Source organism: Cataglyphis hispanica, chromosome 17 (genome assembly GCF_021464435.1).
Source record: "Cataglyphis hispanica isolate Lineage 1 chromosome 17, ULB_Chis1_1.0, whole genome shotgun sequence".
In the NCBI taxonomy this organism is placed as follows: domain Eukaryota; kingdom Metazoa; phylum Arthropoda; class Insecta; order Hymenoptera; family Formicidae; genus Cataglyphis; species Cataglyphis hispanica.
The window spans coordinates 210540-473549 of record NC_065970.1 but is presented as its reverse complement, the minus strand read 5'-3'; the positions used below and the strand labels follow the sequence as shown (position 1 = coordinate 473549).

Here is a 263010-nt window from a genome sequence, read left to right as displayed (position 1 = left end):
GCATCGCCCTTACTAGAAAACGTAGCGTATCGCATCGTATCGTGATATAGACGAGTATATATTGATATTAAGTCTACATATATATTGACTTAAATCATAAAGCTTATCCCAGGATAGCTACGCGGTTGAGTGGATTGCAAATATTGCATGCCCAGATCCACTTTTCTCTCTGCGCGTCCTCCCCGTATCAATTCCCCGCTATCCGCGCGCACCGTGTATTCGTCTTCGATTCTCTTTCGAGGGGATATACGGTTATACACTGGGAGAGCGTTTTCCGTTTTTCGTCCTCGTCTTCGACACACTTTATTTCGCGGCGCGTACGAACGATAAAACTGCGTTTGCTTGATGCGGCCGATCCTTGGGGCCGATCAAATATTTACTCACCAAGGCGACATCCCTCCATCCCCCTCCATCTGCCGGAAGGAGAAGAGAAGTCGCGCGCGTTTACGGATTTCTTACGAAATAAACCGACTATTATGGGAGATTTTGACTGGCAAATGGATGTGCACCGTACGAATCCACGATGCGAAGAAACGTTTATCCGCGCGACACGAAAAAACAGGTCTATTTCTCAATTCTATGATATCGTGAGCAATTTTCATGAGGGGGAGAAATTTGACAGCGAAAATTGTAGGTAAAATCCTGTACAAAGATAGGTATATTATATATATATATAAAAAAAAAAATTTTTTCCATCACTTACATCTTTGACAGAGAGATAAACACGATAAACGAAATGATTAATCGAGCCCTTCATTAAGTAATTGATGCAATTTAGACTGTTTTATTACTGTTCCATTCCTTATTTAAATCTCGTATAATATATACTTTTCCTTTCCTTTTGCAAGGAAAAGCATAAACGACATTGTGACACAAACTTCTCTTACATCGGCTTTAAAACAGATAGTTGAGCTAAAAAGAATAAACGTTTATAGATCGTAACGTATTCTGTTAAAGACGCATAAAAGTCCTCGCAATTTACGATTTGAAAGCAGTCAATCTCGTCTCCTAACTATCAAAAAGGTCTAACAGGCCTAATTTATCGTTATATATATTACACATTTGCATATAATGAGTGTGAAATTTGCGCAATTTTCATTTTAATCAAAACAGGTATAATCAGCGCAAAACAATACATCTATATTTATGTTGATGTACTTAAAAAAGTATCTCAATCAATTTCAACAGAAAATAATGTCTTACATTATCTCGTATATTAAAAAAAAAAAAAACGGCAATATAATTTAGAAAAAAACTTTTGTATTTAATCATGAGTGCATAAATTCTGTAACTTGATAAAAAAATCCGAATATTTGTGCATTCCGCTCAAGAGCTTTAATCAGAATTTAATCTTCCAAACAACTTGTAGCGCATATATTAAATATGCATTGCACCCTAGCACGAGAAAAAAGTCGCCCCTTCGTTAATAACGAAATGATGAAAGCTCGAACAAAATCGGTTCAACGAGTCGGATCCGTATAGCGGAAAGAACCTCTACAGCTTCATCCGTGAGTGCATCGTAAAAGTTTAACGCAAAACCGAGAGTACTTTCGCGTGTGCCGCCTTCCGCCTTTAATTTCTTCGTTAAGAGTCGCTCTTTCTGGAGGAAACAAAGACCGGAAGTCGAAGGAGGAGCATTGCTGCAAGCAAAAAGACGCACTGGTTTTTGCTTCTTTTACGGAATAAGTCTTCATCTTGCTGGGAATGAAACATGCGGTCGGAGAAAAATACACATAATCGGACAAAGTAGGTGTTAATACATTACCATGCTTTATACAAACGGGACATTTTACTAATAATGTATATAATTTGTTTTCCGTGATAAAAGCACACTCATTGATTATATCTACAGTCTTTTAATTATTACGCGAATTACTTGCGTCACGACTCCAAATATCTCGATTTTAACGTGAAAAATTACACGGACGCCAGGTGTCGCAGAAAGCTCAGGTGGAGAACAAAGGATAATCCGGAAATAGAAGAAAGCAGTAGCGAAAGGACGGAAGAGACAAGATTTGTAACAGAAGCGAGGAGATGAGTCGCGTACGGAAGCTGTACAGCCTCGTGTAGCTTCGTTTATTATTCCATCCTCGTATATATATATATATATATATATATATATATAATACGCACAACTATATGCACCGCTTTCGTAGCTTCGGCTTTTGATTCTAGGAATAGGAATCTGTTTCGTCTTTTGTGTACGAGTTATGTCATTAAATTCCGTAGCAGCTGTAATAATGCACGGTGATAATGGTTTTTTATTCTCGCGCATCAAACTTTCTCTTCTTCGATTCGATTTTCTTTGCCGAGACAGAAATTCTTTGACAAAGTCATGTCAAGAACTGTTGCTTCAATGATTTCGGATAAATGGCAAAATATTTAATTTTAGTGTGACACATTTTTTAATCAACGACTTTCTTCTCGATAATCTTTAATTAAAATCAGACATAAACATTGTATATAATAAACAAATTATTATATACAATTCTCCATAAAATTTCGCACGTCCCTCTAAAGTAATCGCGCAGCACTACGGTTAATTTATATACGTTCGATCTCTGTAATTATCATGGAAGGAAAGAGCGCGCCGAGATACATCTTCTCGGCGGTTGAACGCGAAACGGATTGTTTTACGTTTCACTTACTTGCGTGGTTTCCTGCCAAGTGGCAACATATTGGCACCTACGCTTGCTGAATAGATTGTCCAATCGATCACAAAGTTCGCACTCGATCGACCGGCGAGATATTTGTTCGGATGACAAAATACATTGCACTACGGATGCTTGACGTCCACGGCCGATCGATCATCGAATGGCACGTGATCGATTCGCCCGGCGTCCGCTGAAACGAGGTTCATCGCTTCGGATGCGTCATTCGATTACATGTGAATTTGTACATGGCATATTGTAGAAAAAACATTCCTCGAACACCATGCTGACACGCGATTTAATTTTTATTACATCTCATTTAATTTCTTTTTAAGCAACCAACAAACACTGTATTTTGTCGAGAGAAGACGCGATACGATTTACATGCCAATAATATATGCCAAAATGATTGCTTGTCATTTGATTATTAAGTGTCACGTCAATAGAGGAAAAGACAAGAAATAAAACTTAAAACGCAACTCGATTTTTATTATTTCACTGTAAAGCTACCACGCAATTTATAACTTTCAAAAAATAATTTTTCCCTTTTATATATACATAAGAGACCATACCTGTTTTATTATCGATTAGTCGGTACCACCTTTCAGGTGGGCGCGACTTAATGCGAGGGTAGGCAATATCTTTACTCCGGTATATCCGTATATTGTGCGCGGAAAGACAATAGATACTCGTAGTAACCCCCTGTATGACAATCTTGGCTCCCATGGAACACAGGGCGCGTATAGCGTGCATCTATCCCACGCGTTCGAGGGTTCCACGACCATCGACCAGGATATAGACCATGCGAAATCCCACCCTAATGAAAACCCCCGTGCTCAGCCCTCATGTTCGCCCCATATATGTATGTCGACCCAGCTGACTGGATTGCGGCGGTGAGACAGTCATGACGTCGCTCCCCAATTGCATAGGAATTGTCAGATATAATTTCAGAGACCACACTACACATACGTACACACATGTATACGTACATAGACACATACATGCATGATCGTTTGATTTGATCCTCGAATCGACCGTCCCGTCAAACGATATGTCAAAATCGATTTGCTCGCATTCTCGCGCTATATACGCACTTGAAAAGAGCGAGTGAATGATAGAGAAATATATCGCGTTAAATATTTTTATGTAAAAGTAGCTTAATGTTTTTGTACAAAAATTATCAGTTTTATATTTAAATATTTGCAATATGTTGATTCAGTTTATTCCATTATTCGTTGGATTAAATTCTAAAAATTCTCTCTCGTAAATATTATTAGAGATTAATATAAGTACGCTACGCTATTCTATTATTCTTTTATTAATCAAGCTGAGCGCGCTACGCTTTGCTAGCGCTAAGCAAGAATCCTTTTCTTTTTTCGTCGTTTGCGCCTCGTCCTCGATGTAATTGGTTGTCAGAAGGTCGTCGGATGGGTCAGGCTAGGTGCCTCGAAGCAAATTACGAGGGGCTGATTCTGTCCATTGCAATTCGCTTCCAATATATTATCTTATCCTCCTAGCTTACCCGCCGGCCCATGGACTTTCTTAAAATTACTTTTATCAGCACTTTGTTTCACACCAATTACTGGAATTTTCATCTTTTTCGTGACCGACTGAATGCGTATTGCCATCTTCGTGATAAAAATGAAGATAGCACTGATTCGAATAGCACTCTGGATAACCTCGAGCTTATTGTGACTATCAAGATGTAAAAAATGATATTTTTTTATGCAAAAAAGGAAATCTAAAAATTTGTGGTAATTGCTAATTTTTAATTAAATAGTTGCTAATTTTTAAACAAGTAGATCAATTCCAAGATTCAAAAACTATCATTGATAGTACAAGAAAAGGTAAAGATTGATCGCATGTAAGAACACGTGTGAAATATAATGCAAACGTAATCCAGAAAAGGTATCAAGGTATATGTTACTATAATACAACGTATTATTCGGGGCCGTGCTATTCCCGTCTAGCGACCGCGAAATAACGAAAGTTACATCATTAAATCCACACTTAGCTCCCGTAAACGAGGATAGGATTAACATGACATCGGCACATACACAGGACCGAGGCGAGGACCCTTATTTTAAGTACCGAGCAGTGTCCGACAACGTACAATCGAGACCAAGTCCTCGCAATTAGCAGTGCCACGTGGAGTTGCGCCATTGAGTTTCCTAGGGGGACGAGTATGATGATAATTATAATTAGTACACAACAGCGAGCCCGTTGCAGCGACGAAACACTGACTTCCGAGACCGAGCGGGAGCAGGATTTTCGCTTGAATGGGACGCGGAATATATACCGAAACGTAATCATTAAACCGCGCTCTCTATTCACCAGGCGGGAACAATCCTTGTCCCTGTGTCCACCAAAGACGTCCTTCGTACCAATTCAACGTACTAAGTCATTGACGCAAAGGGTTGGAGCGATGGAGGCTCTCTCGCTCGGTCATTTTCTCGCAATTAATAGAACTTAAACCCACATAATGAATGTCAGATTAAATTTGCATGTATAAAAAATATGCAAAGGGAGTTTCTCTTGATTCGGTAGGATTTATTAAATTAGTATATACCTTCGGGTTATTCGAGCTTTCAAGCTATAGATTGGCAAAGTGTCGAAGGATTTTTTTTCTCTCCCCGATAGTATTGCTCCTCTCTGCCGACACACAGAATCGATCGCGCGATATTCCGACTGAACCTTGGTATCGCCCCGACTGTCTCCTTCGGTTCACAATAAAACAGAGGCAAAGCGGAGATAAAAGAGAGCAAAAGACAACGGTGGTGAGAATTGGAGGGATGGGCGGTGGCGGAGCGCGCGGATTCCGGCTTTTAGGGCGCAACTTTTCCGACTTATTGGCACTGCTTGAATAAATTTAATTCCGTCATTCTCGACGGGCGGCGCTTTCCTATTCTCAACGACCCCGCTCTAAGAATTTCATCCTCGCGTCCTTGCCTGTGCCCCTTTGACGTCGCTGCCCCTTTCCGAGAGAGACAATGTCGTCTAAAATAGACCTTGCGATAGACGCGCGAGTTGATGAAAATTAATCAATCACGCCCCGCGCCACGTACAAAGGTGTAGGAATTGTGAGAGAGTTGATGTTGAATTCGTCATTCAAGAGACAGTACACATTGTAGAAAATCAAGAAAACAAATTATGGTAAATGATAATGAAAACATTTATAAAACATAATTTTAACTTGTCAAGTTTCTAATTTTTTTTTTAATTAATTCAAATGCATGACTGATTAACTCCGTTGTTCATCATTAATATGACGAATATATTATAGTTTTTAAAAATCACATTTTTCTACTATACACAGATAGAAGATTACAAAAGATTAAAATTTTACCTTTTTACAGACTTTAGTTTTTAATCGAATGACAGTAATCAGAATTTACTTAATTTAATATCTGCATACACTCGTTATGTATTGTATTTAATTGGAAATGATCGCGCGCAAAATGCGAATAGTGAATAGGACATAGTATTCGATATGTCAATAGAAAGATGATAATACGAAAATTCGATAAAAAAATGGCATTTCATTCAATGCGCGATATCGCAGAATCTGTTGTATTCGCGTTCAATCATCCATAAGAAGAATGCGAGACAGCATCCTTGTACGCGGTATTAAAATTTTATAGAGATTCCATATTTATTAGATTCGAAATCGCGCGTTCATTTTTTGTCTCGTCCGATAGTATCTACCGATGAGTCGGTTGATAAAATTCGCTCCCGCTTTATCATTACGTACATATTTCAATATACAACTTTAATAATTTAAAAAAAAAAACAGCTTTACGTAAGACACACACCGACAAAGCTTGCGGAGCGGCACATATCGATAATCTTCTCGTATGAAAGACGACTTACGTACGCGTAAACACGTCACGTACGCACGCACTTGCGTAGTGATACTCTGGAGCGCGCTCGGCAAGCATATATACCGTATCTGTGAGAATGCACACGCATACAGATACGCACGGTCTACTTACGCCGCCGACACCTTTACTACATTATCATCGTCGCGATATCGCATATATATATGTATATATATATATATATATATATATTGTATACACGGACACGCGTGAATACACAGCCCGTACGCGCAATATACGAACTGTTCGCGCGGCTTAACGCGATCGGCCACGGCAGTTTCGCGAAAGGAAGAGAAGGGACGATCGCTGTTATAAATAAAGCGCCGTACCACCTGCTACACACTGATAAACCCGAAAGGCCAGTCATGCGCGAAACAAAGGTTAACTTCGACGGGCACTACCCCCTATGTGACACGCTGAGAGAGGAAGGAGTACCGTCATCGTACACCGGATGTACCTTTCGATAAGTATTATAGACGTCTTCCGCCCGACGCCATTAATCCGTATGCATTCGCCGTCGATGTAACACGTCAGATTTACTTACACCTTATGTCTCATCAATCGTTTATACATGTAACGGGCTCGCCTGTCAAAATATGCTTATGTGTATTATTCGTAGGGGAGGGACGCCAGAAGATGCCGACACATTGTTTTACTTTTCCGGGTCTACCTTCAAGCTCCAAATCAAAATTTATATCCGTAGATATTTATGAGAGACCGCTCACCGCGTTATATTACAATTTTGATAATGTTATTTTAGATTTCTTCCTTGTGCAAATAATTTTTTTTTTTTTTTTTGTTTTAAATGAATAAAAATTGAGAATCTCATACATTTTCAATTAATTATAATACAAAATTGGATCTTTATGTATTCGCGATTTTATTCTTTAATAATATAGTACCTCATACCAATGGATTATTTCGATATATTCCTTATCTTATATTAATAATTGTTCTCATTATAATTCGTATATCGTTGTCCTTTTATTTGATCTCTCGATCCCTCTCCTTCCCTCCCCCCGCCCTCCCCCGACTTGTATCTTTCGTTTACATAAAACTCGACAATGCATTACCGGCTGGCGCGGCGTGATTTTTCGTGACGCGACCACTCACGGGTTAAAGCATTTTCCGAAGTGCCCATCGCGCCCATCGTGCCCACTCTATCGGTGAATCCATCCGCTCGCACGCGTGACGTAATTTTTACACGGGGAGTATGCGAGAGAGAGAGAGCGGAACGAGATGAAGGCCCGATCGCACCGACGGTGATCGATTAATGGCAAAGCGAATGCGGACTTGCTTTTTCGTCGCGAACGCGCGAGTCGAAGGAATAAAACGCGTCTCGCGCGAACAGTTAAGAAATAAAAGTTGGAGCGCCCATGCACGCTCATCGTTTCGCCCGTACCATGATATTTTCCGCTTCGAGCTTTCCAACGCACGACGATGCGCGATGTCTCATCACACGTGACTGCTTGATTTAGCGCATCTATACGCGGAAAACATTATAAATTGGGAATTTAATGCAACGCCGCTCGACATTTATGCGCAAATAGAATAAATTTGCGGGCAATCGATGGAACACGAAACTCGACGAGAGAAAATACATCCACGCAGACCCCTGCGTCCCTGCATGCATTTACAAAATCGAAAAGCCGTATCGGAAATGAAAATTTTATGATAAATTCGAGCATATTTCGCGTATAAGCGAGTTTTTAAATAATTTTTCTATGCGATATTATCTGTCATTTTTTTTTTTTTTTTCTTTCTTTCTTTTAAATACATTTGCCAAAACAGAATCACTCGACAGCTCTTTCAATATGTGTAATCCGGTATTAATTTATACTCTAAACGCGCAAACCCGCGTCGTAATATATATTTATGAAATTTTTCGCCGCTCGATTAACGAAGCGCACACGAATCGAGTTATTCCGTATACCTTTCGTCGACGACAGACGCCCAAGACAGTCGATTGCGTTGAAGAGTACAACTAAATGCATCACGGATCTCGTGGTTTGGATGCAGCATGGCACACATAATCATATTGGCATTCTATTAGGGGGCGTCTTCTCCCTGCCGGCTTCCACTTCCTCCCTGCCATCTAACACTCAGCCTCCCTCGTTCCATACCAGGCCGCCGAGCAACCAACCCTCCGACACACGTCAATCGATAGTACAACGTCATTATAATATCTCGCTCGTACATCAAAATGAGACCGATTGCCCAGCGTTTCGGACATCAATTAACGAATTAGCATATGTAGGAAAGAAGAATATTTTGCATTATCGAGTTAACAAGCGAAGGAATGACCAAATATTTCGTCTTGTCATCTTTTATCTAGATCAATGACTGATGGCCAATATTTCCATCTCTACAATTTTCCAAATTCAGCGTGAAGAGTAGAAAGAGTGATCTAATATATTTATTTATCGGCATTTGATGTCATGTCGACATGTAAAATGATGACATAATATCGTATTCATTACCAAAAATCGAATTTAGATGCAAAGTAATATCCCTTCAACGAGATGTAATTATTTAAAATAAATTTGTTTATTTACTCTCGCGGTATAACGAATCGACATGTGTAAAATAGAAGGAAGTAAGTGAAATAAAATAGCATTAGGGCGTACAAATAGTAGAGTAGGAATTTTATCGCTTAATAATATGCATTTTAATCGCGCGTCTCCTTGTTCGAAAGCGTGAATCAGCGTTCAAGCGGAATCATTAGGCAACGTGAATGAGAGTGTTAACCTACCGGACGTATAGACTATTAACGGCTTACATGATTTACAGCTAATAGCTAATAACCACGTACTATACATAACGACGTTGATGCGGTTGCTGCCTGCTATTTTGGTCCTGATTGCCGTCTATGCACTCTCGCGACTCCGATTCAGAGATGCAATCGTCGATAAATAACAATTATCGCGAGATAATTAAATATAAGATAGTTGTGTAAGACAATTTACCTTGGAAAATAAACTTCCTTCTCAGAACGTGTATGACGCGTGTTAAACCTTGGATGAGTTCAAGTCAAGATCCATTTACATAATTGCGAAATATATTGCGCGCTTCTTACTTAATTTATTAATCTCATCATTTTATCTTTCGTTCAAGTTAAATTTCGAATAACTGCCTGAACGAGGAAAGGAAGTGATAACGCGAATTTATCGCACTCGGCTGCGGTACTCTAAAATCGCCTTTGACGCCAACGGCACGAATCGGGCGAAAGCTTACGCAAATAATAGCGGTAAACATTCATCGACAAATGGGCATGGCTCAGAAGCTTTGTAGGAAGCCTTGACGATAGGAAAGTTATGAACGCGGATATTCCGTAAGATACACACATTCTCTACGTTCGCGCCGTACATAATTTAGCGCAAATATGTGCAAGGTAGAGATCAAAAGTCAGAAATATGTAATCCCACCCGTACGTCTATAATGAGCGAACGCGCGGAGGTGATTAACGAGGTGATTCATATAAATCATCTTTTCACCGCGCAACCTCGGGCAGTGAATGTGTAAAAAAATCGAAATTAGCTTTCGTTGCAAAAAATTGCAGCCGCACTGAAATTATTTATCCATGATCCATCTATAAGATTCCGCGCTGTGTTACTTAAATATAATTCAAGAATACGCGCATATTTTTCATAGAGAAAAAGACATGGTAGCGTGTTTCCTTCCAAGAAGCAATAATCTAAAAATTCTTTCGCGACAATTATTTATTTTTCAGGTAAGAGGAAAAATTGCATTTATCGAATGTCGAATATTACCTATCTTAAACATAATAATTGTCGAACGCGGATTATAAATCCGCGTGCGTGCTACAGAGAGGAGAAGAGTAAGAAGGGAGAGTACACAAAGGTTAAACGGAGTGTAACACGAGTGCGTGGGTGGGAACCGCGATAGAGAGTTAAAGAAAAACGAGAGAGAGGGTATACGGAGAATAGAGAGCGAATTCATACGATCGACTGTGCGTAAAATTATTCCAAAACTTATTACTCCTGCTGGCTATGACCGTAACTATGGTAACGAGACGCGGATATGAAAATTAATACGCACTGGGAAAACAGAAAGTTTTCAGAATGTTTTCCCATTACCGCGCGCGGCAGCGCTCGCGATGTTGATGCCGATTCACCTCTGACTGCCAACTAATTCGTTCGTAGTCCTGTAATTAGCCGTATTTTTATAACAATATTCGTATCGTCAATTTTTTTTTCCTTTTTGAAAAACGAGTCGGCTCACGTACTCGACTAAAAAAATCAAAACTATCGTGACACTTTCAAAGCACACCTTGAAATCTTCAAATTACGATTGTCATCATTTAACGCATACATATATTTTTAATCATACGTATTTTTAATAAAAGAGGGGTCCATCAAAATCTCGCAAAATTCGGACAAATTATTTATTCATCGGCTAATAATCAATATCGACGTGCCGCCATACGTTGAAGAAAATTATATTTATTACTAGAATCATTTTCGACTGGATTTATAACAAACTCAGCGAAAAATTTCATTCGCCTGAATCGTGAAAAATGCGATATTTTTTTTATCATTGTGTGTAGATTTACGTGATTAATATACATAAATATATTTCGATGCATGCAGAGCTATACCGTTGATTAGCAATTTATTTTTTTTAATTGCACAAAGTTTGCAATGGTTTTATATTCCATATTAAAATGATAGAAAATATTTGACAATTTTACCTTTTATAAAACAGATGCGCTCGCGGGTCATCACTGAGTCATCACGCTCTGCACGTAATTGAGCTGCAATCTGAGAAGGTCGAAAAAAAATTGAATTATTTTTCTAGTCATTGCGATTCTATTGTTAAGAGACAGTATACCTTTATAAAATGTTAATCACAAATTGTAATAAGTGCTTGAAATAATTACGTTCGAAAGATAATGCGACGACACACGGCTCGTGCCGCTGCTTTCCCACTCGAACTTCGCCGTACGAATGATAACAACATGACAGCGTATCAAAACAATAACGCATTATACGTACGCCGTCAATCCCCTCCCATCGTCAAAATACTTTATATGGTAAATACTTAAAATAAAATATACAATAGATATCCCCACTCCTATGTTTACCTCAGGTAAGCGAAATCATTGTATACATCGGTCAGTGTATACATCTCTACGTCCTCGAAAATACAAAAATTTGTCGTATAATTTTTAACATAACGCGCCAGCGACACAGTGGCGGCACCGAACAACGAGAACGAACTAAAGTGACGTGAATCGATAATCGAACGCTGAGGGTGAAGCACGTAGAAATTATATTATCTTTTTCTTGTCGCGTACCACGTCGAACGTAATAGCCTGACGTCATCGATGGAAATTTATAGTCTCTCATAACACAGATTTATTTTTAAAAATTATACATTCTGTGCGTATTTTGAATAAAGGATTACAAAAAAATATATATATGTCAGTGTTTTCTTTTACTCGTTTATAATGCAGATTTGTCTTATAATGTTAAAAAGCAAGCTTATCAACACGATAAGAAATACTTTTACAACACGAAATAAATACCTATAGAAATATATTAATGACAAATAACTGATTGTTTACGCGTCTTAATTCACGTGTGCAGACTTGTACAGGGAAGCTAACAAAAATTTAAGGTTTTAATGTCGAGTGCTAACGTTTCACAGATTCTTCCGAAAGGATATTAATGCAAATACATATACAATGTCTTTGATTATTTCTATCAACAAACAAATAGTCATATAATATAGAAAATAATTACAAAAAAAAAAAAAAAAAGAAAATATAAAAGACAATTGCTCAAGCATTCTTTTGTTCGTTTCTGTAATAACTTCATATTAGCTTAAAATGATATTTATATTGTCAATCTAAAATATTACCGTTATGAATATAAATTATCACACACATTTTAATAAAGATCCAAGAGAATTTGGAGACAATCAAGTTACGTTGATTATGCAATTTTGAGTAAAGGGCAACGTCTCGCATTGCCGATTATCTATGTAACCGCCTACCCTACATACTTATTTACCCCATATATACGGCTCGTCCCATTCCGACTGTGCGTATGTGTGTGTGTGTGTGTGTGAAGTGACGCGACTACAGGAGGCAGAGCTGCGAAACAAATGGTGGAAGTAGCGAGGAGAGATATTTAGCATGCACGGGAAGCGACTGCTGCTCATAAAGGATAGGAAGGAATCCACAATGAACCGATAAGCGAATAATCTCGCGAGAAAAAGGGAAGAATATGAAGGGATAATGGAGTAGGGAGGAAAAACTGCCAAGGCGGAACGAAAGCGCATTAAACTCCGGGTCGTCTCCCCGTCTCTCTAAATTTTTCGAAAATTTATTAGCGTCAAAAAAAAAAAGAGTACTTGCGGATGTACATAATTACCGTATTAATTATTTCAATCTATTACGAACGGCGCGCGATATCTTTCGCAAAGATATGCGCGAGTGTAATAATTATGGCAACAAATAAAATATACAAATGATAAATCGCCGTTCCTTTTCTCGCTATAGACTTCTCGTCTAGGTCGATAAATGAATACTCGAACATGAAACGGGCTCCCTTCACATTGTAGCTTCCTACATTCTACTCACCTTTTCATCCTCTCGATTCACGGCTTTCTGCTTACGTACCTGCGCGTACTTTTTTATTATTCCAACGTCTCTCCTTTGTACACTAGGCAATTATATTTGCTCCTTCTTGTATATCGCGGCGCGAAGAAACATCGCGAGCTCTTGTTTTATCTGAGCGGAAAATACTTTGGACTAACAAGAGAGGATTTCCAATTCAACGCTCGTGTGTCATCACCTAAAAAAGAAAAAAAAAAAAAAAAAGGGAAAAACGCCTCTTCCGCGAAGGGAAAAAGCTCAATCAAACGGAATAATCTGCCATTACAAAATCCTAAGAAGAATAGCGAATCTGTCTCCCAAGATCAATCGTACTTGACTTCTTCTTTTCACCAGCTTTCCTCACCGAACAGATAAGATCAGCGTTATTGTTCCATTTTAACCGCGCAGCACGCCGGATATTTCATCGACACTTTCCACAATATGATATTGATAGGCGGCAATCGGTATCGATATAAACAAACATGATTTTTATCCAATGTAATAAAATTATAGAGAAAAGAATGACGTTTAAAATTGTTATCGCTCAAATAATTAACAAATAATTCATCAATATATTCGTTAAAAAAAAAGAAAAAAAAAAAAAATAACACAGTATGCGTATTTGCAGCGAACAAATGCTTTCCACTACTATACGGCGAAATATGATAAAAACGTATATACGCTAATTCAATGTAGTCTATAATCTAATTAACAATGAATTATACAACTAATGAGGAATATCGTGGCAGTATTAAAAATTCCATCGTGTTCCGGGAACTGGCGCTATTTCAGACGCACAATGAGTACTTTATAATTGGGACATAGCGTAACATTGAACCTCATATAATAACGCCGGGAGGAAAGCCGGCGAATAGGAGTTATGCTTGTCAGAGAAGTACTTCGGCTACGCTATCTTCATTAAAACGTTGCGGGGATTCGGCGTGAAATTCATACGCGTAAAAAGTATATAGTCATAATTCGCTGCGTATAAAACTCAATCTCTCGTATATATTCAATGTTCCATTCGCTTTATTAAACGAGCGGCGTACACGAGCCGTAAAACGGTATATGCTGAGGAAATAATGAATCGAATGTATAAATCCTATACCAGCACACATTCGTACGCTAGCCAGTGCTTACGGGAATAAAAGCTTAATTAGCGATATTGCAACAAGACATTGTGTTTTGCACGAAACAATCTCTGTAATTATCGAAAACTTTTGGCGAAGCAGAATTTCGAGAGCGATAAACGATGAACGTTTATCGAAAAATCAACGCCCTTATCGAAAGCAAGACGCTCCGTATCTGCGATAGTATCAATTGGCAATTCAATGATATCGTCAAGCTAATTACGAATGGAGATAAAGACTTGTCCTGTCGCGCAAATTCGCGCGCTTTAATCGATCATTTGATCTTGTAAATGATAAATAGCAAGTACAAGCTTAATTTTGAAACATTTTCATTAAATATTCGTTTTAAAAAAAAAAATTTTTTTGATTAATTGTATACACTCCAAATTTTTTTACACATGGCTGTGTGTGCGCAACATTGAAATACGATAAAGTCAGACAGTGAATTATTGTTACACCAAAAACAATACAGCGGCAATATTGATATGCCAAAATTCAAATTGAAACAATTTTAATAGTTTTAATAAATATAGGTGTTTATTTTTTCCTGGTACATTTTAGACTAATCTCTTCCTGACGCACGTTTTTCATGCATTTGCTCTCTCCGCCATATACACATCGTATTATATATAAATATCACGAAAATGGGAACCCTTTGTTATAAGAGCGCTACAGCATGGAGAATCCAACAAATTGATTTCCCGACATATATGTATATACTCGAGAATGACAAGAGCATTAAATTTTATTGGATGCAAAAAGATAAAGCATACGATACACATTTCAATGACTTACGTATTTGCCCATTTGTGCAATTGTTGTCACAAACATTGGCAATAATTGGGTATTATTCGTATATCTCATCTCCCATCCCTCCATACGCTCTCTCTCTCTCTCTCTCTCTCTCACCGCCTTCTCCAGGTGAAACGTACGAAGCAAATTACGAAAGTATCAATACGATTCTCGTTACTAAAAAACATATCGTATGTGAAATTAGACATTCAGCCGATTTGATTAGATTGGGAATGGATTTAATTCGATGAAGCGTGACCGGGAGGCACGAAGTTGGTAACCTCTCGCGGAAATCAAGGGAGAACTCCCCCTTGGCATAGACGTAGGATATCTCGAATCATATTGTTGCATATCACCCGCGGCACTCTTCGTTCGCACATGCAAAAATAAACTGACCATGGTTTAAAAGATAAAAATCGAATGTTTTAATAATTTTGTAACACAGACTATGGTTCGGCGCGGATATTTCGATTAGACATCAAAGCAACAGTATCACATAATCGTTATCTTTACATTATAATCATTTGCCGCTTCCTCTTTCATAATTGCAGAAAATCTAATAATGTAGAATTCACTGTTCATTTAATAATCGCTATAGACGTTCGTGTCATATTACTAAACGAACAGATTCGCAACTATCTAATAATGTACAGAAGAATACTTGCACTCGTCATACGCGCCATACATGGCGTACATATACCTGAGAAGACTTGGGAAGCCATTAGCTAATTAATGAGATCTCCTCCGGCAATGCTCGGCTTAAAGTCGGGAAAACGCGTACCTAATGCAGCACCTCGAAACTATGTAGCATTTCGAACGAACAAAAAAGACACACGCGAAACAAAAGCACCTTGCCAGATATGCTTTCAAATAAAATGAATATGTGACTGCTCGATTTTATTCGGAAGAAAAGCAAGTCATAAAGTACGCGAATCAATCAAAATCTCAAAATTTAATTTTTTATTCATATATCTCCTTCGAAATAAGTCACATGTATGAGCTCAAAAAGAATTAGATGCACCGCGATTCATTTTAATCATAGCTACTGAAACCTATTGATAACATTAAGTCTAAATTAGGATAATATAAGAGAAACATAGAAATAAAAAGAGAGAAAGAGAGAGACAGAGAGAGGAGAAATCATCGGTAATATCTTTTTATAATATTGTATTGTCATTTTCTTCTTATATTTAGTATGAAATTGAAAAAGCTGTTGACAAAGTAATATTTTACATAAATACAGAAACATCTTAAGGAATTTTTATACTTTTTATCATGCTTCAATGCGTAAATCTAATCAAATCTCATTATTACATATTTGAAAAAAGAGTACCATCGTAATTTAAGCGAATATATGTGGAAACTTTCACGCCACTTTTTTGGGGTCAAAGCGTTTGAATACGACATAATCACGGTTATCACGTGCACTTGTTTTCGAGATTCGATGCATCGAAGAAAGCAGACTCGGAGTTATCGAACGATGCACCAAGCATCTAAATGAAACAATGCCCCAACTCTCTCTCTCCGAGAGAGAGTCTAACCAAGATTTACTACACAAACTAATCCATTATTTATTCTCGATGCTTAGTTGTCCGATCGAGAACTCGACTTTAAGATAGCGTCTACATTTTTTAAATACAATATGTTCTCACCCTAGAAACTTATTTGTCACTCATTTCGTTTTTTCATTACACTTAATCTCTTTTATAATTTAATACAAGCTTTCTAATTGACAAATCATATATATTTGTTTCCTCCCGCCCTCATATTTTCAACATAGGCAACATTCTGAAGCGTAAAATATATCGATTGCAATTGTCATTGGTTTTTAAAAATCTACATTTAACTTAAAAAATTATTTCTGAATCTTTCCTAACAAATAAAAAAAAAAAAAAATCTGATCTGATTTAGTGGAACTCAAAATAATTCTATAAGATCAATAAATCGCGCTAGTTTTGCGTATTTTCGCGATATGAATTTTTTCATTACAGGACCGTGTATTTTCATCGTACTTTCAAGAATTAAGTAATTGCACCAAGAGAAGGGGATTTAATTTCAGGTACGCCTCGAAGCGCGGTCTCGTATTAAGATGGCTTGTTTTAGCGCGTAACGGGGATAAAACTAAAACGAGCGAGTGAACAAGGTATTCGCGTACAGAAGACAAGCCGCGACGCCACGTGCTTGGCGGTCCTGCAAACGACAGACCATTGTTTCGCGGATAAGCCGTTTTTATTAAAGCGGATGATTATTTCGACGTCGAGCATCGTCGGCGGATAGGACGAAAACCGATCGATGCCCCCAGCCACTGTCGTCGCCACCATCTCGGATCACCTTCGCGTTTTATACCTGATTAAGTGATACATTTGCAGCGTTAAAAATATTTGGCTTGTTATTAAGTATCTTATGGGGAGCACATCAATTTAAATCCTGCGATAAAATTTATTTCGAATCAAAATCAGTTTTTTTATCATCTATAAAATTTTCACATATTATTAAAATTTATCCGAATTACTTTTCTAAAAATAATGCGTTAATGCGTTTGTAAAATTGTATCCATTCTCTATGTACTTAATAAAATATTATATTGCTAGAAATATGATTTTTTGTAAAATCAAAATGTGCGAATAAATTTGTGAAGTCATTGAGAACATGCAACGCTTTTTCCGTCACCTTTTTTTAGAGGAACTTGGAGAGATTGTAACCGGCCTACTCTTCTTCACAGTCCGAATCAGAATGCAAGAAAAAAAAGAAAAGAAACCGTTTTAAGAACAAACGAGCCGCTTTTGTATGGTCCGTAGAAAAAAAGTGTGTTTCTATGCGATCACTGCCCGGGTATGGAAATCTAGTAGGGCGAATGAGAAGAGAGCAGAATTAATCCCGAAGAAATAAAATGACAAGAGAGAATGAGACGGATAAGGTAAAAAATAAGATGCAAACGCGAAGAGGGCGAGAGAGAGAGAGAGAGAGAGAGAGAGAAGATGGAAACACGGAGAGATACGTGTAGGTTCGTTCATGTAGGGACAGAAGGCAGCCCTGCGGGCAGGCAATCAAATAAAGTAGTCCGAGGTTGCTTTGCCGGATGCAAATTCAGCCCCCGTGGGCTTTCTGTTTCCATCCTCCCTCCCGCTGTCGCTCTGTAACTGCGAGCCGAAGTCTCAGTGCGAGTTTCCGGTACACACGGAAGTGGCCCTATAACTGCTCGCCGATACATATCCTACTGCACCTCCCGCCGTTTCCTTCTTTTCTTCCCGTTCCTTTCCTTTCCTCCCATCCAATTGTAACCTTTTCCAGCTCGAACGCGAAGAATCGAACGCGTATTCAATGGAAATCCCTTAATAACGTTCAACAGCATATTTATAGTCATTTCAAAGAGCTTGAAAGCTATATCCCTTTACTTACATTTCGATTAATTGCACGATTCAATCGTTTCATTTCGCCAAGAATGAAGAGAATCGATAAGCATTTTTGTAATTATGGAGGAAGCAGACTTTTGATTTTTTTTTTTTTTATAGATATGGATAATGTATCCAATTCTATAAAATTTTTATAAACGTACGAAAAAATGTATAGTTGCTTATTTTTATCGCACATTTATGAGAAATGGAAGATATAATTTTATTTATAAACTTTCACGATAAATTCCGATGAAGCGCAAAAAAAGATGGACACTCGGTGATAATTTTTAAGGAAAATGCCACGCGCAAGCGATTAAAGATCATACATCTTTAAAATACTAACTTAAGCTCGAATGGCATGAGATGTACGTGTATTCGCCAGGGCGATTCCATGGGAACGGAGGGTTCGAGCGAGCGGATCGGATCGCGCTGTGCGACTCACTCCTAATTATGTCTTAATGAAAATAAATCGTTACATTTGTAAGAGTGTCGTGTCTCTTTGGGCATTTCCACGAATCGCCCACGCAGTTTGTCTTCTTCCTCCTCCTGCCCCTCCTTCTCTCTGTCTCACTTCCTTCCTTCGTTCTATCGCGTTATCTTCGTGCTCTACGCCACCTGTTTGATTCTCTCAAAGGGATACCAGTGTCTATTTGTCTATTTCGGTTTATCCGGTTCTCTCTCCCCCTCCCTCTCTCTCTCTCTTTCCCGCCGATTTCACTCCGCACGACTTGGATTTGGAATCCAACAGCCTTCATCCTGTCTTCCTCTCCGTGCGCCCTTACGCGTTCCAAGTTGAACAATCAATTTCAATTTCACGAGAATCTCTTTTAAATCTCGAATCTGCCGCGCCATTCGAAGCGACGCGACGGTTCGGGGAAGAAGGAGGGCGAATTAATGCACTTAAATAACAATCGTGAATCGATAATAAATCGAAACACTGTATCATATGTATAAGAGAGACCTCTGATTTTATTTATAATTTAATAGTAATAACATAAAATAACGATGGTAAGAATAGTAGTAACAATATTATTCGATAATATATACAACCATAAAAGAAACTTATTTATATATAAATAGTGAGATGAGAGGGAAAAAATATATATTTTACAGGAATACGATCGCGCGCGCGTTTATAAATGTAATTCCGCTGGGAAAGGGCAAGGTGGCAACAAAAACCTGGCAATCACACACTCAACATAATAATTCTTAAATAACCGTCTCTCTCTCTCTTTTCTTTTTTTTGTACCTATCCTATATTATTGGGCACACGTGTACAATTCTGCTCGCGCGACACACGATGTATTCTTCTCTTTTTCTTCCATCACTGTTATTAATACACCTCGACATCTCGACATCTAATATATATATATATATATATATATATATATATATATATATATATATATATATATTACAGTATACTGGTACAATATGCCAAGTGTATAGCAAGTTACATTCGCGAGAATTGTTTCTTATCGCATCAATTGTCACAATGCGAGTGCGCTGTCACATTCGTTACCGAAGCTCAATCGTTCCATGCGCCCATCCGTCAAAATTCACACGCACACCACGTAACAAAACAAGACGTTCTTTTTTTTTTTTCACTTGCCGACGATACATAGTACGATATCATTGGACGTCACATCAAACTCTCTCTCCGGAACGGTACATATTATACAATAAACTTACAACTAAGACTATTACCCTTAAATCTAATAAGTAACAATGCGTCAAGATGGTGAATATCGGCGATTCCGTTCAGAAGCGGTTTCTTCATTCAAATATTTTCCATTCTCCTCTCTTTCTATTAATGTTATAGTTAGCGACACTTTATCATCCCTACAGCTGACAACTTGATGCTGATTAAACTCGCGTAAAACTGATCGGTTAATATATAGTTATATAATTATAAAAGAGCGAGCGAAACGACGAGAGAAACACGTTCGAACAGACATTCTAGATCTCATAAAATATATGCTATGGATAAAAAAAAAAAAAAATAGCAGAAGGAAAGCATTTCAAGAACTCGTCATATCCTTATATGTGCCTTACATAGCATTTGTTCGAATAACTCGTTATTAAACGCATAATTGATCGCGTACGAATTTACCGAAGAAAGTCTTACGCAGTGTTGTTCGCGTCGTTTGACGATAAAATGTTTTGTAAATTTGAAAGTCAGAGTGAAAACTCGATCGCGTATCTATCACATTAATCCTTTGTCTTGATCGTCTGATTGAACAAGCACACCATCGAAAGTCGTAAAGAAATTAAAAAAAAAAAATGGAAAGGCTGCAATCGTAATGCGTGGGGAATGCCCTTTATGTACAATCATATCAATGATCTATCGGCGATATAATATTATTGATATAATTAATTAAATGGCCAATATATTAGATGCAAAGATCTACTCGGGCGAGAAAAATGCCGCTCGGGAAAACGGAGCTAAAAAAGATTCCGGTGAAAGAATGTTCCGTTGAAGGCACTCTGACTTGTTGCGCTCGGAAACTGCAGTCTTACCGGGCTCGCCGAGTACTAACACTTTCCTAATATTTTCAAGAGACGAAGAGTGCAGAGATAAGAATGCGAATAAAAAGTAATGATTAGAGACGATTTTTATTTTACTTACGTACATCTTTGCGCGCTTTAAATGTAAAAGTGTCAAATTTATCGCATAAATAAAATAAAATATTTATAAAATAGAATAATTTAAAACATAAATATATTTTGAAAATAAAATTATATGAATCTGAAATTATATCTACTTTATGCAATAAGGAATATTATATTTACAGAATAAATTAGAGAAAAAGAGAGAGAATGTTTAGATTATTCACGAGTATGTGCTTCAATGAAAAAATAACATTTATCGTAATGTGTTGCATTTTTTTAACGCATCTTTATCTACAGATAATGTAAAATCTCTTGCCTTATGTAATCCTGATCACCGAACGTTCAAATTAAACGTAAGACGGTATTACGAGATACTGCATTAAAAAAAATTACACATTGCTTTAGAAGAACAAATAATAAATGACTCGTGCGATTTGTACAGATCCGAAAATGCGACAGATTACAACATTGTCTTATCATTTCTGAAATTACATTCATAACAACTAACTTTTGCTATCATATATTTAACGAATCTAACATTAAATTATCGAGTGCATTAAATCCGATATCCCCGATAATATTTTACTTCCATTGAAAATTTATTCAACCTATATATATTACGCGTTGCGCTATATTAAATCTTTGCTTCTCTTCGTCCATTGGTTTTTACTTAAAGAAGCGCGATAACTATTTGTTCTTAAAGAAACGTCTTCTAAGCTTACCTTCATCAAAATCAAGCCCTCGTTCGTTTCTTGCATAAAGACCATATTTGCATTACTTTACAACATTAATCTTCCATGATGACAGGAGAAAATCCGCAATCATATGGAAATGACGTTCCTTTCGCTATGGCTACCCGTACATCTGTCACACGGCACAAAGTCTAATGTTGCTCCCCATCTTCGGTGGACGTCGCCTCCTTGCGTACAGCCTCGGCAGACTCGATGACCTCGAAGCCTTCGGAGGACGAACTCGGTTGACTAGCTCCGGTGGCTAGAGAAACCGCGTCCGTATTCGCGGCGGAAGATACCGTCGCGTCTTCCGACACTGCGGTTCAACGTCAAAAATTGATTTTTATTACATGACGTGTCGCGAAAAAAAAATATATATTATATTCTTTAATGCTATTTGGAAAGCAAATATCCGTAATAAAAGTCAAATTGTCGATGCGTGCGATGTAAACACGCATGCTGTAAGTCAAACCGCAGCTGTAAACAAACTGGTTTCCAATGGATCGCTCGCTCGCTCGCTCGCGCGCGCGTTACAACGATTATCGATTATCCACGAGTGCGAGAAACGAGAGATGAAATTAAAAGCCCAGAAAAATAATCAGTGCTAGTTGGATCGTTCGTATTGAAACACGATAGCGCGGTATCACGTGCCAAACTGCGTAGGCGCTCGAAAAGCGACGAGTGTCAGTGACACAGGATCTACAAAGTGCTCATTCAAAACTCTAAACCGGCGAAACGCCGCGCGCTTCGCGAGCCGAGCACGGGCGAAACGTATAATCACGAAATTACCGACGATTGCAACGTTACAACGATTTCATTTCAAAATTATTCCAAACACATTTCTCCCGGAATCACCGCCATCGCTTCTCTATATCGATCTGTCGCGTTCGAGAATAAAATTTCCATTATTTCTGATAACGTACGCGTCTTGATGTATTTCAAAAAATTAAGCCGAAACAAGCGTTGTAGAGAAAAGGGAAAAATTTTTTACCATTTTACGAAAGTTTCAATAGATGTACGGGCGCGTATGCACCGCGCCGCTGTGTAATTAAATGTATCGTTTCAATTTGTTCCTCTATATATGCATATTCGCAGAAATACATGTACGAATATCGAAGTTCGATCAAATATACGATATCCAATAGCACGTTTAACTCTTTAGCACTATGGGATAAAATTTCACTTGTACTTATTCGCAATCCCCTCACATAAAAGCTTTATAAAAAAAAGAAAAAAAAAAAAAATACAACATACCTAGAGAAAAAAAAATACAACATACCTAGAGAAAAAAAAAATTAACTCATAATTACGTTTAAAAGTACGACTGTCAAATTATTAAGTAAAAATGACTGTGACGACTTGCTTCGCCTGTCACTGGGACGGAAAAAATTTTATATAATTAGAAAATTTATCAAATTAAAAATAATTGCTAATATTTATCGATCACTGAAATACCACTTATGTTGACGAGAAATTCACGCAAATACGAACCCTTTTATCGTGACTTATAAGTCTCAGCAAAAAATATAATAAACACAGTGTTAAGACACAAGTCACGACATACCTTGAGCAGAATTGTCACGATCAGCTGTTGTCGTTGATGCGGACGTTTGCTCTGTATCGGCACTCGCGTGTCCCTCTTCCGGGCCGCTAGGCTCCGGATCGAGTTGGGACAGCTCGGCGATATAGTTGTGCTGCGTCTGCTCCGTCGTAGGTGTCGATGAGTCGTTTGGACTCGGCGAAGGCGAAGGTGTCGCCGGCGACGACGGCGACGACCCAGGACCCGGGGTGGTCGGAGCCGTGCTGGGTGTCGCTGGCTGCGCTTGCTGAGGTTGGGCGTGATTGCGAAACAGAAGTTGTTGCAGCTGCGCTTGCTGCAGAATCACTGGCAGCTCGTAGTGATGGAAAAAGTACAGCATCGAGTGCTGAAACAAAAAAAAAAGACCAAACAAATCTTTATAAAATAATTCGTAAATCACTAAATTAGATAGTAGATCTATATTATGTGATGCCTACAATAATGGCATTATAACGAGGATGAAAATATGCGACATGAGCAAAACGACATATCTATGTCTCTCGTATAACTATTATTATTCATATTATTGGAAATTTGACGTCAATATTAACGCCATATTATTATCGACCTACAATGACATTATGGTACATTTAGAGCGGCTTCTTCAGACATTATAAAAGTCAGCCAATCACAAATGTCAATGGAGAAAGTTTGATTTTATACTTGTGATATGTCATTGTAAGCTAAATCTCCCTGATATCATATCATCGCGAATTTATATACATATATTACAAGTTGAAATTGTTCGCGCGTCTCTTTTCGCATTGCACCGCTGAAGAAATCAGAAACAAGAATTCTGTTATGTGGCGAAATATATAAACATCTCGTGGCACACGTGGCTCTTCGCGCACTCTCCTACGTTCCTATGTGACTCGTATATGTGTGTGTGTGTGTGTGTGTGTGTGTGCACGTGTGCGGCCCACTCGCGCCTAGCAAATTTAAATGGAAATTCGCCAAATTCGTTCTATATCAGAGCATTCTCTTTCTCCGCAATCGCTTCATTCGAACCTGACTCTGCCGATCCGCACAGATCGCAATAACGCGGCCTCGCTTTACTCGCCGCGAAACTAAATTCCCCGTCTGTTACATACATATACTATTAGGTGATCCGCGCGTTCCTCGATCGAACCAACGCGAGGACTAGAGTTAAAAGAATGATTTATAGAGATATGAGATAAATTGCGCGCGTGCCAATGAGAATTGTTCGATCCTGATGCTCTATTTAAAATAGAAAAATCCAGGATGAACAAATGACGCGCGGGGGAGGAGGAAGCAGCGGAGGTGGCGAGCGGAACGGATGAGCGAGAGGAAGAATCTCTTGGATATGGAAAATAGATATCTCGAGTCCCTGCCTCCCGTTTTCCCCTCCCTCCCTCCCTCCCTCCCTCGGGCACCTGACGCGAAGGAAATGGTATTCCCGGCGATTCGTCGGCGAGAGCGAAACGATTCCGCGCCGTTTGAGAAAAAGAAGACCGGTGGAAAGATTCGTGATGAGCGGGAGCGGATCCCCAAGGTAAACGGGAAAGAATGGTGGGGGAGGGACGATTGCGGAAACGAGGGAGCAGAATCGGAGGGAGAGAGAGAGAGAGAGAGGAGAGAGAGAGAGAGAGAGGGGAGAGGGAAGAGGAGGGGCGATATATCGAGTTTTCGTTTGGCGGATAATCAACGCCAATGACACCGATATCGAATCGGCGTATAATCACGCCGCGGGGCTAATCGGCTAAAATCTGACCTACAGCAACAGCCGGCCCGAGAGCTTTGCCATCCGGGAATCGAAACGATTCTCGACCGACGTGCCCCGGAGCCTTTCGAATTTTGCCGCCACACGATATTCGTAAACTCATTGCTAGGAAATAATTGTCACTCGTTAAACGATCGATCATGTTAACGAACCTGTAACCCGGTTTGTCGGGCAAGAACTGTCATCACCGTGACGTGATTGGTTAAACTAGTTTATTTACAAAGCGTATATCCGATCACGAATGCATCGACAGATCGTTTCGTTTAAACGCTTGTGGAAAAAAACTGCACCATATTGTTTATTTAATAATATTTCATAATAAAATATTACGTCAAAAATTGAATGAAATTATGTATTAATTACATGTAAGAATAATTGATCCATGTATCACTTGTTATAACATATTGATATCGAGAAAATATATGACATTTTAAAAGATATAATCTAAAAAATCCAAAATGCCAAGACTTGTATTTTTAGAAGATTACCCGTATATAATAATTAAAAAAAAAAAATTAATCAAACGTAATTTTTGGAAACCCTATACTTAAAAAAAATCTGAAATTTATAACAATTTTAATGATATGTATCTCTGAATCGTGTTTCGTTATATAAAACTACACGTATAATACCAAGAATGATCGACAATTACTATAATAAATGTGTCCGACAATCGAATGGTGAATACAACATAATAATATAATCTTTTTCCCAAGCGCGTAATGACGTAGCATCGCAGTGATGCATTTACACCTTTTATCGAGTAAATTAACCACTCCATTAAACTTTAATGGTATTCAGTTTTTACGCGTGAAATATACACAATACATATCGAATGTAGTTATTAACGTAGCGGCTATCTATTGTAACGCCATTATAATAATACCTGTTAATACGGCCATCGCGATCATCTAATTATAAGTTATTGCGTTATCAAAGTACGCCCTCCAATCAGATTATCCATCGTATTATTGGCGTAGTAGCAAATTTGTTTCTGAAATTCCAGCGGCTTATAGCAAATGTTCTATTACGATCGATCGCGTCCGTCGTAATGGACGATAACTTAAATACAGAGATAAATATATAATCGGTGTGTGACCGATGATGATCTGGCGAACATGACATGTACGAAATGCGGAGAGAAGATTAAATTGTCAAAAAGAAAATCATTTTTTTTTTTTCTCAGATATAAAAGAATTTCTGAAAATTCCAGATTGCCCAAAATTCCCGATAGAATATATTTGATGGAAAATAATAATATTTCTCTCTCGTACACGCACGAAGCCTTGACGGAAATATCCGCGCCCTTAATGAAAAGAACGAGACACGCCCTTCGCGATGAGAACGAGATTCCCGCCGCATTGACGGTAACCTTATGCGCATTCGTATATGGGAGCCAAGAAGCCGCATTAAATTATTTCTATCGATCGAGCTGTCAGGAGCATTGTCCCGGTTGCGTTTACGTAACTTAAGTTTGAGCGATGGCGGCTTTAGGCTATCCAGCCAAGCGACCACGGCTCGTTCTTCGTTCTCGTACTGCGCTAGCGTTCCTGTCAATCGCAGCACTCCCAACAGTAGCCAACGGGATCGCATGCAAAATATTGTGCTCCCCCCCATTTTCCCTCATCTATCTCGACGCTATTCCTGAAGACGGAAGTGCAAACTCGCCCGGCATAAACCCGGCGCTCACACCACGTTTTTTATACATCGTATAATAAATTCATAATTAAATTCAATTACGAATTAATTGTCTTATATACATGTCCGACAATGATTCACATTCTCGTTGCGAGATGAATGTAAATGTGAGGAAACTACTAATGTGTTGAAAACATTACGACCACACGAAATTACGATTTATTCGGCCAGGAAAATTGCATTATCTTTATACTCGCCGCGACTCTATTGTTAACGAACGGTTTAAAAATGTGTAATCGCAAATTGTAATAATTGGTTGAAATAATTACGTTTTTCGAAAGATAATACGACGACGAAGCGACTCTCGTGCTGCTGCCTTCCCGCTCGAGTTTCACCGATCGAATGATAACAACATGACAGAGTATCAAAACAATGATGCGTCATACGTATGTTGACAATCCTCTCCTATTATTTATATTTTATATGTTAAATACTTTATATAAAATAGATATCCCCACTCTCCCCAATGTTTACTTCACTAGGGAAACGGAATCAATGTCGGGCAATGTTACTATCTTTTTATTATGAAATTATTATTAAATATAAAAAAAAAAAACATTTTTTTTTGTATATCTTAAACTGGTTATTTCAAAAAGGAGGAAACTTTTTATTCGGAATTAAATTTCTCTATAAAATTTCAATGTCTGGCCGGAATGTTTGAACCTACCCTATATATTTCAGATATGTTAATCTAGCAAACTTTCATGTGTGTTCAACATTAATTAATGCAATGTAGAAACAATGATGGGATTAACATTATTTAATCTATCGAGAAGCCACATTGGACAATAATCATAATCCATATCTCTGATATTCTCTTTCTCTCTTTCTCTTTGATACGTTCCAATCTGAATATAATTTACCTAAAATGCAGCGCTATAAAATTTGGCTTCTCTTGTCAAATTTTCGTTCATTTTCTCACTTATTAATGCTTAACTAATTTAAACAGATTTATGTGTGTACATATTTAAACAGAGCGATAATGATCATCCATCGATCAAATATATTAACTGCTAAGTTTTAAGAAATTCAAAATGTGTTAACATAAATCCCGGAGAGATAGAAAATCTTGTATGTACCGGCGATACAATTTTTTAAACTCAGCTCGATTGCCGGGGAAGGAAAGAATCTTTTGCTAAACTTAGACCGACCATATCGGCTCAAGTACTCGCAAGTAGGTCACGGAATATTCAAGTGATCAATGTCCGTTTCAATGAAAAAGAGCAATTTTTCTCGGAAGAACTTTTCTATTTCCGTGGTAGAGTTTTTATCGCGGAGACGATTATTTCACGATTCGTGACGGGATGCGCGCCACTTTAATCCCAAAATATGTACATCGCATATAAATATTCGCATAAATAAATGCCTCTCATCAGACGTCAGCACATTTGTGCACGTCAAGAGAATTTATTCCCGACTATTATTCTCCGTGTGCTGTCGTCTTGATCGCGTTTTACGAGATCGTATCTCAAACGTCAAGACAAATCTCGATGAAATCCAAGAATATTATATTATCTATACTGAATAAAATAATGCGATACCAAATTACTCACCTGTATAAAGAGCCAAGATGTGACGAGCGCCAGGCTGCTGTACTGCCCATTAAATCGATAATGGTACGCGTAGAAAGAAAAGTGGTACAAGTAGAAGAATCTGAAACAGAAACATCTCGTCATTAAGACGCGCGCCGTATGACACATGAGAAAAGCGTGTCTCGAAATACACGAGCTTTCGTAATACGAGATGAAGATAGAGGAAGTCATTATCGCGCAAACGCGCGCGTCCTGACGTCATGATCGCGATGACATAAATAAATAGAGAATTCTCGCAATGCGAATACGTAAAATTACGAATTGCAACGAGATTTATTCGCCCCCTCCGATGTGCGCGATAATCTCGAAAATCCGTAACAACATCAAGCCACTTAACAGGTTACATAACGTAACGATATACACGGCACGTTTCCACCCCGTGGCAACAATATGGACGAACTATCGATCAGATCGTATCAAGTTTCAGCCTATTGAAATATCGAGGGTGACGCGTTGCGCGGCTAGCGGCTATGCGTCGTTATTACGACCGAAAAAAATATCATAGGTGACGCAAATATGCGTTATCTACCTATAGTGGCACACACGATTTTAGTAAAAAGTATCGGATGTTGCGAATCATTTTCTTGCCATCTTCATGTATAAAGGCATTTTTTAATCAACCTAGATATATCAAAGGTTGTATACGTGTTTATACAAATATATATATATATATATATATATATATATATATATATATATATATTTTTTTTCATTGCAGTCTTCGCTGATGAACGACGTTTGGGTGATGAAGGAGGGGGGGTTGTAATCAAGCGATTTTTACGAGAAGCTGTTACGGGGTCGCCAATATTTACGGATCAGGGCGGGGTTGAGGCAACGCCACTACCCGAAGAAAGAAAAGCGATCAGCAGAGGTGTGGTGGAGGATGATAGAAAAAGAAGTCGGGGTTTGTAGGTATATCCCCTTGACGAGTACGACTAATTTTCTAGAGTATATAACGGAACTTTAGCGTCTCTCAATCACTCCGATATGTGTATCATAAGTTATATATATATATATATATATATAGGTTATATCCGTCATTAATAAAGTACTGTTACATAACATTTTGTCATCAATCAAATATTCTTGCGTTAGAAAATTTGCCAGGAAAAGAGAATGGAATTAATACAAATAAATCTTTAGAAATATTATTAAAATAAATTGAAATTGTTGTATATACATTTATAAAAATAATTAACAGAGATAAAAATTAAAAAAGAAAAGATAGCAAATTTATATGTACGTGTATATCGAAAAATATAAAATATGATAGACTTAAAAGTTGCGGATCTTTATTCCTCGACGACCATTTATTCTCAAACAATACGTACCGAATGCATTTATGCGTCCAAAATCTTACGATGCGTAAATTTATGTACAGTGGGCGTTGGTTCGTAAACGCTTTGCATTACGTTTTACGACGCTGCCAGTCGTAAAACGCAGTTTAGGCGGCCGATGCATCCCATTTTCGTCCGCGACGACACACATCCAATAAATCCAACCATGTCTTGTTTAGATCGAAAGCAAAGTCTCGTCGTGATTAAAGGCTTGACGTTACTTTGCAATTTGTCAACAAACTAGAACGTTATTTATCGTCTTTGAAAACAGTTAAGAAATAATTTTTCTACTCTGATATAAAATCAAAGCAATATTTTCACGCTTGGTAAATATCGATCAGATCGATTTGTCAAATTTCATGACAATCGCAATTAATTAAAAAATCTACATTGTAAACTATCTGATCCGCGATGATCTGATTGCGATGCTTAATAAATGTTACGCTTGTAAAAAAAGAAACATAATTTTAACGCAAACGCGCAAATCAAAAAAATTGCGGAGAAATAAAAGATGGGACGAGCGAAGAGCGGACAGAGGGATGGAGAAAGAATGCGCCTCCGAAATCCTACGTTACGTATTCCGGGGACATAAGCTCTAAAGTGTCTCACGCTCTCAGGCAACCGCAACCATCCGACGACGATTCATACGTCTTTCATTTCCGGGAAAGAGGGGGAGGGCAAAGAAGAGAGGAACCGGAGACTCTCCAAACGCATTCTGAATTCATTGAATAGTGCTACCCCATCCCTCCGAAGAAGACGGCAGGGGTTACTTTCGGACTTTAGAGAGCAGACTCCGAACAGGTCCCCAGCTGCCACAGATACAATCTCGGCCAACTTTTCATACTACATATGTAACGTCTGGATCATAACTCGGTTAATGTCGGAAATCACGACAGCAGAGAGTAATAATTATTATTATATGCAGCTCGATTAATCGACTTATTACATTACATTATACTTGTGTTATGCTTACTAATTGTTATTATGATTCTGTTGCAATTTATAAGAAATGCATCAGTGCGAGTAATTAAAGAAGATATTTTTCAAGTATTTCTTTACTAAAGAAAAAAATCTGTAACGTAAATATTATCCCCGAAAATTCGCGTTATTATCATCGGGATGGTAATGAATTTATGAAATATCTAACTCTTACGTCAAATTGCACGGAAGATATTCACCAAGGCTTATCTTCGCCTTTGATCGGATGTAACAATCACAGTTTCGGTATAAACCTGATAGATTTATAATACGAGGGATACGAAGGCATGACATCTAAACAAGACGTTGTGAAATAAATTCAATAAATATATTCCACAAACTGCAATATTCTTAAAAAAAATTAATAATTATAAATTGTATTCAAGATATATTTGTATATTAAAAGTATTGTTTCTCTATAATGTTTCTTTTTTTATAATGTTTCTCTTGTTCTCTTTTTCTAACGCAAAACAAAAATCAAATAATTAAGAAAATATTATTTTCAAAAGTAATTTATTCCGAAATTTCTCTTTTTTACTCCGATATTTTTTTCACATAGTTTGTTTTAATAAAAAAAGCTCTCTCCCCTCGCAAATGTGGGTGGCTATAGAATCTGAAACCGTACGCTTGTCCAAGAAATTTGCCCATGTTTTCTACCGCGAGGAGCAATACCTTTTGAGAATCGCTTTACTTTTACACAAGTGAATGAACGAAGAGAAACGGGACGGAGAAAGGGACGAAAGGAAGGGAATAGAAGGATCCCGCGGCGATGTTCCTAGGGAAGAGGGTCGCGCTTTAACGGCGGTGGCACCAGCAGGGTGGGAAGAGGAAGGCGAAGAGGGTGTAGCCGTCTCCATAACTGTACGGTCCACTCGGCTAACGTAAGTATATTGTCAATCAATCCATGGTATAAAAGCAATCTGAGCTTCGAACGACGGGGTGGCGGGATCCCGCGGGGCGTAGACGGAACCCAGGGACTAAGGAAGGTGAAACGATGGAAGAGAGGCGAGTGCAAACAATCCCCTTCCTCCCCGCGTTTCGCAGAAAAGGAAGGAGGATGACAAGGATCGGAGGAAGGGAGGAAGGAAGGAAGGAAGGAAGGAAGGAAGGAAGGAAGGAAGGAAGGAAGGAAGGAAGGAAGGAATGAAGGAATGAAGGAAGGAAGGAAGGAAGGAAGGAAGGAAGGAAGGAAGGAAGGAAGGAAGGAAGGAAGGAAGGAAGAAGTCCTTTCCTCACTGGCCACTCCAAGGACCTTATCCAACAAGTAGGGTGAAACGAAACTCGTGCAACCAGTATCAGTACTCGTACAGGATGCCTCAGATATTATAGCGGTTATAAAAAAATATTAGATATAAATTGTTGTATCATAATAGTAGTAATAATAACTGTTGATAAAATTATAAAGCTAACAATTTTACATATAACTTTTCACTGAGAGAATCGACGATAAATCGGAAAGAAAAGAAGAGTGATTTCTGAGTAATCCTGTATATTGTATAAATCTCTGTGTGTATGTGTGCGCGGTCAACCCGGCGTGACCGGATATGGTCGTTGGTAGGATATATCCGAAGAAGCTGGTAGAGGAGTCTCTAGCATTCTCGAGGTGGCGCAGTGCGTCCTGTTCACAGGAAAACCCCGAGTGCTGAGAAAATATATCGGTCTGATCGCCAAGAGAGACGACGAGGACGACGACGACGTCGCCGATCGGATTGATAGACCTTGGAAGAATCTTTCTTAAAGGTCATGGAATGTAAGATGACGACGTGGAAAAGAAACTCTCGATAGTTCTTTTCATCTCAAAAAAATGTATCATAAAAATCAAAATTTATTATTTATTATTGTACCGAGAAAATATCATTCAAATGTAAGGTGATGATAAATGCAATGTTAGAGAAGCAGCTGCAATTTGGTCTGTATTTAAGAAAATGGCAGACCGGTGCTGGCAGTCCTATAAACGAATTTACGCCTTATCGATCCTCGAGTACGCTAGCAGAACACCGGTAAATGAACACAGGCTTTATCTTGGTCAAGACGGCGGGAGTGGTCGGTGCACCGGTAAATAAAGTTATATCCCCATCGTAGTCCGATGGGAGACGATCGCGTCGCGTCGGTCCCGTCGTGTCCCGGGACAGCAGGACTAGCGGAAAATGAAATAATATCGGCGTAAACACACGGGATCGTACGGGCGAACGTCAAAGAGGCCGTACGTAAATAGGTAAGAGAGTTTACGGCTATAATACACGAAAGGGGATGTCGAGGAGTTGAGAAAGATAGAGAGAGGAGAAAGGAGGAAGGAAACGTCATCGTGGGACACGGCCATATGTGACGAATATCTCCGAGAAAGATTGTCGATAGCGCAAATCTGGATAATGTATTTACAAGATTCGATCCTTCTCACGTCGACAAAGATTGACCGCCAGAGATTGAGTCGTCAAAGTGAAACGCGTCGGGATCTTTTTTTTTTTTTCCGTACACCAACGTTACTTTATTTCAGGATTTGACTATAAATCTCGCGCATAAACAGTCGTAAGAACTCGTCGCGCATCTCGAGTGACTCGGATCAAAGATCACGCGAAAGATGCATTTCATTTTGACTTTGGAGTAAAAGCTGGTCCATCGAGATTCTAACGCGAAAGGAAGGAAGCCGTCTTAACGACGCGCGCGCGCGCACACACACACACTCACACGGCCCTCTTACGAAACACACAAAGAGAGAGGTGTATCGCGGGCATACATTGTCCGATGAGCATTGTCGCGATATTCTCCCCCTCGCTATATCCGTGGTACGATAATCCCATACTTTGCGGAATAAGCAACGATTTTCGAGTCCTATTCTATATTATTGCGGCACGGAGAGAGAGAGAGAGAGAGAGAGAGAGAGATGCGCGCGTGTAACGCGGTGGGCGCTTGGTGGGCCGCATTAAAGGCCGGATAAACCTGCCACACGCGCGTACAATAACGCGCGCGTGAGCTTTGGAGACCTCCTCTCAATGCCGTTGCCGTTCTCTTCTTTTTCGTCCGCAGGTGGAATCGCATGATTAATGATCCTCAACGACGCCTTACTCGCTCGGCCGGCGCGCGCAACACTCGGAAGGGATCATTTTATCACGCTCAGCGGATTTCGCCGACCGGGAGTACGTATTTCTCTCGCAATTCCCGTAGAGCAAGCACTCGGCTAGGAATTCAATCGGCAATTGTTGAAGGAGGACGCGAGTCCAATTGATTATTTTTACAACGATGTAAATATCAGTCAAAAATGATCTTTTCTTTCTCAAATGGAATCGTTTATTATGATAGTAACTATTTCAATTGATATTTTAAATCGCGCGTGTTTCAGTGCTTCGTGCGAAGGCGTCCTCCAATAAGATCCCTGCGATATCGAATTAGACGTGGAAATTCTGACCGCGTCTCAGCGCGGTCATCGGAGACGGATATTTGCAACGCATCCAAAACTTCTCCGAGATTATTTGCGATCGTTGATGGACCGTTCGCGTCCCCGCGGAGAGCGCGTTCATTACACGGATTACACGAGCTCGTGAAGCTTGTAAAGCAGATTTCGGAAGGTCGGCGAAAGGCCTGGCATCGAGTCGATCCCCGATATCACCGGGATCGCCGGATATCGTTAATATTTCATCTTACGCTGGCGAGAAACTTGATGGAAACATGTCCATATTAACGACGCCCGTTATCCCGGCTTCCCGGCGACACGTGGCTCGCTAATCCGGCAAATCTATCTGACTCCACGTGAGCATTCGAGATTTGCGTTTCTAATACGTGCTTTGTAATTGTCCACCATTAAATTATTAACTGTCGAGAATTACAATACCTTTACCTCCTGACAGCTCATCAACCCAAGGGATAACCTACTCGTAGTTTCTTTCACACACACACATACATGCTGCGTTTATTGTTTTAAATATAGAATCAGCAGATGAATCGTGTCGTAGAATTTATCGTTGCGCCAATATCATCAACAATACAATAAAATTATACAATGAAAGAATAAATAAAAATCAGAAAATCAACTAAGCACTGAAAGATTTAATCCCACACGTGTATATTTTTCTTTCAACAATTTTCAAATTCAAGCGCTGCTCAATCGACGCGTAGCTAGCTAGTGTTATAAAGCATTGCAAATTATCGTGTAATATTATTGTTCTTTTGCATAATTTTGTAGCAGACTTCGAAATCGTTACGAAAGGAGAGAATCGCTAAAAAGAAAAAATGCAAAACTATACGTTCCATCCGCAGGGAAATGAGTATTAATGTCGAGGCTTGACTGCGAATTGATCCCGCGTTTCGCTCGGATCGCGACTACGTCGCGACCGAATAAAGGGGGAATTGCTTATTTTCCCTCCACAGTGGCGGCGAAACGATAAAACGAGTCTTTGTAGGTGCCACTTAGTGGCCACTTTGCGGCGGTCGGGTGTGGCTGAATTAGAGTTTAAGAGATCGCTGGCTATTGGCAGGCAGCTCGTGTAAGCCACTGAATGGTCTCGTGTGTGTCCGACAAGCGTCCTTTTCAACTATCGAGGCTATCGTCATACTCGGAGGCTCGGCTTTGAAAATTCTGATAATGACGTTCAATGAAATTACAACGGTTACCTCGGCATCCTTCACTTTATGACAAAAGTGAGCGCAATAATATATCATAATTTTTTATTTTATTCAGAAATTTATAATATTTACGCGTGTATTGTTGTTTTTGTACGATTGAGAAAACTTTTTAAAATTGGAAAGGGAGACTGCAAAATCATTACGAGTTTTATTGGATCCGCCACATCTGAAGGATCTGATTTTCAAACTAAAGGGATTACATCGACAAAGTTTCAGCGACGTTAAAAGAATATTCAACAGTCGCTCAAATGTAGAGTACTACGTTATTACCCGCAGATAGATGTCGATCGCGCGCGCTTGTATCCAGATTGAAATGAAAAGAGTCGATCGGCGGGTGGCCGATAGTTGGTGACACGGATGGTGCATTACTCGCACCCTCGAAACTTCTTTTTTTCCAAAGACTCCTGTCGCGCAGTACACGAAATCGATGTGTTGCTCGTATAAAAAAAAAAGATCTATCTTAATTTCTCTCAATTGTTAATTCTTACTTGAAACGTTAGCACAACAGTTGTAAATATAAATCTTAAATTAACAAACTAAACAATATATTTATTTCCTTAATATATGTATGTCTACTTCAATGATTGTGATTATCGGTATGGAAATAAAAAATCCAAATGACGATACGTGTACCGAAAGAGAAATTGAGCATTGTTAAGGGCAAAAATTGAAAAACAGCGGGAAGCTAAAGAAGAAAGAACACCGCGATCTTCTCCGCTACTGATTTCCGCCTTGCGAGATATTTTCATGATAGGAGAGTAGGACAGAAAAAGAGAGAGGAAGAGAGAGAGAGAGAGAGAGAGAGAGAAGCGGCGACGGCGACGACGACGTCGACGGCGACGGCAACGGCTTTCGTCGCGACGCGATACCACTCCACTAATTAGGCATTAGCGCAACAAACAACCCCGAGGTACCGTGTACCCTGCCTGAGCTTGCCCTCCCTGCCCTCCCCCCCGCTAACGCCCCGTCGTGCTATTTCCCTCAGCCGCTGAAAACCATCCCCGCGATCTCCTGAACGGAATGCTCAAGTTACAAATTAACTTGTAGAGATCATCCGTTTCCACCTCGGTTCCACGAATCCGTTCGCGTCAACGATAATTCGAATGCAAAAGTAAAAAAATAAAAAAAAGGTACGGATGGAAAAGTTTCCCTTCCATTCTATCAATGTTTAAAGCGTCGAAATCTACAAACTCTCTTCATTTTATATTACAAATAAACCTTCAAGGTAATATTACCTCGAAGATTTTTGCAATTTCGAACTCGAGTAAAATCAAAAACTTTTTTTATTTTATCACATATAATATTTTAAATGTTATATATATATATATACAATATTTTTGAATTTAAATTTGAAGGAGAGGGAAATTATCTATACACTAATCCTACAACGCAGCACGCGATATGTTTGACAAGGAAATTTTCCTGCAATTCTCATGTAGCGAAAGAGCATCGAGGAAAACTGCCTCGTCGTTCCGTAAGCGTTAAATCGGCTAGACGAGATACGGCGATTTTCTCGCTCGAAATCTTACGTCCGTTTCGCGCGCGCGCCTCCTCCTCTCCTCGCGCGTCCTTTATTTTCGCCTCTCTCGTTTTCCTTCGTTACACGAGCTTTCCAAAGGTAGCAGTCGTTAAGAAGTATCGGACGACCTTCCTCCCCGCGAAATAACGAATCAGCGAGGCGTCTCGATTACGTAAGAAATCGGGAAAGTAACGAGGTCTCGGCGATATACCAGACTCTGGGGTCCCATGGTAACGCCACCCGATAGGCGTCCTCGTACGCCCCGTGGCTCAAGGCGTTTCGAGGCGTCGTCGCTACAAAGTGGAGAGAGGAAAGACGGGATGAGAAGAGCGTCGTCGTGAGAGAGCGTCGCGGCAGCGGGCCGAATGTTACCAATTATGAGGAATCACGCCTGATCGATTTCAGGATGTGAAATCGCGCGCCGTTCGCGCCTCTCTCACTACATCTTGTTAAGGGTCTTGGAATCGAGCAACGCGAGAAACACGAGAAACACAGAGTGAGAGAGAGAGAGAGATAGAAAGAGACAGGATCGAGAAACGAATATGAATTTGTCATCATCCGTCATAATCCACTCCAAAGTTCGATTTTACCCTAGGAGGCAATATGTTTAACAGTTAATTATATACAGCACTAAAAAAATATCTTATTCTCAAATAAAAAATTGTGAAAAAGAGAGCCAAGTATGCAGTTTTAATATCATGCCTTTCTCTTGCGTCTTTTATTAGCTCGTTTTTATTACTTAAAATTTTGCGATTTAATTATTTCCTTAGTAAAAGTTTGATAAAAATTCATTTCAAGAAAAACTGTACAATTTCCCAAGTCAGACTAGCTGGTAGAAATCACCGCCGAAACACAGCGGATCATAGTCCTTCGCCAAGAGTCACGAGAGACGAAGGGCAAGAGTTTTCGAATCGAGTAAATGAAGTTCTTTAAAGTTCGAGCCCTGTCAAGGAGTAAGAAATTCGTACCTCCTCTCTTGCCTCGAGAAATATGCTAGTTGTACGACAAGGCAAGGTGCCGAGTGCAGACAAGTAGACGATATAATTCCACATTTCGCCAAACTCTAGCACCACGTTAAGGTGGCTATGCCTAGGACGAGTTATAATTTCTTGGCAATACTCGCGAGTGAGATTTCCGAGAGAGACTTTCAAATATGGAAAGCTTTCAATTTTCTATACACCTTTAATCACGTTGTCTGAACGCGTTTGGCCATCCCGATCACCTTGTAATTGACTTATAAACATGCTATTATTATACGCCAGCGATTTATGTGAGATTACACAGCGCGACTCTGCTGTGCGGCATTACAAATCAATTTATTTTCACGTTGTAAAAAAATAATTGCCATTGGTCGATTATAACGTAACGTATAAATAACTATTTTAAATATAATCTCTCGATTAAATTTTTATAAAAATGTGTATTAAAATATTTATTATATATATATATATATATATATATATATATATATATATATATATAGTAAAAATTTTCACTTGACAAAAATAGATCACGAAAGCTTATTCCCTTTACTATGATTCTCGCGATACTATGACAGCTGTAAAATTTTGGAATCATTCGCTGCGAAGAGAATGTGAAGCATCAATGGTGGTAGAGGCGGAATTAAAGGACACCGGTCGACCGAGTTCTTATAATTGGAAAAAGCTTTGATTCCTTTGGGTGTAGCTTGGCAACCGAGGAAAGCGAAAAGATGAAGAAGGATGATAGAGAAAAGAGAATCTCTCCGATATTTTCTTTACTTCCGCTGATCTTTCCAATTTTTGCAATCATCCCTTCTTATAATTAACCCCCATTATCGCTGTTTCTATTGCTCGCTTCTCTTCCCTCCTCTCGGCCCCCTTATTTTTCTCTCTCTCTCTCTCTATTTATTTATTTGCAAAAGAAAAAGAGAAAGAAAGTGAGAAAAAATAGTCAGTTTTCTAGGAATACCATAAGAGCTATCGATCACAGCTAATATTATTATAGCAAAAGCAACGCGTTATTGTCAATCATCGCCATTTTCCTTACGAGCTTCCTAATTATTGCAAACTTTGCGCCAAGATGCGCTCTCGTAAAGATGGAACATCACGGATTTTCGCAACGAATCAAAAGTGAAAGATAATTAGGATTATGACGAATAATTGAGGATAACGCCTAGTCGCTCCAGCGAGCACCGAGTCTGACGTTCTGTCTCGCCTCGCTCGAGGAAAATCAGCGGCGTTTTCAATAAGATTCTAATTATCGCAAACATCTCGTGTCTCAAGATTTGTACAACTTCCCTCGCTTAACTCGACACGGCCCTAAACTTAAGCGCCAGAACTATAACCGAAACGCATCTCCCGAAACAATTTCGCGAGATAGCTAATTTCCATTCACGGCTGTTCCGAATACGCATCCACCTCGTTTATTTTTCGCGACCAGACAAACGATTTAAATTATTAGTTTTCTCTTCTTTGTGGAGAAACGTACACTCTTTCTCGTGTGTTATAACGATCGTTGACGATGCACGCTAATATTTTATCGTTTAACTCTTTTTCATTATTAATTTTACAATGATGTGATTATTCTCGAATAAAATAGAAACAACAGACTTTATATTACTGCGTATTCACGTAATAATAGAAAGTTACTAAAATCAATCGATATTGCAATTTGTAATCAACTATCAATCTTCTTTACAATTAGCATAATAAACATGATAACGGTTTCGCAAGATATAATTTTCTCACATTTCCAAGAATGCTGACCTTTCAACAAACGATAAGTGATGTTTGAGATATATATTGTTTCAAGATATATATATCACGTCGACAGCAATTATCGCCGATAAGCGGCTCGTATCGAGAAACTATATCGTGAAATTGTATCGAAACATCGAGGCAATTAGCAACGATTATGTGCTGCGTCTACTTATCCTATATATCATACTTGTATATACATATATGTTTGCCGATAAGGGGAAACATACATTTCTCAGAATATTCGCATTATTAGTCACTCTCCTTACGTTAAATTAATACGCTCCTTTGGATCCCGAGCATCTTTCAGTAAGTATCTTATACCGCGAATGCCAACAAATGCATCAATGTCGGAGAATGCGCGCCGTGTAAACTCTATATATATATATATAAATTAATGACATTGCACGCGATGGAAATTGTGTCGATTTAGAAATCCGATACTCGCAAAGGATATCCAATAGAATTTAATCTAAAAATTGAAGATATCGAGCCCGTTGAAATTTGCGCAACAAGTAGGGTATTCTCGACGAAAGCATTTTCCTCAACGAAGCTAAGCTCTAAGAAATCTTTTAGTGAGAAGAGAAAATGTAAAGTCTTCGTTTTAGACGAACGGCGCTTCCTCAACGACAGTCTGCAGCGGTATTTATACGTAAAGGGGTGTGGGCGACGGGGGCGCGCGGCGCCATTACTATGCAAATAGATTCGGAGTGACACGACGAGAATGGGCTATACCACGTGGTGCACCTAACTGGCGCCCGTCAGGACACCATTTAATAGTGTAGTTTCATCGTGCACACGCCACCGTGCACAGCCTCCACCACCATCAATGCGCGCGTACCCCCCCCCGATACGAGTAATGAAATTGTCCATGCGCGAAGCAACGCGACGCGACGCGACGCGATGCGACGAGACGAAACGATGCGACGGATCTCCGCGATCGAGCGCGAATATGTCGTTGCGTGCCTTTTGCGCGCCGAACCAGATTCGGAGAGGATTTGTTGGAATTTCAGGTACACAAATGAGTGCAGGTACGCTCACTCACACAAGGAAACTCGCGATACAGACGACGGCGGTCGTATACTCCCTCGACCGCGATACGCAAGGTCCAAGTATAAACGTAATACGAACAATATTAAGCCCGCGGAATTTCTGGCCGTCCGACAATGCTATCTGCGATATAAAGGTATTTTAGCCTTGCGAATTTACAATTATATACGGAGACCCCCCCATGGTGTATGGAGCGAAAAGCTAATTATTCTGTGCTCGAGATTAACATCGCGCGCTCTTATGGCTTCGCGACTAAAGACTTGGAAAATGATTTTAGAAATTCTTGCTCTCTTTCTTTCCCTCTTTCGAAATAAATGGAAAACATAAAAAAATAATTGTCTCTACGTAGCATTCTTTTCCAGGTAAAATGAGAATATTCGCGATATGAAGCTAATATTCTTCACCAATCCATGATTTTTCAAGCAATGCCAAAAAATCTAAAATATTTGTTTAATATTCATCGAGATCCGATTTCCTGATTTTATTTGCAGACAATTTTTCCTCAGTGAAAATGTCGAGGAAGCTCATCATTTTTTGCAAGTTTCCAATTATATATCTTTGTAATTAAGCCTTAAATTAAAATTCTCTCTCTATTAAAGTAAACTCTACTTGAAATTAACCGAAGAATGTAATTTTAGTAATCTTTTAACTCCCCATAAAGTTTAGTTTGCGAAAAGTTCTTTTTGAATCGCTTGTAACTCGGAAATTATCCATGTTTCAATTTTCGCTGAGGAAAAATTGTTTCGAAATGATCTCAAAGATCTGCCATTAGCAGATTGGTGCGGAGGATTCTGTATATAATACATAGGCACAGATATAGATATGAGGTATACGGGGGAATTGAAAAATTAAAGTTTCCCTTTCTCTAAAAAAAAAAAAGTGCCAGGATTAAACAAATTCGCTGCATTATTCATCGCAAATGAGTTCTGTAGCAGACACGCAAATACGCACATACGCAAATACCAATTAAACTTATAATCTCAAAACGCGTACGATCTCATGTGAAACTGTTCATACGTGCCATTTGCGTTCAACGGCAGATTCGCGAGGATTTGCTAGAATTTCAGATACATAAATGGCTAACTATATGCGCGTACGTTCACGATGGAAGTGGGCGAGTACGCCATCGATGGGCGTACGCGAAACAGACGAGGTGAAAATAGATGTGATAAAAATACACAAGTGGAAACGACAGAGGGAAAAGGGTGAAGGGGAATCACCAACACAAATGTTAAACAAATATCGTGGAAAATGTGTCTCTCGGTAGATTTATTATCTATGTACGCTTACATTATACTTTTTTTTTTTTATCGGTATGCTTTCGTTTTATCAGTCGCAATTTTTTATCAATCCCGATATTCGACGATTCGTCATCGCGCTGTATTTTTAGGTCTCTTAACGAGAACGATTTTGAAGAGAAATCATCTTACGTATAAATTATTTCTATAAAAAAGTTAGACTTGTGTTTTTTTTTTTTTCCCAATCTTAAATTTTTCCATACATTTTTATATTCTCGCCAAAATCCGACAGTTTCGAACGTATCATTACAATTTTTCCAAGTTCCTCGGACGTAATCATATTTCTGTATAATAACTGCACAAGTCTCTCCGTTATCTTATAACTTTAAACGAAAGGTATTGCCGCTCTTTTTTTCTAATTTCGTAGAATATTGACAAAATACCCCGCTTAGCAACGACCATTTATTCGCTCAAAAAGCCGTTTTGATTTACATATGTCAAATGGAAATTTCATTTTGACAACGTCATAAAACCAACCTTTGACAAACATATGTTGGAGCCATGTTTTAATGACATGCTAAATTAATACCCGCATCCGCCCTCCTTTCGTTACTCTTTTGCCATAAAAAGCCGTGCATGTTAAATTTCACATATGAAGTTTTGCACTTACACGGACGACTTTCATAAGATACAATTATTAAGAAACAAATCATACAAGCTGCAGTTACCTAAAATGATAGATAAATTAAAATAATTGTAATTAGTACATTGTAATTTGAAAATAGAACCAAAATGTTTCAAATTCTTAATAGATGAAACTCATGCTTTTTTATGTCAAAGCACAAAAAATCGCCTTAGTTATCCTACTATAACGAACAAATTTATAATCACGATAGATACTGTATACAAATTAATTACGCGAGTGGATCATTTTTGGAATACAAATCGACTCTTGCCTCTTTTACTCTTTTTCATCGCCAAGAGCCGTTATGCGGAGAAGCGAGAGTCAAGGATGGTTAAAGGTTTAATGCCAAGTGGCGAAAAGGATGCTTAAAAGTGTACGGAAAAGTGTCGAGGATGCTTAAAGCGGTCGGTCAAGAGTACATCCAAGTTTCGAGAGTGATAAAATTACTCGTTGCGATGTGAATTGGCAATCGCGACACAAGCAACGCGGTCGAATGCGAAATACAAGTACGATATCGCGATGATATGGTATCGTTTACGTGAAACGCGAAAAAAAAAAAAGGAAAAAGAGCGACGATGGAAAGCGCGTGACTAGATAAACCGGAGATCCGTCCGTCGAAAATTTCTCGCGCGTATAAAACCGTATATACCGTGTGCCATTTCTTTATCGGGATTTAAAGCGATGCGCAGATTTGTATTCATTTTACGGCCGCATAGAGCGAGGGCATAGTCCGATCGCACAATGTATAAGGCGATGGTATCAAGGCGTACGCAGAGATTGCTGTCATCGTCGTTAATTCTCATTATCGCTTAATTTTATAAGCGTCTCCCTCTACGGCACATTCCGTGCATACACTTGGGGATACAAAATTGTAAATTGTTAAATTCCTCCCTCTTTCTCGCTCCCTCTGCCTTCGTTTTCCCTCTTTGCTGCTAATTTCTTCCTCCTTCTGTTTCGAAAAGATATCGAAGAGAAAACTTAAATAAAAAAAAGAAAAAAAAAACTACACACATTAGTGGCGAGCTAAAAAAGATATCGTTTTTTTTTTTCAATGTCAAGGACTTAATACTTTTTCCATAACTCGACAAAAAAATTGTAAAAGTTTCATCACATTTGTTTCTAATTAAATGGAAGAAATGAATTTTTTATGCACAAGAGATATCGGCCAAACTGAGAGAGGGATGTAGCAAACTTATTATAACCTACTCTATCAACCGCCGAACCGAGCGTTTCCGCTCAAGATTGATGTTTCTTCGCAAAGACTGAAAAGCAACATCCACCACCGTGGCCGCCGAATCACCCTATCGAGGTTAACCCTATCTCGTTATATCAAAAGGCGATTAACCCTCCTCGATGGTGAACAAGTGTGCTGGTCTATTCGCGCACTTTCCAGCATTTTCCTTCGCACATTTGCACGCTATCGATCAATCTGGTTATCGGCATCAGGAAAAACGTGGGAGTGAAAGCATCAAAGATTCCGATATTTCGTAATTGGAGCTTTTCCTCGCGCGCTTTGCCCGTGAAAAGAAATTCTAAAAAGAAAATGTATCAAAAAAGATCGCGACACGTGGGTGGCTCCTCGGCTGTCTTGTAAGGAATGACGAAAATCCGAAAAATGGAATATCTCTCAGCCTGTATAGTTGGCGCAAATTTTCGTTTTAATGTGCAGTTGTAAATGTACTATTTTTATGCAGATAGAGATGTATTATTTTGTAAAATTGCGTTATATATAATTTCTTTGAATATATATTTTATCTTATTGTATTCCATCTTGAAGATTTTGTTTAGAAAATATTTTAAAAAGTCGTTTGTTAAATTTAAGCGTACAACTCTTGAAAATATAATTAGTTTAAAGTAACAACACAAAGATAATGAGCCTTTAACCGAAAGACGCATTTTTTCTGAACACGGATGACAGTCTGTTTAGTATTCCAAACTGCGTGGTCGGGAGTCAAGACGATTAATTATGCCGGTTAATTATCTCACGAGGACAAATTTTCTATCCGCTGTTTACGATTAATCATGCACCTTGTCACGTGGCGAATACCATCCCGACTTTTCGTTTTGGACGGAATATCGTAAAACGTACAGTGCCGTTAAATGATATTAATCACACACGAGTTGCAACATAGTTATTTCTTTCAGCGTATTTGGCCCCAATCAAATACCGTGCTGTTAAAAGACAAAAAATACATTTTTGAAATGGGAAAAATATTTCAAATATGATACAATAAATAAATAAAATGCAAATTTTAGTTCAAAGGCGATACATTCCTCTACAAAATAAAATAAATAAATAAATAGAGAATAATTCTCTGGCAAAGAATATAAATAAAATTCGAAATATTTATGTTGAAAATGTCGAATGTCAATAAATGTATACGAAATATTTTTGTCATAGTTTTATAAAATAGACTCGATATATCAATTTAAGCTCTAAGCAGCTCGATGATTCTGTAAATCAGTCAGAAGAATTTGATGACGATCAGGATTGCGACCCGTCTCATCTCGCGTATTCTTGTTTTTCAGGTTTATCGAGCGATAGACAGATCTTTTCCGCGCGTATGAAACGTAAGAATAGGTCCATATACGAGACTGTAGGCGGCAAGGGAAACCCCCGTAGCGTACCGTGTTTCGGCACCCTGTCGCGAGGACAAAAGTAGCGAGCGATCGCGTAACAGTGAAGGGAACGAGAAGACGAGAAAAGACGGTCCGCGGAAAATGAAGTCAGCTCTCCGGTTCCATCAAGCAGCCGTCAGGGAGTCGACCGCCTGTACCGTTCGCCTGGCGCCTGTCTGACGCCCGCCCCCTCCCCCCTTTTTGCCACCCTTTCGCCCACCCCACACCTCCTTTTCTCTCTCTCTCTCTCTCTCTCTCTCTCTTTCTCTGTGCGAGATATTCGAGACGAACGAGACACCCTGATTAAAACGCCAACTCTCCCAGGATATCGGGCTCCAGCTTCGCGCTAGTCTTCCTTTTTTTCCTCACCTCTCTTCCTTTCTCACCTCCCACGCGGTGTGTCCACCTTCGGAAAGTAAATATCGGCAGAGAACGGAGAAACTAATTATAGTTTCTCGGGCGGACGTTCTCGCGCGGCCGAGCAAAAAAAATGTGTCTTAAGGTTTCATTCGCTATTGAAATCCGGTCGCCACGCAACCCGGGGTGTACTCGTAAAATAGAGGAGCGGCTTAAAAGATCGCTCGCGCGATTAAAAGTGGAACAAATCTGAGACAGAGACCGATTGTGTAGGCGCTGTAGGAAAATATTTTTCCATGTCCGCATTCTCGTTTTATTTTCTTCAAAATATTCAAAGATCATCGTACAATTGTCGTAAATGTAATGACATTATATCGTTATTTAAAGAATTATACTTTATATTCTTACTTTAGATACTACCTAAAATAAAACACGGAGAGATTCAGTATTAACTTTTCTTCAGAGTATTTTCAATAAAACAAAAAAATTTTACAAAATAAATAGAAAATATATGATCTAGTCAATTTTTATAAAAATTTATATTACACGATAGTCATGTTATAATAATTATTAGTTATAATAACAATACCAATTTAATTAACTAATCATCTGATACCATGAGGAAAATATAATCGTATCCCCAAAGTCTCTACGTAAGCCTTCCGAAAGTAGGGCATTCGCTCATCAAACGAACCCATTCATCGCCATCAAAGGTAGATCGAAGATGTGGACGAGGAGCGACGAAATGACGCGCAACGACGTGCAATTTAACGCGACAAGCGCTTACTGGAGTACACTGTTTTTGAATCGATTCACCATTTCTATGTACAATATAATTTCGCGATATGACTAGGATTTTCCAGGCGTGGGCAATTTGAGATCATCGGCCCCGCCTAACGCGGAATACATCGACGCGATGTACCGTGGCCCTTCTCTCTCTCTCTCTCTCTCTCTCTCGCTCTCACTCTCTTGCGCGCGCGCGCCACATGGTATATAGGTATACACGTTATGTTTGCACTGTAATTTTCCACCCAACTCGTCGGGGCTCCCGGTCGACGGCGGAGCCACCCGACCAATCCACCCTTCACCCATAACGCTGAAATAACACCCCACGCAGCCCTGCCGCACTCGTGCTATGTGTTTATGAGTGCCTACATATCCGCGTGCGCGGGCGCGAGCGTGCATGTGTAACCGGGAATGTGAAGGGGGAGGAGGGGGGAGGGAGGAAGGAGATGAAAGGGGGCGGGGAGGAGAAAGAGGGAAAGGGGGATCGTGTGTTATTTATATAATTGCTCAATAGCCTCAATTACGGACCTTATTCAATCATAATCATCCACCGGTGTTATTTGCGGACAAGCCCAGCTGATTGTAAGCACTCGACGCTCCGCTCCGCGCCGCGCCGCTTCGTCGCCGACGCCCGCGCTCGCGCTCGCGAAAACGCAAGCCCCATCTCTCTTCCGGAAGCCGGGAGTAAGGGTATAGAAATTTATGCGCGCCGTCTCCCGTCATTTTCCCCTTCCCCCTTTTCGTCTCGCTTTCCACGCGAGCTGAACGCGCGTGTCGAAAATGTCTTTTCATTCCGCTCAATCTCCTATATATACTGATAACAAAAAAAAATTCACCGTCTTCGCGTATTCGTTATTCCGTGATTGATATCCCATTATGCCCATTATTGTTATATCTAGATAATTGCTCGTTAATTGCCGCGTTAATCGAATGAATGAATATCTTTTCCTCTTTAAATATATAAGGTGAATTTTTAGACGTGTCAAGGAGACGAAATGCGAAAGATAGTTTCCGATTTCAAATGGAATCGAATATGTGCTATCTAGAAATTATATAGAAGGAGAGGAAGAATGCACGTTACGGATCTAAAATGAAGTGCACGTCTCTCTTGACGATCCCCATACTTGCACGTATCGCGCGAAACGTTTCTTCCTTTCCTCTATTTCTCCGATTGCACTGTCACCATCCTGGTAAAGTGTACACATCCCAATTCCATCAAGAAGGTGAAATAATCGCGGAGAAACAGCGCGAAAACCCGATCGCGTAGCTGGAGAAGAAAGATATTACACCGAATACGTTCGGTGCTGAGCTAACTTTCCTAATCGATAACAACTATCGCACAAAGAGGTATAAACCTTAAATTTAAGCTTGTTAGATATTGCATGGAAAAATTTTGAATTTTTTTCCTTTCCACCCGTTTTCATTTATATAAATTTCTTCGTAGACACATCTTAATCGACTTATATACAGAAAGAAATTTCCGAAAATATTAGTCTGATGATTAAGAAGGCAAGAAGAGGTATAACATCTCGCGGCATCCATCATACTCGACGATCCATTCACTTCAATCCCTCATGAAGGATCGTCCGACTTTTCATATCCGTGCCTTAGCCAATATATTTGAAATTAATTTGCACACTCGAGCTGCTATTTACGATTGTATATATTTATTAAAAAATCACGGTATAGAATAGAATATTCTATATACAGAATTCTGCAATTTGATAAAAATACTATCGTATTTTGTTAATCACGAGCACAATGAAAACAATCATCTCCCTCTCTCTGCGAAAAAGAAAACAAGCGAGAAGAAGGAACAAGCCGAGAGAAGCTTGCTTTGTCAAGAGATAATATAGGAAAAAAAAAAAAAAACAAAAAAGAGAGAGAAAGAGAGAGAGAGAGAGAGAGAGAGAGAGAGAGAGAGAGAGAAAGATGCGGACCTATGGCGAGAAGCTCAACTTGAGTTAAATTAAAAATACATTCTTTTCAACTACCCCGAGCGCACCTAAGACCACCTCTAGACGTCACAGTGGTCGCTTATAAATTCTCAGCTGCATCGCCATGCGCATTCAAAGAAAATTATATTTCAATGAATCCTACTTTGCGTTCCATTATCATCTATTTACCAGTGACAAAAATTGAGCTTGAAAATAACATCGTTCTGTGCTTCATGTCTGATTAGTTTTCATCGCGAATAACCTGTTCACCTTTCTTTTTCAATCCGCGATTAGCAACAATCGTTATCTCACCGTTCATTCGCGGCGTGCAATCTTTATGAAAGCAAAAGTATATAGATGTTATATACTATATACGGCTAACTTGGGGGAAAAAAAAAAAAAACAACGACGGATTCGAGATTATCCGGCAAACTCGGCGAGGCTCTCCTCAACAAAGCACTTTTCTAATTGTTTTCGAGGACGAAACGTGTAGCACACGCACAGCATCGCACGGTTACAACACGCGTAAAATAGCGAGTCTTCGTCGAACAAATAGATGAAACTCTTACCGCGGGATTGAGGTTTTAACGTCGATTGTACCAATTGCTCGATTGCGTTTATGTTCTAAGATTTTTCAAAAAAATTATTTGTAAAAGTTTACAATCTGCTATTTTTTATCACGAATCTCACGATCGAAAAGAAAATAAGAAAAAAAAATACATTTAATCGTGCAATTATTTTGTTGATACAGTGAACAAATAGCACTGTGTTTGTATAATATATTAACGCAAATAATAATTAAAAACCGCGAAAGTTGCGAAAATAAAAGATTTTAGTAATTTACGATGGATTTCTATAAAAGTCTGCATATAATACATACTATTAATCAACATGCTTGGGGAAAATAAATTGGGGATATTTCAAACTGTGATTGAATTGTGATGTGAGTCCGTAAGGTCATTTTCTGTAGTCGAATAAGAAATATGTGGCAATGTCCCAGTGTTCCCTATATCGTAGAAATATCAATCGGCCACGATCATTGAACTTTCTGAACACTATTCGCCTCTAGCAATATCTCCTGTCACATCGCGCATCTTTTTTCTCACTTCATACGCTATTCTCACTTCTTCGGGAGTTTTATTGTAGCCCACAAGAATAGCGTATCGCGAGAAAAACAGGCCAAACTTGCAAAGCCTTTGTGATATATGTATATCGTATATGTATCTGCATACATATATATACAAAACTACAATACTGATACTCGAAAAAAAAAGAAAAGAAACAATTTGATAATTATCATATATAATTGTCGTGCACTGACAATGAAAAAGAATGCAATAAAGACATACTATGTACCAAAATGAGGCTTTTACAGAAATCGATAAGAAACAGCATTACGAGAGGCACTCGATGAATAAAATCAAGACGATATCATCTTTAATGGCATACACGGAAAAGCTTTGAACTTGGATTATTTCGACTGGGCTTTCTCGCAAAGTCACTCACGAAGAAAATCGAGAAGAAATTGTATTCTAAAATAATGTCCATATATCCATATATTGTAATTATATTAATTATAAAATTATATCATATATGATACGCGCGCGTTAAAAATTCAACAATCTTCAATAAATTGTCGGCGCAAATTAAATTCAAAATTTTGCGTTTGCTATGCGAATTTACACGCTCGCTGACACACTCTTCTTTGCCTCTTTGTCATCATTTGCGCGGCAGGTTTACGAATGACATCGGAATCGTAACGCAAGTTAAATACGGACTATCGGATAAACCGTGTGTAAACGGAAGTCGGATTTCTAATTAAAAGCGGATGACCCGTGAAAACAGTGCTGTCGACAGTAGATCGCCCTAATGTACATCTAGCGTAACACGCATCTAATCCGTGAACCGCGTTTAACGTAATACGTCCTACATACGAAAAGTTACGCAGTTATGCGAATGTTTGAAACATGCAGAAAATGAGATCAAGTCGATTGCGGAGGACAAGTTGTCATGAGATATATAATCTGACGACATTAAATATCGCCATCCGTCAAAAGAAACGGTATTCGATAAATTTCTTCACATATGTTCGAAAAATATTAATGTTTTATTCTGCAAAATTTGATTCTTAAATTATTCATAAAAATTATGAAAATTGATGAATTTATAATGAAATTAATATGAGATACTATCTTGGAGCAAACTTACATCAGATATTCTAATCAGACTCTATCCTATATCTCTCTGGGAAAATTTTGAAAAACTTTTATGCAAATTAAGATGCGGATACTTTGAATCTGACTACTTCGACTACACCGATAATAAAGTTATCGATATATTCTATAGCGACAGATAAGGTTCAAATTATTATCCGTTGCTAATAACAAAAGTTATCTTTTACCTTTCGGAAATTTTGATGTAACGCGCACCGAAGCGTAATGATCGTTTCGTTACACGAGTGACGCGGCGCGTTTCACGGGAGGACAATTTGATTCGTCTTGCAGACACGCGTCGCCCTCGATAACGATCTCGATTACTCCTACCCGAGGCACTGCTTCGCTCACGCCGATTAGAATTGATCCTAATTACACCTCAGTGTAAATCCCGTATTAGAAGACTGTGCGATGCGCGAGGCGGGGCGCAGCATTACTTGGGCTGTTGCTCGGAGACGCGAATACCATTACCAGCGTCAGATCTATTTAATTGTTGCTAATGCCAGTCCTAATGATCCGTTTCCAATCCCCAGTCCGATTACAAACCCAGGTTCCGCCGATTTTCACCAAGCCCGATACAAATCGCAAATACATCGAGCGTAAATCTCTCTTATCTTAATAGAATTATACGAAGCATTAGCAAGAAATTTTCCAAATGTTTGGAAAGAGATCGAGAGAGAGAGAGAGCCAGATAAGATCTTGCCTTGTTAAAAAAAAAAAAAATCAAAATTCTTCAAAAATAAAATATTGACTGTATATTATTGAAAAGAGCGAAAAGATGTAAAAGATTTCTTGTATCTCAAATCTTTGGAAAGATCTATTAAAGGCTTGGAATGGCCCCGTGAGGAAACGGATAATAATGAAATCCGTATCGTTGCTCGGAACATCCGAGTGGGGGGAATCCAGGACTCTAGGATCGGAGTAAGTTCGTCGCTGGCGACAGCTTTGTTTAATCGTCACCTAATGTCTCTAATGTCTCGGTCTTACCCTTCGTTCGTTCAGGGAAATTGCCTCGCGGTACAGCGCCTTCCCGGCGATCTAAGCTACACCGAACGTAAAGCCTGATCTCTATTGCGAAGTTCTCAGCTCGACCTCGCTTTGACGTCTCTGTGTAGGATCAACTGGATTGTTGAATCAGCGAATTGCCGTTCGATGTTTGCGGAATGTGCATGGATCGTTGTGTGTTTATAACCACAGATCAACGGGCAACTCCGTATAGGAAGGACGATTCAAATCCGATTGATCAAGCCCAACGTTAATTGTGCCACGAAGATACGTTAATGATTAGAAATACAACCTATATGCGCGTATGTATATTTAACGGATCATTAATAACAAATGTCCCGCCGATTAAACTGTATATATTTACCGGATATATTTACATATCAAACAAGAACTAGGAAGATCATCAATCAGATTACGATTAAAATGTGCAGCTGGACTTTAAACGTATGTGCGTCGTATAAATATTAGACGCCGCGTTATATACAGTGTTTCAAAATTACCGGATGTCTTTTTAATAGCAGATTCTCTGATCAATTTGAAAATAATTTTTCTTTACTAAAAATGTCCATCAATAATTTCCGGATATTCATAATTTCCAAATTATAAACGGTTAAAAAAAAAAAAGTACTTTCCACAAACTTTGTAAAACTGAAATATTAACAAAATTATATTTTACAGTTCATTTTAGATGAAATTTATTTTAAAAGCAAATTTTATTTTGAATCAATATATGATAGACAAAATTGCAAAAAATGACTTTTTTGACATTTTCTAAAAAAAAACCGACTTTAAATGACTTTGACTAGTGAATCTGTTAAATGCCTTTAAAAAACATTCGGTAGCTTAAAATATTTACACAAGCATGTAAAATGCTACATGTGTCATTTTCATGTAAAAATTGCCTCCATGCGATTATAAAGTGAATTCGATTTTCTCGATATATTTCGAAAAGACTATTTTCTCTCAAAAGGGATTTATCGGAAACAGACGTTTCGGACATAGCCAAGGCAATCGGATTAAAGTGATAAAGATTGCTCACTGCCACATCTGACAACGCAACACTTTCTTTTTACTTTAATACAACTTAATTCTTTTTAATTAAATGCTGTCCGGATATCATTCTGTGTGTCTTCCGAAAACACTTTCTTTAAAGAACACTCCAATTCTTTTTTTTTTTTTTATTAAGTAAATTTCTATCGCGCTCGTGATAATGGCGCTAAAAAACGAATGTAAATGATATTCGATATTATCAAAATTTTAGAAAAACTTATCGTAGCCACGTACCTTAACCAGTGTCTCTTTGTCAGAGCTGTATGGCAACAGATGGCATCGTATTGATCGGCAAGCCACACTATCAAGATTATGTAAAACGCGGTGGTCGTGTCATTGAAAAATTCGGACATGAGCGCCTCCATTCCTGAAAGAAAAAAACACAAAAATATCCGGTGAGTAAATCTAAAGGAAAGCTTTTCCTCTTAATATTTCATATTAAAAATGCGAGATGTTTTATGTTTCCGGTATTTGGAATCGGACATTTACAAATTACGATGGTAAAACGCGTGCGCGTGAGAAGTATAATTTAAAATATAGCACACATATATTTTTAACATATATATTTTGTCTTTGTCCATTATATATATATATATATGCCGTTGATTGGTAGAAAATATATGGTAAGCGGAAAAAATGGAAGTATATCAATGATAATACACACGCTTATTTAATAGAAAATCTGTTTCAGTCTATCTGTCGCGTCGCGAAATCATCAAATGTATACGTATATAAATCGCAACATATTTAACCAGTTTTCAACTGTGTTCGTCATCAAACTATATTAAAATATTAACATTGTGAGTAAGAAGACTATAATATTCGACTTTTCTATACTGGAATTATGATCTCATAGTTCTCATAATCTTGTAATCAATATGTCATATTACATATAAATATACAAAATATATATTTAAAATTATATTAATACAATAATTTGCGAATTAAAAAAAAAAAAAAAGATAATGGCTCGATAATGGCTATCAGATGCTATCGATATATCAATGTTCGATACTATTAATATCGGATAGTTTCTACGCAATTAAAACTGCAAGCAGCGTACTCGCGAGAATCGTTTTGCATGAATTTAACACGCAGGTGTATAGCCATTAATGATGTAAAAACGATACGTCGCATCGATTCATCTTATCATTCCGCGAACGTTAAACGTTCAATCTTACTTAACGAGTGAAATATTACTGCGAATTATAAAACAGGAACGCGCGATGTAAATACATGTGAAATACATATGTATACGATATATTCTCTAGCGTGTTTCCTAATGGATTGTAACGATACGAGCACCCAAGGGAAACCGTGCGGAAATGACAAAAGTATTGTAGGGTGTGCCCCGGCCGGATCACGAAAGTGCGAAAACGACCAAGTTGAGGTACGTCGGCCAAGACTTGATTAATGACAATGCTGAAGGCTTTCTTCGGAATCGAGGAATCGGGATACGATTTATGTCTTTCGTCAATATACATTTTGGAATATAAATTTGGAAAATAATTAATCTCGCTATATGTTGCGAAAATAATTAACGGACATGCGGACCTTCTTAAGAATAAACGAGTGCAGTCAGATTAAAAAAAAAAAATATATATATATACATAGAATAAAATAACAATTATAAAAATCAATCCAAAATAATAGTCGAGTAATGAATTGCTTTAAGCTTCGAGCCAACGAGACTCACGCGAGACAGAGTAAATATGACATACGAAGATTGCGAAAAGCAAAGAAAAGCATTCTCGTTCACGATTGCTACCCTCTGTTTACGCTCGCGCACGTGGTCGAGCCCGGAGTATTGACTCCGAGTCGGTTTTTCGAAAAGTGCTCTCGTAAGAGAGCGCGTATATTAGGCGCGCGGGGGGAATCGTGGCATTGCTAGATGAAGGTGCCCGCAGGCTCGCGTAACCAGCAAGGATGGATGATCCCGAGACTAAGGGCGCGACATTAGATAATTAGTTTCTCGATCGGACACACAACGCGACAGAACACGTGAAAGAAAACAACGCCGCGGGAATGCTAATGAGCCGGGCCCACGTCCTTCGTATCCTCGCGGATGTACACGGCCGGGATACAAAAATACAAATTGACCAAGAGACATGGTCTGACAGCGCCCGCGGAAGAAGAGGAAAAAGGGGGCGACACGACAACGTGAGAAATTACTTCTTAAGAGAGCGAGGGCGGGCCGATTGTCTCGCGAAGAAAAGAAAAATCACTTATACCGCTATTGTAACGTAATGTTGCGTTCGCATTGGGATTCTTATACAAATGTACAAGCTGCTCGCAAATTATCGCGCCTCTTTACTCTCGCCTATAGATTCTTTGACAAATTTTTGAAATTGATTCCTCATCGATTTGTACAAAACAAAAGAGTATAGACAAAATTGTTATTAATCCTTGATAAACCAAAAACTTGAACTTTGATTTTTATCAATATAAAGAAATAGAGAACTAATTAATTTCTTTTTCCTCCTACGTTTTTCTTAAATATCTTAGAAATAATGTAATAAACTTTATATAAAAAAAAAAAAAAAATCAGAAAAAAATCGAAAAAGAAAACAAAAGTTTCAAGAGACATCTCATATTGTGTGTCAACGTTTCACCAGTTAAAAATTAAAGTAATGCACACTTGAAATTTAGTAGTACGATTTTGTCAACAACCGGTGGCCGGCGGCTCATAAATCGTATCCGTCGAAAGGATCGTTAACATCGGATAATGCGAAAGATAATGCACTCATTTAAATGCATACTAGTCGAGTATTATTTCACCGTGTAGATAAGCCTCTAAAGCGATATCCTGGCCGAGCATACGTAGAATTCACCGTCTAACTCCTGATCTCATTCCCCTTTTCCCGGTCTTCTCAATTTTTATAAAGAGACGTTCAAATTCCAATGATCTCTCGTATAAACGTTGAAACTGCGGGTGCAATTACATGATCCGATTTACGTTATCAGCACTTTTATCAGAATATAGAGATCGGATCGTAGTCACGATTATTTCACAAGCATTAATTAGATAAGTCGTGTATTATTTAATCAATGATAAAAAAATCTTCGCTCTTTGACGAAAGCGCAATTTGCGATTCAGGGCCGCGAATCGAGCTTAGATGGTTAAAATGAAAGCCATGGAATGTTCACGTGAACCGGATGTTACTAATAAACAATTGTGCAAAATACCAGCGTGGTTCGTATCGACGAAACGGCGCAGTTTTCCAATTGCCGACTCTGACTGCGAACTCACGAAACATGACAACGTGCACGGTCGACGCGAGCTTTCGCATAATTGAGTAACACGTTATTGTTGTCGGGTTATGCCGCCCATGGTTCGCCGACACTTGTCGTCGCTCGACTAAGCGTAAGCCTTATAAACAACGTCCTTATAAACAAAGATAATTTGCAAATTTGTTTTTGTTGATGTAACACACGATAACAATAATAAATGATAAGGAATTAAATCGCGGCAAATAAAGGCCGTTGACTTTTTTAATTATAAAAACAAAACAGATCGGCTATCATTTTCGGATGGAAAGCGAGGGAGCTTTGGTATGTGAGGAAAATATTTTAATTTTACACAGCTTCTGAAAAGAAGACGAGACTTCACGCCCCCGTACGAATCTGTATATATTGCGCAAAATTTTCATACACGACGCGATAATACGAAATAATACCGGAATGTGCGTCGCACGCTTTCCGAAGAGCTAATAATGTGGTTAATCAATGGTCAACTGTGTACGGCCATCGCTCACGTGTCATCGGCATCGAGTGTAGAGCCCGGCCGGTGCCAATATTCCGCGCAGCCCGGCAGAATCCCCATCCCCATCCCTCTAATCGACATAATATTTCCCGCTGACCGACCACTGCGAACATGTTTGATCGGACGCGAGATTGAACGCCTATTTGGCTTTGATCGAACGCAAAATTAATACAAGTCCTGGATCCTTATGGAATTTTTTCGTCAACCGAGATCCGAAGTGCGCGAGTATTATTACGATATTCGATATGCATAAATCAATTTTACTTAAATTTTACTTAAATCCGCAAATATCATCCGCGAATAGAGAGAGAGAGAGAGAGAGAGAGAGAGAGAGAGAGAAGAGACCATTGTTTTAAGAGATATCCAAAAAAAATCTTTTATTTTTTTAATAAATATTTTATATCCAAAAATATATATATATATTATTTAATAGAGTCGTTACTAATAAGGATCTCAGTTATAAGTTGTACGAGTCGGAATTCCCATCGGAAACATATTCGCGTCGTATAAATTCGTTGTATAAACTGGCAGATCTCCTTTCGCGAAGTGACTGTTGACGTGAAATAATTAGAAGTGAAATCATGCTCATCAAAGTACGGAAGATTTAGTCAAGGACCAATCAGGACTCGTATTAAGCATCGTACGTCGAGGAGCAGAGCGACGTAGGTATCGTAGAGTAGCAGATCCCGATCAAATTATCCGCCACTATACTAGGATCTTCGCCCTGCTGATGCTGCATTGTACCAGAAACGGCTTTAGAGCCGGAGAGAGGCAGAGAGATATAAACTATGGTTTAATCTTGTCTAGCGATCGCGTAATTTAAGCCAAGTCCATAAACATACGTCGACACCTCGACATTAGTGTCACAAAACAAGAATTATATCATCTGTTGCTGGTATTAGAAAAATTCGCGACTTTACTAACGATACGCACTTAGTTGTGTGAAAACATTCCGTTAAAAATAATGCGCATGAATTTTTTTAATTATGTCACGATTATTTCAGTCTATACGTACTTTAGATTTGCAATTGAAATTTTTTGCGTTTTTATCGCCATTCCAGTCCAACGATTAAAGACTATCCGCTTTAATCCACAAGCGTCGAGATGTTCGCGTTCACGCGCCTGTATAAAATATGCTAATATGTATACGAGCAGAGCTCCGCCGACGTTGTAAGCAGATAAACGGAATGGCAACGGGTGCAACGTGTTCTGACCGTCTCTGAAAATGTGTTTACAGCGTGTTAGGCGGTCGATCATGCGTCACTGATGCACACAGGCGCCGGTGCTTTCGTTCTTTGACGTTCCATTATGCAAAATCACCTTCCACGTCTTCCACCTAATGCCAAATGCCGAACGACGCGTGGACGATTTGACGTGAATTCACGCTGATGATGCCGCGGGCAACCGCCAGACAAAATACTGCCCATCGACGACGTACACGGGAACCGAATATTGAAAAAGAATATGCCAAACCGAATAGCAGATAGCGTTGAGAAAACACAAAATACAAAGAGATATAACATGTTATATAAACACTAATGTATGTTAATATCGATATGCGAATTATTTATAGATTTAAAAAATATAAAAGATTTTTTTAAGATACATATGTATACATATATGTATAATAAAATCTCGCTTTATCTCGATAGAGAAAAAATTTTGTTTTTTTCAAAAGAAAACTTTAAAATTTTTTGAAGCATTCCCAAAGTCATAATTTCATCTCAAGCTTCCTATATATGCTTATTATCGCACAAGTCGAGGAAAGCAAAGAGAAAGATACAGAAATACTGGAATAAGAAAAAGGAAAGAAGTAACGATATATCCTCTTTGACTCCTTCCCGCTCCCCCTTTCCAAAGGCAACATGCGGCGAAGGAGTGAAAGGTTTGGGAGGCTGAAAGAACCGCGGGATGACGGATGGAGAGCAGGAAGCGATACAGGAACCGGAACCTATTACTCCAGATAACAACTTCCCTAAGGCTCCCTTTCCTCCTCTTACTTCCTCCAACTACGGACTTCCTTGACTCGATGTATGTACATACATATATACATACATACATACGTGTGTGTGTGTGTGTGTGCGTGTGTGTGTATATATATATTTCGATTTTTGTACATACGATCCTCGGCAATCTCTGCAACAGGGTGGAAAGGGAGTGCGGATCCGGAAATTTACCACTTCTGTTGCCATTTCGCTCGGCTGCCTGTTGACCGCGCAACTGGTGGTATATAAATGAATGGATTCCCCATATCAGACTACATATAAATTGACAATTTTTATCGAAATCTGATAAATATAGTTGCTATCTTAATCTCTATTTATCCAAAACTAACGTTACTACATCATTGATAAATAAGATGAAAATATCGCATTATGCCGTGAGAACGCATGGCGTGTTGAGATTTTTTTACATAAATTATAAATATTTATGCTTAAAATATAGGCGTTTTTCAATACGTCGAAAATAAGCCGGACTAAAATTCTAGCTTAAAATTATTAAACCGATATTCTCTCTCTCTCTCTCTCTCTCTCTCTCTCTAATGATTTGCAATCGCATTATCACAAAAAGAAACTTTAAACGCGAGAGCATTCACGGATTATAGGAACGGATTGAATATTAAAATTCGTTAACGACTGAGAAAGGTATACAGGGGAATAACTCGTACAAAAGCGAGGAGTGAAAAGGGGAAACGAAGATTGTAAATCCAGTTTTATCAATGTTTCCAAAGGCGGACGAAGAGCCGATTAGCGCACGTCGTATTTTATGCAGGTCAATTGGATCGTTGGTGTCGGTGGACACGTGAAGAGGAGATATTCGAGGCGAAATGGAAATGGGCGACGGCATGGACGCCCGACGCCAATGCCGCTGCTAAATGGGCTCCGAAGCGGGTTACCCAACTGTTGCGCCTTCATCAGAAATTTATGCAGAATCCTGGGTTAACCGTCCCGGCCAATCAGCTTTGTAACGGAGCTAACGTCCTACCGACGAGAGAACGAGGGCACGCGCGGCCCTGATTTAGTAAAAAGGTATTTAATATTTCACGCCGTACGAGCTCGTCGCGAGGCCAAACTTCAACATACTTCGTTCGAGAATTCGTCGCCGATTGTTCATTACAGCTGAAACGGATGGTTTTTTTTTATGGAATCTCGTCTCCGAAAAATTGCGACGTAAAAAAAAACGCGCGCAAAAATCCACGAAACGTTTGTACTTGAATGTAAAACACAGTAGATATGCAAATGTTATTCAACATTCGAAAAACTTTAATCATATAAATATTTGAATTTGATAATTAAAAAAATCGTATTTTACAAATAATATATTGCCATTTAAAAAAACTCTACATATAATATGCATTTAAATTTTTATACAAAAACTAATTTTTCTTGAAAGCAAAAGAAAAATATTCCTCGCAAAAATAAAAAATTAATAAAATAATTCAAATAAATTTTTTCAAAATAGAAACATATGTATAACTTACCCACTAACGCCAAAATTACTGTCAATAAGGAAGCTGCTGGCAATGACACAGTTAAATTAAATTCCAGCATTTGTATGAGATCAACTGAAACAGACAGAGGAAACGTGTGTTAGAATATTATGCTTACATGAACAAAATAAAAAAAATATAATAGTTTATTTCTTCCGATAATTATATACACGTTACCGGCCGTCATCGCGAATTTATCGCGAGAATAAAATGTTACGTGGAAATCGTTATTCCGGTCGAGAAACGGCTTGAATTTAATATTTATCAGGCACATCGTGGTGAGGACTTCGCGAGCGGAAGGTTATTACATAAGTTCAGCAACACCCCGTGAAGGAATCGCGTCGCGTTCGACGAGTCGACTCAAAGCTTGATACGAATTAATTTCAAAACTTCGTCAATCCTGATTCAAATTCCACGAAACTTTCTATCGACGCTTTAAGTCGTATACCTCGTATTGATTTTATCTCGTACATCTCTCAAATAAATATACCGAAGGAATATATATGTATATAATATCTACTAATATTGTGTAACCCATCGAGAAAGCATTTCCTCCTCACTTCTCCTCCTCCACATACACAGCTATTGTGCATGATTGCAAGATCCGGAATTGATTTAAGAACGCGACAACTTTGTGTTTACGACACTTTCGGATAATCCACAATATCGGTCGCCTTGCAAGCGTCGCGCTGGATAGAACCAGAACTCGAGGATAGATAAAAAATTCATAATCGTACCCGCCATGGGTGCAACAAAGCAATTAAAAAGTTAATACCGCCACTTGTCGCGGACGGGGTCACGCAACTTACCGCGAACCGCGCCTTCTTTATAGGCCACACGGCATATCGTATCTTACAAATTTGCGCGACACACCTTGCGCGGTTCAATTTAATGAATTTTAGATTTTAACTTATCGTCCACTAACTCTCTCTACCCTCCGGTTATTAAAACTTACCGCGATCCTTCGTCCTATCTCGCATAATACTTTCTCTAACCAGGACCACACGTGTATCTTTTACATTTATTCTCTTTTCTTATGTTCACACCATCCATTTTTCGCGCTTCTAATTAGAATATATATATATATATATATATACTTCATTAAATATACACTATATACACAGTTGTAAACCGTTTAAGTAATCAAGTTATATCGATTCGACGATAGCTGTTTAATAACAAAGGAATTTAATATAAAATTTATATAGAATTATGCATTTTTAATTTTCGCAAGAAACAAACATCTTATTTGACAGGTCAATCACATTCTTTTACATTTGACAAAGAAAAGAGCATTCAAATATAAATCAAAAAGTTCCAATTTTATGCTGAAATTTCAAGTGAAAAAGAAAGAAAAAAATAATAATACAATTTTTATCTGCTCCTACCCTGATTACGTAATAATAATATTCTAAGAAATAACTTTATAAATGTATGGAATTTTTCTAGAGATGAGTAATATACTTAGAGATAATTTTATATATACACATAACATATTGCTACGGTCATCAAAAAATAATTCAGAGATTCTTTTTTAATGTATATCAATCTTCTTCGAGTAAGAATTTTTGTAATAGTTTATTACAAAAATACTTTTCAATGTAAAGCACATATTGACTGATTCTGAAGCATTTAATCTTATTTATATCATTAAATATTTATTATCTTATGAATATCATGCAAAATCGTAATACGCCATAATACGTAATTGAATAATTTATATAGTTTTCAAAATTGCATTCTCGAGAAAATATATAATAAGCAGAAAAAAATTTAAGTCACTATTAACAAAAACAAACTAGCAGAAGTATCATAAATATGTAAACAAAATATATAGAATAAATGTTGGCCAACATCCAAAACTCGCAGATGGGTGAAGGAAATATGCCGTCCCTTGCGCTGTTTTTCTATGCAAATTTGTATCTCAAACGATTAACCTGCGAAAATAACCTCCCTCGTCGCCGCTGTTTAAACTTTCAAGTTTCCCTTTCCCCTTTTTCTTTTTTAAGCTCCAGTACAGACCATGAAAAAAATTATCAAGCACGTGCCATTTTTATCAAACTTATAAAAAAAGCATCGAGATCCGATTACATAAAAATAGAAATGCCCGATTATTACTTACGATTAAATTTTAAGTTGATGCCCAGATACGATCGCTTGAGAAATATTAGCCCAAGGAAATTACGCATTGCAGAAAATATCGTTTATCGATTCTAATTAACTAATTTCTTATTTCTAAATGTAAAATTATACCAATTAACTCCGCAATTTATAATTCGTCACAAAATTCAAGACAAAATGTTATAATTGTATGTGCCACATGTCCTAATGTATATCCTTATATACATATATATTTTACTTCTTCAAATATTTTCCATATTATATACAAGTAACATTACAAAATTACAGAATTCTATCTCGATTTTTATCGCCAATAATAGATTTAGATCTAAAGCTGATTACATCTAAAGCTGATTACCTAGAGTTTTAAAAAATGAACAAGATAAATTTCTGATAACAATTAAAAACGTTGAAAAAACATCATCAATTAGCAAGAATAAAGGAAAATAAATGTTAAATTATGAATATTATGTATAACAAGTTAAAAAGCTCGCGCAAAATTTACGTAATTTTAATAAAAAAAAACTTTTTCAACGAGTAAAGAAAATTGATAGTAAAGACAAAATAAAATACATCAACATATTACAAGTATTTAATAAAAATAATAAAAAATTAAAAGGAGAAAATAAAATATACACAGAACATACAAATTTGATATGTACATCAAAAAATAAATTACATTTGGGTGTTTGGTTTCTAAGTTTGAATATTATTGCAACATATATTCTTACTTTTAATCACAATACACAGTGCTCATAATATTTCACTTTGGCATTCTTCACCTGCAATAATTTAATAACGTAATAAAGATAAAACAATAAAATATATAATATTAAATTTACATAATATTCAAATGACACAATGATGATGTATCGTAAATAGATCCTGGACTTTGACCCTTTTCAAAAGCTAAAAAATTAACACGATTAAACATTTTTAAAAAAAATTATAAATGCATCGATAGTCTTTTTCAACTATCAAAAAATAATTTATTTTTCATACATAAACTCATCATATTTCTCTTTTCTCCAAACTGATCCAGAATCCACCTTCAAGTGTCGGATTGAATTCACTCTTATCGTATACAACAGGCTCGACAGTTTTTTCCGTTCTCTTCAGGATAAATTTTTGCAAAAGATGAGCTATCAGAATCTTGGTATTTATGAGAGCAAATCGATTGCCAATACATTTTCTAGGCCCGTGTCCAAAAGGTAAATAAGTATACGGAACAATATTGTTTTTGTTTTCTTCGCTGAATCGTTCGGGATCAAATTTATCTGGATCCGGAAAGTATTTGGGATCACGATGTAAACCATAAATGGATATCATCATTACGCTACCAGGTTCGATGGTTACGCTCTTACAACCTGGCTGCGACGGAGGCAGCTCGTAACTCTTAGTACAAAATCTATCGGTGAAGATCACTGGTGGATACTTTCGAAGCGTCTCGTTAATCACCATGTCCATATAAGTCATCTTCGATAGCGATTCATAAGAAATCTCGTTATTTTCGGCGACATGCTGCTGCACCTCCTCGCGCACGCGATCTTGAATATCTCGATTAACCGCCAGCTCGTGAGCGACAAAACACATCAGCGTCGAGGTTGTGTCAAAACCGGCTAAGAAAAAGGCGAAAGCTTGTGAAACGATGTCATCCAATGTCATTTTGTGAACGCTGGGATCATTTTTGTCCCGAGCTTGCAGTAATAATTGAATCATATCCGGCCTGACGATACCTTGCTCGTTTCGAGCTTTGACGGTCTCTCCAACAAACCTCTTGAAAAACTCGGCTGTAGACGTTAAATTGAATCCCGTCATACCGAGCATCTTGGCAAAACGCGGAAATATACGCATAAACGTGAATTTGAACAAAGTTAGGAATTCACTAAAAGCCTTGGTGACTTCTATTCCCTTTACGTAGAACTCGTTGTTTGAATCTTTCATAGAATTCACGCTTATGCCAAAAGCCGTTGTAGCAATTACGTCAGTGGTGTACCGTCTGAAGATTTGCTTCGTCTCAATCGCAACACACAGTTCCGGATGATCGATCAAGTAATTGACGAATTCACGAGAACATTTTAATACTAAATCAAACATAATCTTCATCTTGCTAGTGGTGAAAGAGGGACTTAACGTGTTTCTCATTTCCTTCCAGCGATCTCCGCGTAAGAGAAAGATATTCTTACTGAATAGCGGGTCCAGAAAGTCCACAAAGCTACGATGATCGTGAAAAATTTCAAAGTCCTTCACCAAAACATCCTTGATCAGTTCAGGATCGCGTAGAAGCACGGCAGGTGTGGCAAATTCCATCATTCCACAATACTTAGCGTTCGGGAAGTAATTGTATAAAAAAAGATTATGGTCGGTAAAACTCAGACGACGCAGAAATACCTTCCAACCCATTACAAGAGACCGTAGTGAATCGGGCAGATAAGGAACACCTTTACCTCTCCAGTAAAAATATGCACGATACACCAGTGCAACAAATTTCAAGATGCCGATAATGATCAGAGTGGTTAGTAACAACCTGAAGGGCGACGAAAATAAAAACGAAAATAATTCCATTGCGATGTGAGGATAGCGTACGAACGAATGACTCCGCCGAACAAGACGTAAAACATATAAATGTGGACGAGTAATAAGGCCATTGCACGTGAAAAGATTTTAGTCGTAATCGTAAAGCCGTAAGCAAAGCGACCAATCACAATCAAGCATTCTAACAACTGGGTAACCTAATTAGATAAACTAGAATTAGAATATTTAATTGTGATTGATTGATTTGCTTACGGCTTTACGACTAAAATTTTTTCACTATCTTTGCGATATCTCAAGCGCGGATCTTATCGTGACAGAAATGAAAAAGGAAGAAAAAAAAGTCTTTTTCAATATCAATGTATCGTAATCTCGATATCAGTAATCGCGCGGAATACATCAGTCGTGCTTTAATTCACGTGCAATAATTCCATTTCCATTTAAATGTATCATTACAGAATCTTGTCAAAAGTTAAGATTTTTAATAAAAGAAAATTTCTTTTCTCGGTTCTATAACAAATTATGATATTTTTTTCCACATGATAATACCTTCCAAATAATTTCATTTAATCGTCATTTGATTCAATTTGTATTATATTCGGCGTCAAGTGCCTTTACATTTGAAGACAGCTATTTTCATGACGCCAAGTATACTTGTGTATAATGAATCTGCAGGATGGGTCCAAATGTTCCGGCCAGACTTTGAGAATTTATAGAAAATTTAATTCTAAACAAAAAGTTTTCTATAAAAATAGATTGAAAAATGCATTCATAAAAAGTTAGCGTCCAAAAATCTCTGAAATCACGGTTATTTTATATATTTTTACAAATATTTTTATACATTTGAAACGAGTTATCTCAAAACCTAACGTATTACAATCATTTTGATCTCGTTTGAGAGGTAATTTAATTCTCTTTTGTTTACTTTTTATTAAAAAACGCATATTTTCTCTGATATAAAATTGTATAAAATTGTGATTTTAGAAATTTTTGGGCGCTTTTTAAATCAAAGTTTGGCCAGAACATTTGTGTCTACCCTATATATTTTACTTCTTGAAATGTTTTCTGTATTATATATACGAATAAAAGTAGCATTATAAATAAATATCTATCTCGAATTTTATCGCGGATTATAGATTAATTGAAATGAGCTTTTGAGACTAAACAAAATGTCAATTATCTGACAACATATAATCAAAAAATATCATTGAACAAATATTATTAATTAGCAAAAATAAAAGAAATTGAACATTAAAGGAAGTTAAACATTATTTCGAGTAAGTATTATTTAGACTATAAATCTGAATATTGACTAGTTTTTGAAGCAAATTTTTCTAAGTTAATAAATATTAAATTAAGTTAAAACGCTCGCACAAAATATGCAAAATTTTAATAAAAAAACTTTTTCAACGAGTAAAGAAAATAACAGTATACAAATATATTTTGTATTTTATTAGTTATATTTTATTAGTTTTTAACATATTTTCTTTTCTCTTTTCTTATATTAACTTGAATCACGTCTTTTATAATTTATAAAATTACACATTCTATTTGATATTTTTTAAAAGTTATCATATAATGTAGTTAATAGTTTTGCCTTTAGAAACATTGTAAAAAATGTAACATGATAGTAACTAGAGAAAAAAATACATCAACGTGTTTATAAGTACTTAATAAAAATAATAAAAAATAGAAAAGAGAAAGTAAAATATATACACAACATATAAATTTGATATGTACAATAGAAAACAAATAACATTTGTTAGTTTCTAAATTTGAATACTGTTGCAACATATATACTTACATTTAGCTTATCTTATTTTCATTATCTCATCATTCTCGTACAACGACAAAATGATGTTTTTATAATGTTGAAAATTTTTATCAATGCTTTAATATTGTTATCATAATCAATAGTTACAAAATTTCGTTAAAATAATAATTTTTTTGATTTTGTTGCACTTCAGAAATTTTGATTATAAAAAAATATCATTAAAAAATGTTACATTTTTTACAATGTTTCTAAAGGCAAAACTATTAACTACATTATCATATGACTTTTAAAAAATATCAAATAGAATGTGTAATTTTATAAATTATAAAAGACGTGATTCAAGTTAATATAAGAAAAGAGAAAAGAAAATATGTTAAAAACTAATAAAATATAACTAATAAAATACAAAATATATTTGTGCAATAATAAAAGATTTTTTCTCATATAAAGAAATGAACGTTTCTACTAAGTCGTCTCTACTGTTATTTGCTGATATAAATACAAGTTACGTAAGTCATTAAAGTCCATCAATATGAACGAGTAGAATCAACAGCCTACAAGGTCATGATACACAGTACACATCATAATATTTCACTTTGTCAATCTTTACCAACCAAAAATAATTTATTAATGCTATAAAAATAGAACAATAAAATATATAATATTAAATTTGTATAACATTCAAATGGCATAATGATGATGTGTCGTAAAGAGATCCTAAACTTTCACTATCATCAAATGCAAAAATTATACATGATTAAACATTTCGAAAGAATTATAATGCTCCTGTTTAATTATCAAAAAATAGTTTTAAATGCATTTCGCATACAAGTTCATCACTTTTCTATTTTCTCCAAACCGATCCAGAATCCGCCTTCAGGTGTCAGATTGAATTCCTTCTTATCGTATACAACAGGATCGACAGTTTTTTCCATTTTCTTTAGGATAAATTTTTGCAAGAGATGAGCTATCAGAATCTTGGTCTCCATGAGAACAAACCGATTGCCCAAACATTTTCTAGGCCCGTGTCCAAAAGGTAAGTAAGTGTACGGAACAATATTGCCTTTGTTTTCTTCGCTGAATCGTTCGGGATCAAACTTGTCCGGGTTCGGAAAGTATTTAGAATCACGATGTAAACCATAAACGGATATTATCATTGTACTGCCAGATTCGACAGTTACGCTCTTGCAACCTGGCTGCGACGGAGGCAGCTCGTAACTCTTAGTACAAAATCTATCGATGACGATCATTGGTGGATACTTTCGAAGCGTCTCGTTAATCACCATGTCCATATAAGTCATCTTCGACAGCGATTCATAAGAAATCTCATTATTTTCAGCGATATGCTGCTGCACCTCCTCGCGCACGCGATCTTGAATTTCTCGATTAATCGCCAGCTCATGAGCGACAAAACACATCAGCGTCGAGGTTGTGTCAAAACCGGCAAAGAAAAAGATGAAAACTTGCGAAATGATGTCATCCAATGTCATTTTGTGGACGCTGGGATCATTCTTGTCCCGAGCCTGCATTAATAACTGAATCATATCCGGCCTGACGATACCTTGCTCTTCTCGAATTTTGATGGTCTCTCCAACAATTCTCTTATAAAACTCGACCGTAGACGTTGAGCTGAATCCCGTCATACCGAGCAACTTGGCAAAACGCGGAAATATATACATAAACATGAACTTGAATATAGTTAGAAATTCGCTGAAAACCTTGCTGATTTCTATTCCCTTCACATAGAACTCATTGTTTTGATCTTTCATAGAATTCACGTTTATGCCAAAGGCCGTTGTGGCGATTACGTCAGTGGTGTACCGTCTGAAGATTTGCTTCGTCTCAATCGCAGCATACATTTCCGGATGATCGACGAGATAATTAACGAATTCACGAGAACATTTTGATACTAAATTGAACATAATCTTCATCTTGCTAGCGGTGAAAGAGGGACTTAATGTGTTTCTCATTTCTCTCCAGCGATCTCCGCGTAAGGAGAAGATATTCTTACTGAACAGCGGGTCCACACTTTCATCCACGAAGCTGCGATGATCGTGAAAAATTTCAAAGTCCTTCACCATCACATTCTTGATCAGTTCAGGATCGCGTAGAAGCACGGCAGGTGCGGTAAATTCCATCATTCCACAATACTTAGCGTTCGGGATGTAATTGTACATAAAAAGACTATGGTCGGCCAAACTCAGACGACGCAGATATACCTTCCAACCCATTACGAGAGACCATAATGAATCGGGCAAATAAGGAACACCTTTACCTCTCCAGTAAAAGTATACACGATGCATCAGTGCAACAAATTTTAAGACGCCGATAATAATCAGAGTGGTCAGTAACAACCCGAAGGGCGATGAAAATAAGAACGAAAATAATTCCATCGTGATGATAGCGTTCAAACGAATAGCTCCGTCGAACGAAACGTAGAATGTATAAATGCGGACGGGTACAAGCGCGGATCTTATCGAGACAGAAACGAAGAGGGGAGAAGAGGAAATGCCTTTCTCGGTATCATCATTCGTGTCATTATTCAGTGATCGCATGCTGGAATACGTCAGTCATGTTTATCATTTTAATGTTACATTTTATTCACGCGTAATAATCTATTTAAACATATCATCATAGATTCTTATCAAAAATTAAGATCTTTACTGAAGGAAAATTTCTTTTCTTGTTTCAATAACAACTTATAATATTTTTTCCAGTTTTCACATTTGAAGACAGCTATTTTCGTAAGGCCGAGTATATTTGTGTATAATGAATTTATATGATTATGAGATATAAATTGTAAAAGTATACCATAAGAAATTTTTTTAAATATCAATTATTTCTGGAAAAAGAAACATAAAGATAATAATAAAAGCTTATCGAATTCATTCTGACTTCTGCAAAAAAAGCATTCAGCCGTTGCTATCTACAGACTTATTGACATTAAATTTGTATCTTTCTTTGATACTTTTAAAAAATATTTAAGATAAATATGAGCAAATTTTATATCTATTGAATTAATAATTTATAATATCGTTTCTTTGTTCGTAAAGATTTTAAATACCTAAACTTTTTACAAAAACAAAAACATGATATATAATTAGTTTTTTTTTTTTAAATAAGTTAAAAATTAAAGGCTTATTCTAATAAGCCGAATACTGAATTAGCAATAAAATTCTGATATTAATCTGATATATCATTAAATAAGAATTTTAATCATAGATAAAAAGGCTAAGAATATCGATGATTTATTGTTTTCAGTTCATGATTGATTGTTAACTGATTTTGCTGACATGCATTTTGCTAACACATCTCTTCTTTTCCTCCTTTTTCTCCCCTCTTCTTTGTTTCTCTCTTTAGAAGATAAAAATAAATTTAAATATTGAAATATATATATTTTATTACTCACCAATAAAGACGAAGATCTGATGATGCGAATAGCGCAGTAACATTGAGATGGATACCGTCTGAAACATGTCAAAGAAAGGTCTATTATTAAATATTCTCGAATACACAATCATAATTTTCAACCATATAAAATCACGATGTATACATCGCAATTAGCGCAAATGCGATTGATGTTGATTAAAAATATCGATCCGCGAATTATGAATTACGGATCGTCTGTGATATTTTGCGCGAGTAACTTTGACAAAGTTACGGCGTCACGTAAATTGCGAACTGGTCGCTCGTAGTCGGTTAGCGGGTTGAGCGAATGTTGAAATTGAATTGCGATCGGTTCAGATTGAACCAGCACCTGACACCCTCCAAGATAATCCGTTATTTGCAACAGGCAGCCTTAGTAACGGGGTCGAGTTGGTCCTTCTATACGAATGCGCAGATGTTATTAAAAAAAGGAACAAAGAGAGTAAGTTCGAGAGAGATAGATAAAGAGTTAATAAAAATTATTTATTATTTATTATCAGCTCTTCACGAGAGAATCATCGATGCAATCAAACCTGATAATTTTCTTTGCTCAAGCAAAATAAGAAAGAGTATGTATATATATATATATGTATATATATAATTTGAACACATTTCTATTTTCATTCAGTTAATAATTAATATATTTCTTTAAATTTATTTCAACTTCTTTTTATATCGCGATTAATAGACATCTCTTATAGCAAATCTATCTATCTATGCGGTACGGTCAGTCGAATTCGATATAAGAGATGCAAGCCCCAGAGGGTGAAGCGGATGCGAGCGACAAACGCGCAAACACAGAGGCAAACTAGGAGAAAGATAAAGGAAGAGGGAATAGTATTTCATCATACTGTATCGCATTGTAACGGAGCGCCGGACGTCGCGTGCACATGACAGAGGAGATACACACGGGTGATACGTGCACGACGACAGTCGCGTGCACGTGACTCAACCGACAGCGGGCCATCAGCGGGGCCGGGGGAAGGGGGGTGGCTCAGAGCGAACCCTCTAGGCAACCGGGGGCTCGAATTCACGTGTCGCGACACGAGCGAGACTCGCAACGCAACCCGCCGCCCTCAATCCTTTACCCGATATATTGGCGCCGCGTTGCAAAGCGAACCGCATTGTCCAGAATCTAAAGAACAAAATATCTCGCCGCTGAGCGGCAATTCGAGTCACGAGGCGTTGTACCGACGAATTCATAGCGACATATACGCCAACCTGTCCACGAGAAATTTTCGCAGTAATAATCTCTCTCCCCTCTTCCTCCGTTCCTTCCTCCATAAACAGAAGCGGTCAATTCCCTGACGTAATTAAATAAATTTCGAAAATATCTCCGTGGATGTATAATTCTTGTAGACCTTATTTTCTTTATGCTATATCTCTAGAATAATTGCACAAAAAAAGATAACGATTTTAATATTATGCGTGAACGTTTTTCGGTATATATATATATATATATATATATATATATATATATATATATATATATATATATGTAAAATATACGTTACCGTTGAAAACCGTCGCGTCAATTACAAGGTCCGCCGGTGATCTCGAGCGCAATACGCTGCAATCTATTCTACTACAATTTGATACAAAATTACCGACACGGGGCCACTACGATGAATATGATGCCTCTAATAACCTTGATTTATACCCGACGGTTTCAGCTGCAAAAGGATCGCGCGCGGAGGATAGGACACGGGGGAAGGCTACGCACGCAGACGGGTTACTTTAGCGCATGGTTAGCTTGGATTGATTGCCATATCATTTTACACATACGTTAGGTTATCATATAGGCGAGAGTGAAATCATTCCTCTCTCTGATGGAGAAGAATTTATTATCACCGAAAAAATATGTATGTACCACGTACACGCAGCTAACTTGAAATTTGATGGCGCACGGCGATCTTTTCGCGACATCTCGATACTTTACAGTATGCGCTGCATACTTCAATCAATAGTTTTTTTTCTCGAGTATTTGTTATTTTATAACGAATCCGTTGGATGCACTGTCGCGCACTAAAGTGCGTCCGATTTTATATAAATTTTCATCAATAACTCACAGAAAATTAAGTATGATAAATAATAAAAGATGAATGATAAATAAAAATTGATAAATCAAAATAAATAAATAATAAATCGACCTAGAAAGAATTGATTAAATACATACACAAAATAACTTAAAAAAAAAATTTACATCTCAAAATTTCCAAGCATCTATACATTATACAGATTAAATTTTTTGCATTTTACCTTTCTTTCCATAAACATAATCTTTTGTATATATTTTTCGTCATAACTGATGTAATATATTGTATAAGACAATAAACGTATTTTACTTTATATATTATCGAATCTTATATAATGATACAAGCAATCATTGAATAAATCAAGCGTAAAACTCATAAGATACTTACAAATACGAGCATGACGAAAAATGCGGCCAAGTATGATGTTCGCGCCATCCACATGCTCACAAATCGATAATGTTCTCCTGTGACCACATTCCTATGCAATTAGAAATTAAACAAATTACTTTTTATTTCAATATATCTATCTTAATAAATTTTTAATGTTTTTATGCATGTTATTTTATCATTATTCTACATTAATTATATATATAAGTTATTCACCGCAAGAAACCCTTGTTGTCTTCATGTTCTGCCAACGTCTTGATGCTTGCCATCAACAAATCATCATAACCCAAAAATTCATCTAATATTAATCTTGAAAATGCATCACCAAAACATTTGTCATTCGACGGATCCAAAGTGACAATTTTGACTGGAATATTTAATCTTTGTCGAGCTGCCGGTGATAATCGCAAGAAGCCGTATTCCAATGAATATTCCACAATATAGCCATCTTCTGAAAATATTGATAAAAATTTAGTAAAAAAAGAAATACAAAATTTAAATATTATTTTTTCGAAACAATATTATTCTTACATATATGAGAAGTAAACAATACATATAGATAATAATTTAGACAAGTATTAATTATACTCAGATTTTCTCTACAGCCCTTCCTCCAAAAAAAATTGAGATTTATAGAAAAATATATTCTATTGAGACATTATTTACCAGCCCTAGCCATTTTATCAACGTCCAATATACGATCTTTTAAAGGTATCACATTATCTTCATTTGAATGATTACTGGTTTCGGGCACTTCTGTGGCATTACCTTCCATATTTGGAACAGATGATTTTCCATCAAATAACTAAAAAATAAGAAATAATGATATAAATATATCATCCCATATATATATATATATATATATATATATATATATATATATATATATATTAACACAATAAAAGATTTTTAAAAAATATTTGCAGTTTAAAATATACTTAAAAAATCTTATTTTCTATTAGATTATTTTATTATCAATATCTTCAAATTAGAAAATACATGATTAAAAAATACATACTGTTTCTTTAGCTGTATTTAAACCATTCCAAAGCTTAGTTGATAATGATGGGCTTATCGTTGTATTTGTAGTGCTTAGATCAGAATTTTGCGCCTCTCCAGAAACTGTTGCACTCCTTATATCTTGCTCACGTGATGTCAAGTTCTCATGACTATCTTCAACAGATGCATTTGTAGTATCCCGTTCTTCGTCAACAGCCGATGGTTCAATATTTATAAACCTAACGTAGCAAAATTGTAATAAAATATAAATATTAATATTAAAATAAAATTATATAACTGTTTTTACTATACTGTATAAAGTACAAAATTTTAAAAGAATGCACATCTCTTCTTATTGTATAAATACTTGAATTTCAACTTACCCATCTCTGCTCAATATTCCTAAAGCATTAGTTAAATCGTCAACTTTTTCTTGTCTCAATTTTTCCTCTTTGGCATAACTTTTCTCTATGCTATAATCTTCGCCACCATTCCTAAGAATTTCCACTCTCAATATACCATCTCGTGGCCATTCATCTCTTATATGTTCTAAACAATTAGTTGGTGCACGAGAAAATACTATATGGATATAAGCCAATACAAAAAATGCCAATATTGCCTGTAATTAAGAAATTAAGCAAAATTTTTTATCAATATTTGTTTAATTTCTTGCTCATTTATATAGAAAATTTCTTATATGATATTAATCATATTTACGTGTGAACATAAATTTAATATAATATAAATATCTTGCAAACATATATATATATATATATATATATATATATATATATATATATATACCTTTAAAAGAACTATAAATTCTATAAATCTCCTGACAGGCCTTGGAAATGTTCGTGCATAGGCTAATGCAGCTTTGATAAATAATGCATGAAATAATCTGTCCCGCACATTAATCAACGGGTTTTGATTATTGTTATTTCTAGCTATATTCATATTATTATTATTTAAAACTGGTCCTATCACACCAGCAAGACTGTGAAGATTGTGCGCCACTGCTCCGTTTTGATTATTGGGTACTGCAACAGCAGCACCGTTTCCTTGTGACATTTTTGAATATCACATATGTAGCTCCCACAAAAATAAGAATTCGGGAAAATTTACAAACTATTTACACAATTGTCATATTTATATATTTGTCATTTCCAATAATGTGCTGGAGACATTCTGAAACAAATAGTAGATTTTTAATTAACATTGTTTAATCAATCTAGACACATTTAAGTTTATAATAATATAAAAGAGATATAAATCTTTTAATATTTTAGTTTCTATAAATGCAAAACATTTTTAAATTAAATATTTTATAAACTTATAAATACTTTGCAAATATAATGTAGCAATTTAAATACCTTTAAACACAAATATATTATTATTATCAAATGCAATATTGCTTTTTTATTATATATATTTTAAAAATCTAATTTAAAATTAATATAAAAGTCTAAAATTTATATTACAAAATATAAAAGAGAAATTTATCTAATCCAACCTAATTTGCAAAGTGTGTAATATTCAATAGAGCATAACCTATTTTGTCAATATTTAAATTTTCAGGAAAAAAAAGAAAAAATTCAAAAAGCACCGTTTTTTCAAAGGACTCTTCGATTCTTTTATATACTAATCTTTCTACCCATGTTGAATATAACAAAGTAATATAAGTCGCGCATGAAAACATGTAGACAAAACAGTGACAGTGAATGCTCCGTTACGTAATTTTTATATTGGAAAAAAAGAAAATATATAAAATCCATCAACTGTCTAGAACAAATGTTAATTGTATTAATTATATCCCTTTACAATCTATATAGCGACTGTATGATTTACACAGAGGGTAATGTCGGTATACCTGATACCTTATGCTTGATAATATCAATCGCTGTCGAATTTTCAGAAGTTTTCAAGAACAAATCTGACATGTCATACCTTGTGACAGGATTGTAATGAGAAATGTCAGCGATTTCGACGATACGACGTTATCCCTCTTTCGTTAACGTGGATCAAATTCAGTCGCGCAAAATTCCTGTGTATTCGCATAAGAAATACGACATTCGCAAAATTGTCACTTCATCGTCGTATGTTTTGATGTATACTACATAGATCGTATCAGATTTATCATCCACTAATCATCGTCTACACGTGCAGGTTCGCCAATTGCAAAATCGTGATATGTAAAAGGTGATTTATCAGAAAAAGAAATTACTAGATACTCTCGATGCAAGGATTCGACGCTTATTGACTCGGCGCGATAAAGATGGATTCAATTGGTCAACTCAAACTAAACGCACTTGTGTGACTATTCCTAACGTATGTTTATTTTATCTTCTTTATGTTTTTGTTAGAAAGAGCGAACTTTCGAAAGCAGAATGACACAATTCGTAGAAAAGGATACCTACAGCCTTGGTGAATGATCAGCCAATCAAAACGTTAGCTGTAAACAGCAGGTGTTGCAGCTGTCAAAATTCCATTTAAATTTTAACGAAAATATACTGATTAAATATATCTATTACAACAAATCGGAACAATAGCAATACAAATTATACTTATTCAAGTTTTTGAAGAACAAGTCAAAAAATATTATTCATATTAGTACATTATCGTATTTTAAATAAAAAAGGATTTATAATATTGCTATTTATATTTATATTTTCTATAAACAAAAATAATTTCTTAGCAAAGACCATATTTTATATATTTTACATATTTGATATTTTAATGCAATTATGTATTCACCATTATCGCCACAAACTAGTCTCAGTTCAGAATTGAGAAAGATCATAAATGAAAGAAATATGCTGAGTATGCGGAGCCGTATGAAAGGTATTTATAAAATTTATATTTTTTCATATATTTAATAACAGTTTTTATAATTTTATATTTTTAGTTTTACATGCTTTGAATGAAGACAGTGAGAGATGCGCAGAGGAAAGAGAAAGAATTCTAAGATCTCAAGCCATTCAAGAAATATTAACCACAGAAGTTACTTATTTACAACAATTGGAGATTTTGACAGAAGTATATTTTAACATGTTTAATTATAAAGTTGTTCTAAAACATTATTCTTTTTTAATCTTTGTTTCTGCAGTTTTTTATACAACCAATTCTTGAAAAAAAATTATTGAATCATCCGTTACTTGTCACTCTATTGGAGAACATAAAGACACTATATAATGTGAGTGGTGAATTAGTGGCAGGAATAAAAAATAATCCTGACAATATAACCGAAGTATTTCACAAACTGGCACCTTTTTTTAAACTGTATTCCATTTATGCTTATGATTATACACAAGTACTGAATCTATTACAGGTAATTAGCAAGTATAATATATCAAGTGTTTAAATTCATTCAAATTTTATACTTTACAGATTTTCTCATAGTTTTTAGAAATATATATGTATTATATAGAAACAAAAAACATTAATATTAAAATGTATCTACATATTTATCTTTCTCTAGGTAAGTGAAGAGAATGACCCTATATTTAAAAAATTTATTTATGATCAAGAAACAAGACCAGAAGTAAGTAGGAAATTATCTTCATTGTTAATTACTCCGGTGCAAAGAGTACCAAGGTATCAACTACTTGTTAAAGAAGTGTTGCAACATACTCCTTATAGACACAGAGAGTATAGATCTTTACAAGGTAATTAAGATTATCAATTTTAGCCAACATATATAACATATTTTAGTGCATAATAGTTTTAATTTAATATTTTGATTGCAGCATGTTTAGTTGAAATTGAAAAATCTGCAAAACATATAAATACTTTAATTGCACAAAATGAAGAAATGCAAAAATTGTTAAATCTTCAAAAAAGCATCGTTACTTCAATTAATCTCGTTAAGCCTGGTAGAATATTAATCAAACAAGGACCATTGATGCGAGTTTCAAGGCGAGGAAATTCTGCTTACAAAAGATACTTTGTACTTTTAAATGACACTTTACTATATTGTAAAGGCGAGCCAGAAACTTCATTAAACGTATCTTGTGTTCTACCATTAAATAAATGCAGTTTAACTTGTGTTCTGAGCAAGAAATTGTTTCGTATAACATGCTTACATGAAACGTTTCTGTTATATTCAGAAAATGGCGATAGCAACGAGTGGATACAATCTATTGAAAGTGCTATTAGAAAAGTACTTGTTATCATTAAGAACATATATCCTTTAATATTCAGTTCTATCATTAAAATAATGATATGTTATTTTATTTTCAGTATACTGAATGTAGACAAACCTTGAGAAAGGAAAGTAGCTCAAGAAAACCACTTAGACATAAGAATATTAATAAATTTCCATCGGATGATATACCAAAAAAGTCCATTAAAAGGAAAAGATACATGAAAGATGAACAGGTAAAAATTACTATTTTCTTATGTGTATAAGTTATTGATGTTTTTTAAACATTTAACAAAAAACAAATTATATAAAAAGCCAATTTGTTTAGAAGATTTCTCCACAGATATATTATCTTTACAAATATAGTAAGTTAATGCCAATTTTATATTACAGATATCATTGGATTCTTCCAATATTATATACTTTAAAAAGGATATAGAAGCAGATGATGATATTCCACAAGAAAACACTTGTTCATTCTTTTGCACCAAGAAATTTAAACGAGATCAGTTTTCTAAAACTGATGATAATGCTCCCCAAGCCAAAAATATAAAATTACATGAAAATATAAACAAACAATGTGTACCTACGTATAAATATTTAAGAGAATCAAATAATTATAGGAATAATGTAGGTAAAAAATATAGATTTTAATAGAAACAGAATTAGATGTAATTTGCACTGTAATAACATTTAGTCTCTTCTTTAGGATCTAGCAGCAATGAGGATGCACGAAACGAGTTCAATTGCGTCGATCATTGAAGAAAACGAATCGTCACCATTTCGGATACTTGGCGAATTTTTTACCTATATCGGTACATCTATAAAAGATCTTTTTACATTCAGATAATTTACTAAAATATTCTATTGCAACATAAGACAATAAGGGAAAGATAAATTATTATTTTATAATAATATATAGAGTTACATATTGTATTGCGTGTGTATGTAAATGTAAATTATTTTATTTTAGAATATAAAAATAACTAAACTTCTTGCATGAATTTTTATAACAAATATATGCTAGCTGAATATTATAGAGTTTAACTGAAATTGAATGAAATGAATTAATGATTGTCAAACTTATCCCTTCTAACAAGTAACTTGTAAGTCAAAAATCAAAATCTCCCCCTCTCCAATAATTAATCACTATGAGTCACTAGCCATTGGTACCAGCACAGATTGAGAGACAAAGTCCACGCGTGCGCAATGACATTAGCGTGCTGACAATGAGAATGAAACTTTCCTTCGATACTTCGATTTGAGAACATTGCGTTACACGCGCAGTGTACTCATCACGGATCACTTATGGTTATGGCCAGAGCTACAGTAGATGGACTACTGTAAAGGACATATTTGTTCTCCTAGGTAGGTAGATAGATATCACGATCAATCACAAACGGTGTACTCCACATTCCACACTTGTAATAGTGTAGCTTGTCTGACACTAAAGAAGGAGATGATAAAAAAGTAGAAGGGCGAAGAGCAACGTTATCTGTTCGGAAAAGTTAAAAATATTGCGATTAATGAAAAACTACCGAAAATACTCCGAGAAATCAGTGAAGAGATTTATAATGCTCTTTGTTCTTCTCTACGACATTCTCTTTATATAATTATTCATCGTTCTAGCATCGTGTGATTGTTTAATATAATTTTTAATCTTGCGCTATTCTATCGGAACTGTGGGAATAACTTTTCGTCTCATCGATTTGACACTATAAAGTAAGAAAGCTTTTTATCAGACGCAATAATGGACATAGACCACAGACGTCTGTCTCCAATATTTTCTCTTCTTTCACGCGTAATATAATACGGCGATATATATATATATATATATATATATATTTATATATATATATATATATTTTCATAAATATTTTGTCAAGTATATGTCAAAGTATATGAAATATATATATTGAAATTTTCAAAATTAAGAAAATATGTAAAATAATATTAATGCTGTGTCATATATGCTATGATATATATATATATATATATATATATATATATATATATATATTTATATAGGATATAATTAATATATTATAATATAATAATTAATAAATGTGATAGATATAATTCCAGTTGTCACGTCATTTGACATTTGATTACTATGACATATTGATTATAGCAAAATTAAAATAAGAAAAAAAACATCATTTCTACGAAACTCTATCGAAAATGTGATTCACATCAATTAATACATATCAATGTATGTATGTATAAGTATATATGTGTCTTGTAGCGCTATATATTGTTCCAAAGTATATATATATATATATATATATATACACATACATACATGATATGTACTAATTGATGGGAATCACATTTTCGATAGAGTTTCGTAGAAACGATGTTTTTTTCTTATTTTAATTTTGTTATAATCAATATGTCATAGTAATCAAATGTCAAATGACGTGACAACTGAAATTATATCTTGCTGTCACATTTATTAATTATTATATTATATTCTATATATATGACACAGCATTAATATTATTTTACATATTTTCTTAATTTTGAAAATTTCAATATATATATTTACATATACTTTGACATATACTTGACAAAATATTTATGAAAAAATTTAGCCATTGTTTGTTAGTATTATATATATATAAGTACATGATTTATTTATAGAGTAAATTATAGTATTGAGTAACTTTACAAATATATGTAAATCATATATTTGTCACTACTATTATAAAAAAAAATTTTTTATTTCATCCCTGAATAAGAAAATTGTTATTATATGTATATTTACATATATTTATATATCTTTTTTATTTTACAGAAATTTCTTTACGAATGGATATTTATAACAGATAGCAATGGAAGGCCCATTAGAAATAAAAAACTCTAGTGCAGACATTGGACAGGAAGAGCCTATTAAATCTGAAGCTCCTGTACAAAATCCTAATAGTAGCGACCGAAGCGATGGTGCTACCTCTCCACCACCAAATTGCAGCATTTGTCTAGGAAAATTAGTTAACACATCTTTTACGGACAGTTGCTTACACCAATTTTGTTTCAATTGTTTACTCGAATGGTCTAAAATAAAAACAGAATGTCCTCTTTGCAAGCAAACATTCAAGTCGATTATACACAGTGTGAGATCGGAGGAAGATTATGCTCAATATCATATACCTCGAGAATTAGCATCTCAAATTTCTCAACCACAAGTTGCTTTGGATTTCAACTTTGGCATCGATGGCAATTGGGACGTTATTCCTCGTCGATTTCTCTACAGGTATTATATATATCTGAAAATAAATGTATTGTTATAATTTGGAAAGATTCATATTTATAAGGTAATTCTATACAATGTTTCTTAGGACGACAATGACTGGCAACCGCCGGCATGGTGTACTATTAAATCCAGACCAAGTTACAAGACGCGAGCAATTGCCTAGTATGGCACCTCAAGTGCCTAGAGAAGAGCGCAGACGTAGACGCGCTAATCCTACAGATTATCGTCGTACCGTTTACAGACATGGTATATGGGCTACTTCATTACCTGATATATTTGGACGTTTTCGCGAATGTAGTGCCGAGTACTATAGGTAAATATATTTTTTAAAGTTTTAAATTTATTCTCATATATTTTTTATATTCTGAATTATTGTGTAAATTTCTAACTTTATATTAAAGGCTATCTTATAGAAATATAATTATATAAAATAATATATTTAAATTATTTTATTAATTATAAATCATAGAAGACAACCACAAGAATTAGATCGTCTTATACCATGGATAAACAGAGAGTTGCAAGTTTTACTCAATAACGAACCAGGCATTATTGCGTATGCATTGAGCATAATAATGAATGCCTTAACTCGATTTGATATTAGAAGCCCTGAATTTCGAAATATTGTACAACCTTTCCTCGCTGCGCATACGGATCATTTTGCACACGAATTATTGAATTTTGCCCAAACCAACTTTGATTTAGTTGGATATGATCAATCTGTTACTTATTTACCACGTGGTTTGTATTTATATGGATTTTACAATTAAAAATAACACTATATATATATATATATATATATATATATATATATATATATATATATATATATAATTACAAATAATAAATAATATATGTATATTTATATGTATATAATATATATATTTATCATATAATATATGTATATATAAATCAATGTACTTGTTGCAGGTTTGTCAAATGAATATACAACCCGTATTCTATCACCTGCATCTAGTAGCAGTAGCAGTATTACTTCTGATAACTCGGATGTACGGATACTCGATGAAGCGATTGATTTAAGAGTAAATACTGAAATGCCAATATTGCCCACAATACCATACATTCATTCTATTAGCATACCAGGTAAAAAATATTAACGAATTATATCCCGAGTCATATTTCGTATAGTTATACATTCGTCAAAAAAAAAAGAGAAAAACAGAAAAAGTAGAAAAAAGTGGAATATACTCGCAAAGCATAATATCAAAGAGCATTTTTGAAAAATTATGACTGTGTTAACGAAAAAATTAGAATTTTCTTTTACTTAATTTTGAAAAAATTGTATAAATTTTTAGTTAGACTTATAATGCAAGTTATAAAGAAATACAAATTGAAATTTACATCGTTTAGCATGCTATTATATTTCAAGCTTTTTATAATATATAGTGATAAATATAATGTATAATTATGTATATTTATTTAGGACCTAGTACAGTCGGACAAGTATATCACAGAGTAGAAACACCTTATGATATACCAGAACTCTTAATCGTTTCGTCGAGTTCCTCTGAATCAGATGGTGAATGCGAAATAATTGGCTATGTGAAACCACGTCATGAAAGAACACCAGAAATCATAGAACTACTTTCTTCTGATTCTGAGCATTCTGTTTCTCATATATCTAATGGAAATGCACAGTAAGTTACAAAGAAACTATATATTAAACACACATATGTTTATATAGTCTGCGTTTCAATATTCACTGCCAGTACTGGAAATCTATAATTGATGTCATGTAAACTATAGATTGTTAGTACTAGCAATGAACATCAGAATATAGTCATAGTTTATCCTATTCAACTATTCAATCACAATTGATATGATAATAGAGTGTCTTTAAACATTGTTTACACACACATTTATTAATAGAATTATAGAATTAAAGTATTAATAGAATAAAACATGTAACTGTAAATCTAATTATTGTTTTCTTATTAGATCGAATCCAAACAGACCATGTCCAGAAAATTTGTCACTACCAAGTACATCTCACACTGTAAAAGGATCATCTATATCATCTTGTTCAACGAGTAGTGATTCTAATTCTGACGATAATTCAAAACAAAGTAAACGAAATCATGCTAGGAAATCAGGAAAAAAGACAGTCGTACAAAAATATAAAAGATCATATGAGACAGAAAATCGCAATAAACGAAAGAGAGTATTTAGTTCTGATTCTAGCTCGTCCGAAAGTTCAAAGAATGTAACGAAATGTAATGAAAAACGATCGAGAAAGACAACATATAGCGTACAGGCTAAAGGTACAGGGAGAATAAAGCTTATTAAAAGAGAGGAAAGTTATTCGGATGAAGATTCATCTAGTAGTGACAGTAGCAGTGTGGAAATTGATAATAAAACGAAAATCACTAAGTGTCGTAGACAACATAAATCGAAAAGGAATCGTTCCCCCAGTGTAAACGATCATGCAGCGAAAAGTGGAAGAACAACGAGAAACAAGGAGAAAGCAATGGAAAAGTTGAAGTCCAAAAGTAAAGATCAAAAGTGTAATGAAAGCAGACAATCCAGATCTAGAAGTAGCAGTGAATCTTCTAATGCTTCTGAACGAGATAAACGGTCAAGTTATAGACATCGTGAATCTCGAAGCGAGTATCAAGAAGACAGTGCCTCAATAAAAAATAAAGATATGCCAAGAAATGAACATAAGTCTAAATCAAAAAAGAAAGCATATTACTTTGAGTCTTCTGATTCAGAGGGTCATTTAAGATCCAATAGTCAATGTAGTAATCATTCTAATAGATCTTATCTGCGTTGGAGAAAATCAAAACATAAAGAGAAACATAAAGATAAGGAGCGTCACAAATCCAGGATATTCAATTTATCACAATCGAATGCAAGTACAATCTTAACAATGTCCATTTCATCGAAAAATGACACGAAACATTCCGATCGTAATAATTCCGATTATAAAGAAAAACATTCGCGCAAAGAATCGAAACATAGAAAGCCTGAAAATGAAAAGAAGTCGAGATCAAAGAAAAAAAAGCGACGTATGCGATCTTCTTCCGCCTCTAATTCAGGATAATATTATATGCATCGCGATTTATATTAGTCAATATTAACATTATGTAATAAAAATTTCAATTTAAGATAATATTTGAGTTTTCATAGTAAGAAAAATTTAATATGTAATTTAATTAATTTCATGTGAATGTAGTTTATATTTCATTTCGCTCATACACATATTATACAATCATAAATAGATAAATTTTAATTCAAGATTCTAAATTCACTTTGTGATTACACACTTCATACACATACAAATTTGTTATATTAAATCACAAGTAATGTGTTAAAAGAATATTTATTAATATTCCTTTTCTCAAAAATTAGCATTCATATATTTTGAGAGTTTATTATATTTGCTTGTGGTATAAAAAATAGTTCTATTCACATTATAAAGAACAAGCAACATTCTAATCATGAAAAAATATGTATATACTAAATTAAAACACATTGGAATTTGGACATAAAATATACAATCATACTATTATAATATTGATGCAAACATTGTTGCCATATAATGTATTATGCAAGATATGTTGAATTATCACGGTATCTTTCATGGGAATAATTTTGCAGCACTATATATATATATATATATATATATATATATATATATATATATATATATATATATATATATATATATAAATGTAAAAATATGTGCACACGTTATTCTTCATATATACCATTATGTTGACAATTGAAGAGCAATTTATGCATATTTTATGATATTGGAATATATGTAAAATGATCCATATTGAGTCCCAAAGATTGTAAATATGTGTATTTTATAAACCATTAATTTAATTAAAATTTATATGTTAACATATGTATGATGGGGATGTGTATTTATGAATTATTAAAACTAGAAATATTACATGTATTTCTCGTATATACAATAATGGCTTTTTCTATAAAGTACTGGAATAATTTTTATTTCTTTTTTTCTCTTTATGTGATTGTTGACAAATTATTTTCTATAAAGACGATTTCTTTATATAAATATTGAAAATATATATCTTCCATAATTGTATGATCATTGCATTGTATAATGATAAAATGTTTCATTGTTAGAGATTAGTTTTTAAAAAGTAAATGTGCGAGACAAAATTTTAATTTTAAAACGCATAAATCTTACATTTTGTAATATATTTAAGATATAATTGATGAAAAGATGCAAAATGAGATTGTACAATAAAATAAAAATATCAATGTGTATTATTTAAAAATTATAAATTCTTATACGAACTTTTACACATCAGGATTGTTTGCAATATATAATCTAGATAATAAATGAAAGATAAATTATCAATATAAACATTGGTAAAAATAAGTATGTGCGCAAAATGGAGAAAAGAATATAAAATAATATGTGAATAATTAATATTTTATCCATCATAACAATGATAATATTTATAATTTTAAAACAAATCACAAGTGTAAAAAAAAATTTGATTCTGAAACAAGATGTTTATTTTACACATTCCTTATAAAATTCTTAATTTATATAAACAAACATAATGTATAATTTATATAAAATGTACACCTTCCACATTGAATGCATGTAAAAGACTGGAAAAAAAGATACATTTTTATTAATCGATGTTTCCTAGCCTTAACGATGTGATTTGTGACAATGACCATAAAGCATAGCTTAACATGTACAGATATAAATGGAAACAATTGAATTGTTAGATTAAAAATTTAGATAATTAAATCTACTAAAGATAAGATCTACTCTCTACGCCATATATATAAAATATATATAAAATGTTATTAGCTCTGCTTATTATTAGTACCTGATAAAGTCATCTATGTCCATAGTCCTAGCTCGTTTATTTTCAGCCTCTGTCTTCTTTAATATATTATTTATCAATTGCTTGATATCAAAATCATCCGGTATAGTCTATAAATGTGATAGAACAAAATATGACAACAAACATTCAAATATGAAAAAGCATTTATACATATTCTGTTATCTAGTATCATTTTCACTTGTCTTAATGTAAAATTTACCTTGTTATTTAAACTACAATGAATTTTATAATTTTTCTCTAATAAAGTAATAACAGTGGTTTGCTTGAAAGCTGCAGATAATGTTTTATTTTTTCTTAAAAACGCGATTCGTGTTAAACCATCCCATTCTTGATAATTTATCGGTGGTGGTGGATTTCTTGGTTCAATTCTTACTACATTTGATTCTACTTTAGGTGGAGGTCTAAAGTTATTCTTTCCAACTTTCATCAACATATCCACTCGTGCCAACAATTGCGTGTTAATGCTTAAACGACAGTACAATTTGTCACCAGGTTTAGCTACTAAGCGTTCTGCAAATTCTCTTTGAAACATAAGTACAGCACATCTGTAAAAAAATAAAAATATTTCTTTTGCATCATCTGCATATTAAAAGTTTAGTATATTTATTTAAATCTATTTCAAAAAAATTCTTAATATCATACAGCAACTGTAGAAATCTATTTATTACAATTTGGAATTATAAAAGTTTAGTTCTTCTACTAGAAAACTCTACATAAATTTATTATTACCTAAAAATTGGTCTATGTGAAAGTAATTTAAATATTAATGGTGATGATATCTGGTATGGGATATTAGCAACACATAAATCAAAGAATGGTAACTCTGATTTTAGTACATCTCCGACTACAATCTGTAACTTTGACTGATAAATAGTTCCTTGAACACGTTTTTGTAATTCCGCCACCATTCTTGGATCAATTTCACACGCTATTACTTTCTTTGCCTTTTCTAGCATTTTGACAGTCATATTACCCGTACCAGGACCAATCTCTAGTACGACATCAGTTGGCCTAAGCGCAGCTTTTTCAACCATATTTTGAATAACTAAAGGATTCTTCAAAATGTGCTGACCTTTACTCTTATGAAATAAAATTCCTGTAAAAAAGCAAAAAAGAAAGTTAAATTAGAAATGAAAGAACAAATGTATATATTTGGTATACAAATTTATCGTATAATACTAATGTTTTTGCTGTTTTTTATTCTGCATTAACCTATAAATACATAAAATATATATTAAAATACCTTGTCTCGCCACTTCTTTATGAACGCTGGAAGTTCGTACTTTCGGCATTGTTATTAATTAAGTAAAATTAAATATTATGCGCAAATAATAAAACAAAAATAGTTTTTTTAACTGTTCACCATGTGATATTGTAGTGTACATACATACAAAACATCATGCAAAACATCAGACACAATTTATTAAAAAGTCTGTTCTTCATATGTACATACATAGGTCTGTTCATTTTGCTTACACTTTTTAAATGCGACTACGGGTGCGACTCGATTTGCGCTTCGAAGCGTTTGATGAACCAATCAGGGCGCAGAATCCTGCTTTCTTTCAAAAATTTTATTCTATTTAAAAAATAAATAGAGAAAATGAAAGGGAAATTACAATATAATATTAATTATTTCGTATATCTTTATATAAAAGAATCATTTATAACACAATCACGTATAAATAAAATAGTCAAATTTAAAATTTTTTTTGTGCTGAAAATTATGAAAAAAAATTTTATTATATATAAATAAATCTCTTCTAAGTTTGTACATATCTTTCATTTTGTTTTTGTTTTTCTCAAAAACAATCTTCTTTATAATTATATTTACTTTTATGTCTATAAGTTTGTACTTTATAAAGTACATATACTATGCATATATTAAGGATAGACATAAATACATCTATAATTATATTAATAATTTATCTATGTTTAAAAACTATAAAATCAAATAATTAGTTTCGCTATTTTCCATCGACATTCTACTCGAACATTCTAACTGAAAAAAATATTCAAAAATAACTCTTACACATTACAACATGAATAAGTGTAATTATAATTGATTATATATCTATTTAGTAAATTTTCATTCAAAATCTTGTCTGTGCGGTTTCTGCGTGGAATCCTCCGTATTTGTATTAAATCCACCATACGATTGCAATCTCGTTTTCAATGGGTACAATTCGTCCTGTAATTAATAAGAAATATCTTGTCAGATGAAAAATAAGAAAAAAATATCCTTTTAACATGAAAATAAACTGAACTGTAAAACTGTAGAAAATATTTTCAAATAAAAACTAACGTATTGTACATATGTTAGATGTATGCATAAACACTTATTGGATATAATAATGTACAATTGTAATAATTGTTTATAATTGTAATAATTGTATATAAAAAATTATTATGTATATAATTTATATTTAATGTGTTTGCAATTTTATTATTGAATTTTTTTTCGTTTTTGTAGTTATAATCTTAAATTAATAAATGTATATAGATAAAATAGTAAAATAAAATATATAATAATCATATTTTTCTTGTACATACGAAAAAAAATAGATCAGTAAAAGCGCGTAATAGCATCTCAACATGTATGCTATATCTGAAAAAATCCATTGAAATTATAATGCAAAAATAATTTATCGTAATAAGCGACTTGCGATAACAAAATAGAAAAAGTACTTTATACATAAGCAATATTTATAATACATAAACATGTATACATTGCAAAATATTAGTGGTTCCAATTATCAAGCTCATATACTTACAATTGCTCCGTAATCGATTAATATTAAAGCGATCCCAATCTGCTTTATGCAAAAAGTATCATAGAGACTTCCTCCTTAATTTGTATTTTTAATATTTACTATAATAAACGTACAATATTATAAAATTATAAACTAAATAAAATATTTCACTTGTAATCTTATATTTCTAAAAGATATATATATATATTGCACACGTTTTAGATAAAAAAAAGTGCTGCAGTGCTTGCTCTTTTCGTTTAACTTGCGATATATGCGATTGTGGAAGACCATTTGATAAATGTCTAGAACATCCTATATAATCGTAATGAAACTCGCATGTACAAAATTTTATCGCAGCGATAAACAGCTGTAGAGATTACATCGATTAAATGACTCGCTTTAACATTAATCGTGAGCTGTTCCTAAAATGTATTCACTTTTCGATTTGAAGAATGACGCTCGATTTCTCATAGCAATCGTAATCATCATTTTCGATGGTATATAAATCAAAGACACAACACACGTTGAGATATGTGATGCATATATTCAATAATTTATTCCTACTCCTATGTATGTACAGCATTTATTGGCGACGCTTCGCCTCGCGTGTGGTACTCGATGTTACGCAGAAGAAAACGACGAATGTTCCGCGCAATTAATATTCTTATTACACAGTTATCGTGTAATACAATTTTTCATTCAATGAATATATATAGTAGATATATATATATATATATATATATATATATATATACGCGCTAAGAGTCATTAGATTAATTATAAAGCAATCTTGGTCTCTTGTAATAGTATGATCCCGTTCTATCTTCCATATCTCATATATGCTATTTTTTTTTAAGCGATCAGACAGATGTAATTTACTGTGCACACGCGACTACATATAATCTAAATAGAAAGATACAATTGATATACACTAATCAAATCGCCATAATGCATAACAGACGTATTGTTGTCATGTATTGACTTGTGCCAAAAATGTAAAGTACAATATATATTAATGTAAAAGGTGCCCCAAAAATCTTAACTTTAATTTACTAAATTCTTTGAATCTAAAATTAATTTTTTTTTAAACATTAAAAAATTTACATGTAATAACTTTTTAATTTTTATTTTCTCTCTTTATTTCGCTTTGTTAGTAATTAAACTTGAGATTAAAATTCTAAAACAGCAAATACTCTACTTGCCTATTTCAAGTAAGATTTTATTATATTCTAAAATTAATGCTTCGATTTTCAATTCAGCAAAAATAAACTCAAGTGATAAAAAAATGTGTCAATAAAATTAAGAGTATTGTAAGACACCATATACATTATACACTTCTAAATTATCTAGATCATAATAAATTATTTAATTGTATATAATTATTCAAAAAATGGAAGAAATTATGTATAATATAAACATTATAAGTAAAGTCGTATTATAACAACACATCGATTCAATTGAATCATTCCTTCGTTATCGAAAATTTCAGAGCTCTGCTCGAATTGAAAGATAACGACAATTAAAAATTAGACATATATATATGACATATTTATATAACAATGTGTGTGCTTGTGTATATATATAATTTTATATAAAATAAATAAAAAATCTTTCTATATAATATATATATATATATATATATATATATATATATATATATATATATATATATATATATATATCAGTATATGCGAATGTACGCGGTTTTTTCTATCGTGATTTTCTACACGATGGTTACCAAATACTTTCAATGAAACTATGGCAAATCGCCATCGTAAACTTAATTAAAATTCTAGAGCACCATATACTATGTATGTATCATCTACACATTAATTATATATGTTTCAGGATTAATAATGTATATTCGACAGATATCGGCGCATCAGTTAATGCCATAAAAAGTCGTATTGCAGCAAGAAAGTCGACTTGCAATGATTCTTAAGTATAAGAACCTGTGTTTCTATTAATCTATATATATATGTTCTAAAAATGGTTTTGTGTCTAGAGATAGATTTAAATTAGAATTAAATAAATGTTCCCCATAAAAAAACGGGTAAATTAAAAAAAAATTAATAAGAAAATTCATTCTACAGTATAAATTCTCAATTATTGAAATCAGAGAATGTCATTAAAATTTCTTCTCATTTTTTTATCTCTCCCTATTTTACAATTATCACAAGAGACAATCAAACATTTTGAAAATAAATTAATAAATTTTATTTTTACTTATCTTTATTAAAAAAATAATGTTATTTATTATTCAAAATAATAAATTATATATTTTTATTATTCTAAAATAAATTTTTTATTTAGTTTTTATATGTTTTTAAAATAGGAAAAGAGAAAGAAATAGAATAAAATTTAAAAAATTATGTAATCTATATTTCCCTTATGATAACGAAAATTAAGTATTTACTTTCATAGAAATAAATTTTTCTCAATGGCTTGTAATTCATTTATTCTTCGCGCATTTATTCGCGCTGGAAATAATAAAATTTTAGAATATATTAAATATAGTTTCAGAAAATGTCATAAGTAAAAAATAGTCGCACGAGTTGCATTTTTGTTAACTTTGTCACGATACTTGCCTAGATAGTTTGCGACATCGTTGAATTATAACACAGTTGTAGAGTAAGATTGAAATCGATTTAAATCTTAAACATTATCAATATCTCTTTTATAATCCAAATGTTGTTTAACGACTGAAACTCTATTATCTGATTGTAATTCTCTGACAGCTATCAACATATCTGCTCAGCAGAATAGGCCAATATCTAGAAAACATTATAAGGATATTGAAGCTATTAAAAAATAGCAAAATCAAAAAGCTCTTAAATTTAAAATTCTCTTGTATATAACGCATGCACACTTTTCAATTATCGCACAGTATAGATAAACTGCTAAAGTAATAAAGAGTAATTTAAACAACAGTATAATTAAAACAATATGCTAATATAATATAAAATAATTTTGCTGATCATCAATTTTCCATTACTTGTAATAAAAGGAGAAGATCATCGGTCTATTATGCTAAATTTAATAGACTTGACCAATTCCTCGATTAAAAATAAATATGTTATACTGTAAAGAAATAAATACATCTTCATTATTTAGAATTCTATAAATATTAACTACGAAAATAATTTTCTTTTCCGTTTCAATCAATATTGATTCTTTGCGACGAAATATTTTCATCTTTTGCCAGTCCATCGCAAGGAAGGCCACAAACGTAGACTTTTAAGCGTACATCTATCCTTCGAGCATTACAACAAGCTAAGAGACGAAGGCATAAAAAAGAAATTGTCACTCTTCGCTGCACATAAAATACATTGCGTCACGTCAAATATGTTCGTATAATCAACCAAACAAAGCTCAACAAAATAAAAAATATTCGTAAGCTTTAGCTACATTGCACTCTAATTTTTTGTTTCTCTCTTTTTTTGTACAACATCAACAGAGCATTAATGAGGGTTCCAAGTGCTCATATAGTATTAAAGACGAAAACACGTCAGTGAGATGTCGATTTCGTTCCTGAAAAATAATGTTAGGCAGTTTACTGTTTGGAGTTAAAAAAATATTCTTAAAAGTTTAAGATCATCGCGCACTAAAGAGAGTCCAGGGCTGGAGAAGGCTACGCCGACGTGTACATCCAGATGAGATCCGACCTGATGTTCCCCGAACAAAAATCCGGAAACCTTTTTAGCTTCCCAGAGACAACTAGAAGACAGTCACGGCCTTGTTGCAGTCAGCAAGCGAAGAGCGAGCTCGTTAGGTCAACAGTTGCGATTAGCAGTGCCATTATTCACCTGTGTACTAGCGACGCCAGTTTCCGTTTCGTAATCGGCAGGTCGATGCTTCTCTGTAGAATAGTGTCTCTCTCTTTCCTCCTTGAAGAGATCTGCCACGCAGTGCCCCTGGGAAAACATTTCAAAAATTTCGAACGCTTCACTTTGCTTCATCAAATACATTTCTGCATTAATTGATACAATTTGTCAATATTATGATTGACATTATATCTCATCTTTCAATTAAAACTATAAAGTCTCAATATCTAAAATTTTAATATCAAACATTTGAATTGTAAAGTGAAATTATGCAAAGTGTTCGATAATTGGTATGTTTGATGTGAATGTGTAACAATATTTTTCGTCAAATCACACAAAATAATATCTCTTTAAAAAAAAAAATTAAAACGCATAATTAGTTGTCAAATTACAACCGATTAAAGAAAAAACAAATTAAAATGTATATAGATAATATAGCCTTATTCCTTCAACTAATTTTAGTAAATAAATTTTTATATTTTTACATAATCTTAACTTAAAGAATTGAAAAATAAAAATATTAAAATTTAATTCCAATTCATTTTTTAAAAAGCTGCCAACAAGATATAGTTCGATTAAATTTTCACAGAAAAAAATTATTTCAGTCTTTTTATCTAAGAAATATTGATTAAATACATTTTTATTAAATATCAGGAATATTTTAATATTCTAGTTGTTTAAACTACCTACATGATTACATCATAATTATTTCCTTAGTAAGAATTATTTCTTATCGTTAATAAGAATAATAAATATATATCATAACATTTTTCATTCGTTCATTATCGGATTAAAGAAATTTTGAAAAAGTGATGTCTAAATCATATCTCCCAGAATTATTTTATATCGTTAAATAGAGAACGCGATAGGGCTTGAATAATGCAATACTCACTACAAGTAAAGCACAGATTGTGCCAAGAGTAGATCCAGCGAGAACATCACTCCAGTGATGTTTGTAATTGGAAATTCGTGACATAGCGGTAAACCAGGCCATGAGCAGGCACAGCAGTTGAAGAAAGTGCTTAAGCAATTTGCTGCCCTTCCACTTTATCCTTAATTGAAGATACATCTAAAAAAATCCCAATTATCACATGCCTTTTAATAATTCTTTCTTTATATACATATATTATTAAATTATCTTTACAACTTAAGAACTTAATTAAATAGAGAACCGTAGAAATATCAGATATATATTTTGCTGTAAAAGAAATTGATTCAAATTTTAAAAAACTATTTCGTCATAAATGTATGAATAAAAATTATGTACGTATACATAAATCTGGAAAAATAAAATTAGAGATAAGTATAAAAAATATGAGGGAGAGAGAAAGAGAGAGATAGAAAAAAGAATGTTGAAAAGAATTCTTTAATTCAACATAAATAACTTGTATTAAATTGTTCGTAGTATTGGAGTATCATGTATCGATAATGATATAAGAAAGTTCACGTTAACTCAATTTTCCCAATTATTTGTAACTCACAATTTGCCTATTTTTCATAATCACCGATACGACTATCGTATCGATTCAATTTTATCGTGCACGCGAATCGGATATTTGTAACGTTCTCAAGCGTTTCGTATATAAGATTATGCAAATCGAATTTCACGGGCGTGGATTCCGCAATCTCGTCTGCGAAACGATACGCTCGTATCGAGCCCGTTGAATGAATGATTAAGATCCGGCTCGCGTATGCAAATCGATGCGTTGCGACGCAACGCTTGTGTAACTTAAAGACTACTTACCGCAAGGTAGATCATGGTGTAGGCCGAGGAGGACGAGTGACCGGAGGGAAACGATAATCTGAAACGATCCATCGTACCGTGTCAAATAAATCCCACTTATGAATGGGGGAGAGGAGGTAAGAGAAAGAAAAAAAGGGAGATCCTTCTTGCACTTTGTACTCTTCTCTCGCGCGATCACAATCGTCGCATAATGCCCCCGTCCGCCATTCCGCGTTTCCCCTATTAATTTTATCGCTATTAAATTCGGGGCGTGTGTAGCGTGTCGATTATGATCGCCGAAGAGCCGAGTAGCTGCGAGCGATGAAGAATACGAAGAGAAAGAAGAGAAGGCAGGGCTCTTGCGCATTGCACGAGCAAAAAATGCGAGAAGGGCGCAAGGGAGACTCGATACTTGCGCCTCTCGTCCTCTCCTCCCTCTCCAGCCGCTCTGTTACGAGACGCGCTCGTAAAAAAAAATTCGGAGAGCATGCTACGTTAATTAGGACCTGCAACTTGCCCATTCGACTGTCGGTTCCCAATGTTTGCTACTGAGAATTATTATGTCTGTATTTTGATCAATTTAGTAAAGTCGTTCTTGTAATCCTATCTCATTTTTGCATGATTTTTAATTCTAGATACAATATCGAAGATTGGTATATTTTCTTGATTTTTTAAAATAATTTCTCGACATTTTCGCTCGGGGAGAAACAAATGGGCCTTTAGAAAATCCGATTCATTAGAAGTGAGATCGCGCAGAGATCTTGTGCGGGATAGCTCATATATCTTTCAACGCTAACATAAATGACAGGATATATTGGCAATTAACGGATGAAAGCGGCCACCGCGTGCTTTCTAAAGCATGTATAATTCCGCGTACGCTCTTATGTAAGTCTCAAGGACTCTTCTTTACTTGGTGACACTAGTAAATGACGGGTCAATGAAAAGACGGTCCTGCTCGCCCTTCGCTCACCCATCTCCCTCTTTCTTTTTCTACGTTCGAAACAGTACCTTGAACTATTACCGCGCGAAGGGGACATGAATGAATTCTCTGTGTGGAGTCGTCACGCTTTATCATCTTGATTCCTTAAATCTCCTTATATACATAAAACTGTCCCCGCTAAGACCGCGGCCGCGCGAACGACCCGCGTGATACGCGTATACACACAGAGTGTGCTATAGATAACGTACTCGTGTACTACCGTATTTCTTATCAAAAAAAAAATAAACACAATGTTTCTTTGGCAAAATTTACGAAAATGCATCATTTTCAAGATACATCATTTTTTTTTTAATACGCCAAATGAGACATTTGCTGCTTCTCGATTCTGAAAAATTTTAATAATTTCATTATATAATCAAGCCTAATATTTGCATTTTTAGAATAAAACACGAAGAAATTTTATTTGAGTTGGCATGAAATAAATTTCTTTGTGGCAACAAGGTGTAAAGCTTTATTTTATCAATTTAATAATATTTCTTCAAATATTTCACAAAAATGTAAATATTAAACTTAATTATAATAGAATTATAAACATTTTTATACAAAGAATCAAAAAACAGCGAATGCACAATATATTAAAAAATAAAATATCTCCAAAACGATGCATGACCGGAAATTTTGCCAAAGAAAAAAGATGCTTATTTTTTAACAAGTAATGCGATTAGTATACTGATTTGCACCCTACGTATATGGGACACCATGTATACGTAATGTACACACATGGAAAGAGTACCGGGAGACCTCATTATAAACGCACAGAGGCCATCCCCCCTTCCTTTCATTCGCTTATACGATGATAACGCTCGCTCGAGACCATTTTCTCTCTCTTCGTCTTTCTTGGAGGCGAAAAGATGTGAGGAAGAAAAACGACGAAAAGGAAGAAAGCGTGTGATGTAAACTTGGATGCTACTGATCGGCGTTTCGTGGACTCTGGAACTTTAGCGAGGCTACCGAATACAAAGAGAGAGAGTGGAAGAGATTCGAAAATGTCCCCTCGATACAGCTTCTACTATGCCTTCGGTCCATCTCATGAATTAGGGCGTTTTCGTACGACAATGCATCCTATACACGATGAATTTGAACACACGCGCTTAGGGTTTGCATGAGTTGTGAAGAATTGAAAGAAATAGTCCAGCGTAACTGTATTGAGTGATGATTTGAAAGCGACTTATCATATGTATTACGTATCTATTTTAAACGATTGATAATACACAACCTATTGACGTGTCTGAATGAATGACGTTGCCTTGAACAATGTTCTCGAAAAGTTTACTCTCTGTATCTTCTAAGAACCAAAATATATTGTCGAGATCGACAATATATAAAAGAAATCGATATCCCGCAGTTTTCGGGAAAAAATGAAGAAGCAAACTTCTAGCTTCCCTCTTTACGATCTCCATTCGAGTAATCTCGATCGTGTAAAATCGACGGCCTTATAAGTCAAAATGTTTATTTCCAACGCTTTTTCTCGTTTTCTAAAAAGTATAATGACGTACGCGTTGGGACGCGCTGGTGGGCTCGGAGTTATTTCGAGTATAATAAGCCGCGTATGTAATCCTTCGCACATCTTAGGCGATCCTATCTCCTGTGTAGAGCCTCTTACTTTACGCCTCGTCTTTGTGACTGCTCGCTCGCATTTCGCGTTTACCGGTAAATTAAAGGCGAAAATTGTGCAGACATACAAAAGGAGAAGTAATCCGACACGCTTCTCAGAAGTTCCACTTTCATTTCCGTTAACGTATTCGCGATTCTGTAAAGTGCTAAAGTTAGTTACGCCTCGCGAATCGCGTTTTCCTGCATCAGCCTCGCCGATGTTAGAGGAACGTGTCTTGTACGTGATCGAGAATTATATGTATAATTGTAATCGCGCAAACCATAAATAATTATAACTACAGACAGCCTAATATTTGCCCCTGGAGCGAAAAAGAAATAGTCGAAGAAACGTGAACTCAACCAAATACATGTGCGAAAACGTGTTTATGGGATCGGTTAGAGGTAGGTCTGGCCGTTGTCAAAGCGGGATGGAGATCAACGTGCGAGTCTTTGAATCGAACTGATCGTCATTGTAGTTAGCGACAATAAACGGGGTGCGGATAACAATTCGAGCGTGTAATAGCCTTCCCGTTAGAGCCAAGAGAGTAAAGAGAAAGAAAGAGAGAGAGAGAGAACTAAAGAAACGAAGAACTGCACGATTTGGCGTGAATCTCGCTCATGCGAATCGTTAGCAAAGCCCTCCTCTCCCCTCATCCAGAGAGCTGCTCATTGTCATTCGTTGCCGTGGCTCTTTTTGTGCAAACGCTCGCACCCATATCCGTTAAAACCGGCCCTCCGAATACGGGGTAGGTACGTTGCATCCGGGATGTGTATAAAAAAGGTATCCGTACAACCGAGACAAGCCCGCATACGCGAAATAATAATTCAGAAAGAGCTGTGATAAAGCTTGAGTTAAAAAAAAAATTAAGTAGTACGTTAATAAGATATGGAATGAGATATAATTTTTTGAGAAGATAAATTTCAATTTTTTATCTGAAATTCTTAGTCGAGATCGATTCATTTCAATTGGATTATTTTGCATTTTCTCTCTTTATATATTTCGTGACTTAAGACAATAGATAGTTTTACCTTGATACATTTAATATCTAACAAAATCATTCTGTTTATTATATATACGTCTACATATGTGATATATATTTACTTGAACAAGTTTATATTAACATCAATTTCAGAGATTTTATTTCTTAATCCTCCTGAGGAGTCAAATTTCTTAATAAGTTAGTTCTGTCCGGAATTACCGACTCGCTTAAAGAGAGAAAATAAATCAAGAGAATAAATCATCTATAATTAAAAGGAACGCATATAAATAACTTGATAAGCAGTAAGAGGGACAAACGGACTGATAATAATCCAATGAGCGCTTAATGAAAGTCAAACGTCGGCGTATCGGATCGATTTAAAGGCGACCGTCTCCTCCGCGCTTGTCTCTCTTTTGATTACCGCAAATTACCGTTTTGCCTCTCGTGTTCATAAACTTGTCGCGTGGCCCGCCACGCGCGATTAATGAAGTAAAAATAATGTGAAATGTGTGCGCGAGACGAGATATCTCTCTCCACGCTCCTTCGTTCAATCGTGTCCGTAATTGTCTCCGCAATTGTTACCATCACGCGATCTAAGTCCGACTCGGGTTGTCGAATATGCACATTCCGTTTCGGGGTATTGCCCTGAAAAAATTCGTCGATCGAGACCGAGAATAAAGCCGCGAAGAACCGTGCGAATGTGCGTATATATATAACGCTATATATATATGGCTTTCTCGTATCACTCAAACTTTATCGATTTGCCACGAGTAATTTCTTATTTGCAAATCTGATTACTATGTAAAAAATGGTCATTTCCCGAAGAAACAAAAGATAAGTTCATTTTGAAGCGATTAATATCCGACAAGATGATATTGTATTTTCATTATTGCAAATCATTATTAAATTATTTAATAACACACTTATTGCAAATTATAAATGTATCAATGTTAAAGAAAACTGAAATAAAATATATTAAAAATTTTTTGTAATGTTTATAATTTTACGAGAATTGTATAACATGGTGCGAGAGATCTCGGATATTAATACGCATTAGTGTATACTTTGAGATGAATGATGACCGTTCTGATCGAGAGATCGGATAACGTTCGTGTCGTAACACAGATTAAGATACATTATCACGTTCGAGGTGATGGGAATTTTGGGAATGCTTCTCGCATCTCAACAGGAATTCTTACCTGACTTCTTTTAGCAATTTGGCCGAAATCCCGCTTGCGGTGCAGTTAAATTGCTCGATGTATCTGTGCTGATTTTCAGGCAAGCTGCAGTCAATGTTGGGCACACATAGCTTCATAAAGTGCGGTCGTAGCCGGCCTATTGAGTATTTCGCGATGTCTGTGGTTAAAGAGGTGCAGGTCGCGCCAAAAACAAATACACCAATCTGTAAGAAAATTTTATATTTTTATATATAATTATAAAGAAATAAGAATTATAATAAAAAAAAATAAATTTTATATTCACTTATTTACAACTGCTACTTTACACTTTTATTTTATATTCTTATACTATTTTTTTTTCATCAGTAAAATATTTTAAAAGTATGTTAAAGAATAGCAATTGGTATAGGTTTTCCGATTAATTTTTTAACATTTAATAATGATATAAAATTTTATTTATGCTCGGATTAAATAAAGACTCAATATTTTTAACAAATTTTTATAAAACTGATCAAATAAACCTTTTCATAAGCATTCCACAGCCATGGAGGTATTGTGTATCCGAAGAGTACCTTCGCCGTATGTCCGGAGAAGTGTCTCGCGTGCAGGTATTCTCCTATCAACATCTAAAATTAAGAAAAAAAAATTAAATTTAAGATTTTTAACGACTAAATTCAATTTATGCAATTTTAGATTGTTTAAATGCATCGTTCGCAATATTAAAGAATTCTTTAATGGAACATTTTCATAGCAGATATAATTTATAATATTAAGAACAAAAAAAGATCTTTTGCATTTCATAATCATCATTCTTAATCTTTTACAAAAAAAAAAAAAACTAACTCCAATTCTGTGAAAGAATCGCTGCCTGGATATCTGATATATTTGGGAACAGCACTTGTACGATACACCTGATACAATCTTTCACCTTCTGAGAATGCCTTTTTACAAGACGGACTGATGCCTGTAAAAGATCCCTGGCTAATCAAAAAGACGTAGCAGCTCTCGTTTTTTCGAAAGAGCAGAAAGGAGAAGGAGAGAGAAAAAATCACAACTTCTTTTTTTTTCTCTGAATTCTAACGACCTGTCATGCTCTCGATCAAAGCGAGTTAACCAGGCCAGATCCCGGATAAAGGTCCGCCAGGTGATACGCATGGTATATCTAAGGTTCACGAAGCATGCGTGAATGAAATACGACACGGCACGGAGCGCGCGCGCGCGCGCTCGTGGTCATCCTTCTACCTGTTCCTACCTGGACCTTCTTCCCCCGATTCTCCCGGGAAACGTACCATTGGACGCGGGCAATCCGTTTTTCCTTTGCCAGTATGCGTAGATAATGAAGCCGACTCTCTACAAGAAGCATGAGATCACCGAGGAGAAACACGATGAAGGGGAGAACCCTTCTCGGATTGCCGCGCGTCCAGGCATTGGAATGCGTTTGTACCTGTAAAACGTATAAAACCACCGTGCCGTCACCGTAGGAGAGGGCATGTAAGGGATACCGATGAATAAAACCTCGACGTTTCGAAGAGAAGAAGGGACGGTAGAAATAAACCACTGTAAAAAAGTATCTATTACTTGGTCGAAATGTCAGAAATGACAGAAATGATGGATCGTTTCGTACGATTATTTAGACGCGGTGGCAGAAGTTGCTTTATTTGATCAGACGTTGCTTTATTTAATTTTAACCCTCTATGGGCCCGTGTAACTTTCAGGTCACATTTCAATTTATCGATATTTTACCAAATAATTATGCGAACATTATAGAGGCCGCGTGACTTGAAAGTCACATAGTGAATATTTAAAACAAATTTTTTTTAAATTTAAAACAAAATTTATTTAAATTTAATTAACATCAAGACAGGATTTAAAACAAAAATTCGGCCCATAGAGGGTTAATATTAGCTACTTATTGTCATAGTTGAAGAACTTGATATTCTTGTATGCCGATTACAAAATGTCAAGATGGTGAAATTTATTAGAAATGAAACTCCAAGAAAATATATATGAAATAATAATAGAAATAAACAAAATAAAGATATAAAATAAAATGAATGAACTAAAAAATAAAGAAACATAAAAATAATATAAAATAACGTCATAAAATCATAAAAAAATAAAAAGTATTTATCGAGAAAAATATTTGATATAGTTCTAATTCGAGAACGAATCAAAAAGAAATATTTTATTCTTGTAAAAAAAAAAAAAAAAATATCCGTTATCACTTATTTGTTTGATTGTTTCTATTGAAAAAATAGATATAGAGAGAAATAAGTAGGGTCGGGAAAGCTACTTATAATTTGGTGTACTATAATTTATTTGTGAAACGTGGCCGTCTTCTCTTTCTATCTCTCTTCCCCTAAATCGGGCGCAAGGGATTAAATCGCACGGCCTGGAATTATCTACTTAACGCAGAAGCCGATCACCGGCGAATAGATAGCTTTATGCTACGGCATTATGCAGCCGAATAACCGGTGCATAATAGCCGGTTACTCTTCGGAGGAGCGATCAATGGCTACGTAAACACGCCGGACGCGTTCCTACTCAATATTGATTCTTCAATATAACGTCCGAATGGTATAGTCGAATTTAAAATGCGGCGGGTTTTTAAGCAGGCAAAACTCAAAATGTAAAATCGGACGCATGTTTTTATCAATTTTACTTAAAATTCTCAAATATTATCATTTTTTTTTTTTTTTCAAAATAAACGTTCCATTCAATGCTTATATTTTGCACGATCCTTGCGCGAATAATGAATAGACGAACTGGAATCTTGCCCCGAAAGGAACTCTTTGATACAAGTTTCGCAATGTCGTAAGATGTAAGATAATCGCACGCGTCCCGAAGACGAAGGGGGGTTGAAATTTATCTCTACTTTGTTCGCAGTAATTTATCATGCGGTCGCGAACGCGCGATTTATCGCGTTAAATTAACAGCGCGACGTATTCTCTCCTGCGATGCAATCGCTTTCCATTTCTTCTCCGACATAAAATAAAACGCGCGCTCGCTTGACGAAGTACTAAGGACGATTGTGGAATCCGAAGAGAATCCTCTTTTATCTTCTTTTGATACTATGCCAAATAAGCACGACCGTATCTCACAAGAAGAAGAGAGAATACCTTATACGAGAAGTGGTATGATGCGGCAAAGTCTTTACTTGAATAGACGCTTGGTTTACTGCTGTTTACTGTTCGTTCCAATTATTATATCTGCTTCAATTTATGAAAATTACACGAGACAACAACGCGTTAAATAAAACATAGAAAAAAAAATGATTTTGTATGAACGGCATACTGATTAGAAAACTAATTTAAATCGCAAATTGTAAACTTACAATTAAAATTCATGGGAAAAACAGGTCATCTAGAATTAGTAATTAATTAGGTTTTTTACTCAAGTTTCTTTATCTCATCTAATAAAGCCACATGCTAGATAAAGATTAACGTGCATAGTTTATTGTTCCGGGAATTCACGCGATGAGAAAAGAGAAAATGGTCCCCTTTTTGTTCCATTATATTATAATAAAATCTCTTTGTGCTCTAATCATCTTTTGACGAGACTAATTCGCGCGTTTATTATCTTTCTCTCTTTTCTCTTTCATTCATCTTGCCTCTCTCTCTCTCTCTCTCTCTCTCTGTCTATTTCTCGTTCGCTCACGCATGTACATACGCATGCAATTTCACGTGCTTTGAATTATGCACGATGCTCGAAATTATTCACCCCGGGGTGACAGCGTTAATTCGAACTTTATGCGACGCAAAGTTGAGATGAGAGCAAAAGAGCAAAACCTGACACCTGACATTTGAAGAACGGCGAGTATCTCGAGACTGACATCGAGATGAGAAGCATCTTGATAAAAATGAAAAAAAAAAAAATAACGCGTTTTGTGCCCATGCGAATTTGATTAAGGCGATGCATTTCAAATTTTTCGCTTTCACCGGAGATGAATGCAAATATTGCATTTGTATTTTACGCGTATCTTTAGTAGATCACAAGACTAAATTATAGACCAAATTAGAGACGACGCTGATTTTTGAAAGAAAATATAACGTTTCTTACATAGAAGATAATACCATTTACAAAATTTCATCAAATAACACGAAAATAAAAATTTACCGCACAAAAAGCTAAAAAGTTTAAGGAAAACTACATATTCTCTCTCGCAACACATTCAATTATAATATTAAAAAAAAATTCTTAAATAAAAAAGACGTTATTTAATTAATTCAATTATTTTCATTATTTCCCCAAAATAGATATTTTTTTAATTTTCAAAAATAAATTCAAAAAGCCGTTCACATTTATATTTTAAATTTAAAAAATTCTGACGTTAAGAAACTGAAATAATTCACATGAAAATTCTTTGTAAATTGTAATATGTAAACAAATTTATTTAATTTGTGAGAAAAATTTTGGAAAAAGATGGAGAAATATTTTATTATATATTGAAAAATAACGAAAGTAAAGTAAAATAAACCCACTTTCATTTTTCTATTAGCTAAATGCAGTCTCATAAAAGTTAATTTTGGAATGATGAAGTACAAGATCCAATATTAGACCAGGAATCCATAGAGCGGTGAGAATTCAATGTATTCGTCGAAGCTGGCTGGCACAGATTGCTAAACATTCGGGTGAGAAAAAAATATGCGAAATCTATAAATAGCCGCCAATTACCCATAGAAACGTGCCCGATCGCCCTCGTAAACCAAGTGACGTGACAGAGATACATTACGAGAGAAGAAACATCATTCTTCGATATTGCATTAATCTCTGCAAAGTGGCAGAAAATTTATAAACAAATTTCTACTCTTTCAATCATCAACGGTCTCTTTGCTCCATTCCTACATGCGGTTTCCGAGGATGCAAATAGAGAGGATGCACGTACGAGAGAGATAATTTTTCCTTTCCTTCCTTCTCGCACTCTCCAAGAGCTCGGCAAAAATACTCAGCCGACGGTGCACGTGCACCATTTCCAGATACCGTAAATCGATTCTCACACGACTACCGAAAACTCGACGAATGCACTCTCACTTCCCGCTTGTCGACTCACATGTGTAGGCAGCGATCGTTCGCCTATCTTCCGTATTCTTAGACGCCATCTCCATCATCTTTCCTCTCAGAAGGGTGAGAAAGAATCTCAAAGGCAACCCGCGACAGGCTCTTCAAATCGCTCGCTATCGCATCTGCTACTGATCATTGTGACAAATGCAAACTCGAAATATCGCAAGCACAAATTTGCACAGAGCGCAGCAAGTTTAATTTAACGTTTTCATTTCATTCTAAATTATACAGAACAGAGAATTTCCAATATTCTGTTGTTTTTAAATACGTCGTACATTAAAGAGTTGTCTATTTATTATAATAAAATGTTTTTAAATTTTTTAAATTTATACAAATATATACTTGTAAAAAGAGTGTATGATGAGAAAAATAGAACATTTTTTAATACGAATAATATCACGCTTATGTGTTTTTTAAAATTAATGTTATTTTTGTTCAAAATAAAAAATATCAAATTAACTTTTTGAATAACAACTTACTCCCAAGCACTATTATCTCAATACTGACATTAAGCATGAAAAATATCATCAGATGTACATATCCGCGAAAGTGTTACACAAGAGAACATATATAAATATAATGTCTCTCTAAATACATATATTAAATATCATATATCATGTGTAATTTTTCTTTCTTACGAATGATTTATCTATAGAATTAATGCAATATGTTTTGTATTCAATGAAAAACATTAAAATAACTTGTTAAACGACTTAACGTCTTAGCATAGGGTTTTACACGTCACGCAGACAAAAAAAAACGCACATTGGAGGCGCTCTCGCAATAAAGAAGATAAGATCTCCGCTATAACGGTAGAGTGCCAGGTAATTTCTCACATGAATCGCGACACATCAGCATAAATCATAATCACAATTGTAAGTTGACTCACCGTGCATGCAGGAAGGCAAAGGCCGATGATGTACAGCATCGGGCTCGTAATAGTGGATTCGTGATACGGGTGATAGAGTGATTCATCGTTGCAAAAAAAGCCGCGTTTGTACGGTTTGCCAAATAGGTAAAACATCAACACTGCGATACCCACTGAAACACAGATGCAGAGAAAAACAATCTCGTTATACCTTTGATCGCTTTTATTACTGTTCAATAATAAATGTGCATATCATCGCCCGAGCCATGCGACGATTGATTAATCAGGATTAAATATCGTAAACTCAGCGTTGACACGCGGTTTTATTGCACTTCTTGTAGTACATATAGCTGCCGCTATCAAACGATAGACGATAATGTTGTGACTGTACCAATCGAGAGATGACATGCTTTCGACATCTTGATAATTTTCAATACATTCTATATATAATCTTTTGGATCGTCAAACATTTTTTTCTGATTACATTGTAAGCTTCCCTATACTGTCTCAGATCTATATATATTGCCCTTTCCTTTTTACAGATATATTTTTTATTTACAAGAGAAAAACTTGAAATGGATTTTATTTAGAAAATTATTATTTGTATGTGACAATTTAGAACATTGTCTATTTTAAAAATTATGTAAATCTCGAATTTGATTAATTAAGGCAGAGGCATTTTATACTATATTTATCTACATTTTAAATGCTTATATTTTAACTATAAAATATCTTAATATAAAATATTATGACACTTTAGATCATACCATAATTTTACAAATTACCACAACATGATGATTATTTAAAAATCTATAAAATTAAAAATATAACGGCATTTAATTTTATACAAGTGACATGCGCCCTGTGCATAGTCAATCACAAAATTGCTTTAGCCTATACTTATAGACTATAATTATTATAAGTGCCTCGTTATACAGATACAATTTCAGCTGTTTGTACTTCGATTCTATGACGATATTTGATGTAGATTTTATCAGAAAATTTTATCAGTACTAGTGTCACGTAGCTAATTATTATTAAGGTTTAGCAAAAATTGTGCCTCGCTTAATTATCGTACTTTCCATAAATGAGCTTTTTTTATTTTTAAGAATGCGAAAAGTGCTCGCATCTATCGTCGATGCATACATTAACGGCGCGGTTTTACGAGAAATCGTTGGAAAATTACGGACAACCTGCTAGCCTGTGAATTTATCCATGTTATATACTACTATCTGCAAATCACGACTAGACGGTCGTTGAGATAATTGTGACGCCGCTTTCAGCAGAATGGAGATATATAATTCATGGACAAACATTAACACATACTAACTAAAGTAATAGTTTTTGCGAGCAAGTTTATTATTTATGTAGTTCGCGTATTTTGCAAGCCAAATTGCGCCATTTATAGACATAGAAAATATATTTCTATGTCTATAGCGCCATTGAAAAATTCAAACGCAATTACGATTTGAAAAAAATGCCGACGATAATTTCATATCACGTATTCCTTTTTTTAACATTATAAACTAAATTTAAAATTTCGCAAATTATTTATATCGCTTAAAAAACAACAGTATACTTGAAATAGAATTTATAGATTTTCGTATTATACATATTTTCAATTGCAAAATTCCGTAGTGTTAGATAAATATTTATCTTATCGTTAGCGATAAGCCAAGGTGGAAATTTATCGGAAAAAAGAAATTCAAAAAGATGGCTTTTAAATTAAGAAACACGTTTAAATAAAGTCCTTATAATAATTTATAACAGTTATGACACTAATAATCGCACCTTTACCGTTTTCTTATCATAATTGCATTTTTACATCATATTGCAAAGTGTTCATTATTTTGCAAATATGTATATAAAAATTATAGATGACACATTCCTACAGTAATGTCTATCGCGAAATGATTTCAACAGATATTTTCAGGAAACATTATAATAAACTTTACGATGGTTCTTAATCGGTTCTCTTCTTCTCTCTCTTGCTGTATATAATCCAGCAGCTTTAATATATAGAAATAATTGATATTTTTTCTTGAAAGTAAACACAATATGCAATACCGAATAAAGTTATGGTAATAACTGGCGTTTCATTAATTCATCAATACTGTCTAGTGATTTCTTTGAAACTGAGGGTCAAGTGTGAAATGAAGCGTAAAGAGACTTTATTTATGACTCATTACCTTATACATTTGTATTATGTAATAAAAGAAAATGACATTATCATTATGCTGTGTCGAACGTAACGTCATTCGATATGACAGAAAAGGGCCAAGGACGATTCGCTCGGCGAATAATAATATAAGAAATAAACAAACATGTGTAACATTATTATCATAAATATTAAAGTGTTTCTTAAGAACATACAAAATGTTTTCTTGCATTCTGATGAACAATTACGACGAGCATCTTAAGATATCGATTCAAATGCGACCATGTGAGACATAGTAACATTACATAATTAATAACGTATACAATGCACATATGCACATTTTTCACGATGGCAGACATAGAAAGTGATTGCATTATCGTTCTATTGGCGAAACATTCCAATTCAGACACTCCTTGACACCCATTTGCTGTATAGGTGTTCGTGTTCAGTCATCATTATAAATTTATGCATTACTACAATGCCGATGATTCAATTCAAAATTGATTCTATTTAAGAGTTAAAGTAAACTATCTTATTTGATAAATTTTTTCATAAAGTATTGTTATCCTTTTTTAATTCTCGATAGAGATAAAACATTTAAAAAGCGTTCTTTATATGAGATTTTGTAACGAACGATTAAATCTAGTGACTTTTGCACAATAATTTCATTTATTATTTATTAATGGACCGAACTGATTTCATTATATAACAGTTATTTTGTGTTTATATTAATTCTCTGCTTGACTTGCGATAACAAGTGTATATATCTTAAATTTTAATAAGAGTTTGAATGTTTTTATATTCTACAAGAGGAACACTTCTCCCGAAATGGAAATCTGGTTTTCTCTCCTCGAATATGCAAATGTAAAACTGCCTGCGGCTAGAACGCTGAAATAGCGGTCTAAAAATCGTTGTATCCTTGAAGGAAATATTTTAGCAATATTGGAATTGAAATCTTTCAATTTCAGAATATATCTCCTTCTTATTGTTGAATATTTTTTAATTGAAAGCTGCCGCAAATTTAAATGCTACTGTAGATTAAAAAACTTGTATAATATTTATGTTAAACTAAAATAAATATGCAAAAATAAATCTATCAGCTTATTTATTCCAATATTTCTTTAAAAAACAAGTTCTCTACACGTTACATTTATTTATTTTAATAAATTGATCACTTTTTAAATATCAACAAAAAATATTTTTTTAAAAGGTCACAAAAGTTTTTTTCACACAGAGATACAATTGATTTATAAAGATAGTAGCAAGAATATATATAATATATATAACGTGATAGAGAAACACAAAAAGAGAAAAAGAGGCTATAATTATTAAAAGTTATAGTGTAATGAAATTCGAAGAGTAAAAATACTTCAACTTCCCCGCTTTTAATTTGCATTCGCTTTATTGACGTCGCACTACGTAATACTAAAATATTCAAAAAAAAAATCATGTTTATGCGAAAATATTCTCTCGTGGAAAGAAATTTTTATTTTGAAATAAAGTAATTGTGATAAAAACACTTCAACACAATATAATTTATTAGTCATCGCATATTGCCATTTTGTGGATGAAACGATGTGTCCTTCGTTATTTTTATGCTGATTTTTATAATAAACGTAAAAAAATTATGCATGCCGTTTCTTATCTAAATTTTTATCTAAATTGATTTTAAATATTATCATTGTAAAACTCGTTTTGTCTGACATTTAAATAAATATATAAAAAAGTGTGCATATAAAATAAATTCTATACGTTCGAAGTCGTCGATGAAAAAAACCACATGTATACACAAGCAAATTATTGAATTTTTTATATTACGTCACTGCATAAAAATAACAAAATTGTATAAATTTTAAAAAATGCACAATATAACATAAGCAGAATTTATTTAAAAGAGACAAATTCCAAAGAAACATCTTGTATACGGCGTTCCTATCTCTTTAACCGGTATTGATGTATTTTTAACGAGAACGTGTCATCATATATTAATTTACGATGTCAAATAATAGACTTCTCATCCATGGTTTATCTTTGCAAGTTTAATAAAAATTATCATCATTGTTATCATCTCTATCATTATCATGCAAATTGTTAAAAATGATAACGACGATAAATAATCGTTGGGTAAATCGGCAATCAAGAACAACGAAGCTTCTTCATTTGAGAGGCTTATTTCAATATAATACGCGTTATATATCATGTGGACAATCACCTGCATAAATCTGCCGACCAATGAAATTGCGATTCGTGTATAAGAAGAGAGATACTGCGAAATACAAACATCATAAATCTTCGGACGATCAACGCGAGAAAACGAAAAAGAGAGAGAGAGAGAGAGAGAGAGAGAGAGAGAGAGAGTGCACGCGCGTGTTCGAGATTATGCCGAAAAGATTATTAATTCCACGCGCGAACGCACGAGCGTACAGTAGATAATTAAAACGATATACTCTATTGAGAGAAATGATAGCGGGAGAGAAAGAGCATTTAATTTAATAGACTTATGTATATTCATCAGGACCGAACGGGTTTGTCTTATAATCGGCACTTATCTCCTCTGAATGGGCTCGATGCACACTTATGGAACGAACTAGTCCCGCAAGTTCGCAGGCCTTTCTACAGCCTCTTCTTTTCGGGTCCGTCTTAACGAGCTTTGAAAGGGCCCGATTACCGATTGTGAACCGGATGCACGAAAAATGGCCGCATTTCGCGTAACACGTACTCAGAATGATAAAATAATGACCAAATTGATTTTAAACAGACTTGGCTGCACGTTGTATATATACATACATGTGTCATACTGTCTGTCTGGTGTAAAAGAATTTATTAATATCGCTATAGTCTGCCTATGGCCAAGGTCTTCTCATCGCGAACGAACCATCATTCGAGCTAGATCGCTTACCGCACGTTTATTTTTACCTGTACGTAAGCGTGAGACCTGTGGTTTTCGAGACTGCTTTCGTGATTTCTCCCCGCAAAAACACGTCACGCGAGAGTGACTTAATTAGACCGTCTAATTTGATATATGCAATCTCGCGGTCTAAATGGCATTGTATAACATTTAAAAATCTAATTGTCACTTCCTCTCTGAAGTTCTCAACTTCCTTATATGATTTGTGACATCGAAATTTTTCTGTTTTCATATATTATATATATATTAAAACGCAAGTTAAAAAAAAGAAGATTTTTTCTATTGTGATCCTCGTAATAATGCATAAAAATGATATTCATTATGGTGTATGTACTCGAGTATTATAAACCTATATTTCTTCTTTTCAAAATATATTGTAAATTGCAACATTGTCCATTATAATAAATGTCAAAACCCTGAAATGATTGACTTTAAGAAAATATAAAATTGTCTCAAGAAGAAAAAGTAAATCTAGTTGTAGAATATTTATCATTGCTGAATAAAGAAAGATTTTCATTTTTTTTTTCAATTTTAATAACTCGAGTAATGTAGTTAAAGACTGAAATCTCTCGACATTTCTGATAATTACGTGTTCATGACGATGTAAAAAGATTGCGGTTTAATAAATAAGTAGGTCTCATGGGACAAAAAAAAATGTAATTGCATCCCCGTAAACAAAAATAATATATAATAAGCTGTTTAACACGCATGTTTCAGAAATGCATTATGTAAGCGGAAATGTAAAAAAACCTGTTTCCTTCAGCTTACATTTCGTTATATTTTTGCGAAACAATCTGCGGTTACGCACAATTTCCTCACTGGTGACAATGACGTTCACCAACTTATCTCAATAAAATGTTATTGCTCGTTACAATGAAAAGCAGATGTAAAAACTAAAGATTATTGAAGAATTATTAATCATTAAAATCATAATGCAAAATCGAAAGATTTCAGCAATTACTTCCGGCTCATTCTTTTTTTTTATTTCCCTCCCTTTTTCCCTATTATTTATTTTTAAATATTATTCTATCTTTGCGAGACTTTTTAAATAATAATATTCTATAAATCACTTTCAGTCATTCACGATATTTATCTCATTACATTACAGATAAACTATTCAGGTTGACGATCAAAGATAGAATTCTACGATAAAATATATTTTAGCATTAAAATAATTCTTTTTAATCTGTTCGCGAGATAAAGGCGCCATATCGTCTGCATCCTGGAAACTGTGTCACCGTGGTACCGCGAAATGAAATCGATCGAGCTACGCTGATTCCATTGCAATTTGTGTTTACGGTACACAATGCGTATTGGCGAAATGTACTATGTTCCCGCGAAACATTGCGCTTTAAAACATCTATTACGCTGCTATTGTGAATTGATAAGACTAATAGAAAAGTGGAGTATTCCCCTCCCAGCGGAATATGAAATCGCGCTTATTTAGGTTTAGATCGCATTGACTCGAGCGTTAACTTATTAGCGCGTTCGAAATAATTTATCTCTTGTTCCTTTTCGTTATCTATGTGTGTTTATTTGTACTGTTCTCTATACTTATTAACGTTATTAATCATCCACGTATGATATAGACAATTGTATAAATTGTCGCGTCGTGAGAAGAGTATTATTGCATATTACATGCTAATTTTATTTCCATTAAACAATATCGTAATTTAATCATGTTGAATAAAACAAACATATCAGAATAAGAAAATATAACAATACTTTTGCAAATGTCAAAATGTCAATATTTATATATAGTATTCAGAGAGAAAGAAAGAGAAAAAGAAAAATTTTGAAAAACTTAATAATTATCTTTATTATTCGATAATATAAATATTTATAAAATATTATAAAATGTCTTTATTTACATTTAACTGTATTAAATCTCTTTAAAACTTTTTTCGGCTCTTTTTTAACGTCTTTATATATCACTTACAAATTATTGGAAATTTATATAAACATATCATGTTGATTACGTGATCTTTTAAAACTTTATGTATAAATTTCAAATTTATTGTAATGATTGATGGAACGACTTAACAACTTTGCGAAAATTTTAATTATTTTTCTAAATACTCAAATACTCAAATATTTAAAAGAGAAGTTTTGTAGAAATTTATTTTCTTGAGATTGTAATTACTTGTAGGTTTCTAGTACTTAAAAAATTTCCTGCTCCAAGATCTTCAAACAACGTCAAGTAAGTAAAGATTAAGTAACCTATTAAGAATCCTCACAGTGTAAATTAAGGAGGAAACTCCTCCATTAAAGCTAAGTGCTACACTACATTCCGAAGTATGCAAGGGTTAAAATCCCGCGTACTTTCGAAACGACGCAGCGCGCGGTTGTGATTCTATCCAACTTCTCTCTCTCTCTCTCTCTCTCTCTCTCTCTTTTTTCTTTCCTCGCGAGCGTCTCGTAACATTTAGTTACGAGACGAAAACTGCCGCCGTTACGTATCGCGACGCATCGCGTCGAAAAAGTGGTGCTTTCGCGGGGACGAAACGCACCTGCCAATTTAAAGATTAATCTCCGCTCTCGCTTTCCGGCGCGATCAAATATCAAACGAGCCGCGTGCGCGACGGCGTCTTGACTGTCAATCTAACAACCGCCCGACGTGTAATGTAATTCATCATCCGCAACGAGGGTTTAAACGCTCCCACAATTCGCGCGCCGCGCATTTAAACTTTCGTGATTTTATTTTACTCACCGATAAACACGCAGAGGAGGTCCACGATGAGCTTCCGCAGAATAAACTTGGACGATCGATCCATGCTGTCGCGCGCACTTGTCACAACCTTCAGTCAATGAATCGTTAGACTTTTGGTGCGACGTTCAGATGTCTTGACGGACAGGTTGTAGTCACGGTAATCGGATACGATAACGACGACAACGATGATGACGACAACGATGACGACGCGACTGCGAGTCTCAAAGTCAAGTACATATAGGTATAAGAACAACGTGGTGCGGGACGCAAGCGATACGCGTCATTGACGTTTCACGAGCATTTTATGTGCGCGATGCGGAGCACGGCACTCACCGTCCAACGTTTCAAAGTGGACTGACTTCAAGGCAAAGCGATTCGATGCGCGCCGCGGCCCGCGCTGCTCCACTCCCCCACTCCGTCGCGCTTTCCACCACTCTTCCTCCCCACTCCGCACTCCCCACTAGCCATTCCCCCCACTCTCACCCTTTCTCTCTAAGCGCGAATCCGTCAAGTGCGCGACTAATCGAGATTCGGTCAAGACTGAATTCTGCGATTGCGCACAATAGTAGGAGACATTATGCACGTGTTCCGATCACTATGCGCACTTGCGAATGACGACACGTGACGTACGAAAATGGAGCAACTCCATCGTGCTAACGAGATGATCATTGAAAAATGGCAGTCGAAATGGGCATCTTGCATGAATATTCGGCAAATTTTACGCGACACATTCATATATATATATATATATATATATATATATATATATATATATATATATATATATATATATATATATATATATATATATATATAAACAATTTCATTAGAAAAATGTTAATCATAATGATAAATAATTACAATATTTCTATCGCACTTTTTTACAATTTTATCTGTTTCTAAAAAATTATACAATTTAAATTTTGAAGAAATAGAGAAAAAAGAATAAAATACTGTATTAATTTAATAGAAATATACATATAAAATATTAAAGAGAGATAAATTCCTTTTATTATCCTACTCTATTATATTATGACTCAATCTTCTGTTCTTTGACAAGCTTAACAAATATTGAATGATGATATTCAATCTGCAAAAAATTGACATTAATTTTCTATAATTATTTTATTATGTACATAATTTTTTTCCTAAATTTATTTCGTGAATAATAATAATAATAATCATTAGATATGAACTTTCTTTTACATAAAATAAATCATTTTCGCATTGCATTAGAAGTGACGGCAAAATCACAAATAATGCACGTGTCTCTATTCGCATCACGTTCGATTACAATTTATGAAATTGGCAATTATATAATAGCTTTCATTTTGATGTAACATTATAAATCTCGCGTTCGTACTTAGCACAAAATAGAACACGATCGTTTATTTAGTATTACTGTATGACAGTTATTACATATATATAACAATTGATCTCCTTGTTATTTAATATAAAAGGATACTCTCAAGAAGAATTGACTTGATATAAGAGACATTTTTTTTCAAAGATTAAAATACGAGAACAAATGCAAATATTTTCGATACAAATAGGGAAGCTTGATGTTATCCATTACCCTAGGTCTATCTATATCCTCTCATGGATGTTTACGGAGAAAACATATTAGATTTTTGGTAATCATTTCAAGATATTTGTATAAAGCACATAATAAATCTGAAAAACTAGAGAATATATTAATAATCCACAAACTAAAGTTATAAATACAATCATACCGCATCTTAATTATGTAAATTACATAAAGGATTTCTTTTTAATTGATTAAGAACTGTAAGTTATTTGTCAAAATAATTTGATTCATCATTTTTATTTTTCTTGCAATCATATTGAATTATGAAGCATAAGAAGCGAAAAATTATATATATATATGTACACAATACATTTAATTCAAATATAATTATTTTACTTAAAGAAATAAATAAACTGCGTAATGCAATACAAATAAAAGATATTAAATCATTAAAAAATGTTTAAATAATTAGTGATATGAGCGAGTAAGTACATAATACATTATATTGCTCTCAATACTTTTTTATCACGAAGTAGTAAGATGAAGAAGTATTTCAAAACAAATGTAGGATTTGTCTGGATTTATATGTTGATTGCAATCATTTTAATTGCAATCATTTTAACCTAACACAGTACACATCCAGAACATCCATTCTAAACATCCAGAACACAAGGAGATAATACATTTTTATTTCGGTAATAAAGTTTTCAGAAATTGCGATGTGGTCTTTTCCCGTATGAATAAAAAAAGATTATCGAAATTGAAACATTACTATCAATAAAAAATACAAAAATTAATTAACGTTCCCTCACGATTTATATGTATGATAGAAAAGTTTTAGAAAATTTCACAAATTGTGTTTCATAATTGATTAAATAATTATGTAGCAAATATATATATATATATATATATATATATATATATATATATATATATATATATATAAAAGAAAAAAGAAGAAAATAATGCTAGAGAGAATTACAAGATAAAATTTAAATTTCTAATGAAGCTAATGAATTAGTTTCAAAGCACCTGTTTTATGCAAGATACAAGCCGCGTCTCTGGCACATAGAACTAGAATAGCGTGAAATAGTGTCACGTTTACGATCGGTTGATAGCGGTGAGACCACAGTTCCACCAGTCAGAATACCGATAATATCGCACTGCACACCGGTTTCACATCAAGAGAGAAGCCAAACAAAAGTTCTTATCGCGCTGTTTCAACTCCCCTAGCAGTACCACCCGTGGTGCATTCCGTGTACGTTTATGTCACGGAGGCGTTCACGCGTGAATGTAACATCACGTGACATAATATATGCATATTTAACACCTGCTTACCTGCTTGCACGCGCACTGACGCGTAAGCGAGTCAGAAAGAAATCTCTAAAAAACAATCGAACAATCGCTTACATATTTAAATCGGAGACCATTAATTTCATAGTCAGTATATTTATAATTTTTCGCTTCTGACGTCATAATTCGCGATATGACTCCAATGAATAAGATAATAATAGAGGTCTTATAAATATTGCAATTATTCACTTGGGATAATAGAATATAACAATTAAGGATATGATACAGAAAGTAAGAACGTTGAAGAAAAAGAAAGAATTTTAGTTTATGAATCTAATAATATTTACACAAGATCAGCGTATAACGTGACATCGCGCGTATTGTATTTTACCACAAGGCAATTACATACATAATTACATGAATGTACAATGTAGCATACAGCACAAAGTAGTAATACTTCGTGTGTGTTCGCCTATTATTCCCCAAAACGCTTCGTCGGCGACTGTTATTGCTAGCGCTAACGGTATAATAGCGGCGCGAGAAATCTCTCTCGAATTATATACATATAGCACAGAAGAGAGAGAGAGAGAGAGAGAGAGAGAGAGAGAAAGAACTATCTTCCGATCGGAATTTCCAATGAATCCGTTTCTACGGACGTACGGGAAACTGTCCTTTCGGACTATTGAAAACTATCTTCTTCAGAATCGATTCGTCCCATGCAACGAAATATATATATTTTTTTTTTTATTAAATCAATATGTTTTTCAGTTGCATTTTATAATCGCAATTGATTTTTCGCAATCCACTTTGGAAGCTTAAGAAATCAAAATATCAATATACGCACGATCAGAATAGTTTATAATAAATTTTCTAAAAGTCGCATTTCAGGTTTGCCTAATATAATCTCAAGCATGTGTAAGCATGTTTGCTCTGTGCGATTTTTTTTTTTTTTATCTCTATTACTTGTCTTTGATTATCTAAGTACAAAATATATTCAAGCAGAAAATATCATATCATTTCTTATAAAAAAAAATACGAATGCTATTTTTTAAACGTAATAATGAATAATGTAAATAATGTAAAGCGCAAAATATAAATTGTGTTATAATTGTGTTATAATCTACGTTTTTAAGTTAAAATTTTTTATATACATTTTATATAAATATAAATAATAATAATTAAAGAATTAAAGAGAAAAAAACGACAATATTTATATCAGACAAAAGTGGACAATCCAATTTTTAATAGCGATTCAAGGTAAAAAATAAATGGAAATTATGTTTTTGGTTATTATAGCTGCAATGTAATTTATAATTTATAATAGCGCCAAGTTTGAATTGTTTATTCTAATTTCGTATTCACATTGATTCGCTTCTTCCCTTGAAAATTTAAAGCTAAAAACTCAACTAAAACTATTGTATAATTAAATTTTTATAGTGAAATTTTTAAATCAATTTTTTTCGTTGTCTAGGAAACATTAAATATTTTTCCCTAAGATATTTTTTGTATTTTCTATAGCGATATTATTAGTTTACTCTTTATATACCATAAAAATAATGTCTTCAAAATATTAGATTTTATGAATAAAGCATTATTTATTCCATTTGTTCTCTCAATCGTTTTTTTGTCTAAATGTACAACGTCATAGAGAGTTAAAAAACAGCTCGTAAAATGAAAATTATTTATTATTAGCAGAGACGATGTTGAAAAGGAGATCCAATAGGTACAATGACATTAATGATAACCGAAATAATTGTATAATTGTTGAATAACATATATCCTAAAATATGGAACAAAACAAATCACTTTAGAAAGAGAAAAAAGTTATATGGTTTCCACAATCGACAAAGACGTTTAAGTACATCTAACACTGCGCGTTTATATCTGTATGTAATCTGTACAAATCTGTAATTGGCGAAACTCTTACCATACGCATCCGTTAATCCCCATCAATTGATTTATCGTGCATATCTAAATTAGCATGTGCGTATATGTCAATAAAACTATCATATAATACAAAGAGATAAAGTTATCTGCACTTCTCGCATCTTCTCCTCCATCATCTGGCGCGCATATTATATATATTTACGCATATTTACAATATATCTATCATTACATAATAATAAAAACGTTTCTCAATCGTGTAACATCAACGTGTTCTATTTTCATTAATTCTAGGTAATGTACTTTATCCTTTATATATTCTTTATATTATGCACCATAAAGCTTTCCATTTAGATTGCTCTCCATCTACGCAAATATTGGCGGATATTATGTGCTTTACGTACAAGCGAAAGCGGCAGTGGCGCAACCGCGAACGGAATGAAACAAGTCCATAAATTAAATAATGTAAGTAATCGTGTTGTTTACACAATTCAATATATATATAATAGTCAATATTATCTTGAACAACATAATTACACTATTGCCATTTCGAATGTAATCATTAATATTTTAAGTTATATATTCTCAAATATGTCGTTTAACGCAAAGACGCGATAGTCCCTAAATATATTTTTTACATAAATTTTAACAGATATATAACATGATTAGACTATTTCATTAGTTATTGAGAAGTAAGAATCTAAACTAGCAAGATAACTTTCGTTGTAATCGTGTAATATGAATACAAAAAAATCCATTTTTATAAAGTTATATAAATAATAAATCCTAGGAAGGTGTATATTTATGTACAAAAGTATCATCTTTCTCTCTCTCTTTCTTCATTGTATGGAAATTTGCATTTTTTCAGTTTCACGTAAATATTTATGGAAAGTTTTCTGTATGTATCATTGATCCATGAATATTGCACTTCAAGCAATTTAATAATATTGCTGCACGAAATAAAATCTAAATATTAAACATAATATCTAGAGAGATATTAAACATAATATCTAGAGAGATATTAAACATAATATCTAGAAGTGTTACATAAAAATTTACATCAATTTTCATTAAATCTTATCGTTTAAGAAATTACTCTTATTTATGCGTTAAATTTCTGGACATTATTAATGATTAAAATTTTTCGAAATAAATCTATACAACTGGTCAAGAATATAGAATATGAGATAATAGAAAATATTTAAAAAAATCGATAATGTCAAAGAACACTAGAGAAAAATATGAACTCTAACATCGACTGCCATCCGTGTAACTTATAAAAATGCGTATAATGCGAGTCACGTATTTACACAGCCACATCGTAATCGATTCGGTAATTAAAATATTTCCATTACCTATAGATAGATCTGTATTTGAATACAGTTTAATCCTGAAGCGGGAATTGCATGGCACAATAATTGAGATTATTTTATCGATGCAGGTCATAAAGCTTTCGCGTTATAAACATTATAAACGTTACTCTGTCGGCTATTCTCGCATAAACAAACTCGCATTAACCTTTTATCACAATGTACGTACACGTATTATTATGCATTGGCATCTGCCTTGATACCAAAGTTCCTTCAACAGTCTCTATCTTACACCAAAATCACATCAAAAAAATAATTAATCGTTTAGACTGTTCTTTGGTCACTTCAAAACTAACTTTGGTTAATCCCCCCACATTCGCTCAATTTTATCACAAAAGCTACGCACAATTCTCCTTTTTCTCTATCTTTTATTCAAAATAGTAAATAGGCAAGGATCGTATATCTCTTAGCGAGAAGAAATAATGAAAAAAAGGAAAAGGCTATTCTGTAATCGTAGTCATAGGAACCATCCTGTTGTTTTTTCGCGTATACGCGGGGGGAAAATATAGAAAAGAGCAAAAGCCCTAATTCGTCAATAATACCGTAATGCGTGCAAGAATATGTGTCTATAAATTTACAAAATTCTACAAAGATCTTACATGAGTTCCGTCTCTAATAGTCATCTGCGTGGCTCGTATAACGTGAAAGTGCTGTCCACGAAACCGGCCGCCATGGTCACGCGATACTGGTGAAAGCTCAAACAACTTACAGGACTGAGGCGTGTACCCATGAATCCCTCATGGAATTTTATCGTATTAAGATGTTGACCCGATATATTGTAGACACTAATGCAGTGATTTGTGGTGCCGCTAAACAAAAACATATTTTTATTCATATAAGGAGATATAATTATTATGAGAAAGTAAACTATCATGAAAAGCGCAAAATGATTATTGTAACATTCCATAAATTTAATAATAATAATAAGTTTGTTTTTACTTACCAAGCGAAAACATCAGCTATTTCGTGCACTGTTAATGCCACAATGCCTGGCGTTATCTGAATCGTGTTCACGGAAGAATTTTTTCTAAGATCAAAGATCTTTATGTCGCCCGAAGATGAGCCCGTAAATAATTGCGGCGCGGATCCTTCGGATTGTCTTAAGAATGTGCCCAATAGCCAAGCCGTATGTTCTCTCCAAATCATAACTCTCGCTTCCGCAGGAGGTAATCTCCGATCCAAAAGCCGCACCGATCCATCACCACAGCCTAGCGCCATTATTGCACCTATAAAAAAAATATAAAAATTGACATGATGGTTATTATTTTACATACAATAGAGAGAAATAGTGTACAAATATGTGATATGTAAATGAAATATAAAATATAATAACGTAAAAGAAGAGATTAAAATGTGATTCTTTTAAACAACCTGTGCCGTCAACGTCCATGCAGGTAACGCAACAATCAGCGCCCGTTGGAATATCTTGCTTCTTTAATTCGGTCTCCGCGTCCCAAAGTCTCACGATGCGAACATCGCCCGTCACTGCTAGAGTGAGAGACCTTTGCTCCCACTTCGTGACCAATTGTGCCGTAGCTATATACATTATTAAGCATTATATATAAATAAGGGAAAGACAGTGAGCACTAAGTATTTTCCAATACACACCATTGGAAGTCTTGGTCGCAGGTTGCACGTCCGCCAAAGCTTGCCAAGCTGTAAGTAAAATCGGATCGCGGCTTATCGTGCCGCTATAATTTTTCCAAATTCGCACGGAACCATCATCGGAGCCCGCCATCAGCAGACTCAAATCGTGAGAGTTGATAAACTCGAGTGCCGTAATGCGCGATTTCGTTTTGCTTCCGCGGCTTGCGCAAAAAGTCAACTTTGTACCGTTCTGATAATCCCATATCCTAAAAGAAACGTTTACATATGTCATTATATGTACATGTTATATATGCTTTATTATCGTAGTATTCCTCAAATATGGAACACTTTTTAGGGCATGAACAAAGTTTAAATACCCAAAGCAATCTTTCAACGCTACAGCCAAATGAGGCTCGAATGGATGGAAAACCAGGACCTGAGGTGACTGAGGACATCTCGCATGATACACCTGCGATTCCATTTTACTTTGCGGCGCGCGAAATTGTTCCTCTTTCGCGTCTTGCCTCTGCTTTGCGTTACGTATAAATCTGCGACAATCGAATATAACATTTTCATGAATAAAATATAATACTTTAAAGAAACTTTTCTTAGAGTTTGATAATTGATATTAATAGAATTTTAAATATTTCTTACCGCCATTCTCGCTCAAGGTACGGTCTGCTCTCCACATCGTCCATTTCATCTTCTAAACCAACAGGCTGAGCGAACTGAGCACAACTCCATTCGACAAACTGAGAAGTGGTCAACGGGGTCTTGGCTCCAGATATCTCGTCCGCCTCTTCAGATATCTGTATAAATGTATATAGTAACTATATATTGCAAAATAATGATGCATTATAGAAAGTGTTCCGTAACATTAATCTGCAATTATATTATAATAGTGATTGCAATTACTAATGTGCTAAAAAATATAAGAATTTATTGGAAAAAAAGATATTAAACTACACACACATACAAATATAAATAATGTTATTCAGTATTATTTCATATTCTCTTATATAATTTTCCTTCACGTTTATTATTCTTTTAAAGATATAATCTCTATTGCATTTATATTTAAAAAATATTACATATTTACAACGATTTTAGCAGACAAATGTAAAAAAAAAAAAAGAATTCTTACTGTGTTAGGAACAGGTTTTCTCGTACGACTACTGTGTGGTAGAACTCTCGAAGAACGCAGTAAATCTGGTCCAGAGTTGACAGCCGGTGGTGACTCGCCTTTGCTATTGTTAACAAAAATGTAAAAAGAAAATAATTAAAGACAAAAAATATTACGTCTTATTTGAAATAATTTTTCACTGACCTTAAATAACCAGTTCGATTTGACGGAGATGGCGGAAGAGATAACGATGATGAGATTTTTGTTTCGGCTACTTCTTTAGGAGCGGAAGATGCCTTTACCTGAAATTTGTAGTATTTTATGACAAAAAGTCTTAAAATATAATTGTACCACCAAGTTTTGCGCGACATATAAAACATTTATACCTTATTACGAATATGATTGGTGATTTTTTGTGACATAACGCCGACAGCTGGATGAGGATCATTGTCAAGATTGCACAATCCATGCCATAATTTCATATACACACTACCGTAGGAGAGACTCGGTAAATTTCCAAGAGAACTGTGACCTGCAATAAATAATTTCATAAAATTTACAAAATGTTGCTGCTGTCATAAAAATATATTTTAATTCAGAAAGGAAAAAAAGATTTCGCTATTATACAAAGCTCGTGCGATAAGGATTATATTCTATCAAAATTGTATGGAAGTGAAAATATGCACAAATTACAAAAATAAAAAATTAATTATATACAAATACATGCAATGAATTTCCAATTCATTATTACCAAGTGACTCGCAAGGTTTCCTCACGAACTCCCAATTATTACCTGGCACACGAAAGAATCAATACAAGTAACTGTTCAAGCCAATATTCCAGTCAGTAAGTATCGATTGATACTTTTGATTGACTTCTTTTATCATACCGATAACTCGATGACTTACCTAAACTGCTAATAGATGATGAAGACGATACTCTTTTAATGCGATCTTGCGCTCCAAAACCATCGGTCGTATCTACTGTATATGTATTATTAGGCGACAACATCTTTAATCTATCGCGCGAACTGATGCGCCTCATACCACTGAATGGAGACAAAGTTTCTACAACAAGATCCTTCCGACTATTCTCCTCAGCTATAGCTAATGTCACGAAAGAGTTTTCGAAATGCAGTACCATCCATTGAAGAGCCACTACTAATTCCTGCAATTTCGATGATTTTCCATGAGAATCCATTGGTATCCGATGCTTAATCTGTTCTAAATTGTTTTGTTCTGATTTGTTAACTTACTTTTCTAACTAGTGGACACATATCATGAGAAACGGTATTAATAAGCATCATGGCAATAATTTGATCGATATTATTTGCATGCTCGCTCCTGGTTGTAACGCTGTTTATGAAAGTACCCAATGCATACACGCTAGCTGCTCGCACCTACAAAACATCAAAAAAATTTCTTCAAAAATCAATATATAAATTTAATAAAAACTGTCATAAATATCTGCTTAATGTGTGTGTGTGTGTGTGTGTGTGTGTGTGTGTGTGTGTGTATATATAAATTAATGATCTCAGTAAAGTTAAATTTGACAATCTAAGCTGGAATAGTAATGTAATTTATAATTATGATTATATAATTAGTATAATAATTAAAGTTACCTCTGGAACGGGATCCTTTAATAACGTAAATAGTTTTTCATGAGCGATATCTCTGACGCCACACCATCTTGCTTTGTCGAAATTATGCCAAAGTCTAGCCAGACACAAGCAAAGCCACTGTCGTAGCAAAGAGTTTGTGTCGCCCAATTGTTCCAAGCATATCGAAACGAGATTACCTTGATTCGCGGCCACTTGACCTGGTCGATAATCATTTACAATACTGGCTAATACAAATGCGGCCAATGTTCTGTGCTCGCTCTGAAATTATCATCAAATGTATTTTCATTACGACAAAGTTTAGCCGCCGTTTAGTAATCTGGACGTAGTTGCCAAATAAAATAAGATATAACATATAATTACCGGAATAGAAGTATCTTGAAGGACAGACAAGAAATATTTATGGCCGCCATCGCGTACAAGATCTGCTTGGCAAGTCTGCAATTGAGAATAATCTATAAAATTACAATACATTTATAAATCATATAAAACATGTACGAAATACATACGACATTAAAATATTTAAGCATAGAGAAAACTCACATTATCGACTGCTAGAATCTTTGCCCATATGAAGACGAGTAATGGGCGAAGTTCCCTGGCGTTACTTTGTAATAACTTTAACACATATGGAAAGATGCCGACACTAAGTGCTAGATTCACAGCCCATGGACCGAGATCAAGAAAACGTCCCAAGAGCTCTAATGCTCTCAGTCTATGAACTTGACTCAATAATACTTGGAGAACAATTGGAAGCTGCTCGGGCGGACTGCGATTTTTCGACCCCAAGTTGAGCCATACTTGAAAAGCTGTAAGTTGATCTTCGAAGAAAGATGAATGCACATATCGATCTTCGTTTTCCAAGACTGTTGGTAATTGTGCCAAACATAGATCAAGCGCCATATCCCAAGCTTGCCACATACGGTGCTAGGAAAATAGAAATTTTGATTTTTTTTATTCCAAAAATTTAAACGTATTTGTGCATTATACTAAAGAATTTCTTTAATGTAACAAATGAATTACTTATTTACCTGATAAGTTGGTGGCAATTTTGGGGAAGAGACTGGCGTGCAATCATAAGAACGTAGTATTCTTTCCGCCAGTAAAAAATTTCTAAAGAGACTAGCAACTAATAGATCTTGCCTGAATAATCTTTGAAACAGATCTATAAGACAATAATATTATTACAATTATTTCTTTCGTTTTTGCATTAATAAACATATATATACGTGTATATATATATAATTTTTTACCTCTTGGCAGAGTATTCCATGCTATTGTATCGGTAATAGCTGTAAATACCCAATTAAGCTCGCCTAACATTGTTCTCCTATCGGTCAACTGGCCAGGAATTCTAAAATATATATAAACAGATATTTGTATAAGTTGCTAAAAGATATAACATTTAATAATATGATATAGTCTTACTTGTCAATAAGATCAAGCGATATGTTGGGAACTAATTTAGATGTAGGTTGCATCGCAAACCTGTGCAAAAAAATGAAAAAATATATATACAGCATATACATACATACACAAACATTTTTTTGCTTATATGCCACATATTTACCAACGTATTGCAATTTTTATAGGCGTAGTAAGGCATGATGTAAATATATCTGCAGGTAAATTCGGGTTCATAGGTAAAATTTGATTAGCAGCGCACGCTGCTAATTGAATGCAATTTTTATAACACGGTGCTGTGGGACACGCCATACCAGTTACGCGATTTTGCTGTTTTTCCATCTGCAAAGAGCAATCGATAAAATTATATAAACATTAATTGATTAGCGTTTAAAATCTTCAAATAAAATTTACATGTTATTTTTACCTCATATTCCTTTTCATGTTGGTCGGCAAATTGCTGAAAAGATTCTACAATAATGCCTGCATTGGAACAATCATATACATAAATACTAGGTGCACCCATCCAAGTCTGTAAGTCATACACTGACAATGGAATGTACTGTGTATATGTCTATAAAAGTAGATCATCATTGATAAATATTATATTATATAGATATAGTAAACACATATAATTCTTGTATTAATGTTATACTGCCTACCCTATTAAATACCCATATTTCACCATTAGTGGTAGGTTTGGGCACACCATGGCCATTGTAATGAAACAAAACTCTCTCTTCTTTAGCATTTCGCCTTAAGGATGTACATAATTTTTTAACTTCTTCAACAGTTGGATCTAAACTTTGTTTGTAGCGAGCTCTTGGTTGCCATCGTTCGTATTGCTTTTGCAAATTTGAACCTATTGTCTCAAGAGCTTTTTGTGGACTCACTGATAAAGGATCTGGAAAGATATTTGTTTCAAAAATTCTATATTCATATTTGACATTACATTAGTGTAAATTTGTTATAAATTAATTTTCAAAAGAAAAAAAATATTCTATGCTGAATGACTGTCTTAAACTATGTAATTCTGTAAATTAAAAATGTTTATATGTTTATATAAATAATACATATTAATATACATGGTTATACTTTTATATACATTGCCAAAGGCATTTCTAATAAAGGTTAAATATTCTAATACAAGTTTAAATATTAAATTCAAAATTTTCTTTATTTATTTGATAAATTTCGATCATTATTCTAACATAACAGCATTCTTTCCCCTTTTTTTGTCAAATTACTTTACATTCTACTTCTTACTATTTCGAATAAAATTTTTAATGATAAAATATTTAAATTGGATCGCAAAAATATTTCGATCTCCCAAATTCGAAATCGAATTCGTCAAGTCGAAAAATTCCGACCGAACAATCAGCTGTGAAAAAATTCGTAAAAATATTGCTGCTCCATACATTGAATACAATTGAGTCATGGCAGTCACTCGGCGTAGTACACAAGTCTAATCTAACCTCAAACTCGGAATTACATAACTGCGAATAGTGAAAGAAAAAATGTTTAGTTGAGCAAACGCGCGGCATTAGATTAGTTTAGTCACCTATCCAGCATTCGAGACGAGCGCAAGGCTGTGTCTTGACGATGTCCGGAGGATCTACGCCGACGTTCAGACATAACACCAAAGCGACGCTCACGGTTTTCATCTAAAAAAAAAAAAAACACGTGCGCGTGTCATGTGGATTCGTTCGCGAATCGTCGGGAGGCTCTCGCCTTCGCCTAGATCTCATCACGCTAAATAGCGTTAATCGTGACCTAGTGCGGCCTCGTCGCAACAAATTGTAATTGCGATGTCTATGTATACGTACCCGTTCCTTCATCCGCCAAGTTTGACTGATGCAATTCACGCTCTCGATCGTGGTATTGTGACGAGGTTTACAAAACGCCAATTGCATTTGCCAATCCTCCTCATCGCCAGCACGTCTGATCGCGTTGTTCAACGTCGTCGATGTCGACGATGTCGACGACGACGACGACAAGACTTCGTGACAAGATTTCATCCTAGCGTAGCTCACGGACATCGCAGCGCGTTGCGTTATTGCATCCGTCATGTGCTCGATGTCTCTCTTTTTTCTCTAACGTATCAATAATATCGCACAGGCCTCAAGTTGCATTCGAGACCGCGTCAACAAACGTCACTCACTATGCGAACGCGATGTAAAAACATCCCGACGGGGCGCGACTCGCCGAATTTACCGCACAAATCGCCATGTTTGAAGCTCGGCAGGGATGACGACGAGTGATGAGCAAACTCCGAACTGATTTGGAGACCTCACGCGGTGACAGTGCGAAGCTCCGGTTTCAGGATTACCAACGTTTACCGCTCAGAAATAAATTTTCAGTTGTGGGGGATACTGTGTAGGAATTTTTTCTAAAATTCCCTGTAGAATTGTATATACATATAAAAATATTTTAGTACATATCTACATCTTTATATATCTATGGTTAAGTGCGAAATATTCGAATTCAAAACTATCTCTTTCACACCAAAATAAATTGAGTACGATAACAATTTTATATAAATTAATATTAACAATGTATAAATGTTTGTCCTTGTGCGATTCAAGGTATTTCAGAAATAATAATTAATATCCACGAAATATTTTATTGTATTAAAAAATTTGATTCTTTATATTTTTTAATTAGACAATTGTAATATAAACGTTTTTAATAAATAATCGAGATAATTAATACACATAATCTATAATAAATAAACCAGCATTGCTTTTATATATTTAAAGTCACTTTTTCAAAAATTATTTCCGAAAATCTTTACACATAATCGATTATACTTTTATATCGTGAAATTGTCGCGACCAAACACATATTATATGTTTTTATTATAAAGTTTTTCGCATAAACTGCTATTCTTATTTTAATATACATGTGTAGAATAAAAATGTTGCACTCTCTGTCTTTTACTCACTTTTTTACTTTATCATGGAAAAAAATATAATGGAACAGCAATAAAAAGTGAAAAAATTTAATTTATAGTAAAATAGAATGCTTTAGAGAAAGAAAGAAAAACATGAAGTAAAAGAAATTTAAAAGTGAGAAATTTGACTATATCATTATTAATGTTAACTGATTTCGAAATTTAATATACGAATATTCATTTTTATTCGCACATACATGTACGCGAAATTTGTAAAGAACATAAAATTGTTTATTGAATATCAAGTTTTACAAATATTATCACACACTTGTTATGAATGTTTTCGTCTCAGGGCGGGCTTCCTTATATCTCTCGTATGTCGTACAAATATAAGATTTATATTCAATAAATATATATATATATATATATATATATATATATATATATATATGTAATAGCTATGTATATTAATATATATAAATACTCGATCATCTTGTATAAAGTGGCGATGTGTGTTTCTTTTATATTATGTACATCGATAAGCCGATCGCGCTTTTAATCGCGATTACCCCCCCGTCGTCAATTTTATGTAAATGCTAATACTAGATAATTTATTTACTTGCTAATTTATAAATGCGGATGATCGATTCGTTGATGAGTAATGAGAGTAAGAAACGCATTAGCGTGATGTGACACGATCGAATGCAAACCAGCCTCTAACGTTTCGTATTTTTTCGTTTGTCTTCAGAAAATTCAGCGCGTATATAGAAAACAATAAATAATATTCATTTTATATAGATAAATATCTGTTATGTATATATATGTATATATATATATACGTAACTATGCTAATTATACTTTTGTGGTAAATTATTTTCACAGGCCCTCCGCATAGGCCTTTGTCTTTCAATCAAAAAGTATCTGTCGCTTTTTTTAACATAGTAATAGATACAACTTTAATATATATATATATATATATATATATATATATATATATATATATATATATATGTATATATGTATATATGCTTAATGTACAAAATGTTCTCTTTATCGATATAACTTACAGGTTCTTCTCACAATTGTGAAAACTTGTGCAAAGCTTAAAATCAGCGCAAAGACAATAACATAGTGTAAAATATAACTTATCTGAGAACATAACGCGTTTTTATGATTGACTTATGATAAATAAAAATGTAGCGCTACTCTTGACAAATAGAACCTTATTAGTTGAACGCATTTGAATTCTATAATATTCTCATCAAGCTAAACCAACAATAAAAGAACTTATTTGCTCTTTATATAAATTGTATTGGGCGGTATTATCACTGACACAAGTAACACATAATACTCTGAATACAAGATTGCTTCGATTCTGTTTGAAATATTGTAATCTGCAAATATCTGTGTTATAAATTTAATAGCATTTATATAAGGAGAATATCATCTGTTACTTTGCAGTGCTTATGAAAAGATTGTGCTACATCGAAATTCATACTATGCAAATTATTCTCTCACGCAAAATTAAAATATATATTTAAAAATGATAAAGCTGACATGCTGCTTTTTTAACTTAATTTATATTCGTTTCCGATATTTAATTTTGTCTTCACGAGCAAAAGTATCAAATAAGCTTAATTCATATTACTTACATTCTATTAACTCGCATACGCCTATTAAAACGTCCTTAATTATACAACTTTGTACAATATCTCGAATGTTATGAAAATACAAAAATGTTCCAAAAACAGTCGAGTACGATTAAAAAAATTCTACAAGCGTTATTACTTCATAATATAATGATGATTGTTATATTTATTAAATAAGCAAAACATAAATAAGACAAGGGAGTTGAATACTCCCTTGTCTTATTTATGTTTTGCTGAATTAAAAGTTTTTAGCGTTGGAAGGAAATGTATGTACGTATGTACTTTGACGGATATGTGCATTAATGTGAATTGGCAGTAAGTAGTTTATATAAAATGTTTGGTAATATAAATATATGAATATATATATAAATATATCTCGACGATTTGCCAGTAAAGATTGAGCATTTGTGCGTTGTTTATAAAAAAAATTTTTCCTAAGAGAATTATGTTCCTGATTGCAGTATCCAAATAAGTAAAATACATACAGATAAGTAAATTTGTACAAAGTATATGTGTATCCCAATATTTGCTTATACAACTTTTTATCAATAATACTTTAACTCGCAAGAATAATTCTTGGAGCAAATAAAACTTACTTCATTTTTAAATGGACCATATTTGATAAAGTAATCTTTATACACTTTACGTTTACAATAAAATAGCTCAACTCTAGAAATAGCGATAGATTGGTCCGAAAATATCGTGTCACTAAATTCCGCGAATGAATCTTATACATCTTTCGCGACCAATCTACAAGGAAAATCGATTGTTGATTTTGTTATACTAAACAGTTTATGGTATAATACCCATATTCGATTTTCGCATTTAACTCTAAAATAATATTTTCCATTGAGATCGTAATACTAGGTGGTTGATTCAACAAAAGGTACACGCACGAAATCTTTCTTCTTAAATGCGAGCTGCCAAGGATGTTGAGTACAGAATAAAAACTAATACATAAATCGGATTTAAAAATCTACGCCTGAATGTAATATATATACAAGTTAGAAATTTTATAATCCTTAAAGCATAAAACCGAGCATAAATCTTATGCTCAGCATCGAGTGAGAGTTAGCACAATTTCACATTAAATATCCCGATAAAAATAAAAATTTATTCATTGTTGTCAGAGACACATTATAAAATTATCTTTTTCTAAATAAATCTAAACTAGAAATGTGTTATAGATTTTGCTAAAAATGCTTTCAAATGTAAAAATATACAATAAAAATCATCATAAATCGATTTTAATAAATATAAAAATAGAATAAATATTATTCCACATTTTCCGTCTTTAATCTTAAATCGTATATTACTCGACCAAGCGATTCATGCGTATCCCACTTTTTTTAAGCGTAAATATGGCAATTATTAGTATCGACGTAGAATGCAATTATATAAGTATACAAATTACATGAATGCGGAATAGCAATGTACGCCTTTTGCTAGAACTGCAAAGCGTAGAGTACTCCTTTTTTATTTAGGCAAGATTGCTCTCTGATCAATGTATATGAAAGCACAATTAAAGGTCATCTGATTAAATTACCCCGGATTTTCATGTAAATGTTGAAGATGTCGTAACGTTTCTTATTACATTATTGTACATCGACTTTCATACACATTGTAGAAAACACATTGGACTCGATCATGTAATTGTACAACTTATGTTTCGGTCTCGGTATATGCGTCTTATAGCACATTCACACGCGATTATCATAAACATCTATAACATAAAATGCTCGTCGAGTTTTTCCCGCGGCCGATCGCGGCATTACATATTCGCATGCTCGCGCTATCAAAAATACGAAAAAACGCTGACATGCTATCGGAATTATATTGGCAAGTACACAACTTTGAGTTTCACACTCGAGATAACCAACGCTAGTACCGGAGAGAAACATTAATTATTAGAATGGAATGATTTAATAAATGACTGAATGCTACGTTCCGAATTATATCGTATTAAATCGAGCATTCGGGTCATGCGTTAATTGTGCCGTTCATCGGCGCTAATTAACTATATAACGCTCGTCTCGCGTTTATAATGCTGATAATAATCACGTAAACTGATTACGCGATAGATTCAAATGTGTTAATTAATTTACTACCTCCCAGGTACTAACATTGCGAATGTGACATTGCAGTCTATCCATCAGTTAGGATGGCACAAGGCTTAGGAACCTGCTTTAGCATTCGAATTCTGATGCTGTTATGGCATTTAGATCTTTCATGAGACCCTCTAGGTTGGCCATTTCCTGATTCAATTCTTCCGTAGAATAAGATGGCTGTAATTATAATTTAATTCGATTATAAAGTAATTGCACGAAATATATGTCTATAAATATAAAATATCGATATTGAATTATATGAGAATCAAGGCATATATTAATATAGCATAGATCTGGCAGATTTTTACCTTTAAACGTTCAACTTCTTCCGTAGTATGCGTTGGATTCGACACGGAGGCTAAACGATTTTTCGCCAATTGTGATGACGAACTTTGCGGTTTCTTGTACGGGCTTCCGGACATTGTCGGCCGCACTGTCACTTGCGATACTGCAATTATGAAAAGAATTATGTTAAGCACATGTTCAATTACATTAATAATTAATATATAGTATATATGATACTAACCACCATGCTTCTGTTGTGCTGGTGTCGAAGGGGCACTTTGCGGCGGAGGTGCCGGTACACTGAAGCTCTTGAGCGGATGGCCCTGCAGACGTTTGCTATTGTTGCTCTCCATTCCAACGGTATTGCTCATCGGTTGATTACTGTTACCGTAATGACCAGGGGCATATTGAGTGTTTCCACTGTATGACTGCCCGCTTGTGCCATAGGGTAACTGGAAAAAAAAAAAAAAAAAATTAGAGAACAATCCTGCTATTCATTACTATAGTAGCTTATATTGCAAATATTCGAAATCTTACTTGACTCTGTAGCGGTTCGTACGAGCTAGGCATATTACAGGAATCCGGACTAGATTCCGGCGTCGGTTCCAACGTCACATGCGCGCGATTTAAACTGTATTGTGCGACCGTTCGTGGATAATTTTGTCTCACCGAGGACGTATCGCTGCACGAAGTATGAATGGTCGGCTGCGATATGCTAGTATTTACAATCGGGGTAGCCGTAGCTATAGCTGCAATAAGTCGAAAACTTTGATACCTACATTAAAATGATGATTGTATTGAATATTATGTGTTTGTGTTCACTTGTCTTGTTGTAAAAAATAATTGTATTTTCCTACTGATTAATTCCTACTGATATAAAAACATATTGTTACATTATCACAATACTTGTGCACTATTATGAGTGATCTTACTACTACTTACGCTGATGCAAAGGTGCACTGTCAACAGGGAGTGTAATTAGTTTAGGTTTGTGACTTCCACGACTGTGCTGTCTGCTCAGGGTTGAGCACTTCTCGTCAGTGTTACCTAATAGGAAATGAGTAAAAAGCAACCAAATAACAAAATCAAGAAAACTGCAAATGAAATATACAGAATCTCTCTCTCTCTCTTTTTTTTAGTGTGCACTGTACTAAACTAAAATATTAATTTACAAGAAAAATTATTGAAACAATATTCTGTAATGTGCGATAAAGGAATTACTCTTGCTTATGTAAATAAGATAACTGTTAGTTTTGTGAGGTGATTCAATGTTTCTGGTGATGTTTGATTTGTGGCAGTGCAGCGCGCAATATATCCTTCATTAAAATTATACATGCTTACCCATATAACTTGGCACATAAGTACGTTTATCCAACGAACTGGAATTCCCGTGCACATTATCCTGATTATATTCCAGGTTGCCCGATCTAGGTAATGTATTACTAGTGACGCCGCTGGTAGATGGTTCACCATTTAACGATGATTTTTCTAGCGCCTTCAGCTCCATTTGGTCATGATGAATCCATAAATCTGGCGGCTTGATATTCGTTTTTTGATTCGAGTCTTTCATATATCTACGTGAAAAAATTATAAAAAAGATACATAAATAACTTATAAGAAATATAAAAAGTATTAATTATATTAATAAATAGTTTCTCAATTATAAAACATACCCTTTCTTTCGATCTGGTGAGTTTGGATTACGTTTGCAGCACACTACGACCACTACGGATATACCAGTGATAATAACAATCGAAAAACCTACTATAATATAAATCAACAGGTTGGAAAGGCCTCGTCCATCTAGAAAAAGATGAAAACAATTGTTAGTTTTATTTAAAATTCAAATGCATGTTTTATTTTATTAAAAATATGCAGATAAATTCTTTCACACTTAGGAAAGTTCAATTATAAGTTTTAATAAAGTAAAGCATACTTGTAAAAGCATGCCAGAATTAGAATACAAGAATCAAGTCCGAAATGATATCTTACCTCGATCATGCAATTCATCATAGACATCCATGCCATTGCCTACCAAGTAAGAATAAAAAAAAAGAAAACATAACAATTAACACACTAATTCATGAATGTACAACAAAAGACAACATAAAGCATATAAAAATAATATATATATATATATATATATATATATATATATATATATATATATATATGCAAATACTACACGTTTATATATACACGTTTATATACAGTTGGATTAATATATAGGTATTACTTGAAAGATCTATATTACACTGTACAACGAAACAATCAAGTTTAACATTTTCAACAACAATAAATAAATGAGTAAAAATCGAAGTATTTACTTTGTGGCGTTTTAAATGAAACCATCGTAGAAAAAGGTCCATATCCCTTGGAATTTCGAGCTTGAATCTTGAAATAATACATCATGTTAGGATGCAGAGCCTTTACAATAGCATCCATCTTGTCACCAATGACACCTTCGACTTGCCAATCGCGGTCCCATTTCGTGTTGTCGGTGGAATAGATTATAAGATATCCTGCAAATTAATATGATTCAATAAATCAATGTATTTTATTTTTTGAATTTTAGAAGGATCTTACTACTAACCTGTAATCTGTCCATTGGGTTGTTTAGGAGGTTGCCATCGCAATAGAACAGAAGTCGGACGATCTTCCACAGTTTGAATAATTAAATCCCGAGGTGCTGTACTAGGTGCAGCCTCTTGCGTTTGATTTAAAACGACCATACTCCAAGGCGAGCTTCGTTTACCCTGCAAAAACTGTTCTGTAGTACATTTATTTTTCTCAACTGTTAGATATCACCTGTGCTTAACTGTTTTTTACCTTGACCAGTTTAACCGTAAACTCATACTGCGTGTTAGGTTTTAAATCATGGATCATACAATTGAGATCTGTAGCATTGTAATATTTGTATCTTGGACTGCTACTGTGATGATAAGATGTATAACGCACCACATAATATCGATTATCGGTGACATACTAAAAATAAATATCTTTATTACAGATATTTCTGCTTATCCTTTCGTGCGTCATTTTACGAGGCTTTATAAAATAACAACGCTAATAATATTATATATATGTATGTGTGTGTGACATAAACGTACTTGACTTTTCGATAAAGTCGTATCGGTCCAATATAGCACAACGGTAGTAGCCGAGAGCACGATAGCTTTAAGGCCAACAGGTGGTATTAAAGGCACTGCGGATTCGGATACAAAACGTTCGGGAGTTCTTACATTTGCATATGCTGGTTGACCATCGCCAACATTATTCGTTGCTCTTAAAGATATTACATATTCCGTTGTTGGTTCTAAGATTATAAAAGAAGAAAACGATAAAGTTACAAAATTAGAGATTTTTATCGATTTATATAAAAATGAAACAATTTATCGCAATGTTTTACCGATAGGTTTGATTGCATAAGATCGTTGCTTTCCATCGAGAACTTGTATCTCGACATCAGGGTAACCTTTACCCCAACCTAATTTATATTTCCTCACTTTTATGCTTTGGTCTTTCGGAGGATGCCACGATACCAGTATAGAATCCGCCATAGCATTTGCTGTAATAATAGATGTGCATAAACATTTTATAACAAATTTAATAATTAAAATGTCATTTTATATTTCATACACAAATCTACATACCTCTTAGATTACTAGGTGCATTGGGTACTTTCGTTTCGTCCAAATCGTTCTCGTATGTCTCTATCTTTGTCCATTCCGTCCAAGGCCCAGTTCCATTGACGTTGAAGGCACATATGCGAACTTGATACACAACGTGCTTCTCGAGTCCATTGAGCACGTACAAACGTTGATTTCCCTCAGTTGTTACCGTAATTGGGGGCCGTCGATCTCCGGATCGGGAATCGTGCGGATATCTGCGATAACGGATTTTATAACCCGTAATAATCCCGTTCTGTCCTTCAAGCGGAGGTTCCCATCTTACAATAATACTCTAAACAAACAAAAAGGATACATATTTAAATAGAAGACAAGAGATGAAATTCTTTAAATATAATATATTCATTTATTTTTATTTGATTTAAAAATTGTTTCGAATGATACCGTTGAACTAGCTGCTTCTAACGTAACGTTATGCGGTGGTTGCGTGGGTTGTGCGCTATGAGTTCGAATTACGATATCCTTACTAAATGCGCCCGGGCCATTTTCGTTGACCGCTTGAACTCTAATGCTGTATTCCGTATAAGGCACAAGATCCACCAATTCATACGTTGTACTAGTAGTTTCACGCGTTATTTCTTCACCATCGCCCTAAGAATATAACAAGATTAAATTATTATTGACCTTAATATACAACAATAAAATCTCTACTACTCGCAATAAAATTATGTACCTCCATAAATGTAATAATATATTTAGATATTCGACCATTAATAACTTGTGGTTCCTCCCATGATAAGGTAATACTCATACTACTCGTTGCTTGACCTTCTAGATTCAGCGGAGGTCCAGGAACATTGGCCTAAAAAATCGTACAAGATGTTATAAACGAGATAGTAAACATAATAATATTCAAAGATACCGCATGCTAACCTCTATTGACGTTGTAACTTGTAATACTTCGCTAGGGGCACTAATACCTCGAGCGGTTTGCGCAACTACATGGAATTGATACGTCATACTAGGTTGTAAACCACGTATCATAGCTTCTAGTTTTTGTTGCGTGTTGACAACTCTCTCCCTATATGGATTAATGACGATTAATCCAGTTTATTTTATACTTATCTATATATGTATATATACATTTTATTTATTTCTCACCTCATGGCCCCTTCTTGTTTATAATGTATAAAATAATTGAGAGTGTCACTATTGGTATTTTCCGGCTCTTGCCAACGTAGCGTAATAAACCTTGGGGTAACGATGACTAGGCTCAGGTTCCTTGGCGGAGAAGGTATCCCACCTCCGTCAAACGCCTCCAGAGTATCCGTGTCATCTATAAAACGGGAGTCTGGATCGTAAAGGGAGTTGGGATACTTAACCGAGCCCGGGAGAAGATCCGCGGGATCGTCAGAGGGACTTATGGAAAGCGGGGGATTCGGTGTGAGTGACGACAACGTATGTCCTAGGAGAGTACTTGGATGTTGCCACGTCTTATTATACAGCTGTCGGTGTAGTAACAACTTTTTCTTAGGAACTGTCTTGGGAGTCGTTATTCTGTGGGAATTCATTCTCTCTGCGCAATATTAGCACGCAGAACAGTTAATCGGCAAGGAACACGCGAGAAAGGAAAAAATAAAGATAAAATTAAAATTTCAAATAGAAATAAATGTAAAAGTAGAAAAATATTATGAAAAGAATTACTAAAATCAAAATAAAGAAACAAAACTAAAAAAATTTCGCGTGAAGAAATATTTGTTGACCGATTAATGAAACGATGTGTGTGATGCCTTTTAAAGAGATTCATGGTAAAACTCACTGGGCTGGTTAATTGTAAGACGCGCTGAGGCTTGAACACTACCAGCAGGATTCACTCCTATGCACTGGAAAATTCCTGCATCTATAGGTAGCAATCCATTGATTCTCAAATTATATCTGGAAATAGAAAAATTTTATTATTATTTTTTTTATACTTTGATTTCACAGATTTAAGAAAAAAAATATAAAACATTTCCTATATATACATACCCATTGATAATTTGCCAATATGCGCTCAACGTAATGCGCTCACCATTCTTCAACCAGGTGATTTTCGGTTCCGGTTTCCCATAGATCTCACATTCGAATTCTAAATCTTGATTTTCACTCGCCACTTTATCCTCTGGCTTTTTTATAAACCTCGGCGGAACTGGAAATTAAATTAAATTTCGCGTTTATATATATATATGCGACAAGTTACATGCTAAAACATTATGTCTCGCAAGTTATGCACCTTGTATAATTAATTCAGCGACTGCATCCAAAGAATCCCCCTCATTTTCTGCACGGCATTGATATGAGCCATGATCTAATTCTCTGACATTTGTGATCATGAGACTAGAAGCTGCGACTTTGCGATATCTTAAAGAGAATACATCTCTCATGAATACGCACACATTATATTCAGGTTTTTATAAATCGTTGACATTCAAAGTTATGTAATATAAAATAGAATCATACCTAGAATCAAATGAGGGTGTCAAATCGAGAGCGGCGCCGTCTTTAAGCCAAAGGATTGTCGGTTTCGGATAACCGTTGGCAGCGCATTCGAGAGTCACGTCAGATCCTTCGATTGCTATTTGTTGCAAAGGCTTTGCGATAAATACCGGGGCGCTAGATTCTTCATCTGTACCACCGAATAAAAATTCATAATAAATCTAATAATGTCTCATCAAATGTGTTTAATTCTATTGCCTATTGGCCTTGATAACAAAACTTACCAATGTCACTAGATAATAATCCTAATTGTGCTTTGTTGCTCAGTCTATATTGGCCGTAACCACTAGCGTTACATCTATACGATCCAACGTCGGAATACTGAACATTTTCAATTTCCAACGCGCCTGCAAAGATAAATCAGCAAGATAAATTATATCGATAATGATTAATTTATTTACATTAGCAAATATCTCAATTAAAAACCATAAATGTGTTTACATGTCATACCTGACGGCAGGATTGTCATTCGATTTTTATCGAGCACTAACGGATGTTCGTCCTTTAACCATTGTATTTTTAATAAACTGGAGGAAGCAGGTAGAGCACAATTTAAATATGCAATTTGTCCTGCATAAACCATAGTATCTTGAGGTTCTCTTTCGAAGCCAGGCAGGCCTTTAAAAAAAAATTAATGTTACGTGCATATTTCATTACATAAACAGATCGCATTCTAAGCAAAAGTATGAAGCTTTCAGAGAATAGGATATATTCAATATGTATATATTATAATGCTGAGAAGTTTGAATGTAGATACTAACTTGCTAGTTTAATTGTAGCTGTCCGCGAGACAATCGCTCCGATATTATCTATGGAAGCTAAGCATTGATAACTTCCGGTTAACTCCGCACTACCGGCGTATACACTATTTATGTACAATGATCCATTTGCTAGCTGTGATCTACAAAATCATAAAATCGAAACATTTTTTTAGACACTTGAACGATGCAAGGGACATTAATCTCTCTCCCAGAGATGCGTGTCATGCGTATTACCGATAACTGTCTCCGATAAATGTAATCGGCTGACCATCGTCCGTGCGCCAATGTATACTCGGTGTTCCAAAGGCGCTCTTCGCCACGCAGTCCAGCCTCGCGGGACCACCCTGTTCCACCACCACATCCTGCGGCTCGATAATGAAGTCTAAACCTCCTGCGCTGACTGCAAACGATGAAACAAAGAAAGGGGAAAAATAATGACGGAAGAAACAATATTGCCTCCAATAAAACAAGTCGTACGGCGAGAATCTCTGCTGTCCCTACAATGCCCGAATTCAATTTGTCAAGTAGAAGCGATCGCACGCTTCCGGAGATAAGAATTGCGACGATAGGGGCTTCCCAGTCTGTTTACAAAGGGGATGTTTAACGATCACCCGATACACGGGTTAGAAGCAGCGCGTTATTGCAATATCAAATTTCCGTCCCGTAGTGCGTTTCGTAAACCATTTGTGCACAACGCGCGTTAGTTGGGGGTGTAGATGTTAAAAGGGGCGGAGGAAAAAGAGCCGGACTCATCGAGTGAATAGAAGAGATAATCGGCTGCGGAGAAAGAGAAAGAGACGATCCGAACAAAGGGTCGTCCAACCCATATATAGGGGCGCCCCAACTTGCTTGCCTGCTTGGCGAGACGCCCAAATGCCTGAATTTTCTCTTTGTTTCTGTTCTCTCCTCTCCATGTGTCCCTTAGCGCGATCGCACTATCGTGATACGAGACGATTTAATGAGCGTTCGCGATTTGACCGCAACGGAAAAGAAGAGACAAAGAGAGATAAAGAAAAAAAAAATGCTCGTTTGAGGGATTTTTATAGACGACAAGACGAGAGATCGTTCAGAAACGATTTCTTGTTAGTATTTTCGATAATACAATACTAGCTCTGAAAAGAATAATGATTGTATTTAAGTAGTTTATTTTATCTTTAAATCATGTTTGTATAAAATTATCGTGATATTTTATTATTGTATAAAATTATATCATTGTGATATTTTATTATTGTACGTATCAATCATTTTCATATTAGTCAGAAAATCCATATATGATAGTTTGATAAGTTTGAGGGAAAATATACTTTCTGTGTATATATAATAAATATTTGCAATTATTTATTAAATTATTTTCTAAATATAATACATGATTATATATGAGAATTGAATTTTTTTTCTTTTTTTCTTTTTTGATAAATTATCATATAATACAGTCAAGACTTTTTTTGTCTAACAAGTATTAAGAATTTTAAATTTTAATGAAATTGAAAAACAAAGCTTAATTGTTTCTTGCTCGGAAATATTTACATAAAAATAAAATGTAATTTTATTTTTTATTATAATCTAAAAAGGAGCTCTACAGAAAAGAGAAAATACAGAGATTTTATTTATTATATATCGCTTTTCTAAATCGCCTCGAATGGTGCGTAACAAACTGGAATTCTATCGGCAACCATCTATCATATGGATTTTTCTATACGCGCAATACATGTACGACATTATTCCGATATTATTCTGCATTAATCGCGGAACGCTGAAAGGCACTCGTAACTTTTGGTCTTTACAAAAACGTTCAAGTATTAGATCTTGGCTTCTTCGAAAAAAAGCTTCTCTAAGCGTTGCTTTTTCTCTTTTTCTTAGCAACACCTTGCGTTAAGATTCGACGCCCATCCGCGCAAATATTTTAATATTTAGGTAATGTATAAAATCGTAGAATGCTTCACGCTCTGAGAATATCTCTATGAGCGATGCCGACGTCATCGAGAAACGGAATGCAGATGCATCATCATTTTTAATTGTAATTCAGTAGACTCAAGGTCGAGATTAAATGTTTGAAACGACATTAGAGAATTTCTTTTCGTTGCAGTCTCAGGGAATAGCGTGAGAAATTCCATTTTATCCGCGTTATCCGCGAAATTTCTGATTAGATGGTCTCGATTCTGCAAATATATCGATTAAACAGAGCCGTTGTACTACTTCGTTATCGGATACTAATGGGCAGTTTGGCCGATCGATCGAATATTGAAACCGTTATTCTCATCAACGAATGCTGGAGAAGTGATTATTTTAAGATAATGAATTATTATTTTAAGAAAAATGGGAGAGAAAAGCTCGGTAAACACGTTCAAATAGAGATAATGAGTCGAATTACCGATTATAACGGTACGTAATTACGAGATCGATAACAATCTCCGATTAGTGTAGCGTCAATTATCGATGCTATTAAGTGGGGCATACTTTCCAGAAAATTGAGAGAAAGAAACGAACAAACTTAAGAAACGATTTCGATATGATTCCAAGGAATTTAACGTATTAATCGGGAGCGCGTAGAAGTAACATTTATTTTTATAATTCAATTATCAAGGCTAAAAAAATTTTTTTTTTGTTATAACTGTATAATCAAATTCTATTGTATTATGAACAAAATTCCCCCACACATTCAATTCTCCATCAAGAGCCACCAATAGCGAGAGTTATCGGATTATAGCTCCCAATTGGCGATTACATTTTCCCATAACCGCAGCATCGAGAATGGAGCACTCTGAGATTGAGAGTCACTGACGACGGTTATTGGGTTACAATTTCACGCTCACGGTGGTCTGTCACCTTCGAGCGCGCGAGAGCACGAACGTGAAGAGAGGGTAAGGGGGAAACGATGATCTCCGGTAGATCGACGATGGTCCGATCCGCGCTACAAACGCAATTTCCATCGCGTCGGCAAGGAAATTCCAAGTGGAAAAATCAAATCTTCAACGTACGTTTCATCGGCTATCGTCGACATATTTTTATCATCAATTATTGTTCCATTTGTTTATATTGCAGTAGCACTAATCGCATTTCAGCGAGCATAAAGACGCGATTAAGTATTATAAGATGTTAAGATAAATGATCCAAGGAATTAAAAAATTCTTTGGAATTAAAGAATTAAATAACAAACCCACACATACACTATTAGAAATGAATGTATACAAAATCATCTGTAAAATACATGTAACTTTATTTTATTTTTTATAGAATAAAGAGATTTTTTTCATTAGGATATAAAAATCTTTGTCGAGTTGCGACAAGCAATAATACTCATTAGAAAGCAAAATTAGAAATTGCATTACAATTGCATTACTAATCAAATCCCGTCATCTACCATTGGCTACCGGATAGAAGGTTAACAAAGGTAATTATGACAGCGAGATGACTGACAATGCAATAATTTCTAGATGGCATGTGACACATTGCTCTCTAAAGATACAATTTTTTTCTTCTGCCTTTTCTCTTTTTTATATAGTCTTGAAAAATAAAATATACATTCTATTTTATATTCTGTAGTCCATGCATTCCATTTCACTCTCTCACGACCCCCGTGCACTTTCCAAGTTCATGGACTCTACCTCCCTCCTTCCTTGCGACTTGCACTTCGTCAAGATGCTGACGGCTTTTCCCAGAACGAGAAAAGAAAGGGAGGAAAACGGGAAAGGAAGAGAGAAAGAGGAAGAAAAGAGAAGAAAGGTATTCGGCGCCGCGACGCTTGCATCCCGCGCTCGAAAGGAAAATAAACCATTCGGCACGTTGTACCGTTTGATTTACGAGGAGTACAAGCGAGAACCTACCGCATGGGATACCGAAATAGAGAGACCGGCAGAACTATTACAGAGTCTGTGTGTTATCGTATATGCGAGAGTATAAAATCTATCGCATGCGACCACCGGCACTTTGCACCGGGTGTTCGGTGCAAATACCACGCGATCATAAATTACAATAAGTTTAAAGTTGTCGATATAACGTGTAACAAAATATAAAGAAAAAAATTAATAGCGACAAAGATACACATTGCTTTTACCAAAAATTGCTGTTGCATTATTCAATCATTTTCACCTCCTGTCTTTTTGATTACCGTTAAAATGCATCATCCGATTGATTCGGTAAAGAAACGATCACGCGTAACATATTTTATATCAATTTTTACAACGCGCGATTGTGAAATAATATAAGGTGGAAGTTGTGCTATCGCAGACAAGCCTATACGTATCGGATGATTTCGCGCTTGACAAGATTCGTTATCAATTCTAAATGTTTGTTTCCGCTTAATCGTCGAAAAAATAGCATCTCGTCGCGCATAGTTGACACGGTCGGCTGGTAGCAAGATATCAGGAAGATAGAACAGCCGTAACTTGTCATGTGGCTGCAGATTTTCCCTAGACGAGTTTCCTTTACGACACATGCAGATAATATTATCTTTTTCTTACGCAACTTAAATGTTAACATTAAAAAAATATAAAAGAAGATATATACATTTTATCAAAAAAATATTATATAAACATCATTGTTGAAGAGATAATTGACTACAGAAAAGAAAATAATATCGAAAAAATAAACTATTTAACTAATAATAAAATAATCTTTAATGTAAATACATATTTACACACAATCAAAGCAAGAAAACTAATTAAAGGAAGACGGAAAAGATATCGAGGTTCGTACATAGGAATTCAAGTTTGGGGTTTGCTACGTACTCACGCACGCATTTACGATTTTTTATGGAACGATAAATCTCTGAGATTTTTTCGCGACGAGGATTAATATATATGCGAGACGACGGGCGCCGTGCAAGGGAAAAGAATGTTGAAAAAGTGCGGTAAAAGTACTCGACATGTGACGAACAGACCGTGAAGGAAGGCAAGGTACGCGGCGCGCGCGGCCTAAGCGTCTATAGGGTGTCTCGTAAATATTGATGAATATACGAGAATGACAGAAGGATGTCACCGCGATGTCCCCTTCGCGATGCAAAAATCTACTGTTACCTTAACAACACAACCCCTGTCCCCCGCTCCCCCCCATAAGCCTGAAAAAGACGGACAAACGTTTCCTGATCAGGTTGTTCTCGCGATCGATAAACGAGTATTCGACGAAACGTATCTCTTCTCACATCAGTTATTTCCGGTTTTAAACGTTACTTTATGTCCAAGAGCTTGGAAAATTCCTGTGAATGGTTCATATAACGTTTTCGAATGAAGCAAGTTCTGAGAGCTATTAATGACGTCATAAACTCCGTCTTGGATTATTAAGGAGTACTTGGATTATTAGATTAGTCAATGAAATACTTCGAGTAAACGTTTGATTGATTGAGCAAAGCAAAGAATCTTGTGCTTTAAAATAAAAATAGCATCAAATGGGATGTACTTTATATTATTGATAATTTTTTTATTTAATATATTATTTATATTAATTAGATTGAAAACCTATCGGTCAAACATATGTTCATGATAAATTGGGACTTAATCGTTCTTAGAGCGATCAAATCTGCTTCACTCGAAAACGCTAATGTGTATTCCGAAGGTGTATATATACGAAGATGAATTCTTCGCGAAAGAATCGCATTCTTTTCGAGGAAATCCGCGATAAAGTTTACGAGCTCCCGAGTTTTATGGAAAGTGTTAGATCGAGTGTATGTAACGTAAGATTAAATATAAATTTACAGATTACTATCTTCCGGATCGCATAAACTGTTTTCTCAACAAGTTTAGATTTTATATAATGATCGATACAATAATAGTAATAATAAATACAACTCGTAACATAATTATATAACATTAACTATAAAAAAGATATTTCGCAAATCCATCCCTGATTTGCGAAATGCGTCAAGGGGGGACTAAAGCTAGCGCGGTTTCACGTGCGTAAATACGCGCGAGATTCTGGACCGGCGCGCCGACGTCGGTTTGTGCGTGGGCGTCGGGGCGAGCCGTTGTCATTACGACATCGCACGCGTGCGGTATACGCGTCTACTACGCGGACGCGTGTCCCATATATGGACTAACTCATAGACTATCGTTTAAAAGAATTTAACTTTTTTACAACATTCGAAGGTAACGATTTTATCCGAAACGTAAAAATATTTGGTTGACGATAAAATTTATTTATTTCGCGACAATGCGAAGACTCGTTTACAATTATTTATTTCAAATAAGCTAAGAAAGAAAAAAAAAAAAGAAGCGCGATGAGAAAGGACTTTTGCTTCGCAAGCACACAGTCGTTATGCGCACAGGTAGAATCGTATAACTCTATAGTGTGGGATCTTTATATATAGACCCTCCAGAACGGTCGGGCGTAAAAAAGGATCGAGCATTGGCACTATTGTTTACCATTTAGTTTATGATGTTCTATTTGTACAGTTCTCATAATTATTCCGCGGTATGCTACACGTCGACAGGACACGATCTCGCACGGCGGGGATAACAGGTTTATTTGAACAACGAGCAGTCTGCCGAGAGAACCCCTCTCTCTCTCTCATTGTTGGAAATTTCACCAACTCGATCAACCGGAAAAGGGTCTTTACGCTGGGCATACGAGCACCAATGAAACCGAATGACGTTAAACAATGTGAAGAATAATATTCCGATATTTTAAACAAGCATTGAGAGAAGATAATAATTTGTTTCGACGCGAGGAGCCGGATAATTTTGAAATATTAATCAAAAAATAAAATTAACATGCAAAAAAATTATATACTAAAATTTAATAAAAATATTTGATATTGAATAACGGTTTCACAAATTATTTTACAAATGTCTTGCGTGTCGTTTTTAAAATATTCTGCAAGAAACTGGCAGTAAAGAGGCTCGTAATGGATAGAATACGAGGACACGAGCAGGAACGGCAACACATATTACAAGTATCGCGTATAATTGAACATTTAACACGGCGACCGCAAGCATGTAGTTCCGAGCGGAATAATTCGCGAAATGCGTGGCTTTCACCGATACTTACCGTCGCAATCGAACGAGCGAAACAATCCCAAACGCGTGCGGAAAATCGAGTAAAGCGAACAGACGCAAGGAAATATCTCCGAAGGAGCGTCCCCCGTTTAAGCGGAATGTGCGTTTTCGCGTCGAATTTCGAAGCGCGAGCAACACACACACACACACACACACGATCCGTCCGGTGTTTTGTCGGTGTGCTAAGCGAATTTCCGAACATTTCTGAAAGCAAATCCCCATTATTGTTTTTTACATATATATAATTTTCAAATCATTGTGTTAATGATTCGTCGTACAATAATCGCATCAAGCTTATAAAAAAAAAGGACTGTGAAATGTTTATCTTACAGGATGTCTCTCTCTACTCAAATATTGTAAAAAAAATTCCTGATCTTGCAGATATTTTTTCAAAATTCCAGATAAGACACCCTGCTATTTGATAGACCATTTGATCTCACGAACGTATACAAGAAAAATAATAATAATCGCGCTATATAAATTCCTTTATCAGGTTTACTTTAGCGATTCGATATATATCACCTTGATAGTGATGTGTGCGTTTTTTTTTTTTTTAAATAACGACAAGCGACGGCGACATTGGGATGCAAAATTACGTAGCGAGAATAGATGCGATGCGGTGGATAGATAGATCCGACATCCGTGTGCGAAGGAGACTGGTATACATCCGTGGAGATAGTCATCGAGGAGGAACGGTCAGAGCTTGGATGTTTACTGCGCACGATTCACGAGCGCGATAAAACCGCGCGGTTTTCGGCTCGTATATAAGCCGGAATGTTCCGCTCTGGTCTCCGTCGCCACCGCCGCAGCCGTAAAATCTCCTCGATGAATTCTTAACACATGAGACGATCGAACCAAGCGCGAACTCGCAACAATGAAGACCCCCATCGTTTCCGCTCCGACAATGTCAATTTATATTGCGATCGCGAAGGGCACACTACATTGCCTCCGCTATTGTATTGTATTATTAAAGTTCAGGGTAGTATATGTACGGCGCGATGTGATTGAAGAACGTGCACATTGCGCAGGGTCGCTTTGTTAGACTAATCGAGTCTTAATTAGTCCCGCGAGATTACTGTGATCCTGCTTCCGAATGCAATGCAAGATTATGCGGTGAATTGAATTAATTTGGTACAATAAAATTAAAAAATGGAGATAATGTGTAAAATATACAATATCATATATACGAAGATTTGGTAAAAATATTATTTTCTTATCTAACGATCGAGATGTAGTAATGATAAACGAGATTTCATGATTAATTATGCTACATAAATTAAGTTTGATTTTCCACCTGCACATATCATAGACAGAAATAAAAGTACATTCTTTAAGGAAGAAAAAATCAGCTACATCAAAAGTTAATAAATCTAATACATTTCGAGATTCATGAAACTTGACATTGCGCGCAAACACATAAAGCATTTTCAGCCTTTTAAAATAAAATTAATAATTAATTTTTGACAGCTGGTTTGTCCCAGAGAGAGAGAGAGAGAGAGAGAGAGTTCGTCTTGAAATATGAAAATATAGAGTAATATTCACGTGTTACTTCATAATTTATTTAATTTTGTTTCATTCAATTTAATTTTATAATTACTAAAAAATATAAAAATTGATTCGGTAGGAAGAGTTTCTCCGCAATTCGAATCGCAATGGAAAATACATTCCAAAAGAAGTCACCCCCGTGCTCTCGTCGGCGTAATCTTCTCTCTCGCCGCCCTCCTTCCCCCTCTTTCTCCTCTTTTTCTCCCTGCATCAATAATAGTCACCCGATGCGCAGGGTCTCTCAACTCGACTTCCTTCGTACACACAAACGACCGGATTATGCAAATTTGCACAGTTGATACCCACACATGCACAAACAGATAAAAGCGATGTAAATCCGCTTTTCTAGCAATACTCGAAATTTAATTCCCGAAAATGCTCCGCGAAATGTGATCTGGCAATGATATACAATACTCGATTTTTAGAGATGATTACATTACCGGCACTGCTTACGTTAACGGTGTCACATGTCGACATGTGATTATACGTCCGATTTTACGAGTGCGAAATATTATGTAATTTTTGCAAGACGAAATAAAAAAAAAAAAATAACGCGTAGAATGATCGCAAGTCTCAGATGAAGATAAAAAAAAATAATTTTTACGGAATTAATTTGAATTATTTTATAGGCAATCTAAATGAAAAGAATCTGCATTCTTGCGGATATTTAAGACATTATTAAATCGAAATTCGGCGTAAAATAAAGTCTTAACACACACATATATATCTACTCTATATTTGATATTTATTCAGTGTCGAATCTCGTTGGATGGAAATGTCATCAACTCTTGTCTCATTTCGCTATCCTGATTAAATTGGACGGGACTCAGCAATTGTATTTTCCGTCTCGATCTTCCGCATTTTAATTCCGGGATTAGTTCGTTTCGGCTCAATTGCATTTAAATGGAAGTCAGTATGCACATGGAAGAATAATATAAGAAACAAAGAGAAATTAAATACGGAAACTGTGCAACTGAAAGGTACAAAACTATTCTTTTGCGATTGAAATGAATGATAATTGGCAAATTAATTTAACTCTATGTCCGTTCATGTGTTAATTACTCTCTTTGTGTATTTTGTTTCTCTTTCCCTTTTTCACGAAACGCACCTATTTTAATTTGAATATACAAAGTGCAAGGTAATGTTACTAAAAACCTCTATATTTAAATAATTATTGATCCTATTCTATTTATTGTTTCAACAGCTATAACGTTTTGCTTCTGCGAATTGTCATCGCGTCGTTGACAGGTCGATCGCGTTCTCACGACGTGGTCCAGCGGCGCAGATACATTCGCGCGGAAATCTCTCTTAAAGAGCCCGAGATAGGCCAGAGTATCGCGAACGATGTCCAGACAATGAACGAATGCATTTTTAGGCAAGTGACGAATCTGTATTCGTGAAATTCTATCGTTTGAATCTCACGAGATCGAATGACAATGGATAGATAATAACGGCGGTTAAGATCGCAGGGAAAATATATATAAAATCCTCTCTCAAAAAGGACTCACCTCGTGCAAGCGACGTCAACAACAAAGCCAACAAGACGGTGAGAGGACGCGGCTCCTCCATTGGGTCAGAACGGGTCTGTCACGCACAGACTCCGACGCGCGTCGCTGAGCGTGAGACTCTCTTCCAAGAGAGCCTTTCCGAGAGAGAGAAGGAGAGAGAAAGAGAGATATCACCGCACACCGCCTCCGAGCACGATCACCGGCCGTAGCACACGCGCGCGATGTCCTGCCGAGAAAGCGAACACATGCCACTCCGCGTCTTGCCGTAGCAACGGGGCCTCTTCACCGTCGTCGAGGCCGATCGTACGACAGGTAGACTCTCACGCCCGCGGGACTCATTTTCGTACGATAAGCTCGCTACGTATCTGATCGTAAAACATGGCTAACGGACGAGCGATCGGGAATATACTAGTCAGTGATGCCAATCCAAAGAATCGACGTGCGCATGCGCAGTAATCGTGAGTACCGACATCGAAATAAAACTCGCGCGATATTTAAATAATGATTCTTCAAAGCTTTGCTTTTATGCAAAAAGGCATCGATTAAGTGTATTTTTGTCAAAATCTAAGTAGAGCGGTTTATTTCTAAATATTTATCGCATCTTTACAATGACAGTTCGTGCTGTAAATGTGTTCTTATAATTTACGCCCTCTTTTTTTCAATATTATTTGTATATTTCATTTTGAGTGTAACAAATACAATGTAAAATAAAAAAAAAAAAAAATAAATAAAAAGTCTTATTTATGATCTTTCTTACACAGTAAATCTCGTTTTACCTTTTCTAATTATAGGCAGTCTGGTCTGCGTCTCATGTTTACTATAACCTCCTTGCTGGTCCCGGTGTATTGTACAGTTTATTATTATAATATAACCTCTCTCACCCATGTATTTTCGACTTTTGACGAACATTTGCGAGCGATCTTTATATCGCACTTCGAATAATGTTAGACTTCAGATCAATAGACCGTGTCATGCGATTAAAAACGAGGAAAAACGGAAAGTGGAAATAACCTCGACAAGATTTCCCGATTACAAAATAATCTATAGCTTTCCTTATATTAAATACGCGAGTACCATAAATATGGTAAAACATAAAATCACTCTATTCACCGCAGCGGTCGTTCCTGTAATTGTTGGATTTTACTTGACCGATACTGTGTCGCTTGACACAGCTACTTCAGCGATAGCAAGTGGCAAGATTCTATAAATTACTTTTTTAAGAACATGACCCGTTGCTGATTAATAAATGCTCTCTAACTTTGTCCACAGGTGTTATAACAACCGTGTGGTTGCATAGTCTTGGAATTTTATGCAACAATCTCATAGGATATGTATATATGAAGTTAGATAAGCAAAAAATAATATTATCTTACGTAGACTACTGGGGGAAAAGAATAGACATGGAGACTGCTATCGATGAAATTATTCCTATATCGGATAATCCAATCAGTATCACCGATTTTCTGTACAAGAAAGTAATGTTTTTTTCGCAAAAACAAAGATTAAAGATAAATATGAAACTAGGACAAATAATCGATATGGACAATTTTAAATGTACTCTAGGAACAACTTAAGTTTTCTACATATGTGTATATATATATATATATATATATCATAGAAAGAATCACATTAATTATATATTTTTAAATTATACATTTTTTTTAAACAGAACCTATGTTTTTTCCTATAACCACCTAAAGTGCGCGTAAGCCCGATTGGCCTGGCATTTTTTGTGTAATTCTTCCTTCCATTTAACTGCACGACCCTGGAACAATATATATCTTATAAATAATATAAAAATTAATTTGCATTCCAAGTTGATAAAACTTACAAACCTGATTTTGAGATGCTGATACTAATTCTTTAGCTAATGTATCGTAAAATCTCTGCCCGCTTTCTTTTTCTTTTGCTGCTTCAATCAACCAATTCATGGATTTATGCTGCGCCTGTATAGGTGAAATTGGAGAAGGAATCTGAAAAAAAATTGATTTGAATCACATTGTATTGATTGATCTAATAAATAACTTTGTAATAAATAAGTTGTTACCTGATATGTGATCCCTCCTTTCTTACAACCTATTAAATGTAAAATAGGTGTACAATTATCAACAGCTTGATGAAAAACTATAAATGGATCCAGCACAATATTATCTTTCTCCTCGTCTGTTTTTGCCTTGTGATAACATTGCAATTGTATCCTTTTGACTTCTTCAAAAGTTTTGGTCAATAATGTTCTTGCTAATTTCTTATTTCCATGTCTCATAATAATGTTCATAAATTTCCTAAACATAATTCAGAAATAAATTGTCAAAAAGATGCAAAAAAAATTGCCACAAAAATAAATTGAAATAGTTTCTTACAACACTCTAGCATCGTAAAACTCTGAACATGTGTCAGTAACTAGTGCTGGTTTCACTTGTTGGTGAGCGATCTTCATCGCCTCCTCGCCTTTAAGAGCTTCTTGCTCATCTTTTCTATATATCGGTTTAATATAATATTGAGGAAAGACACTGTACTCCCTTTTAAAACTTGCATAATTGCATCTGAAATGAAGGAGACTCTTGTACATTCACCAAATATATTTGTATAATGTAATAATTGAAACATATGAAACGTATAATAAAAAACTGTTAGAATGAGATGTTGCAATTTTAATAACAAATCTCATATTGTACCTCTTGAATCCATAATTATTTAACAAATTTGTAATTAATAAACGTAAATTAGCCATTTTGTTAGGTTATATTCCAAAACATGAGCATCGGGCATCGAGTAAAATTTTCCTTAGAAAGTAAATTTTACACCATTTTGAAACCTAACCTTTATATCGTCGTATTTTTCAATTATGAAAATGAGAGCGCTGTTACAAGACAAGTCACTAGATATATTACTAGATATATTACATCATTGCGTTCGAAAATCTAAAGTCGAAATATAGTAGAGTTTGATTGACCAATCGAGATAAAAGCGGCAAAGATTTTGATTGGTCAATCATGATCTCTACTTGACAAGTAGATTTTTATGAAAATCTGCCATTATCATTGTATGTATTCACTACGAACTACGAACTACGATAGCGATACCGTGTCGTACTGGATACTGTGTATCTTGTACATGACCGTGTACTCGAGTAGCCAAATGTTCGCGACGAATGAGTTTATGCCGTTTACGGTAACATCTCGCGGTGATTAATGGGAAGGAGAGGAGGTTAACGTAACTCAGCGACACATTATCGACTCGAAAACAGGGAGAGAAACAAGATTTCTGTCGCTTCTGGACAAGAGGTCGCACAAATGGTGCGACTGTCGTATAACGCCAGGTTCTCGAGATCTTACGAGAAGAAGAAGAGGGTCTTTTAGAAGGGGAAAAGAGCGTCTTTTACGAGGCGGTTTCGTACACGCGCGACGCTGCTTGAGAGCAGCCAGATCTAGAATGGCGGATAATCAAGCCAACTCGTCGGGACAAGCCGGCCAAGGTAATCGTGTTGTTGTATTAACTCTCGCCACGCGATGTCGACCATGGGCTGAACGACCATGGAAAACCTAACCTAATCCATGGTGGCATTGTCCCGCGTTGACACGAGGAGCATAATTTCGTCGCTCTTCCTGATTAATTATTAATCGAGTCCCGTTGTGATTGCGTTGCAGGTTCTAGCAGATCTTTTACCTTTCCACGAATGGATTTTCGAACAAACAACGACGTGCAGAATGAGATGTCGGGTATGTGCAAGGCTAGAGCGGAATCTTTACAATTTTAACAATGATTTTTGAGATATTAAAATAATAATGACGAACAAGATTTTTTTGAATCCTGTAATCTATTCTTTCGTCATGATACATTCTGTTACAGAGAGGCGAAGGCAGCTGAAACTTAGTTTCCAAACACAAGGCAATAATTTATCGTTTGCCAATTCCACAAATTCCTCATTGGTGCATTCAACGGGAGCCACAGTGTGTCCAATGTGAGATTTTAGCAAACGAGATTTTATAATGTTTATTTTATTGTTTCTGTATAATAAGATTGCTCCATCATTTTTCATTTGCGACAAATAGAGACCGACGCCCAACTCTGCCTTTATCTTTATCTAAGCCAGTTCGACCTCGCAATATAATACAACAGCAAGAAATTCTTCCTGATAAAGCAAGGTATAGAATTAAAAAAAACAAATGAGCGAAATGTATATCTCTTTTGAAGTAAGTTACAATAAAGCTTATTGTAGAGACAAACTGCGAATGTGCCAGTCTATGCAAAGTACTGGTAAATTGCAATTATCTCCAGACATGGTTTATGATTTTACAAGCGAAGATCTTCAGGATCTTGGAGAAATAGGACGAGGAGGATTTGGAACTGTAAATAAAATGATTCATAGGATAAGCAATACCGTTATGGCTGTGAAGGTAAATCGGCGATATTATTCTCAATTCTGGTGCATTGAAATTTTTAAAAGTGACTCAAATTATATCTTAGAGAATTCGCTCTACCGTGGACGAAAGAGAACAAAAGCAATTATTAATGGACTTGGAAGTTGTGATGAAGTCAAATGAGTGTCCCTGTATCGTGCAATTTTATGGAGCTTTATTTAAAGAGGTATATAATTTGATGATATCATGCATGAAAATGACAAAAACAGTTGCATTATCTTATCTTATCTTTTTATACATAGGGAGATTGTTGGATTTGCATGGAACTCATGGACACATCGTTAGATAAGTTTTACAAGTTCATCTATGAGAGATTAAATGAGAGGATACCAGAATGTATTCTAGGCAAAATTACAGTGGCTACTGTAAAAGCACTGAATTACCTCAAGGAGGAGTTAACAATAATTCACAGGGATGTGAAACCTAGTAATATTTTATTGGATCGACGAGGTAATATAAAATTGTGCGACTTTGGTATATCCGGCCAACTTGTGGACTCAATTGCGAGGACCCGGGACGCTGGTTGTAGACCATATATGGCTGTAAGTTCAACAATTATTGAAATTGATACTGAAATATAAATAGCGAGCGTTGAATTAATTCATAATATTGTTATAATTATTATTTAGCCGGAAAGGATAGACCCACAACGCGCACGTGGTTATGACGTACGGAGTGACGTATGGTCGTTAGGTATCACGATGATGGAAGTTGCCACGGGGTACTTTCCATATCCGAAATGGAACTCTGTCTTTGAACAACTTTATCAAGTGGTACAAGGTGATCCACCGCGACTTTCTCCCAATGAAAACGGAAACCATTTCACTATGGATTTTGTGAATTTTGTGAATACATGGTAGAGGATCATTTTTCATGCATGTATTCATTGAAAATATACCGAAATATTTGATTATTAAAATTGATCGTATCTTCTTTTTTTGTTAAAGCTTAATTAAGGAAGAGACGCAGCGACCCAAGTACAATAAATTGTTGGAACATCCGTTCATCAGACGAGCGGAGGAAGCGATGATCGATGTTGCAGCATACATAAGTGGAGTTTTGGACAATATGGCTAATAACGGAGTGACGCCATTTACTACAAATCAACCTTAAGAATTAATAATTTAAGCGGCAAAGCGACAACAGAATGTGTCATTACATCATCACAATACCGCGGTTTTTCTCTTCAGACTCTCATTCTTAGAATATGAACGATATTACCGCGCATTCCGATGATCTAATGTAGGTAGCGAAACCAACGATAGTTCTCGTCGTCGTCTCGCTCTTAGAATTATATTCTTGTGGATGCGAAACGGTCATGCGATAGAGAACGCGTAGAGATATGTATTGAGACAAGCTGGTGGATTTCGTTAAATATTGAATGATGACGCATATATTGTCTTTTTCTCCCATTGTGTCATCTTTATCTCCTTTTATCTTTGTCTCTCTCTTTCTCCCATATAACTTTAAATACATCGTCGCGAAGAGATTCTGCTCGTTCCCGAAAAGATAATTCTCGGTAACAGTGCGACTTACCTGAATGATGAATTTTTAGTAGATCGTACATATGCGTATGTATGTATGCATACTTGTGCATATGTGTATGTATAATTATATCTTGCCTTGTATAATTAAATCTTGGTTTCCACGATTTTTTAAGCAACGTTACAGAAGCGAAAGATACCCTAGGCGAATTAAATTAGCCAAATTGATATCGATGATACACCCGGGTATTGGCCGTTTTTTGATCATTTTCTTAGGACAGGTTTAAATACGAGTATCTCAACTGTTAGGAGTGCTGTAATGTAATGGAAATAAATCATTGACACTTACAGCGCGAAACACTAACACATTTTCTTCTTCCCGCTTGTATACATACAGCCATTAAACTTTCCGACTCGCATGTGTCGAATTTTCACGCTTTGATTCTTCTTATCACTAACCGACGAGTTCTCTTATCTCTCGGCGTATGGCTATTCATCCATCGACGGGTTTTAAAAGCTGCGGGTCCAGGTGCATTTCGCCTGATTGCGAATGTTGGAAAAACCTTTTGCCAACATTTATTATGTTTCTTCCTTGCACATACCTAATGAAAAACATTTCTATTATTATCTCTCTAAAACAATTTAGGGGGGAAGAGAATTGCATTTAAGATGTCAACCTGCAAACTCTTTTCTCGCGACGAAATTTTTGTGTGAAACAATAAAACGAATTTGATATTATATTTCTCACAAATCTATATATACATATTTGCAAAGTATTTTTATATTTATGTTAGTTGATAAAATTATTTTGTCACATTTTTTGCACGAGAATGAACTTAGTAAGAACAAATTATAGCTATAATCGATAATCCTGAGGGCGGTTGCACACCTGTCGTAGTGGTACCGTTTGAACAGGTAAGAAGATGGCGGTACAATGGTGGTTGACAGTGCTGATGGTGCTTTGTAATGATAGTCGTTAGTTCTGGCAGAACCATTGGCGCGTTAATGATTAATTTAGCGGTGTAAAACGTTCTCGAATTTTGCAAGAGATATAATGAATAAAAAAGTCTTGTAAAATTGATTAATTGAAGAAAAGTGATTTAAAACTAATTTTTGATCCATCGCGTGTGCTAATGACAAATATATTTCTAATTTAAAACGCGCATGGAATACTCGCGAAAATTATACGATATATTAAAGTATTGATTTTACGGAAAATAGAATAGTAATATATGAATATCTACGAAATGATGCAAAAACTATCTATTGTGTATCAATTATTTTTTATCTTCGTCAATCATAATTGTGATTATATATAAGTGTACGTTAAATCCATATTTGGGTGATTTTGGTGAGTATAACTTTATTTTTTTCTTTGAATAATTCTTAAGCATATATCATAAAATCTAACACGATAAGTTACATCATAAAATTTCAATGAATTTTTTAAATGTAAAAATAATGTAAGCGAAAATTTTGAAAACAGAAACATTTAAAAATTGAAGAAAGAAAGAGATTAAAATAATTCAAGATAATACTCGACTTTTTTGTTGTCTGCATCTTTATGCCAAAAAAATGCTCGATCATAAAGGAATCATACGGTTCTACGCGGACATCATTATCGCCGTCGGTCGCGACGTTATAGATTATGTCTGCTACTGTGTTGCTGCTGCACTGGTCGGAATCAATTCTCTTGAATATTTGATGTACCTCCGAGCGCCTCCGCCCTCCCGGAACTCTGGCGTCGAAGAATCTATGTCCGTAACTACTATTATTCGTTCTTTTAAATTGTCCATTAAAATATGTCCACATCATTGCTACCGCGATGATTTGTTATTATTTCTCAAGAGGACATGCTATCAAACTCATCAAACTTTGTATTTCTCAAGGAGACATCCCCGTTTGTATTCGTGCCTGTTGTATCGTGCGCCGTGTTATTATTTTCCATTTAAAAATTGCGAGATACCGTAATCATCCAAAGTATTAAAAAAACCGTCAGATGATTGCGTTGAATCGATTCAAGCATGTAAAAATTTCACCGTATAAAAGAATAATCGTGTCATTGAAATATCAACAGAATATAATAGATTGTAGTACATAATCTATTTATTTATTCCGTGTTTTATATAAATAAATTGCCTATTTTTATAAAAGTCATTGGTTTATATACGTTATATCCATTTATATAATTGCAGATATAATCAAGCGCAAGGCGCGCGACTATAAAAATGTATCGTCTTGTAATAATGTAGAAATCGATTCGCGAACACAGATAATGTAGTAGCATATTAGTTGTATATTACTGATCCCATTATGTCCTTTTACATGGCGCATAATGTTACGTTGTTGCACGTGATACGTCGCTTTAGCGAACGCGTAGGCAAGGTAAACGCGCAATGAAAGCATGGTAGTGACTCACAACCTGACGCGCGGGGAAAAGGCGGCAGGTGCTGTTGATTATTGTTGATACTGGCTGGGTGCTGCTGCTGTTTCTGCTGCTGCTGCTGCTGCTACCATCGCCGGCGGGGTAGCCAGCCAGCTGGATAACCCGGTTGGGCCGTCAGGGAAACGGATGTTCCCAGGAGATTATTGATCGTCGGCCGCACAGATACTTCTACTGACGACGATGTAGATCTTTGGCGATGGCGTCCGTCCAAATTCTTTTCGCAACGTCATTTTTTAAATGGCACCAGTTCCTGTGAATGAAAATTCTCTTAAAAATTTGAAACAAGATGTCTTCGAGTCGCTCTAATATATATTCACAAAATAAATTAATTAAATAATACGAAGAGAAATATCAGCGTGCATTACGTCAGGTAAAATATTGATGATAATGTTAATTATATTAATTGTTTCGATTCCAAAGAATTTTTATTCTATGTTTATTTTTACTCTTATAATATGAAAGAAAAAATCTTATACATATCGTATGGTTAAGTAAAATAAAAAATTTATTTGAATATGTAACGTAATATTTTCATAATTTAACATATTTGTGCGAACTCGATATACGAACTCGAGACATAATTATTATGTAACTTAGTAAAAAATTTATCGTATACATTTTAATCAAACGCTTTAGTTCTTCTAAAATTTCTATTTTTATCGCAAAAAGATGTTTTATCATATAAGATAATTTTTTCCACGTTAAGAAGACATTCATCCCTTCTTTTCCGGAGGAGGGTCAATTTTTCATAGAACGCCCAAAAGTTTCTACATATATATTGCATGCGACACTATCCTTCGTCTGTGTTAATTCTGAGCGGACGAATCTCCTGCTCTAACGATCCCGTACGAACGCCGACCAATGATCACGAAGGTCCAAGGGTGAATCTCGCGCGCCATTCTCTCGTCCCGGTCGAATAGCCGTGGCTCTTACCCCTCTCTCTCGCATGCCAATTTATCGTAACTGGCGGTCGCTGCCTCCCCCGATTCGATCAATGGAGGCACCTGTACCCAGACAACTATGTCCACCTCCGTCCACGACGCAGCCAGGATGAAACGCGCGTATCACACACAACCTCTTTCTGATTGTCTTCGGCGAAAAGAAATGTTCTCATAAGATAATTCGAGTTTCGGGAAATCTGAAATCGATTATTTCTTTGTCAGAAAAAAACACGAAGATGAGTTATATAACTTTATTTTATCAGATATTCAAACTTTTTTAGATACTTATTTCTGTATAAATTAATAAGGAGAATTTGCAAATTTTCCATTAAAATTAAATGTATTATGTATATGTATGCAAGTCAAAGAAATTAACTAAATATATTCGAGTTGAAATATAATTAGTTCGCAGAACTAGTAGTTCAAGGTCAAACGGTACATGTAGGTATATATATATATATAAATATAGAGACGCTTATGTCTAGATTCGTTTAAAGATAGAAATACTTTTTATCAAAGAAAATCAATTTCTAGAAAGAAACTTTTTAAAGAATGTTACGTAATGAATGTATTCTATAATTTAATTAATATATTATCTCTCTCTCTCTCTCTCTCTCTCTCTCTCTCTCTTTCTTATCTTTACATATCATTCTTGAAATATTTCGACGCCAACGCTACTTGTACTCGCCATGATCAGAATTACAAGGGTGAGCTCCCCTGTTAGTTTCAGTTAGAAGAGGGTCGACGAAAAGGAAAGAGGGTTGCCTGACCAGCGCGTGTGCATGGTCCACCTGTGCAAAAGGGAACCCAGCACCTGTCACCGCACGCGCGTACCTTCGTCAGGTCGCTAGAGTAAGCAGGTAGACACAGGCGCGTTCCACCCCTTGCTACCATCAGTCCAACTCGTCCAACCGTGCCGTGTGCACGTACGCGTCTCACCAGTTTATTTTAGTATATTTATATACGTACGTTATTCTTATCTATTAGGGGCATTGCAAAGTAATTTTTTGTTTTGTTCAATATTTTTCTTGGTGCAAATTTTATAAATTTTTGTCGAAACTTTTCTCTCTCTCTTTCTACGTATCGGGAGATGGTGATCGATGTTTTGCCTCTCTTTCCACGAACAAATGTCGACGGATGACGCGTCATTGAAAAGTGCATTTTCTCTATAAAGAATGTGACATGTACTTAAAAATTTAAGTAAATTGTAAAATGTGTATCATATTGATACATAATATTAATGCGTGAAATCAAACAAAGAAAGAGAAAAACCTTTTTTTCGCGCCAAGTGATATCCTATCTTTGTCGTGACGTCAGGAGATATTTTGATAAGCCAATGAATCACACGAATTCAAAGTATTGCATCGACGATTCTGCAAACTGTACAATTGAAATTCAACATCAATTGGAATAAATATACGCGCGTATCGTACATATATATAAATTTTATATAGCAAGCCCCTTTGTGAGAGAAAAGTATGTGAATGGGTAAAAAAATGCATCTTGACAAAATATCATCGTTATCTCTCAAAAATAAATCATTTGCGTATTCTCATCATTCATCTACAAAGAATCTAATTAAAGAATAATTCATTCAGATAAAAACTTATTAATTTTGTAAATGTGAACAACTGTGCGCGTTCTAAGAAAAATTCATCTGTACAAAAGACAATTGATCTGCATAGATACTGCATTGCGTTTGCATATTCGGGTGATGAGAAACGGACCTGAAAATGAAGATAGAATTGGCGGAAGTTGAAGTATCGACGGAGGAGGAGTACTCACCCACTGCTTCCGCCGGCGCAGTGGACAGTAACAGTCCAGACGATTACGACGGAGTCGAGGCCGAATTGACGAGCCTCTCCTGGCTGCAATCGTTGGACATCACCAGCGCATCCGGTTTGCCGACGCCACCTTGTTCGCCATCGCCTCCACCGGTCCGTCAACCCCCGAAGAAAATATCGCCCTTTGTCAAGGCTGATTTGGGTAATCATTAGAATAATCTAGAAAAGCGTAAAAACAAATCAATCGAAAAGCGAGAGAGAATTCACTATTATTATTATAATTGGAATTGATTATTATATATACAACTGAAATAAGTATAAAGATTATTAAACCTTGCAAAAAGTTATTCATGTATATAAAATCGAGTATATAAATTTCCTTCAATTTCTTTTGTCTATTAGATCTCGTGGTAAATGCCAACAAGTATCGAACGAATCCCGATGTAAAGCCGCCGTTCTCTTATGCCACCATGATTTGTCTCGCGATGCGCGACAACAATAATAAGGTCTCCCTTTCCAACATTTACGCATGGATTCGAGAGAATTTCTTATTTTACAAATATGCCGATCCAGCCTGGCAGGTAAAGAAAATTTTGTATTGCTTACAGATTCATCCCTGAAACATCTAATAATAAAAATATTATTAGAATATTATTGTATATTATGAATTTTATCATTTTTCTTTAAACATCCAGCAAAGAATGCGATTAACGATCTCTATTGTTTTTTATCGGAACAGAATTCGATTCGACACAATCTCTCGCTGAACAAATGCTTTGTCAAACTGCCGCGTTCTAAAGACGAGCCAGGCAAGGGCGGTTTTTGGAAGCTGGATCTCGAAAGAATGGAGGAGAGCAAACGGTCCAGACGTCGCTCCGCAACTTCGCAACGAATTCGCAACTCCAAAAGGCAATTCTCTGCGACAACTACGACAACGACAACAACGACGACAGCAACGACGACGCTCAATGCTCTTCAGAACAGCTGTTCACCGCCCACCAGCTGCCTATCCAGCTCTATATACGAGACCCCGCCTAGTAGCGTGTCACCCCCGATTCCGGATAGTCTGTCGGAAGTACCGGAATCGACGCAGGTGAGCCTGAGCGAGGACGATTTCACGAGCTTGCTGATCACCGGTTGGGACGAAAATAATCAGTTGGAGCTCCTCGACCTCTTGGACACTCTGTAAACCAAATCAAGGTGACTCTCTCGCAAACGCCTCTCAGGAATCATTGGCGAAACAAATGTTCTCGTCCCTCCATACATCTCTCCCTCCGACTTCCCATTTCATCGACGTGAATAACAACGCGAATAACGTTCTCAGATCGATCTGAAGCAATATTAATTTTTAATTATAGCGGATTTCGCGATATACTTTTCGTTTCACAAACAACGATCGCGCGATAAAACGCAAATAACAAATTATTATTGTTAAACAATTATACCCAAAAGATTACGCAAAAGCATAGATTCCATTTAATCGTATGCAATAAAAAATTAAATATCAATCTCGTAATTAAAGCGCGATTAATTTACGATCGAAATGTTGAGAGAAAAAAATTGAGGAAGAAATACCAGGGAAAATGAAAGCAAATCTTGTTTCTTCTTCCTTAATAGTGACCCAATGCACGCAAAAATGAAATATTGCGCGATTTTAGTGTGCCTAATGAGATAATTGTCTTAACACGCCGTCCGACCAATGTGTTAAAACGTGTTATAATGTAACGTGTATAAGAATTCTATGGTTGCCGAAAGTGTGGCCGATAATGTGGCAAGACATAATATAATCGATTGAAGTATTATTAGATTACGTCGTGAAATATTTGCCATAATTGACGACGTGATGAGGAATATCAGTGCATACCTGATATACATAATGTATAAGCGGTAATAATGAGAAAAATTTGGTATTTTTCTAATAGTTTCACAAATTAAAATATAATTGAAATAAATGCATTATCATTCACAAATAATAAAACAAATGGATAATTTACAATTTTTGTAATAATAAATATCTTAATTTAATAATTTAATAGTAATTTAATAGTAATAAATAATTAAATTTGCAACAAATGTAAAAGAGAATGTAATTTTCACGTAATATGTACTGTAAATTTTTTTCCATATACAACATTTTAATATTTATTTTGTCGCCATATCTTCTTAATGATTCAATCTTTTTTTTCTCTAATTGCATTAACTATCTTTGTATCTCGATGATATTTCTATATTGATATTCCTCCTCGTCTGGAGAATAATTATTATTAAACTTCTCGCGGCGAAACGATTCACGCATCGTGCCTTTGAATAATTAGCGAATGTTCTTTACTAATTCGTATAAGCAGCGCGTCAATTTACATATGTATATACATGTATACATACATACATATATGTATGTATGTATATGTATGTGTGCCAGATCGATATTGATTAGCGCGCGATGCATATGATATTTTCTATCGCCGCATTCAAACGACATTTACCATTCGCAGTTTCTGCTCCCGCGATCTATATTTTTACGCGTAATAGAAAAAGAATGTATGTACATATGTATAATGCGCGGAGAGATAAAGATCGCAATTTCAATTGCGAATCGAACGAATCTTGCGATGTAATACATACATACGATGAGTGTATAACATTACTCTATCGCGGCTTCTATTTTTATTATCCCCCTTATGTCGCGTTTTTCTCTCGACGATTTTAGAAATTATTATTAATCGTTATTAATATATATATATATATATATATATATATATATATATATATATATATATATATATAATATCATGATTACGGCGATATTACGGTGTTATTTCGTTGTATGGGATCGTAGTAGATGAAGCGTAGAGGTATGTGTTTCCATTCTCCTACACTGTTGTATGCGGAGTGTCCTGAGAAGTATTCCTCTCTATTCGATAACGATATCCAAAAGTGGAAAAGTTTCGGCGCGTATAAGATTCCATTTTGAAAAATGCTGTGAACATGGCAATTGTTAAAAAAAGAATGCTGCTGTCTACTGTAGGAACGCAAACGCTGACAAAATAAAATCGCGATTCATCGTCGATCGAATTTTGAAAGCATGTTGCGTACCAGCAAATAAATTAATAGATATAGAGGGGAAAGAAAGGAATAATCAAAAAATAAATAAAATAAAATTTTCCAGGATACTTTAATAAGCGACACTCCGCGAACACGCGTTTCTCACGTTTTATTTTCACGCGTACAATATTACACGATATTAGAGTACAACTGTATCGGAGCAGCGATATTAATTATATTGCCACTGTGTGATATAATAATACTAAACTATAATACTAAACTTTATAGTATCGAATCGGTGTGTCGATTTCTAAAATTCACGCCTCTTCAAAGTCCGTCCGAGTTTATCCGTCCGGAGTGAATTTGATAATGTATATTTGCAACGCGTTGATAGAAAACGGGGTACGAATCGCAAAGATCGAAATTTGAAGAAAGCGACACAAGCGCGATCGCGATTTATTGCGAATAGAGTGGATATGTGCCTTGAAGTAAGACTAAAATATTTGTTTTTCTTTCTCTTCTATATACCTTCTATCTTCATTTACCCACGATATATAAGGGCTCAGTGCAACGTGTGCATGATTGTCTCCATAATTTGTATCTAATATAATTTAATATGTAACTCTATGAGATATAATAAATAAATATTGAGAAATATTATCTCAATCACGAAATATATCCTTACCGTTATATATTTCAAACTGAAAACATCGTAAAATAATTATCAAAACACAAAAAAAGTAACTTTCAAAAGATCTGTATGAATATTTCTATACGATAGTTTACCATACCACCGAAAGTAGAAGTTGCCATGCAGTTCCAAGCTGTAAAATGAATGGTAGAGGCGCTGCTGTACAGGACCAAAAAGGTACCATACGAAAAACGCCGAGAGCGCTCTTAAGCTTCTCTCTAGTGATATATGCTGCCAACATCGCAATCGGGACAAAAGAACACAAATTGCTCCCAATTTTTCTGATTGGTCAATCGAAAGCAGGTTTTGAACGCAATTCAATATGACTTGTATTTGTTTTCTGCTAGAGTGACACATGGTGAAGCTAGAATGACATATGAATGACTTAAAACAGCTGTATAGCATTTTTAATTCCTTGAATAATTAAAGTAAACATTTCTCTCTTATAATGGATATAAAACAGAAAGTTATACAAAAATTTAATGCGCAACTGGGATCGAATTTAAAAAATCTTGAAAAAATCTATGATTTCCATGAATATCTTAAAACGGAGAAGGATGAGATTGAAAAATCAGTAAGTAGATATTCGCAAAGAAATATGTAATGTGATTAATGAAAAATATTTTGTCTTCTGTGTAGTTATCAATGGCATCAACTACTGCTCCTTCCAAGGTAAAAGCAGTGATCGAAAATGTAGAACTTATCAGTTGCGAAGTGGAACAATTGCAGGAAAACTGTGCTGATCTGAACAAGGAGATTAAAGAGACATTTAGCGAAAATGATAAAAATTTAAAGTTACAAGAAACTATTGACAAAATAGGTCAGCTGGACAAATCGTTATCCTACTTGTACTTCATAAAATATATAGAAAATATCAGGTAATAAATTATGTTAAGAAATGTGTAATTTTATTATTTGTCTAATGATCATATTTATGCTTAGTGATGAAATAGAGACATCATTGTCATCTGGTGATGATGAATCTATGATAACTTTATATACCAATTTGACAAACATCAGTTGTCAGTTGCAAACCTCTATGTGTCGTCACCTGGTTAATTATGTTCATGAAACTCTGCACTTTTGGCATAATTTAATCAAGGAGAAATTATCAAAGTATGTTTTCTTTTTTGCATATATTAATAACATTATTCTATAATGTAACATTATTCTCATATAAAATTTTGTAGGGAGTACAATGATTTATTAAAGACTTTAAGATGGCCTTTTTGTGGAACTAATGGCAATTCATTAAACACACCCTTGCCAGAAGTGATGACAAGATTCAAAATACTCACTGAATACCTTTTTCATTTGCAATTACCGTATCCTTATAATACACAATTTAATTATTTTTTAATTTATTTAAAAAATATATAGATTGACAAAATTTATTCTCATATTGTTCTTAATGTATATAGAGAAGAAATGGCAAAACCTGTAGTAAAGTCTGTGCTATTGACAGACTTTGCACCAGTTAGCTTGCCTATTGCTCTTTTAGTACGTCCCCTTCGACAAAGGTTTATTTATCATTTCACAGGAGCTAAATTGACAAACCGTCAAGATAAGCCAGAATGGTTCTTTACACAGATATTAACTTGGATCAAAGATCATGTACAATGGGTGCAAAAGTACATTCAACCTACAGCAGATTCTATAGGTTTTGGACATTTAGACATAAAGGTTTAATACAACTTACAAATTGAATTGATATCACTTACGAATTGATCGAATCCTGACATATTAACTATTGGTTTTATATTTCTGGTTATTAATTATGGTACATATTGATAGGCCGAATTTATGCGAGCTCTAGTTCAATTAGCTGTTGAGAAACTTCATTCCGAATTACCCATAGCACAATACGATGATGCGTTGTTTGCACATTTGGTGGATGAAGCTTTAGGATTTGAGAGAGAATTGCGAGAGAGTCTGTTATATCCTCAAACTCAGCCAGCCACTGTTTTCGTTCTTACGCAAGCCCACATTTTCATAAAATGGATTAATATGGAGAAAAAGTGTGAGTGCAAAAAAGTGATCTTATGTATGCTTCAAATATAGATATATGTATATCCATCTATATGTATATCTATCTATTTAGATGCAACCGAAAAAATGGATGCAATATTAAATTCAATCACAGCATGGGAAAAACTGGCGGGTCCCGATATCGATGATATGAAGGTTACTGAATGCGCGGACGCTTTTCTTACACTTCTCACCACGATCTCTGATAGATATAAACATTTGCCTCAGCCTGGACATAGGTAAATCATTAAAAAGTCATTCCAATAGACTAATTATCGATATATTATTATTGTTATTTTATGAAGATTGCAGTTTCTCGAGTTGCAATTAGAATTGATCGATGATTGGAGAGTGCGATTGTTGCAACTGTTACACGAAAATTATGACGATCCATTAACATCACTCATGCCACATATTCTCAATACATTACATTATGTTGCGACCGTTTTGGAAGAATGGGGTGTGACTGCTGTATGTATAGAAAGTTTTATTTATAATTACGAGAAGAGATTATAGAGATAATTACAAAACTTTGTTTGTGTAGCACTTTTTACAACTGCAATTCTTCAAGAAGCAATTTGAAGCTGTGGAAAATGCCACTGACAGGGGCAGTGATGTTAGTGAAAGCATTGGAGAAATAGAAGGAACTGTGTTTGATGAAGCTGTAGCCCTCTTACAACGATTAGAAAAGGAATTGATAAATGAAATCAGCGACTCGATAGCTTTAGATGTAAAGGCAAAAAGTAGAGCTTACAGAACTGACAAGTACAAAAACTTTCCCTAAATCTATGCCAAAAAAATTATCCTCGATTTATCGTATTAAGGCGTATAAGGCTACACAGCCTTTTTTATTATTTTTAGATGGTTTGCGATGCAATCTTCAAAAGAAATCGCTTCATTATCGGTAACACCGAGTGGTTGTCCCATGTTCCAGGAATTAGCAACCCGTCTTCACGTTTTGCATAATGTTCTTGCCTTGCCCTTGTTTAATAAAGCTTGGAAGAATTTAGCTGCTCAATTCGATCAAGTAAATGCAATGAAAAATGAATCGCTATCTTCATATTATTCTTTATAATAATTTTCTAAACTTTTCCAAATATTTCTTTTTGTAGTTTCTTTTTGAGGAAGTTGTGTTGGTCAATCGTTTCAATAACGGCGGTGCTGAACAATTACAATATGATGTTTTAAGAAACCTGTTTCCATTATTTGGTTTATATATCAATAAGCCAGAATCATATTTTCCTTTGTAAGCCTGTATATAAATAATAGTTAACATTATTTGTTCCTCTAATATAGATGCCTGTGTAATAATCCAATCATTTTAATATTTTAGGATAAAGGAAGCTTGTATACTTTTAAATATTTTAATTGGTTCAGCAATACTACTTCAAGAAGCGTTAAATAATAACGATAAAAATGCAGTGGAGGTTTTAGCAGATGTTGGTGTGCATAAAATATCTCCTGAACTTGCTCTCAAAGTGATAGCGACAAGAACAGACATTATTTGTGTATAAAAATAACTCTTTCTTGAATATACTTGTAAAAGTGGAATTTATTGTATAATAGTAAGTTCATGCATTTCCTGTTAAATTGTTTGCGTAATACAATATTTTTCTGTTTATCCACATTATATTTAATAATGTTTCAGCTATCTATGTACGTTTTGTACATATTTTAAACTCTCAACACAACAATGTTATCCCACCATTGTCAGCGCCCAATAACAGCAATCGATTAAGAGGAAGGACAGCCATGGCAGTAAGAACGCCTTTGAAAGCATCAGATCTCAATTTGGATGAAGAGAATGAAGCAGTCATTTCTACAGCGGTATAGACGCCGATTCGATTTGCTGTCGTTCCTATTACTAATTCCTGTTCATGCATCGCCATGCAATGAACAGGTTCTGTAGCGCCTCTGAAAAAATAATAGAGTAATATGTAAATATAGTTTGTACATCCATATGTTTTTTAAGTAATAATATTAAATTTACTTCATGTGAAATTTAAGTTTTCCATCCACTGCGCTCCATACGGCGATAGTTTGATCCAATGAAGAACTAACTATAGTGGTTTCATTTATTACTTCCAACTGCAGTATCTACAACATCAATAATCAACAATTATTTGATCAAGTCTGATATTGTTGACAACTTAAATTAAATCCTCACCTCACATTCGTGGCCTTTCCAAGACGCGATGATCAAACCAGTGCGAGTATCGAGTATCGTCAAGAAGCCCGATGCCTGACCCAGAGCAACCCAATTACCGCTAGGTGCGACCGCGATACATCTTATTAAACCAGTTGGATTCATGGAAACCTATATTTTATTTTATTTTTTTTTTTTTTTATAAATAGTATAAAATAATGATGATTATTTTTTAATTTCTCAGAAATTATCGTTATATATATATATATATATATATATATATATATATATATATATTGCATTACTTACTTTCATTTCATTAACATACTGGAATGTCCTACAATCAATAACTCTAAGGGTAATGTCTGTTGTTCCCACAAGAAGAATCGTTGATGGAGAAGGACTCGAGGCTAAAGTGTTCACAGGGACGGGACGACTGCTTTCCGGACATCCTAGAAGCGAACCCATAAAAGGATCCCAACAATGAATCACACCATCGCATGTCACTGCGTATCTCAAAGATTCCAGGAATGTAAGTGAAAGAATAGACTTTTTATGTCCGGTATATGTGTATTGACATGACGAGACTGTACTTCCATCACCCTAATTACATAAAGATTTTTATAAATGATTCTCTAAATGACATAACATATTGTTAGAACTAAACGGTACCTGGCTCCTTAAACTCCATAACTTTACAGTCTTGTCTCTGCCACCACTCATAAAACTATTCTCATTGTCCAGTACATACAGACATCTTATGCTATTTGTATGTCCGTTGAAAGTCTGAAGCTTTATCTGTTTTATATTAAATATCGCATCCTTCTCCGGTCTTCCTATCTCATGTTCCCAATAGGCTAGCCAATTACCACGTAACTGTCTGCCAGCGGATGACGGACAGGTTGTCTCGCGACCGATATTCGGTTCCGTCGCCATAGATTGAGATCTAGCATCGTCTTTCTGTATCTCGAATCTATTTCCTATCACAGATATATTACCGAAACTGCAAACGTCTTTATGGACTACTTCCACATTTTCCATCGCATCCATGGAAGCCACGGATGTATTATATTTGTCTGTTTTTTAACAATTTTAAAATGAAAGACATTAACACATCTTATAATAATCAAAAAATAATATTTTTATACAGATATATATATATTTACCGGTGCTCTGAAAAATATTCGTTTTTATTCCTTGCTCATAATCGTGACAAAGTCCTTTTATACGATCATGGTTTTTAAGTATTTGTTCCATCATCTCGCTGTCGATGCATTTATAAAATAGCATGTATGCTTTATGAGCAAACTCAGCGGTAAACACGGCTCGTAATTCTTCAAACGCCTGTATGCGAATATAAAATTTTAGTATATATTCGCAATTATATCTAAAAAAAATAAAAAAAAATTAAAGATTGTACTTTATTCGATCTTACTCTATTTCTTTGTAAGTCTGGCACGTCGCTATTTTCCAATACTGGAGGAGAATATGAATCCGCAATATCTGTATCAAGTTTGTTCCATATACAAGTTCCATTGTTATCCAATCCAGTTTCATTTGTAGTTTTCATTCTATTTCAAATAAAATATTAAAAAATAATGAATATTATATACGCAAATACAGTATAACTAAATTGTGTTTATTGTTATATACAAATACAACACAATTAAGTTACGACGCTCTTATATATCTGTATTATGTTACCGTATAGAATGTTCATAAGTTGCGTTTCTTGGTCCGAGATTATCTGACGGACCTTCAGTGATCGCATTTTCACTGAAGGCTTTGTCGAAAGCCAGAAAGAAACGCTGAATCGGCACTGCTAAATGGTTCTTCGTAATTACACTACCGAGACGTAAGCTAAGAGCGAGCATTGCTTCCAAGCATTTTTCGGCCAAGGCAAGGCGCGCAAGCGTTCCGTTTGGAAATATAAATCTCGCGGTCGACAATATGCGTACTGTAGGATGCAGGATGGATTTAACAATCGGTTCCTAATTCCCAAATATTATACTTTTATATATTGTTATAATTGATGGATATATGTAGTTAATATATACTAGGTAATTAATTGTGTATCATAGATATTACATGAAGCACGTCCATTATGGTAGAATCACTGAGATATGCCGTAATATGATTCAAGAGAGCTAGACAAGAAATTAGGCCGCCTTCTAAATTTTGTGTCAATTTTCTCTTGCATAGCGCCAACAATTCCACCACGTGTGCAAAATATTGTAACAATATAATTTGTTCTCCGTATAATCCTAGTAAAATGATTGATAAATTATTGTTATTTGCGAGATTGAAATATTTTAGACGTACACTTTATACGTACCTGCGATAGCTGTGAGACATTCTAGAACTTTAATGGCATTTCGATCACCGGCTAATAGCGATTTCTTCCACATAACACCTTCTACACACACAGCATTATTGTCATCGACCGACGTTAGATTTTCTTTCCCGGCGTAACATAGCGTCAGCATTCGCAAAAGATTTCGCGACAAGTGCCGCGCTGTGAGTACCGGACCAAGTCTGTGGGACAGCCAAATAACGGATTCCGCACTCATCTCGGAAATTGTACATTCGCTCGGAGTGGATCTTTGATAAATATCCAATTGATGATGTAGTAAATCTTCATCTGATTCGGTTACATTGCGTTTGTTATCAAGATCGATGGAAAGCATAACACAAGTGTCTTCCTTGGCTTCTATAAAGCCGCATACATTCTCGGACAGATTACTACCGGAATGGATATTTGTGCCGTATGTACTAATGTAAGTAAAATCTTCGCTGGAGGTTTTACTACCAACATTGCAACCAATACTATTAAATTCGGTTACCGATTTAGGTCCGCCGATATTTGATTGTTTCGGTATAGGAATCGTTGGCGATTTTACGGAGCCGCTCGGCGAATTTTTGTTTCCATCGTCGTTCAATTCGTCGCTAGCATTTAAGTTGAGATCTATATGTAAGTCGATATCATATGGGATAGTATTATTTAAAGAAATCCACGTATTATCCTCTGGTTCCATAGTAAATACTTCTGTAATAATATGTAATTCAAGTTTTTAGTAAATCATTTTTGTTCATATACACTTATTAAATTATTAGAATCATTCGAATCACCTTCAATGTCATTATCCACCGTTACATTAGATACATGATTGTTGCACGTTGGTCCAAAAGATGAAGCAACATTATGATCAGTATCCGCGAATGAATCTTCATCTAATGGAGATAAAATTCCTTCCCCATCACTGCAGGGTCCACTCAAGTCGCAGCTCCTTCATAGAAATTTGCAAATAATAGAAAAATTATATACTAGATATATCAAGTAAAAATAATGATGAAATATAATAATATAAAATATATAATTATTTTTTTTTCTTACTTTAGATTTCCAGTTCTATGTGTGCATGTACCAAGCGATCCCTGTAAATAATCTTTATATCCTCCTACTGCTTCCACCAGAGGATTTATAAAATTGTCTAGAAATCTGCGTAGTCCTAATCTGACTATCAGCTTGAGCAGAAACGTTCTGTGATATAGTCGAGTGGTTCGAAACTTTGCGAGTGTTCCTGCGGATAGTATATCGGCGTATAATGCAATATCCATGATGGAACCATTCTCGTATAATTTTGTTATGGGCGAAAGGAACGTATCGGCCGTATCCTTCGGTCCCAGCGTTCTGCGATAGAAGGATGAAAGAAATAAAAATTTTATAAGAGAATAGTTCCGCGTTGGAAAAACATTTTTCTATACATGCACATACACACACACACACACACACACTTACTTTGCAATAGGATCAAAAAGATACCATACTGATAATACCGCGCTATAAGGTTCTTCCATAATTTGTACTATGTGAGGAACTATCAATTGTAAGGTGGCTTCTCTCGCACTACCAGCGTAAGGTAACAATCGTTCGAGTTCTCTAGCAATTGCTTTTACTTTACACTCGCTAATTTTGCACAGATATTTTGTCTTTGTTTTAATCACGAAATCTATATCATCCTCGGTCCTCACGATAGAATTTAATTCTCGTATCAAGTCATTATATTGTTGCAACATTTCCACAATATTATACAAGTATTGACAATATTTGGAAAATGGGAACAGACTGCCGGATAAGATTGGTTGAAGAAACTGATGCGCAGATGGTGGCGGAAGACCCATATATGTTATTGTTGGATAACGAAAAGGAATCTCATTGTTTACCTAAAACAAAATGCCTCATATATATAAACACATTATAAAATAATTGATTTTGCGATATGCGTCTGTCTTAATAAAATATATAATGCGATAAATTTTAAAATTACCATTGAAATATCAGTTGTTTCTATGTTTCCTATATTATAACTCTTTGGCATAATGTCAATTTGAAGCAATAGAGACACAATATTTTTTATACATTTCGGTAAATTATCAGCCGATGTCTTCAAAATGTTTAGACACGTCGCGAATCTTTGCGCAAATGATGCTCTTTCAATGTTCCAGGTCGCGCGAAACTTGCCGGCTAGGAATATCTCCACCATCAAACAACCGAGTATCTGTTGTTCCTTGATACGACCACTGGCCACAATCTGTTTATAATTCATGGAAGGATCGTGCGATCCTACTGTAGGTTTGTAGACTCGATGATTGATTTTATTCATAAACGCGTGCATAGTTTCTACTTGCACAATCGCCGCAACGGGATTAAAATCTTTCGGCAGAATGATAGGCTGATTAATGAATTTATCCGATTTAATGTTATCCTCCGAAAGCAAAGAACCTTTAGAACGACTCAATAAGCGACTCAATACGAGAGGCGAAGATCTCGCTGCGTTTGTTGCTGTAGCAGGTGATTCTTCTTCTTCGATACCAGAACTACCTTCATCATCGCTGATTCTATTTGTAGATTGATCACTTTCTGTAATCGTACAATAGTATGAGAAAATTTTAAGAATGTATAATCTCACAATTTTCGCAAAAAACTTACTGATTTTATTGATAAAAGATGTTGCTCTAAGACGCGGTGGTACTTTACCCCAATAAGGAGATGGGATAATTTTTTGTGGATGTGGTTGCGTGAAAAGTTGTACAACTCCAGAATTAGTCAAATCAGTATGATTATCGACTAATCGTAAACAAACGTTTTTCGACTTTACGGCAGCAAAACCAGACAATCTATCGCATAAAAAAAAGCATAAATATCAAAAATTTGCATAAATATAATTAATAATTTATTATTAAATAAGATTAAATTCGTACTTGTAACCAAAAGTTAAGTCTATCCAGTGATGTAATCTTTCGGAAACATAAAAGCTTTCTAATGCTTCTCTATGCTTTTCGATAAAATCTTCTGGAGAAGTTGCCCAAGCTGGAATTTCTAAATCTGGGAGATCTTCGTGGATGGACTGTAAATAAAACATACATTTTAAAAGATTTATCGAACCTGAGTGAAATATTTTATCATTGCTTAATAATATTTTACCTTAAAAACATTAGGATCAGTAAAGAACTGTGGTATACATTCATCAGGACTCCAATCGTGTAATCTCTGAATTGAAGCTGGATATTCTCCAGGTACCCATAAGGGTCGTACATGTTTACAAAGCACAGACTTATTATATCGACGTGAAAGATACACATAATATGTGATTTCTGATAAAACATCCGAAACATGATGTCCAACCTGCGTGTATGAATTAATTAATTATTCAAAATGTGTGAATATATGAAACAAAATTCCCATATGTGTTAATTAAGTAAAACGTACTTCAGTTGATTGTGAATCAAACGTAAGATCTAATTGTCTATCACCCTTATTTAATCGAAATTTTGACTTTGTTAGATCTCTCCAGTTGCCGCCGTTTCTCGACGTAAAATCCGTTACCCAAGGCATAACATGATGACAGCTAGGATCACCATACCTTCTACCAGCCAAATTATTGAGCGCAGTCAAATAATCAAAATTGCTAATACAATTATACACCCACATCTCACATAATTTTTCGATACTTTCATTTAAACCAAAATCACTATTATTTGAATGAAATATGCTATCTTTTTTACTATAAATATTGTAACTGGGATTTTTTTCTTTGCTGTCTTGAGAGATAGTGAGACATTCGTTTTCAGGTTTTAGATAAATATTATCGCTTAATTTTGGTAGTACCTAGAAAGAACAAAATCAGCTTACAATATTGGATCATTTTTTTTCTGTAGTCTTATCTCGTATTTAAATATTAAAATAAATTAAATATTTAAATATTTAAATATTTAAATTAAATATTAAAATTATAAGTTACACAAAATATACCTTAATAGTAAAATTATCTGTGATCAATATATCACTGAGTGTAATTTCACCTAATGCAAGACCACGATCGTGCAAGTCTCTGGATAATCTTAATAATTGATAAACTACAAATAATGATTTCCCATGACTAGTATTAAGAGCAGCAGGACTATACATTACACATCTGAAATTGATATTCATGAGTATGATAAAATGTAAGAATATTTTGGAGAACTGTCTTTATACATTCAAATATGAATATAGTTATTACTCACTCACGAAGAGAGAAATTCGCGATCTGTTCATAAAAAACTATAAAAGCGGACGTTGTTTCTATGACAAAATGAATTGGTACTAGATTACAATGTGCTTCAGATGATGTGCCATTCGATACTGATAGAACCACACCATGTTGCACTTGTACCAAAGAACAGCCATACATCCTGTTTAGTATTTCATACATAATAGCAACATCATTTGAATTAGCTGTGATATTAGATTGCTCCTTTTGCTCAACAAAATTCCAAGGATCTACATATATTTTATAAGATTATAAGTAAAATAAAAAGAAAATACCTGTACCTGACAAAAAAACTGAAAACTTAGAGATAAAAAATATTGTCTATTAAGACACATACTGTAATATTTTTTGTACGTTTCTTTCCATAGGTTTCTATAATTTGTTTCAGCTACATAATGCAACAATTGTGAAAACATTAATTCTGCTTGATTTTTTGTACTAGTAGGCCTTCCTCTTGGCAAAGGAATTGCATTCTTGTACTGCTTTACATACACCTATAAGAATAATAACATAACTTTATATTTCACAAATGTCACATCATATATTTTGTATAAAATATCTAAAAGATTGTAAAGGTACTTTTGCATATATTCTCAGCCAGTCGCAACCCAATTCGTCGAGAGAGGGTTGCGCGGCAATCTCATCGCTGGATAGTCGATCGTGATTAATAAATGTAAATGGGCCGACTGTTAGTAATTGGGAAAGCCAATTTCTGTGAACTGTCAGGCAAATTCTTTCATCTGTCAATATCATATATTTTGCTGGTACCAGTAGATATTCTTTTATTATATCCATTTTGTTTTATATTTATTCAGATACTTTATTAACATGTAAAGAAACACTCAATCTTCTCTCTCATTTTTGTTTTGTCGATGTAAAATAATAAGAGATATGATATATATTTTCATACTGTTTCGTTTATACTGTCATAAATGTCAAAGTCAGCTGATCTTTAAACAGAAAGAACCATATATCATAGATATATTAAACATAGATAAAATTTCATTTATCTTACTACGTATGTGTTAAAATAAAATGGGGACAAATAAAAGGATAAATTTCCTTTCTCATATATCTGCAATCGCGTAATTGCCGAGAGTTGAGAGAAATGTACGAATAACGCATGCGCAAAGTAGGATTTGCTATTTATTTATAACAAATTAATTATTTACATACTCAAAAAAATTTATTTATTTATTTATTTATTTATTTAAACATATTTCCTAATCTTTGATTTAAAAAAAATTAAAATTCACGTTCCTAGAAAACATATTTTCTTATTGGATATCGGAGTTTTTGTACTAGATGTCAGAAAGATGGTGACACTGTTCTCGATGATTTTTGGAACGCACTAATATTGTAAAAATGCGAACCACTGTTTACAAATAACCCATGCATGTGCAATAACCGATCCGCTTGTAAACACAGAAATGTGAAAGAGAAAGTGCAAATAATTAAAGTAATTAGCTATTATGTTGCCGTTTTACAAGAGAATACTTTGTTAGAATGATTCTGTTTATCCTTAACTTAATATTATGTAACGAGTATTTTATCGATCAGTTATTCCAACTTGTTCTAACTCTTCAAAAAGTGTGATGCTTGTTTTACGCGGACTGCAGAACTCGAATTCTCTTGTCGTGTTGGGTGGCCTTGCTTTGTGTCTCTTATTTATGATTCAAATGAAGCAAATTTACACTAATAATCAAAAATATAATAGATATTTGAACTACAAACAATATGTGAGTTTTCTATGTATTTGTATGAATATTAATTATCGTCATGAAATTCTTTACTTAAATTTGCTTTAATAATCTATAATTTGTACATAACTTTGAACAGAAATTTATTTATAATTTTATGTACCACATAATGTAATATTTTTATGTATTTTGTATGTGTGTATTTTATATTTTTAAATATTTTATGTATTACATGATACATGCGCATGTACACATACATATATAAAATTAGAGATAGGTTTTTATCTCAAACTTTATTGTAAATTATGGATTATTTATAAAGTTAGTTATAAATTATAAATTTATTTGATAATGTAATTTTTAAAATGAGGGACACAATTGATCACATATTTCTAGATGAATGAAATAGCAACAGAATTAAAGGCAGTGATACAATCTGTAAATAAGTCATCAACTTATGTTCATCAATTAAACGAAATGCTTTCCAAGTATCGAGACAGAGAATCGAAGAATATGTCAACATCAAGAGTTATCTTATCATAGTAAATATTTTGAATAGGTAAAAAAGTTTATATTTATTTACTTATGAAATATATATTAGTATTATATATATATTAGTAAGTATTATATTACATCTAAATATTATATTTAAATTATAAAAAAATTATTTTTTTATATTATATTAATTATAAAAAATTAAATAAATATTGCAGACTGTAACAAAACTTACATTATATTATTGTATTAAATTACAACATTCATTATTATTATTTATTATTTAAATAATGTTAAAAATTATAGGATTATATTAAATGTTTCTTTTTTTCTTTGTAATTTACTTTGAATATTTATTGTTATTCATAAAATATAATGTAAAAAGGAATTGTAAAAACGGAGAAAGAAGAAATGTATGTTCATATAATAATTACTGACAAATATTTGGAACAAATGTCAATAATCGAAATTGTTCAAAGGCATACATTGAGCATTATGTCCAACATTTTCCAAAACACCATTTGGTGCACAAAGCCATGGATCTTTTGTTATTTTCAGCCAATTATACAATCTTTCTTTAAGTTCAATGAATATACTCTAAAAGTGAAACACATATAGGAGTTTATTATATATATTATTAAGAATTTTGTGACTAATTTGATGAACAATATTAGACTACCTTTGCAGACGATTTTGAAGCTATATTATTTAATTCCTCTGGATCATATTTTAAATCATACAATTCCCATTCTGGTCTCTGATAATATTTCTTTAATGTTTTATACCATGGCAGAAATTGATGACTTTGTGTTCTATTTAGAATGTCCTGTATATGTAATATCATCGATTTATGAATATCATATTTAAACTACTTGTATGCTCTAGTTAAAAAAAATCTTCTTTTTTTCAGATTACCTGGAAAGTCGGAGATACATAAAAGTCCTGATCAATAGGAAATGGCATTCTGTAGTTAATATTATGTATCAGTTTGTGGCGTTTTGTTCTAATTGTACGCATGGGATAGTACATGGTGACTTCATGGTGCGTTTGGCTAGCAAAGATCGCCGTATTATTTTCTATGGGTTCTATAAACGTGAAATTTATTATTTTATAATTTTTTTAATAGAATATTATACACGTATTGCATTCAATATGTGCATATATATATATATATATATCCATACCTTCAAGAAGTAATGGTAGAAGCGACTTGCCAGTAAGGTGTGGAGTAGATACTTCATTGGAGTTTGACAAGTAATCCACGTAAGTTACATTGAACCAATCTAATATTGTTGGTACTATATCCAGTAAAGAAGTCATACTGTATGTCACACTATTTTTTCTGTGGCCGTGAATCGGTGATGAAATTATCATCGGTTCAGCTATACCTTCAAAATTTTTATTTTTGCATGTATTATATACTTTAGTTAATTCGTCTGAAGATCTTAAATATCTTGAAATATTATTTTTATTTTTTTTCATCTCATGTGTCGTATTATGTGAAACAAGATGCTCAGAACAAGAGGCAGGACAAAAATCATACTTATTAAAAATAACTACATTGAAACATTATTACAATACCATTAATACTTGATAAAAATTAGTTCAAAATATCACTTGGTGCTTCTTTGCCCTCACTCTTTTTGTGCTTTTGCAAAAATAATTAAATAAGTTTACAAACCTGGATCATATAAATTCGTACGACCATTTGGGAAAGGTATGCCATTATCGGACGTGTAAATTATCAATGTGTTATCCTTGAATCCTGCATTTTTTAATTCTTCAAGAACGAGGCCGACACCTAAAAAAATTATATTTTTTTTAAATATCTACACTTAATATGTTAAAATATACCTTGCTCATAATACTGTTAATGCGTGTATTTGAGCATTTGTATATTTAATATCCTAGGATTACCTTTGTCTAAACGAGATATTGTTGTATACTGGGCAGCAATATCTCTTCTAGCAGCTTCGGTATTTTGAACATAATATGGTACTTTAACTTGGTCCCATTGATAATATATTGGATTCCAATCAGGAATTGTACCCATTCCAACATCACCATTACCAAATTTCTCACAAAAATTGCCATACTCTGGATGAGTATGGCCACAACGATGTGGATCGTGAAAGGCAATATATAAAAAGAAAGGTCTACAAAAATTTAAATATAAGTAGAAAAATAAAATGTGCAAAATAATTAATGAAGGTCTTTACACACATAGGATTTTTTTAATAGTGTCAATATAGTACAAATAAATATATATATATATATATATATATATATATATATATATATATATTTACTATATATATAAAATTATTATATATTTTATTATATATAATAACATGTACAAAAAATATATACATTATATTTATATCATTTTATCGTGTAAATGTAAAATTATGGGTCGTGTAAATGTAAAATTATGGGTTGTATGTGTAGAATATTAGAATATCACTTACTGTGTTTTATTCTGAACTGCAAGAAATTCACGAACTAACAGTTTTATATAAGTAATATTACGACCTACTTGAAGAATAGAATTATTCTCTTCTGTATGTGCAAAATCAAATGGATAAACATCACTTGGACCTACATGCTTTTTGCCAATAATTCCTGTACAAAGAAAAAAGTAACATGTGATAAATATGTAAATGTCTATTAATCATTAATATTGTTTTACCTGTTCGTATATTGTTTCTCTTCAATATTTTTGGCAAACTTTGAACATCATCAAAAGAATTAAAATGATGAATTCCATGATGAAGACCGTACATTCCATTTTGATGACTTGGTAATCCAGTTAATATTGCAGAGCGACTATAAATTGAAAATTCAAGAGATTTATATGCTCATAATAATAAGATTAAATTTGTAACAAAAGTCAGTTCACCTTGGTGAACAGCTACTGACTGATGTATATGCATTATTGAACAATAGACTCTCTTTTGCTAATTTATCCAAATTAGGAGTTTGACATATTTTATTCAAGTAGGATCGCATTTCAAATCCTGCATCATCAGCTGTGAATTATAGATAATTATTTAGATAATTATTTCAAACGATAAATGAAATCTTAGATCTATATTTAGATAATTTATAATTTATGACAAAAATTATATATTTATATAAAATTTATAATTTCTCATATTTAGAAGGAAACTAAAAAATTTTATAGTTTTTCTTATTGACAATATCCTTTCTTATATTTTATTTAGTGTATATAGCTCTATCTAAATTCTTATATATTTTTAAAAATAATATTTTAATTTTTTTACATAAAATAGTACGATTGCAATTTATTTCAATTTATTCAACAAAATATTCGAAAAATCTTATTTTTTAATAAAATGCACCTAAAAAAAATAAACGTCAAGTTACCCAACAACAAGAGCACATTTTTTTGAGCTGCGTTAACAGCTCCATGCGTATTACGTAATGCCAAAGAGATAATGCACAAAAGACACAATGATTTATTTAAACAATTATTCCACATTTCGTAGCACTTGTTGACATGTGTATAGTATATGTCTGTATGTGTATAGTGTATGTGTGAATGACTTATGCTTATATGAATGGTGCATGTAGCTGCTGCCAATGTCACCGATCAAAAATTTTCTACTTCTCTGAAATGAAATAAATAAATAATAAATGAGCTCAATTATCTATCGCGTTCAAATTTTATTGCTCGTTGTTGCGTCCAAGAGTCAATCAAAAACGAAGGTACAGCAAAATATAAAAAGTACGCGAGGAAACACTTCGATAAATTTGGATTTAAATTTGAAATTTTTTTGTTATTCGATTGGTACGTACATAACATGCTTTTGTGATCATGTGATGATGTTGAATGCTGATGCATCGATCGAACATGATCGAACATCGAACCAGTCACGTATGCCTATATACGTGTTGACGTTTATATAATTTTTTCTTCTATTTTATTTTCATAAAATCGCAGTTAAACATTGTCAATTATAGCCTAGGTAGACTAAGTTGCTCCAAAATGATTCCCTTTATATAAATAAAATGTCATTGCAATTCTGTTAAAATAAAGGTTAGACATTCATATTTGTTTGGAGATATACGCCCATGCATGTTTGAAAATTGCAGATACGTATGTCGCACAATTTCAATAGTAATGTAATCTTATCACGATTCAATAAAACATTGAGATTTAGGACGACGAATATTGAATGAAGTTTATCACTATAAATCCCTTTGCTAAAAAGTTAGTGGGGAAATAAATGGAGGGGGCGGATTGTTATCTGCTTTTACTAATCAGGCTCGACACGTGAGATGTGTAATTTGGTTTTCTGATAATCTTTTTCTTCATTTTAAAGTTGATATCGTTTTTAATAGAAAAAAACTTGTATCTAAAAGAAGCTAATATAATTTTAAAAATTTGCTTGCCTATTTTTTTGTGTATGTAATCTATTTAATTATCTATAATCTATGTAATATGGCCACGTGGAAATGAATGTTTCTGAGTAAATTTCTGTGTGTATAAAATGACAATATGTGTTTCAGAATCTCTGGGTGTTCAAACAAGATATTGCGTCATGTCAAAAAAAATTATTTGCTTATTTGATGTTGATGGTACACTTACTGAACCACGACAGGTATGTTTTAAATATTGAAAAAATTGTATATTTTTAATTATTATTAAAATATATACATTTTATTTTTTTGATATAAATAATGTTTTTCTTTGTTTAGATATTATTATATTCAATACATTTTGCGCCTTTTTTAATAATAAAATTTATGTTTGCTTTCCATAGCCAATCAGTCCTAGCATTGAAAAGTTTCTTCTGGAGACTGTGAAAAAAGAGTTTGATATTGCAATTGTTGGAGGATCTGATTTAAATAAGATTCAAGAACAATTAGGTAGTGAAAATTTGTTTGAAAAGTATAAGTATATCTTTGCAGAAAATGGACTTATCGCATTCAAGGATGGCAAAGCTCTGCCATCGCAAGTAAGTAATTAAGATTATATTTAAGAATAATAATAAATTACTTATATTTATTTTATATTTACATATATGTATATATCAAATTTTAGTCAATCCAGGACATGTTGGGAGAAGATGTTCTACAGGATTTTATAAATTTTGTTTTGCGATATATATCCGAGTTGAAATTGCCATTTAAACGTGGAACATTTGTGGAATTTCGTACAGGCATGATGAATATTTCGCCAACAGGACGAAATTGCACCAAGAAAGAACGCGAACAGTTTTTTGAATATGACAGTGAACATCATATCCGCGAAAAATTTATACAAGCTCTTAAAAAGGAGTTCCCCAATTTGGCTCTGACCTACAGTATTGGTAAGTGATTTATATAACACTAATGATATATATAGCAAATTAATTTAATTAGTAATTGGCAGTTAATTTAATAAACTATACTCATAATATTTTAATTAAATTAATTATTCTCGTTAATATATTTTTGTTGCTGAAAATATTCGACAAAATAACTTGAAATATCATATAATAATGACTATAAAATTAATGCATTACATATAAAAATTCTAGCAGACAAATATTTATTTTTTTTTTCTTTTCTAAGGGGGACAGATTTCTTTCGATGTTTTTCCTATTGGTTGGGATAAAACATATTGTTTGCGTCATATCCAAGGGTATGACGAAATACATTTCTTCGGTGATAAAACGGCGGAGGGTGGTAACGATCACGAGATTTACGAGAGCGATTTGACGATAGGACATCGCGTCACTTGTCCCAAGGATACAATGAATCAATTGAACGTTCTTATAGCACTCGTAAAAGAGAATAGAGAAAGGGAACAGCTTAGTGTTCCGTTACAATGTGTTTAATAAGAATCATAGTTTTCTAGATCAAAATAAATTTATATTTTCAATACATATAATATATTAGTAAACTAGTATTTCCTTTATTTTTTTCAATTTTTTGCTCATGTAACATTCCTGGTAATAAAAACGTAGAGTATTTAATTGTTACACATTTTTTAATTAATTTTCGGTTCGGTGTTTTAATATTCTATATTTCCGCGTACACCATATCTTCATTTAGAAATATATTTATGTATATGATCTTTTAGGAGATGAATTTATTACCGTTTTTTCATATACAAAAGTTATAATTAAATAAAAAGATTATCGAAATTTAAGAACATAGTAATCTTTTATTGTTTTCCCGAGAGACAGATTCTACGCGCACGTATCTCACACATACATACACTATCACAATATCCTAATGCATTTATGCGATATATAAATACATATACATATATATGAAAATACATATATATGTTAAACAATAACAATGTTAACATAAAAGGAAACTTTGAAGTATTTATTGGAAGACATAAACGACGTAGAATTTTTTGCTATCGACGTATGAAAGGTACCTTTATCTCATTAAAATATGTAAATGCACATAAGACACAATGCAAGGTTAATGCTGCATTCGCAATTATTGTGCAGATTGCATAAAAAACTTTTGATATTATCTTTTTATTTTTAAATAGCTTTTGTTACGTAAGTTTTGATCGCAATTTTTAACTTTTACGCAGTTCGGATAAAATGTTAAAAATACATTAAGTATCTCAAAACCGACATATAAGTAATTTTATATACAGCATAATGTTTTATATATATATATATATATGTATATTGTGAAAAAAAATCTTATAAAATCTATATAAAATGCATTATATATAAAATGCTTATACGTAAAATACGTAAATGTTTGTTATAAAATATTTTCATGATATATAAATTAAGCTTTTATTACGATAACGCCGTAAGTTTTTATACTCCTTGATAAACGGGTACACGTTTTGCTATGAAAGCAGCAAGTCCTTCGAGTCTGTCTTTTGTATCCACAATTTTGCTGTAGCATTGTTTTTCGATCTTCAGACCATCTTCCAAAGATACTTCCATGCCTTTGGATATAGCCACTTTTGCCAATCTAAGAGATAAGACACGATGATTAAAACCATTTCTATATATAAATATTGCACTCTATCAGAGACATGTAATTATAACAGATATAAATATAGAACTCAAGTGTTGGATAAAAAAACATATTACTCGCATTTAGAAGATAAACAATTGTGGTGCGATGTGTATTACATAATGCATAAACGATCGCATCAGCAATTTTAAATAGCCATTGTTGCATTTAGATATTTATTTTTTACGAATAATGAAACGACGTAATATTATTCCAGAAGTTCTGTTCTTTGTATATTCCCTCTATTTTTATTTTTCATTTTTTATACTATTGATTTATTTTATTATTTTCTTTTTCAGTAATGCTTTTATTTCTTTTATATTTTTAGTTCTTTTTTTATTCAGTCTCGTATCATTTTTATGATTTATTTGTATTATACACTTTTCTAATTTTCACTATACTGAACATTTTCTCTTATATAACTCTCTAAACAAAATTCGATTTTTTTATCTTTATATTTTGACATCAACAACTTACCTTACGCTAATAGGACCGTTGGGCAATATTTCTCTCGCGATAGAGAGTGCCGTTTGATAAGCGGCGTCACCAGTCTTATTTTGCGGAACCGTCTCATTCACGAGACCGATCGTACATGCTTGCTCACCATCCAGAATTCGGGCTGTATAAATCAATTCTTTAGCCTTGGCTACTCCGATTATCCTTGGAAGTCTCTGCGTTCCACCGGCACCAGGTATTATGGCCAATTTTGTTTCTACGAGACCCATCGTGGCTTCGGAAGAAGCGACTCTGATATCGGTTGCCAATGCGAGTTCTAGCCCTCCGCCCAGTGCGACACCATCAATAGCCGATATCACCGGAGTCGGTAGGTTTTCCACATCGGTGATGAGATCTCTCAGGGAGGATACGAATTGCGGCACCTCGGACGTGTTCATTTTTAATCTTTCCCGTAGATCAGCCCCGGCGCAGAACACTTTCGGGACCAAACTGCGTATGATGAGTACCCTCAGTTTATTGTTCTGCTTGATAGAAGCTAGCGCATCGTTCAACTGAGAGACCAAGATTTTTCCGAGGGAATTACGGGCCGCTGGTCTGTTCAGCCCTAATACAGCGATGCCATTATCTTTTCCATCTAAATAATTAACAATCACTTCTCTCGCCTCGTCCTTGGGACTTGGCATCGCGCTTGTAGTCAATGTCCTTGCGGCATTAGCGTAAAGATGATGAAGAGTGCTGGTAACTCTGATGCTCGCCACTAACGAAACCATTATGCAGTAAGTTTTTTTTACACGAAATGTGTAAATAATGTGTTTTTCTTTAAAATGGAAACTGAAAAAAAAATTTTTACATATCATAAAAAGCAGTTGATAAGATATTTGAAAATTATTTCATTTTAATACTTCTATTTTTTTACGCACACATACAAGCTATTAAATTATATATATATAAAATTTCACATATATATATATATATATATATATATATATATATATATATATTTTATTCTATCTTATTTCATTTATAAGAAAAAAGAAAAGAAAAGTACAAATGACAATTTTTCAAGAGGACTTACTTAAATACAACAGACCGGTTTTCTTGACTCTCGACGCACTACGTAGTTATGAAAAAAATTATGACGTCGTTATCCTTGATCCTATTTCGGGATTACGATGCAACAGGATCATCCAGCAAGCACACGCGCGCGTATATTGCGCGCATTCATATATGTATATGCAATGCGCGAAATTTTTGATAAATATTTATTTTATTTCCGCGAACGCGAATCGTAAGAATATGTCGTTGCGCTTCGAACGATTTTCTTGGATTTTACTCTGTACAATACACTGTTACAACATCGACGCGATGTGACAGCGGAGGTGGAAGCGGTGGTAGGGATAGCTGAAGAAAGTTCACGCGAGACTCTTGGTGAGAGCGCGAATCTCCCCTCACGCTGAATACTGTCGCGTCGACGTCGCGGCGACGACTATTTGCTCTTCGAAATTCGAAAGCAAACAATATGCGCACATATCGGTGAACAGATATGCGCGCGAGGATCGCGCGTGCGCGTTGAACGCGCATTAATACCTATTTCGAATAAAAGAGGGTACCACTTGGCCTTTTCCTTTTCTCTAGCCATACGTAAGTGTGTTTGTGCGCATTTTCTTCTTCTTTTAAATTACGTAAAAGAGTTTTTCGAAGAAATATTACGATAAAAATGTGTTGAAGAATAGAAAATCTGCAGAAATATTATCAATGACAAAGTATTTACGCAATGATGATACATTGCGGAAGAATCACATATCAAACTACAGATATAAATTGCAGGTAAATCGCGCATATATAATAAAGGTTAGATAAATAAAGTCACGAAGCTCCGTAATATATTCCAATGAAAACATTTGTATGTAAATCCGTGTATATTCTTGATAGCGATGTCATAGCGCTGTTCTAATAAAATAAAAGAATAATTTTATCTAAGTATAGTGTCTGTTTTATCTAAGTAGTCTTTCACATGTTTCTAGAAAACTTAAAAACGATTTAAAGATGTCTTATCATCCTTTAAATATTTTTAAGATGCATGTGACCTTTGTGCTGTTTGTGAGTTATTTTATGATTTGAAGTAAAGCTCTTCTATTTTCCTGACTAATACAAGATATAATATAATAAAAATAAAAAAATAATCAAGTAAAAGTACTTTAAGAGAGTTCTCTCTCATGCATATAATTTATAAAAATTATATAAATATATGTACATACTTTTTGTCTTATAAGATATTTTTATTCAGGAAATAGAAAATATATGGGTATTGGGATAAATATAATAATATTAGTTTATATATATTCTGTATTCTAAAATTCTGGCAACAGGTTTCTGTTTACACTTGTCCAAACAAAACGGCCTAATTCGTATAATGGCTTGCGCCTACATGTTTTATATTTAACCATATTCCTAGAGTACATATATCAGACTTTCTGAAGACAAATTACAAGCTATGTGACAAATAAATAAATAAATAATAAATAAAGTACAATTATCCGAAATTGGTCCAACATGAAACCTATAATATATAAGATGTCCCTCTTCTGCTATATTATTTTTAAACCTTTTGAATAATTTGTGGAACCAATTTTTTGTAGCGATAATGAGAAAAAGTCAATCAATACTGCATCTTTAATATCCTTTAGTCTCGAATTAAGTTGAAATGAATTGAAGAATATAAATTTGTCATTTTTTTGTCGGAATTTAAGCTTAAAGCAAGAAATTTTTTGTTTAATTGCTCGAGAATCACAAGTGTTTTTTTGTCGAGCAAAAATTGATTCTTAAGTTGACCAAATAAATCAATTATTTGAAAAGAACAGTGGAAGTGGAGCATCTCTTACATATATTCATTACTTTTTCTCGCGTGTAAATTGTTTCTTGTTTCGGTTTATTTCGCGAGTAAAAGAAAAGGTGATCGATGCGCGTCGTTTAATGCGAATTTAATTGTACACATATATTTGTCAAAGTCAAACGGCGCAGTTTCGATAACCAGTGATTCGATAAGCAATGCCATTAAAATGATTGCGCGCAGCAGTACGTATCGCGCGCTGCGTTCAATCCACATGATTCTTCGATGGCGAATATTGACGATTTAAGTTGGACCAAGAAGTAGATGTAGCTTAAGCGGCAGGTGGTGGTCGAAGCATCGACCTGGTGGCCGAAGAAAGTTTCTGCGACACCAAATGTGCGATATGCGATGATCTCTTCCATACAAACTCACGCGTTCTATCGTGATCGTCCTGGCTTTCCACTCGAACCTGAAGAAACATTTAATTTAATACAGCAAATATAAACACAACGTTTTTGTTAAATACATAGAAAAAATAATTGTTATTTAATTGCTATTATTTTCGATACTTTGCAATATAAATATTTCCAATTTTATCATATATTGACTGTGTGATAAATGAATTTTTGAACATTATATACGCATATAGAATTTATCAGGATTTAATTGTAATTTAATATAAAACTGCAATTCTGCAAAAAAAATAATATTGTTATAAAAATAACGGCACCGGTAAAATTAACAATCATAGAGAGAAGTTCTTTATCTACATTCTTCGATATTCCGGTTCGACAAGATTCACGCATTATTATAACTGTTCCTCGCGTTTTTCTTCCCTCGCTCGATATACTATATCTCGATATACGTACCTGTTTAGGTTGTAAAACTCGAATAGAATGCAGCGTCGCCGCACCTCCGTGCAACACACGTAGACTCAATTTGCCGGACATCTCGGCCGTGGTAGCGGTCGCGCTTCTCAACTCTTTCTTCGCGGCTCGTCCAAACTCCTTCTCGACTTTCAGTACGAGTGGTCCCAGACTGAACTTGGTTTTAATGGTCGTATGATCACTCATCATGTTCACCGATACGTCGCCTGCTCTCTGCAGGGACGCCAATCCGTACAGAGTGGCTCTCGCTTTTGGTCTGCTTTTAGTAGACTTGTTCTGAAAAGGACATTAGATTTACAAAACTATTCCGTTTTCCTTCAAGTCTCGATATATATATGTTTCAAACAGATTTAAATTTGAATTTAGATTCAAATTCTGATAAAAAATTACGAGTATCAATAGATTTTTCAATTACTTTATTCTTGTTGCTGCTTCCTTTAGTTCCTTTAGTTCCTGTAGTTCCTTTAGTTCCTGTAGTTCCTTTAGTTCCTGTAGTTCCTGTAGTTCCTGCAGTTCCTGTAGTTCCTTTTTTATTCTTTGTCTTGTTCTTTGTTCGTTTGCGATTCTTGCTGGGATTATTGGTGCTAGACGTACGTCTGGATCTCATGCTGGCTTCGGTAGAAGATTCGAGCGCGAGCGATGAGACTGTTTCCTTTTCCGTCACAGCTGCCGTTTCCGTTACGAGTTCAGTGGTCTGTATTACTTTCTGCAAACACAAACATATAAATATTATACTATTTTAGAAATATTCCAAAATTTGGCATTCTCTTTCACTTTTTTTTTTAATATTCAATATTAAATATTTTTTTTAAGAATTGAGATTTTTAAACTTTTGATTCTGAATGACAAAACTTTATTATTTAATTTGCAAAAACTTTTCTATCAGAAAAACTTATTGTCTCGATATTTTAATTAAAATTTTCTTTAAAAGCGTAATTATTCTCAACATTAAGATTAATCTCCTCTCTTTTAGTATAAATTACTTAAGTTGTTGGAAAAAGAAAAATTTTGGATGATACCTCGATGTCATTTTCGTGGACACTTTTCTCAGTGACGGCAGTCACGTCGATCGGCCTTGAGGCGCTCTTCTTGGTGCCGTTCTTCTTGCTGCCCTTTCTCTTGCTCTTGCTTTTGTTCTTGTTCGATTTGGAGCCTGAATTCGTTAGTTTAACGGTCACCGGCTCGTAATTGGCGCGCAGAATGTTGTTGATCTTGCCGAGAATTTGATCGACGAAACGATTGTATTTTGCCACATAAATCGCCGGCACAAGTGCGCTTGGTTCGGATTCCACGCCACCTAAATCGATAATAAGAATAGCATCTTATATATAATTTCTTTCAGTGGCAATCAAATGACTAATCATGGAGCTCTAAATTTTATGTATTATATAATTTTAAATAGTTTATATAAAATTATTCTAAAATGAATTTTATACATATACATCATTCAAAATTTTATAATTTTATAAATTCTACAAATTACTACCGCGCACACCACCTCCATCAGCTTATATTTTCGCTTGGTAATTTTTATTTTTTCCCGAAAGCCATCAGTTTACAAGAAGAAGAGTCTCCACAGTCATGAAATCGTTTGGTTGACCCAGAATCTATGGAAAATTTCTAATTCAAGACAGTACTAGAATAAAGAGGGAAAGAGAGATAACAGCTCTTTGGAAATACGACCTTGAAACCATTTTTTAAATTATTTTGTTTCGTCCGGGTCATCGACCAGGGTGGGACGTACTGTTTTCCGTGACTTGGCGTACTATTTCTCTCTCTCTCTCTCTCTCTTTAGACTTTCAAGAAGGGAAACGCATTCCTCTTCCCCCATTTTCCCATCCTCCCACTACCGTGGAAGGAAGTTGACGGTTGCCGATCGAGGAGCCTACTTAAAGCGGCGACAATGATAACGGTATACGGAATCCTTCGGTGCGGTCAAACTGGTCCCCGATCTGGGCCACGACCTCCTTCTTCGCTACTCACTTACCTACAGACCCGTCTAGTCGCACGCGCGCATTCACAATCTCTCATGTGGAGATGTTCACCTAAAAACTCTCCCCCTGCCGGTCGTTGCACTTGCAGCACGTAAGCACACTTTCTTTCGAACCTTATGACGCCGTGCCACGCACCTATGAAAATTTTATGCCACGGACAAGGCCGTCTACTTCTGACATGACACGGAATGAGCGTCGAATGTCCATCGGGACCTGATCAGTCCCTCGATAACGCATGATACCAGTCTACTATTTGTATTCTTCAGAGTCTTTCGTGTTTTTTACAAAAACTTTAAAAAAAAAAAACATTTACGCAATATGATTGAAACAATTCTCCAAAAAAATATTGTTAAAACGAAAATGACGTAACGTTTAATAAAATGTCTGGCGTATGCACATCTACTCGATGTTTTATTTCCAAACATTTATTTAATTAAATATATTTATTAAAACTTTAATTAAATATTTGATCAAAACAGCATATTTATTATGTAATAATAATAACAATTTTATTACGGTAATTGTCCAAAACAAAAATTATTAAGTTGAACTTTAATTTAAATATCTACTACAATTATCTAATAAGACATTATATTTTATTATATTATAATGAAATATTGAATAGATTACTCAACATGTTATTACTTTTACTCGAGATGTGAACAGATTTATCCGTCTTCGATATCTCACTCTTGAAAACTAAAACAGGTCAGTCAGAGATACAAGTATACACGCAATAGAAACATTAATAGTGACGATATACTAAATCACGATTTAGGCATGACGAAAAAAAAAAACGAAGGACATCAACTTCATAACTTATGAGGTGTGGGTCAGGGTCGAGGAGGAGGCTCTTCAACATATTGCTTGGCGCGTTCTTTGGGTCGGTGGCCTCATTTCTTTTTCGATCGGCTACTCCGGTGAAAGCCGGAAAAAAATTTCAACGCGGTCGCACCTTTGTTGGACTTAAATCGGCACTCTCATGTAGAAAGTTAATTGCGCGTGTAAGCTGATGGCGGCGACTCGTTTGGTCGGTTATCAAAGTTTTTAAATGCTCTTGGGGACCACTTGATTTCGGACCGTTTATAAGCTGATGGCAGTGACTCGGTCAATTATCGAAGTTCTTAATAATGCTCTTGGGGGCCATTTATCACTTGTTCGTTTCAAGTTTTATCCATGAATCAATGATTGAAATCGATATTGTCGTAGATTTAGAAATGTGTGAAAATAGAGAGATCTAAAATCTTTATATTTAATAACAGTATTTTATATATACGTATAATCGCATAATAGAAATATTTAGAAAAAAAATATGACAAAGTCGTTTAAGAGACGTCCTAATCTTTTAGACGATATTATTTAAAAGTTCTTATTTCAGTTAAAATAACAAGATCAAATAAAAGCAAACTGTTTAAAATAAAATTTGCAAACAAATTAAACCACGAATAATAAAAAAAAAATATAAAATCTACAAAAGGAATAGCGTTTTAATTAAAAAAAAAAGAAAGATATTTGTGGAATCTGTCGTATCGATAACTTGAATCAAATTGTCATCAAAATACAAACACCAAATTTTTCTTTTTCATTTAGTTATCATCTACTTATCAATTATTAACTACTTTATACTTTTCTTCTAACTATTAGTTAGTTATTAACTACAAATTGCATGTCTTTTTTGGGATTTGGGAATGATAAGGAACATTAAGGATAAAGGAAAGGTGATCGTGCTACTGTCCAGGTACACGTTGTTGTAGTCGATCGTCTTAGACCGTCCACCACGCGATTATTTACTAATAGATAGGCGATACAGCTGAAGCGAAAAAAAGCAGGATCGAAGTTAGGAAAAAAGAAGTGCTGTTACATCTCTCGAATGCATTCAAATAGCCAGGCGGGTTACTGCACGTCACGTCAGAAAAAAGAAATTTCAAATGCCACGCATACGCGAAAATAAAATCTCTACATTTCATTCGTTTATTTAATCGTTTAAATGCCCGCATCCGTGGCATCAAAATGAAATTGAACCGAAGATATCTCAATTTCTTTGAAAGAAATTTGTGTGATTTCGCTTCAAAATGTATTAAAGGAAAGAGAACACAGAGAGAATTTATCCTCCTGGATTACGCGTATCTATTACGAGTGTATCTGGACACAAACACGTTGACACTGATTCGATGCGACTGGACGATGGTGAATGAAATAAATAGATGGTACACAGAATATTTTGTAAAAATAATAAATTATTTATATTTTGCACAATCCAGAACGGACAATGTCTCTGTACAAGTCTAGACACGTCGTAAAAAAACTCTCGATTCGGACACGCGCGCGCATAAGACAATCGACACCATCATCGACCACGTTTAATTTGACAAATAATAGACAACTTTTTCATGTAAACTTTATGAAATAGAGAAAACTCTATATGCATATAAAGAGTTCAGCAGATTAATTTTTTTTTTAAATTATATATTTATCATATGCATTTATATATTCTTATCATATATTTACTAACTGTATATTTATCAAGAAAAGAACAATTAATTATAAGCAAAAGATTTGAGATGCGAATGCCAGATGAAGTGTCCTATTGCTAATTCAAGAAGACCAGAAACAGATCCGACAGTTTCTCGTCCTGTTTTCCGACGTAGGCGATTTCGGTGTCACTTGATCCTATAAACGAAACTAAATAATATCTCATAATTTTGATTTTTTTCTCTCATACACACGCACCCTCTTTTTTCTTTTTTTTTTTTATATATTTCTGAATGATCATTCGTAAGTCGATCAACAGTAAGTCGGATCGTTGGAAAGGGAGAGAAATACGTGACGTGAGGTCACCAAGCCAAAGCATTTCAATGCTATACCAAGCAACACAAGACGTACAAAGAATTAGAGCGCTTGAATAGTTTCTAAAAAATTCTAAAAAACATCTTAATCACATATTAAAAACATATTAATCAGAAGAATAACTGAAAGATAATAAAAAAATTGGCATATTTTTTATAGAAACATGCCTAAAGAATTCTTGAAGAACATCTAACAAAATAGGATGCTAGATGGTAAAAAGAAAAAAATTTACACATATTTGATGCTTTAGAATATTTCTAGAAGGCATTATTAGACATGTTTACGTTTTTTAGAACGTTTACGTTGCCTGGTACGTCATGTTTATCTTTCTTATGAAGCTTCAAATGGTCGTGGCGCACCTACTATTACTTGAAATTGATCAGAGGAATATGATATATGAATTAAAATATCAAAGTACATTAGGAGAAATCTAGCTACTTGTACACTTGTGCTATACGTTTATAGAGTTCGTGATGGAAATAGCGCAAGACCCGCCAAGGAAATTTTATAAGATAGATAAGATAGAAAAAAAGATACAAAAATTTACAAAAAGAGAGCAGATGCGTCAGTCTATAATGCGATGCAATATCCGATGCGACTTTAAATAGAGGTATTGCTGTTAATAAATACAATAAATAATTAACACTAGGTAATTAAAGGTAAAATGATTGTGGTCGCGCGGAATTAAAGTAACAGAAAATCGGATTCTCTACTCGCGGCACTTTATCAGCGTGAATTTTTTGTCAATGAATAATTTCTCGAAAAGAAGGACCGATTCGATCGCCCGATCGACAAACTATCATATCAATATAGTGAACAAAATTTACAGCGAGATTTTATTTCCAATTGTGAGATGGTACAACTATTGAAGAAATATATATATATATAAATTATATATGAAATTATTGTAGAGATTTATCTTTTAGTAAAATTAACTTAATAGAAAATAACTTCAATTTTATAAACGACTTAAACTAATTTAGAATTTGTAATAATCTCTAAAAAATTGAGGTGATTATTATTTATTACTACACGAGATATATATGAAAATAATAAAATGTATTCTCAAGAGTTTAATTATATACATATATACGTAAAAAATAATTTGATAATGGCAAGCTTAATATCTTTAGTACATCTATAGTATATTTTTACGCTTTTATAAATTATGAAAATATTTGAATTTTATATTACTTTCTTCTCTCTCTCTCTCTCTCTCTTTCTTTAAAAAATCTCGCTATATTTAGAGAGTTTAAACTTGAAAAAGATTAAAAAAAAATGTGGAGACAAAATAAATTTCGTTCCACGAATAATGAGCGTCGCGATCGGGCGTAGCGTAGATGCGGCTAATCAGATCTCGCGAAATCGATGATTCCAAAATCTCAGACGGAATCAATCATTGACGTGTGCAATGATTTTCTCGCGGAGAGAAACCTTCATGCGAGAGGAAAACGACGATGTTTCTCTTCGTCGTTATCATCATCGTAGGCGAAGAAAACGCACAAGGTCGGATAATCAAGTGATATTCGCGCTATCGTAGTTTGTCACTCGATTTAAACTCGATTAAACGCGGAGGTGGAAGAGGAAGAAGAAGAAGTAGAAGAAGAGGAAGAGCGGGATGATCGGGCGGGCGATTTGCGGGCGTGCTTGACGTTATGTTTCTTGGCCTTCTTGCCCTTAAACTCACGTGCGTGCCTAGCGCTGGCAATATCGGCGATTTCATCCACTTCATCATCCTCATCATCATCGTCATCGTCCTCCTCGCTATCGTCGTCGTCGTCGTCGTCCTCCGTAAGATCCAGATCCACATCGTCATCGTCATCATCGTCATCGTCATCGTCCTCCTCGCTCAAGATCGGAGCAGCGGGTGCGACGGGCGCCGTCCCGATGGCATTTACCGATACCGGATTCGAGATGGACTCGGCAGTTTCGAGCGTCGAGTCCTGCACGTTGGAGGGTTGGTCCTCGGCACTTTCCTCGTTCTCGTAGCTATCGGAATTGTCTGTTTCGCTTTCTACCGCAGCATTTTCGGCCTCTTCATTCAAATCGGCCGCCACGGAGAGCGGTACTTGCGGTGAATTGACGGGAGCTGCTGGTGGAGAAGTCGCGGTCGCGGCGGGTACGGCAGGTGAAACTGGTACGATAGGTTCATCCTCGTCATCATCGTCATCGTCCTCTCCTGTAAATTTATAATGGAACATTGATTGCATGAATAATTGTGTTTCTTTAGTAATGTTACATCATTAAATATAATATAACGGATATATCTTTTTATCGGACAAATTGAATCATTTTATATCAGAGAAATTAAAATTAATAATTAAATGCGCAAGTTTAATTTTATAGAAATTATGACAATTTAACGATAATAAAGGTATGCGAAAAACGAAAAAATGAATGGAACACAAGAGGAAATGTCATAGAGAAATTGACTGATTTGTCAACTAAGCGACTTGATAAACGACTCAAAGCTAGTTCTACTCTTCACAAATATATATCGCTATTTAAACTTGTTTGTCTATCAAAACTGGTTTCAATCATAAGCACAACTGTATCGACTGCTAAGTTCTGAATTATTCAAAAATGTGATATAAATATAGAGAGAAATTTTTTCACAATGTTGCTTTAAAATATTACATCCGTATACATTGCAAAACATACCAGTTATAACATGTGTACATACTACCTCCTACAAGTTTATGGATTTATAAATTTAACAATGCGTTTTCTCACAAGAGACGGCCTCGGATTATCCTTTGGTATTCAGGTCAATGTGAAGAAGTAGCGCGCAGAAACTTTTTTTTCCGAACCAAGATCGCTGTCGATTTATGTTAATTTTTATGAGTCAAAGTACTCTATACCGTTATAAGAGAAGATATACGAGAGACGAGGAAGAGAACGAGAGGGAAAGAAATGGAAAGAGATTCTCAGGTAACATAAAGCTTCGTGTTTACATAACGGTGTATATCAATTTGCAAGATTCTTTCATTGTTGGATTCAACGGAAAAGAAATTGATACAACAACATGAGATAGAAATCGAAGAGAGTAAAAAAATCGATTCATTGTCTTGCTCGATTCAAAGTTTTCGGTAGAACAAGTTACAGATGATAAATAATTAATCATTCGATAGAAGAGAGATTCAAGAGCTATTAATAAATATATAACAATTAAAAATGCAAACTTATGCATTTGTTCTTATCTTTGTATTTTGTAATTTAACAAAAATATATTTACACAAGATCAAAAGATAGACTCACCTCCAAGTATATCTTCGATGAAACGCTCCAAGTAATCACCATCATCGTCATCGTCGTCGTCGTCGTCATCGTCGTCGTCATCGTCATCGTCATCGTCATCCCCGGTAATATCTAGATCGACGTCGTCATCATCATCGTCATCGTCATCGTCGTCGTCATCGGCAGCGGGAGCAGCGGCAGCGGGAGCTGGTGCCGCGGGGGATTGCCTGCCGGTTGCAACGAGATTCTGAGTCGACACCTTGCTGTCAGCGATCTTGGCTACCGGCGAGGCGAGTGACCCTATCGCCAGACAGCATAGCAACGTCAGCACCGCTAGTCTCATGGCTCTGCGCAATAACACGGAAAAAAATACAATTATTAATTTGTACAATTATTAATTTGTAATTGTATTAGCAAATCTAATCCTTTTTTTCTTATATTAAATATTAGCAAGCTTTTTTCAAAAACAACGGTATTAGATTATAATAGATTCTGCTCGTCGCGCGCGGACGTAATAATTCTTTTAATAACTATTTTATTACATAGATTTAATAAATATAATTGGATTAAACATTGGTCGAAAAATATCTACAAATGAAGGAAAGCGTAGATGACTTGAGAGACTCTGTGTCTTAATTCAGGATAACTAATAAAATGACAGGGAACGTTAATCGACGATCTGTACATGTATATAATTCATTCGCCTAGTTACCTGGATCAGAAATTATTAAATTAGGGTCTGATTTGCAACGGAACACAATAAACACGCGATACAGGAAATGCCAGACCACAAGTTAACCGTAAGGAGTGCCTTTTTCTCGAGAGACACTTTTTGTTCCGTTCTGTGTCATGACCGGTGATCCACCGACAATTCTAAGATGTCAACACCTGTTTATAGTCACATTCCCACGTGTACGCTTTTGGTTTTCGATCGTACGGAACAATCGCGAAATAAAATTTGCGAGTCGCGTAGCAATAAACTAGATATCTTATTTAAAAAAGAATTACAAATACGACGAATACTTGACGATATATCTTCGTGCATCTTTCCAACTGTTTAACAATCGAATTTCTAAAGGAGAAAGTTGAAATAATATAAATAATTTATTTAGATAGATCAGATTTGCACGAGAAATCGATATGGCCTTAGTGAAAAATGATGTGCATCGAAATGATGTAAATGCGAATTCTTTTACAATATAACTGAGCTTTATTATAGGAAGATAATAAGAGATCGACTTTGTGACAATTCTATATTCTTCTAAAATCTTTCATCTTTTCTATACAAACAGCATGTAATAAGAGTAATACGATAGCGAATAAAATGACATTTCATATATAAACTAATTGTAAAAATTTTATTTATTAAAAAAGAGAGTTACTTCTATTATATAAACCTAATATTAGGTGCAATAATGTTTACATATTTTTCTTGTGAATTCCCGTTATCGCGATCGACAAATTATTCAATGCCTCTCACGTAAGATGTTCTCAGGCAATGTCATTGTACCGTAAGAATATCCTTGGTGTACATGATTCTCATTGACCTTACATTTAAAATTTCAACATACTTGTCGCTGAAAATTTTCTCTATTCATCAATAATAATCAATTTTCTTTCACTAAAATTATGACAATTGTTGACGAGAATATAAATGAGTGTTAATGAGGAATTAAATCCGAATTTTAAAAAACTTATTATATAAATGAATAATAGAACTACATATAAAATTTTTTTAATCTCTATTTATCCGAGCAATTTGAATTTGTTAAACTTTTAAAATTTTAGTATAATGAAATTAAACAGAATTAATATTATTAATTAACAATAAATAATATTAAATTAATAATATTAAAACACTATATTCTCTGTATTATCTTTTATCGAAAAATATATATATTTAACTTTTTATCTCTTGTGAAAAATTTTTCCGTTACCTTTCGTTCAAAAGAGAAAAATCTGGAATTATACTTAGATTGTGCCTTCACATTAACTTCGTACAATCTCGCGATCCAAGAAGCAACGGCATCAGTACCCGGAAGTAACGAATCGCGGCGAATCAGAATGAAGAAAGACTCGAAGAACGATGACAAAAATTCACACAGCGAGTCCTTTGGATGCAAGTACGTCACATGAAGCTACTTCACTGTACTTAGCGTTGCACATAGTATCACTCAACCCTCAGGGAGAAATCGTCCCTTCGATTCAACCGGTCGGAGCAGGAGGGAAGGGGTTGAACGAAGAGGGAGAGAGGGAGATGGGAGGGAAGGCGCGTTGCCTTGGAGTTGGTCAAGGTCGTTCGTAAGTCCGGTTACCGGAACAAATTTCCGGTATGACAACTCCTTATGGGGATGGTGGGCACTTTGTTCTCCACTTCGTTGCATATCCAGATATCCTTTGAAGACTCACCTCTCTCTTTTTGTCTTTTTCCCTCTCTCTCTACTCTCCTTTTCTATGTCCTCTCGAAGTAGAGGATCGACAATCGACGATGAGATACGCGTATGTATAACGTCCCGGTTTCTTCCACCCGGATCGATCCACCGAGCGGCTCGGTGAGAGTGTTGAAACAGACGAGGCGGTCTCGACGCGACCCTTTTATACGGACCCGCACCTCCACCTCCTTTCGTATTCTTTCGTCGTCCTCCTTCTCACTGTCGTCATGTTCTTCTTGCCTTCATTCGCGCCATACTCTACCTACCTATCTTCCATTCTCCACGTGGCTCGACCGTGCGTTTTCTCCCTTTCTTGAGACATGCGTCCGTCCATTGTACATATTTCACACCCGCCAACATTATTAACAGACAATTCTCATATGCATTATTTCCGCAATTATTTCATTACAGAAATATAACAATTACAGATTTATTTCTCTGACTTGTAAAAATATGTCATATTTTTATAATGTTCATTCTTTTTAACTCGATTCCATTTTTTCGATAAACACTTTTACCTCTCTTTTTACATGCGCGTGTTTATATATATATATATATATATATATATATATATATATATATATATATATATATATACATACATACATAGACACACACAAAAAAGAGCTTATTATTTTGTAATTTTTTTAATTGATTATTCTCATATATATTTAATATATTTAATTGACATCACGTTAGACAGTATTAATAATCTTGAATCAAGTTGTATAAACTATTATTTGTTGAGATAAACAAAAAAGATACTCATAAAAATATTTTAATATTTCAAAAGTTTTGCAATATTTTCTTAAGAATTTTATAATCTTTTAACTTATATTAAGAAACTGTTAAATCTGTCCATTTTTTAAGTTATCTACTAAAGTTCTTGATTTTGAACATTATTCAAAGTAAGATTCTACAATGGCTAATTGCTTGAAAGCACATTGCAAGAATAAGAAGCATTGCCTATCAGCAGATCTGAGATTAATCAAACGCGCATCAAAAGAAACCATTGTCACTCTCGCTCCTTCTAGCGAAACGTTCAATATCTCGTTTGATGATGCTGTTCATGTACTACTTTCGCGATAAATAATGTATTACCCGGATCGGCGTTTTGCCGGGATGACTTATATGATCTCTAGGCAGCTAATTAACACCGATTACCTCGCGTGTAAATGATCGCTGCGCGAATGGTGAAAGAATATTAAATAATTATATCGCATAATTAAACTCTATTGTATTATGTGTCGCGTGGATCTGTTGAGAATTCTTTCTTGCGACAGATCGATATTTTCTTGATAATTCGAAAGTATGAGATAACATTCAAGATGATAACTTTGTAATTAATGAACTTATTCTGTCAAGTATATGGACCGATCATATGAATGCAGAGAGCGAGAGTGGACTTCTGTTCTCTTCTCTCATTCGCAGTTGAAATCTAAAAATCGTAAAAGTTTACACAAGTTTATACAATTCAAATACTTTTAAAAAATTTTAAGATATAAATTTTATACGTAGAAAATGTACAAAAAAATATTGAGAACAAATTTTTTTTTTATTTAAAGTATAAATTGCAATTAGGAATGCTCCGGAGATCTTAATTACGATTATTAAATTATCATAATTTATTAAAAATTAAAATTGTGTTATAATACAAGATAATATATATATATATATATATATATATATATATATATATATAATTAAAATCTTGAAAAAATAGCGTATATTGGATTCTAAATTAAACATTTAATTCTGATAATTAAATTTGATAAAATATCTAACTGTCTGTAAATTTCTTACAATATTTGCTGCAATTCTTTAAAATTATTAAAAAAAAAAATTCTTTAATTTATTCTTTAGCGAATAAATTTTTATTAAAGAAATGTTCAATCTACAATATCGAATTAAAATTTATGTTTTTTTGTTAATTGCAAGATAATAATACAACTTTAGCTACGCAAAATTTAGTACTTCTAATGTTAAGAATTAAAACAAGAATCGCAGAACATTTGTTTCTCAAGAACGAGGAGCGAAAGCAACGTGTTCGATCATCAGCCGATCGTCTAACTGTAAATATCGAATGATTTCCTACTCCTGTGGATGGCATAGTAGTAACTATTGAGATGAATGTACTATCATATACCGCGCTAGCATCCGTCTTGTCTAATGCCCGAAGCGATGATACTGAATTTTTGTACGATATATTCCCGTTTTCTCGAACGATTTCACGCTTCGAAACTACTCTTGATAATTTCCATAGATTCGATATACAGATTTTTCTCACATCGATTATATTATTATCTCACATATTTGTAAGATGATTAGGTGAGTTTCAATAAGAATGCAGATGCAGAATTGTGATGATACCAAGAGTTACAGGAATTTTTGAAAGTTTCTGCGAGAAGTGAGACAGAAAGTTAAGAGAAAAGAGATAGATAGGTGGAAGAAAAAGTGGCACTGTGTGTCCTAGAAGATATAAACATCCATTGACAAAGAATTGTACCGATTAAGACAAATTTATTGCATTGCGAGCCGATAAGACATATGTTTTGCAAATACATCACGTTTTTTTCTGTTACTAAACTTATTTTTTATCTCACATATAAAAAATTTTTATTAATAATAAATAAAAGAAATGCTGTTATATATGTAAAGCTATTAAATCTATTTCTTTATTTTATTTTTGGTTCGTATCAAATATTTTTTTACTTTCTAAAAATATTTATTAATAAGATATTCGAGAAAAATTATTCCTTTGCAGTTTTTGTTAAGATAAAACAATGTATTTTATTGCGATAAATGACGCGGATTTATAGACGATTGTAAAATGCTTTTATACTTCAGTGACATGCATCAACGAGACAATAATAGAGCCCGATTATCTTAGAGATTAATTGTGACAGTATCGCACATCGATTAGTTACAATTGCATTGCGGATCAATTTCAGGATTCTTTTATTGCAATTACAGTAGGTACAATTATCTCTTCGCCATTTATACATCATTCATTCCTAATTTCTTAAAATAGTCTCAACTATCTTAAGAAATAATCGACAATGTCTATATATTACATGATATAAAAATATATTACATAAAAAATACACACACTCACGAAATAAGAATATTCTTTCTCTCTTTCTCACTCTCTCTCTCTCTCTCTCTCTCTCTCTCTCTCTCCCTTCCTCTCTCTCTTCATCTTTCTCTGTTTATATATATATAAATGTCTCTCATTTTAATGTCGGAAATTAAAAGTAATCAGAGATTAATATTTATTCGATTAATATTTATTTTTTTCAAAATTTATACTTATAATTTATTTTAATAAGATTGATATATACATATATATGTATTTATGTACAAAATAAAGACACATCTGTCATCAAAAATCGATATTGGAAACAAAAACTCTCTAATAAATAATTGGTCTAAAAATATAACAGTGCCAGTTCGAAATTTAAGAGGAGATAAAGATTGTGCTGAAAAAGATCCGGCTTTCTCGTTCTTTGCATCCAATTAATTTGCATTGCCTTTCAATATTTCAATATTCAAACTTCATAATAAAAACGAGATTTATAGCCTTGTAAAGGCTTATATCTGACAAAGCTTCAATACTTGATACAAAGTATTCAAAAATATTAAATAAAATTTTTTGTATTTTTATTTAAACATGTGACACATCTTTAAATGTGACTAACATGAATTTTTTGAAGGTTCGAAAGTCACTGTTCAAAATATTTTGAGAGAGATATAAGGAGTAATATAACGTTGAAAATTAACAGAAATTGACGAACAAAATTTTCAAGCTATAAATTGCAATCTTCGAAATTAATTTAGAACGAATTTTAGTGCAAAGAGAAAAAAAATAAAATTAAATCGAAGCATTGAAAGATATCTGCTGGAAAAAAGCTAGCATTCAAAAATGTTCATGTTATACAAAAAAATCCAATTTTTATAAAAATTTCGCCTAGTGAAAATCAATGATAAGACTCGCGATATTTTGTTAAAAATTTTTGCCAAGACGAAAGCACACATATCCGTAATCTCTCATATCGAGGAATTTATCATTGAGAAATATTTCTCAGATGTAGAGAGCAGTAGCTCAACAGCCTGGTAAAGCAAGATCCGGTGCAAATCTCGCTCGCTTAATCGTTTGCTCGTGGATCACCGAACTCTTGGACTCACCGACTCTCCATTCTGGCTGGAATATGGGATTTGGTGTCACAACGAGGCGAAGAGAAGTAGTCCGCGGCTACATGAATTAGTAATCAGGATATGTGTGTCTCGCGCGAGTGTGTGAGTGTGTGTATGGCGAACGCATTTTCGTATACGCACGCCCATGAGAAGGAAAAGGAGAGATCGGGAGAAGCGAAACGTGCGATAAGAGAGAACGAAAAGAGAAAGAGAGAGAGAGAGAAAAAAGGACATGCTATAATCGAAGAAGGACAAAGTAATAGTACAATGCGCCGAGATTCGTACGCGCATTCTTCGCGGTGTCGTCGTGCCGCAAGTTATTCTCATTCATTATTCATTGAATTGCCTTCGGAATGAAGAGAATCGCACACTTTTCGAATGTTTATTGTGTCCTCAAAGTCTTATCTAAATTGAAAAAATCGGCCGATAATTTTTTGCGATCTAGACTATTGTGCAATATATAATGTGATCATTATATACACAAATGGACATAATCTATATATATATATATATATATATATATATATATATATATATATATATTAAATAATTTTATCATTAAAAGATAAGCATTCCATAATTGAGTAGTTCGTGAAAGAAACTGAATGATGTATTTTGAAAACGTAGTGAAAATTTTTACTATCTAAAATATACATAATAAAAATCTAAATATATATATATATATAAAAAATTATTTTCTACAAAAAAAATGTAAAATACGAAATGTGTATCTTTGCGAAATATTACACATCTTTCTTTCTCAGAAAAAGCCAGTTTCGTTTATGAGTATTTTGAATAGAAAATTTAACTATCTTTTTTTTTTCAAACTAATCATAAATATCGCATTTGCATTTTTAATATTAATTTAATTATAAGCGATTTTAAATGGATCTGCAAAAGTCTCTTTATATCTATATTTTAATCTATAATTTATTTTATTTATAAATTTTAATTCTTCTATCCAAAAAAGTGTCGGTTTTTTTCTCTATATATAATTTTATATATACTAAATAAATTGATATTCCTTCTCTATCTTTTATAATTAAATAATAAGTTGGCTTTGTTTTTGCAAATTTTATTGAAACAATATGTAGAGAAGATCATAAGCTTCTTGAAATATATAATCTATAAACGCATATTCATCATAAGATTGTACAATCAAATTTTACAATTTATTGATGGTAGTAGTAATTTGCTTATGATTTATGTATATATATAAATATATATATATGATTGCTTTATCGACATTTGTTCATCAATGATTTTACAAATTTCATCAAAATTTATTTTTTCATTATTTGTACAACATCTTCATCATGCATCACATGCTGTGATCCTACTCGCTGAGGTGAATATTTGGTACTTGTACCCTAAAAAAAACATAATTCATTACATTAAACAAATTACATTACCTACATTCTCAAATAAATCGATATGTAATAAATATATTTCAATGTATATGTACATAATTTTAAATATCCAGTAACTTACCCATACAAGAGCGTATTTAAATTGTTGAGCAAGTGTACGATGGATTGCATGACACACATGCTCCACTGTTACACCTTTTCTCAATATTAAACCATCATCAAAGTCAGGTGGTTGGCCAGGTTTTTTTGTGTATACTCTTATCAAAGATAGATACTCCCATAACGTTTCCAGCAAGAAGTCTAGATTCAACTTCATATTACAACTATAGAAAAAGAAATTACATTTAGATACAAAAAACTTGCGAGAAAGACAAAGATTTGTATATGTGGGAATATATATATATATATGGGTTTGTGAAAAATGTCAAAATATATATATCTTACATTACCTAACTACAACACTATTAGGTTGCCTGGCGATTCGATCGACTTCCTCTATCGATATTTGATCTATTTTATTATATACATAAAGGCAGGGCAAGTACACTCGGTTCGCATTGATGACATCAATCAATTCGTCTGCACTGCAATCCTCACGAAACAACACCTCAGCATTGAAGATTTTATACTCATGAAGAATCATTTGGACTAGTTTTTCATCTATTTTTGTCAGAGGACATGTTGAATTGAAGGCTAATCCGCCACCTTTTTTCACCTTGAAATATATATTCGGTTTCTTCTTATTAAGTCTTATCCCAACTGATTCCAATTCTTTTTCCAAGAGTTGTCGTTGAACGTCCTGTTTAGTTGCATCCAACATCATAAGAACTAAATCGGCTGTTCTGGCAACAGCTATGACCTGTCTACCTCGTCCTTTTCCCTAGGATAACGCAAAGAATTATTCAACAATGCAAAAGTGATGATTGCAGAAAATAATTTCCAGCTATATTTTTTATTTACCTGTGCTGCTCCTTCAATTATACCAGGCAGATCCAGCAATTGTATATTAGCGCCTTTGTATTCAATAACACCAGGAATACATGTCAAGGTAGTAAATTCATAGGATGCAGCCTCTGACTGAGTGGCAGTTAAGGTACTGAGTAGGGTGGATTTGCCAACTGATGGAAAACCGATCAGCGCGACTCTGGCATCTCCCGACTTCAGCACATCAAAACCTTCGCCCTTTTCGGACTTTTTCGACGGTTCCAACAGCTGGGATCTATACTTGGCAAGTTTTGCTTTCAGCAAACCCAAATGGTATTCAGTGGCTGCAATTAAATTTTACAAATATATTTGTTTCGAATATATATTTGTAAATAGTTTTTTTTTTTTTGTTCCATTTAAGTGATATGTTAGAGCTATAATATCGAGCAATAATGTAGGATAGGTACATGTAGGTTAAGACATATCGCAATATCGATGCGATGTTTACCTTTGTTTTTTTGCGTTCGTGCAATTTCTTTCTCAATTTCCGAGATTTTTTCCAGTATCCCCATTGCGATGCGCGATTATGTATTACATTTAGGAAGAGACTCAAATGTCAAACAACTTTGCCTAGCGTATGCGATGCAGTCACTTGTGATTCTTGACTACAAAAACTCTTTCGAATAAGCTGCAAATCACTAGCATACTAGGAAAGTTTTTTATAAAGAATAAAAGACTAAATAAAAGACTAAAGATGGGAGCGTCAACTGAGCGTCAAAGAAGTTTTTTCGTACATAGTGCGATTGAACATGATACTTGCATCAAATTGGCGCCTAGGGTATTTAGCTCGATCAATCAGAGATTCTTATATTCAAGTAAACCAATAGGCAATTGAATACTATCTTTCTCGTATAGGGAATATTTATCTCTTAGTGACGCCAATTGATTAGATGGCGACATTTTTCGATTTATTCTTTCGAGTTGATACTCCTGTCTCAAGTTTTCATTTTCTATGATTCTTGGCGACTCGTGTGTTTGTGCTGCACCTCTCGGGTTCGGGAAAAAGAGAGGTTACGTTCTTTCTAAGTCACCGTTTTAACGCAATAGGATGTACGACGACTACAACGAGGTATCGAAATATATTGCATAAGCGTTATAGAAAACTTAGTGTGAAGCTTAGTAGTGCTTTAACGTAACTCTATATATATTTACCCAATCTTTTTGTTTCAAAAATTGTTTTTCAATATACACACTTTCTTTTGTAGTATGACGCCTACGACGATTACGGGCCACCGGAGGTGCATGATCAGTACGATCGGCCGAGCTATCGGCAAGTACCAGAGGTGGTGCGCAATTTCCTTATTTTCTTACGCAACTGCATCAACGAAGGTATGATTTTCGAGATACAGAATTTGTACGAGAACTCGTTCCCCAAGATCTCGGAACAGCTGTTTGATAAGTCGCCGTGGCCGGACGCATTGACGATCACTCATATCGTCGACAATGATCCAGTCTTCCTTACTCTGTACAAGGAGCTTTATTACCGTCACATTTACGCGCGCATGCAGGGCCCTACGCTGGAGCAACGTCTCAACTCTTTTTATAATTACTGCGATCTCTTCAACTATATTCTAAATCCGGACACTCCAGTGCAGCTGGAACTGCCCGACCAGTGGCTGTGGGAGCTCATCGACGAGTTTGTTTATCAGTTTCAATCGTTCGCTCAATATCGCGCCAATCTATCTAATAAGACGCCGGACGAGATTGAGAATCTGAACGCGCATAACAAGATTTGGGATGTCTTGTGCGTATTAAATGTTCTGCACTATCTGGTCGATAAATCGAAAATCAAGAGCCAGTTGGAGGTATATGCGAGCGGCGGTGATCCAGATTCCGTAGCCGGCGCTTTTGGCAGACATTCTCTATACAAGATGCTCGGCTACTTCTCCCTTGTTGGTCTTCTAAGATTGCATTCTCTGCTGGGAGATTATTATCAGGCCATAAAAGTCCTGGAGAATGTGGAGCTTTACAAGAAGAGTGCGTACTCCCATGTACCTGGTTGTCAGATTTCGACAGCATATTATGTGGGCTTTGCGTATATGATGATGCGCCGATATGCGGATGCGATCAGAACATTCTCCGGTATCCTACTATACATCCAACGTACAAAGCAGCTGTTCGCCACGCGGAGCTATCAGAATGATCAGATAAATAAGCAAACCGAGCAAATGTACCATTTACTCGCCATCTGTCTAGTCTTACATCCACAATGCATAGACGAAGGCTTGCAGCAAGCTTTACGGGACAAGAACTATCATGAAAAGATGTATAAGATGCAGTACGGCGATCTTACAGAGTTTGAAAACTGTTTCGTTTTTGCATGTCCTAAATTCCTGGCTTTAACACCACCGAATCCGGATAATCCTAACGAAGATTACGTTCGTGAAGCCATCAAGCATCAAACTCAAGTCTTTATGGACGAAGTGGTGCAGCAAAAAATGTTGCCGACCATCCGTTCATACTTGAAACTCTACACGACATTACCACTAAGCAAATTAGCTACATTCATGGGCAATAATACTAGGTCTGATATAGAGGGTTGGGACTTGGACAAAGAAGTTAATGCTTTGACGATTCATTTATTATGTTTTAAGCACAAAATGAAGAATATTGTTTGGACAAAAGGTACATCGGGATTAGATGGAAAATTTCAATCCGGCTCTGAGGTATGTCTTATATTAGACCATTTATATACTGCATTAAAATTACAATAATATATATATGTATACATAATATTATAATTTTAATTGCCAGCAGTATTAAAAATAATAATTTATATAAGATTATTCATTGTCCTTCATATGTCTATATCTCTTTAATGCTTTTTTTAACAATACAGATCTTATTACTGATTTCTCTAGAAAAAAATGATACATTTCTCCTAATTTATATTGTTAAAAATAATTTTATATAGTTTTTTTTCATAAATTTGATATATTATTTATTTTCTTTGTCAAAGGCATTACAAAATTTTTGTTCATATATAAATAAATCTGCCTTTCTGTTATTTAAGTTCCTGGAAGACATACATATTAATCAATTAATTAACATAATTAAATACTTAGAATATATTACTATGAATGTTCCATGCTAAGATAATTTTCTGTTTCAGTTGGATTTCTATATTGATCATGATATGATCCACATTGCTGATACAAAGGTAGCGCACCGTTATGGAGATTTCTTCATTCGCAAAATACTAAAATTTGAAGAATTAAATCGCAAGCTGCATCATATAAAGATTTAACTTGTATAATATTATATAATCATTATAAACATTTTCACAATATTTGAAAAAGAGGGAAAATACAGAGATTTAAGAAAATAAATATTCTTTTATTCAAATATTTATCATGAAAATTTCCCAGCAATTACAATAAAATATATAATCCGCGGTTGTGTAACAATATATAGCGCAATATGGAGAATAACAGCAATGTATATAAAAATGTGTACAAAAATCCACATTCCCATTGTAGATTTATTTAGATGCATTTAGACACAAACAGTATGTTATTCTTGATGTTAGACAAATAAAATCAGATACGTTTATAACGCTATAATCTATCCAGAAAATAGGAGACAATATATCTCTGAACAGTCAACTGTTGCGAATATGCAATGTTTTCTTCACTTTCTATGTAAATTATTATAGATGTAATTCTACTTTTTTCAAATTTGTATAGATGCTAAAATACTTATTTTCTTTGCTGAAATATAACAAATTTAATTACAAAAAAGAGGGAAAACACTAAAATAATGTTTATTATATATATATATATATTTTACACAACAATATGCATCACAATTTATATTACATCATAATTATAGACATAAATAATATGCTATAAAACTTTCACTTAATTTATCATGATATTAAATTTTATTAAAAATATAAGCATCACATTCATCATAGATAGAAAGAATGTATGTTTTTTTAGGTCGGATCAATCGATAGTATCACTAATAACTACTCATGCGGATATGGTTTTTTCTTGCAACATTTTACACGCAGCGGCTAAAATATTCGGTTTCATCGATGCCGACGGTATGTAACTATGCAGATAATGGAAAAAACGATTGCTTCGTTTGTAATTGATAGTAGAGCGAAATTCTTCCGCGCGACATATTGTTCGCACTGTCGGAAGATAATCTAACGCTATGATTCGTTGATCTAAACATGTGGAAGTGACATGCGATAGCGCCAGATCCACTCCTCGATTCAGTCGTTTCCTCAAAATAATATTATTTTGATTTTGCATGAGCCCATTTGCATTCGAATCAATGCAGAGAATTTGGTCACTAATAAAAGTTGCTATATCTACTTTGAGATCGCGCGAAGCGGAATAGAACGATATGTTTTCGGCTAAAGATAAATTAGGTTGCGCTTTCTCCTCCGATATATTTAACATTGTGTCTTCGATGTCGATTAAAGTCGACACTAGAGATAAACTGTCCAAATTCTCAGCTAAATTATCCAGTATAAATGCAGTATCATTGAACCTTTTGGTATTTGTACCTTTCCTTGTCTTGTGCCTATTTATCATCTTAATCGCAGGTTTGTACAAGTAGCGTTGCACGCTTTGCCAAAGCGACGGTTTAATGGTCGTAGATCGTTCAGTTAATTCTGGTGGACCAGAGAGTAGCAGATATTGTGACTGGAGCAATGCCTGCCGTAGATCGCCTGCTTGTAGTAATTTCTAAATAATGAAATAATTTCGAATATATATTTTTTGACTGTCACATGTCGTGCGAAGAGTGTAATCATGTTGAATAACATTTAAGAGTAATTTTAATATACAGATTTAAATTTGAATGTTAATTTATAACTTGTGACGTTCAGATTTCTTTTAGTACATCAAGGTCCTCCAATTTTCAAAATTCTCATACAAATATTGTAAGTTGCCAAAATATTGTAGACAGTATATATTTCCATAAAAATATGAATCTTTCTCAACACAATATAAAGGAAGATTGCTTACCATTAGACAATTATGCGGAAGCCTGCGATTCGTCTCCGCCAGCGAAATTAATTCCAATAGAGCAGACACTCTGCTACCATTTACTTTTTGAAAATAAATTTTGTTCTGCTGTGGTGCCATTTTGCTCAAGTGAGGACATGTATCTCTACATGTCATGACAATCGGTCGTTTGGTCTTTGATGCCAAATGATATGCAGCGGACACAAATCCTTCATCTTCTTCAAAAATGAGATCAACATCTTCTAGAAGAATTAAAGAGTTTTGCGATATTTTCGGAATCTCATTCTCATTTGCGATTCGTGCAAAGGGAGATTTATGTTTGTTCTTTTTAATTCTATGCGATTTCGTGGCTTCCTCCAATTCTTTCAAGATTTTCTTTCCCGTTCGTCTAGAGGACGCATTTACTTCAAGTACACTGCAAAAACAAGCTGTATTATTTAATCCATTTTAAACAATGTAATACTTTAATTGCAAAATTTATTTTATATGAATAAAAGAATATTATCTTACATATTATCATGATATTAATCATAAGTAAACAAATGCTTTAACATTTCATTGTTATATATATATATATATATATATATATATATATATATATATATATATATATATTACATGTTTTTAATTATGTCTTTAATGTATAAAGATTTATTACTTTTAATATTAAATAATTTTAATATGCACAAAGAATCATTATTTAAAATACACAATAATATTTTTAAGCTCTACAACTTTCACAACTACCAACCTATAACCGAGTTCTTCCGCTACTCCGTATACACTCGCTGTCTTTCCGCTGCCGTGTGGACCCAACAATACAGCTATTTGATTATTTTCACGGTTGTTGCACGAAGAACTGCAGTCTGACGAATAGAATTCGTCGCTACTACTGCCATCGTCCTGTTTTGTTAAGGATGCTCTCCAGCCACTTAGCCAATCTTTCAGTTTTCCCGCGGCTTCCTCATTTCCTACTATATCCTCTGCGCTCATCGGTTTATATTTACACGTCCAAACGCAATCGTGCAACGGACTTTTTTCGTTTCCAATATTTTCCGTTAATATCTTTTTTCGCTCAACTATTCTCGACTTCCTACTTTTCATTCGCGGTGGAGGCGATTTTTTTTCCAAATCGCTCTTGATCGTTGATATAGTCTTCCATATTTTCCGTGCGTCCGGACAAAATTCCTCGATCTCGGACAATATTTCATCAATGTTTGCCTTCACAGGCTCATTAATCTTCACTTCAACCGCTTTTGGTACTTTACTATAATTACAAATACATTTATAATTATTAACATCTATCGAAGGCAAATATTTTCTCTCGACTTTCGTCGAAAATTTATACTCGATCTCTAATTTAATCAAATCCGATGTATCTTTCAATTGTGTCACGTGACTGATTGCGGGAAACGGTAATGTAGAAATGCTACTATTGTTATGTGCCTTACGATTTATGTTCTTATTCTCCATGTCTATTATGTCCGATTGCAAAAATGAACGTTTAGCTGCTGTAACAACCGGATTTGTTTTACGTCGTTTAATGAATAATGGTGCAAGTTTTTCGTTCGGCTTTCTCTTCAAGACATATTCATTAATAATTTCACATTCGGAATCAGTCATTGTTATGATCGTTTCATTCGTGTCTTTATGTTCCACTTTAGCAATTTCGTTCAATTTTTTCGTCTGTATATCAACATTTCTATTATTATCAATAACGATAGCGTCTTTCGCAGTGTTTTGCACATTGTCTCCTTTTTGTTTACCGATTGATTCTTTCTTCTCCTTATTTGGCGGTTTCGTTCTAATATGACTGTTACAATCTTTCGAGTAGACATTTTTATCTTCCATATTTACAGAGTTCCGAAATTTATTCGAGGTATTAAATTTTAATTTGTTTCTCAGTGAAAATATTTCATCGTCAGTGGTATCTGTAATGCAAAATTATGTATATTAATTTTATCGTTATAAAAAAATTCTTGCTAAAAACCTATTTAAAAATATCAAAATCAGCGATCAAAGTGTGAAACAAAAATCATTGCCGTCGACCAATGAGCATTGGGAGACTCTATCTACATTTTACATCATATGTATGACATTCTGTGTATATTTGAGGTTTTCATTTTTTGTTATATAAACACTCTTATTACATTACCATTTGAAGAATCATTGTCTTCAGTAGAATGTAATTTTATACGTAAAGACCAACGGGGTTTCTCCCGCTTTTGCATGTCTTGCTTATTTGTTTGCGTTAAATATAAATTTTCAGATGCTATAATGTGAATATCATCCACTGTAGAAAGATTCTTTGACTTTAAACATTTTTTGCTAGAATATATCCTGTTCGATATTGACTTTATTACAGGTTCAATGTCGGAATTATTAGACTGATGGACGTCCGCTTTTACGATAAAAGTAGATGTATATTTCTCGTCTTCGTTTTTCGATTCCAAGGGTGATTTACTGTACAATAAAAACATATAATAATTATTTTGCTTAAGCAATCTTAAAATTTCTAAACAATTCTAAGATTCTTATTCTAAAATCTGGATTTACTTGTACATGCATTGTAATAATTTTACTATACTTAGCAATAATTTAAAAATAATATATTATAAAGAATTGTAATGTTAATTTTACATAAGGATTATAATTTACCTGAAATAATCCAGCAAATTTCCAGACTGCTGTTTGTTATTTTTAATCGATAATCCAATACTGTCATTTCTTTTATGCGCAATATCGTCTGTGACATCACTTTTAAAAAATCTCATGCGGTTTTCTATATTTTTTTCTATTCTCTCACCTTCTTCCATCTCTGCAATCTTTCTTTTCGAATATCCTTTTTTATCAGCCAAGGCTATCAGTTTCTCTTTATGTCTAGATCTTAATTCTTTGATGTCATCCAATTTCTCTTTATTTTCAATATCTTCTATAGATTGCGGTGACAGTTCCTTATACTGTATTGGTTTACTTCGATTCATCAAAACTTGAAATGCATTTGATTCTTCTCGCTGAGAACCAACTTCATTACAGAGTTCTACATTTTCAACCTCATTAATATTCTTTGTACTGTCATTAGAAATACTGTCTAAATCTATGATAATTTGTTCACTTAACTCGTTTGTATTTTGTTCCACATACTTTGCTTTTTCAGATTGATATACATTTATTTTTGTGAGCTCAGGACCCTTAAAAGAAAATTCCATTAGATTTCGACAAATCAGCAACCATCAATTGCAACTCTTTTATTGAATTTTAAATTTTATACCTTTCTGAAATTCCGCTTTGGTTTGGTTTTTGGTGTCTCATCAGGCATAGTTCCCTCACCGTTGTTTACCTTGCCACTGAACGGACTAAGCGTTTTGTCAATCAGATCATTTTTGCTTTCTACTATGTCGCACGTTCTCTCTTGGGAAGAAGTACGCGATATTCGAATCTTCACGCGTCCGCGTTTACCTGCCGCGATTGTTTTCCACTGTCCACTCTCCTCTTCAAGATCTGCAGAGGCTCTCTCGTCGACGATCTTCGTGTCATTGGAAAAATACTGTTTGATATCTTTCATGTTTCGAGATGAAAGATATAACATAAAAATTTCCTTTTTTCTCTACATATATATTATTCTTTTCTCGTTCGATCGAAAACGCGATATAATTTTTTATCCCGTTTCTTTCTGTTACTCTACAGGAAGTGAAAAAAAATAACAGAAATAACGAAAAAACCTCTAACGGATGTGCTAACGAAACGAAATGCTAACGTGTGTATGCATATAAATTAACTGTTACTCGTATATATACTTCAACTATTAATTTACAGGCTAAGAATTTATTAATAGTGCCACCAAATTGATCACAAAACAAATTGTGTTCTTATTACGAAATATTTCAATGCCGCTCGTGTCTCACGACAATACAATACCACGACCTACGATGGTAGTTCGCGACTCGCGATGTGCCAATCGTTTCCCGCCTTTTCCATCGAGCACCGAATAGGATATACGAATATATATATATATATAGATTTTCAACCGTGTGTACGTATATGCTAGATTCGTTCTTCATGGCTACATTTGACTAATCAGAACAAAATGAACTAAAATTTCTTCGTCCCGATTGGTCAATGAAATGCTGTTCTACTCAAGCGAGCAGATTTTCAAACGCATAGCAACAGCTGTTCTAGAATAGGGGAATTGCATTTGCGGTACAAAATGTAGACAATTTTCCACGTAATTATATGAGAGAATTTATTGCAGTAAACGACTAAAAAACATTGCATCTTTATTTCACGCATGTGTCTTGAATAAAAAAATGGATTGAACGAGGAATAAATAATAAAGAAACATAAATAATAAAAACAATGTTTGGTCCCGACAGTTTTACAATAATGTTAAACAAGAATAAATAATGCATGATACGCATCATGCATTAGTGAAACGAAACGTACGCAATAAGGAAATTATTATATACAGATATTATAACAAGAGGAAACTGACTTGCGCGAGTTAGACTTTTGAAAAGATCCACGCGATTAAAAAATCAATTTTTCATTTGAAATGTTCATATACATCATATTGATATTTTTGGTATCTTTGCCGATTCTTTCTTATTTGGGAAGTTTATATCAGAGAAGATTAAAATCCGATTGGAAAAATGTTTGCGTGCTTGTGCTCGGTGACATTGGCAGAAGCCCGCGAATGCAATACCATGCCATCTCCTTCGCTAAGGAAGGATTTATCGTTGATGTCGTAGGTTATCCTGGTTCACCGCCAATGAGAGAGATTAGAGAATACACGTATACGGATTCATTATTTGCGACCGCCTCCTGAAATGCAAAATGGTATACTCTTGGCATGTCTCTTTATAAAATTCTGTTTTTCCTATAGTTTGTTTATACAAAGACAGTATATTAAAACAATATATATTTTATTTTTTTTTTAGCATTGCCACGTCTTCTGTGTTATATAGTAAAAGTGGCATGGCAGACCATTGATCTTTTACAATTATTATTTAAAAAACGGATATCAGGTTCCTTAATAATACAGAATCCACCTGCGATACCAACAATACCAATATGTTGGCTTTATTGCGTAATAATGAACACACAGTTTATAATCGACTGGCACAACTATGCACATTCTCTTATGGCGTTAAGCCTGGGAAAAGAACATATTCTAGTGAATCTGGCAAGAAGAATTGAGAAAATATTTGGTCGCAGAGCAAAGAATAATTTTTGTGTCACCAAAGCTATGAAAAAAGATTTGGAAAAAACTTGGGGTATCCAGTTAGTAATATTTATCAAATCTTTTTCTATAGAAAATAATTTTTACAAAACTATGTTATCTAACTATTTTAAAATTATCTTACATCAAACTTATATAATTTATATAATATATATTTATATCTAAGACTCACAAATATGTTTTAATAGCTTTATACATTTCTGTATAAATATATCTTTAAAAGCAAATGACTTACATTTAATAATAACATTTATAATTATAGAGCTAAGGTTCTATATGATAAGCCAGCAGATGAATTCTGTCCTATAACTTTGACAGAAAAGAATGAATTTCTGCAAAAGTTAGCTGAAAAATATAATGTAATTGTACCTTATTCACCAAGAAGATCTGGTTTCATTGTATCCAGTACTAGTTGGACCGAGGATGAAGATTTCTCAATCCTTATAAATGCATTACAAGGTTGTGTCTCTATATGCATTTGTTTTATTCATGATCATTTTTACACATGTTAGATGATGAAAATTACATTTCTGCTACTTTTTATAGAATACGAAAATGTGTGTGAAAACAGAGAATTGAACTTACCAGATTTAATCTGTGTAATAACAGGAAAAGGACCATTAAAAGACTTTTATATGGCTATTGTTAATTTGAAAAATTGGAAACATGTCAAAGTAAAAACACTATGGCTTGAAAATGAAGATTATCCGAAAATATTAGGTATTACACATCTATATGTTATTACTATAATTAACAAATTTTTTTTTAGTATAACATTATATATTCTCTTATATTCTTTTATAAGAGATTTTTTATATTTTTATATTTTAAATAACCATTGTTTTCTGAAACAGCTAGTGCAGACTTAGGAGTATGTCTCCATACTTCATCAAGTGGATTGGATTTACCTATGAAAGTTGTTGATATGTTTGGTTGTCGCTTGCCAGTTTGTGCATATAATTTTAATTGGTAAATTGAAAATTAATATGATTTAATGTAATATATTGTTAAAAAGTAGATTTTCTTACTAAATATTCGTTTTATTGTTTAGCTTATCAGAGCTGGTAAGACACAATGAGAACAGTTTGGTGTTTGCGAACGAGTATGAGCTGGCTCAGCAATTGAAAATGTGGTTTCAAGATTTCCCTAATAATGAGAAGCAACAACAGTTATGTAAAAAGTTTCAAAACAATATGTTTACATCTCAGCTCTACCCTGATTGGCACGGTAACTGGAAATTTAATGTTTTGCCTTGTTTTCAAAAATAATTTTAGTTGTAACTCGATTTTTATATTAACATAATTTTTTGTATATATGTTCATTTTGTATAATACAAAAATTTTTTTTTTTTGCAATTTTTGTATGTTTTTGTATGTTTTTGTATGTAAACCCATGTGAAAATAATTTATTATGTTTTATATAAGAATCAAAATTTTTTTGTAAACATATATATATATATATATATATATATATATATTTTTTTTTTTTTATATCTATTATCTCGTATAAAAAGTTATAGTGTACAATAATTTCAATTAGAAGAAGGACCCAAAATATCAATCGAGATTATACTTTATTTTCTAATGGATTCAATATCATGCTTGATCTTGTTAATTTCTTCTGAGAAGTAAGAAGGTCCAATTCTTATTGAAATTGCACTGATGTAGGTAGATACACAACATGCTTGGCCAAGTTGTTTTTTTTTACATGGATAAAATAGAACTTTTTTAGCTTTTGCTAATTTTATTAAACGTGTGAGAAAGTTTAACGGCTTAAATAAATGTCTTGCATCGTCGGCAAGTATTACAAGTTCTGCTAGGTTCTCTTCTATTGATGTTATCACGTTGATCAGTCCAATAAATAACATACTTCTTTCCACGTAATACATTTTTTGAATCAGAATTAGTAACTCGTTAGTTAATTGCGCCTTTGCAATAAGACCAGTAGCATGAACGCATTCCTTAGAGAGACACTACAAAGAATCACGAAGTGTGTAAATATTTAAAAAACTATAATATATAAACTGATTATTCTAAAAAAATGATATATTGACTTTTAAAATAAATGCTAAATGAATTATATCTGTAAAATAAATTAATATATTTTTAAAGTTATTTTCAAAATAAATTATTGAAGCTTTGCTTAATTTAATTTTTATAAATTATTATACACAAGACAAATTTCTTTTGTGTTACATCTTTTATTAATATTTATATCTCATATACAAAAAATTTTCATTGATAAAAATTTTATAAATTGATCTTTTTAAAAGTATAATGAAGTATAACGGAGGTCTATGTTTTATTTATCCGAAAGAAATAGAACAATGAAAAATTGATATTGTTAATGCTAATAATGTGTTTATTAACATATTTTACATATATTTTATTAATATTTTACTTATAAAGTAATTATTAATATATAAAAATAATATAGATATAAACGTGCATTTAAATCAAAAGTCGCTCTATTTCTTGTTGTATTGTTTTAATCTGTGGTTTTAATTGTGAGCCCTCATTGATCGTTATAGAACAAGCTACTACTGGTCTAGAAACTCCGCAGGCACGTCCCAATGCCTGCTTGCTTCTAACAAATACATAAGGTACATTTTTATCTTCGCATAGTAATGGCAGATGTAATAAAATCTCCAATGGTTGGGCATCCGCGGCCATCACTATAAATTCCGATAATCCACGATTCAAAGATTTTGTCGCTTCATTTGCTCCTTTCTTCAATTGTCCATAGCTCATAGCTTGCTGGATCAAGCTTAATATCTTTGTTGTTAACGAAGAATCAGCTAGTGGATATGCTCTTGGTGATATTTCATCCATTTCGGAAAATGTTGATGTGACGGCAAATTTAAAAATAATTTGAGCTCAACGTAGCCTGAAAAAAAAAGAAAATTTAGAAAGAAAAGTATTTTTAAATGCGTTAAACAACCCGCGTATTTACGCAGGTACATATCCACGTGAGAAAACTAACCTCAAACTTTCTCTGAAAGTGCATAAGATTTCTGTTAAAATTTCTTCTTCTCGCTTTGTAGGATTTCTGTCCACTGTCCACAACGTACCAGTCGTACCACACTGTATTGGAGAATAGGTTAAACTTTTTAACTTGATAGAAAAGAAATCAAAAATATTAGAATACGCGTTTCACTCAGTCCGAACCGGTTAAAATATACTTGTGCTTTGTGCTTGTTAAACAGCGTCATGATATAAAATTATATCATGGATGGATAACATATTCTAATTTTTACATTGAATTCTCGAATGATGTCGGCTACGATCGGAAAGCTAGAAATGCTTTGATTGACCAATTAGGACAAAGAAAGTAAAGATTTCTTTATTCTGATTGGTTAATGCAAAGGTTCAAAGCAGCTGTAATGTCTTTTTCATCGCAGCCGTCATCTATAAAAAAAGTTTGTCGAATATCGATTGGTTGTTCAGGATAGTTCTAGGGTTTTTGCAGTCAGTCAATCAATATATCCGATAAATTTCGTTGACAATTTTCACATGTGCAAAACACCATCTATATATTTCACAAGTCTATGATCTCGTCCTCTAAAATGAAACAAACTTAAAGCTACCTAGACTGTATGTTTTTAGAAAATTTACGCATGTATTTTATGACACATTACACAGGAACGATTCAACATGTATGTTGTATTTGGCAAAAAATATGTAATATGTAATTCGTAATATGCATTCATTTATCATATGTGTGATATAATACAGTATTAAATATCTCGATGAAAATAAGAAACTGTAAATTTTTTACTGTTATATAAAAAACTTTAAATAACAGTAGAATTTAACGATTTTGTTTTTTAAAACAATTTCTTAAACGCATATATTAGAGATTTAAAAAATTTTCATTCGATATTAATAACATTTTTTGCTGTTATCTTTTATATAAATTGTATATTTAAAATAGATAAATAGTTTATCGTCAATTTTATATTGTTACATCTTTTATTACTATTTTATTTAATTATTAATTATTAAATAAATTATTCAATTATTTTATAATATTCTTTTGCACATGCATATAATTTTATTCTATAATATTAAAAAAGCCATAATACAACACACATATTTGTTACAAGTGAAATTTTGAGATTTAAACTTGCGAGAAAATTTGTCCTATTTTTAATAGATATTTTTATAGTTACCTCTACTTGTTTCTCCGTAATACAGGAACAATAACTTATTCGTTGACATGTATTTTCATCGGGATATGGAAAAACGAGCTCTTCTTCATTTCTATTACAATGACAAATGTGTAGATAAAATCTAATAGTTTTTTTTTTACAAGAAACTTGCTCAAGAAAAAAAAACAAATATTATATATTTTTTATCTATAAAAGTTCCTCTGGTTTAGATTTAATACAAGGAAATTTGTTAAGAAAAAAAAATAACTCTTACTTTGCATGCAGAAATTGCATGGGGTCTTTTTCCGGTATTTTGTTATTCGCATCGATGAGAGTATTGCAACAAATGTCTGCGATACTGGCTGAAATCATTATGTATTCTGATTTTTTATTTGATTCTTCAGATCTTTGAGCGCAAATCTTAGCGACTTTTCCAGACTGCTCACAATCTTTGAATTCAAAAAGAAAATTTCAATATAAATATTTCAACTTCCAATAAATAAGAATAAAATTAAGAAACACCTAGATTGCCTTTGTATCTATATATATTGCAAACTCATATTTTTTTATATCTTGAATATAGGTTTAAATTTTACAATTAATATTTGATATAACTCATCAATTTTATCACGTTTATAAATTATACGTATGAAAAGAGATTACATATTTAATATTTATTTCAGAATCATTTAGTGTTACTTTCAAAATAACGCGAATAAAATTTACTTGTAGCGCAGTTACATCGAGGAAGGATTAATGTCAATTTATGTACGAATGGAATTGAATCTTCGCTTATTGAGGATTTCTCTTCTATTTCATTTATGTCATCTTTCTCTTCGGATGATTCCATGCTTTCACGATTAATTAGAAGCTGAGCGTCATCGGAAAGAATTATATTACACATTGCAAAATATTTTTCAAGAATATCTGTAGATGCAATAGACGAGTCCTCTTTTTCTGTCATTTTCAGTGATAACGCCGAATCTTGTTTTTCACAGGATGCGTTGTTATCGCTTCCTGACACAGACGATTTGTTAGATACATTCTGATAAATATCTTGCAAAAGTACTTTTTCGTCAGTTTTTATTTTGTTTTTCGGTGTGCTAAGATCGCTTAAAAATTCTTGCTCAACCTCTTCAAATGCTTGTATTAATTTTGTCAAATGTTTTGATGATATTTCGCAAGATGTAAGATGCAGGTCAGGCATAACATATTTATTATGCAAAATATTATTTTTGCGGGGACTAACATTATCATTTTTTGCGGTTCCATAAGCCACAGGTGAATTATATGCGATTGCTCGTTTCACACAGTTACTCACTAACATAATAAATAAAAAGATGAGTAGAATATAAAGTGCGATATATCTGCTTAAGTATTATTATGTATTAAAAGAAAATCACATTTGTAGATTATTATTGTTTATATTATTAATATCTAATATATATTTATATTATTTTTATTATTATTTATTTTTACTATGTCCTATTAACTAATATTTATATATAAAATTATAAATATTATAATTAATTATGTATAGATGATATATTAGAAGAAATTACTTATTGCATTAGGTACAGAGAGATTTAAATCATGTTTATCGGACGTTAGTAGTTCGTTACTCTTGAAAACAATCGTAGATGATTTTTTACAAATTTTTATCCAAGATTTTGATTCATTTTGCTGTAGAATTTCTAATTCTTAGAGTATGTTTATTTCATATAAATATTATAAATGATAAACTTACAACATATCGGTTATAAAATTAGTATCCTTGACAGACCATGATATTGTTCAGATCATTGATAATTGATAATGTGTGCGAAACTTCGTTATACATCGTTGTTTTGTCCCGTAACCGCGTTACAAAATAAAATAAAATCGGACGTACATATACAAATATTAAAGTAAAAATTTGCATAATTCCAATCTTGAAAAAAGTTAATATAAAGAGTTTTTTTATATTTTCGAAATCAAAAATTAATATTACAACTGTCAAATTTTATTATATTCAATTATTTTTATTTTAACTAATAAATTTAATTTTTTAGAGTAAAAAATTAATTAATTTCCAATTGATTTAATATTAGACATAATTTCTCTTTGATGCATATATCTTAATATATTTTGCTTTTTGCAAAAATAAATAAAATATAACAATATAATTATAACAATAATCTTAATAATTATAACAATAATCAATTATTTTTTTCGGTTCGAAAGTAATTATTAATTCCGTGAAATAATAAAAATACCTTTTAGATACAATCTTATGCAGCTATGCTATTTTAGATTGTCACGTATTCTTGTGCTATAGATCATCACGTACTCTTGTACGTGACAATAATAATAATGTATATTGTTACCGATGCATCGATACATCGGAAACGCACTAAACTGTATTTTCAAGGTCTACAAATTCATAAATTATCTCATCGAATATGTGACATATTATTATGAATGATAATTGTACGCGCATATATTGAAGTCTTTAAAAGGATGATTCACTTCCTGCTAATGCTGTTAGAAGAGAAGCAACATTGCAGAAGGTCTTTATTAACTTGTGCATAAATTAAAAGTGCTAAACAAAAAAGCGCTAAAGTGCTAAATTAAAAGTGCTGGACTAACAAATAATCTAACAAATGGATACATTTATTATATCATAAAACGATACGAAATGACAGATGAGGAAGAACACGGTGAGGAAAATAATTATAATTATTAATATTGTCGCATTTTTTCCATATAATATATAGTTTTCTTTTTAATTTTTAAATGTTCTTAGGACACACTTGTATAACATAGATCAAAATATATTTTGACAAAACTTGTACAATAAAATACGCAACATTGGATATTTAATATACATATTGATAATTTTTACATTTGATAATTGCTTTTCATTATCATCTACAATCGCGATAAGCAGAACCATTTTACTAATCAACGATAATAAGAAGATAATAAATTATATTTCTGTTTAAATTGACCATTATAGAAGTACAATTAATTATCTATTTACGTATATTATATCTATTCCTATTTTTTTTTTATTGAATATAATATCCTAAAGCACAATTTATCATTAAAAAAAGAAATATATTGTATATATAAAATAATTTTTCACGATTAGATTATTGATGGAAATTTCCAACAATCAAAAATATTTTGTTATTTTTGTAATAAATATAACAATACGAAAATTCGATTATTATTTTTATACATAAGAAATCTTATAAATGCATCATGTTCCTTAATGCTCACTATACTGGACATTCGAGAATTGGCATATTGTCTTCTAATGACAGATCTTTTTTAATAAAGTCATTTGGAAATGAAAATCTTAATATTAAAATAAACCAAGGCTATAATAATTTTTGAATGGAAAATGCTTGAAGAGAGTTAATCAATCAGCTGATTCAAAGTTCGCGCTTTCACACAAGCATATTTAAAAGTGCATCAATATTTGACAGCACTTTCACTACTGTGTGAGATGTATATGTCATGCCTAAAAACATGAACATGAACATTCGGTATTATCTTTTTCGAGCAGAAAAGATATAATTTTTATTAATTCATGCTCCATCTGCCTCATATGCGTATTACCTGAGCTAACAATAATAAATCTAAAAAATATGCATAAGAATGATAAATGCGTCTTGTGTCCCAAATAGCACATAGATACTTTCGTTATTTTTTAGCTCGACGATAATAGACTGTAGTACAGTCTCAGAGAAACGGAGAGCGTATCTCCTGTTAGAGATACCTCTTTATTTAAGGCTGGATGACCCTCTTTTAATACTGGGGGACAAAGGGAGTATATGAACCGAATTGTCTATATATGTTCGATTACTCGAGTATCTACTCCTTATTTAAATTCGCGCGTATATATTACTTTTGATTACTTGATTATTTTAAATATTATCCAAATATGCATGCATATATGTGCCATAAAATATTTATAGTTATCAAAATGATCTCATTGGATCTTATCTTATAATTATTTCATTTAATATTTTTATGCACGGAATGACAAACAGAATCAATTAATCGAAAATTTCAATCTGATTTAACTCGAAAATACATATTCTCTGTAGAATTTTTCAGTAATTGAGATTGCCTATATAATTATAATTAATATTAAAATAAACAAATATCCGAGTAATAAATCTGAAAGAACCGGTTATTTGACCAGTTCTTGACACAGCTGTATTGTCTTTGCGATTTTGTTCTCTTTATAATATGTTCATTGAAATTATCTACAGAAGCCTAATTTTCGCGTTAACTGAATACTGTTGAGAGGTGATAATACTAAAATTTAATCAAATGACTGATACAGTATCATTGCATTTGTATTAAAAATCATTGCATTTTTCACATTGCCGCAAAAACGTCATACATTGCAACTTGACGCGATAATTTACGATCGTGCAACAAAGGTTGATTATATAATAGTGATCAGTATAGATAACATACACATTTGCGTGAGATCTTTTTTTTTGTCAAGACGATAAGCTCCCCTTCCAAGATGCGTCTCAATGCTCTCCAGAGTAGTGGAGTTTTCGAAATCACTACATGTCGATAAATTCTTGATAATTATTTTCTTCCGTAGTGGACAGATTTTTTAATAAGTTTTAAATACGATAACAATTAACACAGATAAGAATTTGTTGTTATTGAACTGAAGACAGTGTGATAACGCATGCATACTCTCCTCTACATTGTATTAACAGCAATACTTTTAGTATTCTTCATAATGAACATTCTGTGGGTGACTTTATTTACAACATTTACCTTTGCAGTTGTCAAGACTGACGGAGAGTTGAACGATCGGCCAATTATTGGTAAGTTTTCTTAAAGAAATCGTGATTAATGATGAATAATTAAAATATTGCTGCATATCTTGTCTTAATAATTGCAAAATACATGCGAGAAGAGAAGGTTAGGATTCATCGAAAGTTGAAAATAAATCGAATTTTTTTCTTTTTTTTTCGCAAAATTACCGAATTTGAACAAAAAAAATATTGCGTGGAAAAATTGTTACAAAAAATAACGGCGAAAAATCTTTATAATAATATATATATATATATATATACTTCAAAATGACATTTCTTTCAATAGCCATTATTTAAATTTAAAATATAATAATGCAATCGATATATGTTAAGCACGAATATATTATTTCTTTTATCATATGTATCATCGCGGTAATTATTTTATATTATACGCATACCTATACATACACAATATGTAGATATAAAATCTTGATTAAAAAATAAAAAATAATTGTTTTCTCATATAAACAAAACTTTAATCTTCTTATGGATATAATAATACAACACAGCGCGCGCGCGCGCGCGAATAAACTTTAAATTTAATTCAAAAAATTAATTATGGAAATCCAACAATAAGAATGCTACAATTTTTTTCAGAAATCAAATCTTGACAATTCTTTTAAATCTTATTCTATGTATTTTAAAGATTTCAATTGTGAATAATATTATGCGTGTTTCTTTTTAAGGTATTCTGACGCAGGAAATAGATTATAATTTAAACAAGAAATATCCTGATCAATATCACAGTTATATTGCTGCATCGTATGTAAAGTTTGTTGAAGGTGCCGGTGCTCGACCTGTTCCAATTTGGTAATCATATGAGAATTTGTATTTTTACACTTAATCTTCCTTCTTCAATTTATGTATTGAAATTCTATTTATCATAAAGAATAGGATGTAAAAATTATTTAGTGGCAAAAATTTCATTGGAAATAAAAGTTAATCAAAACTAAATCTTATTGGAAACATCTTCTTAATTTTATAAATCATGAAAGAAACATTTTACATTGCAAACAATTGAAAATAAACGCATTTTAAGAGTTAAGAGAGAGAGAGAGAGAGAGAGAGAATTCAGAGAGAATTATACAGGTAGATATGATAAAACGTTAGGTACAAATAGATATTAAATAACGGATTAAATCACGGATTATAATGCGCAATTTCATGTAGGATTGGCGAAAACGATTCGTATTATGAGGCCATCTTAAATAAAGTCAACGGGTACGTATAGAACGAATATGTATTTTTAAAACATTCCATTAGGCACACTTGTAATACTTGTAAAATTAATATTTTTATAGAGTTCTTTGGCCAGGAGGTGCGACATTTTTCTTTCAGAAGGAAGGATATGCCGACGCAGGTGCTGCCATTTACAGGTCACTATAAAACAATAAAAAATAAACAACAATGTCAATGTAATGTTCTAAAAATAAAAAATTTCAATATCTTTTCGTTAATAGGTTTGCGAAGAGAATCAACGAGAGAGGCGAACACTTTCCTATATTTGGCATTTGCCTCGGCTTCGAGCTATTGACATATGTCGCAGCAAATGGCGTCGAGCACAGGACATCATGTTCCAGTAAAAATCAACCTCTTCCACTAGAATTCACGCGTGGTAAATATTTCTTTTAAACAAATTAATTCTCTACGAAATACAAGCAATAGTTATCTCTTGTCGAAATCATCTTTTTAGAATTTTGCATATTTTCTAATAATTCTAATTAAATATCGTGAAAAAACATTCTATTTTTGTGAGTGCCATTATAAACTTTAAAATCATCCTCATCATGATTCATTGTTTAGAACTCGTTTTCTAAAAAAAAAAGAGGGAAAAAATGTTAACTTTTTTCAGACTTTCGAGAAGCCAATCTGTTTAAGCAGGCCCCGTTGGAAATTGTAAAGATTTTGAGTGAGGAAAACGTCACGGCAAATTATCATCAGTTTTGCGTTACGAAGGAGGCAAGTGTTTTTTTTTTAAGAAATTACTACTTATGCGAATGCAAATTTAGAATAGTTATAATGTATAACAAAGACGTTAAAATATTTGTTACATAAGGAATTAATAATATTGCAATATATATAATTATACATATATACGCCGTTTTTCATTTCAGGATTTATACCGTGTTAATTTAACCGACGAGTTTCGTGTGTTATCATTGAATCGCGATAAAGAAGGCGTAGAATTTATCTCAACACTAGAACATAAGCGTTATCCATTCTACGGAGTACAATACCATCCGGAGAAGAATCTTTACGAATGGGTGACTGGAAAAAATATTCCTCACGGACGTAACGCAACTTTAGCAGCTCAATATTTCGCTAATTTCTTTGTCAATGAAGGTAAATAACAATATCAAACAATGAAAACTATTGTCTCGCAATACACTAAAAATTTCCAGCATCTCTTTGCGTTTTTCAAGAGTGCAGAAATGATATATTTAAATTAAGTCTATCTCACAATCATATAATACATATTCAGATGCACTTCTGTTGACTAAATGAGTTGTAGATTTCCAATATAAGTAATTAATATATATCTGAATTATAATTGCATCTGAGTATTTTTGCTGATTTCTGTTTGAAATAAAATCGATTTTCTTTGCATAGCTCGTAAAAATTCGCATAAATTTGCAACGGAGCAAGAGGCGAAGCAAAGTCTGATCTACAAGTATTCCGTTACTTACACAGCCCTGCAAAACTCTACTTATCAGCAGTGTTATATGTTTAAGAAAAGTGATCGTGACGGTTTTCTTTTAGACAACAATGTGTAAAACTTAGAGAATAAGTTTTATTTTTAAGATAGAAAAAAAGACATACGTCGCTCTTTTTCCATATACAAATGTAATTTTGTAAACACATTCGTCAATCTGCGCATGAGAGACAGAAAATCCAAAGATTTGTTAATTAATTTTGCTAAATACGAGTAAATAAAAACTAAATATGTTTGTTACATGACGGCATTGGGGAGCACACAAACAAAAGATTGATACGCGCAATTTCCACATTTAACATAACACCAGTGTATATTGTGTCACAACTGGGATACATAATATTACAATGGTGCATAATAAAATTCTATACATATTTTCGTTCTATCTAAAGTAAATAATCATATTTTGAATCTTTTTTCCTTCACCACGTTTTTTCTTGCTCTGAGCCGAAGCGTAGATCGCTTAGATGTTTAGTAAGTTAGATGGATGACGTGCGATTCTATGTAATGTAACATTAGCGATGAACGATGACGATGACGCATCCAAAATACCATCCTTACATCGATGCATACAATTCGCTTTGACTCACAACGCTCGGAACGCACGGATCTGACTGCTTGCCATCAATCTTCATTTTAATTTTTAAACAAGCACGAAACTAAATCTCTTAAAAGCATGAATCAACTCTTAATTTTTACCCTTGTAACGTATGATAGTATCATTATTAATAATCATAATAATTCATATAAACATTATTTCTATTTATTCCTTGTTACATATTCTTAGCAGTGTTGCACAAAGATGCAAAGGTCATTTGCAGAGAAATTGCATTTTTTTTTCATCATTTCCTCTTTATACGTGTATCTCTTTGTCGGAAGTATGCCCTCACTTTCTTTCATCAAGGAAAAGAATGAATCTGGTCGCTTTTTCCCCGACGATTATTTCACTTATATATGTTACACAGTATATATACATAATGTATATAAGCATTATAAGCAATATATATATTATACATATATATTTGTCCATATTTCCCGCATAAGTTTACGCTCGCACGTCCTTTATCTATCTCTATGCTTATCTATCGCCCTCGTTATCTTATCGCTCTTTTTTTTATTTTTTCCCGAGAATATAACAAAGATCTACATAATGCATAATGTAGATAGATTCTCCAAGATATTTCATGGTATAAGATGACCCTGCAATACACTCAAGTTTTCATTGTTTTGTTATTTTAAATAGTACATGAGATATCTAACTGTTTCAATATACTTAATATATATATTCATTATATATATATATATAATATATATATATATATATATATATATATATATATATATATTTATATCTAGATTCCTATCGAATTGCGAACAACTTTCGTCGCACGCGGACTGCATGTGACGTACAAACGCGCATTAATAAATTTGTCGTCCTCTTTATATAATGCCTATTTGATATAGTTTTACTATACTAATATTATACATAATTTTTTATATATTTAATGTAAACGCGACGGCGCGACGACCGATTGCCTGCAATTTTAACTTTTCTTTTTTAAATCGCTCTCGTGTCTGAACTAAAGTTCTAGACGACGCTCGATATTATATACGTGCGCGATCACAGGTACGCTACGCTGTCACGCTCTTATTTATCTCTTTTTTTTATTTTAATCTTAACAGTAATACGAAATACATGGCCTTACAGGAAGATCGCTACAGTGATAGTCTCTCCCTTCTCGTGGTAGATAATACAAAAAGAAACATTAATTGTTAGATTTAGTAACAAAACTTACAAAGAAAAAAAAAAGAAAGAAAAAGAATTTGCTTTTAATAACACGCGAATTCAATTTATTTATCAGTTTATCGGTTCGCCTATATATTCAAGATCGGATATTAGTGGTGTCCGTTTGTTCGCAGTTGAATCGTTTTCCTAAACAAAATGTGCAATTGAATCATATTATATACTCCAACGTAGTAACTAAGATTAAAAATCATAGCGACGCCTAAGTCAAATAATTTAATGCACACAAATATCTGTACATTATACTTTCATGTTGATATATGTCATTTTTTTTAAATTGGAGTTTAATTCTTCGATTATTTATCACCAAATATTACGACTTTATGTTATTTTAATAGCAAGATTCACTATGCCAAGATATTAAATATATCAGCTGAGAATTATAGAAATGTATTAAAGAAACAACACTGATATATAGATGGATTACTGATATCTATTCTCACTTAAATATTCCATCCTCGGAAGATCAACGATATTAAAGGAAAATTTAAACATATAATATTGCTCTAAAAATAGATATTTAAAAATGTATAAGATAATTCATAACCATAATAAACATAATAAAAATCTGAACTGCCATAAAATAATTGTGAAATGTCATTTTTTTTAAATAGTATCAAGTAAATTTCCAACTGCTTTAATTCGTAAAATGCCTGGACTATATAATTTAATATGAGTAAATAGAAAGCCAAGACAAGAAAGAAAATATTGCTTGAACCACGTCAACGCAAAAATATTTTCCTCTAAGATAACAGCGCTCATCAGTAATCCATGTATATATATGTATATATATGTATATATATGTATATATGTATATGTATATATGTATGTATATATATATATATATATATATATATATATATATATATATATATATATACATACATATATAAAAAAGATTGTTCATAAAAAACTACATCAATATTATATATATATATATATATGTATATATATGTATATATATATGTATATATATGTATATATATGTATATATATATATATATATATATATATATATATATATATATAAATATTGATGTAGTTTTATGAACAATCTTTTTTTATATAACAAAAGTATGGCATTTCTCTGTTTGCAAACATTGGACCCACTTTAACTTATTGAAATATCTCTGGATCCAATAAAATTGTGCAATTATCATCAAAGTAATAATTTTAACGATAAACTTTTATACAAAAAAGTTATAGAGTTAGTAATTATTATGTGCAAATAATAATCATAGTCAAAGTGTGATTATAATTATCAAAATTAATCTTTACTGTTTAAAAATAAACTTTACTTTTTTGATTCGCGTTTAAAAAATTATCTGTATTCCATTGTTGGATAAAACGTATTTGCAAATAACGATTTACCAACATATAGTTTTCACAGAAAAATATTAGTAATATATATTATTAATATATGTGTGTGTAGTATTAGTATATATTATATATGCTGATATATATATAGAAAATTATTATATATGCTAATACTAATATATATATATTAACATATATAACATAATATATATTATATATGCTAATGCTTATATACATATATATTTATATACAATACATATTCTCTCTCAAAGTCGTTATTCGCGAATATATTTTTTCTGACAGTACTATATGTGCCACCACAATTCCCGAAAACTTCACTAACTGGCGAATTCATACGGATACACTCTTCTCATATGAAAATAACATACAAACGTAATAGTCCGAGACATTCGCCATCGACCTTATATAATTAGTGCCTTTTTTGTTAAAATTACGGAAAATTACTAAAGTACAATATTAACGAAGAAGAACTATTACATATACATATTTAATTATTACATCACATAGTCGCAAAGTTCCGACATACTCTGATGCTTCTTTTGCACAAAATTGAAACGAATACACGCCTACACGTTCGTTACCACAAACGACATATACTTATCAAGTATATAAGCATATAAATGAAGCAAAACCAAAAACTTTGGATAATACACCACCGTTGCTGCAAGTCAAGCAATCGTGCGTTAATATTCCAATATATGTTTTATGCGCATATCACTGAACGATCGCTTTATATCGTCCCGAATAAAGTTCACTGCAAATTCTATGAAATAAAAATGGTATATATAAACTGTCGCAGAATCGCAAATGGATTGCGCAGTATGCAAGACATGATGATTCAAATATATGGTGTATATTAATAATCCCATATATTAATAATTCCACTTTAAGTTTCCTTAAGGAAACAACGAATGGCGCACAATCTTTACACTTCTTCGACACAATCGTATATATTAAATATACGCACACAGCATATATCAGAGCTTTCTTTCAGATTCCTTATTTTTTTTTCTATTTCTCTTTGTTTTTGTTACTGTTTTTGTCTTATTCCATCCTTGGAAAAATCTTCTATAGCATTTTGAAGATTTTCTGCCTCTTGCTTCTTCCTTTCATTTAGATCACGATCTAATACGATGCCAAGACGCCGGGCGGGGTCGGCACAACCACCGTATGTTGTGGGACGACGGGCGGCGCCGGTGGCGCCAACGGGTGTCCGACCAGGACTGCCGCCGCTGTCGGTATCGGCAAAACACCGGTTTGCGGTATCGCTGACGGCGTGCTAACCTGCGTCGGCGGTCCTTCAGCCGCGTGCTTGCGCAAATGTCGCAACATATTGCCTTTCTCAACGAAGGTCTTGCCGCAATCCGGGCAACTGTGTGGCCGCTCGTCTGAGTGCGAGCGCCGATGTGAGACCAAGTGTCCTTTGCACATGAAATCTTTGGGACACAGATCGCAGCGGAACGGCCTCTCGGCGTTGCTGCCCTTGTTGTGCGAGCGCATATGGAAGAGAAGATTGCCTTTCAGTGGGAAACTCTTGCCACATTCTGTGCACACAAATGGACGTTCACCGGTATGGCAACGCATATGATTCACGAGATGTTCCTGTAATAGAAAATTGAAAAATGTGAAAAAAATATCATTTATTATGCTATGCAAATCCGATCCGAGAGATCCGATTAAACCTTTAGCTACAAAGCTGTGCATGTATGTTAAAGTTAAAAGTGTAAAAATGAGTAAAACATTTTAATTACATTCTCGATTAATATTTTTGTCAATTGAGAATTTATTCTTTTTAACTTATGATGTGTAATATATGGTTGCACACACAATATATTATTTATATACATTATTATCTTGTGCCAATTAATATGGAAATGATGAATGTAAGCAGTAAAAAGTATTTTCATATCTCATAGCCAAGATTAATTAAAATTTCGTTAAACGTTAAAAATGTAAAAAGTTTTATATGATATGTTTTGCTTATTATACAGAAGAATTTGAATCATATTTTATGTTTTGAATAAGTATTATAAAATAAATTAATTATTAGATCGTTTAAAAAATTAAAATTGCAATTTATTTGACTCTATTTTTTAATTAAATATTTCGTGTAAATCGTTATAAAGCTCACAACGAGGCCAACGTACCTTTCTTGTGAATGGTTTAGAGCACACGTTGCAACAATGTGAGGAATCTCCGGTATGTTGACGGAGATGATTATTTAGGTGTTCTTTCCTAGTGAACGTCCTCTGGCAGAACTCACACCTATGTGGAGATTCGCCAGTGTGGATGCGCACATGATTCGTCAAATGCTCCTTACGAGTAAATGACTTGGAGCAGAAGTGGCATCGGTGTGGCGATTCGCCTGTATGTTGACGCACGTGATTGGTCAAATGTTCCTTCCGCGTGAAGGATTTGGTGCAATACTGGCACTTGTGCGGTGACTCACCCGTGTGCTGCCTGACGTGGTTCACCAGGTGATCCTTCCGCGTAAATGCTTTCGGACAGTATGAACAGCGGAAGGGCGTCTCCCCTGTACATATTTTACAAGCGAATTCGCAACGTTTGAGAAAAAAAAAGGTAACGTTTTTCGTCATTCAGAACTCAGTGGAGTTATCCTGCACAAGGCGAGTTTTGCCTGACGCAACGCATAGAGAAGGCATAATATCGAATGGAATAAATCTTGATATACTTTCCCTGTCTTTCTATATCTAGAAATTAAATTTACATATTAAAAATACATACTTTGTATTAAAGCTAATGTACGTAAAGTTAAAACATTCTTAGTTAAAGTTAAAACATTCGTAAAGTTAAAAAAATTCTAAACAAAAAAACCAATCAATCGTGTCAGTTGTGGCCCTCAATCTCTTTTTTTACGGGGTGTAATATATTATAACAATTTCAGTCTTTAATCAATAGAATTAATTCAATTGTTTAAGATTTTTACCTTTTATCTTAATATTACAAAGAATTATTGTTGATTATTTAGCGTCATTCGCAGACGTGAAAAATCCTGTGTTACAGATATTATATATTCGATATATTGCCGTATCCGTACGTTACATCAAAGGAAAGTCAGCTTGTACAGCAATAGATTGTATTCTGATATATATATATATATATATATATATATATATATATATATATAACTTTGTATATATCAAATACTGAAATCCTATTACACTACTATTACTTTAAGCATAAAACTTTCTATTTCACAATTAAAAAGCAAGTAAATATTAATTTTTTCTCGAGAATCTCGTATCTAATCTATCACAATACTCTTAGTTAGCGTTAAAACTAAAACTGAGCTCGAGACTTGTGCCATCAATGATAATGAAATGAAGTTATAGAAGGAGCAATAGAGTTATTTACAAGTCTCCGATATGTAAAATACATGAAAAATTTGACTGACAATTTTATCGAGGATGCAAACGAGAAGAGACTATCAACATTTATAAATGCAAGGAACTTTTTTTTGTGTGGAACGCTGTTAATAAAAGGTATGGTATGAGAGCGGTGTATTAGGCAGAACAGCAGCAAATGTTCTTGGGAATTCAATGATGATGGGAGATTTATTTGCGATGATCAGATCGAGTTAGATGCGCGATGATATAAACATTAAGAGATACGTACGATGAGAGCGACTGAATGAAAATGAACTTGTGGTGAAACTTTATGACGATCCCGTCTAAATCAAATCTCATGCAAATGTCTGATCCTCAGCTAAATGCATCACACACATATACAGGGTGTTTCAATTCTAGCAGATCAATCATTAATACCAGAATCCCTTAAATAAAAACAAATTCTGATATTTAAATGCTGAAATGTACAATAGTTTTGTGTTATGATTAATCCAAAATATAAAGATTCTCGCGATATAAATTTTAAAAGGCCAAATAGATAACAATTTTATACATTTTATTCTTTGTTCAATTTCAAATAAAGTTTGTTGCAGCGCAATGTTCCATTTTAAAGACGTTTTTGTTATGACAGTGTTATGTAATACAGTGATCATTTTATTTTCCTTAAGGAAAAATCGATCCCATATTTGCCAATTGTCAATTGTGCTTTTAAAAGCTGTGAATCCAGTAGAAATGAAATAGCCCGCGTATGTAAGCCAGATGTGTGAAACCGGAAGCAAATGGAGAAACGAGTGTCTTGACTCGTGTTCAATCGCATCACCTAAATGTGATGTTATGCACGAGGTAAATCTCGCAATTCCTAATTGATCTCTTAATTCTAAAAAAAAAAGAAAAAAAAGAAAAAAATATTGATCTCTTTCTTTTTCTTTCAATATATGTACATAAATAGGTCACGATAATACAACTACTCTTAATAGAGATAACGATTATATCGGTTGCCCGTGAAGTGAACATCTGCCAACCGCTCTCACCTGTGTGTTGGCGGATGTGGTTAACAAGGTGTTCCTTTCTGGTGAACGATTTGGAGCAGAAGCCGCATCGGTGTGGAGACTCACCCGTGTGCTGGCGAACGTGGTTCAGGAGATGCTCCTTTCGCGTGAACGTCTTCGAGCAGAAGTCGCAGCGATGCGGCGTCTCACCCGTGTGCCACATAATGTGGTTCGTGAAGTGCTCCTTCCTCGTAAACGACTTACCTGTATAGCGGTAGCGAAAAACAGAAAAAAAGACCCGAAAACAGGCACATTTCATTAAATTGCAATTGTCAAATGAGACAGATAAATGCGCGTATATAAACAATGGGACGATTCCAAATACATATATTATCATTAGAATCATGATTGTGTCATTATGAATCATTAGTGGTCATTATAAGTTATGCGAAAATAAATTTTGCGAGATATTTCTCTTCTTTTTATACGTAAAAAGCATTAAAATCATATCTTTCAATCTAAATTGATTAAACTATAATCATACCCATAAAATTACAAAAAATAATGTATAAAAAAAATTATTGATCGCTTATTAAGCAGCTAATTTAATCTAATTACAATTTGTCAACATTAATTAATTCGCCAAAAAATTTCCAAATTTTGCATGTGATTGATAATACACATTTAGAAATTTCTCTTAAAATATTTAACTGCAAAAAAATGAATAAAATTAGTAAAATAGTATTTGTATTGTAAAAATTTTTTCCATTTCCATTTCTAAAAATTATATTAGATACAGTCAACGTGCGCTTGTATGTACACACGTAACACGTGACTTGTAATGGATCAACGCGCATGCTTACAGCTCTAGAGTAAAAATACAAAATTTCGAATTTTCCACTTTGTAGTATACGCGACTTTTACCTTTACATCTCTCCGCAATCGCGTAACAAAGTTATGGAAAATGTAATTATAGTGTCGTTAATTATTTCCCCTCAATACTTAACTAACGATTTATACAAAATCAAATTTTGAAAGTGCACTTTGCCAAATATAAGATCCATTACAATACTCGTGCGAACGAAATCGATGCATTTTGCTGCAACGTCGACTATTTAACTTGTAATATTAATGATTAAATTGCTGATACGAAACCTCCGCGAGCATTATTACAATTATATTTAGATCAAAATAAAATGGTATTATTAATGACGCGATAAGATGAAATATCAAATTTATTCTACTCGATTCGCAAAGAATCGAGATAAAGACCAGTATCCTGATCACCGATCAAAAGCAAATGCGAAGAAAGCATCTAACATTGCGGAATTAATTTCGACATATCGCCGATGTAAAAATGGCAAAACGTGAATATATCGGAGATCTGAGACGACGAATAATACAAGTAAGCGAAACGAGCGAACGAAGGATAAGGTAAAAGAACGTTATACGAACCGCTTAAATTTACGAAATAGCAAGTCATGCCATCACAGTTCACGGCCAAATGTTGGATGAGAAATAAAGGGCCCCTTATAGAGAGCCGGCCGGCGGCAGCAACCTCGCACGATTTCCGAGGACTGAAAACGGAAGAAAGGGGTTCCCCGTCCCCATCGTCGTCGTCGTCATCGTCGTCGGATGGGAGGAGGGCGGTGGGCGGGTAGACGAGGGCAAGCGCACCGACACGATCACAATTCTCTAAGGTTAGAGGGGCGCCCCCTTGCCACCGCGAAGGAATGCGCACGACCCGCGCCTCGCGAGAACAGAACCAGCCGGGCAAGGAAGAGGAAAGAGAGAGAGGAAGGGGGAGGGGAAGAGAAAGAGAGAGCGAGAGCGAGCGAGGGTGAACGCGAAGGGAGGGGCGGCTACTCGCGATGCGCGATCAATTCTCGCGAATTTTATTTCACCACGCCATGTATATAAACCGGCACGGCTCTGCGGCCGCGACTCATGCGTACAGCGCGTTCGACGTAACTCCACATCAATTCGCGCATACGATTCGAGATAGAGACCTGTGTCAAATCCCATCGATTCCGCGCCTACGTGGCAGCATCGATTAAAAAAATTTTTTTTTTTTTTAGTTCATTTTCAGTTTTTATAATCTCAATTTTGCGGGGTTCGAGATTCGATTGCGTTTCAGAGATGCAGAATTTTCCAGACAATTTCACAATTTTTATCTTTATGAAAGCGTTCAGATCATTTCTATTTTTAATTATATAATTCCTATTGAAATTGCTTTTTTCATGTAAATGTATAAAGAAAGATTTTTATATAGAGTCTACTCAAATCTGGTAAAAAAAAATCTTTGAGAATTCCTTGATATTTTTCAGATATTTTTAAGCAAAATTTCAAGTAAAATTAAAAGATTTATAAAGATAAACTTTTAATGAAGATGAATTAATAACTTTGTAAATGCATTAAATTAATATTAAATCATAGATATATTAATAATACAATTAAATTATTTATCCTCTTTCTTTTAGATTGCATAAATATACTTTTCTCATGGGATATATTATACATCTCTGTAAAATCCTCATTTCCTTATTTAATATTGAAGAAATGTTTCAAGCATTCAGTTCAGAATAAATTGTCAAAAGTAATATATGACAACAAAAAGTAGCTATATATACATATATATAAACAATTTAAAGCTTACAATGCGTTCTCTGAAAAATGTACACACTGTATCGATTCTTTATATTAACACAAATAAAATACTGCTAATGTATATGTTTTTTCGCGTGTATATAAAAACATATTAATAAACATATTTGTTGTATTAAAGTTAAATTAATTTTTAAAAATTGTAAATTTGATTTCAAAAACTAAAGTTAGATTATGAAAAGATTTACTTTTTATCTTAATGACATTTAATCATAGTACTTCACTTTTAATGTTCAATACAACAATAGATTTTATAACATCGAAAGCTATAATTACAATCTTTTATAGTTATATCTTTTTATAGATAAATATTAATAAAAATTTTATATTAAAAAACATAACTTCAAAATTTTAATAAAATAAAAATAATTAATTTCTTTCATTTTTAATATGAAATTTCTAAATTAATTTAAATTAATTAAGTTTTAAATGAATATTTCAAAAAATGAAGTAAGAAACTTCGCATTTATAGAGTGAAAATATATAAATACTACTTCACATTAAAAGGAATACAAACTTTTGTATTCATTTAAAGTTTCACTTATTATAAATTATAAATCTCATTGTATAAATTTAAATTGATATATATATATATATATATATATATATATATATATATATATTAATAAAAAATAAATCACATGTAAAATTAAATTAATATTTTACTTACCTTATTAAGGCTTCAAATTTCATTAAACCTACACTAATTATATCTTTCCCCACCTTTATGATCATTTAATAAAATATATTTAATATTTTATTAAATGTGTGTTTTTATCTTATAATGATCGATTATGGCTTCATACTCTTTATATAATTTCCCACAGAATAATTTTTTTAAATCATATTTATGTGCTGATATTTCGAGTAGAGAGAGTAGAGAGAGAGAGAGTTCTTACTCTTATGAAAAATGTGAGAATTAAAGTATTGATAAATTTAAATAATTTAAACTAAACAGGCTATACAATAAGCTAATAAACACAAATATTTATGAGATGATACATTCACCAACAATATTGATAATGGTTGAATAATTTTTACTGGTGCTCCTCAATCACAATACAAATATGACTATAAATGATAGTAGTATTTCAGTTGCATAAGACTAGGAGAATAGAGGAATATAGATTTTGGTATTCTCATCATTGTTGTGAGGTGAAATTTGAGTGTTATCATCACACAGATATCTATGTTTATGAGCTCATATTGATTTGTTTATTTTTAGAGAATTGCTAAATACAAGCTCATCCCTTTTCTATTTATCAAAATTGAATGTGTTAAATTTATAGAAAAAAAGGCAATTGAAATTTAAAAAATTTCTGGAATCGTCCCATTAAATATTAATCATTGCTTCGTTATAAATTTTACGATAAAAATATTTTTCTGATAATTATTTTTTAAACAAAAATTGTCAATCGCGTTTTTTAAAATTTCGCGCAAAAAGATATAAAAAATAGAAAATTCCATAACTCACCGCATATTTCACAACGGAACGGCGTGTCATTCGTGTGCGAGCGCATATGGTTAGCGAGATGCTCTTTACGTGTATACTTCTTGCCGCAGGCTTGGCAATGATGAGGGGTTTCTCCTGTGTGCCACATAACATGATTCATAAAGTGTTCTTTGCGAGTAAAGCTCTTCTTGCAAATATCACATCGATGTGGAGTCTCACCAGTGTGTTTGCGAACATGATTTACCATGTGTTCTTTTCGGGTAAATGTCTTCGAACAATATTGGCATCTGCAACACAATCGTAATTTTTCTTCGGTTATTTTTATAAAACATTAAATAATTAAGATTCTTAAGAATAAATAGAAAATAATTTCTAATAGAAAAAAAAATGTAATTTTTTAATGATATACATACACACATACATACATACATACATACATACATACACACGCACACGCACACGCACACACACACACACACACACATGTATATTATCTATAAATTTTAATTATCTCGTTTTGAGAGATTATACGAAACATACCTGTATGGTGTCTCGCCGGTGTGACATCTTGTATGGTTATCCAAATGCTCTTTACGCGCAAAACTCTTACCACACACTGTACAATTGTACGGTTTGTCGGTGGCGTGTCTCTTCATATGGCGTTCCAGCGAAGGTGCATTCGCAAAAACATGAAAGCAGACTGTGCAAGTAAACATGGATCCACCCAAATGGCACTTGCCGTGACGCGTTAAATCATTCGCGTTTGAGAACGCTTTACCGCATACCTGAAATCGTCATGAATTCAATATAGATTTGTATAGCTGCATTTTGAATAAACCGCTACTGCATGCATAGATTCATTGCGCTGTGTACCTGACACGTAAACGGCTTCCTCTCGGTATGATATCTGCGATGCACGATGAGCTGATAACGAAATTGAAAGATCTTTCCGCATATCTCGCAAGCGTGACTGCCAACCGACACGGGCGAGGCGCTCGGACCGGGAGTCGCCTCGCCGTCACTCGACTTTATATCAAATTTGTTCAGGGGAACTTGTTGCACGATTGGAGTACCATTCTGTATCGTGGTAACTGTCTGCGTAGGAACAGTGCTACCCACTAGAGTCGTTCCAGCCGCAATTTCGCTTTGTAGCTTGCCAAATACTTCGTGATAAGCCAGGAGTTGATTAATATCTTCAACATTTACCTATTGAGTAAAAGAGAAGAATTTATTGGGCTGCAACTATTGTACACCTTTCAGATGTAACTATTATAGCGTTGTGTTTTTCGCACCTTGTACATATTTTGTACCATTTCGACGCCGAGAGTTTTCGCCAAATCCTGCTCGTTACCCGCGCTGATTTTCACAACCGATCCATCCGCCGTTCTCACATCCATCATGTGTCCTCCTGGCTTTAAGTCAGGAACTTGAAATCTGCAACAACATTCTTGTTATCTATCTTAACATTGACGATTAAAGATGCAATATCTTTTTGCACATACTGTGTCATATTCAGTTGCCGCAATTCCTTTTCCTTCTCGGGTTTTTCAGAATTGTTTTGACTTCCCCCCTCGGTAGTGGAATTTCCGCTGATATTGACCCCAATCTGCGACTGCTGCTGCTGCTGCTGCTGCTGTTGCATCAAGCTCTGTTGAAGATCTTGTGGTGGTTGTAATTGCAGATCGCATTGAACTTGACAGTGAACCTGATTATCGCTGCAGCGCTCGGTGGTGCAGCTACCGCCCTCGTCCTTGACTTTGTTGTCGTCTCGCTGAGCGTTTTGGCTGTGCCCTGTTGGTCCGTTGTTTTGGGCGTTTTGATGATTTGACATCTGGTGATGGGATTGTTGCTGCTGCTGCTGCTGTTGCTGCTGCGACGACTGCGCTTGCTGCTGCTGGTGCAGCTGCTGCTGTGCTTGTGCCTGCATTTGCTGTTGTATTTGTGCATGCGCAGCCTGCAGGTGACTAACGCTCGCCGGTATATGTGCGCCGTCTAAGTTAAGGCCGGGAAGAGATACAGGAATCTAACGAACAAAATACATACACGCGATATGTATTATTATTGTTATTCATTACGTGCTTGCGCACATTAATAAAACAACAAGAGCTTGAAACGAATAGCTTATATACAAGATTAAAATTGTCGATAAAAATGAGCTTTTATTGATATTCGAGCATTCTCCGTTAATGATAGAAATGTATCAAATAATTAACAAATCTAATCTGTGCGTATACAAGATTGTGCAGCGTAACAAGTAGAGTGATAGTTTAGAAAATAGTTTTTATACACAGAGCAATAAAACACAAAATAAAATTTTTTATAAAATTAATGCAATATTATAAATTTCAATATTTGAGCACTTTTCAAATATTTTTGTTTTTATATATATCGCCGTTAGCGGCTGTCATTGTTACATATGCCGCCTATTCACACGCATTTCCGTAAAAGATTGTACATGTTGCCATAATTGCTGCAAAAGCATAAGTCTAATTGCTGCTCGGATCAGAGTAAGCCGCATTCAAATTTTTTAAATCGTTACACAAAACACGTGCTACTACACATTAACAAACCTGCGGATTCGATTGTAGAGAACTGTGATGGCTGCTGCTGTTAACCGATGACTGATGATGATGATGTGCGGCTGTAGATTGTTGTTGATGATGCGAGCTGGAAGTCAACGCCATTTCCTGATTCAATGAAGAGGCTGACTCTTTGGAAGATGATGCCTCCCCACTGCCACCACTCCTATGCGAGGAGTTGTGGGGGGGATGATAGACCGAGACCTGAGGTAGCGTTCCAGGAAGCAATCCGTGAAAATTGAGGACCCAATACTTAGCTACCGAGGAGGCTAACGCTACGGCAGAACCTACAGTACGCAGGTCCGTGGATGAATGAGGGGTACTCCCTACATTGCCAAGACTCGCGGTCGCAGTAGCCAAACCACCTGGGTATGATGGACGACCACTTTGACCCGCGTTTACATCCTACCGATATACATTCAGACATTTGTACAACATTGATAGGGCATGCAGCGGCATGCACCAGGCTGAAGACCAATCGACAAATGCGCCACTTTTAATACATGTGCATCAACACGAATGATTCCATGGATATATTCGTTATTGAAGAGCGTTTATACTATTGAAGAGAATGATTGTTGGTGTTTTCGTGTTATGCACATTGCATGTGTACATTGAGAAGAAAATGCTTTCTATCATACACCTATCAAGCCATACAAACCGATCATAAATAGATATTCTGTTTTCAAGCTCACGTAAGTATATGCAACCTGTTAGAACTGGATACATTAAAATATTATATATACTATAACAAAGATAAGCAAAGTGTTAGAGTTACAAGAGTAGAAAAATCCAAGCATAAGCCATCTTGTATACATTGTATACAATATGCTACAAGCATTTCTAACCTAAAAACTACAAATTACAACAATCTAAATAATTGTGAAGATGCAAGGCAAAAATATATAATAATAAAACTTAATATAAATAAGATGAATATAAAAATAATATAAATATATAAATTAAACATTGCATAACGCGACAATTATTAAACATCGTCTAAGCTTCTTAAATCATTAAAATATATATTTATCAAATTGTAAATCTAATTTGAGAGATAAGGCACAATTTTGTTAAAGCATATTAAAAATGAAACAATCCACGAATTAACAAGGCTCATTATACAAATGTCTTAATATATCTAACATCGGCATAGTGCATTTGTGTAATAATCATTTGCGCATTTGTAGTTTGGTGTATAGCCTGTTTCAATGGGAAAGTACCTCACCTCTTGTTGTGCCTGCGTAGTCGCTGGCAATGCATGCTGCTCACTATTCATCTTCGTTCACTGAAGAATATTAATTAAACGTGTCTGATATACTTCATTGTTCATCCTGTAAAATGCATTACGAAAAATTAATCTCTACATCGTTATAAAGCGCTTATAAATAATATACAAAATGGGGACAAAATGTACATAAGAATATTCGAGATTGAAAGGAACAATCTTATACTATCATCAGTCGTATACGCTTAATTAGAGTGCGAGTGATGAACGCGCAATAATTAAATAACGTAACGCGCAACGGCAAACATATTGAATTCGTTGACGATTTTTATCGTGCAATATCGATTTTCGCAACGTAAAGTGCGCATCATATTACATTATCTTTCCCGATTTGCGCTTTTGGTACTAGAGTACACATCTTCGAGCAAGAGTTTTGCCGTACGCGATCGACGGAATTCTACGCAGTCGGGATCTGCCCGATATCGATCGAAAACGTGCTATTGTCCGCTTAACCTCGAAAAGTTTTGCCCTGCCACGAAAGCGATAGAGAGCAGAAAGTCGTGTGCGTAATTGCGCCCCGAACTCGAGTACGCATAAACAATCGCGTAAAGCGAATGAGCGCTATGAGAGAGAGAGCGAACGAGCGCTACGAGAGAGAGCGGACGAGCGCTCTTGTTCATGACGATGACGATGACGATGACGAGCGAGAAATATCGTGTCGATAAAACCATCATTTTTAACCTTGCGATATATTCTTTCCGCGAGCAGGAAGGGATGAGTCATTCTCGATATGTACACGACGCCACGCCACGCGACAAAGGTCCGTCGTCCCTTTCGATCTTTCTCCCCTGCCCCCTCCGCCCAATATTCTCCTTTTCATCGCGATTAAAATGAAGAAAAATATGTACATATCCGTAATTATCCAACTTTAATCGAGAGAAGGTAAAGATATAAGAGAAACGTATAAAAAAAAATATGGAAAGCGCGAAACGGAGACGGGACGAGATGGAATGGAATCTTTTAATGGCGCGACCCCGCCGAGAGAATCGCCGCGACGGAGAAACAGATAGATCCGTACCAGCAGCACGAACGAGTAGCAAGAGCGTCGACAACGGTGGCGATCGCCGGATTCTCGGCGAACGTCCGTCGACGAGCATCGTTTCTCGCCACCGTCGCCCGCTGCGCGAGTCATCGTCTCGTCGCTGGTTCGTTCGCGGAGAGCAACAAGGGGACAAGGGGCTCGACAAGATGGACGTGCTACGCGGATTCGGGGCGAGGGGGATATGGACGCGCGGTGTCGCGCGGAGCGGCGCGTCGCGACTCTACTCGACTTTCCGAGGCACAAAAGAGTATACGAGAAGAGAAAATGGAACTCACGTGGTGCGCGGTGCCGTCGGCGGTTCTCGCATGTCGTTTTCCATCGGCTCCGAGGCCGCCTCCTCCTCGCCTCTTGTGCCACACGCACACATATACAGACGGACGGGGGAGACGCGCGCTCGTCGCGACACACAGAGAGGGCGGGGAGGAGGCACGAGAACGGAAGACGGAAGAGGGGAAATCTCCGCACAGGCCTGCCACTGTCTGTCTGTCTGTCTGTCTCTCTCTCTCTCTTTCGCTCTCTTTTTCTCTCGACACCGCCGCGCCGTGCTCTTTGGCCGCCTCTCGACGTCTCACCTCGCCATGAACGCCCACAAACAAATCGCCGATAATGGCCACGCGCGCTCGCCCATCGTCTTCTCAACACCTGCAACGAGCAGCCCGACAAAGTCGGGATGCGGGACGGTCGCTTTCGATCGTGACGGACACCTAGTCGCGCGAGATTTTCACGATAATGTTGCTCGCGAAGCCGCTACGTGCTCGCGGTTAACAGAAAATACGACGACTGTCATGGCGGCCCCTCGCCCACCCCGCAGGAACTTACGCGCGCGCGGGGAACCGCTGAGTCGATCATCGCGAGATCGAGTCCTCGAGCGATTTTTGCTCCGCGGATGACTCGGCGGTATCGAATAATTAATTATTTGACAAATGTCGCGCTGAAATATCGCTTTAGTAGCTTGCATTCGTTTAGATAAATGCGTCGACTAGCTTTATCTCGCCGCGTCGAAGCTGCGCGCGCAGCCATCAATTGCGCGCGCGTTTTGCCTATTTCCGCTGGCGGGAAAACCGCCCAATTACGAATGCGTGCAAAGTCAATTAGTTCACTTGGAGATAAAAATTTTTATTTATAGTTTGTTTTATGATAACCATATGGATATAACAGATGAGGACACTTATTTTCTTAGCATTTTTAATTTTTATAGCAATTAGTTTAAAATAATTTTATTGTCTTTGAATCGGTGAAAAGAGTAAGAATATGATTATGCGGGCAATCACTGATTCATTCGCGTCATCTACATCTATTTTAGAATTAGAAATACACTGCTTGTTGCGCTACTCCGACATAACATGGCGACATTTATGGTTATCTCCATAGTTGCGTTCCAAAATTTATTTTTAGGAATAAACTAGTAATTTTAGTGATATATATAAAAAGGGTCTGTTCGTTTTGCTGAACTGGTTGCACTAATTGAGAGTTTATCTTTTTCTCTCCATATTAGAAAGAAAAAGATAAACTCTGAACTAGTGTAGCCAGTTCAGCTAAAATGAACAGACCCAAAGTCAATACTCGAATATATCGACTTGTTGCTTTCCCATCTATGTATTTTATACGTCTATGGTTATCATCGTGGATAAATCGCGTATTTTGAATCATTGCAGAAATTGCAAATTTCAACGGCTCGAATATTCAAGGATGTGCGGTGAGTAATTCTTTGCAAATTCCACTAATATCAATAATATAAAAAAGAAAGAGAAAAAACAGATTTGTTTTATAGAAATACATATATTATATATATAATATATATTTGATATTCCTTCCTACTTTTATTACTAAAATAATATAATCAATATTTACAATCAATTTGTACAAGCAGCCATTTTGGCCATATATATGTAATGACACATCCAACTTAAATATATCTGTGGTGGTACTTATGTACGCGTTCATATAAATAAAATTGTGGCTATGTAAGATTTGTTTTTTTCTCCACTTTGTTATTAAGCTTACATTGCCATGGTAATACGAGAGAAATATAATTCTCTAATAATTCAGTGTATATGTATAATGAGCATTATATAGTATACATATCGCGTGACGCGTGATTCGAGTAATCAGTTTCATTCTGTGAAACTTCATTGACAATTGTGTACACAAATATTTGCATAATTATAAAATTGTCCCAAAAACAAAATTAGAGTCAAATAAGTTTACAACAGGCGAGATACAAACAAATAAACATAAAAGTCACAGAAATGCGCTTCAATACTCGCGATGTGAAGAAACAGTATATTGACTAGTATACTATATAATATACAATGATCATTATTAGACATGTACAATACAGAGAAGTTAAATAAAGACTGATATTTATACAAGATTTTTACAATTATTTGGTATCATGATTTTTTTTCTATTGCACACATACATATACTCGGATATGTTCATATCAAAGGCGTCGTTCATTGTATCAAAATGACACAATGTTTAGAACATAAATACAGTTTTAAAAATTGAACAAAATTTGATGAAAATGTACCATTAAACATTTCATGCTAGAACGTTCGAAAAAGACTAAAGAACTTGAATTTGTATCATTGTGATTAATTTTACTAATTTTCACATAATCAATTTTTCCCTGTGTGTTTGATTTAGAATGTATTTTATACTCTTAGCAATGTTTATCAGGGGCTTAAGGCTGATCGGATCATCACTAAGTAATGCATTGTGGAATACTGTTATCGAAAATTGTTAACAAGTTTGATTGTCTAAAACGGCGATACTTTGGCGATACGCATAGGCAATCCTAATCTCTCTTTTGCAAGTCTTATGTTTGGGGATATGTATTATTATCAGTCAACTCTACAATTCCGTGGTAATCTCGTCTTGTGGCCGGAAGCCGAGAATCGTAAAATCATCGATAAGATAGTCGCGAGCGGGCGACCAGTCAGTTAGGATGGTGTAATTGGCTGCTTCCACGGGACTGCCCTGAAACTTCCATTGGGGATTCAGATCGCGATCTAGGCCATCATTCATCTCGTGCTCGTTGCACAACGCGCGGACATTGTTAGCCTCCGAAGGCAACGTATCGCCATTGTAGCTGTGACTGAACGCAGAAATTGTCTGGAGTTCTTGGAGATGCGAATCACTCGTCGTCCTCGGTTCTCCGCGCTTCTGATTGCTGCCATAGACTAAGGGTGTCATCTGGCCGATCGTCGAGCCGTTCGGACTGAGCTTCTCGCTGTTGTAAGCGCCGGAAGTGCTATTCTGTCCTAGACTCGAACCGAGCGGACTGCTATCTTTCACATAACCGAGACTCGAGCTCGCTGGACTAATGCTCGACTTGTCACTCGCTTGAAACGTCGCGAGCGGCACGTTCGCTTGGAATGTTGTGAGATTATTGTGAGTGCTTCTAGGTTCATATATGGGTTGATGAGCCGATGGTTGCGACGATACCATGACCGGTTGCGCCGATAGTGACGGTGTCATTTGCACGGGATTGCTCGTTGGCTGCTGGAGAAATGTCACGAGCTGAGCCACCTTAAAATTATTAGAAAATGGTAAATATATTGGAAGATATTATTTATGAACGTAAATGAAAACAAATTGCTTGATCGAACCGTTGATTAAAGGGAGGAGACTTTACATGATTAACTATCACCTAATATATGCTTTTTTTTGGTACAGCTGGGTATATTATGACTCACCGAAGTGCTTTAGGGACTGGCGTGAAAAAGAATTGAAAATATAAGATAACATCGATTGCGCTCGTTTTCATTCGGTCTATAAAAACAATCGCGTGCAAATAAGGATCTTACTTCTGGAGAACTGTGCCTCTTGTATCTTCTCAACAGCCGTTCTGCCCACGAGAAAAGTCGTTGCCAATCATCAGGTGGAAGCGGTATCTCGTCATCTCTCCTATTCACGAGGACCAATATTCTCGCCAGGTCACGTAACACTGGTCTGTAATATCATATTTTTTTCACATCACGCGAGTAATATTTCGTTAGAAAAGTATTCGGGCTAATTTCCCGTTGTCGTATTTATACCTGTACGCTTGGATTCCAACGGCACCATCCCCGTTATTTCCCGAGTAGTACAATTCCCTGACTTGTCTTCTAGTGTCGTTGAGCATGGCGAGAAAGGTATGGGCCTCTCCACGAAGTGTGGCTAAATGTTTCAGAAATTCTCTCCTTTCCGCGCTGAAATGCGTAAATAAAAAAGCATTTAATGAATCTGCGGCACGGATAACAACTTATGAAGAAGTAAAATGAAGATGGACCTGTCTTCGAATTGCTGTGCCAACTTGGCCGCCTTCTTCTTACGCCGGTGCACGACTATCGCACCGCAGAGGATGATGAAGATGCAGATGGTCGCGCCGGAGACCACCCCAACTAAAATTGCAACTTGGCTACCGGTGAGGCCAAACATGTAGCCAGTTTCCTGACAAATGCGACCCATATACTCGTCTCGGGTGGACCAATCGGCGACAAAGCCTGGTGGGCAAGTATGTACGCAGGTACCTTGATGTAGTAGGACGGCACATCTGGCGCACGTTCCGTCTCTGCACCTCTTGCATCCTGTCTCGGATTCGATACACTCTCCTGTAGCTGAAATTGTTTAAAATTCACAATCATAATTTATTATCTATATCAGTCTAGTCGCTTCTAGAGTTAATATATTCTCAAACAGTTTAATTCTTAAATATCTAATTGTAAGCGTGTATTAAACCAATATTATTATTGCTTTATTAATTAAATCTTAAAAAAAGAAAAAAATGAAGCACTTTTATGTCACTAGTTCTCTTATATTGTATATATTATTTATTTTTTATTGTTGATTAAAGATAGAAATAGAATAATTATGAGAAAGAAAAATTATAAAATGATGGCTTTTTCCTCAAAGATTGCGTAAGGTTCTAACAAGAATTAAAAGCTTGGATTGTCACACTAAAATTCAGTATGTTTCGTTTTAATGCAGATCTACTTGTGAGCAAACTTTCATCTGGAAATGATTCTTTAAATATTTATTTAGTAAAATTTTCGAGCGTGTAAGTAGCTTTCAAGGAAAGGTCACTGCACTCAGAAAGTTCAATCTAAATGAACCTAAAACTCTCTTTCGCGATAGGTCATCGCCAGACGGAAAAGTTTCGTGCCGTGTAGCGGTCGTCGCCAAGTCTAACATTCTCGTTTGTAAGTCTATTACAGCGGTTAGTATATACGTGCACGATGTATAAGATACAGTAGATACACATAGAGATGATGAGATGTGAATGGTATATTCATTTGTTGACAATTGCATTTTACATTTCCTATCCCTTTTACGTTTGAATTCCTTCCCTTGCTATTTTTAATGCTGTAACATCTTTTCACGTTTCTGTAAGTATATGTGTGTAGTTGCAAGTGTAAGGCAAATTAAATATGTAAAATGTCTCAGACCAACAAGTCCGACAAGAACGACAGACCTCATTTTCATCTATGATTTTTTTGGAATCGATTTTCAATTTTCGCAGCGTTAAATTAATAAGTCTTTTGATTAATTTTCAAATTAAAAATTTACAAGAATTATATTGTACATTATTTGAAGAATTATGGAAATCATAAAATATGTATTATGCAGTAATTTCTAAAAATCAAAATATTTCAAATAGCGATCAAGACTTTTGGTAAAAGTAAGTTGCTTGATACCTAGAAAGTACAGCTAGGTACTGATATCCACGTGATATGTGTGTCAAGCATTTGGGCCACTGCTTGGGGCCGGATCGTTAACCGCGGCAAGAATTCGATTCACACATTGCTTGCTTCGTTTCTGCGATTTTCATCGCATGATTACATTATTTTACGTTGTTCTTTTTATTATATATATATATATATATATATATATATATATATATATTTTTTTATTTTATTTTATACTCTAGAATTTTTGTCGAACATTGTGCGTTTATATAGATATTATTATCTTTCACAATTACGTTCATATTATTTTTTGGTGAGAAGAAAAAATATTTATACACATAATAGTATTCTTTTTTAAATATTATTAATATACATCTTTTTTTTAACATTTCCATATTTTACTACTTTGCGAGGTACTCTCGTACATAATCTTTCAATTATCCGCAATTCTGCTAACGTATCTTTTCTTCCCTTCTCTCTCTCTCTCTCTCTCTCTCTCTCTCTCTCTCTTTCTACGTTCTTCCTAGTTAATCTCATCTCTTTTTTTTCTGCTCCCGATCAGATATACAAGACGCGAGGTCACGCAATAGGACGCATGCGAGAAAATTGAAAGACATCGTGGGGGAAATTCGAGGGGCTGCCTTTGGTCCATTAGTACGTGTATGAGGAATGCAGTTGCTAGTTTCTCGATTATGTGGGTCTATAAAGCGCGCGCGCGCTCTGTGCACTTTGAAGCGACGGCCGGTCACATACATTCTCCAAGTTGAGAACACTAGGTCGGGCCCGCGCGTCCGTCGAGCCCCCTTCTCTAGAGAGTGTTGTTCTACGAACCCTGGGGTCGCCTATTTATTTTACCACCGACATCCTACGACTTTTTTCGATTCGGCTAAGAAACTTTTAGCTAAGAAAATATGCTAATTAATAACATAGCAAAGGAAACAAAAATCAAGTAGTTACATTAGATACCTAAAATATGAATAGATAAACGCATATCGAAAGAATAATGATTAACATAAAATTACAGCTTTAATAATTACTATTTTAATAATAAGAATATAACGCATATGCAATTGTATCACATAAATTATAATAGTTTCTTATATTTTTAAATTTCATATTTACAATTTATCATATTATTGTGTGATTTTTTTTATTTCCATTAATTTTCATGATATCCATCTGCGCATAATTTATTGTTAGTAGATTCACCGAGTTGAGTTTTAATTAGATAATTAAAGGTCGAGGAGAAGTCATGTTGCTTCTATAATACATACGATCTACTCAAATTGGTGCGTAAAATTTTTATCATTCTCCTAATTATTTTTCTATCATTTTTTATCATTTACTTAAGATATTTTTCGGACAAATTTGTTCATTCATGTAATATCAAGAATTCTATTAAGATACTGGACTGTTATTAATTTTGCAAATGTATGACGAACATCGTCTTTATAAAGACGTAGCTGTGGCATATTACGCTAATAAGCTAACTGAATTAAATCCCGCCATCTCATCGCATCATCAATTTCGTTTTTTCAATTTCGCTTCTCCATGTTTTCTATAATACAAACTCACATTCACAGGTCATGGTAAAGATAAACTTTCGTGATGCTCGTGCACGATTAATTCATGCGCGCGGAATTTAACGGCGACCATTAAACGTCCTCTTTGAATTACGAAGTCACGGATTCGTGCAAGGTCACGCGACGATGAATTCTGAACATAGAATGTAAATCTTTTTAGGCATACTAGGCTCATATATCAATCGCGTATGCCATATGCACTTCGACATATACAGCTATGGAGAGTACAGTTATGATAGAGAAAATGAGAGAGAACCGGAAAGATAGGATTAAGTATCTCGCAAGTAGGTGTGAATCTGACCAATTAGTTTTTTTTCGAATCTTTTTATGCAAAAAGTCTCTTGAATGTTTAATTCTATCCGTAAACAACAACAATATCGTTATCGTTGTTTATGCAATGACATTTTCTTTTTCTCTTCTCTCTTCTTTTATTTTCCTTTTTTTTTACTTACGTCCGCAAAATCTCAAAACCTCAATACCAAGTTGCTTCCCACATTCTTTGCGAGATTATTAACAGAAGCTTATAAATTAGCTAGGTAAAAGGCTTAGTAGTATTAAATTTGCTTCATGTGTTTTTGTTCTTTTACTGAATACTAGAATATTTTTCATTATTCAAAATCACTTGTTGAGAATAGATTTTTTCATTATTTCGGATAATATTTATGATTAATGATTTAGAAATGATAAACTTAAATTTTATTAATCAATTATTATCATTAAGAGATATGACTAATGATAAAAGTTATTGTAAATAAAAAAATTATGTGTTAATAATGATAAAAAAACAGAACAAGTAATAATAGTAATAATAAATAGACAAAAAATAATAGAAAAATATATATAGAATACAAACTATATTTTTGTGTAAAAATCTAATTTAAATTTATAAAAAGAGAAATTTATAAAAAAAGTTATGTTTCCCATATTGGATATTGATTTTTTCTAAGATGAAAGAAAAAAAATACATGTAAATAAATATCTAGACATCAAATAAGCAGCCAATCTGCATATTGCACTTTCTATTCATGAACTCATTACATAATAAAAGGTAGTATTATTCACAGTAATCGTGAGAGTGTTCCTCGAGTAATAATACCAAGTTTTATTTTATAATTTACGTAATCGCTGATGTTACTGAATAGTAATCAAAAATAATTGAAAATTGCCGCTATTTGTCAAAAGGCATTTTTTCCCATCATGCATGAGATCGAAAAGAATGGTGCCTACATGCAACTATCGCATGTATTAGCAGACATTAAATATCGACATTTTATGCTTCTCTCTCTCTCTCTCTCTCTCTCTCTCTCTCTTTCCTCTATAATAATCTTTGATAAAAAAATTTCATTAGAACGTGCACTCGAAATGTTTAATAGAAAAATTAATTTAAGTAAGAATTTATGTGTTAAAAAATATACAATATATTATATATAGCTCTCTTTAAGAAATTTATATTTAGTTAGAAAGGAAAGCGCTACAGAGAGTCCTCTCAAGATAAATATAGGAAAATCAATGCTTCCGTGTGCAACTCTCGCGAAAAAGACTTTAGCGAACGCTATATTAACATAGAACAAATTCCGGCGATATATTTTGCGGATCACTGGAAACTATTTACGTTCCAGCGGTCGGACGGAACCAAAGTGATCGCGATGGTTCATGCCTGCATCGGATAAAGGCATATCCACTTGACTATCAGGAAGTACCATTACTAGTCGGGTAAAACTTCTCTCTCAACCAACGTGCAACATAGGTTGCACCGCTGCTATCGCATGGCCATTGGTGCAGTCACTTGTAATACCTAACAGTGATTTACATCAGAGTTTCTCAACCTATGTCGCTTCTCTCACAAATGACGACGACATACGCTGATTAGAACTTTCAAGCAATTTCCCTGAACCACTTAATCTAACGCGAGATATTCTGTAGAGAGAAAGAGAGAGAGAGAAAGAGAGAATGGTATAAATTGTATGTTGAAAATGAGAGAGATAAATTCGCGATTATAAAAAAGATATAAGAACAAAATTAAAAATTTTGTGAAAATAAAAGATTGCTGTGCTTAGTTGTCTATGTTTTTATAAAAAAAACTTTCAGGAGACAAATATTATAGTTAAAAATATTATGCTCGAAACGTTTAATTTGATTTTGATAATGCTAAAGAGAGGAAAGAAATTGAGAATAATTTTGAGAAACATCTTTTTTCTGTTTAAAAATTATACACTAAAATTATACATATATGTATATGTAATAGATATTTATACAATCACGATTTTAAATTTTAACATTTATATTTCACGAGATTATTTGTTTCTCTCATTTGTATTTTCTGAACAGCATCGTAAATAATTCGGTCCGATTAAAAAATTCGCTTACGTGATTTTAATTTTTTATTTATGTCAAAAGTATACGCACAGTACATTATATAAAACTTGATACTAAACAAATACCACTTGTCTATAAACCTGTATATTAATAATCTCATCTTTCTCTGATTCTTGTAACCTGACATGTACGTTTCAGTCTTTTAGCATTTTCCACTGCCTAAGTAAAACGAGTATTTTACGACAAATTTATGCACCAAAATAAAAGTATTCGCTATCTCTTTTCTAAATCAGTACTTTTCACATGTGGTACCAAACTTTTTTTTATTTTCTAGAGATTTATACTAAAAAATTATTTCACATCAGTTTCTGCACATGTATTGAACAATATGCAAATGTGAATGCATTTGATGTCCACTTGTTTTCAGATACATTTACCTCCTGCTCGATATTCGATTACGAGTAGCCGACATACTTTCGAGAGAGCATGGCGCTGAGCCTATTGAGCACCGCTGCAAGGCCGCCGAAAGGCCGATAAGTCACGGATACGATGACTCTATTACAAAATTAAAACGCACGAAAATAGTTAAATACAAATATTGTTTTGCTAATTGTAATGGCGAGCAACGCTGCATCGCGGCGAAGAAAAGCTCATTGTCAGTGTATCTTCAAGAAACTCTTTTTCTAAACATATCTACATAAAATGAAATACATAATTAAACAATAAAAAATTTAATAAAGCAGAAAAATAAAATCTCAAAGTCTGACCGGAACATTTGGGCCCATCCTATACATATATACACATACATACAATATTTCATGCATAAAAAGACCATATACCTCTCATAATAATAAACGTTAAACGAATATGGTTCTTGGGTCGCATACTCGTGTCCTTTTGGCACTTGTACCCGTTTGAAATTTGTTAAGACGTTCAATTAGCACGAGGCAACGACTCGCTGTGAAATTAACAAGCCACAATTGGCAAACCAAACGGATGGTGAACAGATGCTCCAGCCTCCCGCACGTATATGTGCATCCATCCGTGTGCAACACTTTTCCATGTTAGGATAATACAACCTTCTAAGCGCGAAATTATCGCGCGTAAATTTCTCTTTTTCCTTTCTAAAATAACCAATTAATTATACATACAACCGTAAATTTTCTCAATAATAACGGTGAAACTAATACATATATTTAAAATCTTTTTCATGTACAATATAAATATATTTTGTTATATATAATATATATATATATATATATATATATATATATTTTTTAAGAAGTTTTTCCATCTCTTACAGTTTTCTTCTGCAATTAATAAAAATATATCATTACAAAATCTGTTATATATTATAGGCTATAGTAATCATTTATTTAAAAAAAAAGAGATTCGGCATTATATTCTCTACAATTAAATTTGTATATATTTTTCATCTATAAATAGCATTAATAAATCCATGCAGTACAGTAATTAAATTCTAGAAACATAATGCTAAATTTCCTCGAGAATTTAATGAAATTCAGTGAAATATCAAATTTGATTACATCATGATAACATCACGTGCGTAATTTCAGAAGTTCGTATAACTGAAGTCCACATTAAAATATCATGGATGTAAAGTCTTTACGCGACGATCTGAGAAGCGAACTATGTGCTCATCGCTCAGATCACAGAGGCAGAGTCACACGATGCTTATGTGCGATGCGCGTGAAAGCGTAGCAAAATTAATTTTCCACGAACAAACACGATTATCGTGCATAGCCATCGCACGGTGACTTCACGGGATCGCGACTCTCCTCCTAAGTTATAAAAACAAATGTCAGGGGGAAGAGGGGGAGAAGATTCTTATGGCAGTACGTATATCATTCATACATCGCTGAGTAAAAGATCATACAGCTAAAAATATCTTTATCCTCCATGACGACATTTTATATTTTCTCATCTGTGCAGAATCACTTACAACCTTTTTTAAAAAATTATTAGAATTCTGTATCATTGAGTTTCTTCCGATCGAATGTTGACAACACGATATTTTCTTTTAATTGTCCGAATTAGACATAAATTTAATATGTATACATACTTATGATAATAAGTTTAAGCCGTTATCATACTACGGCTACCAAATAGCTACTTTGATACTTCGGTCTAATGGGTAGTCGACGATTCGCAATCCCTAATCCGAATCTGATCCGCGTCCGCAATGCATAGTGTAACAACGGCTTTAGAGGCGATGGATGGACATGGTTACGAGAAAGTACATGTGATTGCCCTGCTTCGTGCAGTCGGCCACGAATTTGCGAAATTTAATTTCGTGATTTCGCATCTCCTAAGAGACACTTTAAGTAAATTCACAGCCGACGAGACACTAATTATTCCTGTTACGTCTGGTTATTATGGCTCATTTATGTAACTTTTGTTTTAAAGATCGTGCGGTATATCTGAGAGATTATGTCTCGCCATTAAAATACAATATTTCAACATCTTGAGGTAGATATGTATATGATGAACAAAAAATGAAATGTATTTTAATGAGAACATTATACAAAATCAAATTAAATATATACTTTTTTCAAAGTAAAACTTTTTAAAAATAAATGCATTTATTTACATTAATTATAAAACTAATTAGTTTCTGGTGTGTGTAATTATGATTAATAAATTTAAAAAAACGACACAATAAATTAAAAATCTGATTCATCCGCTGATTTTTGGAATCGATCCAAGATAAGAAGATTCTTTCTTGAAAAGCGCAACTATGTGGCCGATTGAACAAATTTAATAAATTTGAAACGTCAGAGTGCAACGCGCTAGAATAGACTATCGTACTCTTGAAATCTTTTAAACGGTTCTTCTCTGCAAGCAATATACGTATTCGTTTTTATCTACTGCTATCGTGCGCCTAATCATCGTATTGAATCTATTAATAATATAAGCTATTAATAGCTATTAATAAAATGCTCTTGCATCTTTTTCACTTCTATTTTTTTTATTTCGTAAAATTGTCGTAACTAACCACCACAAATGTTTGTTGCACGCTAATGCAGGTGAGACTAATTAAACTCCGAGAAAGTGTGCGGCCGCAATGTCGAAATGTATAATTTCGAATTAAATTCGCGATCGTTATCAGAAAGGAAAATAGGAAAACGGAAGAGAGGGGCATCCGGTCTGGCGATTTACATATCATTCAAGCTCGTTCTAGTAGCGCGACTTATGGATTGTCCGGCAAGTTTCTGTCAAGTGTCAGAAGTGGGTCGACGTAATTGAAATAGATGAGAGAAACTAATTGCCGCAAAGAGTACAACGGGGATCCACCATCATTTCCGAATACAAAGAGACAATTTTGTGGCATATACTTATCACGCAGCAGTCTTCAATTTCATCTACATGTGCTCTTCAAGATTGATAAAAAAGATGACACGTAACACGATTTTCTTTCAGATTATTAGATATTAATTTTCTCTCGGCGAAAATTTAGCCTGATTATTTTTTATAATATTTTAATATCGAGGAATTTTAAGTACATACAATATTCTATTCACAATTATTATAATAAATTAAGAACTAATAAATTTTTTTTAAGGCTTTCTAATAATTAATCAAAAAATATAGATAAATATAGATAAAATAAGATAATCACTTTATCGCTTTTTATTTTCTCCACAGATAAAGACTCGATACACTGAGTTAACGCGACGACCCCCGACGCGTATTTCTATCGCTCGAGTTCTGTCCGCGGCGTTCCTGTAAACGAGTATATAACTGTACTTTGCGATTCACTCCTCCGCGCACAAGGGAACGAGGCCCAGACGTAGGACGTAGACTCGTCGGTGCACGACGAAGAGATGGCAACGTATACATCGTCATCATTTGCCGAGAAAGAGGAAGAATCGATTATTACGTAACTTGGTCGATGCCTCTATCGCGACAGGCCCGTTATACAGTTATTATTCATCGCTAGGTATTCAAGTATAAGTATCTTTCCTTAATATTTGATAACATTTTCAATTATTTGGATATTTATTTTTATATGCTTGAATATGTGTATCAAGTTATTGCTTATATAAAGTTTCATATTCCAAAAATTGTGATAGAATTCTTTAACAAAAATATATATAGATATATATTTTAATCTTTATAGAATCTTCTATCATCTTTCATATATTTATATTTATCCACAACTCGCCGAACGTTACCCGCTGAATGCGAACGAAATATGCGCGAAAGGAGAAACGGTATCGACCAGGACGGCGATTGGTTAATGATCGGTGGAAAGGAGAAACCCTCGTCGCGTCTGGTCGCGTCCTCGTAGAGGGACCTCACGCGATGAACGCGGAAACGCACCCTCGCACCCTTCGCGCTTTATCGATCGTATCGCGGAAACGCAGGTGACCATTGTTGTTGAATCGGCGATTCGAGAGCACAGATGTGGTGTCGACCTATGTATGTAAGTACAAGTATATAACGTGCGCGCGTTGAGATAGCTTCGAGTTAAACAACCGACAAAATAACGAGCGAAATAAATCTGCCTCTTTTTTTTTTTTGATTGAGTTCTCTTGAGAAAAGAAATTGAGTAACTCGCACGAAAAGAAAAGAGCGAAAATGATTCTAGGCGCGCGTACAGTGTAGATTTACTCCTTCAATCCCGGATGATGATAATTCATAATAATCGGCAGCTAATGACGAGAACCGCAAGAGACAGTGATACTATGTGATTGTCATAGAAAAGACGTGATTGGACAACTAGACACTTACGATATCGACATGTGTGTGTGTGTTGTGTGTATATATGCGATTATTTGATGCCTTTTAAATCAGCTGTTACCTCTCAAATCAATTTGTTTCTGCACATTCCTTTCCATTTTTTTTCACTTTTTCCTCATATGTAATGTTAATATCATAATTATTATTGTACTAATACAAATTTCTTTTTGTTTATTCAAAGTCAGATAAAGAAGACAAATTGGCTGAATGAAAGAACGCATTGTTTCGTGCGTTTTTTTTTTTTTTTGTATCGAGAGATAGCAGCAAAATCTTTAATCGAGCGTGTATATGTGTGTGTGCAAGATAGTGGAAAAACATCAACAAAGACCGACAGAGTCGAGTAAGGGGATGATAGAAGGATGTCTTATGAATTACCAGAGCCGAGGCGGAAGTGGACGGACCGGATACCGATAGCAAGCTCGCGCGCACCTTCTGGCTCGTAAAAAACGCACGTTTAGTAGATAAAGATACATTTTCTTATGGCGAACGGAAGAACGCACTAGGACGCGTGAGAATGTCTATGTGTTGAAAGCACGCGTCTGTATCTCGCTATAGTGATTCATACAAGTTCATTTTGACTTTGGTCCAGAATATAAAAAAATTATGCGTCGCGTACTTTCTCGAGAAAAATTTATTACATTAGATTAAATAAAAAAATACAAATTTTATATTTTAATGTCACATTACGGATTCTAGTGCAAATATCTATTCACTTTCCCTACATTGGATATGACTCCTTGCTATAATGTCTAAGCTTTTTTATCTTCGAGAAAAAATATGCGAAAACTTTCACGGCTCATTCTATATATGCTTATTACTTAGAACTGATGCACTATAGAATAAAGAAAAGTTTTGAGGCATCCCCGTTAGAAGAGAAATGGATATCGCGGTGATAGCGCGGTATGTTGACTGTGCTCATTTGATTTTTATCGCGAAAGGAGAAAATATAAACGGCAGCGACGCAGCAAACTTCGAGCGTTGCACAAAGAAGAACAGATGGTTTGCGCTGGATTCGTAGAAGAAAACGGTACTTTAGAGAATCAAATAGGTGCTCTTTCTTCTGAAAGAGAGAGAAAGAGAGACTATATCTCACGGAACCGTCACCTGACCGGTATATACCGATCAAAAAAATCTAGATTCCCGCTTACCTACGGTTCTCGAAGATCGAGTAAGGTTCGAGATAAGAAGATCTCACGAGCAAGAACGTTCCGTTAACCTTTCCAGCCAGCATTTATACAGAATGTTTTTGCTTTGACTAGTGTTACTCGTAAACAAACTAAGTTTGATCCGATGAAGAGAGTAATTCTATAATAGTCTAATTTTTGCAGGCGAGAATGTATTAATGTTATTATTTATTGATTTATCTATATTATCTATTTCGTCGCTTTGCATTTCTTACTTCATTTTAATTAATATAATAATTATTATATTCAACAAATTATATAATCTTTTTCCAGAAAGTTAAATATTTTTCCGAATCGGAAGAAAGAATAATTCTAAAGATAATGCGGATGATGCGGTGAAAATCGCACGAATAATCAACGTAACTGTGAAAAATTCACAGTGGGATTTTTTTTGCTCCAAGAATGAACAAACCCTTAATTCACGCATTTGTCTCTCACCGCGCATATAGAAAGCGTTATAAAAACCACGTTGCGAGAACAATGCGTGCTTCGCACGTATGCGAAACAATGTGACTGATAGAACGGCGGTCGTACGATCGTGCTAATTACGAAAACTCCAGGGTAATCTTCTCATCTGCGCGATAATGGTTAACCGGCATTGGCCATCGTCGTCGATTCACATTGGGCGAGCTCACAGGATGCTGCCGCTCATCATCGCCGTGACGATGATGCCACATCAGTGAGACGCGTGTCGCATGTGGATCCCGGACATGGTGCCCCGGGCCCCGGTCGGTACGGCACTCGAGAAAGAAAGAGCGAGAGAGAGAGAGAGAGAGAGCAATTTCGCGACCGAGAAAATGAGTGTGATGGTCGGTGTAGAGTAATGTAATATGCAGAAAAGCATATATATCCGCGCGAATCACGCGCCAAGAGGAAGGAAGAGGTCGAGGATTGCGAAATTGCATTCGTGGCAGTCGGAACGCTATCGTAACAATGAACCGGAAGCCTGGAGAAAAGCATATTCCACGGCGAACTGTCGCACGATTAAAGCCTATTTTAGAGATAATTTATTATTCACCGTGGTTGATTCGAAATTGACGTTCCGCATTCCACGGCTTCAAACGTAAATATAATTATCGATCTGTATGTGTTTTCAATCTTATGTATTTTAAATCTTGTTTTAAATCTTATATCGTGATTTACATTATAAATTTATTTAGATACAATATTAAATTGTTCGTTTTAGGTTTTATATCAAAAATGGATTTTTATCTCTTAATGTCCTTTTCTCATTAGATACATTTTTTTAATTTCTTAAAAAATAGGGATAAATTTTTTGAAAATGAGATTTTTTTAAAAGAATTCAAGAATAATAATTCAAACATAATAAGTCGAATTGTAAATATAATTAATATATTTTTAAATTACTAAAGAAATAAAATATCATATTATCTTAATTTGCAAAAGCGAATTATAATTGATTACTCAAATCTATTATGATTTTTGATGACGATACGTGTATAAAATAAAGAATGCGTGACGAAATTTATTACGGAAAACATCCGATGCTAGACATTTGACAATTATAAATTTGCACAAAGTGAAAACTGTGGCAAAGAAAATTTGCATACATCGATATGTTCAAAATTTGTGTGCAGTAAAATTATCCAAAATATATAGATATATATAGATTCATTTTCAAAGTGCACGAAAGTTTTAAATCCATTCAGCCAGCATTTAAACTGAGCATTCGAATATAAGGGTCGATTGTACAAACCGCCCCGTATTATTCTTCCCTTCAATACGATACTGCGGTGTTAGTGGTCGATCTCCTCCGGTCAGGGTCGTCATCACGACGAGTTCTCCAAGTCTCGCGGCTTACTCGTAGCACAGTTAAGAACATGAGCATCTAGCGAACGCGAAAACATTTCTCGTCCTTTCACTTCCACAAACGAGACACATCGACCTAATCGCGCTTCAATAACTCCAGTGCCGTAAATTAAGAGTCCTCTATCCCCTACTCTAAATCTATGTAAACTACACGCGATTATCCAGATCTGTGATATTCAAATCGGATATTGAAAGTTTTATAATACGTCCGAATCTAACGGGAATCAATATATCAATACCAAAAAAATCATATCAAGAATCCCTAATCAATTTTTAAAAGACTAATTCTAAAGTCTTAAATATATGTACAATATACTTAATTAGAATATATTTAATTAGAACTATAATTGTATACAAACATTCTCGATTTTTTGCATATAAAATTATATGTCTACCAGAAATAAATTAATTATATATTTTTTATTGTTACGAGATATATTGTTTGCTTACTTAAAACTTTAAAAGAACTTGATATCACGAAAGAAATAACCAAGGAGACTCGCGCGTTTAACGAATACAGATTACAGTTGTAGATTAAAACATCTCATTACAAAATTAGTTTCCATACGTACGATTGTCATGTCCTTAAGATATAAGTGCAATAAAAGGCGACGATTCCCTTTCTACAGCGTAATACTCTACGCCATTGACACAAGCACAAGCGCACGGGAGAAGCAACAGTGCGAGAGGATTTCTGGTGCAATGCACCTGTGAACTCGCAGGAGGGCATTGTGCAACAATTAAAGGCGGCTGTGTCGACCACAGACCAGCCACCGCGGTGCCTTTAGAAAGAAACGATGCGACATCCGTCACGCGCCAGGACATTACGGAAATAGATCGCAGGCGCACTTTAAAAATGTCCTGCATAAAAATATCTTTTCTCTCGAGAACACGCGAGAATGTTACTACCGTTGAAAATTGCCCACAAATTTGCCACTTGCCTACTCCATTTATCCCGCGAATTCACAAGTATATTGTACTGGAAATCTTTTCCCGCTTTCCGTTTCTTTTTCGCATATTTTAGCATTTATATAATTTTCGCGATTAATTGCAACACATTCGTGAAATTTCAAGTATTAAAACTAACAAGCGCAAGTTAATTATAATTCCAGAAATCATGTGAAATTCAAAAACTAACAGATCCGGAGATGATTACTCCTCTTATCATGCGCGCGTTTTACGCGACATGAAACCGGCAAGGCGTACAAACAATGACAGTCTCTAAGAGAGATCCAACAGAGATTTGTCACGGACACGCAGTCTCTTAATTTAGAAATGCATAATTAAGTCGTACAAGCAATTTAAATGCTTAAAAGTGAATAAAAATATCGCTTTGAATGTAATAATACTAAATTAATAATGAGAGTATGTGTAATAAAATCTAGGATTCAAAAGGAACGATTGATTTTTGAATAAAATTTAAACAAAGTTGCAACTCGCAATAATAATAAAAGAAAAGAAGTTAGAAATATAATTCTTGTAGTTTTTCCGATAAAAAGTATTTTTTTTCTGAAGAACTTGTCCGTGAAAAACACATTTTATTTTTTTAAATGTTAGATTTATACAATATTAATAATTTAAGTTAATTAAATTATATAAATTGACTTGATTAAAATATTTGCCTCGACGCTATGCATAGGACATATATCAATATGTTTTACATTATATAATTTTAATGTGACATTTTAATATTGATTTTAAATGAGATCGAATAATTTTGAAAACTTGCTACATTGTAAATCGTAAATTATAGTGTTAAAGCTTGTTATTGATGCAGCACAGCAATTTAATCTCTATGCAACTTTAATTAATCCTTTAGCTAATTACGCTCGAGATACCTTACTTCAAACCATCGTACCTTACGCAAGACCATATAACGAACGCGCAACTCTTTAAAGAAAATCTATCGAATATATATTATGCGTAAATATTTTACGTATATATATCTCAAAAAAGAATCATTAAATATATATTAAAAAATCGCTATAATAGTGCTCAGCATTAAATATAAATAACTAATTTTCTAAATTAATCTCATTCTTTATAAAAAAATCAAATCACGCATTATAATTAATGTAATACGCGCTAAATTCTCGCGCGAGTTGAAAATCAGCAATTTCTTTTATGTGTAGCACAGCAATGTTTCAAGGTAACGCGTTATTCAATATCATCAGTGTATCTATATACATATAACTTTTACATTAAACGTGTATGTATATGTACGTGTTCGTAATCGTTTACAATGAAAAGACGCGATAAAAAACTGACACGCAACGAAAACCACCATATGCATCGTGTAATATAATATATATATAAAAAGAATAGTCTATTATTATAATAACTGAAAAGCCAATGATATTGTTAACGTTAAAAAATAAATCAAACAAACTTTTGTGATATGAAAGTTTGCTTTCAAGAGAATTAAATTTTAAAAAATTGGAAACTTTTTTTAATAATACACTTTTTCTTTCACTTTGCATTTCAAAATTTCATTATCATAGATCGATGAAATCGTATTAACAATTATTGTCGTGTGTATCGAAACATGATTAAAGATGCGAGATTTAATTTAAGAAAATAAAAATAATCTCGATATTTTATATATGGACACACACGCGAATAATACTTTAATTATTTTATATTATTTCTTTAAAATGAGGGAAATGTGAAATTTCGTTATATTTTCGATAGCTATGTTGAAAAATACATTACACTAAATAATATGGTAATAATTAAAGTTATGTTGGAAATGTAACAAACAGAATCATTAATTAATCAAGCTTAAGAACAATTATTTCGAAAAAAAATTGTTTTACATTTTCGATTTATTTATTTTTTGTATATGCATAGAGTCATCTCTTATTCATTCGTTTATATCATCAACAATCGATTATTTTGTTACGCTTTTGGTTATGTACACGCGATAACGATCCCACGTGTGCCCGCGCATTGTCAAATATCAAAATGTCAAAAAATCAAGTTTTCTTTTTTTTTCTCACCTGGTATCTCGTCCTGAGCCAGGCTGTAATCCGCGAGACATGCGAAAAGGAACGCGACACCAAACTGTATCAGTAGCGTCGCCAGGTTACCCATTTCTCCGAGTCGACATAATTCCCTCGTTACGACGACAAGAGAGAGATCACTACGCGAGATCGCGCGAGTTCATAATCGGTCCCGTTACACCTCTCGCAACAGTGAGTAACGACACGACCACTTCGCGCCAAGTTCGATAGCAGACTGCATGCTGCGTGAGAATGAGACATGCGACTGCAGCGCTCGTGTCGTGTATTCACTGCGGCCCCCGACCTCTGACAGGTTACCAGCATTGGTGTCGCCCTCTTATGGTTGATCCACGAATCAAGTAATAATAGGTGTATACACATATACATATCTAGATGTATACGTATCAT

At 34.2% G+C, this 263010-nt stretch overlaps 26 protein-coding genes and 2 long non-coding RNA genes across 66 annotated transcripts; 9 read left to right on the top strand and 19 right to left on the bottom strand.

Moving 5' to 3' along the window:
* Window positions 1–21759: 21759 nt before the first annotated feature.
* On the bottom strand, window positions 21760–75199 carry LOC126856090 (membralin). Of its 2 annotated transcripts, none has more exons than XM_050604285.1 (13): window positions 75027–75199; window positions 73884–74267; window positions 73463–73698; window positions 73099–73318; window positions 72747–72885; window positions 72297–72528; window positions 72081–72171; window positions 69641–69698; window positions 59796–59879; window positions 52786–52918; window positions 28384–28483; window positions 23377–23737; window positions 21760–22128 (listed from the first exon to the last, which is right to left on the bottom strand). In XM_050604285.1, exons 2-13 carry the CDS (start codon window positions 74148–74150, stop codon window positions 21965–21967), a joined length of 2085 nt encoding a protein of 694 aa, XP_050460242.1. In that variant the 5' UTR covers window positions 74151–74267; window positions 75027–75199; the 3' UTR covers window positions 21760–21964. The 2 variants fall into 2 exon arrangements, with proteins under 2 accessions (XP_050460242.1, XP_050460241.1); XM_050604284.1 differs by having other exon boundaries at window positions 72297–72531; window positions 75027–75198.
* On the bottom strand, window positions 62641–64810 carry LOC126856099 (cytochrome P450 9e2-like). Its single transcript, XM_050604302.1, has one exon. It carries the CDS (start codon window positions 64488–64490, stop codon window positions 62937–62939), a length of 1554 nt encoding a protein of 517 aa, XP_050460259.1. The 5' UTR covers window positions 64491–64810; the 3' UTR covers window positions 62641–62936.
* On the bottom strand, window positions 66636–68688 carry LOC126856098 (cytochrome P450 9e2-like). Its single transcript, XM_050604301.1, has one exon. The coding sequence runs from the start codon at window positions 68622–68624 to the stop codon at window positions 67068–67070; it is 1557 nt and encodes a 518-aa protein (XP_050460258.1). The 5' UTR covers window positions 68625–68688; the 3' UTR covers window positions 66636–67067.
* Window positions 75200–75353: 154 nt separating the features above from the next.
* LOC126856094 (FYVE, RhoGEF and PH domain-containing protein 2-like) lies at window positions 75354–78211 on the top strand. The gene is made up of 8 exons (XM_050604297.1): window positions 75354–75920; window positions 75985–76115; window positions 76186–76407; window positions 76558–76744; window positions 76826–77238; window positions 77319–77456; window positions 77614–77850; window positions 77930–78211. Exons 1-8 carry the CDS (start codon window positions 75824–75826, stop codon window positions 78068–78070), a joined length of 1566 nt encoding a protein of 521 aa, XP_050460254.1. The 5' UTR covers window positions 75354–75823; the 3' UTR covers window positions 78071–78211.
* Window positions 78212–78447: 236 nt separating this feature from the next.
* On the top strand, window positions 78448–84128 carry LOC126856088 (E3 ubiquitin-protein ligase Topors-like). 2 transcript variants are annotated; one of them, XM_050604280.1, is made up of 7 exons: window positions 78448–78588; window positions 80018–80473; window positions 80559–80786; window positions 80943–81214; window positions 81404–81577; window positions 81918–82131; window positions 82433–84128. In XM_050604280.1, the coding sequence occupies exons 2-7, from the start codon at window positions 80055–80057 to the stop codon at window positions 83535–83537; spliced, it is 2412 nt and encodes an 803-aa protein (XP_050460237.1). In that variant the 5' UTR covers window positions 78448–78588; window positions 80018–80054; the 3' UTR covers window positions 83538–84128. The 2 variants fall into 2 exon arrangements, with proteins under 2 accessions (XP_050460237.1, XP_050460238.1); XM_050604281.1 differs by lacking the exon at window positions 78448–78588 and adding an exon at window positions 78611–78942.
* An 840-nt stretch (window positions 84129–84968) lies between these two features.
* Window positions 84969–86823, bottom strand: LOC126856110 (probable dimethyladenosine transferase). Its single transcript, XM_050604327.1, has 5 exons — window positions 86579–86823; window positions 86065–86431; window positions 85535–85880; window positions 85318–85424; window positions 84969–85090 (listed from the first exon to the last, which is right to left on the bottom strand). Exons 1-5 carry the CDS (start codon window positions 86625–86627, stop codon window positions 85048–85050), a joined length of 912 nt encoding a protein of 303 aa, XP_050460284.1. The 5' UTR covers window positions 86628–86823; the 3' UTR covers window positions 84969–85047.
* A 476-nt stretch (window positions 86824–87299) lies between these two features.
* On the bottom strand, window positions 87300–112486 carry LOC126856107 (putative phosphatidate phosphatase). Of its 3 annotated transcripts, none has more exons than XM_050604317.1 (8): window positions 112089–112486; window positions 104334–104485; window positions 98905–99009; window positions 98405–98607; window positions 93654–93711; window positions 92802–92978; window positions 91892–91999; window positions 87300–87523 (listed from the first exon to the last, which is right to left on the bottom strand). In XM_050604317.1, the coding sequence occupies exons 1-8, from the start codon at window positions 112150–112152 to the stop codon at window positions 87422–87424; spliced, it is 969 nt and encodes a 322-aa protein (XP_050460274.1). In that variant the 5' UTR covers window positions 112153–112486; the 3' UTR covers window positions 87300–87421. The 3 variants fall into 3 exon arrangements, 2 of the variants coding, with proteins under 2 accessions (XP_050460274.1, XP_050460275.1); XR_007688329.1 differs by lacking the exon at window positions 87300–87523 and adding an exon at window positions 88616–91616 and having other exon boundaries at window positions 91691–91999; window positions 112089–112480; XM_050604318.1 differs by lacking the exon at window positions 87300–87523 and adding an exon at window positions 88616–91802 and having other exon boundaries at window positions 112089–112483.
* Window positions 112487–115111: 2625 nt separating this feature from the next.
* Window positions 115112–126173, bottom strand: LOC126856080 (regulatory-associated protein of mTOR). Of its 3 annotated transcripts, XM_050604260.1 has the most exons (23): window positions 125722–126173; window positions 125457–125559; window positions 124558–124799; window positions 124323–124469; window positions 124062–124237; window positions 123920–123979; window positions 123745–123845; window positions 123523–123656; window positions 123035–123418; window positions 122855–122929; window positions 122495–122752; window positions 122129–122272; window positions 121782–122040; window positions 121625–121666; window positions 121260–121405; window positions 121078–121175; window positions 120895–120997; window positions 120405–120559; window positions 120128–120298; window positions 119772–120016; window positions 119535–119699; window positions 119107–119389; window positions 115112–118972 (listed from the first exon to the last, which is right to left on the bottom strand). In XM_050604260.1, the coding sequence occupies exons 1-23, from the start codon at window positions 125962–125964 to the stop codon at window positions 118783–118785; spliced, it is 3924 nt and encodes a 1307-aa protein (XP_050460217.1). In that variant the 5' UTR covers window positions 125965–126173; the 3' UTR covers window positions 115112–118782. The 3 variants fall into 3 exon arrangements, with proteins under 3 accessions (XP_050460217.1, XP_050460218.1, XP_050460219.1); XM_050604261.1 differs by lacking the exon at window positions 121625–121666 and having other exon boundaries at window positions 115115–118972; XM_050604262.1 differs by lacking the exon at window positions 125457–125559 and having other exon boundaries at window positions 115115–118972; window positions 125722–125863.
* Window positions 126174–128638: 2465 nt separating this feature from the next.
* On the bottom strand, window positions 128639–148155 carry LOC126856036 (neogenin). Of its 6 annotated transcripts, none has more exons than XM_050604195.1 (27): window positions 147798–148085; window positions 137990–138155; window positions 137756–137895; window positions 137445–137612; window positions 137219–137341; window positions 136959–137124; window positions 136732–136859; window positions 136488–136647; window positions 136279–136394; window positions 135621–136035; window positions 135393–135540; window positions 135193–135321; window positions 134904–135110; window positions 134484–134793; window positions 134240–134398; window positions 133941–134146; window positions 133660–133815; window positions 133424–133586; window positions 133158–133352; window positions 132823–132861; window positions 132504–132633; window positions 132172–132404; window positions 131773–131877; window positions 131368–131573; window positions 131072–131282; window positions 130854–130993; window positions 128639–130722 (listed from the first exon to the last, which is right to left on the bottom strand). In XM_050604195.1, the coding sequence occupies exons 1-27, from the start codon at window positions 147856–147858 to the stop codon at window positions 130624–130626; spliced, it is 4479 nt and encodes a 1492-aa protein (XP_050460152.1). In that variant the 5' UTR covers window positions 147859–148085; the 3' UTR covers window positions 128639–130623. The 6 variants fall into 6 exon arrangements, with proteins under 6 accessions (XP_050460152.1, XP_050460151.1, XP_050460155.1 ...); XM_050604194.1 differs by having other exon boundaries at window positions 131368–131579; window positions 147798–148078; XM_050604198.1 differs by having other exon boundaries at window positions 131368–131579; window positions 135621–135795; window positions 147798–148078.
* A 7-nt stretch (window positions 148156–148162) lies between these two features.
* LOC126856038 (transmembrane protein 186) lies at window positions 148163–149463 on the top strand. Its single transcript, XM_050604201.1, has 3 exons — window positions 148163–148255; window positions 148589–148990; window positions 149067–149463. The coding sequence occupies exons 2-3, from the start codon at window positions 148681–148683 to the stop codon at window positions 149369–149371; spliced, it is 615 nt and encodes a 204-aa protein (XP_050460158.1). The 5' UTR covers window positions 148163–148255; window positions 148589–148680; the 3' UTR covers window positions 149372–149463.
* Window positions 149390–150623, bottom strand: LOC126856037 (28S ribosomal protein S7, mitochondrial). The gene is made up of 5 exons (XM_050604200.1): window positions 150473–150623; window positions 150158–150340; window positions 149845–150079; window positions 149633–149770; window positions 149390–149562 (listed from the first exon to the last, which is right to left on the bottom strand). Exons 1-5 carry the CDS (start codon window positions 150526–150528, stop codon window positions 149482–149484), a joined length of 693 nt encoding a protein of 230 aa, XP_050460157.1. The 5' UTR covers window positions 150529–150623; the 3' UTR covers window positions 149390–149481.
* A 238-nt stretch (window positions 150624–150861) lies between these two features.
* Window positions 150862–154060, top strand: LOC126855916 (dual specificity mitogen-activated protein kinase kinase 4-like). Its single transcript, XM_050603994.1, has 9 exons — window positions 150862–151272; window positions 151445–151516; window positions 151647–151758; window positions 151850–151942; window positions 152017–152194; window positions 152265–152384; window positions 152461–152760; window positions 152848–153074; window positions 153166–154060. The coding sequence occupies exons 1-9, from the start codon at window positions 151230–151232 to the stop codon at window positions 153329–153331; spliced, it is 1311 nt and encodes a 436-aa protein (XP_050459951.1). The 5' UTR covers window positions 150862–151229; the 3' UTR covers window positions 153332–154060.
* A 116-nt stretch (window positions 154061–154176) lies between these two features.
* On the bottom strand, window positions 154177–157482 carry LOC126855921 (uncharacterized). The gene is made up of 3 exons (XR_007688296.1): window positions 157082–157482; window positions 156125–156398; window positions 154177–154304 (listed from the first exon to the last, which is right to left on the bottom strand). It is a non-coding gene; the product is annotated as an uncharacterized LOC126855921 (long non-coding RNA).
* Window positions 154301–160887, top strand: LOC126855920 (forkhead box protein J1-A-like). Of its 5 annotated transcripts, none has more exons than XM_050604002.1 (4): window positions 154301–155053; window positions 158775–159075; window positions 159276–159454; window positions 159613–160886. In XM_050604002.1, the coding sequence occupies exons 2-4, from the start codon at window positions 158823–158825 to the stop codon at window positions 160060–160062; spliced, it is 882 nt and encodes a 293-aa protein (XP_050459959.1). In that variant the 5' UTR covers window positions 154301–155053; window positions 158775–158822; the 3' UTR covers window positions 160063–160886. The 5 variants fall into 5 exon arrangements, with proteins under 5 accessions (XP_050459959.1, XP_050459960.1, XP_050459961.1 ...); XM_050604003.1 differs by lacking the exon at window positions 154301–155053 and adding an exon at window positions 155369–155463; XM_050604004.1 differs by lacking the exon at window positions 154301–155053 and adding an exon at window positions 157543–157949 and having other exon boundaries at window positions 159613–160887.
* LOC126855922 (uncharacterized) lies at window positions 158110–159332 on the bottom strand. Its single transcript, XR_007688297.1, has 3 exons — window positions 159207–159332; window positions 158875–159092; window positions 158110–158469 (listed from the first exon to the last, which is right to left on the bottom strand). It is a non-coding gene; the product is annotated as an uncharacterized LOC126855922 (long non-coding RNA).
* A 2033-nt stretch (window positions 160888–162920) lies between the features above and the next one.
* Window positions 162921–166255, top strand: LOC126855913 (RAD50-interacting protein 1). The gene is made up of 12 exons (XM_050603988.1): window positions 162921–163180; window positions 163246–163484; window positions 163549–163722; window positions 163797–163931; window positions 164028–164289; window positions 164401–164626; window positions 164708–164873; window positions 164940–165105; window positions 165179–165399; window positions 165496–165661; window positions 165747–165880; window positions 165968–166255. The coding sequence occupies exons 1-12, from the start codon at window positions 163055–163057 to the stop codon at window positions 166146–166148; spliced, it is 2196 nt and encodes a 731-aa protein (XP_050459945.1). The 5' UTR covers window positions 162921–163054; the 3' UTR covers window positions 166149–166255.
* Window positions 166169–174380, bottom strand: LOC126855912 (WD repeat-containing protein 81). Its single transcript, XM_050603987.1, has 22 exons — window positions 173953–174380; window positions 173711–173867; window positions 173348–173603; window positions 173094–173256; window positions 172551–172949; window positions 172266–172466; window positions 172043–172188; window positions 171771–171958; window positions 171109–171701; window positions 170580–171004; window positions 170175–170471; window positions 169910–170067; window positions 169116–169826; window positions 168869–169044; window positions 168485–168771; window positions 168216–168351; window positions 167947–168124; window positions 167453–167856; window positions 167090–167383; window positions 166802–166951; window positions 166625–166731; window positions 166169–166548 (listed from the first exon to the last, which is right to left on the bottom strand). Exons 1-22 carry the CDS (start codon window positions 174166–174168, stop codon window positions 166317–166319), a joined length of 5874 nt encoding a protein of 1957 aa, XP_050459944.1. The 5' UTR covers window positions 174169–174380; the 3' UTR covers window positions 166169–166316.
* Window positions 174381–175785: 1405 nt separating this feature from the next.
* Window positions 175786–179095, bottom strand: LOC126855915 (N-sulphoglucosamine sulphohydrolase). 3 transcript variants are annotated; one of them, XM_050603991.1, is made up of 10 exons: window positions 178956–179095; window positions 178468–178597; window positions 178258–178394; window positions 178037–178190; window positions 177486–177724; window positions 177250–177369; window positions 176753–176956; window positions 176484–176653; window positions 176248–176394; window positions 175786–176165 (listed from the first exon to the last, which is right to left on the bottom strand). In XM_050603991.1, exons 1-10 carry the CDS (start codon window positions 179068–179070, stop codon window positions 176025–176027), a joined length of 1557 nt encoding a protein of 518 aa, XP_050459948.1. In that variant the 5' UTR covers window positions 179071–179095; the 3' UTR covers window positions 175786–176024. The 3 variants fall into 3 exon arrangements, with proteins under 3 accessions (XP_050459948.1, XP_050459949.1, XP_050459950.1); XM_050603992.1 differs by having other exon boundaries at window positions 176783–176956; XM_050603993.1 differs by having other exon boundaries at window positions 178931–179037.
* On the top strand, window positions 176697–181552 carry LOC126855918 (uncharacterized). Of its 5 annotated transcripts, none has more exons than XM_050603996.1 (5): window positions 176697–176831; window positions 180102–180193; window positions 180356–180550; window positions 180637–180904; window positions 181149–181552. In XM_050603996.1, exons 2-5 carry the CDS (start codon window positions 180134–180136, stop codon window positions 181412–181414), a joined length of 789 nt encoding a protein of 262 aa, XP_050459953.1. In that variant the 5' UTR covers window positions 176697–176831; window positions 180102–180133; the 3' UTR covers window positions 181415–181552. The 5 variants fall into 5 exon arrangements, with proteins under 5 accessions (XP_050459953.1, XP_050459952.1, XP_050459955.1 ...); XM_050603995.1 differs by lacking the exon at window positions 176697–176831 and adding an exon at window positions 179183–179466; XM_050603998.1 differs by lacking the exon at window positions 176697–176831 and adding an exon at window positions 179485–179628.
* A 171-nt stretch (window positions 181553–181723) lies between these two features.
* LOC126855919 (methylglutaconyl-CoA hydratase, mitochondrial) lies at window positions 181724–184534 on the bottom strand. The gene is made up of 3 exons (XM_050604001.1): window positions 184108–184534; window positions 183054–183863; window positions 181724–182531 (listed from the first exon to the last, which is right to left on the bottom strand). Exons 2-3 carry the CDS (start codon window positions 183800–183802, stop codon window positions 182372–182374), a joined length of 909 nt encoding a protein of 302 aa, XP_050459958.1. The 5' UTR covers window positions 183803–183863; window positions 184108–184534; the 3' UTR covers window positions 181724–182371.
* Window positions 184535–185358: 824 nt separating this feature from the next.
* On the bottom strand, window positions 185359–197403 carry LOC126855914 (nucleolin-like). Its single transcript, XM_050603989.1, has 7 exons — window positions 197237–197403; window positions 194849–195174; window positions 193278–193769; window positions 187769–188046; window positions 187165–187455; window positions 186732–187025; window positions 185359–186331 (listed from the first exon to the last, which is right to left on the bottom strand). The coding sequence occupies exons 2-7, from the start codon at window positions 195168–195170 to the stop codon at window positions 186194–186196; spliced, it is 1815 nt and encodes a 604-aa protein (XP_050459946.1). The 5' UTR covers window positions 195171–195174; window positions 197237–197403; the 3' UTR covers window positions 185359–186193.
* A 5098-nt stretch (window positions 197404–202501) lies between these two features.
* LOC126855945 (developmentally-regulated GTP-binding protein 2) lies at window positions 202502–204455 on the bottom strand. The gene is made up of 5 exons (XM_050604050.1): window positions 204256–204455; window positions 203784–204091; window positions 203273–203703; window positions 202945–203146; window positions 202502–202823 (listed from the first exon to the last, which is right to left on the bottom strand). The coding sequence occupies exons 1-5, from the start codon at window positions 204317–204319 to the stop codon at window positions 202737–202739; spliced, it is 1092 nt and encodes a 363-aa protein (XP_050460007.1). The 5' UTR covers window positions 204320–204455; the 3' UTR covers window positions 202502–202736.
* Window positions 204456–204759: 304 nt separating this feature from the next.
* On the top strand, window positions 204760–207136 carry LOC126856045 (eukaryotic translation initiation factor 3 subunit L). The gene is made up of 3 exons (XM_050604216.1): window positions 204760–204876; window positions 205013–206473; window positions 206920–207136. Exons 1-3 carry the CDS (start codon window positions 204856–204858, stop codon window positions 207052–207054), a joined length of 1617 nt encoding a protein of 538 aa, XP_050460173.1. The 5' UTR covers window positions 204760–204855; the 3' UTR covers window positions 207055–207136.
* A 147-nt stretch (window positions 207137–207283) lies between these two features.
* On the bottom strand, window positions 207284–212759 carry LOC126856044 (ATPase family AAA domain-containing protein 5). 2 transcript variants are annotated; one of them, XM_050604215.1, is made up of 7 exons: window positions 212061–212113; window positions 211910–211980; window positions 211448–211829; window positions 210945–211252; window positions 209541–210720; window positions 208790–209204; window positions 207284–208507 (listed from the first exon to the last, which is right to left on the bottom strand). In XM_050604215.1, the coding sequence occupies exons 2-7, from the start codon at window positions 211956–211958 to the stop codon at window positions 207782–207784; spliced, it is 3060 nt and encodes a 1019-aa protein (XP_050460172.1). In that variant the 5' UTR covers window positions 211959–211980; window positions 212061–212113; the 3' UTR covers window positions 207284–207781. The 2 variants fall into 2 exon arrangements, with proteins under 2 accessions (XP_050460172.1, XP_050460171.1); XM_050604214.1 differs by having other exon boundaries at window positions 211448–211980; window positions 212061–212759.
* A 229-nt stretch (window positions 212760–212988) lies between these two features.
* Window positions 212989–226125, top strand: LOC126855939 (chitobiosyldiphosphodolichol beta-mannosyltransferase-like). The gene is given in 15 exon segments (XM_050604042.1): window positions 212989–213577; window positions 213579–213625; window positions 213727–214069; window positions 214291–214487; window positions 214575–214748; window positions 214883–214997; window positions 215080–215255; window positions 222981–223022; window positions 223700–223823; window positions 224184–224234; window positions 224315–224389; window positions 224474–224628; window positions 224866–224972; window positions 225128–225356; window positions 225624–226125. Coding segments are annotated over 15 exon segments (2235 nt in total). The 5' UTR covers window positions 212989–213341; the 3' UTR covers window positions 225788–226125.
* On the bottom strand, window positions 216363–217317 carry LOC126855940 (NHP2-like protein 1). Its single transcript, XM_050604043.1, has 2 exons — window positions 217011–217317; window positions 216363–216914 (listed from the first exon to the last, which is right to left on the bottom strand). The coding sequence occupies exon 2, from the start codon at window positions 216857–216859 to the stop codon at window positions 216479–216481; it is 381 nt and encodes a 126-aa protein (XP_050460000.1). The 5' UTR covers window positions 216860–216914; window positions 217011–217317; the 3' UTR covers window positions 216363–216478.
* A 2447-nt stretch (window positions 226126–228572) lies between the features above and the next one.
* LOC126855938 (zinc finger protein 271-like) lies at window positions 228573–243048 on the bottom strand. Of its 17 annotated transcripts, none has more exons than XM_050604029.1 (12): window positions 242527–242809; window positions 241150–241255; window positions 239913–240326; window positions 238845–239365; window positions 238635–238776; window positions 238216–238548; window positions 237883–238127; window positions 237364–237629; window positions 233268–233489; window positions 231318–231401; window positions 231016–231233; window positions 228573–230470 (listed from the first exon to the last, which is right to left on the bottom strand). In XM_050604029.1, exons 2-12 carry the CDS (start codon window positions 241198–241200, stop codon window positions 229994–229996), a joined length of 2973 nt encoding a protein of 990 aa, XP_050459986.1. In that variant the 5' UTR covers window positions 241201–241255; window positions 242527–242809; the 3' UTR covers window positions 228573–229993. The 17 variants fall into 17 exon arrangements, with proteins under 17 accessions (XP_050459986.1, XP_050459988.1, XP_050459981.1 ...); XM_050604031.1 differs by having other exon boundaries at window positions 233352–233489; XM_050604024.1 differs by lacking the exon at window positions 242527–242809 and adding an exon at window positions 242824–243047 and having other exon boundaries at window positions 231016–231401.
* A 962-nt stretch (window positions 243049–244010) lies between these two features.
* LOC126856077 (uncharacterized) lies at window positions 244011–262900 on the bottom strand. The gene is made up of 5 exons (XM_050604254.1): window positions 262600–262900; window positions 246528–246855; window positions 246295–246447; window positions 246064–246208; window positions 244011–245785 (listed from the first exon to the last, which is right to left on the bottom strand). The coding sequence occupies exons 1-5, from the start codon at window positions 262691–262693 to the stop codon at window positions 245108–245110; spliced, it is 1398 nt and encodes a 465-aa protein (XP_050460211.1). The 5' UTR covers window positions 262694–262900; the 3' UTR covers window positions 244011–245107.
* Window positions 262901–263010: the final 110 nt, after the last annotated feature.

Coding starts and splice junctions, on each gene's coding strand:
- LOC126856088 (XM_050604280.1), top strand. CDS start 80,055: ATGGAAGGCCCATTAGAAATAAAAAACTCTAGTGCAGACATTGGACAG. Junction 80,474..80,558: donor CCTCGTCGATTTCTCTACAG/GTATTATATATA, acceptor AATGTTTCTTAG/GACGACAATGACTGGCAACC. Junction 81,578..81,917: donor TCATTCTATTAGCATACCAG/GTAAAAAATATT, acceptor ATATTTATTTAG/GACCTAGTACAGTCGGACAA.
- LOC126855938 (XM_050604024.1), bottom strand. CDS start 241,200: ATGAATAGTGAGCAGCATGCATTGCCAGCGACTACGCAGGCACAACAA. Junction 239,366..239,912: donor CTCTACAATCGAATCCGCAG/GTTTGTTAATGT, acceptor TTTGTTCGTTAG/ATTCCTGTATCTCTTCCCGG. Junction 237,630..237,882: donor ACCGGCGAGACACCATACAG/GTATGTTTCGTA, acceptor ATTGTGTTGCAG/ATGCCAATATTGTTCGAAGA.
- LOC126856107 (XM_050604317.1), bottom strand. CDS start 112,152: ATGGATCGATCGTCCAAGTTTATTCTGCGGAAGCTCATCGTGGACCTC. Junction 93,712..98,404: donor AAATTGCTAAAAGAAGTCAG/GTAAGAATTCCT, acceptor GGATCGTTTCAG/ATTATCGTTTCCCTCCGGTC. Junction 92,000..92,801: donor CAATCTGTGCTTTACTTGTA/GTGAGTATTGCA, acceptor ATGTTTTCCCAG/GGGCACTGCGTGGCAGATCT.
- LOC126855918 (XM_050603995.1), top strand. CDS start 179,226: ATGAGCTCAATTATCTATCGCGTTCAAATTTTATTGCTCGTTGTTGCG. Junction 180,194..180,355: donor CACTTACTGAACCACGACAG/GTATGTTTTAAA, acceptor TGCTTTCCATAG/CCAATCAGTCCTAGCATTGA. Junction 180,905..181,148: donor GGCTCTGACCTACAGTATTG/GTAAGTGATTTA, acceptor TTCTTTTCTAAG/GGGGACAGATTTCTTTCGAT.
- LOC126856037 (XM_050604200.1), bottom strand. CDS start 150,528: ATGGCTAATTTACGTTTATTAATTACAAATTTGTTAAATAATTATGGA. Junction 150,341..150,472: donor AATAATTATGGATTCAAGAG/GTACAATATGAG, acceptor CCTTCATTTCAG/ATGCAATTATGCAAGTTTTA. Junction 150,080..150,157: donor TTTTACGATGCTAGAGTGTT/GTAAGAAACTAT, acceptor AATTATGTTTAG/GAAATTTATGAACATTATTA.
- LOC126856090 (XM_050604284.1), bottom strand. CDS start 74,150: ATGTCACAAGGAAACGGTGCTGCTGTTGCAGTACCCAATAATCAAAAC. Junction 72,886..73,098: donor TAAATACAGCTAAAGAAACA/GTATGTATTTTT, acceptor CTTATTTTTTAG/TTATTTGATGGAAAATCATC. Junction 72,172..72,296: donor GACAACAAGGGTTTCTTGCG/GTGAATAACTTA, acceptor CTAATTGCATAG/GAATGTGGTCACAGGAGAAC.
- LOC126855916 (XM_050603994.1), top strand. CDS start 151,230: ATGGCGGATAATCAAGCCAACTCGTCGGGACAAGCCGGCCAAG. Junction 151,759..151,849: donor GGAGCCACAGTGTGTCCAAT/GTGAGATTTTAG, acceptor TGCGACAAATAG/AGACCGACGCCCAACTCTGC. Junction 153,075..153,165: donor GTGAATTTTGTGAATACATG/GTAGAGGATCAT, acceptor TTTTTGTTAAAG/CTTAATTAAGGAAGAGACGC.
- LOC126855912 (XM_050603987.1), bottom strand. CDS start 174,168: ATGGATATAATAAAAGAATATCTACTGGTACCAGCAAAATATATGATA. Junction 173,257..173,347: donor GCGAATTTCTCTCTTCGTGA/GTGAGTAATAAC, acceptor TATCAATTTCAG/ATGTGTAATGTATAGTCCTG. Junction 167,857..167,946: donor GAATATTTTTCAGAGCACCG/GTAAATATATAT, acceptor GTTAAAAAACAG/ACAAATATAATACATCCGTG.
- LOC126855914 (XM_050603989.1), bottom strand. CDS start 195,170: ATGAGACTAGCGGTGCTGACGTTGCTATGCTGTCTGGCGATAGGGTCA. Junction 187,456..187,768: donor TCCACGAAAATGACATCGAG/GTATCATCCAAA, acceptor TTGTGTTTGCAG/AAAGTAATACAGACCACTGA. Junction 186,332..186,731: donor GAGTTTTACAACCTAAACAG/GTACGTATATCG, acceptor ATGTTTCTTCAG/GTTCGAGTGGAAAGCCAGGA.
- LOC126856099 (XM_050604302.1), bottom strand. CDS start 64,490: ATGGAATTATTTTCGTTTTTATTTTCGTCGCCCTTCAGGTTGTTACTA.
- LOC126855913 (XM_050603988.1), top strand. CDS start 163,055: ATGGATATAAAACAGAAAGTTATACAAAAATTTAATGCGCAACTGGGA. Junction 163,181..163,245: donor AGGATGAGATTGAAAAATCA/GTAAGTAGATAT, acceptor TCTTCTGTGTAG/TTATCAATGGCATCAACTAC. Junction 165,106..165,178: donor AAGAATGGGGTGTGACTGCT/GTATGTATAGAA, acceptor TTGTTTGTGTAG/CACTTTTTACAACTGCAATT.
- LOC126855915 (XM_050603991.1), bottom strand. CDS start 179,070: ATGTGGAATAATTGTTTAAATAAATCATTGTGTCTTTTGTGCATTATC. Junction 177,725..178,036: donor GCAGTTCAGAATAAAACACA/GTAAGTGATATT, acceptor AAATTTTTGTAG/ACCTTTCTTTTTATATATTG. Junction 176,654..176,752: donor TCTACCATTACTTCTTGAAG/GTATGGATATAT, acceptor TCACGTTTATAG/AACCCATAGAAAATAATACG.
- LOC126856038 (XM_050604201.1), top strand. CDS start 148,681: ATGTATTTTCGACTTTTGACGAACATTTGCGAGCGATCTTTATATCGC. Junction 148,991..149,066: donor TACTTCAGCGATAGCAAGTG/GCAAGATTCTAT, acceptor CTTTGTCCACAG/GTGTTATAACAACCGTGTGG.
- LOC126856098 (XM_050604301.1), bottom strand. CDS start 68,624: ATGGAATTATTTTCGTTCTTATTTTCATCGCCCTTCGGGTTGTTACTG.
- LOC126856045 (XM_050604216.1), top strand. CDS start 204,856: ATGTACGACGACTACAACGAG. Junction 204,877..205,012: donor TGTACGACGACTACAACGAG/GTATCGAAATAT, acceptor TTTCTTTTGTAG/TATGACGCCTACGACGATTA. Junction 206,474..206,919: donor AATTTCAATCCGGCTCTGAG/GTATGTCTTATA, acceptor TTTCTGTTTCAG/TTGGATTTCTATATTGATCA.
- LOC126856036 (XM_050604194.1), bottom strand. CDS start 147,858: ATGGAGGAGCCGCGTCCTCTCACCGTCTTGTTGGCTTTGTTGTTGACG. Junction 137,125..137,218: donor ATTATTATCTAGTGACATTG/GTAAGTTTTGTT, acceptor TCGGTGGTACAG/ATGAAGAATCTAGCGCCCCG. Junction 132,862..133,157: donor TTCATTTAAAACGCCACAAA/GTAAATACTTCG, acceptor CTTACTTGGTAG/GCAATGGCATGGATGTCTAT.
- LOC126856077 (XM_050604254.1), bottom strand. CDS start 262,693: ATGGGTAACCTGGCGACGCTACTGATACAGTTTGGTGTCGCGTTCCTT. Junction 246,856..262,599: donor GGCTCAGGACGAGATACCAG/GTGAGAAAAAAA, acceptor AAACAATTTCAG/CTACAGGAGAGTGTATCGAA. Junction 246,209..246,294: donor GTTGGAATCCAAGCGTACAG/GTATAAATACGA, acceptor ATGATATTACAG/ACCAGTGTTACGTGACCTGG.
- LOC126855945 (XM_050604050.1), bottom strand. CDS start 204,319: ATGGGGATACTGGAAAAAATCTCGGAAATTGAGAAAGAAATTGCACGA. Junction 204,092..204,255: donor ACGAACGCAAAAAAACAAAG/GTAAACATCGCA, acceptor ATTTAATTGCAG/CCACTGAATACCATTTGGGT. Junction 202,824..202,944: donor TTAAATACGCTCTTGTATGG/GTAAGTTACTGG, acceptor TGTTTTTTTTAG/GGTACAAGTACCAAATATTC.
- LOC126856044 (XM_050604214.1), bottom strand. CDS start 212,378: ATGTTATATCTTTCATCTCGAAACATGAAAGATATCAAACAGTATTTT. Junction 210,721..210,944: donor AGACAATGATTCTTCAAATG/GTAATGTAATAA, acceptor TTTGCATTACAG/ATACCACTGACGATGAAATA. Junction 209,205..209,540: donor GCGGAAGAACTCGGTTATAG/GTTGGTAGTTGT, acceptor TTGTTTTTGCAG/TGTACTTGAAGTAAATGCGT.
- LOC126856094 (XM_050604297.1), top strand. CDS start 75,824: ATGTATTCACCATTATCGCCACAAACTAGTCTCAGTTCAGAATTGAGA. Junction 76,408..76,557: donor AAGTACTGAATCTATTACAG/GTAATTAGCAAG, acceptor ATCTTTCTCTAG/GTAAGTGAAGAGAATGACCC. Junction 77,851..77,929: donor CAAATAATTATAGGAATAAT/GTAGGTAAAAAA, acceptor TCTCTTCTTTAG/GATCTAGCAGCAATGAGGAT.
- LOC126855919 (XM_050604001.1), bottom strand. CDS start 183,802: ATGGTTTCGTTAGTGGCGAGCATCAGAGTTACCAGCACTCTTCATCAT. Junction 182,532..183,053: donor AACGGTCCTATTAGCGTAAG/GTAAGTTGTTGA, acceptor CTTATCTCTTAG/ATTGGCAAAAGTGGCTATAT.
- LOC126855940 (XM_050604043.1), bottom strand. CDS start 216,859: ATGGATGAAATATCACCAAGAGCATATCCACTAGCTGATTCTTCGTTA.
- LOC126856080 (XM_050604260.1), bottom strand. CDS start 125,964: ATGACGGATGCAATAACGCAACGCGCTGCGATGTCCGTGAGCTACGCT. Junction 123,846..123,919: donor TCGCTTGATCTTATTGACAA/GTAAGACTATAT, acceptor TATATATTTTAG/AATTCCTGGCCAGTTGACCG. Junction 122,041..122,128: donor TGTGTCCACTAGTTAGAAAA/GTAAGTTAACAA, acceptor TCGAAATTGCAG/GAATTAGTAGTGGCTCTTCA.
- LOC126855920 (XM_050604004.1), top strand. CDS start 158,823: ATGAAGATAGAATTGGCGGAAGTTGAAGTATCGACGGAGGAGGAGTAC. Junction 159,076..159,275: donor CTTTGTCAAGGCTGATTTGG/GTAATCATTAGA, acceptor TTTGTCTATTAG/ATCTCGTGGTAAATGCCAAC. Junction 159,455..159,612: donor ATGCCGATCCAGCCTGGCAG/GTAAAGAAAATT, acceptor TTATCGGAACAG/AATTCGATTCGACACAATCT.
- LOC126856110 (XM_050604327.1), bottom strand. CDS start 86,627: ATGCCGAAAGTACGAACTTCCAGCGTTCATAAAGAAGTGGCGAGACAA. Junction 86,432..86,578: donor TAAAGAAGTGGCGAGACAAG/GTATTTTAATAT, acceptor GCTTTTTTACAG/GAATTTTATTTCATAAGAGT. Junction 85,425..85,534: donor ATTGTAGTTTAAATAACAAG/GTAAATTTTACA, acceptor TCACATTTATAG/ACTATACCGGATGATTTTGA.